At 48.7% G+C, this 286,799-nt stretch overlaps 2 protein-coding genes and 1 long non-coding RNA gene across 4 annotated transcripts; 1 reads left to right on the forward strand and 2 right to left on the reverse strand.

The window, feature by feature from the left end:
• Positions 1–948: 948 nt before the first annotated feature.
• On the reverse strand, positions 949–222,222 carry PEBP4 (phosphatidylethanolamine binding protein 4). Of its 2 annotated transcripts, none has more exons than XM_040243017.1 (7): positions 221,995–222,222; positions 221,496–221,632; positions 214,936–215,062; positions 115,997–116,095; positions 16,816–16,861; positions 14,421–14,534; positions 949–1,241 (listed from the first exon to the last, which is right to left on the reverse strand). In XM_040243017.1, the coding sequence occupies exons 2-7, from the start codon at positions 221,624–221,626 to the stop codon at positions 1,087–1,089; spliced, it is 672 nt and encodes a 223-aa protein (XP_040098951.1). In that variant the 5' UTR covers positions 221,627–221,632; positions 221,995–222,222; the 3' UTR covers positions 949–1,086. The 2 variants fall into 2 exon arrangements, with proteins under 2 accessions (XP_040098951.1, XP_040098946.1); XM_040243012.1 differs by lacking the exon at positions 221,995–222,222 and adding an exon at positions 221,718–221,940.
• Positions 222,223–259,365: 37,143 nt separating this feature from the next.
• On the reverse strand, positions 259,366–264,531 carry LOC120865707. Its single transcript, XR_005721487.1, has 3 exons — positions 264,459–264,531; positions 260,743–260,837; positions 259,366–259,727 (listed from the first exon to the last, which is right to left on the reverse strand). It is a non-coding gene; the product is annotated as an uncharacterized LOC120865707 (long non-coding RNA).
• An 11,815-nt stretch (positions 264,532–276,346) lies between these two features.
• On the forward strand, positions 276,347–286,799 carry RHOBTB2 (Rho related BTB domain containing 2). Its single transcript, XM_040243101.1, has 8 exons — positions 276,347–276,896; positions 281,211–281,412; positions 282,048–282,151; positions 282,701–282,886; positions 283,538–284,562; positions 284,863–284,981; positions 286,503–286,653; positions 286,748–286,799. Exons 2-8 carry the CDS (start codon positions 281,221–281,223, stop codon positions 286,789–286,791), a joined length of 1,821 nt encoding a protein of 606 aa, XP_040099035.1. The 5' UTR covers positions 276,347–276,896; positions 281,211–281,220; the 3' UTR covers positions 286,792–286,799.

Below are 286,799 nucleotides of genomic sequence, written 5' to 3' on the forward strand. Positions count from 1 at the left end.
ATATTGGGGTGAGAAAGCCAAGAGACTTTCAGAGGATATCCAGGGGCTGTCAAGATGCCGAAAATCCTTCCTGTGCAGACCAACAAGTTTCTTCACAGCTTTCTAAAAGCAGACATCAGATCATGCGCTTTCTCCCCTCCAATCTATTTGTCATTTCACGATTCCCCATCACTTCCAGGGTACAATCCAAAATGTGAACATGACTGCAAGGCTTGCCCTGTTCTGGTCTTTGTCCATCTGTCCAGGTGGTCACAGTTTTGGATTTTCATTGCCCCATCAGCCACGGGAGCTGGGAGGTGTCATGTCTCCTCTCTGTCCCTGTCTCCACTCATAGTTAATCCCTACCCCACTTCTCAGCTGTGAAGTGAAACATGACTTCCTCAGGAAAGAGAGGCATTCCCAAGCCTTGATCACCCTCCACCCCCCGTCACAACTCAGGTCCCCTCTACCCCCTCATAGCACTTGCCACATTTGCTGGAATTTGCCTGTGGTCATCTGATGAAGAAGTTTGCCCTCCCGTCCTGAACTGGAAGCTCCATGAAACAAGCCTCGTGTTGGGCCTGCCTTTGTCACGTGTGGATCCCCAGCACCTTGGCTCGAGGTCAGGCACACACCATGTGCCAACAGTGTTTGTTAAATGAGTGTTCAGAACTGGGAAGGGCCACGGTGATAAACCAACCACCTCTTGTCCCTTCTTCCTCCTTCAATTTCGCAACTAAGGAAGTGGAATTTTATGGAGGGTAAGTGACTTGCTCAAGGTCACATGGTGCCTCAATGACCATTCAGGGCTAGAAACTCCCACCTCCTGCCTGTCACTCCATCCCACTCCACTCCCCACCAACCACTTGCATTTTACAGGAGTGCCCCCAGCCCCAGTGATGGACATCGATGGATTTCTACCTCTTGGTTTTGGAAGGAGGACAGGTTTGGAAACAAAACATCCAACCATTAAGCCCTAGATGATTTTTTTTTAATTTGGAAGAGAAATGGGGTTCTATACCCGGAGAGGGGGAGTCCATACCCAGACCATGGGTGGTGCGCACTGTGGACACACCGGCAGTGTGAAGCTTGAGGTCTGGCAGGCAGTTATTTCGGTTCAGGTTTGTCCGTTGTCTCATTGCTTACTACTCCCGGGTTCTGGGGACTTAGCGCATCCAGGTAATATTGGGTCATGAACTGGGTGCTGGCTTCAGGTTCGGTCAGGTGGAAGTGGCTCAGAAATTTGTCCATTTTCCAAGAGCCTGGAAGGACAAACAGATCACAGGGAGGTGATGAGACAGAACTGTGGACTTGAGAACTGGCAGGGGCTCGAGAGGGAGGCTGGCTCTGGAGAATAGAGGTAGCAGGTGATGACCCTGGCCCTTGGTCTGAAGGCAGTAGGTGTCTGGGCTGCCCGCTGGCTCCTGGCTGCAGGGGAAGCCCTGGACATTAGCAGCATCTGGAAAGGATACTTCCCAGAGGACAGTGGGGACCAAGAGTCTGGACTGAGTCAAGGACTGCCTTTAGTCTCTTTCTTCAGGCCTTTATTTGGCACAACTCTGCCTTCCCATTCGTGTGCAGAAAGGAAATGCCTGGTCAGGTGGGCTGCCCAACTTCTGCCTCCCACCCATCTTTTCCTGCAAGTTCCCCTGACCTCACGACTGTGATCTGAATGCTGCTTTTCTTCATTCCTGGTCACCCCCGTTGCCAAGGCTAGGATTGGCAGAAGGGTCTATGCCATTTCTTCCAATCTCTTCTTCAGAAGCCAGCCCAGCCACCTCCTCCCCAGTCCCAAGAGACCTCGTGCGACAGGGTTGCCTCCTCGGCGGTGACACAGATGAAAGGCAGGGCACATGGCCAGGCTGCTTCTCCTTGCTCTGAGGACCTAGATCCTGAAGGGGAGTGGAGAGTGGATGAGACAGCCCAGCCTGGACCCTGGGGAAGTCCAGTGGGTGCCCAGGTCAGAGGGGGCCTTCTCCAAGGGGAGAGAATGCAGGGCCATGGAGGGGAAGGAGGTGAATCTTTTAGAGCAAGTGTGAACAGGCCTAGCAGCAGGGCAAGGAGGGCAAGGCCCCGGGCACAGAGGAGGGGCTTAGGGAAGTGGTCAGCAGCATATTCCCACGCTCTTGTTTCCCAAACCCCTGGCCTCAGGCACCCTTGGCGGATGGTTGCCAGATAAAATACAGGTTGCCCAGTTCTATCTGAATTTTGGAGGAACAACGAATCCTCTGTTAGTGCAAGTGCGTCCCACATATTGCATGGCCCAGACTTATACTAACAAATTACTCCTTGTTTACCTGAAACTCAAACTGAATTGAGCATCCTATAAGGACAGAGGAGCCTGGTGGGCTATAGTCCATACAGTTGCAGAGAGTTGGACATGACTGAGTACACATTTACTTACCTATTTAATGTATTTATTGGGTGGCCTGAAAAGTTCGTTCTGGTTTTTCCATACGCTCATACAGAAAACTTGAACGAACTTTTCTGGCTGACCCAATATTTATTTATCCCTGCCCCCCTTCTCCCCACGCCCCCCTCCCACCCCCAATCTAGCAGCCTTTCCTGGCTAGAGGAATTACTGCAGGTAGACCCTGCCTGGAGCAGGGCTAGACAGTGGCTGATACAGCCTGAACCGATGGAGACCTCTAACACACCAGGAGGATGAAGTGGGGGGCTGGTAGCCTAGAATTCCTCCCTGAGCTGCCCCTTCACCCACCTGTGGCCCCTCGACGGCATCTACCTCCATTTTCAGCAATGAAGAAAGCAAGTCCCTCTCTCTGCTACCTGCCCTCCACCAGCTGTTGGCATTTCAAAGATGTTCTCAAGGAGAGGACAATTTTAATCCAAATAAAACAATGATTTGGAAATAATACCAATAACATGGGGACTTCCATAATGGTCCTGTAGCTAAGACTTGGCGCTGTCAATGCTGGGGGCCTGGGTTCCATCCCTGGTCAGGAAACTAAGATCTCACATGTCAAAACTAAGACCTGGTGCAACCAAGTAAAAAATAATAGCAAGAACACCAATATAGTGCTTGCTACGTGCTAGGCACAGTTCTAGGAACTCCACACATACGCACTTAATCCTCACAAGGAAAGAAAAGTGAAATGAAAGTCGCTCAGTCGTATCTGACTCTTTGCAACACAGAATACTGGAATTCTCTAGGCCAGAATACTGGAGTGGGTAGCCTTTCCCTTCTCCAGGGGATCTTCCCAACCCAGGGATCGAACCCAGGTCTCCCGCATTGCAGGTGGATTCTTTGCCAGCTGAGCTACAAGGGAAGCCCGAGAAAAGTGGCGTGGGTAGCCTATCACTTCTCCAGCGGTTCTTCTTGACCCAGGAATCAAACCGGGATCTCCTACATTTCAGGTGGAGTCTTTACCAACTGAGCTATCAGAGAAGCCCCACAAGGGGAGAAGACTGTTTTTATTCTCAATGCACAGATGGGATAATGGGGTCATAGGACCAGATTTGGTGAAAAAGCTTTTAGGGGAATGGATGGGGGAAAGGAGGGCTTCCCTAGTGGCTTAGATGGTGAAGAATCAGCGTGCCGATGCAGGAGACCTGGATTTAATCCCTGTGTCAGGAAGATCCCTTGGAGAAGGGAATGGCAACCCACTCCAGTATTCTTGCCTGGAGAATCCCATGGACAGAGGAGTCTGGAGGCCTACAGTCCACGGGTTTGCAAAGAGTTGGACATGACTGAGCAACTAACACACACAATTCAGGAGAAGGGCCACCACAGGTTTCCCTAAGTCTTATCTGGCTCTGTGCACATTCAAATTGGGCCTTTGAGGGTTAGAAAACAGGTGTTTCAGGACTTCTTTTTTTGGGGGGCAATGGCCTGAGATGAAGACCCACTGCTGGGGTTTGGGGGGTGGGGTGGGGAGCTGCTTTTCACTAGGATGGGAGGGAGGGAGTGAGGAGAGAGCAGGTGCTCGCCTGTCTGTGGCCTCTGCCTGGAGGGAGCTGGGCTGGCTGGAAAAGAACTGTAGTATCACGACCCTGGGAAGGCGTGTGTATGTACATGTACGTGTGCTTGCAAGCTTGCATGTGTGTATATGTATGCGCCAGGGAAAGGGTCATGGGTGAACTGATGTGTGGCTGGCACAGAGACAAGGGGACCTTCCCCACAGAGCACAGCAGGAAGGAAACCCGTGGCAGGGAAGGAATTGAAACTCATCACAAGATCAGGGCAAGTTGGCAGAAAGAAATCCCCCTGCACCCAGGGAGACCTTGCTCAGCTCTCCCAGCATCTGCTCTCTTGATGGAGCTTGGGGCGGGGGTGCGCCTTCCGGGTCCCATTGCCGACATCCCTGGGGTTCTCGGGTTTCTTGGGCAGCTTCTCAAACCAGGTGCATCCCTCGGCAGAGGCAGCCAGTGCCGGGATGCTAGCCTTGGTGGACTCCTCCCCTGGCTTGGCCGTGACTCCTTACACCTCCGTTTCCTGCCACAGAAGACGAGAGGAACTGACCCTGTGCAAGTTCTAGAAGGAAGAGGGGTGAGTCAGGCCCTCTGGGCTGTGTGAGGATCTGGGAGGCTGTGGCTTCTGTGGTTGCTGCGCCGGAGGAAAGCCCCATCCTGCATGGTAGTAGCTCCGGAGGGCTGCCCTGCAGGGAGGGGCGGGCAGCAGGCTTGCTCAGGCCACGCCCCTTGTGCCCGGACCCACCCTGGACGAGCTCTGCCTGGGAAGCCGACAGGACTGGCCAGTGCACTTCTCAGGTCTCTGTGGCACGAGGCCTCCGGCTGCAGGGAGAAAGGAGGAGGGCGGCTCCCGAGCCAATGGCTGGAACACAGGGGTCCCTGGTCTCCTCAGGACGGGGCTGTGGCAGAGGATGTGCAGGGTGGTCCCTGCACAACCCTAGGGAGTGCTGTTCTCATCCAGCACAACTACACACAGAGGCCGTTTGCTCACTTACTGGGTGGTGCTGACGGGAAACATGTTAGCTATGAGATATGTTAAATGTTGGGCTCCCCTGGTGGCTCAGTAGTAAAGAATCTGCCTGCTGATGCGGGAGACCCAGGTTTGATCCCTGGGTTGGGAAGATCCCTTGAAGAAGAGAATGGCAATCCACTCCAGTATTCTTGTCTGGAGAATTCCATGGACAGAGGAGCCTGACAGGCTAAAATCCATGGGTTCGGAAAGAGTCGGACACAACTTTACCCATTTACCAGCTCAACAATAGACCTTAGAGATGTTCTAGACCTGGGCTGGGAGGTGGGGAGCAGGGAGAGTTAGGTCATCTCATCTAAAGCCATGGGGAGGGGGTGTTCTGAGCCTCTCTACCAAACACTGGGAGGGGGTGAGTGACCCTTGTTCCAGGCTTCAGAGACTCATCCTATGAATTTGAGTCTTTGGGATGGCAAGGCTGGAATGTTTGGGAATGGCCCTGAGGCAGGTCTTGACAGTCCATCTCTTCACTCCCAGCTTTCCAGATCTGTGGGGCTGGCTTACCATTCACTGCTTGGGAGTAGTTCATCACTTGGAATGGACCCTCCCCGACCCCTGCCACCATCCAGCCTGTCAGGGTTTAAGAGGCAGGTGGTTCAGTGGTAAAGCATCTGCCTGCCAATGCAGGAGACCTGGGTTTGATCCCTGGGTTGGGAAGAACCCCTAGAGAAGAAAATGGCAACCCACTGCAGTTTTCTTGCCTGGGAAATCCCAAGGCCAGAGGAGCCTGGTGGGCTGCGATACATGGAGTCACACAGAGCTGTACAGGACTGAGAGATGGAGCACTGTGCAGGAGACTGAGAAAGGGGTGCTACACTAGTCCAGTAACACCACCCCCAGGACTTGGGAGGACTGAGCAGACAGCACCTGGGCCAGAACTCAGACGCTCTGAGCTGAAGGGAATCTCAGACCTGGGATCCAGGCCCCCCAACACTGACAGCTGCTTCTGGGGGCTGCCGGGAGTGGTGGAGGGTTACTTGATCCAGGCCCCACTCCTGCCCTTGACAACTTTATAACAGGATGATCAGCACTGTATTAGGGACTTCCCTGTTGGCCCAGCATTTAGGAATCCACCTTCCAACGGAGGGGGACTCAGGTACCATCCCTGGTCGGGGAACTAGGACCCCATGCGCAGAGGGGCAACTAAGCCCATGCCACTACTACTGAGCCCAGGTGCCTCACGTAGAGAAAGCCCACACGCCGCAGGAAGACTCAGCACAGCCAAGATTTAAAAGAAAGAGAAGAAACTGCTTTAAAAAATGAAACAAAACCAACCAAACAAAAAAAACATTGGACTAATAACAAGCTAGGCCTTTGTGGGATGGCCTCTCCGCTGCACAGTGTGTAGCCCCAGGAGACGAGTTCCCATCCCCGACAGTGGTCCTGGAGTCTCTCCACCAGACTCACTCTTTAGACTTCTCTATAGCACGGAGCAGCGCTCCCTGTGTGTCCTTGCTCCCACCTGCCTTGTCATTTGGTCCTCAGTGGACCCTCAGGTGTTCCCCTCTCTCTGGGAGGGAGGGCCCCATTCAGATTGGCTGGGGAAAGGGACAGGGCTCTAAACCTTGGCATGGGCCCCCCTCAGCCTCTTCTGGGACTCATGACCTCGTGAGTGAGCTGCATCTAACTGAGGCAGCCACCCTATTCCCCAGCCTCTGGCTGCCCTCCCTCTGCTCAGGGACACAAGTGCTTTCCTGTCAGGGGACAGTGGCCCTGAAGGAAAGACAAAAATTGAACACCAGCCTAATAAGCGTCCCACTGAGTGCCTGGCTCAGGTCTGTAATTTGTCTGGCTCTGCGTGGGGCTGGCTGCCGTGAGGGGAGCGCTGATGCCTTTCTGATGAGATTAATGATGTCCTGGCGGTGGTGGGCGGGAGGCCTGAGCCTTTTATTTTTTTGTGCCGTTAAATGACATCCAGAGACTTCCACTAGGGAGCTGAAAAGCCCTCGTTCCATCACATCCAATTACTCCTGGAGAATATTTGCTGAGTAGCTGATCCTGCTGACTTGAGAGGCTCAGGGCAGAGGGGACCACTATGACTTTGGCGGGAGTGAGAGGGTGGGGATGTCAGGGGTTTTTTCCAAGGTAGAGAGGAGAACCCCTGAAAGCTGGTGAGTGGAAGTGCGATTCCTAATTACCCAGTACGTGGATCACTGGGCTCCTCCCTCCATCGTGCACTGGGGGTGGGAGGGTAGGTGTGGGTAAGGGACTGAGAAGAGGGGAGACTCCGAACGGTCCACTGAGCCCCCAGTTATCAATTATAGTACTTGGTAATGGTGATGGATGGCTGACTGGAGTTCTGGGTGAAAGTTGGGGATTATCTGCGGTTTCCGGATGATCTGTTCAGTACAGTTTGGGACGGCTGACGCGGGGCTTGACTGGGGTGTGTTCTGGGTGCCTGGGGCCTGTGGTGGTGGCAGGTGGTTCCGAGCCAGGGTGCCTGTCTGAGAGTTGCCCAGCATGGCCTCACCTGGGCTGCTGCCAGGCCCCCAGTCCTACCTGCTCTGCCAGGTGGGTGGGGCCCTGTGGAGGCAGAAGAGGGCTGCCTGACACAAGCCCACACAGTGACTCAGGGGCTGGGCCCCCAGGCTCCTGGGGCCTGGCCAGGTGAACCACCATGGGAGGTCATGGGGGGCGGGGCGGGGCTGTTTTGCAGCGGGTTGTGTGTGTTTGTGTCTGTCTGTGTGTTTGGGCTGCTCTCCAGGCCGCACCCCCTTCGCTGCTTGGCTTGCACTAGATCTCCCCTCCTTGCCACCAGGCCTGGTGGATCCCCTGCCAGCCTCGGGCCCTCACCATGGATGCTGCCTCCTGTGGATGCTGCCTCTGTGCCCTTGGCCCTGGGCTTTCAAACATTTCCCCACAGCACCCTTACCTCACTCACCCACAGAGCTCCACAGGCCTTCAGATGCCACAGGCAAGACTTAAACCCCACGGAGTGGCAAATCTCTGCCCGTCCCTCCTCTCTGACCCCTGTGGGTGGGTGGCTCGCCCAGAGGCGGCTCCCTTCAGCCGCCTGTGGCGCTGGGGAGCAAGATTCTGGCTGTCTGGTCTGGAGCCCAGGGACCCTCCTCTGTTCCTCCCACCCTGTTCTGCAAGAAGTCTCCCTGCAGATCCCCCAGGCTTCCGTGCTCAGGCAGACCCAGCCCGGTGTGGCCTGTTAGTCCCCCTGGTGCCACGGCACGATTCTGGGCCCGTGGCCTTGGAGAGGCTTGAGGAGCCAGCTGTGGCAGAGGGGATTCCCCGGCTCACCCTGAGGCGTGTGAGGCCAGCTTGTGGCACCCCTGGGCAAGGTGCCTAAGGTGTGGCAGGGCACAGACCACAGCTCCTAGATCTGAAGTCTCCACATGGTGCTGGGTCGCAGGCTTCCTCCAGAGGAAGGGTGTGTGGGGGCATCACCAAGACATCCAGGGCAATGGATGGCCTTGCTCCCTCTCAGACTCCACACCAGGGCCCAGAAGTCTGGTGGTCTGGGTCAGGGGAGATGGAATGTGGGTGAATTGTTGCCAAGACCCTTGGCCCAGAAAGCAGAAGAAAATGATCTTGCTATGAACTGCAGACTCTTAGTCAAGCAAGCCACTCACCATTCTGGGCCTTGATTTCCTCCTCTGCCTTGGGGTTGGTACGGGACTGTGGTCACTGTGCTGCCCACCCCACATGGTTGGGTGATGGGGGAGGGGCAGGGCAGGCTGATAGAGAGGCTGGGACAGGGTGGGTGTGGGCACCAAAATGGTCATTTGTGGGCACAGTGCTCACAGAAGCAGCTGTCTTAGCAGGTGTTAAAGGAAGTTGAACGTGAGGTGTGTTTATGAACGTGGGGGTGTGAGAATGTGCAGATCCTTCTGTGTGTGTGTGTGTGTGTGTGTGTGTGTGAATGGTTATCGGTGGGTGTGTCTCCTATACAAACACACTCATTGATTCAAAGTTCACAGAGGGCTGTGCCCAGGGACAGGTGGCAAAAAAGGAATGTAGGACAGACCTGAGCTCTTTCTTCAAGGAAGAGACTAGAGAGTCTTGGGGTGGAAGTTGTTGCTGTTCAGTTGCTCAGTCGTGTCTGACTTTTTGTGACCCTATGGACTGCAGCACACCAGGCCTCCCTGTTCTCCACTATCTTCTGGAGTTTGCTCAAATTCATGCCTGTTGACTTGGTGATGCCATCCAATCATCTCATCCTTGGTTGCCCCCTTCTTTTGCCTTCAATCTTTCCTAGCATCAGGTTTTTTTTTTCAATGAGTCAGCTCTTTGCATCAGGTGGCCCAAGTATTGGAGCTTCAGCATCAGTCCTTCCAATGAATATTCAGGTTGATTTCCTTTATTATTGACTTGTTTGATCTTTGCAGTCCAAGGGGCTCTTAAGAGTGGTGGAAGTGGGAGCTGGCAAGAAGAAAATGTAAAAAATACAGAAGAGAGAAAAGCAGGTGACTGAGGACATAAACTAGGTGTTTTGTGAGCATGTGAGCATGCAATAGGAGCAGGAGAGGGCAAGGGAGGCACTGATAGGGGTGGACTTCTTACTGACTGAGAGAAGACGGGCCCTTGGGGGAATTTAGAGAGGCGCCGTGGACTGGTGTCCTGAAGGCTTAAAGGCAGTCCTGCTGTGGGGGAAGGGGGAAAATGTTCTGCCCAGATTGGCAGGAAGAGGCAAATCCATCGCTGGGTGAGCTGGTGGGCAGGTGGACATGAGTGAAGAAGCAGGGTTAATGGGTGTTCTGGCAGCATGTGGTCCAAAAGGGTATGAAACAAGGTATCGAGTGTGGGCCCTCTGCCAGACAAGGCCCCTCAAAGCATTTGGTTGGTTCCTCTAGTACCTGGAAGTCTAGGGCCAAATCCAAGCTGCCATGAGGACCATGTGCAGAGAAACCATCATGAAGCCCGGATGACCCCAGAGACCAGATTCTAGGCTTTGGTTGAAGAGGATGGGGAGGAGGGGTTGGAGATTAGACCTGGGGGAAGGGAGTTAAACTGGGAGGCCAAGGGGGCAAGTCCTGTGTCTTATGGACCCAAGATAATGCCAGTTCCAAATCTGAAAAGGTGAAGTGTGACCTTTGGGACAAATGTCAGTGAAACTGGGTCATCCCTTGTCAGGGGCACCAGTTCAGGCTCTATCAGCCTCAGCATTCTCCTCCATTTAGGGTGTGGTCAAATGGCAACCCGCTCCAGTATTCTTGCCTTGAGAACCCTGTGGATGGAGGAGCCTGGCGGGCTACGTCTATGGGGTCGTGAAAGTGTTGGACATGACTTAGCGAATGAACAACAACAACAACAACAACATGATTAAGTGATGTGAGTGTCTCCCTCCACTCTCTCTGTGAGCTTCTAGTGTCTGCAGAGATTCTCCGGATTACTCCATACATCCACAGCAGCAGGGATGCACTTTCTGTACCCACAGCGCCCAGAATGGGGCCCCAACCACACTTGACACCAAGTGTCACCTGAGTGGACGCAGAAGGCACTGCTGAATCATGATGTGGAAAGTGGCACAGGGAGGAGGGAGCTGTGGAAAGGCAGGACTCCACACACTAGAAGCGAAGTGGGCCCAGATCCTCTTCCAGCAGTGGTCCCGGTGGCCCTGGATCTGATAAAAGGCCTCTGTCCACAGGCCCACAGGACTGGTGGTGGGGGGAGTTGCACCCAGATTTGGCCGGTGAAACTGGGTGGGCCAGCTCTGTGAGCCAAAAGCAAATCTGTTGAGGGTCATTCAGGGGTAGACCAGCTAGACCAATACCTTGTCCTGATAATGGAGATACTGAGGCCCAGGGAGGTGAGGTGGCTTGTCCAAGGTCGGACAGTGAGCATTTGGATGTTGAGATCTCCCATCTGCTGACCCCTCGTGTATCATCCTGGAGTCACGGACAAAGAGGAATCCTGGAGAGGGTTGGGCCTCTGACCCTGAACAATGCCACCTCCCCCACCAATCCTGACCCCCAAAACAGTCATATAAGTTCAAGGAGAATAATCTCATGCTTCCTTCTCATTGAATCTTGTCATTCACAGCTAAGTCCCAGTGTGAGAGGCAACCCCAAAGGACTGAGTCAAGTTAACCATCTCCCGTGGATGCCTTTCTACATGGGCTCTTGGATACTGACCTCGCCCCTCCAGCCTCTGGATGCTGTCTGTTCATTCAGGGGTCACTTGACCAGGGTTGGCTATGGCACACATACCCGGGGACTCCCCATGTCCCTCAGTGGAAAGAAAACTAGATCAAAGTAAGCCCCAGGGCCCGTGCTCATGGGCAAGGCCTCTTGTCCTGGACTCCTGAGGGCTGGTCCAGCTTGAGTGCCAAGAGACCCCCTGGCACTGTGCAAATGTTAGAGATTGCCTGGCCTTGGGAAATGCACACAAGTGGCTTCTGCTTTTGCAGTCAACCCTGGGCTCATCCACGCCACACACCTCTAGGCCCCCAATGGCCTCCTGTCCTCTCATTCTAGTCTGTGCTGCCCACCACTCTGGCGTAGTCTTTTCTAAAGACTGGCTTTTGTGTGTTACTCTTCACATGGGCAATCTCCAGTAGTTCTCTACAGCCCCCACCAAAGTCATGCCTGTGCTGGGCTTTGGAGACCCTCCATGACCTCCCACTTTCTCCTTTCATCACCATCACAGGGGGCCTCCTCACTTTTTATATTAAAAAAAAACTTTATTTTTGGCTGTTCTGGGTCTTTGTTGCAGCTCAGGCTTTTCTCTAGTTGTGGGGAGTGGGCTTCTCACTGTGGCGGCGCCTCTTGCTGCGGAGTACAGTAAGATCCAGCAGCTTGTTGCTCTAGGGCACACAGGCTTCCGTACTTGTGGCTCCTGGGTTAGTTGTTCCACGGTATGTGGGATATTCCTGGACCAGGGATCAAACCTGTGTCCCTGCTGGCAGGCAGATTCCCAACCACTGGACAACCAGGGAAACCCTTCTCACTTTGCCTCTGTAGTTTCCCCAGTCCAGAGCACCCTTTTCCCCTTCACTCAAGGATTCGAATCTTCTCCCTTCTCCAGGGCCAGCCTACACTTGGCCTCCTCCAAGCGGCCTCAGGACACTGTGGATCTGAAGATCCAACCCTTTCTTTTCTAGATGAGGAAATCACGGCCCAGAGACATTAGCTGATTTGCTGAGAAGTCAAATCACTAGGTAGAGACTAGAAATCAATGTTTCCTCACCCTGCAGTAAAATACTTTTCACTCTTCCCAGCTGAAGAAGGTGTGTCATCCTGGAAGGAAAGGGAACCTGGAAAGGAACAGGACTGTCCCTAAGTCCACTGGAGCTCCGGTTGTCCTTCCAGCCAGAAACACACAATAAAGTGTTTAATTATATGCTGCTCTGCATTGTTATTTGAGTGTTTCCAAAGGAGATTGTAAGCCCCTTGAGGGCAGGGAACTATCTCTGTGCCCTGGATCATGCTCCCTCCAAAGCCCTTAGCACGGGGCTCGTGGAAGACATCACATGGTGGGACTGGAACCTGGAAGCTTTCATCTGCTGGAATAATTTTACCGTCTCCATTGCTGGCAGCAAACAAAACAGCATATGGAAGCCAAAAGGACTCTGCCCGGTGGCAAGTCTGGTTCCAAAGTTTTCACAGAGATGGAAGGGGGGTTTCGGTGGGGGTGCACAAAAAACCGTGGCTTTGGCAAAGATCCAAAGGGGACGAATAATGAGTTTCAGGCCCAAAGGGCTTGCAGTTTCACTGCCTGCTGCTGCTGTCATAGGAAAGGCACCAACGGCTCTGGAGGACAAGCTATGCAAGGGGTGGCAAAGGTCTTTGGTGTGCGCACCTGTCCTCCTCCTTCGTCCCTTTTGCAGCTCCTCTGGGCATCGCCTAATGCTCATCCCGGCTCCATCCCTCTCTCACCCAGGAAGAGCACTTGGTCTGCTGGAGGCCCCCTCAGGGGACTGTCTGAGCATTATCCTGTCCAGGGCACGGGCACTGAGGCCCTGATATTTAATGTGGACCTCGAAGGCACTGTGTTCCTTTATTCGACTCCCATGTCGCATAAACATTGTAGGCTGAGATGCTGGTTTCCAGCCCCCCTGGAAAATCCCAGTACCAGGACTGGTGGAAGGGGCTTCGTGATGAAACAGGGAACTGGTGAAACTGATCTTGGCCTGGGCAAGAAACATTTTTCTTTCCCTTCTCTCTTTGTATCCAAACTTGAAATCGTGTCTCTGGCAAAGCTGTTTGAACAGATTTACAGATTGGTGAGGCGCTGGGGGCACCTGGGGAAGGTTCACCGGTGGAAAGGTTGTACCAGTTCCACTTCCAGGGCGGTCTGGAGCCGCCTGTGATTGGTGGGCCCTGCTTGGCACATCTGAAGGGCTCCACACTCCCCTCCTCTCCTCTGGGGCCTGAGGCAGGAGGCTTGTGACAATACCTTCTCTTCCCAGTGGGTGGAGGTTGGTTAGGATCACTGGGTGAGAGGAAATGGCTGATGACACCCACCCACCCACTCACTCTTCTGTCAGCCTGGGGGATGTGCCCTTTGTCCTCCCAAGTTGGCATTCATGCATTCCACATTTTCTTCCCTTCCTTAAAACGGGGTGTGAGACATACAGCGCACAGGGATCACATTATTTCCCACATTCCTGAAGAGAAATCTTAGGTTCAGAGAGGGGGCGTGGCCCTCACAGGGTCAGGTGAGTCACCTGTGACACTGCATCTCAGTAGCCAGGTGTCCCCAGCTCCTTCAGGGACTAAGCTCTGGTGGTAGAAGGACCAAGGCCATGAAGGCTGGGCTAACCGCTGGGGAGCTGTGGGTTCTTGGTCCTCTGGAGAGTGCTGGGAGGGCTGCTCAGAGAAGCCAAAGAGGAGGCATGGACAGGGATGTCTCTGCCCCACCACTGAGATGGCACAGAGCAATTAAGGACCGATGAAGACAGACTGGCAGGATGGCATTCCACGGCCCCCTTGCCCAGATCAGACTCAATTACCGGGTACAATTATATGCAGAAGTGCTGTGGGGTAGCTGCCCGCACATGCCATTTGAAGCTACTGGGGGAGATGCTTCTTTCTCTGACTCTAGTTACCCACTTTGGGACCCTGCCTTATAGACCCACCTACCCAATTAAAGCCTCCATCAGGGATGATTGAACTGGCTTCTAGGGGGAGACCATGTCTGATGTCAACATCTCTTTTAGGACATTCATCCTGGTTTATTCTCAAGAGACACCACAGCCTTTGACTCTGGCCTCCAAGGCTCATGGACTTCCCTGGTGGCTCAGATGGTAAAGAATCTGCCTGCAAGTCAGGAGACCTGGGTTGATCCCTGGGTCGGGAAGATCCCCCGGAGAAGGGAATGGCAACGAACTCCAGTATTCTTGCCTGGAGAATCCCATGGACAGAGGAGACTGGCAGGCTATAGTTCATGGAGTTGCAAAGGGTCAGACATGACTGAGCAACTAACACTCTAAGGCTCATGGGTAGAGTTAAAGTCCCAACTTGCCCGCAAATACTCGAACCATTCACTTCCACCCCAGAATTCACTCCAGTTTTGAAGAATGGGAAGGTCTTACCTCGAGTTTTGTTTTCTTTGGGAGGGAGAGAGATGGTCCTTCCTTCCTGAAGATAGACAAAGAACTGGTAGCGATGTAAGCCACTGTGTGCTGGTGGGGAGGGAGGCTGGTAGGCTATGGGAAGAAAAAGGAGAGAGGGTGGGCTCCGTGTGCCCCAGTACACAGGGGCTCCTGGCTGCTCTGGGCAGGGGGCAAAGAGTCAGTCTTGGTCCTTTTCATGGTCCTTGCTGACCCTCCTGGGGTCCCAGCTGTGTAGGGGGGTCCACATACTGCAGACCATCAGGCTTTATCTTGGGCAGAATCTCATCTTCAGTCGCTTCATTTAAGAAGCTCATTATTTGGGGTGGTGGGAGGAGGAGGACGTGCGGGCAGGTTGAAGGTCTTGGGTGCTGGCCGGACTCTTGGGCCTTTCCGGACCAGTGGGTCTTGCTGTTGTCCCCTTTCTGCTTTGGCCTATCCTGATGGATTTCCTGCCTCAAGAGAAACCCCATCTTCCTCTGCGAGTGTGTTTGGCAGGGGATTTTTATTTATTTTCTCAGCATTTCCTTATGAACTCAATCCCCAAAGAAGCCAATTTCTTGGCTGGATCCGGAGGATCTGGAAGTGGTTACGGGGGTGGGTGGGACTCGGTTCAAAGGTTTGATCATGGAAGCTGTAGGATCTGGGTGCTTGGGGCACCGGGAGCTGACTCAGTCTCTTCCGGAGGAGAGTGCCCGTCTCCCCTCCTGTTGGTCTTTGTGCTGGAGGCACTCTTTGTTGAGGGGGGAGATGTGGAGTACGGACATCTCTCATCCTTCCCCTAAGTTTATGCAGGGCCCCGGGGTTTTGCGGGTCGGACTTCTGCAGACTGTTCCAGCTGGGCCTCCTTCCAAGAGTGTGGTGTCTCTTTCCCACCCCTCTGCTCCCTTCATCTTTCTTTCCAAGGAACCAAGCATCTTCCGAGGGGTGGGTGGGGATAGAGTGTTTGCAAGGATGCTGCTAGTGGGATGGAGCATTGGTACACGATGGCCACCTCCCTCTCCTGATTGTCAGTTAGACAAGAATCACTTGCTTCTCGGAGTGGTGGAGGTGCTCCTCATGGTGCACTTCCTGCCTCTGGTGTGCTTGCAGCCAGGGGAATTCCTGACTATTCATTCCTCCCTGGGTTTTTACATTGCAGAGCAGATGTGTGTGTGTGTGTGTGTGTGTGTGTGTGTGTGTCTGTGTGAACCCAGGGTCTGCCACAAGTCATGTGAGCTGTGTGAACCAGGGTCTACATTGGGTGGGTGTGGGTTTTGCAGGAACTGGTGGGCATGTGTGCCCAGGCTATTTTGGAGGGTCTCTGCCAGTGTGTGCATGTGGGTACATTGACGCTTTTTTTTTTTTTTTTTTTTACAAATACTGCTGACCAGTGATGGATCTCAGTGGTTCCGTGCAGCTGGGAATTTGTCCTAGGGGGAGATGGAGATGGAAGCCCTTCTCACGAGGGTGTTCCTGAAGAAACTCTCCCTCTAAAAGTAGAGCTGAGAGTCATGAGGAGGAAGGGAATGGGACACATTTGGTGAGCTGCATTTTGGAGCCGGGCCCTGGCTAGGTGCTTTCCCATGTCACTAGTCACGAGTGTTAGTTGCTCAGCTGTGTCCAACTCTGTGACCCCGTGGACTGTAGCCCGCCAGGTTCCTCTGTCCATGGGATTCTCCAGGCAGGAATACTGGAGTGGGTTGTCACATTGCTGGAATCCTCTTCACGACTCGGGAAGGTGGGTATTATGGCCATTATCTAGATGAGAAAACTGGGGCTCTGAGCGATGAAGTCAGGCTGACAGTCAGTGGTGGAGCTGGGCTTTGAATCCGGGCCTGTCTGGTGCCCAAGTCTGTGTTGCTTCACCAAACCATGAAACTCGGTTGGTTTTTTTCTTGCTCAACCCTTTGCCAGGAGCCAGCTCACCCCTGGAGCAGTTGCTTCAAGCTGAGTGGTGGGCCTGCTCTTGCTGGCAGATCCCAGAGGGAAGGGAGGCGGGGAGCTAGTGGTGAGGATGGGGGTGGGAAGAAGAGGGGATTGGAGAAAAGGGAGGTCCATGCAGCTACATAGTAGGGCTGGGAGAGAGCAGGGAGGGGACCAAGCCCATCTGGGGGCAGTTCTGGTTCTGGGTTCTGTCTCAGCAGAGCCCTGTAGGTTGATGTGGGCTCTATTTCTTACTGGTTGTGTGACATGGGGCAGGTGGGTCTATGCCTCAGTTTCCTCCTCTTTATAAAGGAGATGTTGATGGCAGTGAGCTTAAAGGACAGTTGTGAAGATTAAATCAGAACATCCAAGTGAACTCGGGGATCAGTGCTTCCCACACCGTAGAGCTGTATTGCTATGATGCTTGTCATTGCCCTGGCTGGGGGGAGGGGCCCTGGAGGGTGTCACTCACGCGATAGCTCCTGGCCCTGAATCTTCCCTATCTTCATGTCGGTGCCCTGAAAATAAGAGACAGGCATGGGCAAGAGTTACTCTCAGGGCAGCGGAAGGCCACACCATCCACTCAGTCTCAGTGGGCTCTGCTGAGTTCTGTCTTTCTCTCTGAGAGAGCAGGATGAGAAAGGAGGAAGCGGTCTGACTGTCCTGGGGGATGCTGCTAGGACAGGCTGTGGGGTTTAGAATGGTGCCTCAGGGGGTCTGGGAGAGAGGACAGATACAGACATTGCTGGTGATGACCTGCTGGCGAGGCATGGACCCCCGATCTATGCAGAGCCTGAGAGAACCCTTCTGGAAGAGACATCCCCCCCTCACCCTCCGTGCCCCCAGGCTGAGCCCACGATGCACCTCTCGGTCTGTGGGTCTGGTTAAATTGAGTGCCTGGGCTGACCATGCTCACTGCTTGCCCATCCTCTTGGGCTCTCTTTGGGACCTTCAGAATACTCTGCCAACGGCTGCCTGAGCAGCCAGCAGGGCAAGGGAGGGCCGGAGGAGGCTGGACCACCTGATTCTGAGGCTTGAGGGGACTCAGTCCACCATGCTGGGTGGTTGGGACAGCCTCAGTTTTCCCCTTCCCTTGCTCCCTTTGCCTTCCCCCTCCCCTCCACTCAGTGTCTGTGAGATAATGAGGTGATCCTGGGGGCGGGTGCTAATTACTGTTTGTGCAGGGCCCGGAGATGCTCAGATGAAAGGCACTGGAGCTGGGCCCCTGGGTCCGTGCCATGGCTCAGGGCCCCAGGCCATGCCAGGGAGTCCTGCGGCCCCTAGGTGTGGGGTTTTATAGCCTTAATGATGGTGATTAGTGTGGCTCTTCGCTTCTTCTGCCAACACCTAACTGTGCCCTGGCCACCTTTTCACCCAGCCCTGCTGGTGCGGCCCCTGCTCCGTACCCGTGAGAGGAGGTGGGGGTCGGGTAGGGCCAGGGGAGCGTGTGATCTTTCTCCTCAGGTCTCTGTGGAGCTTCTCAGAGTTGGAGTGACCCAAACCCCAGTGTGGTTTCCTTTTTAGGAAATGCAAGCCCCGTTCCCCCACTCCAGACCCTCCATCCCCCTCCTGTTCTCCCCTTTAGGCTGCAATTTGTCCAAGTTTTTGCCAGAATATCCCTCTCCCTCCCCTCCCCCTGCTCCTCCGTGTCCAGCTAGGTCACCTGTGGTGGGAAGAAGGGGCAGGAGACTGCAGAAGGATGGAGCCCATCTTTGAGCCCCACTTCCACTGTTTCCTGTGTGTCTTTTGACGTCCTTTCCCTCACCCTCATCCCATCTTGTTTGCTCAGTAGCACCCAGGTAGCCTTCTAATTCAGCCCCTCAGATGGACCCGAGCTCTGCTTACCCCCTCTCCCCCAGTATCAGGCCAAGCCTTATCCAGGGCTGGCTTGAGACCCCGGTGTGGCCAGCAGCTGAGGTGCTGGGCTGGCAGGGTGTGTGGGGGAAACGGAGGCCCCTCCCCTGGATACCCTTCTCTTTCCCAGGAGAGGCGGGGAGGACTGAGGTCTTCCAGTCGCTCTCTCCGAATAGCTCCCTGGCCTCTCTAGCAGGACTGAGAGGTGGGTGCTGAGGCCAGGGAAGCCCAGCCCAGCCTGGCCTCCCCTTCGCTCCCAGCCTCCCCCTCATTCCTTCCCAAGTCAGCCCAGCCAGTGATTTGTTTAAACAAAACAATAGCAACCTAGGCCGGCTGTTTCAATTCCCCACAGGCTTGGGTCCCACCCAGAGTGATAAACAGGCCTCTCTCCTGGTGCAAGCACAGGGAGGGGGCGAGGGCGCGGTAGGCCCTGGGCCTGTAGGGTCAGAGCAGTGTGGAAAGTCTGATCGTAGCCTCCATGAGGGTGGGGAGGCTCTCCGTCCCCTCCCTTTCACTCTGGGGAGTCTTTTTCTCCTCGGCAGGGGCCAGCTTGGCAAGGACACTTGCAAACCCTTAGTAACACTGGCGGCCCTTCCTGCCGGCCTTCCCCTGCCCACTGCCCCCGAGATCGGCGGAGGCAGCTGCCAGGAGCCGTGAGCAGATGGCACTGATGGCCTGGAGAGCCTAGAGGGTCTCTCTGGACCCTTCTTGGACAGATGCTGATCCTTGTTGGCAGGAAAAGCACCATGGAAAGTTCTGAGAAAGGACCAGGCAGCAGAAGGGCCCCTGAGTGTGGTCAGCTCAGCTGGTATTTATTCAAGTTGGATTGGGAATTGGCTAAGCTCCCCTTTGGCCATCAACCTTCCCTCACTGCTCTGTCCTCAGGGGCTTAACGTTTCTACCACAGAACTAACACCTGGTGGGGGCCTTAGCAAACCAGATCCAAGGGTGAGTAAGCTGTGTGCCCAAAAGAGCTCAGACAACATGTCCAGCACCATAGGAGTGAGTGAGCGAATGCCAGAATGTTCTAGGAGGAGGGGACCTCAGACCCTTTGTCCTTGGACCCACAGAACCTCTTCTAAGACATTGTGATAATCCCATTCCTTCTCTAGGAGGTGTTTTTTGGGAAAAGTGAAAGGCTTAGTTGCTCAGTCGTGTCTGACTCTTTGCGACCCTGTGGACTCTAGCCCACCAGACTCCTCTGACTATGGGATTCTCCAGGCAAGGTTGCTGGAGTTGGTAGCCATTTCCTTCTCCAGGGGATCTTCCCAACCTAGAGACTGAACCCAGGTCTCCTGCAATGTAGGCAACTTTTCACCATCTGAGTCACCCACCATTATGTGTTTATTTTTTTTGGCAGTACCCTGTGGCATGCAGGATCCTTGTTCCCTGACCAGGGATTGAACATGCACCCCTTGCATTGGAAGCATGGAGTCTTAATCACTGGACCACTAGGGAAGTCCCAGGAAGATCATTATTAATATATACAGATATTATCCAGCTAGTGGAGGACAGGGAGGCCTGGTGTGCTGCAGTCCGTGGGGTTGCAAAGAATCGGACTTGACTGAGTGGTTGAACAACATTACCTGGAGGACTGGGGCTCCTGTAGCAATGATTACGCACCCCGTCAACACTACCCCCATCCCATGTGAAACCATGAACTCTCGTACAGCATCTTCATGGCTTGCAGTGTTGCATGTCACCTTAGAAAGCTGGAAAGTCACTTTAGACAGCTGGAAAGCTCTGGAGACGGAGGAGATTTGGAGCAATTTTGAAGAGAAGAGGGAACTCTATTATTCAGAGGAGACGGGGCTGAGGGAAGTACCCTGAGAGTGGCAGCAAGCTCAGCACTTGAGGACCAGACCCCACACCTGTTGAGTCTGAGCAGAGCAGAGCTTTGGTGGGAGAGCCTCAGGAGGGGAGGGGCTTCCTTTCATTCCCCACTACCCGCCTCTCGGCCCCCAGGCGTGCTGCTCCTCTTTAAGACTGGCACAGACAAAACTTCCCTTCCTTAACTATAGCTAAGACAGGCGGGCATTTTCAAAAGGAACTTGTCTGGATGCAGATTCTTAAAAAGGAAATAATGACAGAAATTACACACAGCATGAATATAGTTGGATTGCTAATCCTCAAGAACACTGAGAAGTCCGGGATGGGTTTTCTGGGATTTCAGTATGGGAGCACCAGAGGTGTTTGGTCAGTGAGCTTAGGAGGATGTTCTGGGCCCTTCTAAGTCACAGGGAACTGGTGGCTTTGGGACAGCAGCTTCTTTCCTCATCAGCATCCTCTGGAAATGCGGAACCCAACACTCAGCATCCTCTTAGCAGGGAGAGGGGAGCAGGAGGTGGGAAATTGCTGAGTTGGACCCTTGAATGCTCGGGATATAAGACACTCTCCCCTCTTTCTTAGATTCTGGTGCTTGATGTGTGCATATGTACATCCATGTGTGTGTAAATGTGCATGTGTGTGCATGAAGGGTGTGTATACAGAGCTGGCTGGCATACAAACTAACACATACTATTCTAATCACAGAGAAGAAGCTCAACTCTGTGGACCCTATGGAGGAATTTCCTGGTTTATAGAACATGAGACTTTCCTTCCAGCTCTCTCCCACCTCAGAACCCATCGTGTCTTGTTGAGCTAGTTTGAAACTGACATGTGAGATGTTTAAGAAGAGCTGAGGCTCGACAGGGAGTTGCAGCAACCTCATTGCATGGACCAGGGTGATGCAGGCTGTCTCAGCAAGGGTTGTTCTGACTGGGGCTTGTCACAGGGCAAGTAAAGAACACAGTGCTGGGCTTTCCTGGTGGCTCAGAGGTAAAGAATCCACCTTGCGAATGCAGGAGACACTGGTTTGATCCCTGATCCAGGAAGATCCCACATGCCGTGGAGCAACTAAGCCTGTGCACCACAACGGCTGAGCCTGTGCTCTAGAGCCGGGGAGCCACAATTACTGAGCCCGTGTGCTCTAGAGTAAGCCTGTGCTCTGCAACAAGGGAAGCCTCTGCAGTGAGAAGCCCGAGTACCGCAACTACAGAGTAGCCCCTGCTTGCCACAACTAGAGAAAAGCCTGAGCGGCAACGAAGACCCAGCACAGCCTAAATAAATAAATAAAATTATTTAAAAAAAAACAACAAACACACAGTGCTGGAAGCGGACAGCTGCCCCCCATCCCATCTTACATTTGTAACGAGCTTTTAGTATTTATTCTCCAGGGTACTGTCCAATCAATGGATCTGACAGCAGCTCTCATATGAGAAGGGCAGAGATTGGTCTCCCCATTTGACTGGAGAGAAACCCAGAGAAGCTTCAGCTTCTCAAGGGCGGGGGCTGTATCCTTTCCATCTTTGTAGCTCTCAAGATACTTGGCACATAGGAGGGGTATTAGATGTTCTCAGTGCCCTGGCCCATGCCCTGGCTCGCTGGCTCCACCTTCAACCTGTTTCTCCTGGTCCCAGGGCCAGCACCAGCCTCCAGAACTTGCTTCACCCCCAGCCCCCATGCATCAGGGCAGATGTGCTGGGGTATTAAAGTTCCCTGGCAATAGCTCTTAACCAATGACTGATGGGAATTGGTGTATAAGTGCTCCAGGAATCCACAGTGGAACTTGCTCACAGACCTTCCTTTTCCTGTCTTACCCACTGCCTAACTAGTGCTCTCTTGTGTCCCCAGCAAAATAAACTATTTGTCCTAAAATACTTGTCTCAGGCTCTGCTTCTGGGGGACCCCAAGCTAAGACAGCTTTAAGGGTCCAATAGACATTTGGAGATGAATGAAGGCTTTGTCTTTCAGAGGTGGCTGACTTAAAAAAATTTTTTATTTACTTATTTTGGGTGCTGTTGAGTCTTAGTCGTGGTACGTGGGCTTCTCTCTCGTTGTGGAGTGCCATCTCAGTAGCTGTGGCATGCAGGCGTAGTTGCCCGGTGGCATGTGGGATCTTAGTTCCCTGACCAGGAATCAAACCTTCGTCCCTTGCATTGAAAGGCAGAGTCTTAACCACTGGACCACCAGGGAAGTCCTTTGCTCCTAGCCTCTTCTGATGAGACCACACTGCTACTGTCTGGACCTGGATCCTTCTGCCTTCTCAGGCCAGGCCCCAGAGTTCCCTGACAGAATTGGTCCCTGACATACTGTGTACTTGCTAAGTCACTTTAGTCATGTCTGACTCTTGCGTCCCCGTGGACTGTAGCCCACCAGGCTCCTCTGTGCATGGGATTTCCCAGGTAAGAATATTGAAGTGGGTTGCCATTTCCTCCTACAGGGGATTTTCCCAATGCAGGGATGGGACCCTGAAATATTAAACCCTTGGAAAGCCACAAGCAGGTGAGCCATCTAGATGAAAGTCACCTCAGTCCTTTATTTCTTGTCTCCTTGGGTACAGCCAGAGAGCTATGTTCCCTGAGAATGGAGGGTCCAGAGACGCCCCCTCCCCCAGCCGGGGGAGCCCCTTAGGTAAGGGCTCTGTGAGGTGTGGTGGCCAGATTTGGGTAGTGAGGTCTGGAGGGCGGGGCAGGAGTCTGGTTCAGTGCTGCTCTCAGGAGGGAAGCTGGTCCCACTTCCTCACTTCCTTTCAATGACCTCCAGGCAACCACCCACCCAACTGGGCTTCCATGGAGGTCCCAGGTACTTGGGCTTGCTGAACCCCTGAGCAGAGGGTCCGCGGCACATTTCTGAGAAGATTTAATCTCTTCACCCACCTCTTCCCATCAGGGCGGGAGGATGCACTTCTCCTGCCTGGCTTCAAACCTCCATCAGAGTGGGAAGTTTTACTTTGTGATCTCTGGGTCAGAGGGTGGGGTGACCATCAAGAGAGTCCTGAACTTGAAAGGTGAGGTATAGAAGGGTGTCATGAAGATAAGGGAGAGCAGAGGGAGAAATGAGCAGAACAGAGCACTTGTGGGGGTGCGGAGGGAGGAATGGAAAAGAAGGGAAAATAGGACAGAGTTCCAGGCTCTGACACCGGCCCTGAACGAGATGCTCCTTGCTGTCTGCACAGCTGCCTGCAAGCTGCCAAATGGCAAGCGATCTAAGAAAAGGCGCAAGATTGGAAAGTGCTACCCAGCCCTCTATGGATTCTGCAGTCCACAAGTGTAAGAGAGTGGTAGGCACTGACAGCTCCTGGTATCCAAGGTCCCCCAGGGCTGTGGCTGCCAGGCCTCCTAAAACCCTCCTGGAGAGGACCCAGCCAGGGAGACTGTGCCTGCTCCAAGGAGAAGCCTGCGATCCATTAATCCTGTGGCCTGCTTTTTTGCCCTGGGGCTGGGAAAAGGCGGGCTGGCCATTGAGGCGGGTGGAATGGAATCCGTGGGAAGTGGTAAGAAGGAAGCACAGACCTGAGCCCTCCAGGGAGCTGAGTGCTTACAGACTCTAGGGTGTAGGATGGCCAATTTTTCTTTGCACCAGTTTCCCTCAAGAAGTGTCAGCATCAAGGACCTGATAGACTTCTTTCTGGCATCTTTAAGGATAGGGCGGTTGCATGGCGAATTTCACCATTAGAAAATGCCCACAGATGGCCAGCAAATTCTGGTATATCACACCAACTGGCAACAGGACCCTTGGGTTTTGATTTCTAGTTTGGCTTCAAATCTGGAGTCAGTTACTTTCCTGCATCTCCAGATGCCAAAATGGGTTGGGGCGAGGTAGGGTGTGGCTGCTGTGCTTCTTGGAGTAAGCAGTTACCCGGATGGGAGGGACTTCATCTCTCTCCACGTCTCTGGGTTAAGAGGCAAGATTTCCAAGGCCAGGGTCAAGGTTGCTTGTGTCTAACAAGTACAGGTTGTCCAAGTCTTTTGTTCCAGGTCACGTGGAGGTGCATGTGGTTTCCAAAGAAGCCACGCTGTCTTGCACCTGTGTGTATGTGACAGTATTGAGCATAGATTTGGCTCCAAGGGATGCTGGCTGGGGAGATGGGTAGATTCAATGAATGAGAAGGCCTGTGAAATAGGAATTAAGACACATTTTATGGTATTGAGGAATACATGATCTAGTGGGGCAGACATACTGTCAAAGAAATAACTGTATTATCCATCTAAACAATTGCAGTCTATAGGAAATCCTGGAAGAGGATAGAAGAAGGAAATTGCAACTGCTTGGGTTAGTGATCAGAGAAAGCTATTGAAAGGAGGCAGTACTCCATCTGGGCTTTGAAGGGTGTGTAGGAGTTTTCCAATTTTCTACTGGACTGGATAGGGGAAGAAAGGGGCATTTTAAGTTGAGGAAGTTGCATAAGCAATGTATAAATATGTAAACAAGGCATGAAAAGAACAGGTGGGTCTGGAAGAAGCTCAAGTTAAGGCTTGAAATGTAGGCTGGGGTTAAGCTTCAGTGGCTGGCAATGCTTCTGATATCTGAGAATCGAAGCCATCAGCAACCCAAACTTTGGGTCCACAGACCCCAGGCAAGACTTTTTCTGTTTTCCACATACTCAGCAACTGTGTCCCAGGAGCCTCATTGAAGTGGGCTGGTCAGCTGCCTCTCTGGTCAAGAAAGAATCTGGGTGGGACTAGGCTTTGGGAGATGGCCCACATGGCAGGTCAGATCTAGCTGGAGCTGCACCCTGTGGCCATGGCCTCACTCAGAGCAGGTGAGTATGGGGCCCTCGAACTCCAGCCCATCCCCGTTGCAGACTGTTACCTTTCAATTTTAGGTCCTGAAAGTATAATATGTTCCTTACAAAAAAAATGTAAGACTCAGGAATAAAAAAACTAGAGAGAGAAAGAATCCCCGGGATCACTCTGCATAGAGATAATGGCCCTGAGAACATCAGGGCTCCCTTCTTTGCATTTGGGTCCCAAAGGTTCTTGTTATACAAGTGTCAGCTTCAAGCCTGTTATCCCTTCTGGGGTTGGCATTGGCTGGATGCCCATCTCCTTGGGGAAAATTTCCCTGGTTGCTCTGAGTCTCTGAAGCTCAGAGACGGTTTTGGACCTCAGGACATGGTGGACTGCCCCTCTCTTTGACCCTGGCCTGCTACAGGTCACCCATTCTCTGGATGTAACATCAAGGTAGGGTTAGGAGGAGAGTGGGAAGGAAAAAAGGAGTAAAGAACTCAATGTAGGGTCTCATTAAACCTGTCCCACTTAGAAACAGTCAAGAAATATTAAGATAGATTGAGAGCAAATATCATGAGTTGATAGTTAGATATAATTATTATGCATCAGTGTCAGCTTAGGCTAAAGACTCTCATTTCCAGACACACGGAACAAACACAGAAGCTTTCGGTACCAACAACAGGTTGCCAGAATGCTTCATTTATTTGAACTCATGTAGGGAATTGGGTATTTTTCATAAGAACATTTCCCTGATCTCTCAGATTTTATATTTTTAGCTTCCCAACTCCTTTCATTTTAACTATTATATCTTGGATAGTGATTCTTATTAAAACACTAGTTCTCGTGTTCTTCAACACACACACGCACACATACACACACATGGAGAATACCTTCTGTAATTTTAAACACCATGGTGGTATACTCACAGTGAATAAACAATTTTGCACCTTGCAACAACACAAGACTGCAATGTTCAAAAATAAAGACAAAGAAAGGGCCATTCAGCCTTCCGCCTGCTCCAACCTCCTCTAGGTCCAATAATTTAATATAGATGTCACTGTCAGCACATAAAGACAGGGGAACCACCTCCTGCGGGGCACCTACAATGAGGCAGGCATTTTGCCAGCATCTTGGCACAAGTTAGCTCACTCCAGTCTCTACCTTATAGCTCATTTGCTGCTAAGGAGACCACCGCCCACCACTGGGAGAATAGAAGTCCTCAATCCTGCTGAGAGAGCCGAGCTTCGTGGTCTGGTGTCTGGTGCTGCAAGAACCAGGGATTTGGTGCCATGGGGTTAAAGCATGGATCAGTGACTGAGCTGTTAACACAGCTGTTCAGAAGGGCAACCTGGGCACTGGGCCAATGTCATTACCTATTAGCTGCATGACTTTGAGCAAGACACTTAAATTCCCAGTGTCTTAGTCTCCATACCTGTAAAGTGGCAACGATAATGATACCTGCCCTGGTTTCCTCACAGGCTTGTGAAGAAGAAATTAGGAAATGGGATAGTATGAGATCCTGTGGTGCCATCTGAGTGTAAGGGTCATGACGGGCCCCCTTTCCCCGGGGTTCAGCGTGGAAGAAGAGGGCTGAGGTCGCTGCTGCCCAGGCTGAGCAGGGAGGGGACACTGCCCCCAGCTGTCGCTTGCTCAGAACCCATCCCACTGGCTCTCTTTTGCTGTGATCGACTCAGGAAGCCTCCTGGCAGGGTCAGCCTCATGAGGCTAATGGGGCACCGTGGGCTCGGAGATTACTCAGCTGTGAATGTGGGGCCTGTCCCGCTGGGCTGGCACTCACCCGGCTGTGCAGAGCGTGTGGCACATGATGTTTATTAATATGCCTTGATGAGGAGCATTAGTGTCTACTAATGACACCATCTGAGCCTGGCCTCCCTTCTCCTGTTCCTCTCTTTTCCCCTTCCTGTGGAGACACACACCCACTCACATAGAGATGTCGGCCCTCGGAGAAGGGACAGAAGGCACAGTTGTCCCCCACACCCCGGGAAGGCAGGGGCTGGGATGGGGGTCCAGTCACAGGGGTCAGACAGAGGATCCAGGATAGGGGAGGAAGTAGGGTGCTGCTGGCTCAGGGGTCAGGTAGGAATCTGGCCAGAAAGTGCTTGGTGATGGGAGCAAGGGAAACATAACAGTGGCAAGACTTTTCCAAAACTGGTGGGAAGGATGGGGAGCGGCAACGGTGAGACAGGAGACTGGAGCTGGGGAGGGGCTGGCCCTGGCTGGGAGCTGGAGGGAGGGAGACTAGAGGGGGGGCTGGGATGGCAGGGGTGGGGGTGGGAGGAGGGGCGACAGCCAGAGGAGGGGGATCTGTGAGTTATGTTCACTCAGCCACACACATCCACAGCCCCCACTGCTGCACACACACTCATACACGCATGTGCACTTGCATGCATACTCATGTATACATGCTCACACAGCCTTCAACTCACACACATGCTTGTGCACATTCAATCACACATGCCCTCACGTGCTCACATATACATGTGTTCAGTCACACACATGCTGGCATACACATATGACATGCTTATTCAATGCACACTCACATACATTCCCCCACCTACACATGTATTCACACAAGCCCACACACAACACCCTCAGGTACACTCACTCACGCTCACATATACACAGTCATACACACAGAGCCCTCCACCTTGCACACTTATCCAACACATATATACGCATAATGCACTCACACTCACAATGCTTATACATGTACACACTCACACTTATACACCTAACACACATTCACACACACTCTCACACAAGCACATTTGCAAGGCACTCATACACACACACAGACAACCTTCCACATACTCCCTCTCCCAGGCAGCCTCTCACTGGTGGGTATGTCAGGGGTGGAACATGAAGGGAGCATCAGGGTGGGGGGTGTTTGGGGAGGGGGCCGGTGGTGGAGAGGCTACAGTGTGGACCGTGGGACTAGGAGAAGCAGGGTGTGGGAATCTCCAGGCCTTTGGCAGGAGACCAGGACTGAGAGATGACTGATTAGGACTGAGGGCTGTGAGTAAGAACTGAGCTGTTCTCTGTTACTCTCCAGAGTCTGAGGGCCAGAGGGGTGGGGACACAGGAAGGAAGGGGATCTGGGGCAGGAGAGGGGGTCAGTTAGGAGTGGGGGGTGTCCCGGCTCTGCCCCCTGCCCTCCTGCCTGTTGTGGTGGGATGTGGCAGGCTGGCCTGCCGCCTGTAGCAGTAGAACAATTAGGAAACACTACAGTTAATCCTGAAACAAACAGGGCTTGAGAAACTGCAGCCAGCCTGAGGGGAGGAAGCTGCAGGGCTACCTCCTCAGGCTGGCCCTTATCAACCGCATCTCTAATCTCTAGCATCTAGTCTTTCTGGCTGGGTGGCTGCAACCCCAGAAGAGGGACTGTGGAGACCAGTAAGCTGGGAGGAGGCGACCTGCCCAAACCTTTTCTCCCCAGCCCCAGTTGGGCAGAGGGGGTCCAGCAACCCCCTAACTGTCCCCTGGCCTGGTGAGGAGTGCTCCAGGGCTTGTGAGTGGTAAGGGGGAGCACCGGTGTCTAGAACACTTCCTGGGTGGTTGTGAGAGCTATGTGGGGCTCCCCCAGGTTCACCAGGTAGGGATCACTGACGGCCAAGGAGGCTTCTCATAGCATCTGGCTCAGCAGTTTCCTCTGGATCCTGGCCTTCCTGCCCCTTCCATCTACTCTCATTTTGCCTATGTCTCCCTCCTCCCCTCCCCCGACTGTTCTGCTCTCTACCACCAACCAGGAAACAGCCAGCTGTCTCTGGGCTCCTCTGTCCTGGCCATGGACCAGCTCTGGGATGCGGTTTTCCTAGAACCCAGGCCCCAGAGGCTGGTGGGTCCTCAGTCAGGCTTCTGAGCTCAGCTGTGTCCCCCTCCTTTGCCCTATTTTCAGTTCCACACTTGGCTTCAGGAGAAAGATAACCCTTTGTCTATACTTTGGGGTCTCTCCTTCTCCACCAAAGGGCCCAGGCCCAGGGCTGCCTTGTGAAAAGGAAGGGAGAAAAGAAGAAGAAAAGAAAAGAGAGAGGTAAGGAAGGAAGGAGAGAAGGACTTTCTGGAAGGAAGCTTGGGGATCAAGACTTTTAAGCAAGAAAAGATGCCAGCAAGGTATGGAGGCTCTGAGAAACCCCGGGCTCCTTAGAGAGGGTGACAATAAGCAGAAAGAGTCTGTCTCATTCAAATCACGTCTTACTCTTTCCAGAGGGACTGACAGTGAACTTAGCCCCAGTCCCCTGGCCCCTTGCTGTTCAGAGAGGCAGCAGCATCACGTGGGAACTTGTGAGAAAGGCGGGATTTGGGGCCCCACCCCAGATATGGTGTGAATCAGGAGCTTTCTTTTAACAAGAACTTGTGGTGCTTCGCGTGCACACTTGACTGAGAAGCGCTGCCCTGGAAGCCGCTCCCAGGGCCTGGCATCTCTGGACTGGGTGCGCAGGGTCCGAATCAGAGCTGTGGTGGCAGCGGCGGTGACATGAGCCCTTGTCCCTGACAGTGTCCCCTTTCCGGTCTCTTCCAGGCTCAGGAGCACTCCCACCCCGCCCCCAGGGAAGGGGATCATACTTCCCAGAGCAAGACCTGCCTGACCTTCAGGTGCCAAGGTGACCCCAGCTCTCAAGGCAGACTATTTGGACTGGTTGGGCTCCTGAGTGGTCGCAGGAGGTAGAGGGGGGTTGGGGCCCTGCCAGCACTGGGAGACACGAGTGCCCCTTCTTGGGGGCACCCCTTCTTCCCTGCACCCCTGCTTGGAGCCATGAAAAGCAGACCCGGTTGGTGAGTCTTGGTGTCACTCACTATTCGGAGCCTTTGAGTTTCTGGCCTTGGGCAAGACAGCCCCTCCTGCTGGAGGGGCCCGGAGGAGCCACATCTGGGCGCACTGCTGGCCAAGTGCTCCCCAGGCTGTTGGACACACACCCACTGGTGCTTCCTTCTTCCCATCCTGCTCCCCACTCCCAACCCTATTTGAGGAGGGGGGAATGCTTGTTCCCGAGGTGCTTATTTATTTATTATTATGTTTTTGGCCGTGAGGCTTGTTGGATCTTAGCTCCCCCACTAGGGATAGAACCTGGACCCTTTGCAGTGAAAGCGCAGAGTCCTAAACGCTGGACTGCTAGGGAAGTCCCTCTGCAGGTGTTTAGAAATCTCTGGGGAAGGAGGAGGCAGGAGAGCACTGCTCATGGACTTGCCTGGTGGTCTGCTGGTTAAGAAGCCACCTGACAGTGCAAGGGACACAGGTTTGATCCATGTCTGGGAAGATTCCACATGCCGTGTGGCAACCAAGCTCATTCACCATAACTACTGACCCCACGTGCTCTAGACGCCTTGATTGGCAACAAGAGAAGCCACGGCAATGAGAAGCCCGTGCATTGCAATTAGAGAGTAGCCCTCATTCACCACAACTAGAGAATGCCTGCACACAGCAACGAAGACCCAGTGCAGCCAAAAATAAATAAAATAAATACATACATAAATTTAAAAAAGAAATCAACAACTCAAAAAATTTTGAAAAAGAGAGAGAGCAAGCATTGTTCTTTCTTGCAGTCTGAGGACCAGAGGCGGGGGTGTAAGGTGGTTCAGGAGGCCAGTGGGGGTCTGCGCTGGTTCCCTGGTCCTAGAAGCAGGCCTACAGCTAAGTGCCCCCCTCAGCTCTCCTTTGCAGATACCCAAGCAAACTTGCTATCACTGACCAGCTTTCGGGGCTACCCTTATCTTTCTGTCCCTATCCCCTGTGTCAAGGCCAAGGGAAGAGTGAACACAGCCCACTGGGGACAAGCAGTTGTCAGCCCAGTCCAGAGCTTACTCTCATTCTGTTGTGTCACCTTTTACAGTGCCTGGCAGGCAAATGCCAATCTGGGGAGCTTGGCAATCATGATGAAAAAATGCCCGAGACTGAGCTTAATGAACTCCACCCTGACCTCCTGGTTGGTTCCATCGGTCTCTGGCTTGCTTGGGAACAAACATGACCCCAGGGAGAGGAAGGGAGAGCTATGATTCCCTCCAGCAAGGCCAAGTGCTCCGGGTCACTATGCTGCCCCTTTAGTGGTGTCACCTGTTAAGGGTCACTCAGCCCCAGAGGCTGATTGGGTGGGAGGTCTGTGTGGAGGACCCTGGCCGCCTATGGACTGGGTGCCCACCCTCCTCCCCAGCAGGTGGAGAGTCAGGCTCGGGGCAGTTGTGGCGCTTGGCTGTGGGCCCGATCAGGATCATCATTGCTCTCAGAGTGTGTTGAAATGGTCTTTGCACAACCTTGAGGAGGGCCCAGCATTTCCAGGTGACAGTGCCCAGGGCCATGAGGAGAGGGGAGGAAAGAGGATGGGGTGACAGCTGGGATGGCGCCCAAAGGGGGTCAGGGAGCTGTCCACATCTTCTGACTCCCAAGGCTCCCGGGCTCTCCCAGGGCCTCCTTCTGACCCCCACCCATGAGTCTGGACCTCAGAGGCCCTCCACCCTAGGAGTCTGGAGTTCTGGGACACCAGGCCAATCCCTAGGTTATGCCACAAGAAGCCGAGATAAACTTCTCCCTGGAACTTTTTGCTGTGAGCAGTAAATTGCCCTGGCATCCGAGACTGCAGTACACAAGCAAGGGGCCTTTAATGAAAGCAAATGACAGCTGATTAATCTGCCAGCTCTAGCCCCGCTCCTCCCTGTGGGGTCTGGCCACGCTCCATAGCCTCGATGGCCTGCACCAGCAGGGTGGGCTCCAGTCTATTACCACTGGCGCTTCCAGCCCTCATGGGTCTGCTCTGCCCTCCTGAGCCAGCTGTCCTGACCTGTGTGAGGGGCTGGCCCTGGAGGAGAGGGCTTGGTCCCTCTGGAGGCTGTCCCTGGTGACCCCTCGGGAAGAGGGCAGAGAGCGGCCCAGTGGGATTGCTGTGAAGGAATTACATTTAGAAGGTAAGTGGGGGCATGGCTAGACGTGTAGCTGGCTTTCCAGTTGCTCACTGTGGCCTTGAGAAAGCAGTCAGGCCACTGGATCATTCGCACTCGGGGAGAGAGCAGAGGGAAGAACTGGGACTAGGGGAAAGTCCCTCTTCCTACCCCAGTTCACCTGCCCTGGTTCCAGGCTAATGCCAGGGAAGCCCACACTGACTAAACTCCTGCTAGGTGCCAAGTGCCGTGTCCACGGGAAGGTGGCTTACAGTCTGACAGGGACACGAGAGAAAAGAGGTAATGACAGGTGCCATGAGTGCTAGGAGGATTTGCAGAGGGCCTAGAGTGGCGCATGGAGGGCTTCCTGGAGGAGGTACGAATTCCTCTCCACATGATGGTGGTGCTTGGCAGGGAAGGGGGAGGATACTTCTGGACTCCAGCTGTGAGGCCTGGCCTCTTCCAGAGCCTCCTTATCAGAAGCCCAGGCTCTTATCACCTCCTCCTTAAACTGCTTGACCCTCCCCTTGGGCTGCCTTGAGGCTGGGGGATTGGGATGAAGGAACCGGAAAGGAAGTGAGTATCTGGCCATGCGTGGAGACCACTGGCCCTGTCCTGGGCAGGAATCCCTCTTGGGAAGCAGAAGCAATGATCCCTTTGGGGGAGAAACCCCCTCAGTATCTATAGCAATAAAAAAGAGGCCCCAAGCTCACTCTCGCTGCAGCCTTTAATGATGGGGTTGGGGTGTAATGAATATCTGTGTGCTCATAAAACAGACTAATGACTGCTCTCATTTAATGGACCCCTTTTATCCTCACTTGTTCCCAAACCAGAAGGGACTGTCCCAGGGGCTGAGGTCTGGAGCCTTGTGGCTGCCACAGACTCCAGCTGTTTGGCTCAGCTGCGGTGGGTGGGGTGGTCCCTGGGTTCCTGCGCCTGTGCCTCCGAGGCTCTGTTTTCCTCCTCCATCCCTTATCTGGTTGAAACAGCCCAAGGAGTCTGGGGAGATGCCTGCCAGTGACTAGCCTCAGGAAGTGGGCAGGGGATGCGGAGGGCAGCCCGTCGAGCCCGTCGACTCTTGTAACATGTGGCTGCAGAGAAGGAGCACTGAACAACCAGCAGCTGGTGGCACCACAGCCCCTTCCTCTGCGCCCCTCCCCGCCCCCCGCCCATAGGAGCTCACCAAATCATCCCAGCATCAACTCCTTCACCTGAAAAGAGCAAGACTTGGGAGGGCGGGGCTCGCCTGCTGAATCACCAGCAACACCTATGTTTTGCTTGGGAGGCCTGACCCTGTTTGGCTTCCTGGAGCTTGGTGAGATCACAGCCCTGGGTGTTGTGGCTGCAGGCCAGTGTGACCTGCCAGGCAGGGAATATTTTTAAAGAGATGCTTGCCCCTGTGTTCCCAGGATTAGCTCCTGGAGAGATTCTAGCTGTTATTTGAGTCCCCCCCTACCGCCGCCCAGCAACCTAGGTTGATTATAGGAATTGGTCAGGTGAACATGAAGTCTCTTGGGATAAAGTGGCAAAACAATTAACAATCAACAATCGAACCCACCAGTCCTGGGCAAGTGCCTGGGGGTGGCCATGGGGCCGTGGTGGCTGGTAACATCTGAAGCAGGTGGGATGAGCAGAATCGAAGTCCCCACGCATGCCCCAGAAGATGGAGGGACAGGCCGATTTGCTTTTCCCAGAGTTCCGGAGCTGCCTAACTGTGGTCTTTTGGTCAGCGTCTGAATGAGAGCCACAGGCCATCATGACAAGGTCTGCCAGTGGCAAGAAACTCTAATGAGTCAGCCCGAAGCCTCAGTGTTCCCATCTGGGCACTGGCCTAGCCCGGCCTCCAGGCCATCTGCAGATAACTGGGGTCAGAGGAGGGCAGAGGATACTAAGAAGGCAGATTCCTGGGCCCCTCACCGACCTCCCATTTTCAGTGTCCTCGCCTTGGAGAAGTCGCCCCTGACAACTGCAGGACAGCACTGCCCTCACTTCCTACTTGGCCTCTCAGCGGGGGGCACCGCAGTAGGAAAAACACCTTTAGAGAGTCTCAGAGAGCCAACAGGTGAGGTGAGTCACTTGGAGGTGCTGTCGTGGTTAGCAGGCAGTAACAACCACCATCCAATACATGTGCTGGCCACTCTCCTTTCCAGAGGCCTCTCAGGCACTTTGACGCCATAGTATCATTTAACTCTTCTTCCCAAGGAGGCAGTAGGACAAGGCTTTTTTTTTTTTTTTTTTTTTACTTTACAATTCTATATTGGTTTTGCCATACAGGACAAGGCTTATCACCCCAATCTGCAGGTGAGGAACACAAGTTCCCAACAGGTGAAGTGACTTGCCTGAGGTTACAGAATGGAATCCAGGTGTCCTGGCCCATGATCTAAGCCTCCTGACTCAGAGTCCAAGGTTACTCTGCCTGCACCTTGTAACAAAGGGGGCCTGTGTTCAGGAAATCAATGCGAAAGGGAAGAGATGATTCCTTTCCCCTTTGCTGGAATTTCTTGGGCCACCCTGGATGAGCTCAAATTGGGCTGAAGGACCAGTCCAGACCTTCCTAAGTCTCCTCTGGGTCACCCCTTCCAGCCTGGGGGCAGGAAACTTTTTTGGCAGTGGCAGGTCACTTTCTCCAGTGCCCTCCGGAGTTAGGGGATACTGAGTGCCGCTGTGGGAGCCCTGAGAGGGGTTTGGGCTCTGATGGGTCAACACTTCACTAGCCTTAGGTTCTGCAGAGGCATTGGCAACCTGATTTCGAGGTGGGACCTGGAGGGCCTTGGGGTAGGCAGGTGACTCAGGGAGGGCCTGGGACCCTGTGACTGGAAGATTTACCCATGTGAGGCTGAGAGCTCTTCTCAGGCCCTCAGCTTGACTAATAAGAGTTGAGGTTCTCTGTGGGCTTGGCTCTGTGTTTTCTGTCTCAGATGTCCTCCTCTGATTCTCCTTATCTTTCTAGACTGGTTCCCACTTCTTTTCCACTCTAAAGCCTTTCACAGGTGCTCCCTACCAAGTGCTTCCCCACTGTGGTTTGGACCCTCCCTCCCCCAACTCCAAGCCTGGGCTAGACCCACAGCTGTTTGCTCTTCTGCATCTCTCTGGCCCCGAGCTCTGCCAGAGTACCTTGTGCCCCCGCTGCTCTCTCTCCTGCTCCTCCAGCAGAGGCTGGGGCTGAAGGAAAGGGACTAGCACACACTCAGTGCAGGCCTGGCTCAGGCATTCCACATTCATCAGTACACCTGATCACTCTGATGACCCCACAAGGCAGGAAAAAGAGGCTGGGGGAGGGCAGCCATTTGTCCAGGTCATTAGGTGGCAGAAGTGGGATTAAACCCAGATAATGCTGATCGCAGGTGTGATGCTCTTTATCCAACTCAATGCAGTCCTTCAAACATCAGAGGAGTGTGGAAGAACATGACATGATAGATTTATCTGTCTATGGAATTGAGTCAAGGTGTTGTCCCTTGACTTGAACAGTGCACCCAACTCATAGCAGAAGAAGCATTAATATTTCAGTTTGCTTGCTTCCTTCTTTTTTCCCAAGAAACATTTTTGCTGTAATGATATGTGAAAGGGCCTCAGGGCCATCCCTGTTAGATGTGACCTGCCCCCACCCCCTGACAATGGAAAGGGGCGGGGCCATCTATGCAAGTCCAGGAGTCCTGGTGGGAAAGCCACCCTGGGGGATGGAGAGAGGCCTGGACTTGAGGGCTGATCCATTTGGGGACAGGTTGAACTCTTTCAGTCTGGAAAACCACCAGATGGCCTATCTGTGGCCCCTGGCTGCGGGGCCTGTGGTTCTGTTCTCTGGCCTTTATGGAGGAGGATGTGGGAGAGTGTCAGTCTCCCAGACTAGGAGCAGCTGGTCGGCTCTAGGCCGCAGGGTTTCCCTTGCCTCCCTTCCCTTCTCTTTTATTTCAGCCTCTCCCTCTTCTGTTCTCTCTTTTCTCTCCAGTCTCTTCCTCTTCACCCCTCTCTTCTGCTCTCTTCTCCTCCTCTCCTTCCCACATGGACCTCAGCCTTCTATCAGGAAACTGATTTCTTCATTTTGGCTTCCCTAGTTCACCTTCTCCCATGTGGCACTCTTCATCCAATACAAAGTTTTGTGATGATGAAAATGCTCCAGATCCATGCTGTCTTATACAGTAATTTGTAGCCACACGTGGCTTGAACACTTCAAATATGGCTAGTGCTGCTGAGGAACTGAATTTTTAAATGCTTTATTAAATTTTAATTTTAATTAAAATTAGCACATGTGGCTAATACCTACTGAGCTGGACATCAGACCCCTAAATGATACCTAGCACTGGACTCCCTGGAGGTCCCCTGCCTCATCCATGCCCTGCCTCCTCCATAAGCCTTTGAGGGGAACCAGCCTCTTTTCTGAGCTCAGCTTCCTGACAGGCTACCCGTGAGAGGCCATGGAGTTCTGGACTTGGAGCTGGGTGACCTTGGGCCTTGGATCTGGGAGCCGATCAGTGCATTCTTCTGTTAAATAATGAAGATAATTTCTTGAGGAAGTTGCCCAAGCTTCAAGGTTTCCTCCCAGCTCTAAGTACTGCTGGGGCTCCAAGATCGAGCTTCCTGCTTATAGACTTGCAGCTCTAAGTTCAGTGCTTCTTTGGGCTGGAGCCTGCGATGGTCAGATCTGGGTGAGTCAGTATGAGCAGCGTCAGGTGTTTCTGTGTGTGTGTTGTGATTCACCTATGCATGTGTGTGTGTGTGCGTGCATACACATAGACGTGTGCACATGGTGGGTGGTTTGAGGGGCAGCGGTGAGACCATGGGGATCCTGCCTAACTGAAAAGCTTGAGACTAGGAAAGGAGTTCAAGGCTTCTTAGATGGGGAAGGTTGTGGCCTGACTCTACTGCTAGGTTTCTGCCCACTCCTTGGCGTGAGCTGTTTCACTGATACCCCAGACTTCCTCTCTTGCCATAAAAGTCTCCCGGAAAGCCTTCCCATGGAGGCCCCAGGGGGCTTTCTCAGGGAATGTGTGAGCGTGTGAGCAGGAGCCCTGGGCTGCAAGTGTTCTCTCCCACAGAGCTGGGGGCCCTGGCATTGGAGGGGATGTCGGTCCCAGCCTGGGGGTGGGGTGGGGGAGGGGCTTCACCTGGACCGGGGCCCTGGCTTAGGCAATGCTTAGACTCTTAGTCAACTCCAACAACTTGGACACACACACACAGACATGTGTGCATATACCACATAGGGAGGTATGGAAGGGAGATAAATTAGCCTTTGCTGCTTTGCCCTCCTGCCAAGCCTCAGCCACAGCAGGTCCCCCCACACTTTTAGAGAAGGGGGGATCCCCTGAAAGAGGGTATTCCTAGGCTCTTTGGGTATGATGGAGGCTCCAAACCTATAGCTGATGTGGAAGGGACCACTGAGAGGAACCCTCTGGGGGTTGGGAGAGAAGCCCACCAGCCAGTGAGTGACGGGACAAGGCCAGATAGTGGACAGAAGGAGGTGCCTTCTTTTCTGCCCGGGAAGGTACCTGAGCCTCAGGGTGCTTGGGTCACGGAACCCGCCCGGCGGAGAGTTGCATCAGAGTGAAACTGCAGGCTGGAAGGCCTTGGAGGAGAGGGTGCTGAGGGTCAAAACCTCGGCCTCCACCAGCACCCCTCCCCCTCTACTACTGCACACGCATGGAGGGGTTGCTAGGGGTGAGTGAAGAAGGGGGAGTGTGAAGCAGAGGTCACCAGGCTTTAATCAGCCCTGAGTCAGGGAGGTGGGTGGGAATAACATCAGGTAGTCTCCGGTTTCCCCACAAGCAAGCGCTTCCCGGGAGATGAACCCTCCCTGCCTGGAAGCCGTGAGGCACTGACCACTTGCCATCACCGGGCGCTCAGGACCACTCACAGCAAGTGAGTGACTGGGCAGCAGACCTGTCCAGAGGCTGGGGGTTGGATCAGATGGCCCATTAGGTCCCTTACAACTCTATAATTCCACACAGAGGACTCACCACACCCATGCCTCTTGGCTCTGCAGACCCACACTGGTCTGCGGAGAGTCTAGGGGGCCCACTCTTGGGACTGGGGAAAGGACAATCTGAGGTGTGGGTACAGAAGCGGGTATCCCACAGAGCTCTGCTGGAGTTTCTGAATTTGCTCTAGTGCTCTTGCTTCCCTGGAAGGAGGAGAGAGAATGGGGATGGTTGGAAAGGTCTGAAAATTGCTTTTTGGTTCTTCATGGGTTTGGCAAGAAAGCTGCGGGGTGTGTCCTGCCTTTATCATAGCTGGCAGCCCGGATTTCCCACAATACAATGAATGGGAGCCTGAGGTCTGGCTGGCTGGCACCTTCCAGACATGTCTCTTGGGCCTCTGTGTAGCTTTTCTGGCTTTAGATTGGTAGGCAAGAGGTCCCCTCTATGTGATGTCAGCCCTAGGAGCACAGTTGCCTTCCTGGGCTCATGACCTCCACTGACCCTGCTAGAGCGGAAAGTCATTCCCTTCCCAGCCCCTGTCCCTCCTCATCTCCTCCCTCCCTGAGAGGCAAGTCACTGTCCAGGACCTGGCCACCAAACAGAGCACATGGATCAACTCCCTGAGATGGTCGCCGTTTGCCTCCCTATCTGGACATCACCTCTCCTTCTCTTCCTTTGAGCAGATTCCCCGAGTAGGTGGGCAGCTGCCAACATGGGAGCTCAGATGAGCCGTGGCTGATGAGATCTGAAGAGAGTCCAGAGACCCCTTATCGAGGTCTACTCTCTCCCTTTCCTAGAGGAACCAGTTCAGGGTCCTGGTATCAAGGGGACTGCTTATAGGCAGCGTGGCTCTGGAACCTAGTTTTCCTGATTTCTAGTGTGAGATGACTTTTACCAAATTAACTCTTTCATTTCCCAGGGACTGAGATGTGCATGGGGTTGGGATTTGGAGAAACTGATCTGGGCAGAGTTTTCTCTTCTTTCAAGATCTAAGTGGATGGTTCCAGGCACATGGCTAGTGTTTACTAATTGCCTGTTGATTGACCTGCATCTCTGGGTACATCCTCTCTCTCCCCTTCTAGGAGAAGGAGGGGGCACACCCTTTGTTGTTGTTTAGTCGCTAAGTTGTGCCTGACTCTTTAGACCCCATGGACTGTAGCCTGCCAGGCTCCTCTGTCCATGTGATTTTCCAGGTAAGAATACTGGAGTGGGTTGCCATTTCCTCCTCCAAGGGATCTTCCCCACTCAGGGATCAAACCTGCATCTCCAGGCACATGCTGTAGAAACTGGTTTATACCTTCACTGCCCTCTTCCTCTAGATTCCCACTGCTATCAGGCAGTGAGAGGACGATGCCAGACAACCCTCTCCTCCATCACTAGAGTCACACTTTGCTCTCTCTCAGCTCCCTACAGTGCTAAGACCTGAGCCAAGGAATCAGACTAACCAGTGCAGCCACCCTGACTAAACTGTTAGAGAAATAAACAAGATGGTATTGTGCCAAGGGGAGAGGAGTAACATCAAAAGTATCTCAGAGAGGAATAAAGCCAAAGTTTTATATGAGATGCATGGATAGGGGGAGAGAGGGAAAAAAAAACCGCCTGGGTAATTAAGTTAATAGGTTTCTTAAAGAATGCCCTTGTGAGTGATGTTCAACACATTCAAGTGTTGACAAGAAGGTATTGAACTTGACGCCCACGCAGCGGGCAGAAGCATGCTCTCGGCTCTGACACACCTTCTTTGTCTGAAACTTGTAGTAAAACTCAGCGCTGGGTTGTGAAATCTGGTCCAGGGAATCCATGCTGCAGGGGCTCCAAGGTCGAGCCTCCTGCTTCTAGATGGGGTTGGGGTGGGTGAGGGTGGCCACCTTAAACCAAGGTCCCTAGATTAGGAGAGCAAACGCTAGGGTCCTCGATTCAGAGGCCTACAGAGGCTGTTATGTTGTAAAACCTGGGGGTCTCTGAGGGCCTGCAAGACTGTTTTCGACCCTTGCAGGTGGTCAGAATGAAGCTCTTTCCCTTCCTTCCATCATCCCGTTGCCTTGGAGAACTTGGGTCTGATACTCAGGAACCTCTGTGTGGTCTTAGGGCTTCCCAACTGCCATGAACTAGTGGAATAATCTGGGTGAACTGGTGAATATGGATTGTCCCTTTTTCTTAAAGAAAGAGGCCCTATATCATTGGGCTAGGGGAGAGGAGCCTCGCCTTGGAAGAGGAGGAGAGGAAGAGGAGAGGGAAGGGGAGTGTGTGTGTGTGTGTGTGTGTATTTAAAGAAAACTTTGGGTTGCTCTTGTTTGAAACCACAGGGGCATAAATTAACCATTCCTAAAACAAAGGAGTGTCTCCTTTTGCCAAGCAGCCTGCCTCAAAGGCCCTGGGTGGGGACGGGGCTCCTTGCCTGCTGTGGGCTTATCAGCCTGCCTTCCTGCCCAGCTGTCATTCATCCCTCTTGTCATCAGCCATCTCTCATCCACCTTCTCTTTCTGTTACAAGAGGCTCAAACTTATCAGATGATCAGAGTTTTCAGGCTGGGACCTGAATTTTCAGGGACTCTGCCATGGTTACGGCGGCCAGATTTGTAAAGTGGAAAAATGGTGACATGGATGTCTTTGCGAAAGAGAGGTTCTTTCTTAGATACTTAGCAAAACACTTTGAAAATAAAATAACAGAACTCCACAGTTGTCTGGTCACATCTGAGGCTGTGAGAGTGAGCAGTTTGAAAAACTTGAATGGATGTCCACATTAATGGGTTTCCAGCTGGGCAGGAAGGCTAGCAATGCCCCTCACTTAAAGTCATATGCAAAGGCTGGGTGTGTCTGTGATTGTGGTGGGAACAGTGGGGAAAATTGGAATTTCCCCTCATTCAAAAATGGCGGTCAAGAAGACAACCCCTTCTTGCAACTAGAAACGTTGGGTTAACCCTTAGCTTTTGTTCTTGGCACCAGCCCTTGTTCTAGGGGCTCATTTCTGCCTGGAGAAGCCCGTTCCTACCCAGGTAATCCCATTCAAGAGATACAGGATCTTACACACTTGTAAGACATTTTTTGTTTCTAGGAAAAGGGAACAATTTATCATCTTTCTCCCTCACTCCCAATGCACTGGGACACAGTATTAAAGAAAAGAGTCTGGGTTGAGCAGAAGATACCTGTTAATTTTACAGTCAAATTTCTCATTACTCCAGTACTCTCCTGTCCCCATTCTCTGTCATGGAGACATATGGTATTGCCCAATTTGAGTTTCCTAAGAGCAAACTGTGAGGGTTAATCAGATTCCCCACTTGCCTGTGTGACACAAGAGGCAGGTGGCCAGGGAATAGCCTGGTAGCCTGGTTCAGCACACTGTTAGTGAGTGCCTACCATGGATGGAATTAGGGCTGGGGCTACAGGGCTGCAGTTCTTGTCCTTAAGTAATTTTCAGCTCATGGAAGCTGCAGAGCTGCCTGAACCATCCCTATCATCCCAGAGAACGTATGTGTCCTGTTCAGCGATCAGGAAGCAACTGATAGCATCCCAGGAACACACAGGTTTCCAGAGAAGTCACTTCCTCAAGAGATTTCCCATTTCCTCCCACCTCCCAGCATCGAAACTGGGGTCACTGCATGGACTTCAACAATGAATCAGCACTGCAAGGGCATCAGGGCAGACTTTTAGCTGGGACATCTTTTCACATCAAACTTGTTTTGAAAATAGTTTCTCCTTCTCTTGGAGACACCTAGCCAGAGAGAAGCAGACTCCTTAGTTTTAACCAAATAATGAAATCAGATCAGTGACACTGTAGTGAGTTTCATGAGGACAGTGGGTGTTTGGAGCACTGGAGAAGCTGCGGGGCTCCCACAGCTGCCCAGTGCCTTAGGTTGAACCCTGAGGCAGAGCCCCCCAGAGAGACCACCTTACCAAAGTCCTTCCCAGGCCACTACTCCTTGTGGAGGAGGGCGGAGGGTGGGAGCCAGGCTCCTGGCCTACTGGCTTTGGTGTGCTGGTGGGTGGGAGGGTGGGGGGGCTAGATACTGGCGTTTGGATCAGACTTCCCCACCCCTGCGTGGGAGGTGTGAGGGGCTGGAGCCTGGAGGCAGGAAGTGAGTGCAGATGGGCTGGCCGGACAGCTGTGCGGGGGACAGAGCACATCTGTCGGGGTAAGTCTGGTGGGGCCCCTCCCCGCAATCTCCACGCGGGGTCTACCCGTCCATCAGTAGGGTGTGGGTTTGGTTGGGGTCCCAAATGGGGAAAATGATGGAAAAGGAAAATCTGAAGGCAGAGGCTGGAGCTAGGGGTTAGTGAGGGTCTACATTCTCATGAAAAACAGAATGTCTGAGCTCTGGGGTCGGGGAGGGACGAAGGGCAAAGAGAAACCTGACAGCAGATGGATCAGATGCATTGGCCAGGATGGGCTTTGAGGTGGCTCCTGAGTTCCCAGGGTCTGACGGCTCCTCTGCAAAGCTGCCTGACTCCTCACCTTCCGTGTGCTTCCCAAATGTCTTTGTTGTTGTTTAGTCGCTAAGCCATGTCTGACTCTTTGTGACCCCATGGACTGTAGCCCACCAGGCTCCTTTGCCCATGGGATTTCCCAGGCAAGAATACTGGAGTGGGTTGCCATTTATTTCTCCAGGGTATCTTCCCCACCCAGGGATCGAACCCGAGTCTCCTGCATTGGCAGGTGGATTCTTCACCACTGAGCTACCAAGGAAGCCCCTAAATGCCTTGCATTGTAGCAATTAAAGCCCCTCCTTTTTCTGTCTCATCTACTAGACTGAGGGTGTACTAAGCTCAAAGACCCACTCTTCTTCCTTGCTGAATCCTCTCAGAGTAGACACGCTTAGGAGCTTGTTGAATGAGTGAGTGATTGTGTGGCCTACATCAACCCAAGGTTTCCCACTTAATCCTTTAATTGTCTCTAATTGGCTGTAAACATTGCTGGGACAGCTTATACCAAGTAGACACTCAGAGAGATCTTTGGGAGCTAAAAGCTGGATCAGGTTCTCATCAGGAATTTGCCTGGGGGCCGGAGGGTCGTTTACCCCTTTAGACTCTTTTCTAGGTAGCTGAGCACAGGGGAAAGGCTCATTGTTCTGGAAACACACTGACGTGGCATCATGACCACTTGCATGAGCACAGCTGCTCCTCTCTGCAAAGCTGTTACTTGCCTGCTATGGAGCCAGAGAGGCAGGAATTATGGATCATGTGGATCTCTGCAAGAAGGGCACCTAATATAATAGCTTCCCTGAATAGCTTCCTCCATTGCCTTTCTCTGTCTGGTTTTCACAGCATAGTGAAAGGAGATGGGGGACTTCCCTGGAGGTCCAGTGGCTAACACTCCTTGCTCTCAATGCAGGGCCCTGGGTTCCACCCCAGCTCAGGGAACTAGATCTTGCATGCTGAAATGAAGACTGGAGATCTTGCAGGCTGTAACTAAGACTGGCAAAGCCAAAAAAATAAATAAACAAAACTAAATATTTTTTAAAAAGGAGATAGGAGTTTGAGTCCCAGCTCTGCTGTGTGGCCCCAGGTAAGTCATCTCTCCTCTCTGGGCCTCTGTGTTCTCATCTGTACAATGGGAAGGCTAGACTAGGCTATCTCTGAGATCTCTGCCAGTTCCTAATTGTCACAAATCTGGTAGGGTGATGAGCAGGGAATGTGGTCCTTGGTGTTATCACAGTCCTGTAGAGTCTGAGCTGGGGACTTTCCCTTCACTTATGCGTCTCTGGTGGCTCAGACAGTAAAGAATCTGCCTGCAATGTGGGAGATCTGGGTTCGATTCCTGGGTCAGAAAGATGCCCTGGAGAAGGGAATGGTTACCCACTCCAGTATTCTTGCCTGGAGAATCCCATGGACAGAGGAGCCTGGTGGACTACAGTCCATGGCGTCACAAAGAGTTGGACACAACTGAGGGACTAAGCACAGCACAACACAGCACTAGCAACTCACACTTTCACTTTCACACTTGGGAAGGGGAAGAAGGGTCCAAGAAGGCCCCGCCCCACTCACAGACTCCTGCATTCACCCACTAGCTGCAATGATGATTCTTCCTGGATGAGTTAGTCAAGTCCTGCTTGGAGTCAGAGGCCTGTGTGAATGATTCTGAAATGTTTCCCAAACTTCTGCTCCTGTTTTCTATTATCCTGCGTGTGTAAGGATACACGCAGGGAGGAAGGAAGGATTAAAGTCCCCTGGGCTTGGGGCCAAAATGGGACACATGTACTCTTCTCTAACATTATTTTTGTCATCATTGTCTTCATCCTCATTGTCCATTATTAATACTGTTGAACATTCTTCATTCAGCCATGAGCAAGCAGTGGGTGAGTTAATCAGCCAGAAACTCTGGCCACTGGAAGCCTGCAGTGTCCCAGGCATTTCTCAGGTCAAGGTTGGTTTCTCCCGCCTGTATGCAGCGATTAAACCAGATCCTCAGGGACTTCCCTGGTGTTCCAGTGGTTAAGAATCCACTTTCCAACGCAGGGGACGCGGTCTCGATTCCTGGTCAGGGAACTAAGATCCCACATGCCACAGGGCCGCTAAGCTCTCATGCACCACAACTACTGAGCCCTTTGCACTCTAGAGCCTGTGCTCTGAGACTAGAGAATCCCCAAGTGCCATAAGGAAGACCTGGCGCAGCCAAATCATTCAATAAAAAATAAATTTAAAAAATTAATTTGACCCTCAGCAGGAAATGGGGCCCATGGCTTTGAGTTCCTTTACCTGAAAGTGCTCTCTCTCTAGAGGTGTTATAATTCCAAGCTACTCCTGCTACCGCGTGTCTGTGTCTTATTCACATTTGTCCCTCCTACAATGCCTTGAACAGGGCACGACCAAAGGTGTTACTAAATGTTGATGAAAATAATTACTATAAAGATATCTTCTAACAAATTAAGCAAGGGAAGTGGGCCCAGGGGCGCTCCAAGTGCTTCTGAGCTGCGTGAGCTGAGAGACAATTGACCTCCTCGACGGGGGCATCCTTCCTGCTGGAGCTCAGTGCGGAGAGCAGTAGGTTGCAAGGCTAGCGTGGGCTGTGGGGGAGGCAGGGTGGCCAAGATTCAGACAGGCGGTGAACAGCTGGCGCCTCCTTCTGGCCCTGGAGGGCTGAAGCAGGCAGGGGGAGGGCCCCTGCGGGAACCTCAGCGCCACTGCTCCCAGAATGTCACCCCCTTCCTGTCCCAGCCCCTCCACCCTGAGAGAGAGCCCAGCTCTGGAGAGCCAGTGGAGAGCAAGGGAGGCTGTTATGTAACCGATTTAACTCCTTGTCAAAACTGGTGACTAATCCAGACGGCCGATTGGCTCGACAGCTTTGGTGTGAGCTGCAGGAGGCCTCAGTCAGTTTGGGGCTGGTTCTCACACCCTCTGCTGGAAGGATCTCTTAGCTCCCTCACTGGGCCAACTTCAACCACGACTACATCATTGCTCCTCCCCACCTGAGACCTCTTCTGTAGGCATCTAATCCCCCACCTCTGTGTCCCTTCCTGCCCTACAAAAAGAGGCGCAGGAAGACAGTTCATTTTCGTCTGCCCCTGTGGGTGCATGCATGCTAAGTCACTTCCGTCTTGTCTGACTCTTTTGAGACTCTATGGACTGCAGCCTGCCAGGCTCCTCTGTCCATGTGATTTTCTAGGCAAGAATACTGGAGTGGGTTGCCATGCCCTCCACAAGGGAATCTTCCCAACTCAGGGATCGAACCCACATCTCTTATGTCTCCTGCACTGGCAGGCAGGTTCTTTACCATGAGCATCAGCTGGGAAGCCCACGTCTGCCGCAAGCCAGCTCATTTATTCCAGGGCTCAGCGAGGCCCTTCATTTTGCACCTGGTGAGGCTGATGAGGGAAGGGGGCTGTGGCCTGCTTTCCTCGGGTGGCAGGCCAGGCCCAGGGTTTTGGCTGCTAAGGTCAGGACTACTGGGTCTAGAACTCGGGGCCCTTCTCTACCACTGCTCAAGGGGGAAAGGCCCTGGAGGACATCTGGCCTCCTCCAGTCCCCTGGCCTTGGACCCCAGGCCCCGAGGTTCACAGGCTGCCTGGGTGATGCTAGGAGAGGCCTGTGCTCGCTGCCTCAGTTCTCACTTTTTTTTTTAAAAAAGGAGGCTCTTGGTAAGTCCAGCCTATACCTGCTGCAGAAGGCTGTCCTGAGGGGCATCACAGGGGTAGGGTATGTATGCTTATTTAGAGATAGTTCAGGAGAAACAAAAAGAGGTGTCCTGACAAGGTCCACAGCAGTCATGGTCATGAGTGCCGGGGATTAGTTGATTTAATCCTTAACCACACAGTCCTCTGTGGTTGGGATTATTCCTCTGTGGGGAAACTGAGGCCAAAAGCAATTGGGTGGTTTACCAAAGCTGGTGAATGGTTGAGCTGGGCTCTGAAATCACTGCCCAGTGACTTGGAAGCCTAGGCTGGTGCTGACACACAGCTTTCCCACGGCATTCCTGAGACGGGTTTCCAAGGCCTTTGAAAGGTTTGTGAGTCTCTGCAGCTTCATCGCAGCTGCCCAGTGAGAGCCAGAAAATAATACTGCTGTGCTCTTGCTGCTTCCTTCTGCCAAGCCCCACACAGACGTGATCTCATGTGCTCTCCCAGAGTCCATGTGGGCTGAGTAGGGGGTGGGGATCACTGACTCCATTTCCCAGGAAGGAAAGGGAGGCACAGAGAGGGATGGTGGCTGGTCGTAGGTCACACAGCTGGCTGGTGGGAGAGGTGGGACAGGAAATCATCTCTGCCCTCGAGGGCAGTTTATTGAGCTTGATGAGTGGTGGGCTAGGATCACCCCCAAGGCTCAGCAACTTGGGGTACTCTTCTTGAGGGCTGACTCAGTGGTTGAAACAGCTCCAGGATAGTTGGGCTTGTGTTACAAAGGGAACTCTGAGATGCGTATAAAGGCACTCTGTACTCCAAGTGAGAAATGCTGGGACCAATGGTCATCACTCTTGCTTCCCTTCTGGTCAGCCTTGGCACTGTCTCTGTCTCCTCTTCCAGATGCCCAGGGCTCAGAAGCAGCCCTGGTGTGACAGAAAGAACACTGACCTTGAGGTCATGGGGCTTGGGGAGGATATTCACTGCTGCTGCTAAGTTGCTTCAGTCGTGTCCGACTCTGTGCGACCCCATAGACGGCAGCCCACCAGGCTCCCCCATCCCTGGGATTCTCCAGGCAAGAACACTGGAGTGGGTTGCCATTTCCTTTTCCAATGCATGGAAGCGAAAAGTGAAAGTGAAGTTGCTCAGTCGTGTACGACTCTTAGCGACCCCATGGGCTGCAGCCCACCAGCCTCCTCCGTCCATGGGATTTTCCAGGCAAGAGTACTGGAGTGGATTGCCATTGCCTTCTCCTAGGTACCCCTAAATCAGCCTTCCCCCCACCCAGTTTTTCCATTTTTTACACTCAAAAAGTGGGAATACTAACTACAGAAAACAGACGTTGTGTGTGAAGAATTTCATCGTCAACTAAAAAGGCTGTGCAGAGAGAGAAATTACCGGTGTTCTGTTCAGCCCTGTCTCATCTCTATTAAAAACCTTTTAAAACATGGCTTTGGGGGCTTCCCTGGTGGCTCAGTAGTAAAGAATCTGCCTGCCGATGCAGGAGACGTGGGTTCAATCCCTGGTCCGGGAAGATCCCACATGCCCTAACCCTAAGCCTGACTATTGAGCTGGTGCTCTAGAGCCTGGGAGCTGCAACTTCTGAGCCCACACGAGGCCCACATGCCCTAGAGCCTACCTGTGCTCCACAACAAGAGCAGCCACTGCCACGAGCACCGCAACTAGAGAGTAGCCACTATTCACTGCAACCAGAGAAAAGCTCGTGCAGCAGTGAAGACCCAGCACAGCCAAGAATAAACAATAAATAAATAAGTAAATAAAATCAGCTTAAAAAAGTGGCTTTGGGGAGTTTCCTGGTGGTCCAGTGGCTATGGCTCCACACTTTCAACACAGGAGCCTGGGTTCAATCCCTGGTCAGGGAACTAGATCCCACATTCCACAGCTAAAGATCCCACATGCTGCAATGATTGAAGGCAGGAGAAGGGGACGACAGAGGATGAGGTGGTTGGATGGCATCACCGACTCAATGGACAGGAGTTTGAGCAAGCTCCAGGAGTTGGTGATAGACAGGGAAGCCTGACGTGCTGCAATCCATAGGATCGCAAAGAGTCTGATAGGACTGAGTGACTAGACTGAACTGAATTGGTGCTGCAATGAAGACTGAAAATCCCAAGTGCTGCAATAAAGACCCAGTGAAGACAAATAGATAAAAATAAATAAGTATGTTTTAAAAATGGCTTTGAAGTGATGGATCACAGAGCAAAATTGTACTGATCAAATATCTGCCTTCTCTATACTGTGGCTTTTCGACTTGAATCTCTGGTACCCAATATCTGGTACCAAATCAAATGTCCCCTGGGTGGCCTCATGGGCTCTAGTGCAGGGTTGGAAAATTTTTTGCAAAGGTCTATGTAGCAATCAATATTTTAGGCTTCGTGGGCCACATGCAATTTTGGTCACAAGTTCTGTTTATTTCTTTTCTTGCATGTGTGCACTTCAGTTGCTCAGTCGTGTCCGACTCTTTGCAACCCTGTGGGCTGTAGTCCTCTGGGTTCTCTGTCCATGAATTTTCCAGGCAAGAATCCTGGAGTGGGTTGCTATTTCCTACTCCATCTTCATTTTCTTTAAAAATGTAAGAAACAGGAGGACTTCCCTCCTGTTCCCAGGGGTTGAGAATCTGCCTGCCAATGCAGGTTTGATCCCTGGCCAGAGACGATTCCATATGCTTCAGGGCAACTCTGCATGCGCTACAACCGCTGAACCCTTGTGTCACAATTACTGAAGCCCAGGCACTCTGGAGCCTGTGCTCCGCAACAAGAGAAGCCACTGTTAGGAGAAGCCCATGCATCACAACCAGAGAATAGTCCCACGCGCCACAACCAGAGAAAGCCCTTATGCAACAACAAAGACCAATGCAACCAAAAATTAAAAAAAAAAAAAAATAGTAAGAACCATTCATAGTTCACAGGTCCTACAAAAACAGCCAGTGTGGCCCATGGGCTGCAGTTTGCTGCCCTGGCCTAGTGTAAGTGTCAGGGTGAGGGAGTTTGGAAATAGAAAAGGCTTCAAAGTGTTAGTCTTATTCTTGTGCGACCCTATGGAGTGTCAGGCTCCTCTGTCTATGGATTCTCTAGGCAAGAATATGGGAGTGGATTGCCATTCTCTTCTTCAGGGGATCTTCCCAACCCAGCAAGGTTAAGATCCCCAGTTTTGCTGCTTGCCTGCCTGCAGGCCTTCGGACCATGTCGTAGCCTCCCTCAGAGTTACTGGATTGTCTGCCCCGTGGCTGTAATATGCCTACTTACTTCGGAGAACTGTTGTGAGGGTTCTGCATATGAGGTGCCTGCTCTCTACCCAGCAGCAGGCACCTTGCCCTGTCCTGGGTGTGGCAGGGCAGATGGCACCCTCCCAGAATCTGGGATAGTTTATAAGGTGGCCAAGGCATTGCTCCATAGGAAGGGGCCCAAGGTTTCACGACGAAAGGAAGACCTTTCACTCGCTGATTCTGAAGGGTCACATGGGACGAGCCTCCCAGTCAGGAACTCAGCGGTGTGACACGGCACACAGGGGCTGTGTCTTCATATTTCAAACACCCTGCTCATTCCTGTGTCCCCTTTAACCTATAATTCACTGTTCCTGTATCTAGAAAGGGTCATGTTGAGCAGCTGGTTGTGGGGGTGAAAGACCTTGGCTCCATCGCCAGCTTTGTTTTCGAGGGAGGGTGGCCTGGGAGTCTGGGGGTCTAGAAGAGGGGGCTTTGTTGAGAGGGCCCCAGGGACTCCTGGATTGTCTTGAGTCCTGGCTTCTGGTCAAGTTAAAAGCTAGAGAAGGAAACACCCCCCACGCACACTTTTATTTTTCCATTAATAATAAAAGTGACCAGGGGATGTCCTTGGTGGTCCAGTGGCTAAGACTCCATGCTTCCCATGCAGGGGGCCTGGGTTTGATCCCTGATCAGGGAGCTAGATATCACATGCTGAACTAAGAGTTTGCAGGCTGCAACTAAAAGATCTCACATGCCGCAACGAAGATCAAAGAGCCTGTGTGCCGCAACCAAGACCTGGCTCAGTCAAATAAATAATAAATAAATAAAAATGAATATTAAAGGAACCCCATCACGACCCAGCTGTGGAACCTGGAGCATGCTCTGCTGTGTACCTGTGCCATCCACTCGCTGATTCTGAAGGGTCACATGGGACCAGCCTCCCAGTCTGGAACTCAGCAGTGTGACACGGCACACAGGGGCTGTGTCTTCATATTTCAAACACCCTGCTCATTCCTGTGTCCCCTTTAACCTATAATTCACTGTTCCTGTATCTAGAAAGTCCTTCCATAACTTCTTTACCTGGTAAACTTCTACTCATTGCTTGAAAACAGAGCTCAAATGTCACTTCCTCCAGGAAGTCTTCCAAGACTACCCAGGCACAGTTAGTATCTCTCTCTTCCACCTTCAGGAATTTTGATAGCACTCTATTGCAGGAGCAGGGTGGGTGGGTGGGTGGGTAGGTGTTGGGGGGGAGCACAAACCTTAACGGAACACTTATTACATCCTTATGCTAGGCACTTTACTGAATTATGTCATCTAACATTCAAAAACCTACAAAATAGTCTCATCTCCATTTTACAGATAAGGAAACTGAGGCTCAGAGCAGCTAAATAACTTGCCCAAGGTGTTAAGGGGGTGAGGCTGGGATCTGAATCCAGGCAGTATGATCCCAGTGCCCTCCCTCCTAACCACTGAGTTATATTGCCTCTCTAACACTATTTATAATTACCCCAAACTGTAATAATAAGTTTATGGGTCTGTAAATGCCCCATGAGCTGAGACCATGACTTACTCATCTTTGATCCCCTAGAATGAAGCAAAGGGCCATGTGCCTTGGGCATACTAGGGATTTAGTGGCTGCTGACGGAAAGAATGTTGAATGCAGAGGCTGCGGGGGGCTGGTGCCACTGAAGGTAGGTGGGGTGCTGGGAAGGGGGAAAGGAAGACCAGTGGGGGAAGCAGGGGAGTTGGGTAGGGGGTGCCTGACCCTAGTGTGGAAGGAGGTTCCTGTGGCCAGCTGCCACTCCATCTTGGAATCACGAGCCTGATGTCCTGACACTAGTTAGCAAGCACCTTCAGTCTGCCAGGAAGTGCTTCACACAAGGGCCTTCTAAGTCTGGAATAAAGGACAGCTAGTTCAAATCCCTGGACTGCTCATGAAGGCAGTCTTGACCCTGGTCCTTGCAGGATGCACTTGGGTGAAAGTTCATGCTGGAGGCCGGGTCTGGACTCCATGCCCTGCAGGTTTTGAACCTCGCTGGCCCCTTGAGAAGCTAGGGTGTCAAAGGAAGTTGTGTGAATCCCCATGTGGGAGAGTCCTCTCTTGTGGCGTGCAACTCTGTTTATAGCAGACTTGCCGCCCAGAGGAGCAGAGTGTTCAGGTGAGTGAGGAGATGGGCGAGAGCACACCAGATCCTCCGTCTCTTCTTGGCTCTCGGCGTTCTCCCCACCCACAGGAGGCCGGAACCAGCCAGGCCCCAAAGCCTCCCAGCAAGTCAGGTGGGCTGGTGAGGTCACGCTTCCTGCCGCACCTGCAGGTGGCCCTGTCCTGGGGCTCCAGCAGGTGTCAAGGGCAGGGGTGGTGTGTGGGGAACCCTGTTAAATCCCCAGTCCCCTCTAGGGGCTGGTGGTGCCCCTGGAAGCCACCGGAAAGCTCTTTTCTTGCCCGGAAGATGTCCAAAGCATACATGGCTGCTGACATGGGGGCGGGGGGGAGGGAGAGAGGCGGGGAGAGCGAGAAGACCCCCCTGCAAGCCGCGTTCATACAAAATGCATTTCGCGACGTATCCCTCTGGCCTGTCGGAGCCCCTTCTGCTCACTGCTCTGTTTATAGATGATAGACAACTAATTAACATCCAAACCTCTTGAAAGGTCTTTTCAGAGGTAATGTTCTGACAGCTTATGTCAGCAAGGAGCACTGATTTGTCTAAGCATGGATCACATTGTTTCAGATTGAATGAGGTGAATATTAAACTGCTTTAAATGTACTCTTCATAAAGTACTAATTACACACTCCCAAGGGAGAACAGCCAAGGAATACTAAACAGTAGAGAAGTCAACAGAAGGTTCTTTTTATAGTATGTTGCTGGGCTCTGTGTTTTTCTGTCTCCTTTCTTGCTCTCTCTCTCTCTCTCTCTTTTTTTTTTTACAGTAAAATCACAGCACGCTAAAGAATACACATTTATAGCACAATGCTTCTCATCTAATTATATGGCAATCATTAGTTTTAAGCTGGATGCATTATATGTATTTTTTGATATATTATGCCTGAGGCATAACTCTGCATTTATTGCTGCTGTTGGCAGATTTCAGTCCCCCCAACCCCCTTTCCAAACCCCAACTCCTCTTTACCCCCAGACCCTTTAACAAATTGTTTAACCCTTACTGTGTTTGCTTACTGTCTCAAAAAAAATTGCAATATAGATTGGCAAAAATGGGGGAAACAGCATACCATTTGTTAATTTGAAGGGGGAAAAATAGGAAAGGAAATTGCCCGAGTTTCTGGGAGCTGTGCAATATTTTATTAAGCAGGTGCTGTCCTGAATAGACAGTCTCTGCTCCCCGACCTGGTGAAATTCCTTCATAACAAATGCTACTGGATCACAATGAATTCCCACTTGGCTGAGCTTCATTGTCCCTCAGGGAAAGAGATATTTATATATATGTAAATATACATCTCTGAAAGCAACAGAGAGGTGGAAAACCATGAGATCGGGAGCAGTCCAGCCAAAATGCAGGGTGACCCTTCAAAATGCCTATGTGCAGCTGTAGCCAGAATCTTGCTCCATCAGTTTTTCTGGACATTTCTGACATCGCCCTTGCCCATGGTTGTGAAAAAGCAAGATCAAATTTGAGATGCCCTGGATTGTCAGGTTCTCAGTCCTGAAGGGAGAAAAATGCCAAGTTCCACAGGGATTGACCGCCTGATACTGACCTGACTGGTTTCTTCTTGGCCAGGCCTCTAATTATACCTCTAATGATGAAGGGAACCCAGAAAAGTAGAATTAATTTTGTGGCAGGACCGAGGCAGGGTCCCCTTTTCCTTCTGTGGTCTTCTTTTTCCTCCTCTACACCAAATCAGAGAAGTGGGGTCTCGGAGTTGAAGGGGTTAGAGATCCGCCATCTTTGTTTTATAGCTAAGGAACCTCCGCTGAGGGAACCTCATAATTCACAGCACAGAGCTGCCTGCAGTTCAAGCTGGAATCTGGGGTCCTGACTCCCAAACTAGCACTCTTTCTACTTCAAATAGAGTAATCCAAGGAACTCTTCCCTCAGAAAAATGACCAAGGGCAAAGGAGTCAAATGACAGAGTTCTATGGACTAAACGTTTGTGTTCTCTTCAGATTCACATGTTGAAACCCTAATGGATCAAGGTGGTGGTATGTTGGGATGGGGCATTTTGTCATGAAGACGGAGCCCTCTTGATGGGACTAATGCCCTTATATTGATACTGAGTGACAGAGTCGAGTTTGCGTCCTCTCTCTGCTCTCTTGATCATGTGATAAAACAAGAGGGCAACTGTCCAGCATGGATCTGCAGCACTTTATTATTTTTTTTTTTTTTGCCATACCTTGTGGCCTGTGGGATCGTGGTTCCTCGACCAGAGATCGAACCCGTGCCGCTTGCATTAGAGTCTTAACCACTGGACTGCCAGGGAAATCCCTTTGCTGGCATCTTGATCTTGAATTTCCCAGCCTCTAGAACTTAGAGAAATAAATGTTTGTCTTCTGAGCCACCCAGTCTACAGCAGTTGTTATAACAGTCCAAATGGCCTGAGACACAGAATATTCTTCTCTGAGATCTGGAAGAAGTCTAGAAAGTCATCTAGTCCAACCCTTCTGTTGCTGCTTGAATTGCCTTTATGATGTCCCCAACCATGACTTGTTCATTCTCGGTTCTGGCTCCTCCTCCAGGGATGGAGGGTTGGTGACCATTCCTGTAGTGTCAGACCATCTCTGTGCGTTTCTCATGGTTAAGTAAGTGTTTAAGAACAGTGCTTGCTGGAGCAAGAGTGTCTGGGTTCAAATCCAGCATTGCTGAGTCCCAGGTCTATGATCTTGGATCATAGACTTAACATTTCTTTGCTTCTGTCTCCTCCTCCTCTATAAAATGAGAAAAATACGAGTGCCTGCCCTATAGGTCGGAGAAGGCAATGGCACCCCACTCCAGTACTCTTGCCTGGAAAATTCCACGGATGGAGGAGCCTGGTGGGCTGCAGTCCATGGGGTCTCTAAGAGTCGGACACGACTGAGCAACTTCACTTTCACTTTTCACTTTCACGCACTGGAGAAGGAAATGGCAACCCACTCCAGTGTTCTTGCCTGGAGAATCCCGGGGAAGGGGGAGCCTGGTGGGCTGCTGTCTATGGGGTCACACAGAGTCGGACACTCTGTGGGGTCGCGTAGAGTCAGAAATGACTGAAGTGACTTAGCAGCAGCAGCAGCAGGCTTATGGGTTTCTTGAGGATGACAGATGATACAGTAAGTCCCCTACATATGAATGAGTTCTGTTCCAAGAGCAAATTCGTAAGTCCAATTTGTTCGTGAGTCCAACAAAGTTAGTCTAGGTACCCAGCTAACACAATTGGCTATGGAGTACCATGCTGCCATAGGCTTATAATACTTTTCACACAAATTATACATAAAAAACAAACGATAAAAAATAAAAGCAAAAAAAACCCCATTTTTAATCTTATAGTATAATACTTTGAAAAGTACAGTAGTCCAGTACAACAGCTGGCATACAGGGGCTGGCATCGAGTGAAGGCAAGAGGAGTTACTGAGTGGAGGAGGGAGAGGAGGTGGGAGATGGCAGAGCTGAAGGATCATTAGCAATAGGAGACGGAGGGCAAGCTGCAGGTTCACTCATGCCTGATGTTGACGGACCGCATGTTTGCATCTTTGAAAGTTTGCAACTTGAAGGTTCATATGTAGGAGATTTACTGTACATGTCAAGCAGTGCCTACCCTGTTAAACTCATCAAGCTTAGCTATTTTATTGTTAGGACGTTCGTCAAGCTCCCTGGCATAACTGCCACAGTTGTAGCTTTGCCTGGTGACCCACGCAATAAGATTCACTTTGCTCCTTGTGGGACTGTTTTCAACCATTTTTCATTCATTCATGGCTCAGCCATCCTTGCATGACCCTTGCATACCAGGCACCTAGGGACAGGAGAGGTCAGAGACACGGAAAAAGCTTGCACCCCGACCTCACAGAGTTGACAACCCAGAAGAATCTACAATTTCTCCTCAGCGCTTCTCTTGCCCAGGGCATATGCTCTTCAGTTTCTCTGTATGTTCCTTACTTAACCTTTTCCAACTCATTTTCCTTATGCAAAATCATCAGAAATATATATATATGCCAGGGATGAAGGAAAAAAGCAGCAAATCTGAGCTTTAGTCCAAGGCACACCTTGTGTCCACGATCCAAACACACAAGACTGGGGTTTCACTGGGTGGATTGCCGCCAGGTATTTTTTTTTTTTCCCCCGAATTTTGCCATGTCAAGTCTTGTGGAACGCAGGATAGTTCCCCAACCAAGGATCAAACCTGAGCCTCCACCGTGAAAGTGGATCCTAACCACTAGGAAACTAGTGAACTCTCTGGGTTGTTATATATTTCTTTTAAAGCTCTTCAATTAAAAAAAAACTTTTTATTTGTACTGTTGTATAGGTGATTAACAATGTTGTGATAGTTTCAGGTGAACAGTGTGAAGGGCCTCAACCAAACATATACATGTATCAATTCTCCCCCAAACCCCTCTCCATTCCAGGCTGCCATGTAACATTGATAAAGCTCATCATTCTTAAATCTAATGCATGTGTGTGTGTGTGTGTGTGTGTGTGTGTGGGCATCTGTGTGTATGTTTGTGTGCACCCCACAATGGCACACCCACAGCCCCCCACCCTGGGTAAGTTGAGGAGGGACATGCCTTGTCCCTGGGACTGACTCCCACCTCCTCCTGGCATCCCTCCTCAAACCCAGGGTATTCTTGGCTGAGGTATTACCCACTATGGGAGGGTGCCAACAATGCTACGTGATTCCTCCAGAATGCCCAGTGTCACCATCAGTCCCCCTGCCCACCCTACACGTTGATCCCTCCATCACTGATGCTGCTGCAGTTAGCACAATGGGAGATACATGGGACCACGTCACTCGCTTGCTACACTCTTTCCCATGAGCCTCCCCGTCTGCTTCATGATCCTAGGCTAGCTCCCGGCCCATGTGCTTGTGAGCGTGTGCGTGTCTAACTGTGGCTCCATGCCTGGTGCTGCTCTCAGGGCCTTGCAGGGGCCAGCCCGGCAGCTAGGAGGGCTCCCTCCACAGCCCGTGGCCATTGTGTGCTCTGCACCCCTCCTATTCTGGACCCTCAGGACACTGCTACGTTTCACCTGTTATTTCTCTCACAGCCTAACATGGGGCTTGAGACTTGAGGGAGTGAACACACACTGGTGGAATGATGGCTGCTATTTTTGAGGATGTGTTCTTGCCTTGTACCAGCAGATACAGGAGCCAGCTCTGGGCCTAACTTGACGATGGTCATTTAGTTGCTCATGTGTGCATGCTAAGTTGCTTCAGTCATGTCTAACTCCTTGCAACCCCATATCCTGTAGCCCTCCAGGCTCCTCTGTCCATGGGATTCCCCAGGCAAGAATACTGGAGTGGGTTGCCATGCTCTCCTCCAAGGGATCTTCCTGACCCAGGGATCGAACCCCGGTCTCTATGTCTTGTGCATTGGCAGACAAGTTCTTTACCCCTGGTACCACCTGGGAAGCCCTTTAGTCACTCAGTTGTGTCCAACTCTTGCGACCCCATGGACTGTGGCCCACCAGGCTCCTATGTCCATGGGATTTCCCTTAATATACCCTCTTCCTTTTGAAGTCCAGGCCTCCTCTCCTAGTGTCAGGCCTTCTTCCTCCTTCCCCTGGGTCTCTGACCAGTCCTGCTGCAGTGCACCTCATCCGGTGATAGGATGTCTTCTTTAGGGTCTGAAGACCCAGCCATACACTGCTGAAGGACCCATAGGTAATAGGGGCTGATGCCGTGCCGAGGAGAAAAGCACTCTGTATACTCCAGGCAAAGTGGTGAGTGCTGGCAGGAGGTGATGCCCTGTAGAGACATGATCTCTGCCCACATGGAGTTTACAGCACCGTGGCCATGCACTGACCTCTGAGCACTGGCTTTCTCATCTACAGATGGGGCCTCAGTATACCCACACCGTGGGGTTGCTCTGCGGACTGAAACAGTGCATATGGAGTACTTGGCAGGGAGTTAATGCTTCCTGAAGTTTCTAAGTGGGTGTTCTTCTGCACCCTGAGTCAGAATACTGTTGCCTTTGGGGTGGGGATATTGACTGGAAGAGGAAGGCTTTTGGGGTATAGGAAATATCCCATGTCTTGATCCTGGTGGTGGTTACATGGTGTTATTTATTGTTGGACTGATTGTGTTGTTGTTGTTGTTCAGTCACTAACAATAAAAGGCCTTCCTGGCCTTTGGGAATCAGGAAGGCCTGTGCTCACCTCTGGAGGGCTATGAACTGGTGCTTGTGACACATCCCCTGGTGGTCACCCAGACTGGAGGAGCATTGGGGTCGATGGGGCCAGACTGCCTCGAGGGTGCATGTGCTGCTGGCTCTGGGCCAGCAGTGCCCAGGGGTGTGGAGTCCAATATGAAAGGACTCTCTTTTTCCCTCTGACACTGTAATTTACAGCCTGCGTGTCCCTTCTCTCCTCAGCACAGCATCAGGTTCTTCTCCTTTCTAGGCTCTTCTCTCTCCTTGCTCACAAATACCCGGTACACTCCACCTACTCAGCTGGGCTTTAGAGGGGACTGCACTAGGCTGGAATGATTGCTTCTGCAACCTAAGAGGCATGTAGTCTTAGGCTAGTTATTCCATCTCCCCTAGCCCCCGTTACCTCATCTTTGAAACGGAGCTAAGAATCCCCTCCTCCCGAGCTCATTGTGGGGTTGGGGAGAAGAGGGACGGGGAAAGGTCCCAGAGCACCACGCATGCAGTCAGCCCCCAGCATGCATGCCTCTCCAGGGCTCCCCAACTGTACGTACTCTAAGGTACTGTGGGTTTAATGGTTCTCTCCCCAAAGGAGTCCTTGTATTTTAAAAGAGGACACTTTGCTGTTTGATAAAGCACAATAAATTGACTAGGCAGAAACTTCAGGAGAAGCAATGGGGTAGGGGAAAGAGATATTTTGAGGGCAGGAAATGGCCTGCCTTTACTTCTGAAATCACACCACTTAGACTAGCAGTTCTCAGCCTAAAAGCTGTGACATGCTGGTGTGGTACCGGCAGTTGTGTGATGTATCGCAAACAAATATGTTACTAAGAATGAAGCGCTGTAGTTTTCGAATACCACCCCCCACACACACCCCGCCACTTCTGGGGAATACAAGGCTGTCCCCAGGATATGGTCATATACACGCTCATTCCTATGTGACTTCTCGTGTGGGGTAGAGAATGGTGCACCCAGGATTGGGCACCACCTGGGTGTGTTTGGGCATGGGTGACCCCAGGCACACGTGGCCTGGTGGAAATAACAGTGGCAAGTTAGGGACCTGGAGAAGAAGGCAAATGTGAAAGCCCTTGAGGGCCTCCCTGGTGGCTCACTGGTAAAGAATCTGGCTGCCAATGCAGGAGACATGGCTTCAATCCCTGGTCTGAGAATATCCCACATGCCACAGAGCAATAAAGCCCGTTTACCACAACTATTGAGCCTGTGCTCTAGAGCCTGGGAGCCACAACTACTGAACCCATGTGGTGCAACTACTGAAGCCTGTGTGCTCTAGAGCCTGTGCTCTGCAACAAGAGAAGTCCACACGCCTCAACTAGAGAGCAGCCCACCCTCATTGCAACTAGAGAAAAGCTCGCACAGCAATGGAGACCCAGTATGGCCATGAATAAACAAATAAATAGAGATTGAAAAAAAAAAAAAAAGCCCTGGAGATGTTTAGAATCACTAGGTACGTTGGCATAGCAAGAGAAAGAAGGGGTCCCTGACTTCTGCCCTGACATGGGTGACTTCCAAGATAGAAAACCATGTCAGCAGTCAGGCTGGCACAAAGGGGCACCCACTCTACATGGTTCCATTTCCTTGAAGCCAACAACAAGCCTAATGGACTGTGACAGCTGTCAGAATACTGTGGTCTTTGGGATGGGGATACTGATTGGAAAAGGGAGGATTTGGGGGCATAGGAAATCTTCATGTCTTGATCTTGGTGGTGGTTACATGGTGTTATGGACTGAATGTGTTGTTGTTCAATCACTAAATCGTGTCTGACTCTTTGACCCCATGGACTGCAGCACACCAGACCTCCCTGTCCCTCACCATCTCCTGGAGTTTGCTCAAACTCATGTCCATCGAATTGGTGATGCTATCCAACCTTCTCATCCTGTGTCATCCCCTTCTCCTCCCGCCTTCAATCTTTCTCATCATCAGGGTCTTTTCCAATGAGTTGGCTTTTCCCATCAGGTGGCCAAAGTATTGGAGCTTCAGCTTGAGCATCAGTCCTTTCAATGAATATTCAGGGTTGATTTCAATTAGCATTGACAAATTTGATCTCCTTGCTGTCCAAGGCAAGAGTCTTCTCCAGCACCACCATTCGAAAGCATCAATTCTTCAGCGTTCAGACTTTTTTATGGTCTAACTCTGCCACAAAAACCATAGTTTTGACTATACGGACCTTTGTCAACAAAGTAATGTTTTTGTTTTTTAATACACTGTCTATACACTGAATGTGCGTGTCCTCCTAAAATCATATGTTGAAAACCTACCACCTGACATATTAGGAAGTGGGGCCTTTGGGAGGTAATTAGGGATTAGATGAGGTCAGGGGAGTGGGGCCTCCACGATGAGGTTAGTGCCCTTTTGAGAGTCAGAGAGCTCTGGCTTCTCCTCCTCCTTACTCTCCAAGAAAGCATATGGTAGAAGTCAGCTGTCTGCAGCCCAGAAGAGGGCCCTCACCAGGACCTGCCATGCTGCACTCCAATCTCAGACCTCTGGCCTCCAGGACAGTGAGGAATAAGTGTCTATTGTTGATAAGCCCCCCAGTCTATGGTATTCTGTCCTAGCAGCCAGAGCTAAGACAATGAGTAAAAGCCATGAAGTTTTACACTGAAGATCTGGATAGCTGATGGATACATTTATAACTCAAACTTTATTTTTTTGAAAAGCACTTTGGAATTGCAGGCATACACCTGTCAGGGTTTTCCTGTAGCACCCTTCAGAAGGACCTTTACTGTAGGAGTCCTGGGAGTGCCGCAGGCAGGCAGCGACTGGCCACGAGGTCTCTCTGGCGGCTCTGTGCTCCTCCGGGCTGACAAGACAACTTTTTGGGGCTGACATCTCAGCCTCATTAGTGCCCAGTGTGTGCAGAGGTGGGACCCTCACCAGATAATCTCATTTCTCCTAGAAAGACAGCTCCCAGTGGAGGGAGAGCATGCCTGTGGCCATGGTGTGTTGTGAAATGCTCCTGGCCTAGGATCTGGGGGGCTGTTAGCTCCCCCCCGCCCCCAGAGCAGCCTCGGCGAGAGAGAGTCCAGCAGACACTGCCTGCCATCGGATCCTGAGGTGACTTTCCCGGCCACCAATGTGGAGCTCATTTTGTTGCTTTATGTGATACTTTTCACCCACCCCTTTCAGTTGCCAAGGAAACAGTGACGCAGCCTCGGGTGGGGCCTCGGGCTCAGTCAGCTTGGAGTCTTTTAAGGCAATGGTGGTTCAGTGAGGCGGCTCTGGCTCTGGAGCTGGGAGGGCTGGCACACAGGGTACAGGGGGCAGGGCCGATTGGGGAGGGGGAGAGGGAGTGATCCCAATGGAAGAGGCGGCGGCTTCGCTGCGGGCTGGCTGAGGGGATGCTAGTCAGGGTGCGAGTCTTCCCTTAGAGCCCCAGGAGACCCAGCCTTGGCAGAGTCGCCAGTAGATACGAAGCAGATGGTTCTCAAGACAACAGGGAACAGTCTTTTCCCGTCCTGGGTGTCTGTGGGGCCTGGGACAGCTGGTCTGTGAGGCTCTGGCAGGTCCCAAGCCCCTGAAGACCAGTCAGGAAGGAGCAAGAGAATGGGTTTCTAGGGGCTAACTATGTGTCTATGGACAAGTGGGGGTGAGGCAGTTGGCTGGGAGCTAAGATTCAGGAGGACCCTTCTGCACATGGAGATTGGCTCTGGAATACAGAGATGAGCTCCCCTGCTTTCCATTCCTCCACAGCCAGCCATCACCAATGACACCTGGACGCTCGGGGCTTCTCTGCCAGCCTGCTCCATCCTCTGCAGCCCCTGGTGGGAGCGTCTCGGGCCTAACATCCTCCACTCCCCAGCCCCCTTCCCTGTCGTGTATTGAGTTTGTGCTGGCCCCCTACTACATAAGCAGCCCAGTTCCACGGCTGAGAAGGCCTGCTGCTTGTGGGCAGGTCTATTTTTGGTCTTGTCTGAGTGCTTTTTTTTTCTTTTTGACCACACCACATGGCATGTGGGATCTTAGTTCCCTGACTAGGGATTGAACCCCCACCCTCTGCAGTGGAAGCTCAGAGTCTTAACCACTGGACTGCCAGGAAAGTCCCTGGGTGCCTCTCTAAAAAGGCAGATCTGCCTGCAGCTCTGGAAGGAGCACTGGTAAGGGTGTCCCTAGTTCTCTTGACCCCGGGGTAGCCTGGAGCTTGTGAGCATGGCTCCTCTCAGGAGGATCCCTTCCTTCTCTGCCGCAAGAATGAAAACCCTCCACCGCTTCACTTGCATGAGTACTGTCCCCACTCTCTAACCCTCCACCTAACTTCCCTCTCCCTGACATTCTCGCAATCACCGAGTCTCAAAACCTCTGAGTTATTTTTGATTCATCTTTCTGCTTTATCAGCCTTATCTTATCACTTATCAAATTCTGTCAGTTCTTCCTTCCGAATGTCTCCAGCATATGTCCCTTCCTTTAAAAAAAATAAGTTTCATTGTTTTTCTTAGTATGACAGAGAACTATGCTCAATGTAGAAAATTTAGAAAGCACCAATAACCAAAAAGAATATGATTAAAATTATCCGTCAGCCTCCAGTCATAGCATATATTATTGTCATATATGTCCAGGTCATCTCTTGCTTGTGCCCACATGCTCACACCCTTTTCTTTTTTTCACATCTCCCCATTCCTGCCACGATCACGTCATTTATGCTTGCCTTTCCTCAGCCTCTCTGACCCGCCTTCTGTCTACCCTGCCACCTTCTCAAGCACTGTCTCTGAAACACGTTTAACCTTGGTCAGCCACTGCCCACAGGAAACCAGTGTCCCTCTGAGTGGAAGCCCACAACTTGATGAGCATATTGTGGGTGCCTGTCAGTGGTTAGAAAAAAGACTCCCTGGGGCTTCTCTGGTGGTGCAGTGGCTAAGACTCTACACTCCCAATGCAGGGGGTCCAGGTTCAATCCCTGGTCAGGGAACTGGATCCCACATGCTGCGACTGAGTTCACTTACTGCAACTAAAGATCTTGAGTGCCAAAACTAAGACCCAGTGCAGCCAAAATAAATAAATAACTATATTTTTTTAAAAATATAAGAAGAAAGAAGGCCTCCCCTTCTTCAAGGAGGAGGCAGCTCCTGGACCGAGTGAGCGGCTGATGAGCAGGGTACAGGCTGCCCACTTGTCCCTTCTACGGGAGCTGTGAATAACTAGCTGGCAGCCCTGGTCACACTTGTCCTCTGCCGTTGTTCTTCTATTGTTTAGTCACTAAGTCATGTCCGACTCTTTTAAGACCCTCATGGACTGTAGCCTGCCAGGCTCCTCTCTGTCCATGGAGGCAAGAATTTTTTAAGGCAAGAATACTGAAGTGGGTTGCCATTTCCTTCTCCAGGGCCCTCTGCTGTGTGCTGGCCAATTCTATCTTACCAACCACAGCCCCTCCCTTCCCCAGCACTTACCCTCTTGAGCTGCTCGGCCACTCTAGCCCCTGCTTCTCGAACATTGTGTGTTTGGCCAGTCTAGCCCCTGCTTCTCGAACATTGTGTGTTTGGCCCCTCCTGGGGTCTTTGCCAAAGCCACACGCTCTACATCCTGCTCCCTCTCCCTACCTCCCATGGCTGAGCACAGAGGCCCAGCCCGGTCACACCTCATGTGCCTGTAGGGTCCAGGCAGGTCCCCTGTGTGGGTGGGATGCTGTCTGAGAGAAGAGGAGATGGCCTAGTTTGACAGATCTTCACCCAGGTCACTAAACGCAGTCTCCCTAGTTCTTAATGTTACCTACTAGTTCAGTACTATGGTTGGATAGCATCACTGGTTCAACAGACATGGACTTGGGTGACTTCTGGGAGATAGTGAGGGACAGGGAGACCTGGCGTGCTGCAGTCCATGGGGTCTCAAAGAGTCGGACATGACTTAGCGACTGAACAACAACAACGACGCTAATTCAACATGTTCAGAAGGCTGGTTGAGGCAGAGCAAAGCTGTCCAGCCCTGCCATGGCCCATCTCGCCCCTGAAGATTTCTGCACCTCTGTCTCACCTCTCCTGATCGGCCTTGCCTCTCACCCAATGGAACGAGACATCCCTAAGTTGGCAGCTTAGGCGATAGGGTTTAGTAGAAAGCAGACTTATTCATTCAACAAGCATTTAGTGAGTGACTAGGTAGACTGTGCTGCCAAAAGCCTGGGTGTGGGTTCTGACTCTATCACTTTCTTGAGCAAGTCACAAATTCTCTGAGCCCCATTTTCCTACCTGTAAAATGGGAATTAAGTAAATCTCCACCTACTTGCTTGTGAAAAGGTACTGGAATGATACATGTGACAGCGCTGTATAAACAGTAAAGCTCTGTGAAATGCCATTGTCTTCCCATCTTGTTCAGGGTGTGTTAACTTTATGTTGTGAAATGGTGTGAGCAGGCTTGCTACAGTAGTGAGTATATATCAGACATTTGATGAGTCCTCGAGGATTAGTTAATGAAATGTACTGATAGTGCTGTATCTTTCAGTAGAGGATTTGTGTAGGTGATGACAAAACTACCAGCAATGAAGTGATAATTTAATAATATTGATAATTGGCACTTCCTTGGCGCTTCAGTGGCTAAGACTTCATGCTCCCAGTGCAGGGGGCCTGAGTTCCATCCCTGGCCAGGGAACTAAAGATCCTGCAACTAAAGATCCTGATTTCTGCAACTAAGAGTTTGCTTGCCCCAAGTAAAAAATCCTACAAGCCACAGCGAAGATGGAAGATCCTGTGTGCCACAACCAAGATCTGGAACAGCCAAATAACTAAGTAAAAATATTTTTAAAATATTTTAAAAATAATATTGATAATGATAATAGACCCCTGCTAAGAGCTTTTAGAATCTTTGTCTCCTTTAATTGTCATAATTACATTATAAGGGAGGTACTATTATCACCCCCATTACATGGATGAGGAAACTGAGGCTTATTGAGACTAATAACTTTTCTTCTTGCATATTTGGTGAAAGGTATGGATAGGAGAGGAAACAGGGATCTAAACTAACAGAGTGAGTCAACCCATGGCTCTGGAGGGTTAGAGATAATAATAATATATACAAAATCATTAGAAGAATCCTGGGCAAATGGTTTGCATTCCGTAACTCATACCTATTGTGACTGGGTTTTAGGCTCATTACAGACGTTATTTTATTTGATTCAATCCTTACAATGACCCTGTGAGATAGGGATTATTCTGTCCATTTTACAAATGGGGAGACCAACGTTCAGAGAGGTTTAGTGCCTCCACCCAGGTCACACAGCTGGCCTGGGACCCAGGCCCCCCTGTCCCATTATTTCTTTGGTCAGCTTGGATTTGGGGCTCATCAGCCCTTCCCTGGCAGTGCTCTGCTTCTTGTAATGTTGCCAGTGGAACTTCTACAAGCCTATTAGCTGGAGGCTCCTGGTCAAGGCCTTCAAGGCAACCTCTGCTGGAGCCCACCGCCTTTGGAAATACCTGTACAGCTGAGACGCTCAGGGCTGGCACCTCAGAATCAGCTCAGGCCCTCCCTTTAAATTCCTAGGGAACAAAGACTTCACAGAACCTACCCCGGCCCTCCCCTCCCCCACCCACTTTTTTTTTTTTCCAAAGAAAAATGAAAGAATCTGATAATTACTTCTATCTACCACCCAACTGTACTAATTACCAACCTATTTCTTCACAGTGTGACAGACACCAGCTCTGGAAAACACATAGAGATAAATTAGCACTAATTGGTTTTCCTCTGGCTGTTTGAATTAGTATTTAAAGCTCCAATTACAAAGCAGAATAATTGCTATTAATGTCCTATTGCCGTACAAAAGGCAGTTCTCTGGAGAACCAGCCCAGGTGTATTATTACTCTGATTACAGCATATTTAACCTGGCTCATTAAGAAGGAGACGCAGGGGACAGTTTCAATATGGCGGACCAACCACTTCCTGCAGGGTGGAAAGTTGGAGGACACAACTGTGACTTGTCTTGAAGACAGGACTGTGAGAGGGAAAAAGGCGGAAACAGAAGAAGGGACAGGAAGGGAGGAGGAGAAGCTGAGCCTGGAAGCCCCTGGGTGGGGGCGTGGTCTTGGCAGGGTTCCTGGGGTCTCTTCCTGCTTCCCTGTCTCCTTGGGGACACTTCCTGGGTCCAGCCTACACCCCTCTGTCCACAGCTGGCCTCCTCCTCACCCCTAAGGCCAGCAAAGCCCTTCTCGGGCCTTCCTGGCCCCTGCGTGGAGGCTTGGGGAGTGAAGCTGCCAGCTGAAGGATGTGTGGGATGTCCCGTACGTTGGCATCAGACTCGTCACCAGTGGTGGGGAGGTGGGGCTGTGCCCCCCATCCATGTCTCCTCTCTAGGTTGGGGCAGAGGCTTCAGGACCTAGAGTATGCTCTCTGCCCTCACTGTCTTGCATTTGCCCCCTCCATCCCCTGACCCCTTCCTGGCACCATTTCCCTTCTTGTTCCTCTACCAGCACCTTTCCTGTTCTGATCAGAGACTGTCGGTGAGTTAGGGAGAAGGTGAACTCAGTGAGGGCAGCTTCTGTACAAAGGAGGTAGAGAGCTCAGCTCCTCTGCTCACTGGCTGGATGGCAAGTCCTCCAAAGTCCAAGAGGCTCAGTCTCCCCAACTGGAAAATGGGCGCAACAACCTCCCTATTTCTGCTTCACAGAAGCTGTGAGGATGGAATGGGGATGGGTGTGAGAAGCCCTTACTAATCACAGAGGCTCTACCTCTATAAACCAGTGTGTGTGTGCTCAGTTGCTCAGTCATGTCCGACACGTCATGATCCCATGCACAGTAGCCCACCAGGCTCCTTCTTTCCATGGAATTTTCCAGACAAGAATACTTGATACGGTTGCTATTTCCTTCTCTGGGGTACCTTCCCGACCCAGGAATCAAACTCACATCTCCTGCACTGGCAGGTGGATCCTTTACCACTGAGCCACCTGGGAGACCGCCTAAACAAAGGGGCTTCTCTGATTCACTACTGACAGTGTTGGCACTCAAGAGAGAACAGAGCTGCTGTTTGCCAGTCCTTTCTTTGGTCCCTTCTGCTTCAATAGCTTCCCTTCCTCCTTTCCGACTCCTTCTCTACTTCCTCTTCTGCCCTTCCTGGCAGACTCGGAGATAGCATCTCTATCCTCATTCACGCTGGAATGTTGAGAACTCAATGAGTTACCCTTTCCTTGAGCAGCTGCATTTCAAAAGGGAGGGCTATGTTTAACCCAAAGAAATGAGTCACTAATGGTGAACTTTCAGGCAAACTGAGATGATATTTTGTGGGGGAGAAAGAGGATGTCACAGTGCTCCTCCAAGCCCCATAGGCAGCTGTCTGCTCACTGACACACAGGTTTGGTGGGGCTGGGCGCCAGGGGAGGAAGGAATAGGTGCCAAGGGGAAAATCCCTGACAATGGAGAGGAGGTCCTGCGAACCCGGCTGGGGCTGCTGACACGGGATTTTTGGTGGGGAGAGGGGTGTTCCTGTTCTGAGGGTGCTGGTGGTGAGCTCTGGCCCGTCTGTCCCCATCAAGATGTGGCTCCTGGGCAGAGCTCAGGTGGGGCATCTCTGAGGCCATCCAGAGGAGTGTGGCCTCCCCAGGTCTCTGCCTTTATCTTTGGGAAATAGACAAAGTTGACTCTCCCCTGGAAGGACTCTTTGGGCTCTTTCATCCCTTCTCTGTCCCTGGCACTTCTGGGCCCTCTCGTCTCTCTCCCCTGGACCCCATCTTCCTCAGTCCTGCCAGCCTCTGTGTGCCAGCCCCACCCTGTTTGGGGAGAGACTCCACAGAGAAAGAGGCAAGGCAGTGTCCTGGGAATGGAGAACCAGGTTTGGCTGGGTCTCTTCTAGGTGATGGGGCTTCCCAGGTGTTGCTAAAGAATCCACCTGCCAATGTAAGAGACATGAGATGCAGGTTTGATCTCTGGGTTGGGAAGATCCCCTAAGGGAAGACATGGCAACCCACTCCAGTATTCTTGCCTGGAGAATCCCACAAACAGAGGAGCCTAGCGGGCTACCATCCATGGGGTCGCAAAGAGTCGGCGGTGACTCAGCATACGTGCACGTGCTTCTAGGTGATGTTCTAGGATTTCCTGGCTCCCCTTCCTTCTCTACATCACCAGATCTCTGATACCCAAGCAGCCAGTGCCTCTCAGCACCATCCGGGGACCCCAGAGCTCAAGAGCTTCGGCCAAGGGGTTCCTGAGGTGGGTGATGACAAGGCAGCCAGGGCCCATCTGCCAGGGAGGAGCCTCTGGGTGGTCTCTGCCGGGTGGGCCCAGCTGTATCCGCCCAGAAAAGGAGCGTCACTGCCAATGAATCCTTCCTTTACAACCATGCTGGGAGGGACGTGTAAGGGACCGTGGGTGGGTGTTCACGTATTGGGGGGGGGATTTCTTTTTAAGAGACAAGGTGGGTGGAATGGGGGAAGCCAGCTGGCTGTGGGCTCTATTTCTACTGACAAGGCTTTACCCTGTAGGTGTGAGGAATTCCAATTAAATATGCAGCCTATTTGTCTGTGTGTGGGAGAGGGTTTGCTGGGAAGGAGGGGAACGGAGGCAGCAGCCTCTCTGCGGCATACCAGCAAACTAGAAATTAGCTCCGTTCATCACAGGCTCACGGGGCTTCCCTCAGCCCTCCTGTGCACTCACAGGAGTCGCGGGAAGGAGACAGACAGAGGAAGCGAGAAGAGAGAGAGAGGTTGGGGAGGCGGGTTCTCCCGACTTGAAGGGCTTCCGGAATCTCTGAGTGGGCAGGAAGGATTGCCTGACTCCTAGGCTCCTGCGGGGTTTCCCTTTCTGGAGGCTTTGGCGGGGAGATTTTCCCACCCATCTGTCCCCATAGGGGATGACCGGGGTCATCTGGGTGCATCCCCAAAACAATGGGGCTTCATAGGCACCCCCAGGGGCATCTCCACCCAGGGAGGCAGGTGGGTCAGTGGCCAGGGTTGCCTAGGGCAGATGCCATCGCCTCCCTCAGCAGGGCCTGGGGACCACCCTTCTTCACCCCTACGCCAGAGCAGCACTTGGAGAGCCTCGTGGGCAGCGGTTTCTCTGAAGAACTGGATGCTGAAACGCTGAAGTTGGAGCTCAGGTGTTGGGTGCAAGGATCCCCCTGACAAAGGGGTTTCGGGTGAGGGGGTACCCGGGCCTGTAGAAGCCATTGGAGACCTTTTGTTATCCCTTCATCGCTCCCGTTTCTCATGGATGATGGGAAACATGAAAGTTCTCTAAGGTACAAAGATACAGTCTTTCAAAAGCAACACGGTGTGGCTTTCAGGGGCTTTTCCTGGCCCCACATGAGACCCTTTGAACAGCAGCTGGGCTCGATGCACTCATCTTAGTTGGTTAGTTAGTGTTAGTCACTCAGCTGTGTCTGACTCTTTGCAACCCCATGGACTGTAGCCTACTAGGCTCCTCTTTCCATGGCATTTTCCAGGCAAGAATACTGGAGTGGGTTGCCATTACCCTCTCCAGAGGATCTTCCTGACCCAGGGATTGAACCTGGGTCTCCTGCATTGTGGGTAGGTTTCTTTTACCATCTGAGCCAGCCACCTTGCCCTTAGCCTGCAAACCTCTGGCCTTTCATCTCGGCGGCCGCTCCATCCTCCCGCACCCTCCTTCACCACCACTTCCATCATCAGTCCAGTCCTTTCTGCATTTTTCTCTTATCCTTTCTTGATGCTGTTTCTTTCCCCATTTGCAAATGCTGATTCCTCCATAGCTTGGATCCCACCATCTATTTCCCAACTGGTTCAAACACCATCCTTGGCCATGAACTTAGGAACTGGTTATGGAACCAGAGACAGGGTATTTGGCAAGGCATATTTTCTGATCCAGGCCCTTGAGGTGGTGGCTAGGGTACCCCAGCCAGATGACTCCTCAGAACACCAAAACAAGGACCACTCAGTGGACCACAAGGACCACATGGGTTTGCACAAGAGGATAGGGTGGCTGTGCTCTGGTTGCTGGAGACCCTGGCCTCTCTCTCCTCTACTTCACATGGCCCTGCCCCTCCTACGCCGCAGCTGCCACTGAGAATGCAAGGAAGACAGAGAGGCTGGAGGAAAGGGCTAGAGGGGAAGGGGAGGCAGAGAGGTGAAGGGATCAGAGGAGGAGAAGAGGAGGAGAGAACATGAGGAGGGAGAGGTGTGTCTGCAATGAGAATATTAAAATGGTAAAATCAGGCCATATGCAAGCATCTTGGTGTTTTCTTTTTTTAAACAATATTTGCTTAAATTAGCTGTAAGGCAAGGAGGCTGAAGACAAAAATGTGGGACAGGCTTCGCCCAAAGGGCATGTTTGAGAGTCCAGGGGATACATCAGAACTTACACTGCCAGACCAGAAGCTTGGAAGCACTGAGGGGTTCAGATGGGTGAGTGTCTCATGGTGGCAGAGTGGAGCCAAGGGAGTGATGTGTGGCTTGGGCACAGCTGGCACCTCTGCCTGACCCTTTTCTCTGGACCAGGGACTGTGGATGATACTTCCAGAAAACATTTGGGTCTGCTCCATGCAGGGCCCTCGGGTTGGAGGGGACACGGCACCAGGCTATACTGGGGGAAAGGCAAACTTGGCCAGAGGTTTGACTGAGATTGGTGGTCTTTGTGGACATCAGTCACACTGAGAGGACCACAAGGCAGAGGGGCAGCAAGGTCCTACCTTCTCTGTGTGGAACCCTTGATACGTGACATCAGGTGTCACACGCACCCCACCCAGCACCAGCCCTGCCCTCTTGGGACTAGCCTAGACAAGATGCCTGTCAATAGGAAGAAGCTCCACTTTGTCTGGGGAGTTTCCACCAGCCCCTGCCCCTTCCCTTTCTCCCCAGAATTCCCTGCTTCCCCACAGGACCTAGGAGGAGCTGGCCCCCAGCCTGAGATGGGCTCTCAACTCCACATCTCTGAGATGTGCAGGGCTAAGCAGACCCTTTGGGCAGAAGTCTAGGCCTTGAGTCCAGAATAGTGCACCTGACCAACCCCTTAAATGTTCCCCTGAGCCCAGCCCCGTGAGGGGTCTGAGAGAGGGTTCAGGGCGTGGCCCTGTGCTCAGGGTAACTCTCTAGCAGGGGTCAAGCCCTCTGTTGCTGCAGGAGACCCATCAGGAAGCTGTGGTCCTGGCTTTGTGGATTCTGGGGAGGAGTGAACTGGAAGACAAGGATTAAACTGGGGAGGGTGAGGCCATGGGTAGGATCCTTCTAGGCTCTGAGAGCTACTGAAGCCAAGGAAGGGGGGGCTTGGCCTGGGGAGTTAGAGGGCAGAGAGGAGAGTGGGGAATGTGGCCCCAGGACCCTCAGGGGAGAGGCGGACCCTGAAGGAGATGGGCAGGGCCTCCGGGTCTCAGCTCATCCCCAGCTCCCAGCCTGCTCTGGCCCTGCCCTTAGGTTCCCGAGCTCCCCTTCTCACCTCCCTGCAGGCACTCCTGTCACCTTCACAGCTGGGGGCGGTGACTGCGGCGGCGCCACCGGGAAAATGTTGTGAATGGCAGAGCTGTTCTGAGCCCCAGACTTCCTTTGGTTGGTGGGGAGACTGGGGGGAGAATCCAACCACGAGGCATTTTCCTGGTGCTAAGGATAACCTTGTGGGAGGCCGAGAAAATCCAATTAGATGGGGAGGCTGAGGGCGTGTGGGAGAAGATTTTTTGGAGCTTTCTGGCTTCCCCATGAGAAATCACAGCCTGGATCCTTCATTCCAGCCCCGTGCCTTCCCCCCCAGCCCTGCTCACTGCCCTACTCCCCAGCCCCTCCTAACTCAGGGCGGGACAGTTCCCCCTTGGGGAAACAGAGTCCTGCTGATGCAGCCCCCTCTGGCAGCTGCACCCCCAGGGCAGAAGCCCTCACTCTTCCTGTCCTCTACCTGGTGGCTCCCTGCAGCCCTCCGGGCTGCTGCCCATCTGAACCTGGGCCTCCTGCTTGCTCTGAGTGAGATCTCCAGAGAGTGTCCACCTCACCCAGGTCAGCACCGATAAGGTGACAAAGGGACCTCACTCCCCTGGATCAACACCTCCAACCATCCGGGGCAGACAGGTCAGTGAGCCCGCATCCTCCGAGTTTTGCTCCCGACACTCTCTCTTAGGCTTCTCGGGGGCGGGGGGCAGCTGTGGAGGCCCCCAGCAGCCCTCACCCAGGGCCCTGCACACGAGGTCTTCTTCCTCCCTTCCTGTTGTCCCATTCCTCTCCTGTGATCCTGCTGATGGAGCTGGGCCGGGCCACCCTTTCTGCTGAGATAAATAGGCCTGGGTGGAGGTCTTCCCAGCTAGCCTCTTAGGAGAAGGTTCTGGAAGCGCAGTCTTGTTGGGGTGCAGGGCATTGACACAGGTTCCTAAACTTCCCTCCCCGTCCTGGTGAGGTCACCAGGAGGGGGCCTTTGTGGGAGGGGGCAGTGAAGCCCTCGGCTCCTCATTGGCCCTCCTCCAGGGTCGGGGCCTGAGCACGACTCTGTGTCCCTGTCAACGGGTGGGAGGCTGTCCTCGGAGGTGTGAGGAACTCCAATTAAGCATTCAGCCCGTCTGCCTGTGTAGGGGGCCCGGGCTGTGGGGGAAGCAGACTCTCGCTGTCTCGGTGACTAATCTTCACAACACCAATTATGAGCCTCTGGGGAGGAGGAGGTGGGAATGTGGGCAGGGGAGGCGGGGGAGGCGGGGGCCGGGGTTTCCTCACCGAGTCAGCTGCCTGGCTGCCTGTGCGCGTGATCCAGGACAAGGAGAACCATGGGGACCAGGCTCCCTGCAGGAGAACTCTACACGACTGCAGGGTCCAATGTGCCCTGTATTTGCCCTAACATTTTCCGAGGCCTTCCGATGTCTCAGGTACCCCTGCTCCCCATAACCCTGAGGTCTCTGGTGTTGGCCTCAATATACAGATGGAGAACCTGAGGAGCAGAGAAGGAGAGGGCTTACTTGCTAGAGGTCAGCTGGGTAAGAGGGAGGTCAGACTTGGTGCATGTGTGTCTCTGACTGCAAGACTTGTGTGTTTTCACGTGTGTCTCAGGACTGCACAAAGAGCCCTGCGGTCTCATCAGCTCATGTAGGGCTCAGGCCACAAGACTCCCCCCGACCCATCATATGTTGTTGTTGTTTAGTCGCTAGGTTGTGTTCCACCCTTTTGTGAGCCCATGGACTGTAGCCCACCAGGCTCCTCTGTCTGTGGGATTTCCCAGGCAAGAACACTAGAGTGGGTTACCATTTCCTCCTCCAGGGGATCTTCCCGACCCAGGGATTGAACCTGAGTCTCCTGCATTTTCAGGTGGATTCTTTTACCACTGAGTCATCTGGGAAGCCCCACTCCCCACCCCCACCCCCCCTCCCCGCCCATTATATGAGGGGGACTGAAAAACCAAGGGGTGAGGCCTGGGGTTGCACTCTGGCATCCACTACCTCTCCACTGGGAGAAGGAGTTGTTCAGCAGGCCAGGCAGAGTCCCAACTGGGAATGTTCATTGGCCCACCAAATTCAGTTCAGTTCACTCAGTCATGTCTGACTCTGCAACCCCAAGGACTACAGCACACCAGGCTTCCCTGTCCATCACCAACTCCCAGAGCTTGCTCAAACTCATGTCCATTGAGTCAGTGATGCCATCCAACCATCTCATTCTCTGTCATCTCCTTCTCCTCCTGCCTTCAATCTTTCACAGCAATAGGGTCTTTTCCAATGAGTCAGCTCTTCGCATCAGGTGGCCAAAGTACTGAAGTCTCAGCTTCAGCATCAGTCCTTCTAGTGAATATTCAGGACTGATTTCCTTTAGAGCTGAATGGTTGGATCTCCTTGCATTCCAGGGGACTCTTAAGAGTCTCTTAAGAGTCTTCTCCAACACCATAGTTCAAAAACATCAATTCTTTGGTGCTCAGCTTTCCTTATAGTCCAACTCTCACATCCATACATGACTACTGGAATACTTATCAATTATTTATGGCAGGCCAAGCAGCAGCAGCAGCAGCAGCAGCAGCAAGCACTTAGTTCATTTTCACAATAAACTGTGGGAAATTCTGAAAGAGATGGGAATACCAGACCACCTGACCTGCCTCTTGAGAAACCTATATGTAGGTCAGGAAGCAACAGTTAGAACTGGACATGGAACAACAGACTGGTTCCAAATAGGAAAAGGAGTACATCAAGGCTATATATTGTCACCCTGCTTATTTAACTTTTATGCAGAGTACATCATGAGAACCGCTGGGCTGGAAGAAGCACAAGCTGGAGTCAAGATTGCCAGGAGAAATATCAATAACCTCAAATATGCAGATGACACCACCCTTATGGCAGAAAGTGAAGAACTGAAAAGCCTCTTGATGAAAGTGAAAGAGGAGAGTGAAAAAGTTGGCTTAAAGCTCAACATCCAGAAAACTAAGATCATGGCATCTGGTCCCATCACTTCATGGGAAATAGATGGGGAAACAGTTGAAACAGTGTCAGACTTTATTTTTGGGGGCTCCAAAATCACTGCAGATGGTGATTGCAGCCAGGAAATTAAAAGATGCCTACTCCTTGGAAGGAAAGTTATGACCAATCTAGGTAGCATATTTAAAAGCAGAGACATTACTTTGCCAACAAAGGTCTGTCTAGTCAAGGCTATGGTTTTTCCAGTGGTCATGTATGGATGTAAGAGTTGGACTGTGAAGAAAGCTGAGTGCCGAAGAATTGATGGTTTTGAACTGTGGTGTTGGAGAAGACTCTTGAGAGTCCCATGGACTGCAAGGAGAACCAACCAGTCCATTCTAAAGGAGATCAGTCCTGTGTGTTCATTGGAAGGACTGATGCTAAAGCTGAAACTCCAATACTTTGGCCACCTGATGAGAAGAGCTGACTCATTGGAAAAGACTCTGATGCTGGGAGGGATTGGGGGCAGGAGGAGAAGGGGATGACAGAGGATGAGATGGTTGGATGGAATCACCGACTCGATGGACATGAATTTGAGTAAACTCCGGGAGTTGGTGATGGACAGGGAGGCCTGTCATGCTGTGATTCATGGGGTCGCAAAGAGTCGGACACGACTAAGTGACTGAACTGAACTGAACTGAACTGAAGCACTTAGAACTGGGAAAGGTGAGGAAGGCTTGGGCTCTAAAAGGAGAGGTTCAGCTGAAATTTGACAGCAAGCAGAAGAGGTACTGAGGATTCCAGAAGAAATCCTACACTGGCATCGCTGGGCCTGGGAGAAGGTGCATTTGAGCCCGACTCTAGGGCATAAGTACAGTGTGGGGCAGAGCAGAATAGGACCTGCAGTGAGCAGTTGCAGGGAGGGCCTTAGGGGTCCGAGGTGGCCACAGCCTCTGCTGAGGGGTCTCGGCTCTTTGGTCTGGGCTTCTGCTGTAGGGTCAGCCCAGTGCCTCCAGAGGCCTGATGCTCTGTCTCCATGACCCAAGGGAACTTTCAAGGGTCAATCCAAAAGAAGCGCTGGAGACGGTGTTTTAAAAGGAATGAAGGGCCCTCTCAACCCTTCGGGCTTCTGGAGAAATGCTTGGTTTCAGGTCTCGATCCCTATGTGACATTTTTCTTCATAGTTTGGGCTGATGAAATATAAGCCTACAGAAGGGGGTGAGCTGCTGTTATCTTCCAAGGAGGAAACGTGAGAGGATACAGGGCTTGGACTACAGGCTAGGGTATTTCAACTGGATCCGTGACCTCTTGAGAGTGGGTGCAACACAGCAGTCTGCTGTGTGTAGTTAAAAGTGGGGTTACTCCTGTGTGCTCCAAGGGAGCTGATGGATTACCACTTCCTTCCTCGCTCAGGCCTGGTCACTTTCACTGGTGACAGAGGCTTTTTTCCCCAGACCCTACCCTAGCTTTTTGTGACCCACAGCAGTTTATGCCTTGAAATCCATTTGTCCAGAGCAAAGGTCTGCTTCACTCCCAAGGACGCACAGTAGAGAGAATGGGGGAGCCAGAGGCATTTGCTTTTCTATCTCAACCACAGGTGGGGATTTTAGGGGGGGTCAACATCTCATCAATGATTTGAAGGTGAAAGTGAAAGTCACTCAGTCTTGTCCAAGTCTTTGCAACCCCATGGACTGCAGCCGGCCAGGCTCCTCTGTCCATGGGTTTCTTGAGTCAAGAACGCTAGAGTGGATAGCCACTTCCTTCTAAACATCAATGATTTGAGGTTCTGCTAATTTCCTGGGGCTGCTCTGGAGAGGATGTTCCCCAGGAAGAATATCCAGGTTGGGAGATATGAGGCTTGAAGGTACAGGTTCACCTCTCACATACCCACCAGGCAAAGAAGGTGTCTGGGTCAGTGGCCCTTCATCAGCTGGAAGAAAGTGGACAGAGGCACTGAAGGGCAGGCTGGACTCCTTGGATCCCCAGTAAATCTGGTGACCAGATGCAGATTTCCAGAAAAGGACAGGAGGGTCTCTAGGGCTCCTGTCTAGGGGGATGGGAAATTAACATGTGTCGAGTGCCCACCACGCATCCGCCTCATGCCTGGAGTTGCACAAGGGTTGTCCTAGTTTATTACTCCAATAGCTTTGGGGTAGATGTCAGCTCCCACGTACAACCTAGGAAACCAGCTCAAAGAGGTTCGGTAACTTGCCCAGGTTCCCAGCGAGCAACCAGCTGTGTTGGGGCTTGAATGTGGAACTCTGGTCTTCAGAGTGGAATTGACCCTGATTCTGGGTTGGCAAAATGACCCTTTGCCACCTGTTGGGCTGATCCGGGGTGCTGTGTTCTAAGCAGAGGTGCCAGAATTGCCCCAAAGGGATTAAGGAAGGCATCCCCTTCTTTGTGTCCCACCCATCAGGCTTGGTTGCCCTTGGCAGCGAGAGCCCAGCTTCAGGCTAGGGGCTGGTTCCTCCTGGGTCCTAAGGAGGAGCAGGGAGTTCCGGGGAGTAGGGGAGGGGGCAGAGGCTGGTGGAAACTCCCCATGGCAGCAGGAACCAGGCTGGGAGAGGGGAGGAGGGCCCCGGGGGTGGGTTCCAGGCTTTTCCCCACACTTCCTCAGGGATCGCTTTACATAACCAGGGCTGCTTAGTCACCGCTTTTTACTTTTTTTTTGGAAACAATTTTCTCAGCATCACAGCTCTCTTCTCCATCCCTTACTAGTCACCGGTGCTAGGGAAGTCCCTTTTCTTCCGTTCCCTAGGCAACCCAGCACATTTGCCTTTCAAATGATCCAAGGCCTGGGCGGGGGTAGGAGTTCCCTCCCCCTGTACCCAGGCCTCCCACACAGCCACTCCCCGCCTCAGTTGGCGATGTCATGTGGCCCAGCCACCCGGAGAAATCTGGGAGACTGAGCGCCCTGCCTGGTGTCAGCCCCCGCTCTAGCTCTAGACCCTCACATTTTCAGGCCTGGAGGTTGGGCTCAGCTTAGAGTTCCCGGCTTGTTTCTGGAAGCGCCATGTTGACTTTAGACATGGCTGGCTCTCCTCACTGCTCTCCTTGGGTGGTGGTGGGGGAGGTGGCCCACCTTCACGAGGCCCAGGACACCTGCGGGTACCACCACATCCTAAGACCAGGGCCTGCGGGCCAGGGTACCCTGCTTACTCTCCATGTCTTGTGGCAGGGGTGTTGTCCCCTCTGACTCCCTCCACACTGCACAGGTCAGCCTTCATGGGACAGAGATGCCCCACTGTGATGGAGATAAGGTGGGGTGTCTCTGGAGGTGGGAACTGGCAACACCAGGCAGAGAGGTGCCGGCATGTCCTCTCACATCCTCTTTCAAAGACCCTGATGTCAGTCCTGATGATACAAAGGTCTGATTCGTGGGTTCAGTACCACCTCTGAAGGACGATCGTTTGAGTTATAACAACCACATGGTACCAAATCACACAGCAGGTAGGAAACTTTCGCTCATTCACTCACCACAAATCTGCAGAGAACGCACTATGCCCTAAGCATTGTGCAAACTGCCAGGTCCAGACCTCTGCTTTCAAGGCATGAAAATACCCACACCATCCACCAGAGAGTTTTAGAGCACCTCAGTTGTCAGACAGGGTTTCTTTGGATCACATACCGAAAAGCTTATCCTCACACACAGGAGTCTTAATTAGGAGCAAAGTCTCTTAGAACTTCTTTAAGCAGGAGACCTTAACCTAGGATTCATGAACCGCTTCATGGGGTTCTGTAAGTGTCCAGAGATTGCCAAATTGTATGCATTTGTGGAGAAGGGGGCGAAAGAGGATGAGATGGTTGGATGGCATCACAGACCCAATGGACATGAGTTTGAGCAAACTCGGGGAGACAGTGAAAGACAGGGAAGCCTGGCGTACTGCAGTCCATGGGGTTGCAAAGAGTTGGACATGACTGAGTGACTGAACAACAACAATACCTTTGTGCATCCTTGCCTGCATATTTTTCTAGAGAGAGAGGCCCAGAGCTTTCATAAGATTGGGGTCTATGATGCTCCAAGGATTAAGGATCATTTCTGTTATTAGAGGCCCACCCAGCAGTGGAAACAGCTTGTTTCAGGGCATCTGAGAGTGACAGTCCCCTGCACAGCACACCTGGGGTCAGTGCTGAGTGCCTATGTCCTAGCGATTGGCTTCCAGGATCCTGGTGCTCACTTCTGCCAGGACCATGGGAAGCCCCCCTGGTTCCCCCAACCTTTCTACTCAGGCCCCAGGTCCAACCTCAGCCAGCAGCACTGGCTGAGCGTTTCATAAACCAGGCACACCCGGGCTCTCCACTGAGACAGGATTGCCCAGGTTTGGGTCCGGGGAATTGGGCTGGACTTCCTGCTTCTCTGGAGAAGGGCTGGGCAGCCTGGGACTTCTCCAGGCTCTGTTTCCCCGTTCTAACCACACTTTGGCTTTGGTTCTATATTTAGATCTTTTCTCAGTCCTTTCTTGAGAATAAGTGAATGATGCCAAGCAATTCTCTTTGTGCTTTTTGAATCCTTTTTCCCTGGAAGGAGAGATGGGCGTGGCCATCCAATCAGGAGGGCTGGAATATACAGTAGTGTCTCCTGGGATGTCTACTCTCTTTCCTTCTGACCACGGCCCCACCTCAGCTTCCTCACCAGGCCAAGTTGCCCCCCGAGGAGCTCTGGAGGGGTGTGCAAAGGGCTGGGCCCTCCAAGAGTGGAGGCCTTGCTGCTCCTGTGGACTCTCTCAGCTTTCTTGTGGCTGGTGTTCTGGTGCCCAGGAGAGGCCAGAAGGCTCTGGGTAAAATCAAACTCCAAGATTCCACCAGGGTCAGGGTGCTCCATGGGATCTCAGAGGAGGCATCACCAAGATGCAGGCATGAGGACCTCTCACTTCACTACCTACAGTTTGAGCATGTCGTGTGCACCGGGAGTGGAGAGGGGGAGGTCTCAGAGCCATGCCTGAAAGGACAGGCCCAGAGCAACTCACTGCTGAGTGACCTTGGGAAGGTAGCCTCTCTGGGACCCAGGAGGATGAGGACCCCTGATCTCTACGCTGGGGTGAGAATGACAGAGATGGGTCATGGGACATGTCCATCTGGCATGAAGCAGGCACTCCAGCTTTGCTCTGTTTCTCCTGTTCCCATCACTGGGACCCCACCACCAAAACTGAGAACCGAGGGATGTATAAGGGGAGACGGGTGTCAGAGAGGGCTGGGAAACACGTGACGGGAGGTTTGGCCGAGAGGTGGTAGCCAAGAAGGATGACAACAGGAGTAAAGACAAGAATACACCCGGAGGGAAGGATGCACTCAGGACTCTGAGGCTGAAAAAAGGACCAGAGCAGGCGGAAGAGGCAGACCGTGCTACCCTGTACTTGCTTTTAAAGATCTCTCATCAGTGTCTTGTTTTAAGGAAACTGAGGCAGAGGAGTGGCCAGGACGGACCTCCTAGCTTGAGTTCTGGCCTTGCTGCAGCCACTGTACATGACCCCCGTAGCCAACCTTGCATCCGGGGAGACATGCCAGGCTTGGGTGCTGCCAGCCGGGTGCCTGATTTAGCGCACGCCTTGTTAAGAGAAGCTAATTAACAAACCTGCATTTAAATAAGCAGCCGCCTGGGTGTTTGTAACCACCGCCTTATTGAATTGTGACAAGTTATTAGCCCTTGCATGTTAAATGAAACAGAAGCATCCAGGAAAAACCCCTAAATCCAGTCTGCACGGAGCAGGTTCCTGCTGAGAAAATGACGGCAGCGAGAACAGATTCACTCGCCTGCTTTGGGGAGAACTCCAGGCCTCCCTTCCTTGGAGGTTACATAATCCTCTGTCAATAGCGATGACACCAGGAGGAAGGCAGGGAGCGGGGAAGGGAGGAGCCATTAGAGATGCTCTGAACCCCATCTGAGGCTCCATCCCCTCTGAGGGGAGCTGGAGACCCAGCCCAGGCCAGGGGGCCAACGTGAGCCGTGGGGCATCTGCCTGCGGCCACGAACAGGCCCTGGGGGCTCGAGCCGCAGCTCGGCCTTCTGCCTCAGGGCTCCAGTGTGCTCAGAACACTTTGTCACCCCCTTTGGCTCTGCTCTGGGATGAAAGAACAGTTTAGCATAGACCCATGGGGAACCAGCCTTCCCAGGGAGTCAGTTTTAATCAGGGAAAGTCTCTATGTATTTCCTTCAATTTATGGGGAAGTAGGAGCAAGGGCCCAAGTCAGTGATGTCTTGACTACTCATTTATTTTTTTTTAGAATAAAGCCATTGACCTGCAAGTGCCCACTACCAAGGTCACCAGGCCTTAGGCGATGGAATTGGGAGCTGCCGTGTCTGCCGTGTCCTCACATTATATTCCCTGTCCTGCTGGAGCACCTTCGGGAACATGTCGCAGACCTTTCCTTTGTACCTCTTGCCCAGCACCCAGAAACAAGGGCCATATCAAGATCTCAATGTTGTTGTTTTATTCACTTCAGTTGTGTCCAACTCTTTGCAACCCCATGGAGTATAGCCCACTGCCTCATCTGTCAATGGGAATCTGTAGGCAAGAATACTGGAGTGGGTTGCCATTTCCTTCTCCAGGGGATTTTCCCGACCCAGGATTGAACCTGAGTCTCCTGCATTGGTACATGGATGGATTCTTTACCACTGTGCCACCCAGGAACCTATGAAGATCCCAAGCATCCTCCAGTGAGACATTTAAAGAAGGCCACATCTCTGGGAGGGGGTAAGACCAAAAAGGCAAGGATGCAGTTGAGCATTGAGGTGCAGTCTGGTTTGGGACAAGTCTGCAGCATGATGCCCCACCATGGACATGACACTATGTATCTGGGCAGAGGATTGAGAGGAAAGCCTGGTTAAGGAGGGGGTGCTGGGCAGTGGTACAGGTGGGGTAACCAGGGGAAGTCATATGCCCTCTCTGAGCCCGCTTCCTCATTTAAAATGGGAAAAAGGATGTCCCTGGTGGTTCAGTGGCTAAGACTCCTCACTCTCAATGCAGGGGACACAGGTACTATCCCTGGTCTGGGATGATCCCACATGTTGTGGGGCAATTAGGCCCAAATACCACAACTACTGAGCCGAGCCCACATGCCTAAAGCCTGCTCCACAACAAGAGAGTAGCTGCCTCTTGTTGCAACTAGAGAAAGCCTGAACACAGCAACAAAGACCCAGAATAGCCAGGGAAAAAAAAGGGTTAAAATGGGAACAGGGACTTCCCTGGCAATCCAGGGGCTAAGAATCCTCAATCCCAATGATGGGGGCCCAGTTTCGATTCCTGGTTAGGGAACTAATCCACATGCCACAACCAAGAGAGAAAAAAAAAGATCTGTGCGCCACAGTGAAAATTGAAGATCCTTCATGCTACAACTAAGACACAGTGTAGCCAAATAAATGAATAAATATTAAAAAAATAAAATAAAATGGGAACAATAGCTAGCACACAGGGTCCTATGAGGACCCTAAGAGATAACTTTGACACATTCTGTCTGACATCAGTAAATCATTGATGAGTGTGTAGAGAAGGCAGTGACAGGTTTGGCAAAAAAGGAGTGGAGTTTTTTAGGCTTGCTGCAGCTTTAAGTTGACCTGGAGCTGAACTTAAAATTTCAGCTGCTGTTTACCAGCTATGTGACCCTGAACAAGGGAATTAACTCCTCCAAACCCTGGTTTCCTCATGTGTCCATTAGCACTTGTGCTCATCTCCCTGTGCTGGGTAAGGATGGAATGAGATAATGGGTGTGTAGAAAGTGCCCAGGACAGAGTAGAAAAGGAATAAATCCTGGCTCTCCTTCTCTTTCTCCTTCCCACCCACTTCATCCATCTTTGTCTCCCAGGAAGAGAACAGCAGAACAGCTAAACCATCCCTTCTGGAGTGTTCTGGATTAGAGCTACCAAGGAAAGAGTACTTGAGCACATTATAATACTCGGGGCATGTTTAAAAGTAGGATGCTTAGAAGTAGCAAGTTAATAAGTAGCCCACCTATGCGGGTTTCCCTGGTGGCTCAGATGGTAAAGAATCTGCCTGCAATATGGGAGACTCGGGTTTGATCCCTGGCAGGGTGAAGATCTCCTGGAGAAAGAAATGGCAACCCACTCCAGTATTATTGCCTAGAGAATTCCATGGACAGAGGAGCCTGGCGGGCTACAGTACATGGGGTCCCAAAGAGCTGGTCATGACTAAGCAACTAACACTTTCACTTTTCATGGGAAAAGGCTAGATAAAATCCTGAACTTGAAAACCCATCTATTTGTGGCTTTTTAAAAGTGGCCATGGCAGTTTGAGGGTGCAGAGGGAGAGCAATCTCTTTCTTCCCTGTCTCTCTAGCATTTAGGTCTTCAACCCACTAATCAAAGGTTGTTCATCGGAGTGTGTACTCCTTACATTGCTCCATGGCAGGCAGTATGGAAAAGAGCCAATAGGGAGAGTGGAAGGCTGATGTCCTGGGAATCATGTGAAGGGAAGAGGGCTGGTTCCTCTAATTCAGGGGTCCTCAACCTCTGGCTCACAGACTGGTACCTCTTGTCAGATCAGCAGCAGCATTAGATTAGAAATAAAGTGCATAATAAATGTAATGTACTTGAATCATGGCTTCCCTAGTGGCTCAGATGGTAAAGCGTCTGCCTGCAATGTGGAAGACCCGGGTTCAAACCTTGGGTTGGGAAGATCCCCTGGAGAAGGAAATGACAACCCACTCCAGTACCCTTGCCTGGAAAATCCCATGGACAGAGGAGCCTATCCATGGGGTTGCTTGAGTCATCCTGAAACCATTCCCCCTCCCAAGTCCCTGGAAAAACTCTCTTCCATGAAACCGGTCCTTGGTGCCAAAAAGGTTGGGGATTGCTGCCTAATTCAAGGGTGATTCTATCCAGGGACCCTTTCCAGATGCCTCTCTGGCAGGGGTGCAGAATCTGCACGGGTGGGAGAAAGGGCAGGATTCTAGAAGAATGGAATCCAGTGAGTGGATGTAAAGAGTTGGCACCTGTTTTTAGATAAGTCAGCTAAGTTAGCATGCAGTGTTTGCACTTCAGACACAGTCAGAAGGGCAAGAATGACACAGAGGCTTAAAATCTCAAACCGATTTTGACTGATAGACATTCTACAGGTCTGGAAACTGGCAGGAGTGGTTGAAGTGGAGACACCAGCATTTTGTGAGGTCACTTGTTTCAATAGCACTCATAGCCTCTCCTTTTAGCCAGAAATTATGCTTTGTTCAGATTCCAAGTTGACTGGTGATGGCAAAAAGGCATTAACTAGTAATTGATAATATCTGCTTTCCTCTGCTCCTGCTAGTTAATCAACAAATTCACACTGGAGACAAGGATTCAACATGACATCTGTTCCCAAGGACTTGAGTCTAGTTGGAGAGTCAGAGAAATAAACTACTGCTACTACAGTTGTTGCTGCTATTTGCATTCCTGAGCTAAGTTCCCGATGGAGGAACAGGTGAGCCATGGTGGTTTCCTAGAGGAGATGGACTTAGGGTTGGCACAGGAAGAACTTGTACAAGGTGATGCATTTAAGCTCAGCCTTAAAAGATAACCTAGGTAAATGATGGGGCTGAGCTGAGGACTGGGAAGGGAAGACCCAAATGATCTGCTTGGGAGGAGAACAGGAAGGCTGATACTGCTGGGATGGGAGTGGGGGGCCATTGTGTGGGGACTGCTGAGAAATGAGGCTGAAGAAGAGGAGGGGCAGGTCAGGAAGGGCCCTACTGGCCTTGCCCAGATGTATGTATTTAACAGTCAAGGGGTTAAGGAGCTCCCTGGTGGTGCAGTGGATAAGAATCTGCCTGCCAATGCAGGGGACGCAGGTTTGATCCCTGATCTGGGAAGATTCCACATGCACAGGGCAACTAAAGCCTGTGCACCGCAACTCCTGGGCCCACATGCTGCAACTGCTGCAGCCTGCGCGCCTGGAGCCCAGGCTCCACAGAGAAGCTGCCACAGTGAAAAGCCCGCACATAGCAGCTAAGGGAAGCCCACATGCAGCAACGAAGACCCAGCGCAATCAAAACCAAATAAATAATTGTTTAAAATTCTAAAACAAAAACCATCAAGGGGCTTAGAGGGGGTGTGCTTGGCCGGGAGCAGCCATGCTTAGGAAGATTCTCTGGAGAACACTTTGGGGAGACAGAGACCAGAAGCAGATAGCCAGTGAGAAAGCCAGTGCCTCACTCCTGAGACCCGGGAGATGTGAGGCAGTGGCTGGATGGGAGGATGAGAGGGGCTAGGGAGAAGGGAGGCTCCAGGCCGAGTCTCAGTTTCCGCCTGGGGTGGCTGTGATGCTGTAGAGAAGAGGGCAGGGCGAGAGGGCCGAGTGGAGGGGGAGGATACGTACATATGTGCGTGCTAAGTCACTTCAGTCATGTCTGACTCTGTGTGACCCCATGGCCTGTAGCCTGCCAGGCTCCTCTGTCCGTGGGATTCTCCAGGCAAGAATGCTGGAGGGGTTGCCCTGTTCTTCTCCAGAGGATCTTCCCAACCCAGGGATCAAATCTGCATCTTCTATGCCTCCTGCATTGGCACACAGGTTCTTCACCACTAGTGGGGGGGAAGATGCTCAGATTCATTTTGAATGGATTGAGAGTGAGCTTGCAGAGCATCCAGAGAGACACACAGGTAATGGGCAGCCAGGGCTGGACTGAGGAAGAGGTAACGGGGTATGCTGGAGGCAGTGGGAATGGACGGGCTCCTCCTGGGCCTAATGAGAAAGGGATGCTAGGAGAACTAGGGAGGTAAACCACAGAGGCGCGTTTCAAAACAGGAGATGTTCAACTTCCCTGGTGGTCCCATGGTAAGCCTCCGAGCTCCCAAGGCAGGGGGCCTAGGTTCAATCCCTGGTCAAGGAACTAGATCCCATGTGCCACAACTAAAGATATTGCACGTTGCAATATCTTTGGCACAGCCAAATACATTTAATAAATAAATAAAATTGTTTAAAACAAAAATGAAAAAACAGGAGATGTCATCTAACAGTCACAGAGATGCCACTGGGATGAGAACCGACAAGCTTCCATGCGAGGAACAGGAGGTGCGGGTGAAGGAGAGACTGGAAAGGCGGGTGAGAGGTGGAGTGTCTGTGGCTGGAGCTGGGGGTCTCTGGGAGCCTCCAGAGGTGAGGACTGAGGTTGGCAGGGCTGGGGTGGGGCACACATAGCAACCAGTGCTTCCCAGCTGGGTCCAAAGTCTCACACACACTTGCAGTGATGCCTGGAGCACATACCTACTGCCACAGCCACCAGGGCCCCAGTTTCCTCAGCCGGAAGAGGAAGGGCCTGGACCATGGCAGTACTAGGTCTCCTTTCAGCACTTGAATTGGATTGTCCTGATGCTTGTTCATATGCTATGGATTCCAAATTGATACAAATTCTAAATTCTGGGTGCTATTTCAATAATAGCTACCCAAAAGCCTTTGAATGGGTGATACCTCTGACCTGAGAATTCACTCTAACAAAGTCACAATCAAGGTAAATAAACTCAGTGGGTATTCACAACTTTGTTCATTGTAGTGTTTGTGATAACATATAGATATATACATATGAAAAAAGATACAACCTAATGTCCAATAGTAAGGAATCGGCTGAGTAAATTATAGTACATCCATATGGTAAACTACTTCTGCACTAAAAATCATGGTGTAGAAGAATATGTGTTGACATGGGAAAATGTTAATGATATATTGCTAAGTAAAAAAGCAGGCTACATTACAGAATGTACAGTATGATACATTCATTTTTAAAATTTTTGATTAGGACACAAACCAAATCTTTAATTAATGTCATTTTTTCCTTCTCTTGGCAAGCGAGTAGAGTATTATCTGGAATAATGTAACTAAAAAAACTAAACAGAAAGACAGAGTTGTACACCAAGTGTGTTCATGTGAATTTGGAAGTCATTAGATAGAAAGTAGGCTGTCACAGAAGCAAGGAAGTGGAGATATTCTGAAATGGGAGAATTTTAGAAGTGGGATTCACCCTAGAGATCAGGGGGCCCAACCTCCTCACTTTTCAGATGAAGGAATTCAAGCTGAGTGGGAAATCTAGGGCAGTCACTAATCGGGGATGGGGTTGGGGAGGCCAGGTCTTGAACAACCTCCAGTTTATGGCTGCATGCTGCCTTCAGAGACAGCCCCCACCCCACAATGAGGTTTAGGAGGTGACTGCATTCCTACATACTCCGGGGGTAGGTGTCTTGGACTCCTCCATTCGCTGCAAGCCTGGGGGCTTGGCCAGCTCAAGATTGCTCGAGGGGTGCAGGGCTGTCTGAGCTTCGGTAGCATTTCATTGTCACCCAGCTGAACTTGGGGGAAAATGACTGCACGCGCCCTGTTCATGTTAATGCAGTAACACTGCACCCTCTTTCTAATGCAGGTGAGAGGGGCAGGTCTGGCTTCTTCTCTGGCACTATGACCCTCTGGCCATCATGGTCTTGATTTGCCCAGGCTATTGCAATAGACTCCTGACGAGTCTCCTTGATACTACCCCTCACCTGGACCAGCCAGTGAGACTCTGTTTGAACCCAAATAAAACACGCTCTTCCTCTGCTTCTCTGCCCCGTTCACTGCCTCCCCGTATACAATACACATGGAGCAAACCTGAGCCCGTACCAGGCCCTGCCTGTCTGTCCCCTCACCTCCCGGAACTCCTCTCCCAGGCTTCCTCATTTGCCCTCCTGCAGCCGCATCAGCCTCTCAGCTCTCCTCTGGACACAACAGGTGTGCACCAGCCCTGGGCTCTTTGTATCTCCTGGTCCCTCTCCCTGGAGCATTCTCCTCCTAGATTTCTGCATGGCATGCTCCCTCACCACCCCCCAAGTCTTCATTCAAATCTCACCTTCTCCATGAGCCCCTTCCTGGGCACAGATCTAATCCTGCAAACTGTGGATTGCCTTTACCCCACAATCCTGTTCTGTGTTTCTCCCCGAGTACTTATGAAAAGTGAAAATGTTAGTTGCTCAGTCATGTCTGATTCTTTGTGACCCCATGGACTGTAGTCCACCAGGCTCCTCTGTCCATGGGATTCTCCAGGCAAGAATACTGGAGTGGGTAGCCATTCCTTCTCCAGGGGTTCTTCCTGACCCAGGAATTCAACTGGGGTCTCCTGCACTGCAGGCGGATTCTTTACCATTGGTGCCGCGAGGGAAGCCCAATGCTTTGTAAAGAACCAAATCATTTATTTATGTATGAAGCTTATTGTCGCTTGTTGGTCCCGCTCCTCTAGAAAATAAGTTCCATGAGGAGAGGGATCTTAGTTTCATGTACTATTGCCTCCAGAGTGCCTACTACAGAGGGATGTAGTGCAACCACTTAAAATATATCTGTCGAACGAAAGCGAAAAATGGGTAAACGTGAAGAACTTGGAAACATTTCCCCATCAGGAAAGCACGCAGAGGAAATTTAAGATAGCTCTCAGTGAGAGGCACCTGAATGTTTAGGGGTAAACACACTGGTATCACTGACTCAATGCACATAAGTTTGAGCAAACTCTGGGAGACAGTGAAGGACAGGGAAGGCTGACGTGCTGCGGTCCATGGGGTCGCAAAGTGTTGGACACGACAGAGCGACTGGACAACAAACCATGAATGAAGTCTAAAGTTTGCCTGCCCCTCACCTCCATCCCTGACTCTCAGCCTTGGAAGCATAGTGTTCATTCCATGTATTTGGAAGCCTCCTTCTGTCAGCCTTCAGTGTAGCCTTCTATTGTATGGACTGTTTGATGACTCATTAATTCATTCACTCATTCATTTATTCATCACACACGCAAGCACAAAGCCTAATCTACTTTTGCCCCCAAAGGAGACTGCTGCTCAGAGGGAAGTGGGCATGTGTGGAAATGACTGCTCTGCAAGCATGTGGAAGTTTCTCGAAAGGGGCAGGCATGGGAATCAGAGGAAGTGGACCAGGGCGTCTTCATAAGTCAGGGGGCATCTGAAAAATGCCCTGAAGGATCAGTGGGTTAAGAGAGGGAAGAGGAAGGAAAACATTTCTGCAAAGACTAAGCTGGGACTAAAGTGTGGCTGTGGCTGGTTAGAATGACAGGCTCAAGTGGGGGTTGAAGGGGGGAATAAAACTGGGCTAGAGTCTGACCTTGAAGGGTCCCACGGCTACCTTTGAAGGCTGAGTTTTCGAGCTCTGAATTTGTACATTTTACAGGCTTCTGGAGAATTGGAGAGTTGGCTCTCTTCTCAGCCAACAGACGGGGTTTAATTGCTGTTACTGTCAGTGTAGTTGCAAATATCATATAAAAAGGGCTTTTTGGCTAATTGTTTTTAGAATAAAAATTCAAGAACTATGTATAGATATTATGCATCCAGGGTACTTTAAAGATCAAACTGTTTATATTACCCTTAAATACAGTCTTTAGCAGGAGGCGCTGGGATCTGTGAGTGACTGGGACACAAAATGATCCCCAGGGTTTAAGATGCTGGAACAATATGACGGCAATGACTTTTTTTTACTGGGGGTAGGGTGGGGGGTGGGGGCTGGTGGAGGAGGGTGCAGGCAGCGCCCTTTGATTGGCCAGAGGCCCAGAAGAATAGTCAGCTAAGCTGGGTAATTTCACAGGCACCATTAACCTAAAATACTGCCTTCATGCAGACAACCAGCCTCCCCAACCCACCCCCACTCCACAGAGAAGGCTGAATTCCATGGGCTTCTGGGGGTGGGCTGTGGGGCAGGGCAAGGAAGGGACTTCATTCCCATGGGCTCCCCAAGAACCTTAGGCAGCAGAGCAGAGAAGGAGGCTGGGGGCAGGAGAGCCTCGGCACTTTGTACCTGCTTCTTTCTCTCTTCAACCCGAAGGGTATGGAGAGGCTTTCTGAGCCACGCAAATAAAGCAAATTCATATCGAGTCATTGCCATCCTGTTATCGTGCTCAAGTCTCTCTCAAATTTTAATTTGGGAGGTTTTAGAAAGGCAAATTTATCCGTGACACCATCCAAATTCTATTTTATTGGAAGCCTCTTCTCAAAGGAGGCGATTGACTCCTGAGAAAGCTGTGGGCTTCTCCTCTTGATATTTTCCCAAATTCTGTGTGTATGTGTGTGCGCATGCGTGTGTGTGCTCATGTGTGCACATTTGTTTTAGGGTTCTCTACTTATCTGATGTACAAACACATAATTCATATTCACAAGGCAGCTATGGAAATGTATATATATGTGTATTTATCACATGTATGTGTAATACACAGAGTCCTGTATGCCAGTATTTAAGCTATCATATTCAATTTATTCAGCAAACATTTAATTAGCACTTCCTACTCACTAAACACTATCCTAGGCCCTGAGGGTTAAGTGATAAACAAGTCAGATAGGCTAACATGCAAATTCACTGGTTCCCAACAAATGGGCTGAAATCTGTATGACAGTCATCAAGTGAGCTGGTGGAATATGCCAATAGGTCAGTGTCCTTTTAATACCAGAGAGACAGTCTGAGTAGAACAGTGGCAAGGAAGGGTGGCACGGTTGCAAAGCCATGCCCTGCGTGCATGCTAAGTTGCTTCAGTTGTGCCCGACTCTTTGTGATCACATGGACCATAGGCCACCAGGCTTCTCTGTCCATGGGATTCTCCAAGCAAGAATACTGGAGTGGGTTGCCATTCCCTTCTCCAGGGGATCTTCCTAACACAGGATGGAACCCTCCTCTCTTAACATCTCCTGCATTGGCAGACGAGTTCTTTACCTCTAGCGCCACCTGGGAAGCCCTAGTAGAGTACTTTTGGGTGTTTCAAGGTAGAGGTGAAAGAGCCAGGGGCAGAGTGGGGAGGACCCATGGATGGGACCTGCATATCCAATTATCCATGCTTCTGGGTGTTTTTCAACATCTTTCTCCTCCACGAAGTCTTCTATGCTCACCCCAATCATAACCAAACTCTCCTTCTTATGATCTTACCCTGCTGCTGGTGCTGCTGCTGCGTTGCTTCAGTGTGTGACCGACTCTGTGTGACCCCATAGATGGCAACCCACCAGGCTCCACTGTCCCTGGGATTCTCCAGGCAAGGACTCTGGAGTGGGTTGCCATTTCCCTCTCCAATGCATACTGTTATACAATTCACCAGCACTTAATATGTCTTGTGCTGATAGCTATCATTTTTGTTCTAAGCTTATTTTGCTCTTTCAAAGAACACTTGGGGTAATTCTACTCAGTGTCTGGCCCTGTGCTCTGGGGGACACACAGATGAAGGATGCGGGATTTGCCCAGGAGGAGCTCGAAACCTAGTAAGAGGACAGGAGAGCAAATCTGTCTTTACGAGGGCCAGGTATATGATAGAAGTGTGCACTGGGAACCATGGGGGCAGGCAGTGGGGGAATGGCAGAGGAGCAAGGAGGTTCTCAGGCTCTGCATCAGAGGTGATGCTTAAATGTTCTCCAAAGAAGCCAGACTCTTTGGAACAGGGACTGTACTTTAACTCTCTTTATGTTCCTCATAGCTGGGATAGTCATATTCTCTTGCCTTGTGATTTAATTTTTTAAAAAATATAGCATTAGGGGCTTCCCTGGTGGTCTACTGGTTAAGAATCTACCTTCCAAAGCACGGGACATAGACCTGATTCCTGGTTGGGTTCATTTCAGTTCAGTTCAGTCCAGTCCCTCAGTCGTTTCCAACTCTTTGCGACCCCATGAACTGCAGCATGCCAGGCCTCCCTGTCCATTACCAACTGCTGGAGTCTACCCAAACCCATGTCCATTGAGTCGGTGATGATATCTAACCATCTCATCTTCTGTCGTCACCTTCTCCTCCTGCCCTCAATCTTTCCCAGCATCAGGGTCTTTTCAAATGAGTCAGCTCTTTGAATCAGGTGGCCGAAGTATTGGAGTTTCAGCTTCAACATCAGTCCTAGGACTGATGTCCTTTAGGATGGACTGGTTGGATCTCCTTGCAGTCCAAGGGACTCTCAAGAGTCTTCTCCAACACCACAGTTCAAAAGCATCAATTCTTTGGTGCTCAGCTTTCTTTATAGTCCAACTCTCACATCCATACATGACTACTGGATAAACCATAGGCTTGACTAGACGGGCCTTTGTTGGCACAATAATGTCTCTGCTTTTTAATATGCTGTCTAGGTTGGTCATATGGGCAACTAAGCCTGTGAGTCACAACTAGAGAAAGTCCATGAGTTGAAACAAAGATCCAGCACAGCCAAAGTAATTAAAAAAAAGAAAAAAACAGCATGTAACATCTGATTATAAAAAATGCATTCTATAGAAAATTTAGAAAAAGAACTAAACTCAAAAAAGAATATAAGAATTACTCATAACTCTACTACCCAGACCTAACTAACTTCTATGAATATTTTGGTATGCATTCTTTCCAGTTTCTTGGGGAACTTTGTATTGCGCACTATATAATTATTTTTAGTTTTCTTCTCCATGTCATGTGAGAACTGGCACAAGTATTTTATTGATATCTTTACCCATTGATCTCCAGTCATTCTAATGGCTGCATAATATTCCACAGACCACAATTTATTAATATGTGCCAATCATAGCTTCTTAGACAAATAAGTTGCTTCTAACTTTTCATTATTATAAGCAACACTGTTATGTGAATAAATTTCTGCTCACATATGATGTAATTTTCTTAGTATAAATTTCTGGAAGGACATTGTTGGGTCATAGGCTATGCACATTTTAAGAGGCATGTGATGTTTGATACCCATTGGCAAATAACCCTGCAAAAGAGTTTTTTAAAACAATTTACACTCTCATCAGTACTATGTAAGAGGACACTGATGTTATTATTATCACTATTAATGTTTAAAAAGAAACGAATTCCAAATATTGCCGAATAAAGGCTTTGGTTGGTATGGGGGAGGGAGAGGGGTCAACACTTTCTTGTTCTCATTTGCAATTCTGACTACCAGTGTAGATCTTCATTCGTCATATGTCTAGTTTGTGTTTCTTTTTAAAGACCTTTTTATTTCTGTACTTTTGCCAGTTTTTCTGTTTATTACAAAATAAACTAATAACAGCTCACATTTATTGAGTGTATGTCATTTATTGAGGGTGTGTCAGGCATCGCCCTGGGTACTTTCTACACTGCTTTATTTCTTTTATACCTTCCAACAGCTCATGAGTAACATACAATTGCAGTATTATCTTACTGATTTTTAAGTGACTCATAAGTTAAACATAGTAATCTTTCGTTGTCTATATCGCAATTTTTCTAATGTGTTGATTGCATTTTAATTCTGTCTGAGGAAGTTTGATCCATGGAGACTTCAAGGTTTTATGAGGCAAAATCGATCAACTATTTCACTTCTGTTTTTTCAAATGTGTGTTAAAAAGTCTTTTCCTATCTTGAGAACAGAGAAATACTAACACAGATATAGATAGATAGATATAGATATGGGCTTCCCAAGTGGCACTAATGGTAAAGAACCCACCTGCCAATGCAGGAGACATAAGAGATGTGGGTTTGATCCCTGGGTGAGAAAGATCCCCTGGAGGAGGGCACAGCAATCCACTCCAGTACTCTTGCCTGGAGAATCCCATAGTCAGAGGTGACTGGTGGGCTACAACCCATAGGACTGCAGAGTTGGACGTGACTGAAGTGACTTAGCGTGCACACAGATACAGATATAAAACTATATATATACTGTTCATGGCTTCCCTGGTGGCTCAGACGGTAAAGTGTCTGCCTGCAATGTGGGAGACCCGGGTTCTATTCCTGGGTCAGGAAGATCCCCTGGAGAAGGAAATGGCAATCCACTCCAGCACTCTTGCCTGGAAAATCCCATGGACAGAGGAGTCTGATAGGCTACAGTCCATGGGGTTGCAAAGAGTCGGACACGACTGAGCGACTTCACTTTCACTTCTATACTGTTCATACTGTTCATTATGATAACACATATAACCACACAGATAACCACGATGGTGTGATCACTCACCTAGAGCCAGACATCCTGGAATGGGAAGTCAAGTGGGTCTGAGGAAGCATCACTACGAACAAAGCTAGTGGAGGTGATGGAATTTCAGTTGAGCTATTTCAAACCCTAAAAGATGATGCTGTTAGCACTCAATATGCCAGCAATTTTGAAAAACTCAGCAGTGGCCACAGAACTGGAAAAGGTCAGTTTTCATTCCAATCCCAAAGAAAGGCAATGCCAAAGAATGCTCAAACTACCACACGATTGCACTCATCTCACACGCTAGTAAAGTAATGCTCAAAATTCTCCAAGACAGGCTTCAACAATACGTGAATTGTGAACTTCCAGAGGTTCAAGCTGAATTTAGAAATGGCAGAGGAACCAGAGGTCAAATTTTCAACATCCATTGGATCACAGAAAAATCAAGAGAGTCCCAGAAAAACATATTTTGGCTTTATTGACTATGCCAAAGCCTTTGACTGTGTGGATCCCAACAAACTGTGGAAAATTCTTCAAGAGATGAGAATACCAGACCACCTGACCTGCCTCCTGAGAAATCTGTATGCAGGTTAAGAAGCAACAGTTAGAACTGGACATGGAACAACAGATTGGTTCCAAATAGGGAAAGGAGTACATCAAGGCTGTATATTGTCACTTTGCTTATTTAACTTACATACAGAGTACATCATGAGAAATGCTGGGCTGGATGAAGCAGAAGCTGGAATCAAGATGGCCAGGAGAAATTTCAATAACCTCAGATATGTAGATGACACCACCCTTATGGCAGAAATTGAAGAAAAACTAAAGAGCCTCTTGATGAAAGTGAAAGAGAGTGAAAAAGTTGGCTTAAAACTCAACATTCAGAAAACTAAGTTCATGACATCTGGTCCCATCACTTCATGGCAAACAGATGGGGAAACAGTGGAAAGAGTGACAGACTTTATTTTGGGGGGCTCCAAAATCACTGCAGGTGGTGACTTCAGCCATGAAATTAAAAGACGCTTGTTCCTTGGAAGAAAAGTTATAACCAACCTAGACAGCATATTACAAAGCAGAAACATTACTTTGTCAACAAAGGTCTGCCTAGTCAAAGCTATGGTTTTTCCTGTAGTCAAGTGTGGATGTGAGAGTTGGAATATAAAGAAAGCTGAGCACCAAAAAATGGATATTTTTGAACTGTGGTGTTGGAGAAGACTCGTGAGAGTCCCTTGGACTGCAAGGAGATCCAAGCAGTCATCCTAAAGGAAATCAGTCCTGAATATTCATTGGAAGTACTAATGCTGAAGCTGAAACTCCAATACTTTGGCCACCTGATGCGAAGAACTGACTCATTGGGAAAGACCCTGATGCTGGGAAAGATTGAAAGTGGGAGGAGAAGGGACATCAGAGGATGAGATGGTTGGATAGCATCACTGACTTGATGACATGAGTTTGAGTAAGCTCCAGGAGAGTTGGTGATGGACAGGAAAGCCTGGCGTGCTGCAGTCCATGAGGTCACAAAGAGTCGGACATGACTGAGCAAATGAACAGAACAGAACTGAACTGACATACATATATATGTGTATATATATATATGTATGTATATATATATGTATGCATATATGTGTGTATGTATGTATATATATGTATGTATATGTATGTGTATATACACACACACACACACATATACACAGACACACTAGGGAGGTACGGTTTATGTGCTGAAATGTGAGAATTCCTGACATTTTTATGGTTAATACAGCAAGAAGGTGGGGATATCCCAAAGGTGTGATCTCTGAGCCTGAGGTGGTCACTACAGTGCCCACACCATGGTGGACACTCAATATTTATATGAACATGTATGTGAACATCAGCCTATTGTCAGATATTTAGAGTCAAGTATTGGCAAATCTAAAGTATGGATGTAAAGCAGTGACTCAAGTTGGCTCTTTAACCTATAAACGCACCCAGTTCCCTTGGCAATTCTCAAACGCATGTGTAGGTGTGCATATGTGTAATTAATCTCCCCATTGAGTTTTGAGTTCCTTGAGGGCAGAAATTTAATCCTATTCTTTTAGAGCTTCCAGGATGCCCATCAGAGAGCTGAACTCAGAAGGCAAGCTCAGTAAATCATAGTTGAGTTGAACAGAATTCTCTAGCTATTGTAACAATGGACAGTTTGGTTATTAATAAGCAGCTGAGAAAGCTTTCTCTGGGTTTTGCTCCATGGAAAGGACATTCTAGGCATAAGAGCCCTGTTTGCCTACATCTCCCAAGAAGAAATGCTTGCCATGTATCAAGGAATGGCTCTATGAAGAATGTCATTACTCCAGATGGTTAAGAGCTTGAAGGGACCTAGGGGATCATGCTGGCTACATCTTCATTTTACCTGGGAGGGCACCAAGGCCCAGGGAGATGAATGATTCTATTCAAAGTCAGTGAACTGGTTGACAGGAGTTCAGTGTGATTCAGAGGTGATATGCTGGGCTTTGAGCAGGGTTTGGAATCGAGGAGGCTTTGGTTTGGGAGAGGAGAACGGAGAGGATCCTTCTCATGGGGAGGATGGGAAGAAAGAGGTTTCAAGGTGGGAGGATATCACCAGTGGTGAGCAGGAGTGGCAGTCAGAGGAGGGTGTGTATTTGCTGGAGGAGGTGGTTGGCAGACAGCTGCGGGGTCTCTGTGGTCAGAGGACCAGAGGAAGAGAGCTTTGCTGCTGTCCGTCGGTGGGATGGTGCAGCGTGGCATGACAACCTGGCCAGGGGATAAAAGCATGAAAGGTGAGGTGGTGAGTGTGTGTACCTCGGCCGTGAGGGCAGCTGGGAAGGACTGAAGTTGAGAAGAGTGGCTGTGCTCTGGGCTGAGGGCCAGATGTGTACCAGGGCAGGAAGAGGGCAAGCAGAGTCTCCCCAGGAGGCTGGGAAACTAGGGCACATGCCCTGGGACCACTAGGAAACAAGACAGCATGGGATCCGGTGCTCAGTTGTGCAGCACAGACCAAGTGCTACATGGGAGGCCAGAGACAGGGAGGGGTCTTGGAGTCAAAGGGAAGCATGGTGAACAAGGTGGATTTTGAGCAGAACTTTTAAAAAAGAGCAACTTTTAGAGAGAAGAGGGGTGTATTGATCATGTGTTTCATTTTTTGTATTTTCTGATGTTTTGACATCCTGAGGGCTTGCTGATGGTGGAGAGACTGCCCCTCCAGGGCTAGCCAATTTCTAAGTCGCTTCAGTTGTGTCCAACTCTGTGCAACCCCATGGACTGTAGCTCCTCCAGGCTCCTCTGTCCATGGGATTCTCCAGGCAAGAATACTGGAGTGGGTTGCCATGCCCTCCTCCAGGGGATCTTTTGGACCCAGAGATTGAATCCACATCTCTTATGTCTCCTGTATTGACAGATAGATTATTTACAACTAGCTCCATGATTCCCAGGGACAGCAAACAACTAGCTTGAAAATACACTGTTCACTTACAAACCAACCAACCCCAAGGCCATATCCTATATGGCCACTTCCTATATCTCAATTTCAACACCAAGTCAATATTCTCTTGTCCTAATTACCCTAGGGCCAGGTATCAGGCACTGGAGACCACCCCAATAGCCTAGAGCCTGCTGAGATTATACAAACTCTCCAATCCTAAAACTGCTCAAACTTGCCTACCCTCCGTACCCATTCCTTCCCGCAGAAACCACAGTATAGGCCCTGGGCCATCCTTGTCTCTCACTCCTTCTGCCTCCTGACTGACACTGGTGCTTCCTCATGTGGCCCTGCATGGCCAGGCATGCCCCCTTCTCTTGGGAACTGTGACTAATAAAACTTCCTTTAAGGGCATTGATCTTTCCACATCATTACTCAGTCACTTCTATATACTAAACCTTGGAAACAACCACAACACTAGGAAAGGGGATAGCCCTCGTGTTTGGGCAGCTGGTGCAGAGGAAATAGCATGGTCTTTGGTGGGGGATCCCCAGCCAGGTTCAGACCCCCTCCTTTCCTCTGACTCTCCCTCCTGCTCCATCTCCCCCTTACCTCATTTTTCTTCATTGCCCAGTGACCTCCTGCTCTGTTTTCCTCCGAGTGGCCCAGTCAAATTTGTTTTTTTTTTTTTTTTTTACTGCCACTTGGGACTTGAGCCTTAAGTCAGTCCCAGTATAAGCAGTTCTTTCAGCCTTACCTTCTATTGTGATATGATGCTTTCCCTGCTATTAAGGAATTTCAGATACCTCTCCACCTGACGTGAAGAGCTGACTCATTGGAAAAGACCCTGATGCTGGGAAAGATTGAGGGCAGGAAGAGAAGGGGATGACAGAGGATGAGATGGTTGAATGGCATCACTGATTCAATGGACATAAGTCTGAGCAAACTCCAGGAGATTGTGAAGGACAGGGAAGCCTAGCACACCGCAGTCCATGGGGTTGCAAAGACTGAACAGCAAAGCCAACGCAGAAGAAAATTGGGGAGGAAGGGATGGGTGGACTGAGAGAATGTTTTTGGAACTACTAAAATTGTGGTCCTTGGCTGGGGCCAGGTGAAGCTCAAACTTTAATTTTGAGACAGAGAGGCTGTGAGAGCTAGGAGCGCAGTGTAAAGCTCCTCTTTCTCCTTTCTTGAACTCGGTTAGTCACCCAACACAACCACTTAGGCACCTGCCAGTCTCTCATTGATCTCCAGCACTGATATTCTCTCATTCAGCAAGCTTGTGACAGTGACAGGAAAGAGCAGTGGACTCTCCAGTTCTGGTCCATACTCTGCAACATAGAGCTTAGATGACTTTGGGCCTCAGCTTCTTCATTTGTAAAATGGAAGAGTGTGCCTGCTAAGTTGATTCAGTTGTGTCAGCTCTGTGCGACCCCATGGACTGTAGCCCGCCAGGCTCCTCTGTTCATGGGATTCTCCAGGCAGGAATCCTGGAGTGGGTTGCCATGCCCTTCTCCAGGGGGTCTTCCCGACTCAAGGATTGAACCCAAGTCTCCTGCACTGCAGGTGGATTCTTTACCACTGAGCCACCCGGGAAGCCCAAAATGGAGAAGCCGGACCACATAAATCTGAGGGCCCTTCCAGCGCTGGAGATCAAGAAATCTATGCAGCAGGCAACAGTCCATCCTCCAGGCTGCCACCCAGCTTCAGACCTGTGTCAGCACCCTTTACTCCTCTGGGCAGAGGAAAATTGTCCCTAGGAGGGCATAGTCCTGGGGCAGGCTGGCTCCATCCTGTGCCTGCAGGTTACATGCGGCGGGGCCTCAAGGGACTGACTGGTCCTCAGAGCCCGTGGGATGGTGGTTCAGGTTTACTCCCTGGAGCTGGAGCCAGACAGGGTTTGGCTGAGTGTCCTGCCCAAGGCGGGGCTGCAGAGGGCAGCAGACAAGCTTCTAGGAGCCAATATGCATAGCTCTGGATCCAGAGGGAGAGTGCCAATTTCCTATTTACATTTCATGTCGTAGGAGCAGTCCAGAATTTGGCTGAGTCTGCCTCCAGGATATAGTCTGTTTTCTTGGCAATTTCCTCTTTGCTACTGGATCCTACTAGGCCTTCAAACCTGCAGCCATCCTCTTGGGCTGCCCCCTCCCTGCCCGCTCCCTTTGAGCTGTTGTAGCTCTTCTCTCTGGGCTTCCCAGGTAACACAGTGGTAAAGAATCTGCCCGCCAATTCAGGAGACATGAGTTCAATCCCTGGGTTGGGGAAATCCCCTGGGGGAGGACATGGCAAACCCACTCCAGTGTTCTTGCTGGAAAATTTGATGGACAGAGGAGCTTATCGGGCTATAGTCCACAGTGTCCCAAAGAGTGAACAACAGCAATAGTAGTAAATAGCTCTTACTCTACTCAATCCACTACTTCCTGGTGGTGTTTCTTGGTTTAAAAATCCTTCCCCTCCCCACCAAAAGATGGTAACCTCCCTGAGGGCAGGCTCTTTGTCCTAAAACCACAGCAGGTAGGAGTAGAAACTTACATGATGAGAGGATGCTGTGACAGATTAACCTTGGCTTTGGAAAACCTTCGCCAGGTCATAGCTGTGCCTGGGGGAGACATCCCTTTCCTCACCCCAGAAAGGAGGTCCGCACAGGCAGGGGGAGGTCTGGAGGAGACGCTCTGTGTCAACCCAGGTCCCCTCGTCAGCCCTGTGAGGTGTGTGGTGTTTTTGCCTTTTTTTTTTTTTTTTAAATTTACTTATGTTTGGCTGTGCTGGGTCTTCACCGCGGCAAGCCGGGGCTATTCTCTAGTCGTGGTGCTCAGGCTTCTCTTTGCAGTGGCTTCTCTTGTGGCGGAGCAAGGGCTCTAGGGCTTGAGGCTTTCAGTAGCTGTGGCTCCTGGGTTCTAGAGCACAGGCTCAGTAATTGTGGCATGTGGGCCCAGCTGCAGTGGGGCAAGTGGGATCCTCCCAGATCAGGGATCAAATCAATATTGCCAGCTTTGGCAGGAGGATTCTTTACCGCTGAGCCACCGGGGAAACCTGTGTGGGGTTTTTTTTTTTTTTTTTTTTTTTTTTTTGCTTTTTACAGATTGGGATTCATGGAGGGTAGTCTCATTGACTCAGAATTCCAGAGCAGCCTTATGGACCCAGGCCCACCCACCCTGGGCCTGTATTCCTGGCTCCCACAGCAGCACCACACTGCCTCCTGCATCGGAGGGCCCTCAGGGAGGCATCTGCCCCTGATACACAGGGACGGGAAATAGCCCTGAGATAAGAGTCAAGGGTTGACGCAGGACTCTCTCTGCTCCCCTAAGGCCAGTTCCCTAGGAGGCTGAGGTTCCTGTGGGGCAATGTGTTCATGTCTTAGGGCAAATCTAGCACCTGAGCTCACTCCCTGGGAGGCAGTTTTGCAAAAGCACATGTAGGCCTGCACCCACATTGCATGCACACATGCCCACAGGTGCATACCCGCATCCCCGCCCAGAGCCACCGCAGCCTGGCTCCCCAGCCACGGCGGCCCTCCCCCCACCAAACCTCACTCTCCCTCCTACCCTATATGTGCAATCTTGTGAAAACTCCACCACTCTTAAGGTTAATAAGGCTCATTTGCTTAAGATAGCACCTGTTTCTATGGTGACTCCTGCCACCCAGAATCTGTTCATCAAACCGAGACAAGAAAACAGTGACTTCCACTCTCTTTGAAAGGAGAAAGCTAATGCTTAGCTGCTTGACTTCTCCAGGATTCTGGACTGTGTTTCCTCCTCTTCATCTCTCCGGAAAGTGACAGAGCCCACTGCCGGGAGGGGGTTTGCTTTCTCCTGCCCCCTCAGCCTCTGATCTCATCACATCGACTCCACCATGTCCCTCTGGCCCAAGGCTGGCAGAAGAGCTATGGGACACGCACCAGGCTCCCCTCCCTTCCCGATGACCCCGCTCAGGGCCCGTGGCTCACCCTGGGGCCTGGATTCCTGCAGGTGCCGTCCCCCACCCCCGCCACCAGCTATCCTCCTGCCACAGCCATCCTCCTCCTGGAGCAGGAGCAGGCCACTGGCTGACTTGCCCCAACCAGAGCTGCTCGGGCCCCACCCTGCTCACCAGCCCAGGCAGGTCCCTAAGGTGTGCAGCTGAGGTTTGCAACACCCACCTGACATGGATCCCAACCTCAGGTCATAAATCACAGGGACGTAGGTTCCAAGTGGGCATTGCTAATGAGAAAGCTCCCGTGAGTGATTTACCTTTTAAAATAAATGGGATCAGCTTCCACATCCCCCTTCTAATGATGCTACTCTCCCCTACACTTTGTTGACTGGGGGGGCAAGTGCTCTGGGAATTGCGCGGAACTTGGAGCTTGTTTTACGTGCAAGAAGGCCCAGGGGACTGTGTGAGGCATGTGAGTAACATTTTGACACAAAGGAAGGTTGAGGACTGCTGATTCGAGGATCAAGTGTGGAATCATAGCCTTATGGTCCTTAACATCCATCTAACTGTCTCATCCTGCAGATGAGAATTGAGACCCACAAGACGGGCAGACCCTGGAGCAATGTCTCCCAGCCAGCAAGTGAACTAGCATGCCAGTCTTCTGAGTCCTGGTCCCAAACTGTCTCCAAAGTGTCGCCCCGTCTCCTGCTTTGTAGAACAGACTCCTCACGGCCCCCTCCCGCACTCCCCCACCCCGGCCTCGTTGCCTGTCTCCTCTCCTCCCGTGATGCTCTGCTCCAGGCCGGCTGGTGTCAGACTCATGTATGAAAGCCCAGTAGCTGAGAGCTGGAGGAAGCATCCAAGAGACCGTCACACCCAAGATCTTGCCCAGTCCCTGGCAGATGGCTTCTTCTTCAGTATCGCCTCCCTCCTCTCAGCCCCAGGGCTGTCAATCTCCACTCTCTGCCAACTGAAGTATCCCTCCAAAGCCAGGCCTCCTCTCTGGGCATCTCTCCTGACTTCCAGACTCATTTCAATCTCCTACTTGAAATCTGCACTCAGAGACCTAAAGAGCATCTCAGAATTAACATGTCTAGGAGATAACTGTATCCTCCATGGACTGTAGCCTGCCAGGCTCCTCTGTTCATGGGATTCTCCAGGCAAGAATACTAGAGCAAGTTGCCATTTCCTACGCCAGGGGATCTTCCCGACCCTGGGATTGAACCCCGGTCTCCTGCATTGGCAGGCATATTCTTTACCATCTGAGCCACCAGGGAAGTCCCAGGATACACCTCCAGTTTTCCACCCACATACCCCATCCTCCAGTGTTCCACATCTAAGTGAAGGCTCTGCCCTTCACTCAGGCTCCAGATCTAAGAGCTCTCACCTGCCACTTTGAATCCATCAGCAGGTCCTGGTGACTCAAAGCATCAATAAAGACCCAATGCTGTCCTCTCTGGGTCCACAGCCTTCACACGTACATGTACCTTCACAGGTACATGTCATTCTTGTCCCTCCCAGAGGAGCAAAGGGCCTCTCGTAACCACCCTAGCAGCAGGCAGTGGTCATTAAAAACACAAAACAGTTTTCATCCTCCTATTTATAGTCCGCCAACAGCCCATGGACCAAACTCTCTGCCCAGGCCTTGACGCCAGGCCCTACAACAGTGATTGTCAATCACACATGCATCTTCCCTTCCTTCCTTTCTGTGTGTGTGTGGCTCCCCTCTGCCCGCTGTGCTGCATGGCATGTGGGCTCTTAGTTCCCTGCACAGGGATCGAACCAGCACCCCCTGCATTGCAATCGTTGAGTCTTAACCACTGGACCACCAGGGAAGTCCTCCTTCCTTCCTTTCTCCCTTCCTTCTTCCTTTCCTTCCTTTCTCTCTTCCTCTCTCTCTTTCTTTTTTCTTCTTACGGTGATAAGAGCACTTACCATGAGATCTACCTTCTTAACAAAATTTTAAAGTATTGATGTTGTACAGCAGATCCCTAGAAATGAGTCATCTTGCATAACTAAAACCATGGACTTGTTGAATGACAGCTCCCTCTTTCCCTCTGCTGCTGCCCATATGCATATCATCTGCGTCACCTGGGCATCTTGAATAAGCTGATACCTGGGCTCCACTCCCAGAGGTTCTGACCTAGCTGGTCTGGGTACTGCTGCCTGGTGATTTTAATGGGTGCGTGGTCAGGGCTCTGAGCCTCCATGCTCCCTAGCCTCCTGGTTGCCCTCACTGAGCTCATCTCCCCTGCATGCCCCCTTGACCACTATGTTCCAGCTGCACTGGGCTTCTTGCTGTTCCCTCTGTCTAGAGGCCCTTTCCTCATTTGCTTGCCTGGTGGATTCTACTCTGTCTAAGGGTCTGTCCAAGGGTCACCTTCTCTGTGGAGACCTCCCCCTTGCCTACCATCTCTTCTCCCATGGTTCTTGGGACTTAACTTCATCCTAACCCTCTTTACTATGTACTGTAATCATTGATTGACTTCTCTGCTCCCCTCACCAGACCGGGCACTCCTCACTGGAAGGATCCGACTTTATAAACATTTGATGTGTGGTGCTTGAATGAAACATATGGCCTAAGATGTGCTCAATGCATGCTGAATGAATGAATGAGCAGAGGTGGTCTGACTGATGCAGAAAAAAGGGATCTATAATCTTCAATCATCTAAAAACCTCTACTTCTATTGATGGATCTAAGATTATAATAACTTTCTTAACTCCTGCATTATGGTTTGACATTCTATTATTAGCTTAAAATTAGCTTAAAAATTAATGAAAAGTGCTCTGATCTTTTCCCTTCATGAACTCCTGCTATGCCAAGTCTTCCCCATTCGGTGTTTGTGCAATTGATTTGGAACCTAAATATAGAATTTGAGATTAATCTCTATTAAGTTTAATTTTTTTCATTGCAGGCCCATCCTTCCAAATTTGCCAAAATTAACTGTTTTGTGTCACTCCGCGTGTTAGCAATTCCTTGAAACTTATTGGGTGCCCTTCATTCAGTGAGCATGCTATCTATATAGATATTGAACAAGGTAGGCCCTTTGGCAGAATCCTGTGGCATGTCACTAGGGACTGCCCTGGAAGTTGATGGAATCTATTAGTCAACATTCTTTAGGAATGGTTTGCTAGCTAAATCCTGAACCCATTGAATACAACAGTCATAAATTGAAGCAGCATTTCTCCAGGCAAGAATGTTGGGGTGGTTAGCCATTCCCTTCTCCAGGGTATCTTCCCTGGAGTCAACCCAGAGATCAAACCTGGGTCTCACGCATTGTAGGCAGACTCTTTACCATCTGAGCTACCAGGGAAGCACAATCTACTAGTCACTTCAGGAATGGTTTGCTAACAAGTCACAAACCCACTGAACACAATAGTCATAAATTGAAGCCATATTTGTCCTCCTTGCCTACAGTTTACCATGACTGACTTGGTCTAAAGCGTTGGTCATTTAAGCTATGCTGTGCTTACTTAGCACCTTCTCCTGGTCCACTGGACCAGTACCTTCAGCAGCAAAGACATCTGAGTGGTCAGGAGTGACTTGTTTTCAGCGAGCTTATGCAGACTCACAGTGTTCAATGCTTCCTCTGCTGTCTCAGACCATCTGCTTTTTAATTGTTATGGAATTTTGATGCGGATGGATATTACACTCACCATCTTAAATTCAGGAATCCACATTTTCCTTTCCTATTTCTGGAAGTGACTCTGTGATCCTAAGTCTCAGCTTTTTCTGGACCTTGAAGGTGTTATTTGTCTAGAGATCTTAACTTCTATAAAGCAACTAAGTGTTTTCAGACTGCAAAACAGCTTCCTAGGGAGAGGGACCAGAGCTAGTAATGGTCCACAGTGGCCTGAGACGCACAGAAGGTTTGAGACACCGCATGCAACTTGGCAGGAGCACCATGCAGGGCTGATGGGGCAGGAAGGGTCAGAGCCAAAGGACTTAAATAATATGCTGACCGGGAAGCAAACTGTTGTATACAGGATGGATAAACAACAAGGTCCTATGTATAGCATGGGGAACTGTACTCAATATCCTGTGCTAAACCATAATGGAAAAGAAGATGAATAGAAGACTTCCCTGGCAGTCCAGACTTTGGGCTTCTACTGCTGGGGACATGGGTTTGATCCCTGGTTGAGGAACTAAGATCCCATATGTCACGTGGCCAAAAAATAAAATAAATTTAAAAAGAAGATGAAAAAGAATGTTTGTGTGTATATATATGTGTGTGTGTATGAAACCAAGTCACGTTGCTGTACAGCAGAAATTAACACAACATTGTAAATCAACTATATTTCAATAAAAATTTTAAAATAAACAATATACAGTATACTGACCAGATAGGAGTCTGTCCTGAGATACTGAGGAGTCACTGAAGGCTTCAACTAGGGAAGTAATATGATCGTATTTCAATTTTAGAAAACATCAACCCATGAAGGAAAGATATGTTAGGTAGGTAGAATAGGGAAAAGAAGTCCAAAATGGCGGTAGCTAAAAGACAAGGAAGGGAAAAGCCCAGGAAAATAGAAAAAAGGAAGGTCCGAGGACCAGAGTGAGGACCTCAGGTAAAACAAACAACACTCCTGCCTGGCCCAATTTACATAGGACAGGCCCAGGGAGAGAAAAACACATAAAAAGAAGAGCAAAGCTAGCTCGCTCTCTCTCTCCCCCGCCCTGCTCCATGCGCTGGGGCGCTCTTCTCTTCGCGTCTTTGGATCGACATGCCTTCACACCTCGAAGATGGATTTTCCTGCTATCTTCTAAATAAAATAGAGCTGTAACACTGAGCTGTAACACTGATTTGTCTAAGAGCTATAACACTGTCCTTTTGAGACCTGAGAGATATAACATGGTCTATCCAAGAGCCGAGAGCCGTGACACGCTGAGGGGGCTTTAATGTCCGTCACTCCAAATCTTTGTTGTGCCGAGACAAAAACCAAGGAGCATACACTCGCGTGACAGGTAGATACTTTTGTAAGGGATGAGGTTACAGGAAGTGGCTCAGTAGAATGGCTTTTGCAATAACCACCCAGGGAGAGGTGGTAAAGGGGGCCTTAATTAACTCAGCCGTCTTGGTTTTTAATTCTATGTTTGTAATTCTTCTTTCTACACCATTCACATGTCTGAACTTTTAGTTATTCTCTTCTCTTCTTGAAATACAATCCCATATCCTTTGACTTTTTAGGCCTGCTCATAATTCAAGCCTCAGCACAGCTCTTGTCTCCATTGTGAAGCCATCATAACATACTATAACCTCATACATCCATCCCTCTACCTGCCCAGCCACTATCCATCCATCCATTCCTTCATTCTTCTATCCATTCATTCCTTCATGCCTTCATTCACCGATCCATTCAACAATGATTGAGGGTCTTCTGTGTTCCTGGCACTGTGCTAAATGCTCAGGATATAAGACACAATTCTACCCTCCAGGAACTCGTGGTCTAACAGAGAAAAGAGACTCATAAATAATAACAAACCCATGTGATAAAGACACTAACAGAGGTTTGACTGAGTGTAGTAGGAGCTCAGGGCAGGACTGACTAACTCAGTCTGGAGGCCTTGGAGAGAGCCTTTCAGTGGAGGTGACATTTGAGCTGAGCCTTGAAGGAGGAGGCATTACCTCACTACAGAGGGGAGAGTGATCTGAACTCTCAAAGCCATCTGAGTCTAAAGGGCCCAGTTAGAGTTGATGGTAATATCCCATGAGTTCTACTCTCTGTTTCCTATACATTAGCCCTGTCTTTCCAACTGGGGAACAGAATAAACACATTTTAAATTCACTCAACATTCATTCATCAAATTACCTATCATCTGTAGGTCTTACATGATTATTTTTTAATAGCTGCAGTGCTGAGCACAGTGCAGGTTAAAGAGTTGGTCTCAACACCTCCTGATTAAGTCCTATGTCCTTAGGGTGGCTTTTTCCCTTAGGGTCTTTTAAGTGGTAACCATGAGAACAGCTCATTCTCCTGCCAGGCTCTGACCTGCCTCTTGGGAGTGTTGTAAGCTCCTTACCATCAAAGGCTCAATTTTCTAAACTTCCGGTGGAGGAGTTAGAGAGATAGTGGATGGAAGGAGTAGCGAAATAGCAAATAGGTAGCATCTAAGTGCTGGGTGCTGGATACTTTACACATTTTATCTCATTGTGTCCACACAACGACATTCCTGTGGTTTGATGCCAGTGTATTCATCTTTTTTTTTAATTATTATTTTTTTCATACATGCCTATGTGTCTTGGGCTTCCCAGGTGGCTCAATGGTAAAGAATCCACCTGCAATACAGGAGATGTGGGTTTGATCCCTGGGTCAGGAAGATCCCCTGGAGAAGGAAATGGCTGCCCACCCAGTATTCTTGCCTAGGAAATCCCATGGAGAGAGGAGACTGGTGAGCCAGAGTCCAGGGGGCTGTAAAAGAGTTAGACATGACTTAGCAACAAAACAACAACTATTTGGCTTATGAAATTCCTTTTTATTAATTTTTTTAAATGTCTTCTTTTACAGTTGAGGAAATAGACTCAGGGTGGGGAATCATTTGCTCACAGTAAGTTGGAGAAGCTGCCTCCCAGGTCCCTGCTCTAAGGCCCAGGTCAGGGCTGCACTATGGTTGAGGTGGGCATGGCCAAGAATGGAGGTAAAGGGCAGGAGGCCAGGAAGCTCAGATTGCACCCTTCATACCAGCACTGCTTCCTCTCAGCAGCCATACCTGGGCCTGATAAAAGCTGTCACAGAATCCAGGCTTGGGTCACTTCAGTCAGTTGCTACGTTGTGTCTGACTCTTTGCAACCCCATGAACTGCAGCACACCAGGCTCCTCTGTCCTTCATTATCTCCTGGAGTTTGTTCAAAATTCATATCCATTGACTCAGTGATGCTATCTAATCATTTCATCCTCTGTCACACCCTTCTCTTCCTGCCCTCAATCTTTCCCAGCATCAGAGTCTTATCCAACGAGTCGGCTCTTTGCATCAAGTGGCCAAAGTATTGGAGCTTCAGCTTCAGCATCAGTCCTTCCAAGGAATATTTAGGGTTGATTTCCTTTAGGGTTGACTGGTTTGATTTCCTTGCAGTCCAAGGGACTCTCAAGAGTCTTCTCCAACTCCGCAGTTCAAAAGCATCAATTCTTCAGCGCTCAGTCTTCTTTACGGTCTAACGCTCACATGCATACACGATTACTGGAAAAACCATATATTTGACTATACGGACCTTTGTTGGGCATGGGTAGCAAGGAGTAGAATCTACCTAAACTCTGGAGACCTAATGTGGCATCATGATTATACATGCATGCTCTGGGTTCAAATCCCAATCAGTTGCTCACCAGCTAGAAGATCTTGGACAACTGCGTAACCCCTCTAGATCTTAATTTTCTGGTCTAGATTACCTTCATCTGGGTCTTTTGTGAGGATGAAATGAGAAAATCATGAAGCACAATGCCCAGCACAACACGCTAGTGTATAAATGTTTTGTTTCTTTTCATTCTTCCTCTTCATTTTTTCTCTTTCCATTTATTCTTCCTTTTAAAATTATTATTGTCATTGTTAATATAAAAGGGTATAAGCTCTAAGAAGAGTATCTTTAGCCAGGAAGGGAAATATGGCAGATAGAAACACTACAGATATCAAAGGGTATATCTAACCGATCATCTGGTCTACCTCCTGTGCTGGGGAACATTCCTGAGTCACTGGTGAATAAGTACCTTCCGTGCTAAGTACTCCCTCCTCTGTGGAGTATGTGCTCAGTTCTTAAGCAGTTCAAATTCTTAGGAAGTGTTTTCTTACATGGCGCCCAAACTGACTTCCACATAATTCTCCCCAGAAGAGAAGAGCAGGCCCTCCCTGTTGTTTTCCAAATAGAGTTCTTCCAATTTTAAAAGAAATCTTTAACGACTCCTTAAAGTCAGTCCTCATGGCTGCCCTTGGGGGTTCTGGCAGGCCAGCCAGCCCTGCTTTCCTGGTTTCTACAGAGCCTTGCCCCTCTGGTTGCTTTGCTCATGTGCTGCTCACTGTCTTTCTTGAAATGCTGTGACCAGAACAGAAGATGGTATTCCAGGTGCAGTATAAGCCATGCACACCCATGGGACCTTCCCTTGGTCGAAGAAGAACTGCCCCATCAGATACATTGCCACTGGCACCCTCTCATCTCTCCTTAGTGCGTGTGCTTGGGGTGGGGATGCTGGGTCTGGGGGACCGTGAGGAGGTAATGCCACAGCCCAGGTTCCCAAGGTCAGGGCAAGGGGTGAGGTTGGACAGCTGGTCTTAGTCTCAGCCACTTTACAGCTCTGCCCATGAAGGGAGCCAGGGTGCCACCCCCTGACTGTATCAGAGCTGAGTTCAGAATTGGGTGAGCAAGACCGCTGTTCTCTTTGGGGTGTCTATAAGTGTGTGTGCGTGCGTGAGTGGTGTGTGTGTGCGTGAGTGGTGTGTGTGTGTGTGTATGTGTGTGTGTGTGTGAGACAGAGAGAAAAGGAGAGAGAGAGAGAAAGAGAGAGAAAGAAAGAGTTTTCTGCCTGATCCAGGAATTCTCCTGGATGGCAGAATTGGTTTCCATAACGACTTTCTGATATAAACATATTTGATAAAAATAAGTTAACAGTGGAGCTGTGGTGGAGCACAGATTCTCAGAGTGCAGAGAGAAAGAGAGAGAGTCAGTGAGCTCTTCAAAGGACAGCGTTTCCCTTTTTTCCCACCCCTCCTGGTCAGACTCTCTATATACACTTTCCATAAACCACTCCGAAAGCTTTGTTTCCCATATCCCTGCGTATCCTGGCCCCCTTCCTGCCTGTGCACATTGTATTCACGTTCTCTCTCCCTCTCTCCCTCCCTCTCCCCCTTTCTCCTTAGCTACCTGAAGCACTACAGTACGTATGGGATAATATGATAAATTCATTTCCAATTCACTGCATTATCCCTTGAATATTTTAATGACTCATTGAATGGAGTTAAAAAAGCTATTTCAAATGAACAATTATGCTGCATTAGTCTAAGGGCTGATTATATTTAAACAGTGCTCACATGGATAACAGGACACAGCGACCTCGGCATCCGAGAGTTAATTTGGCTCTTATCTCCAAATAATTTTACACCACAAATTACCATGAAAACCTTAAGGGCTTTAAAAACATTCATCAGAAGATAATATTCCACTTTGTAGCAACAGTTTATTTAAATTATTTTGAATGGGAAGCAAGGCGTCCCTGTGGTGGGACAATGACAGCCAAGTGGGGATGGTGAGCGATAAGGAAATGGTGAGGGGTGCTGGGACATGTTAAAAATAAAAGTAGGGGAGCTTCCCTGGTGGTCCAGTGGCTAAGACTATGCTCGCAATGCAGGGGGCACAGGTATGATCCCTGGTGGGGGAATCAAGATCTTGCATGCTGCAAGGCACACAAAATAAAAAATAATAAATAGAAAGCAGGAAGTATTGGGGATGAAGTGTAGCCCTGACCGTGGGAGGCACATCATAGCCCTGTCTGATGCCTGCAGCCAAGGCCCGTATGCAGGCTGTGGTCTGTGATGACTCCAGGAGCCCCTGGTCTGGTCCAGGGGGGTCACAGGGCAATTCCCAGAGGCTGAATGACCAGATGGGCTTCCCAGGTGGTACTAGTGGTAAAGAACCCATCTGCTGATGCAGGAGACATAGGAGACATGGGTTCGATCCCTGGGTCAGGAAGATCTGCTGGAGGAGGGCGTGGCAACCCATTCCAGTATTCTTGCCTAGAGGGATCCGTGGACAGAGGAGCCTGGTGGGCGACAGTCCATGGGGTCACAAGAGTTGGACACGACTGAAGCAACTTAGTGCACATGAATGACGGGACAGACATCCTTCCCCTCAATTACTTCCTCCACCAAAGCTAGCTTGGGTCAGGTTGGTACCTCCAGGCTGCGCCTGGACCCCTCTAGACTGAGAGGGGAAAGGATGAGCTGCTTTTACCACATGGTTTGTGTGTTGGGGCATTGCCTAGAATTCTTACTTTGCAAAACAGGAGCCCAACAGCCTAAGGGAAGTTGCTACAACATAAGTAGCCGCTGTGGTCAGATCTCAAAGTTGGGAGTGGTGGGGGAGAGAGTCACATTGATGGAGGGCCTACCCTTTTGTTCTGTGTCATGAAACTTAAACTCATCAAACACTGGGAAGTAGATATTATTGTCATGCCCATTTTAAGGATGGAGAAACCAAAGCTCAGAGGTTCCCAACTAGAAGTGACAGTGCCTGGAGCCTCCCCCAGTTCATCTGACCCCAAACTGAAGGCTCTTTCTTGCCTCCCTCATGGTGGCCATGTACACGTCTGGTTTATAACCAAGCCGCTGCATTGCCCGCATCACCAAATGCTCTTTAGGGCTCCTAGATCCAAACCAACATGCTCTTAGGGAGCATAAGCCATGCTTTGCAGGTGTTGATTACTTTAAATGGACCCTCATGGGGCAGGGCAAAGCATACATGGACAAGTGCACAAATAGTAGCAACAGAACTAAAAATATAGGTCTAAATAAAGAAACTAATGAATGAATCCTATTTCCTTGGTTTGACCTCTTCACCTGAACTTGAGGTCCTGATAGAGATCATTTATTCTTCTCTTTATTACCATTAGCTGGTTTCTGAGTGTGTAGAAAATTAGATTATATAATTATATATATATTAAACTTTTTACAGAATCTACTGCTCAATTGATTAGGAACGAAGATGAATCTGCCGCTTTATATAGTGCCTTTCTCTAGAGAGGCTTCACCTCTTTGCATATGTAATTTCCCTTTTCTTGTCTCTATCCTGAAGAGGAAGGATTTGTTTCAGCTTTACAGACAAGAAGCCACAGTTATCAGAGAGGTCAAGTAACTTGCCTGAGATTTCTCAGGAACCGGACCAATAATTCCAACAGAGGAGTCCTGACACGTGCTAAGCACCTAACTGGAAAGCAAGGGGCTATGATCCCAGCTCTGTTTGTTGGGTTTCCCATTTATCTTATTCACCAAACACACTAAGAGGTCCTTTAAAAATAAAAGCACCCCTCATTATGGAAAAATCCGATTCTACAGAAAAATAGACAGAATAATGAACCCTTAAAGCCCTTTCAATTCAGCCCAGAATTGCCTGTACTTACAGCTGCCAAAGGTCGAGGGCACTGAATGAAAGGGAAACGTGAACTTGCCGTTTCCTTTTCTTTCTTAAAACAAAAAAGATTTTCAGGACAGATTTTAGAATCATTGACAGTTTCTAGGAAGATTTTCTTTTTTGGAAGAAGAAAGGTACCCTTGCCTCCTTAATTGTTCTTGCGTTCTTTGTCACCAGTCATGATAGTCTTTGTGGAAGTATTAGCATACCATCTCCCTGTGTTCAATATTCCCATTAACAATAAAAATAAACCTAATGAAAGTATCTGCCTGAAAAGCCCTGAGCACTAATTTCAGAGACAAATAGACGATGAACCACCAATAAGCATTTCTTTCTGAAATGAATGATGCAAATTAATTAATACCTTAATTAGGCTTGAGCACAAAGATTATTAATTAGATTGAGTTAGAACTAAAAGCATCTTAAAGGAAAAGCTAGGGATGTAACACTGTGGAGGAGAAAGGATGTTATGTATCAACGGTCTGTTCAAAATATTTTTCGCTCGATGAGAGGTTTTTCAAAGAGGGGACTCAGAAAGACAGTACAGTTTATGTATCAGTCCCTGCCCGCCCAGGTCTGGGCAGGTTTGGGACTAAAGTCTAGTCTTGTCCCTGAGCAAATGGGAACCCACAGGTATAGGGAGTTCTGAACCCAGCCAACTTCTGAAGGCCCTCGTAACCCCACTACAGCCTCCTTTCTCTGTCTCTCTAGAGCAGAAACCCTCAGATGACAGGGAGGCCTCCTGTTTTGTTTGCGTTTGCAACCCCAGGGCTAGTATAGGGCCTGACTTGGAGCAATCATGATAACCTCACAGCAAAATATTATACAGAGTTCTGGGTCCTGTTCTAAGAACCCTTAAGTAAGTAAACCTGTTGTTTACATTTGGGGGCTTCCCTGGTGGCTCAAAGAGTAAAGAATCTGCCTGTCAAAGCGGGAGATGTGGGTACCATCCCTAGGATGAGAAGAGCCTCTGGAGAAGGAAATGGCAACCCACTCCAGTATTCTTGCCTAGGAAATCCTATGGACAGAGGAGCTTGGCGGGCTACAGTCCATGGGGTCGCAAAAGAGTCAGACACGACTTAGTGGCTAAACAACAGCAACAAACAACAGTGTGAGGTAGGAACATTCAGGATCCCCACTTTATAAGAGAGCAAGTAAAAACACAGGTTGAAGAACATGTGTCTCCCTGCACCGCAGCCCCCACACAAAAATCGCAAAGCTAATACTGGTGGATTTAAATTCAAACCACAAGTCTGGCTCCAGATTTCTCGCCCTGAAACACTAGACCATAGCAAATAATGGCCAATCCATATGTGTTGAATGAACAAAGAGTTCCCTGAATGCCTAGTCCTTTCTGATGGACTTCTCTCTAGCTCCTAGTTTTTCTTTTTTTTTTCCTAGTTTTTCTTTAAGGACTGAAGCTTTATCGTATTCTGTCCCAGATCCCACCAGCCTCTCACTGGACGGGTGGCTGATATTTCACATATTCCTAAGAAGTGGTATATATCTTGTTTCAACCTGGACAGACAGTCCAAAAAATTGTCTCTACTGAGGGGCTCCCATGGCCACGGTGCAGCCCACCACCTAATTAGGTCTGAGTCCCACAGGTGGCTCTAGTGGGAAAGAACTCGCCTGCCAGTGTAGGAGACATAAAAGACGCAGGCTCGACCCCTGGGTCAGGAGGATCCGCTGGAGGAGGGCATGGCAACCCGCTCCAGCGTTCTTGCTAGGCGAATTCCATGGACACAGGAGCCTGGCGAGCTACAGTCCACAGGGTCACAAAGAGTCAGACATGACTGAAGTGACTTGGCATACACTCATGGCAACCCACTCCAGTGTTCTTGCCTGGAGAATCCCAGGGACGGGGGAGCCTGGCGGGCTGCCGTCTGTGGGGTCGCACAGAGTCGGACACAACTGAAGCGACTTAGCAGCAGCAGTAGCAGCATGCCCTATTGATGAGGCCAGCCTAGGTGCCACCAAGTTTGCCTCTGTAGTCATTGTGAATCACAGAGCTACTGTCTTTCTGTATCTGCAGTGACTTTTTGGCGTGCCTTATTGCTGACGCCACTTGTTGCTGAGGTTTATGATAACACGTAGGGTTTACTTTTATGGGGTTCAAGATCTTTATCAGGTGTGTTTTATTTACCAAGACAGCATTCCCTCAGGAAGGTCCCTGGAAGCATCCACTTGTAAAACGTAACCAGAAACAGAGCCCCAGGATGACGAGGGAACCACAGAGATTATGTTTCCCATTATACAGGGAGGGCATGGTGACATGCCTTTGGACACAGTGGAGCTGATGCAAGAGATGTGGTGTGAACTCTGACCACGTGGTATGGTGGTTTGGAGTTGAGGTACCAGGATTGAAGACCTACCTCTACCACTCATAGCTGAGAGACTGGAATCATTTCCCCTCTGCAGCCTTTGTTTCCCCATCTGTAAAATGGGGATAATGTCTGGTTCACAAAGTGATTGAGAGGATCAATGAAAAAAAAAACCAGCAGTCAAAGTGTTAGTCGCTCAGTCATATCTGACATTTTTGACCCCACGGACTGTAGTCCAACAGGCTCCTCTATTCATGGGATTTTCCAGGCAAGAATACCAGAGTGGGTTGGCATTTCCTTCTCCAGGGGATCTTCCTGACCCAGGAATTGAACAAATAGGAAGTTCTAAAAGTGCTTTTCACTTGCCAATTGCTGCACAAATGGGTAATATTAAGAAGGACCCGGGCATTCTGACACTGAGCTCTGCAGTCTTCCTTCCAGCTGCTAAACCCCTCCTGGATGCCTGTGGAATGTGGATGTCCTGTTCCCTCCACCCTGACCCAAGGGGTGCCCAGGAATCTGCATTTTAACAAGCTTGCTAGCTGATCTAAATGTGCTTTAATGTTGGGGACCGACTCAGCTGTAGCTGAACATACAGGAAGTGCTTCTGAGCTTGATCAGCGCCCTCTTTTCCTTTGGCTGAGATCCATGGCCCGAGATCTACCCCAGTCTGGTTTTTATACCAGCTGTGCAGCTGGCGGAACATGGGGGCCGGCGGTTAGGCTGAGTGGACATAACTGGGGAGAGCTGCTGCTTCCTGCTGGACCCTTGCATCTGGGCAAGTGGGTGACAATGCAGCGGAAAACCAAGCTTCCTCCAGCCCGAGAGAGAGGGCTGAGGGCTGTACCCGGGCAGGTGGCCCTGGTAAGCTCTATGGCTTAGCAGTCCCGCCGGCCAGCTGCTACCTGCCACCTGTTCTGCTTCTAAGCTGGGCTGTAAGGGCTGAAACCACATTTGCACCACAAGGCTGGTGTGAGAAAACTGTCCTGTCCTGTACTGGGCGAGGGGAGTGGGCAGGAGAAGACTTCAGGCTTGGAAAAGAGACAACCTCATGACCTCAAGGAGCCCTCTACTCTGAAATGTGGCTCAGCGGGTAAAGAACCAATGCAGGAGATGCCGTAAACATGGGTTTGATCCCTGGGTTGGGAAGGTCCCCTGGAAGAGGACATGGCAACCCACTCCAGTATTCTTGCCTGGAGAATCCCATGGAAAGACGAGACTGGAGGACTATAGTCCATGGGGTTGCAAAGAGTTGGACACCACTGAACATGCATGCATTATCACATTCCGTTACATTCCAGCTTCTGAAATTAGGCCTCAGAGTTGCCCATAGAACCTTCTTACAGGCAGCCCTGTGCGTGGGGGGCAGACAGTAAATATGATGACCAGTGTGATGGTCTTTTCTTGAGAGTTTCACCCCCTCGTGGCTGCTGGGGAGTTCTGAGTACACACAGAGCCTCTGCTCTAGTTTGCGGCAGGATCCAGTATCTTTCCCTTTTGTGCTCTCAGCTCCCCTCCCTCCCCTGATGGCAGGAATCTCCCCTAGTTCTTCCCTTTCACAGGTTTGTGGTGTTTCCAAGGCTCTTGGAGAGCAGGGCTTGGCCAGGGGAGGGTGTGGGAGCACTGCTCCTGCCCTCCTTCTTCAGCCCTGCTTGGGTTCTGTTCTGGAAGTCGCTGTTGCAAGTCTCCCTGGAGGGAGCCACTACCTAGATTGTCACTGGGGCTGCCCCTGAGAACTGGCTATCCCCCGAGCATCCTGCGAAGGATCTGTGGCCACTGGGTGGAGGTTGGTTGCCAGGGTAACCCTCCCACCACCTCCCTACTCCAGTGGTTGTGAAAGCCCTTCCTCGACCAGGAGAGTCAACAGCTAGTTCAGACAGATACCCCTTCCTCTGCCCCGCAGCTCTAGATGGAAAAATATCAAGTCCCTATATTTGTGGTATGTGCTGTGTTTTAGAGACTGCTCTTAATACATGCTCTCATTGGAGGATCACGACTACTCTACAGAAGAGTTAACATGGTTCCCATCTTACGGATAAAGACGAAATGCCGTTGAGGGTCTCCACGACATGATGAAGATCACTGAGTTGGGAACCAGCCTGGATCCAGACTTAGTCTTTCTAGGTCTGGGTTCCCACCATCTTACGGGGCAGATGCCTTTGCACACGTGATGCAAACACCATCGACAGGCTTTCCAGGCAGAAATACATGGATGTCTGATGATAGTGTGGATTTTCCCCTAGGGCACTGCCACGTGCTTGTGAACAAAAGATTCAACAGTCAAGTGAGATGGGAAAATAGATGCGTGTTATATAACGCATACCAGGAGAGTAAAAGCTCTAAAAAGCCCTTCAGTGAGGAATGGGATTAACGCAGTTTAACCCAGAGTCTCCAAAACTTGCCTGGCAATAGAGCCTTTCTGGTTTTGGGTTTTTCATCTAATGCCCCTTTAACAAGCCACCGGATTTGTGTTCCTCAGACCAGCTCTGGAAAGGCGGAGCCAAGCACCTTTCTAATTATGGCTGATGACAAAAGAAAAAATAAGGGAAGGTCATTTGTTTCTGTACGAAGAAAAAGAGATGGGTCACCAGGCCCCCTCCATGCCCCTTGGCCCGTCAGGAGCAGAGCCTGCAGGAGTCCCCTGCCATGAGGACCACATACAATCACTTGGTGCCCTCCCAAACCCAGGCCCCTGGCAGTGGTGTGCTGAAGCCATTGCTACAGTTTCAGAAAATTTGCGATTCAGTGATGAAATCATTGTAACTTGAAACTGGTGACGGTGGGAGTCTTTACAGTACAGAAATCAGGAAAACAGGACAAATTGGGGCTCCACCCCTACTCATCCTGAGAACCTGCTTACCTATGTGTCACTGATCCTGGGATATTTTCTGAAATTATTAGACAATGTGCACCAGGCTGTGACAGCTGGATGCTGGGGGCGACCCGACACAGAGGTCCTGGCTTAGCAGGGTCCCTGACCCTCCCAAATGAGAGCTGAGAACCCGAGTGAGAGCTGAGAAGGACCATCTTCTGGCCCCAATGCCCGCTGAGTCTGAAAGTGCCTTCTGGCCTGCTTACCTTGATATCTGACACCAGCCAATGTCTCCAGAATCGAGCTTTGGGAGAAGACCTGCTGGGGGCATCCGGGTCCACCATCACCAGGATGTAGGCTGCATCCTGTAAGACATTCACCAGAAACAAGTGTAGTGTTGCGGCTAGAATTCGGATAGGAAATCTACAAGGTGCAGACACTCCTTTTACCTCAATTCCAGCCGACAGTGGCTGACCCACCCCTGGAGCTTTCTACTCGATTCAGCCCTGTTCTTATGACTTTCCTCTTGTGTCACATGTTGATTCTCAGAGAATTGCTCTATTAAGTAGGCAGCTTAATAGTTTGGCTTTCCCTTTATGAAGAAGAATCAATCAAGCAAGCATAATTTACCCAGCACCTGGAAGTCCCTAGCATCACGCCAGGAGCTGGGGAGGAAACAAAGGAAACAGGGCTTCTGTTCTCAAGAAGCTCACACACAGAGTTGGAGCAACCTGTCCATTAATTCAGCAAATACATGAGAGCTTAGTACATGTCAGGAGCTGTACTGATCTCAAGGAATACTCAGATTCATTCATCCCTTCAACAAACATTTTCTGAACACCTGTTATGGGCCAGAAGCTGTTCTAGGTACTGGGAGTCCAGCAGAGAACAAGACAGTGTGACCCATACTTTCAGGAAGATTTTACACTAGGTAAGACACACACACACACACATACACACACACACACACACACAAACTGAACAACAAATACCAAGGAAATGCTAACGTGGGATTAGTGCTATGAACAAAATAAAATAGAGTGGGGTTGGAGGGAGTAAGAGCCTCCCTGGTGGCTCAGTGATAAAGAATCTGCCTGCCAGTACAGCAGACACGGGTTTGATCCCTGGGTTGGGAAGATCCTCTGGAGAAGGAAATGGCAACTCACTCCAGTATCGTTGCCTGGAAATCCCATAGACAGAGGAACCTGGTGGGCTACAGTCCATAAGGTCAGGAAAGAGTCAGACATGACTTAGCAACTAAACAACAACAACAACAACATGCCCCCCTTTCTCACCTGGGGGCCTTCGTGCAATGCATGCATTGCTTAAGCCTGCAAAGAGTTGGATATGACTGAGCAACTGAGCATGAGCATGGAGGGAGGAAGCTTTCTAAGAAGGGGAAACAACCGCTCAAAGGCCTTCAGGTGGGAATAAGTGAGGGTTTAGCAACAGAAAAAGTGCCACGTGGCTAGAGGCAAGCCAGAAGGGTAGACGGGGTTGGAGAGGTGGATGGGGTTCTGACCACAGAAGGCTTTGCAGACTTGGGTGAGGCGGGGGTTTTATTCCAAGTCCAATGTAGAACCACTGGAGGGTATTTTTCAGCCAGGACAGTGATATGCTCTGGTTTACACTGTTAAAAGTAGTCTTGGTGGCTGGATGGAGAGTGAATGGTTGGCAGGAAGCCAGACAGGAGGCTACTGCAGTGGTAAATGGCAAGATGATGGCTTATGGATTAGAATGGTAGCAATGGAGACAAAAGCCAGTGGGTGGACTGGGAAAGTATTTTTAGGGAGCATCAGTGGGTCTTGCTGGTGGACTGGACAGTAGGGCAAGGAGGAGTGGATAGGGAAAGAGAAATGGAGGAGGACTTGGGGTTTTGGCCTGGGCAACTGGATGAACAGAGCCATTTAAGGCCATGGAGAAGACTTGCAGAGGAGACCGTTTGAAGGGGGATCCTGAGGGTTCTGTTTTGGACATGTTACGTCCAAATGAAATGCCTCTTGAAGTCAAACAAGTATCTAAGTCAGAGTTAAGAGTTTGGAGGAGAGGTCAGGATGGATATATGAATTTTGAAGTCACTGAATCCCAAGGACTGAAGGTGGCCCTTAAATTCATCATAGAATAATGAGATGATTCGTGGAGAGATTAGACTTGGGGAAGAAAAGAGGTCTCATGAGTAAACTCTAGAACATACTAACACTGAGAGGAGAGGAGGATCTAGCAAAGGAGACTGTAGCCAGGAAGACAAGGAACCACCTGAAATGAAGGTATCATGAAGGCTGACACAGAAACTGTGTTGAGGAGGAGTAATTGATCAGCTGTGTTGAATGCTGCTGAAAGGCAGAGCAAGACAAGGACACAGATGTGGCAACGTGACTTGACAACATGGAGATCTCTGTTATCTTGGCAAGACCAGCGTCAGTGGAGTAGAAAGGACGATGTTTGATTGGAACAGGTGGTGAAGAGATGGGAGGTGAGGAAATGAAGCTAGTTATTAAAGATGATAAAAAGAGAAACTGTAGTGTGAAGGACAGCTGAGATGCAAAGCGTCTGTTACTAAATGGGAAGGAAGAGTCAAGAGATTTATTTCTTTTTAAATTTTTAAAGAGAAGGATGACAGTGAGGCCTGTCTGCAGGCTGATGGAAGTGATCCCGTGGCGAGGGAGGCATAGATGTCAGAGAGAAGAAAGGGGTTATTGCAAGAGCCAAGACTCTGGGAAGGTGGAAGGGCACAGGATCCAGAGCAAAAGTGTAGGACCTAGACTTTGATCGGTGGACGATACAGGTTCAGATGTTAGGATAGGAGAGATGTGGTGAGGAATGAGGAAATTGGAATCTGGTTACTTTTATTTTCTCAATGAATCAGAGGCAAGATCATCAGCGAAGAGGGATTATAGAAAGTTTGGGAACAGAGAAGCTATGAAGTAGTCATTTGGGGAGGCAAGAAATTGAGTATACCATAGGTGTGTAGTAAGGTTGTGTGTGTGTGTGTGTGCTGAATCGTTTCAGTCATGTCTGAATCTTTGGGACCCCATGGCTTGTAGCCTGCCAGGCTCCTCTGTCCATGGGGATTCTCCAGGCAAGAATACTGGAGTGGGTTGCCATGCCTTCCTCCAGGGGATCTTCCTGACCCAGGGATCAAACCCACGTCTCTTTACATCTCCCGCATTGGCAGGTGGCTTCTTTACCATTAGCACCACCTGGGAAGGCTTCAATCTACGCAAAGTATCTAAAACAGGCAAATACATAGAAGCAGAAAGCAGAAAGGTGGTGGCCAGGGTCAGAGGGAAGAGGGAAATGGGGGGTTGCTGTTCAATAGGTGCAAAGTATGAATTGCATGAGATGAGTAAGTGCTAGAGATCCATTGTACAAGTCTGTGCCTGTGGTTGATGACACTGTATTGTACACTTCAAAATCTGTTCAGAGGGTAGATCTCATGTTCTTACCGCAAAAAAAAAAAAAAAAAAAAGATAAAATTTTAAATTAAAACAGAAAGGAAATTCCCTGGAGGTCCAGGGGTTAAGACTTGGCACTTTTCCTGCCAGGGGCTCCAGTTTGATCCCTTGTCAGGGAACTAAGATCCCACAAGCTATGTAATCCAGGCAAAATGAAATAAAATAGAAAGTAATCCCACTTGAAGAAAGCAGGATGGAATCAACACCCCTATCAAGCATTCTGCAAATCCCAGACCTGGACAATACGCCCTGCTGGCGAGGCTGTGGGGAAACTGCCTACATTGCCATGGGAATGCAAAAATGAGGCCAATTTATCCTTTGACTCAGCAACCCCATTTCTGTAATATTTTCCCCAAAAGATAGCTTGTGCATTTATGAAGTGACTTTTGTAGAAGGTATTCATTGCAGCCATGTTTATAATAGCAAAAGTTGGAAATGATGCAAGCATCCATCAGCTGGGGATTGGTTAATAAATACTGATACACACTCACAACGGAATACTTTATAGCTGGGGGAAAAAATGAAGATCTCTCAGATTTGATCTGAAAGACTCTCTAAGATAAATGAGTGAAAAAAGCAAGGTGCAGAACAGTTTAATCTAGCACCTTACTTTTACATAAGAAAGAAAAAATAAACTATTTCTTCACATTGGTTTGTATTTGCATAAACAAACTCTGGAAAGATACTTAAAAAAAAAAAGATGTGGGTGGTGGTGGGATATGGGTGGATGGAACAGAGGTAGGATGGAAATCTCTCTGATGTGCCTATTCTTTCATTTCGATTTTTGAGTCATGTGAATGTATTACCTGCTAAAAATAAACTGAAAAGATAAAATCAAAATGAAATGTATAGTAATCACATAGTATTATCTTAGAGATGTTAGTTCTCATCTGCCTCTGTCTGGCTGAGAGGTAAATAGGTATGGCTTTGTCTTTATGGTAGGGAGAGCTCAGGGAATCCCCACTGCATATTTGGAGGTCAGTTAGGTGCAGGGCAGATCAGTGTCCTGGGCTCTGGAGAGAGACACCAGAAGCCTTGTCAACAGATCACATGCTCTGGCACGATCATGACAACACAGAAGGAGCATTAGATCTGTGCTTGTCCAAGTGAGGTTTTTACACAGCTGTATTGAAGTATAATTTTCCTAACACAAACTTCACCCCTTTAAAGTACAGATTTCAACAGTTTCTAGTAAATTAATAGAGTGGTGCAATCATCACTAAATTTAGAACATTTTCATCACCCCTCAAACAATCCCAGTGCCATTTGCAATCACTGTGTCTGCTTCTATCTTCAGCCAACCTCCAATCTATTTCCTGTCCCTATAATCTCCGTTTTGCCTTTCTTGGACATTTTGGATAAGTGGAATCATAGAATATGTGGTCTTTTGTGCCTGTCTTATTTCACTCAGCATAACATTTTTGCACGTAGCATATATCAACAGGTTATCCCTTTTAATTGCCAAACAGTATTCCATTGATTGGATATTAGTACGCATTTCGTTTATCCACTTTGCGGACATTTGGGTTGTTTCTACTTTGGGACTATTATGAATCAAGCTGATATGAACATTTGCTGCAGGTCTTTGTGTGGTATTTGTTTTCAGCTCTCTTGGGAAAATACCTACAGTGGAATCGCTTGGACATATGGTAAATTTATGTTTAATATTAAAAAAAAAAAAACCTGCCAAACTGTTTTCCAAAGTGGTCTCACCATTTTGCAATTCCACCAGGAGTGTATAAAGGTTCCAATTTCTCCACATCCTCACCGACACTTGTTATCATCCGTCTGTCTGATTGTAGCCATTCTAGGAAGTGTAAAGTAGCATCACATTGAGTTTTTTGTTTATATTTCCCTCATGACAGTGTGTTAGTTGCGCAGTCATGTCTGACTTTGAAACTCCATAGACTACAGCCTGCCAGGTTCCTCTGTCCGTGGAATTCTCCAGGCAAGAATACTGAAGTGGGTAACCATGCCCTTCTCCAGGGGATCTTCCCGACCCAGGGATCTAACATGGGTCTCCTGAATCAAAGTCAGATTCTTTACCTGACTAGTGACGTTGAGCATCTTTTCATGTCTTAATTGACTATCTGTATGTCTTCTTTGGTGAAATGACTGTATAAATCTTTTGCCCCTTTAAAATGTATCTTCTTATTGTTCTAGAAGGAATTTTAGTAGTTGTATCCCTATTGAGAGTTGTGGAAAATGTGAGCAGTGGGGAGAATGGAAAGGAAGGAAAGAAGGTGGCCGGAGCTGGATTTGCTTCATCCTTGAACCACTGGCTTCTGCCCTCAACCATCATCTGTCCTTGGGGCTGTCTTCTTCCTGTAGCTCACCATGACTCTGATTATTCCAGTAGGGAGATATCAACCACAGGGATAGCCACGAACTCAGGTGAGCAGACAGCACCCATGGACACTCCAGCCCCAGGCTCTCGGGCCACGGCCCCACTGGCCTCCTTCAGGGAAACTGTTGAGCCCTAATCTCCCTGCCTGCCATCCAGATCTTTTGAAAGACCACTCCTTCCCCACTGTCTCCTTCCTAGCCCTTGGTCCTCACCACACCATCATGTCCCAGACGCTCTTTTCCCTTTTCCTTGGAGTCAAGGAAAAGAGTTTCTCTGTTCTCCCTCCACCTCCAAACCCTTCCACTCTGCCCTCTGGAAATGCCGCTGACTAACCAGCCACGTCATCCTCTGTCTCTGCGCAAATTGCTCTACTTTCTTGCCTTTGCCTGCCTTTCCCTTCAGGGCCTCTTCCCCTTAGCGCCCTCCAGTGGCATGTGTTCCCTCATGCCCCTTAAACCCCAGGAGTTGTCCTTGCTCCCTGGTGCCACATCTGTGTCGCCCCAAGACTTGGAGAAGGGAATGGCAACCCACTCCAGTATTCTTGCCTGGAGAATCCCATGGACAGAGGTGCCTGGCAGGCTACAGTCCATGGGGTCGCAAACAGTCAGACATGACTAAGGGACTAACACTTCACTTCCCCACAAGACTAAGACCTTCTTGAGAGTGTGGATTGTGTCTGTTTCTGCTTACCTCTATACCTGCATAGATTACAGGGTCCTGCACATAGAAGACACTCAATAAATATCTTTGAATGAGTAATTGAAATAATGATTGCACTTGGCCCAAGAGGTTCAGTTGTTCACCCATTCATTCATTCCACAAGCACTGACTGAGCCCTTATCATGCATTAAGCACCATGAGAGGGGCTGCTGAGGCTAAGAAATGAGATAGACGTGGCCACTACCTTTGAGGAGACAGTAGCCTAGTGGGGAGCTAGATATACATGCAAAGAATCTGAGCACCCTTGGGGCTCTCAGCAGGCACACTGCTGGGCCTGCAGAAGCAAACTGGAGGAGGTTATCAACTCTGCCATGGGGTGACTGAATAAAGCCTCACAGAGAATGGCACCTCTGAGCTGGCTCCTGATGAATGGAAGTCTGCCCAGGATGGAAGGCCACACCAGGCAAAGGAAGCAGCGTATACAAAGCCATGGAGACATGAAAGGCAATAGCAAGTCGTTCTGTGTCTGAGCACGGAGTCCCCAAGGCTGAGGGACAGAGAACTAGCAGGGCAGTGGAGGGGGCCAGAGGGGGTTGACAGTGCAGATGGGCCAGGTCCTATATGGCAAGGAGGCTTGTGAATGGGGGTGTAGGGGTGACTTAGAGACAGATGGTGGGGTGAGGGGTGGATCCTAGTGGGTACAGCACCATCCAATGAGGGCTGATTAGGCTGATTCATGTGAGGGATGGGCCACAGCATGGCACAAGAGTGGTCATTCCCAGAGGCAGGCCAGCATGCCATGCCTTTTGGAATTCAGAGATGCCCAGGCAGAGGGGCCTTCCTGATGTGCAGGGGTGCTCTGGGGTCTCTGAGGACCCCTCTTTCCTCCTCGCCATTTGAGGAATCTGTGTGTGCCTGCCTTTCCCACAGAGGAGGATTGGAAAGTATTCTTTGGACAGAATATGATAGGATTTCAGTAGACAGTCCTGAGTCCTAGACGTGCCATGAAGGTGGAGCTGATATTAATCACATCTTTTATTTTCTGATGGTTTGACCTGTGGCGCCTTGCTGTCCCTAGAGAGGCTGTCGGTTCCCAGAGACAGTACACACATAACTGAGAGCAGGGTCTTCAAGTGCAAATCTACTAATTCAGAGCCTATATCCTCTCCTTTATTGGGCTGAGCCACTATCCTTCAGGCCTACTCATCTGGGGGTCAGCTTCCAGACAACCAGAGGCAACTCCTCTGCTTCAAGGTCGACCAGAATTTTCCAAACCAGCCAATCCCGAGCATGTCTACCCTGCTTATCCTCCCTTGTCAATTTTTTTTTTTTTTTTTTGCACAAAAATCACTATAAGCATTCTCACCCATGCTTTCTCCTTGTTCCCTCTGCCTCCTGATGGACCTTAGGGCTTCCCCATGTGGCCCTGTGTGGTGTGTCGTGACTCTAGGGATATGTGAGTATAATCTGCTCCCTTCATGACCACTGTTTCCACCTGCATATCTTATCTTAGCCAATGAAAACAAATCCCAGGGGACTTTCTTGGTGGTCCAGTGGCTAAGACTCTGCACTGCCAGCACTGGGATTCAATCCCTGCTTGGGGAACTGGATCCCACATGTCACAACTAAGATCCTGCATGCTGTAACCAAAATAAATAAATCTCGAATGCCTCAACAAAGATCAAAGGTCCCACATGCTGCAGCTAAGATCTGGGGCAGCCAGATGAATAAATAAATATATATATTTTAAAAAAATCTCATAAGCTGCAACTAAAGATTCTGCATACTGCAACTAAGACCTAGCACAGCCAAATAAATAAATTAATATTCAACAAACAAACCGACAAACCCCAGATACATTTTAGAGTGGGGCCCTTGACTCCTTGTGACTCAGATATCCACCAAGCCCATTTGAAGACTATAGGAAACTGGGGAGTAGCTAGCATTGCATTTTTCTCATTTTCTGATATGATTATGTCTGTGGCTTTGGGCTTCCCTGGTGGCTGTGATGGTAAAGAATCCGCCTGCCATGCAGGAGACCTGGGTTCTAACCCTGGGTTGGGAAGATCCCCTGGAGAAAGGAATGGCTACATTCCAGTCTTCTGGCTTGGAGAATTCCATGGACTATGCCATGGGGGTGCAAAGAGTTGGACACAACTGAGCGACTTTCATTCATTATGTCTGTGGCTTGTGGCCTACAGCCCTCACTTGTCCTAGAATGAAGGCCTGAGCTGATCTGATAAGGTTAAGGGTTCACAGTCAAGTTGAATGGGATTTTCCAAACTGCCAAGGTGGATCCTTGGCCTGAGAGAGAGAGGCCCCGGCATTAGCGTCGATGTGGAAGTTTCCCAGGTGACACTGATGTAGAGTTAAAGGTGAGAACCATAGCCCTGAAATCTGGTTCCCCCAAGTCCTTGACCAAATCAGTTACTGACTGAAAGAAACCCAGATTTCCCTCCTTCTCCTTAGTGTACTCTCAAGGAAGACCACGTGCCCTCTCTATACAGAGGGCAGGCTTCCCCTGATCCTGGCCGGGGTCCCTGGTGCCTGGGGCCCTGGAGATCGAGGGGCTGGAGCGCCGAATCGAGAAGCTGAAGTCACAAACACGAGTCTCCTACTATTCATTATGAGGTTGGTTGGAGTACAAATTTAGCCTATGGTGGGTTGGTTGTGTTTGAACCTCCTCCACACAGTTCTGTATGGGAAATCTAGTTAAGAGCCTTCTTCCTGGGGGAGGTTGAGTGTAACAGCTGTTCCTCACCAGGGCTGATGGGCTCCCCAGGATGCAGCCTGGGAGTTGCCCCTTGAGCCTAAAGCCTTTCATCCCTGAGGACCAACTCACATCTCAGGCTGGCACCCAGAAGAACATTTCTGTCGAGAGGTGCTGACAAAGACACTTCCCGGACTGTGTGGACAGAGGCACATGCCCCTAGGAGCTGGGGTTCACGCCATGCTGTGACACATTCGGGAGGAGGTGTTGTGCAGTCACTGTGGATCAGCTGTCCTTCTTCCTTGCCCCCTCTACTACAGAGGCTGGAAAGCTGTAATACTGGATCCCTTAGCTTCTCCTGCACCAAGGGAGCATGTTCTGGCCAGGAAGAGGTAGAAGAAAGACCCTGGAAAGGGATCTCTTCCTGAAAAAAAGGCAAAGACTTACTAAGAGAAGACCCTTATTGCCTTTTCCCCTTTCCCCCTTTCCTTCTTCCTGCCTGAAATGTAGATGTGATGTTGGATGTGTGGCAGCTATTCTGTGGCCAGGAGGGGACGGACATGAGGTTACTTCAACCTATAGGTTCAAGATGACAAAGTAGAGAGACAGAAAGAACTTGGGTCCCTGAGCTGCTGAATCAGCTCACGATTGCCAATCCCTAGACTTCTTGTTGCGCAAAACAAATAAACCCTGTAAGTTCACATGGTACGAATGTTTCTTCCTTGTACCTAAACACATTCCTACCCGACATGCACTTCCGTTGTTGGTACCGGTTTTGGTAAGTGAGTGTCAGAGGCTGAATTTCAGAGAGGCATCCTGATGTTGTGAAAAGATTACTCACGTAAATGATAGAGGACAAAGATTGTAGCCCCAGTTGTTGCTTGTACATGCTGTGCGTTTGGAGGTAAGTCATTTCTGCACACCAAGGTGCAGTTTATGGATCTGCAAAATGGCAATAATATGTGTCGCACACCACAGGGTTATTCTAAAAATAAAATGAGTTAAAGGTATGAAAGTATTTTTAAGACCGTGAAGTCAATGTCTATGGGTCAAGTTTTGTTATTGTGAACAAATGGTCTCAGAGTTTGTTCTCAATGGTCCCTGGAGTGGCAGTTACGTTGACAGCCAGAAGACTGCTTCCTCAAGGTCTGTCTCCAACTGTCTGGAGACAGAGCGACTGAGCTCTCCACATATCTAGCTCTGGACGGGGACGCTAGCGCGTATAGAGACAACTGTTTCTTCTAACTCTCCCTCTTTTTGTGTTCCCAAGGGGACTAAGTTTGCCTGGGAGTGGGACAGATTACAGAACCCTGGAATGCAGCAGGAAATAGGCCAAGTTTCCTTAAGCAAATCTAGCCAGCAAACATCTAACAAATTCATGGCGCTCCCGGCAGTGGGTGTCCCTCACTCACCGGGTTGGGGGGATGCGACTCATTCAAGTACAGCTTAGATTGTTAGAAAGGGCTCATGGAGCCAAAAACTGCCCTTAAAAGTCACAGCTATTCTTCTTTCTGGCATGAAATGAGTCCTGTCTTTCTTGTACATGGCCGCCCTTCAGACATTTGAAGGCAAGGATCACAGTCTCACAATGACCTTTTGTTCAGGCTGAAGGGCCCTGTTTCCTCAGCTACCTGGGGCTGTACCCCACACTGAGTCTGCAGAGATGCCCTTGGATGGTTCACAAAACACCACGAGAGACAGACATGCAAACAGCTACATTACACCATGGCAGGCTGGAATACACACTTACACAAAGGGCTCTGGGAACACAGAACAGGGAACCAAGCATGTCGAGGCCCAGTGGGGTGGTGGTGAGAAGGTCAGTCTTCACAGAGAAGGCGGCAGTCAGTGAAGGAAAAGAAAGGATGATTTACAGCAGCCCAATGTGGAGATGGGAGGCGGCGGGTGATATGGGTCCAAGTAGCTCAGACGGTAAAGAGTCAGCCCGCAATGCAGGAGACCCGGGTTTGATCCCTGGGTTGGGAAGATCCCCTGGAGAAGGAAATGGCAACCCACTCCAGTACTCTTGCCTGGAAAATTCCATGGATGAAGGAGCCTGATGGGCTACAGTTCATGGGGTTACAAAGAGTTGGACATGACTGAGTGACTTCACTTTCTTTCTTTCAGTTAAGACCATGGGCTTCCCAGGGGGCACTAGCAGTAAAGAACCTGTCTGCCAATGCTAGAGCTGTAACAGACACAGGTTCGATCCCTGAATAGGGAAGATCCCCTGGAGGAGGGCCTGGCAACTCATTCCAGTATTCTTTCTTGGAAAATCCCATGGATAGAGGAGCCTGGTGGGCTACAGTCCATAGGGTCACCAAGAGTCAGACATGACTGAAGTGGCTTAGCATGCCCGCAGACGGTTAAGGCCATAATTTGCTGTGGCCAGAGTCACATGACTAGAAACTAGGAGCCACTGGAGATAACATCTGCTAAATAGAGCTTATTGTTCTGAGTCTACAGATGGGAAAATGAAGTTCAGAAAGATTAAGCGCATCTGTCTGAGGAAATATGTTTTAGCCATGTGAATTCTACTCATGGCTGTGTGGCCTTGGGTAGGTTGCCTAAACTCTCTGGGCTTTATCTCTAAAAGAGAGATCGCAATAATCACAGTGATTTTTCTCTTGGATTGCTATGCACATTAAGTGAGTTAAATGGCCCAGAATAGCACCTGGCACAAATTAATCGACCAATAAATGCCAGTCATTGTGAGCCATGGAATGCTTTTTCTGGGATTTAAAACCATCTCCCTTGCCTCCCAATTCTACCCTCTTTTCCCTGTGCAGAAGGGCAGGCACAGGTCTGGAGGAAGAGGAACAGATTTGATGTTGACTTTTATTCATAACAATATGGTATTTGTTTGTATGTTGCAGATTCCTCTGCACCTAGGTCTCTGGACGCTTGTGTAATTTAAAACATACATACTACAAAGAGGTGATTGTTGGCAACGCGTTCCGGCATCTCTGAATCAAGGGCCTTCTGCCACTGTGCTGCCCAGGCCTCTGGGGACGGCAGTCCCTCCACAGCATCTGCCCGCGGAAGGTGGCTGGGGGAGGGGAGGCGCGTGGGATCCTGGCGCTGTGCCGAGTGGTGAGTTCAAATCCTGACCAGTTCACTGCACTCTACCCATTGACCAAAGCCCCCACTGCGGTCTGCCACTTTTCTGTCTTTGTAAAGCTGAGGGACTTATTTAAATTTCAAAGCCTCACAGGCAGGAACAGAGATCCCTGCCTGTTGAGTGATGAATTGAGATATTATCTGAGCTGCCTGGGAGGGAGGGTGGGAGGGAGAGAAGGGAACTGAAGGGAGGGAATGAGAAGGAGGGCTCACAAGCAATACCGAGCAGGTGGCTCGTTTCTTCAATCAGACTGGTTCCCGGACGACCATATTCATCTCCAAAGCTACATTCACCTCCATCCTGCTCACCAGTTCCTCCTCTGACTTGCCTGTTTCTCTATGAATGGCCCTGACATTTTGTCAGCCACCAAATGAAAAAGATGAATCATCTTTTGCCTCTTCCTTCTCCGACCATGCCCCATTCTTTCTGATTTCTAAGCTTAGGTTCTCTCTAGAACCCAGGCTCACTTTTCCTCCTTCTCTCTGACACCCTCGGGTAAGGTCTAACTAGCCTTTTTTTTTTTTTCTCTAAGGTTCTGTGAGGCAAGGATTTGATTGATTGCTTGATTTTCTTGGCCACCCCAGCCATGTGGGATCCTAGTTGCCTGACCAGGGATCAAACCCACAGCCCTTGCACTTGAAGTACATAGTCAGTTGGCCACTAGGGAAGTCCTTGAAACTACCTCTTGCCTCTACTATTTCAATAGTCTCTTAACTGGCCCTCTTCCCTCTCTGTCTCCCTTCCTACTCACGCGCTGCTGGCTTGTACTAGAGTAAGCCAGTGCTGACTTGGTAGACCAGTTCTTTGGAAAGCAAACAAACAGCCAAACAAAAACAAGCCCTGGCTTGCAGCTCTTGCCTATTTCCACGGTAAATATTCACACCATGGCCCATCCAAGCTGCCAAAATGAGACAGGAAAGAGGAGCACAGAGTTGGCTCTGGACAGCACACATCTGTCTAAAGAACAGCTTGCCACGGACTTATGACTTCAACACAAACTCCCCACCCTGGCATCAGACCTTTGCTTGCTTGCTGTCAGTCATCCTGCCCAGCTGATCCCACCATGGCCAGACATGGGTACACAAGCTGGGCGTATTCCCCATCTCCTATGTGATTCCCCTTCCCTACTTTAGTGCCTTTATCTGTACTGTTCTCTCTGTTGTTTTTTAGTTGCTCAATCATGTCAAATTCTTTTGCAATCCCATGGACTGTAGCCCACCAGGCTCCTTTGTCCACGGAGTTCTCCAGGCAAGAATACTGGAGCAGGGTTGTCATTTGCTTCTCCAGGGCATCTTCCTGACCCAGGGATTGAATGGCGTCTCTTGCTTGACAGGCAAATTCTTTGCCACCAGTCTCTCTGCTCATTGGAAAATCCTTTCCTTTCCTTAAGACATACCTCAAATACTACCTAACTCCTCTGTGAAGCCTTCTGAACCTCTTGAACCAGAGATGATGTCCTTCCTATTTGAACCCCAAGAACACATTTTGTTTGTACCTTAGTGGGGTGCTTGTCAACATCTGTTATGTATCTAGTTAGCCTCAGGCAGAAATCTCTTAGTCTTTCTTATTAGAGTATGATTTTCTTTTTCTTGTTTTAAAAATAATTATTTATTTTTATTTTTGGCTGCATCAGGTCTTAGTTGCAGCACGTGGGCTTAGTTGCCCAGAGACATGTGGGGTCTTAGTTCCCTGACCAGGGATTGAAGGTGCATCCCCTTGGCAGATTCTTAACCACTGGATCACCAGAGAAGTCCCTCAGAGCATGATTTTTTTGAAGGTGGGGACTATGATTTCTTTGTTGTTCCTGAAGCGCCTGGCATATGTTTTTGCACATATAGGAGATGCTTAAGAAATATTGGTTGAAGCAAAGTGACCCATTTCCTCTGTCAGGATAAGACATTGGTTTATTTTCCATGTTCTAGAAGGGGGAAGAGGTTTCTGGTCCAGAGATGGACAAGCCCTTTGTACTGCTAGCCCTGATACTGTATCGCTTACCATAGAACCTTGCTTTGTCTTTTGGTCCTCTGCCTGGGGGAGCCAGGCCTCTCACACACCCACTGGCCCCTAGGAAGTCAAGATCAGCTCAGCCAGACTGAATGTTTCCATCCAAGAGACTGAAGTAAAGGGCTGGTTAATTGGCTCATGGGTGAGACCAGAGAGTTGAGAGTTTGCCTGAAAGCTGGGCCTGGACCTCGGCTGACCCAGGAAGCCTGGGCAGGTGAAGCTAAACAGGGCCAACTGTGCTCCGCCTGGTGCAGAGCGGGGCCTTGGCCTCCCCTGCTCTCGGCCGGAGCCGCTGCCACCACCAAAGCCCCTGGTGTGAAGGCATTCGAGTTCTAACTTTAGGTGGCTACGTGGCTGATGGCTGTGTTTGTGAATATCTCATTCCTACTTTGGTGGCCCAGCTGGTGGGAACAGAACGGGTAGTCATGGGACTGTCATCGTGTGCTGCCCAGGTTAACATGTAGCATTTCTATTACTATTAACAGACTTTCTGCTCCTCACTCCATCTGTTCTCTGAAATAATTGCAGTTGTACAGACCATGCCTTCGCTACAGGCAAGCTCTGGGGAAGAGGATAGTGCTTTTATGAGAGAAAAAAAAAAAGTGTTAAAAAATAACAGCAAACATGAAAAGAGAAGTGGGAATGAACGGACAGCAGGTTTCCAATTTCTTGCGGATTCTGGCCTACAAAGGTGGCGTTTTCACACTTGCTCTGGGTGACCAAGCCCAGATGGGGGTGAGTGGCTGGGCTGACGGCTCAGGCTTTGGGAGGTGCTGTGGTTTCATCAGAGATTTGGCCCCCATTGAGGTGGTGGCCCCTTGGACAGGCGACCCAATGAGGGGGTGCTAGGGAGGGGTGGGGCCCCTAGGAACCTGCAGCTGGGGCATTTTGATGGTGTGGCGTGTCCTGTGCATGGGCACTGGAAGGTATCAAGGCCTGGAGGAAAAAGGCTGGAGTGGAGAAGGGTGGGTGAGGAGGTGGAGGTTTTGAGCCGAATGGCTGGTTCTCTCTGGTTACTCCACGTACAAAATGGAAGGGATGATTTTAATGACCTCCTTCCTTGAAGGGCTATCAGGAGAACGAGTGGATTATACAAAATGTCAACAATTCTTCTGAAAGAGGGTTTAACTACAAAGGACAATTAAGACGTGGTATATGAAATAGAATAACTATTGGGTTGGCCAAAAAGTTCATTTGGGTGAACAGCAGAGGGACTCAACACACGTGTATCCATTCTCCCCCAAACTCCCCTCCCATCGAGGCTGCCACATAACACTGAACAGAGTTCCATTTGCTATACAATAGGTCTTTGTTGGTTATCCATTTTGAATATAGCAGTGTTACATATGACCTTCTCAAACTCCCTAACTATCCCTTCACCTCATCCTTCCCTTGGCAACCATAAATTCATTCTCTAAGTCTATGGGTCTCTTTCTGTTTTGTAAATAAGTTTATTTGTATCATTTCTTTTTACATTCCACCCATTGTTAATCGGAGAAGGCAATGGCACCCTACTCCAGTACTCTTGCCTGGAAAATCCCATGGATGGAGGAGGCTGGAAGGCTGCAGGCAATGGGGTCGCTGAGGGTCTGACACGACTGAGCGACTTCACCTTCATTTTTCACTTTCATGCATTGGAGAAGGAAATGGCAACCCACTCCAGTGTTCTTGCCTGGAGAATACCAAAGATGGGGGAGCCTGGTGGGCTGCTGTCTATGGGGTCGCACAGAGTCGGACACGACTGAAGTGACTTAGCAGCAGCAGCAGCATTGTTAATCGGCTATTCCCCAACACAAAATAAAAAAAGTTTGCAGGTTTCTTTTTTTAAAGTTCATTCAGGGTTTTCTGTAGGTTGTTATGGAAAACCCGAACAAATCTTTTGGCCAACCCAATATTAAAAGCGCAAATGCACTACCTGTGGATTCAAAGCACTCTGATCTGGGAGGTTGTGTGTGGGGTTTTCATCTTTTCACGGGGTACAGAACGAGGCACGTCTATGAGGACAACAACTGGCTGGGTCTTTGTTCCCATGTCTGTCTTCTCACTACCCAGCTCGGCCATGTGGGGGCCCAGCGTGGAGTGTCACGTCACACTCTGTGAAACTGAAAATGGCACCCTGACCCCCTAGACTAAGCCCCCATTGGAATGGCCAAGAAGAAGACACTGCTGAGCTTTTGAAAGAGTGAACTGGGCAGTGAAAGGAGACAGTGAATGAAGGGAATACAGCCTTGCGATTTCCCAGTCTTCTCACAATTCTAAGAAGTATGTTCATTGAAAAGAAACCCTAGGAATGTGACTGGTCAGCTGCAAGTAAGACATGAATTGGGGAAAAGAATTTTTTTTCCACTGGATTCTATACTCCAAGTCCATAAAATGATTTATTTTTTTTTTTTTTAAACTGTGGAAAGGCTTTAGGTGGAGATTCAGAGGGAGCATCTTCTGACGATGATGCTAGTCTAAAATATTTATCAGGTATTGAATAGATTTGAACTGTCTCACTTCACGTCACCCTCAGAATGGATCAGCATATTCTAGATCTACTTTAAAACTAGACCCAGTGAGTCAGAGGTTGTTGGGCCTTTATTTAAGATTTTTCAAAATACATGCAGGTATACTCAGTCGTGTGTGACTCTTTGCAATCCAGTGATCTACAATCCACCAGACTCCTCTGTCCATGGCATTTCTCAGGCAAGAATACTGGAGTGGGTTGCCATTTCCTTTTCCAGGGGATCTTCCCAACCCAGAGATCCAACCTGGGTCTCCTGCATTGGCAAGCAGATTCTTTACCATCTGAGCCATCAGGGAAGTCCCAAGGTGTGACCTCATATGCTGGGGAAGGGGATGTCCTCAAAGTAGCTAGCTCTTTTAATATAAGAGAATATTAAGAAACTGGGAAGGGAAGAGTTTTGAGCTATTTCTGCCACAGACTTGTTTGGCAAGAATGTGAATCAGTTCCTCGGGGGATGGGTAAGTGTGCATGGTAAGTCACCTCACTGGTGTCCGACGCTTTGCAACCCCATGGACTGTAGCCCACCAGGCTCCTCTGTCCATGGTATTCTTCAGGCAAGAATACTGGAGTGGGTTGCCATGCCCTCCTCCAGGGATCTTCCCGACCCGGGGATCAAACCCGTGTCTCTTGCATCTCCTGCACTGGCAGGCGGGTTCTTTACCATCAGCGCCACTTAATTGCACTATATTAGTTTATGGAGTGCTTGTCTCCCACTGTCATCTTACAAGCCCCTCCAGGCTGGGGACTGGCAGTGGGCTCCCACTGCCCTTTACATACATGAGAGGTGCAGCGATGTGCATGCAGAACACATGAACGAAATATGTGACTAATGGTTCAAACAGCAAAGAAATTTACCAACTAAATGCCTTTCCAGAAAAACTAAACCCTGGATGTACAAACTGATATAACTGGTAATGAAAGGTTATCAAACAAATTATAGCTATCCTTAACTGAAGCCCTACCACTCCAAATCCCTTGCTTTGTTTAACTCCACAGCCAACATATGGAGTCAGTACTATTATTCTTGTTTAAAGATGAGAAAACTGAGGCTTAGGGAAATGGGGTAACTTGCCCAAGGACACATTATTCGTAAGTGACAAAGGCAAAAACCAAACCCTGTATGATTGCAAAGCTGGGGCTCTAAAGCTTTCTGTTCTACTGCCCTTTGAGGGAAAGAAATGGGATTTCTATAAAGTGCAATCATGCCTCTTTAGTCTCTTACAGTTCTTTGAGGGGGCACAAAAATTAGTAGGAAGGAAAATTGTATTTAGTCTTTCAAAAGCTTTTGACAAGGTTGCTTTCAAAATCAAAAACCTTTGGTGCCAAATATTTTGTCATTGATAGGGAGCAGCTTAGAGACAGCCACAAACAAAGCCATGAAAGGATCTCTTTCTCTGTTCACATTCACGTCTCAATTAAATTCTTTGGGGGCTCAATTCTAGGCCTTGTATTCTACACCTTTACATGACTTGTATGGGAGAGGAAGTATGCAATAAAACTCCCAGGCCATCAGATGATCAGGAAATCCTTGGGCAGCTGGAAATGCTGTCGGATGGGGACAAATCCAGGCTGACCATGGGAGGCTATACGAGGCTATGCGTTCCTGGGAAGGTCCAGGCCAGGCCGAGGCCTGGGCAGAAAAAATCCTGGGTACTTCTGGAAGGACAGCTCAGAAAAGGATATCATACTTGCTACAGACTAGTCCCTAGAGACCTGCTGTGGCCCAGAACAAAAGCAAAGGTCAGGCTTAACTAGAAGGTGTGAGGCATGCCTGCACAATTGTGTCTGACTCTTTGCCACGCCATGGACTGTAGCCCGTCAGGCTCCTCTGTCCATGGGCATTTTCCAGGCAAGAAAACTGGGGTGGGTTGCCATTTCCTACTCCAGGGGATCTTGGAAATGTGCATAAATTAGCGCTGTGCTTTGGGGCAGAGCCATCATGTACCCATGTGGGGACGCTGTCCTCAGTTTTGAGTGCTGCAGAAAGGGGCCACCATAATGGTCCAACACAAGGCATGAGAGACGGAGAGGCCAGGGGAGGGCAGGAGAAGAATCGAAAAAAGTGTTTCAAATGACTAAGACTACAAATGTCCAAACACAGTCTTGGTCACCAAATCCTAGAAGGCGGAACGAGGCAAAATTCAAAGACAGCAATTCTTTGTCAAGAGCTCTTGACCAAGAAAAGGAATTGCTAACTTACACACTGAGTGTTGAACTCATCTACCTCATTATCCAAGAGGTGAGAAAGGTTGAACACACAAATTACTCTTGAAAAGGTGTGGAGAAACCTGTGGGGTACAGCTTTACAATGGCTTCTTGGGTAGACTGTGACTTAAGGACAAGATCTTTAAGTCCCAGTGGCACAGAGGAGGACTGGGAGTGTTCAGAGTCTCTGGGGGCAGAGTCCAGAGGTGACATGCCCAGAGGGTGATTTGTTTCCACCCAGGGTGCCACTTCTGATGCTCTTTTTGGGTTGAAGGAGGTCAGAAATGTTATGCCTATATTCTGAGTAGACTGAGTATGGTTTACAAAAAGTCATTCCTGAGATTTCCCTGGTGGTCCAGTGCTCCCAATGCAGGGGGCCGGGGTTTGAACCCTGGTCAGGGAAGTAGATCCCACATGCTGCCTAAGATCCTGTGTGCAGCAACTAAGGTCTGGTGCAGCCAAATAAATAAGTATATATACTTTTAAGTCATTCCTGGTTTCTACAGTTATATGAGCCCTGCTTTTCAGGTGTCAACAGGGGGAGACTTTAAAATCTGGGGATTGTGTGTGTGATGCTTTGGAATGCTACTATGATAAAGTGGAAGGGGGTGGCTCAGTCACCAGACCAGGACCCCAATAATTCTCTGGAGCCAGAGGAAGCCTACCCAGGGCCCCTCTTAGAGCATCCTGGGTCTGTGACCCATGGGGCACTGAAAAAGACAGGGCCTGGTTTAATGCTCTTTTGTCACCGTCTTGAAATTCTCCATGATTTTCAACTAGGGGTCCTGTGTTTCCATTTTGCTCTGGGCCCATAAATTATGTAGTTGGTCCCTGTTAGGAGTGACTCAGCTGGTCTAACAATGTGGAGAGGGCGGGTGTGTCAAAGGCAGGTCAAGGAAGAAGGCCAATCAAGGCAGCTGGATCCAAACGACACCAGGAAGTGGAACACATGTAAAATGGACAGTTTCCTAGGCAACTAGTTGCTCCATCTAAGTGTCACACACATGCTTTGCTAAAAGCATTTCTTAATGGCAGGGACTAAAACAAGAGCGATCGGGCCCAGGGGAGCCTGGGGTGTGTTTCATGTTGCTCAAAGACCTGCTGTTCGGCCAGCCCCTTAGCAGAATCATCTAGAGAAGTGGAAAAAATAAGCCTTCGTGGGCCTGATCTCAAGGAGGTGTTTTGGGGTCGAACAGCAGCCTTCTCCCTTCCTCCCAGACATTTATTTGTGTTTCTCAGAAACATTCTTAAGTAATGACTTTCGCTTATGACAAGGGCACTCCTGAGTTCTCTGGGAAGCTAGAAGAGCCTAGATTCTGATTCAAGGGTGAGGATGATACTAGAGGAGAAACAGACAGTCAGATACTCCTAGGAACCCTGGGCCAGGCTGTGCCTTTCCACGCCTCTCATCTCTCCCATCACCACGCTAATGTGACATTTCTAACAATCACTTCACTCCTGGGAGCCTCGGCTTCTCCATCTTCAGAGCCATTGATCTCAAATCCTCCTTCGAAAGCACAAAGGGAAAGGTTCTTGGCAGAGTCCTTACTGGCACAGTGGGGAAAGAAAAAAAATTACTACAGAAATCATTAACTTTAGTCACTCACATTGCTCCAGAAATAATCACAGAAGAAAAACCAAGATGAGCCCCCAGAAATTCTCCACAGACACTGATGCAGCTATCAACTGGTGTTTTTCATCTGAGAGAAGTTACTCTAAGTTATGAGGCCATGCCGCAAGGAAGTCCCAAATCATAAAGCTTTGCCTGAATAGAAAATTTCAAGGGGCATCTCTGGTCCAGTGGTAAAGAATCCCCCTTGCATTCAGGGGACGCGGGTTCAATCCCTGGTTGGGGAACTAAGATCCTACATGCTACGGGGCTACTAAGCCTGTGCACCACAATTAGAGATTCCACATGCAAAAAAAAAAAAAAAGATTCTACATAACACAGTGAAGATCATGTATGCCGCAACCAAGACTCAACACAGCCAAATAAATGAATAAATATTTCAAAAAAGAAAATTTCAAGTATTCCAATGAAGTTGTGCAGGCTTTTCTCTCCCTTTCCAGGGAATTGTGTTCTGCTCTCTTCTCTGTTCTGTTAGGAAAATGGTAGGGATAATACTGACTTATGGACATGAAAATAATAGATGTGAACTTGGGCAAATTTCAGGAGACAGTGAGGGATGGGGCAGCTTGGAGTGCTGAACCACAGGGTTACAAAGAGTCGGACACAACTGAGCGACTGAACAACAAAGACTGGCTCCAAGTGTTCAGAGGGAGAGAAGGCCTTTCTAACCAAGAGGTTCTGGAAGCGTGCTCCTCACCCTCTGGTGGGTCTGCTGCCCTAATCTTCAGCAGGAGGCCAGTGTGTCTGAATCCTGACTCTGATTCCTCTCTGGTTCCAAGCCTTGGTGCTTACTTGATTGGACCATGGTGGGTTGGGGCAGGCCTGACTTGGGGCAGGCAATCCATAAACTGGCCACTGTGTGCTCTGGCACAAGAAAAGCTGGGCTGGGATGCTCCTATTCTTCCCGAGCAGTACTCTGAACCAAGGGGCTTGAGCAGACAGAGGAAGAGGTCAGGGTCATGGCTTATCAGAGTCATATGTGGGTGAGATTCCTGGGGGGCCAGAATGACCTGGGTGAGAATGGTGGCACAGATGGAGCTCTGTTTCCAGGACCCGGCGCGGGGGGCCCACCAGCCTTCCACTCCCTGTCTGGTCCTCATGAATCCCCATGTGTGAGCCTTCTTTTACTTGATGGGTAGAAGCAGGCTTGTTAGTGGCCAGAGGAGCAGATTTCAGTGTGGCTGAAGGAGGAATATCTAGAGGAAGTGCTGGGTGGACATGGAATGAGCTGCTTGGGAGCAGGGGTAGGATGGGGGAAAAGTGTAAGTTCACCGTCACATGGGGAGATGTCTTAGGGGAAACTGGGGGACATCCTCCCATCCTGCCATCCCATGAGTCTATACACATTGCAAGGCTGGTCTCCTTTGGATCCAGCTCTGTGGCCTATTGGTGAAAATGCTTTGCCATCCTTAAGGGTGAGAATCCATCCTAAACATCATGGTTATTCCACCCAGACTCACTCTGCTCTCCTGTCCCATGAAACATCTCTCACTGCCCTCCGACTCTTTGCAACTCCATAGACTGTAGCCCGCCAGGCTCCCCATCCATGGGATTCTCCAGGCAAGAATACTGGGGTGGGTTGCCATGCCCTCCTCCAGGGGATCTTCCCGACCCAGGGATTGAACCCACATCTCTTGTGTCTTCTGCATTAGCAGGCAGATTCTTTACCACTGGAGCCACCTGGGAAGTCACTGCCCCCACCACTTCCAAGCCATCATGAGACCTCATTTGTGTAGGGCTTTGTCTTCTGAGCTCCTCTTGGCAAGCCGTTCAGTTACCCTCAGAACTTGGCACCATGGCTGGCCGGGCATGGAATGAAGGCATGAATCCACACACTAGTAAAGGTGGAGTCAGCGAGGTTCTGGGTACACAGGCTCCCTGCTCAGATCACAGAGGCTGGGACAGGGAGGACCATATGGAAATGGGTAGAAATGCCGGACAAAAGCCCTTTCAATTGAGCTCAATGCCCTTCTCTGACGTGGACCCTGCCCTTGGGTGGGCGCCAGGGACTCCCTTCTCTGGGTCCTCAGAGTGTCACTGCACCGCACTCACACACAGATCAAGGTGTCTGGCTCACTCCCATGGTCACCAGCTCCTCAGAGGCATGGGAAGTGGCAACAGACGCGGAGGCAGATTGGTTCAGTGGGAGGAGAATCTGGTAACCTTAGTCAAACCTCCATGGGCATCCTAGCCACCCCATCCCAGGAAATGTGTCCTGTCCCCACCCCCACTGCAGGCCCACCTTCTCCTCTGGCTGCCGAGTCAGGGGTACCTGAAAGCCCCCATTGTGGCTCTCACAGCTTGATTTCTCTGAGAGAGGGCTAGAGGAGTGGGGAGGCCCAGTCAACACCCTCCAAAGCCAGATAAAGGGATTGGAACTGATTCCGGAGCAAAAGAGGGGAATTTGCTGGGCCTGGGGGGCGCCTGTCCCCTGCCAGTATCTTCCGTGACCTGAGTGGCTGAAACTTGTCAGCTGCAGAAAGGGGATGGGGCGTGCAGGATGTGGACATGGAGTGCCAGCCCTTGTCTGGGGCTGAGGCCAAGTTCAGACAGTGAGTGGGTGACAGTGACGATGGAAAGCAGAAAGGCCACATGAACAGGTAACACAGCTTCTACCCCTGTGAGCATTTATCTCCACCCCTTAGCCCCCAGGTCATGTATTTTCTTTTCTTTTTTAAAAAAATATATTTACTTATTTTGGCTGCACTGGGTCTGGTTGTGGCATGTGGGATGGGATTGAACCCAGGCCCTACTGCACTGGCAGTGAGGGGTCTTAGCCACTGGACCACCAGGGAAGTCCCCCAGGTCATGGATTTTCTTTTTGTAGTAGCTTGATTGTAGGGAAGGTGGTCTGGGCCCATTCCTCTGGGCAGAGAGGAAGGAAGAGGGAAGGTTGGGAAGTCCATTCAAAGGCCCTGTAGGGAAACAAAACTCAGAGCTGGAAACCTGATCTTATAGTTTCTATGCTGTCAGATTCTGGCACACAGCCCTCCGACAGGGTCTCTTTTGCTTTGGGGATTTCTAACTTTGGGAACATAGTTAGAACATAGTCCCATATCCTTGGAAACAAAGTCACCCACCCATTTGATCCCTCATTGTCTTTAAATCCTCATCGTCTTCTGGTTTCATGGGGTCTGTCTGCAGGCACAGCAGAGCATGGCTGTGTGGTGGACAGAGCATCCATCACCCAGGGAGAGGACACCTCATTTTCACTCTGGTTTGGTCACTAACAGTCTGGATAAGCTCCCTCATCAGTGAAAGGAAGGGTTGAATGAGGCAATAGGATAGGTCCTCCTCATCTCTCAGGCCCAGCTTTTTCATAAGTTGAAGTATAGTTGGACTTCCCTGGGTGGGTCAGATGGTAAAGAATCTGCCTGCAATTCAGGACCTGGGTTCGAACCCTGGGTCAGGAAGATCCCTTGGAGAAGGGAATGGCAACCCATTCTGGTATTCTTGCCTGTAGAATTCAGTGGACAGAGGAGCCTGGTGGGCTACAGTCCATAGGGTCGCAGAGAGTTGGACAAGACTGAGCAGCTAACACACAATTGATTTACAGTGTTGTGGTATACAGCAAAGTGATTCAGTTTCATATATATGTTCTTTTTCATATTCCTTTCCATTATGGTTTATTACAGGATATTGAATATAGTTCCCTGTGCTATATAGTAGGATGTTGTTTATTTTATATATAGTAGTTTGTGTTTGCTGATCCCAAACTCCTAATCTATCCCTCCCCTCCTTTTCCTTTGGTAACCACAAGCTTGTTTTCCTTGTCTGTGAGTCTGTTTTTGTTTTGTAAATCACTTCATTTGTATCATATTTTAAATTCCATATATAAGTGATATCATGTGATATTTGGCTTTCTCTGACATTTCACTCAGTATGAAAATCTCTAGGTCCATCCATGTTGCTGTAAATGGCATTCTTTCTTTCTTTTCTGTGACTAATATTCCATTTTTCCATTCTATATATGTACCACATCTTCTTTATCCATTCATCTGTTGGTGGACATTTAGGTTGCTTCCACATCCTGGCTATTGTAAATAGTGCTGCAATGAACACTGGGGTGTGTGTGGCTTTTTGAATTAGTTTTACCTGGATATATGCCCAGGAGTGGGATATGCTGGATCATATAGTAACTCTAATTTTAGTTTTCTCCCTGCAGTGGAAGCATGGAGGCTTAACCACTAGACTTCCAGGAAAGTCTATTTTTAGTTTTATAAGGAACCTCCATACTGTCCTCCGTAGTGACTGCACCAATTTCCATTTCCACAATTTGCAAACCTTTTTTTTTTTTTTTAAATGATGGCTGTTCTTCCAGGTGTGAGCTAATACCTCATTGTGTTTCTGATTTGCATTTCTCCGACAATCAGCGATGTTGAGCATCTTTTTCATGTGCCTCTTGGCCATCTGTATGTCTTCTTTGAGAAATGTCCATTTAGGTCTTCTGCCCATTTTTTAAGTGGGTTGTTAGGTTTTTTTGTTATTGGGCTCTGTATTGTATTGTACGAGCTCTTTATATATTTTGGAAAGTAAGCCCTCGTCAGTTGCATCATTTACAAATACTTTCTCCCAGTTTGTAGGTTGTCTTTTTGCTTTATTTATGGTTTTACTTTACTGTGCAAAAGCTTATAAGTTGACTATGTCCCGTTTGTTTTTTTCTTTTATTTCTATTGTTTTAGGCCTTTAAAAAATTTATTTATTTATTTATTTTTGCTTGCACTGGATATTCATTGCTGTGCATGGGCTTTCTCTAGTTGTGGCAAGCAGGGCCTGCTCTCAGCAGTTGTGGTGCATGGGATTAGTTGCATGTAGAGTCTTCTCAGACCACGGATTGAACTCACTTCCCCTGTATTGGAAGGCAGATTCTTATCCACTGTACCATGAGGAAAGTCCCCTGACTTTTTTTTAAAGCAACTTATTTTATCTGGGGGCTGCACCACGCAGCTTGAGGGATCTTAGTTCCTCCACCAAGGATCAAACCTATACCCACTGCGTTGGAAGGTGCAGTCTTAATTGCTGGACCACCAGGGAAGTCCCAAGCCTGACTTTAAAGTTCATGCAAGAGCAGAGGCGCCAGCGTCAGGCAGCCTGTCCACCAGGTGGGAAGGTGACCACAGCCTGTTCCCTTCTCTGTGGGGCTAACCACCACCCATTCTACCACTGTTCCTTCCAACCGGGCAGCATCTCAGAACACCATCAGGGAACACTGGGATGAGAGCAGGAAATCAGGTGAAGGCCCGGTTTCACATACAGAGGAAAACTCAGAGCCTGAGTGCCACCCCCAGACCCCTGCAATGCACCAGGCGAGAGGCCTGGGCAGAGATGGCTGTGGCGAACCATCGAGACTTGAGTCTGCACTCTCTGTGGGGGTAAATTGCTGAACTCTGTGAGCCAAACACCTCAAAAGAGCTAAAATGACTCTAAATGCCTAAACATTTTAAAACAAACCTTACAACTCAAGGCTTTTAATTTTTCTTTTCTTTGCCCCAGTGCTAAAGCTTTCTCTCTCTGTCACTTTCTCTTTTGGGGGGAATTCAAAGCCGTTTTATGCCTCATTACCTGCACACCGTGAGTGATGTCTGTCGGTCCATGGGCTGTAAATACCTTAAATCATGCTTCATTAAGAATATCTATGGTGCTATTAAAGAGCTATAATAGACAACGAGTTAACAGATGATTAAAGATGAATTCCATTTGTGTCAGTCACCAGCCAGAGAGAGACTAGGGGCTGTAAGTTCTCAATTCATTATCCAGCGAGTGCAGCTCTCCTGGTCCCCCGGACTGGATTGGTGAGGAGTGGGGAGGCAAGGGAGGGCTGTCTGCCAGCCTGGAGTGGAGTTTGGGCCCCATGGTGGTGCTGTGGGCTGGAGCAGAGAAGGATGAGCAGGTGGGACCAGCCAGAGAGGGATGGAGACGGAATCCTATGGGGAAGTGTGTGTGTGTGTGTGACACACACACATGCACGTGCACACGCACTCACTCCCATGCACGGATGTCAGGAGCTGTGCTCACTGTCTGACAGTGCTGTCAGCTCTGCCTGGCTGTTTCCATGCACAGAGTCAAATTCCACTCGAAGCCGTGAGAAAGAGATCAATCTCGAATGCCTGGTAGCCAGAGAAAAAAGGTGGAAAAAGGAGAAGATGGAGAGAGTGGATTTGGGGTAGTAGCAACCGGAGGTAGGGAGGAAGAAATGTCCTTTCATCCTCTGTGTTTTTAGGGAAGAAAAGATGAGCGTCACCAAGAAAGCAGAGGTTTGGCAAAAAGGTGGGATGGCTGAGGGAGTGGAATCGTGTCTCTTTAAAGACAAATGTGTCCCACCTCATCCCTAGTCTCTTTGTAGACGCTCTAGGCAGTGTCACAGAGAGTCAGAGCTTCGTTACTCCCCTTCATCCTAACACAGTCCATAGGCAGGGATCGGGAAAGGACCAAACGTCTTCATTCCCAACAGCGCCTGTAGGCAGAAGTGGATGGGTAATATTATCATCAGAAGTGGAGACGAGGGACTTCCCTGTGGTCCAGTGGTTAAGAATCCACCATCCAATGCAGGGGACTAGAGTTTCTATCCCTGGTTGGGTAACTAAGATCCCACATGCCTAGAGGCAATTAAGCCTGTGAGCTGCAACTAGAGAGAAGCTCACAAGCAACAACCGAGATCCCATGTGCCGCAACTGAGACCCAACGAAGCCAAAAATAAATTAATAAAGCAAATATTAAAAAAAAAGAAAAAATGAAGATGAGCTCAAGGCAGGGCTAATAGATGGCTTCAACACACTCCATGGATATTACATTTTTCCTTTAAAAGAGGGCTGGGGGGACTTCCCTGGTGATCCAATGGTTAAAACTTCACGCTTCCAATGCAGGGGGCACAGGTTCGATCCCTGGTCAGAGAACTAAGATCCCCCATGCTGCACAGTTCAGCCAATAAATAAATAAACTTTTAAAAAAAGAGGATTGGAATTATCCTCCCACTTTACAAGTAGAGAAGCTGAGGCACTGAGTTAAAGAAAAAAAAAAAAAGACTATGGCTGTTGATTGGTTAAAAGGTACTTCATGTCTTCTACTTACAGACATATTTTGGGCCTGGTGGAGACCAAAGGCCCCCACAGTGCTTCACAGTGTGAATATGAAGGTGGGAATCCCACCACATGAGCAGGGTAGAAAGAAGCCCACCTACCTGGGGACAATGAAAAGGCAGCAAGATGGGGGTCAAACACGAGCAGCTCCGAGTGTTGCTGGACTAAGGTTCATACACTGGGGTTCTTCCCAGACTCTCTGACCCAGATGGTATTTCCAGGCCTGCTGTGGAGCCACTCTGGCTCCGCAGGTAATGCTGGCGTGTGACATTATGCTACTCACATTCCCCGAGCTGCTGTCACGCTCTCTGACATCCTGCATGTCACCTGCCATGCTGTCTTGAATGTGCTACTTGGCCTGGGGTGTTACTACAACTTTTCACTCTTCACATCTACTTTTTATGCAAAATAAAAAGTTTTTTTTTTTTTTTTAAAGATGTCAAAATCCAGTGTTTCTGATTTCTTCTGCAGGAAGCCAACCCCAGACATCCACGTGTCTGTGGCTTTAGTCCATCTTTTGTTGTCGTGGGATGCAACTGGCCAGGGCAGGGGACTGGGAGAGAGTGTACTCTGAGGAGGGGGTGGCATGGGTGTCCCTTTGATAAGGGCTGGATAGAAAGAAACAGGGAATGAGCAAGAGAGGGTGGGGGGAATGGGCGCAGAGGGAGTTGATCTGGCCTGGTGCTTTGCTGTTCACCAAGTCCCTCCCCTGGAGAAAGAAATGGCAACCCATCCCAGTATTCCCGCCTGGGAAATCCCATGGATAGAGGAGCCTGGTGCACTATAGTCCATGGGGTCGAAAAAAGTCGGACACGACTGAGCACACAAGCACACACATATACAAGTCCCTCCTCGAATGCTGATTCACTGACTTCCCCAGAAACCCTTGAGAGAAGAGGCATGGTTATCCCCTTTGAAGACAAAGAGGTCTGCATCTTAGAAGGGATAAGCAGTGGTCAGAAAGACACGGGCCACTGAGTGATAAAGCTGGGATCTCTGCTCTTCTTGCTCCAAAGCCTCCCTGGTTTAGGGTCAGGGTGGATGGGCCCAACAGAAAATGATGGCATCTGTGAAGGGCGGGAGGGATGGGGGTGTGTGTGTTAGTCACTCAGTCATGTTTGACTCTTTGTGACCCCATGGACTATAGCCCGCCAGGCTCTCTGTCCATCAGGATTCTCCAGGCAAGAATATTGGAGTGGGTTGCCATTCACCGTCTGAGCTATCAGGGAAGCGCAGGAAGGACGGGGGTTTGAGCCTATGGACCAGTGGTTCGAATAAGGCTAATGAGACAAAGAGACTGGCCAGCAGTGGGAAGGGACAGGAACAGGAATGGGGAAAGGATCAAAGCCAGGGTCTCCTCCCTGGATCAAGCTAGGCTGCCTGGGAGAAATGCGAAGCCAAAAAAGAAAGTTGTGTTCAAACAGCCAGAAAGATAAGCAATGATGAGACAGCAGCTCAGATCTCGCCCAGGACTTGGGGTTGCCTTTTTAATAAAGCGATTTAAAGCTGTGCCACCTAGGAGGGGTTCTCCTTGGTCTAAAAAGGAGCACATCCTTCACAGCGTGTGTGGTGTGTGTGTGATGTTAGAAAGGGCATGGGCTATGGGCTTAAGTCTGAAGGTAGCATCTGCCATTTATATAATGGAGGCTCTAATGCCTTCCTCCCAGTGTGGCTTGAAGATGACGTGAACACATGTATGGAACGGTGCCTGGCTCATAGGCAGGAAGGTTGCTGGGTGCATACTAACAGCCTCTGCCTGAAGGACCCTTGGGGAGGGGTAGGAGGAAGGGGACTCTGCTGGGTTCCCAGATCCTCTCATTGCAATGGGATCCAAGTTTAGAAAGGAGCTGGAATAGACTGGGGTTTGGATTCCACCGGCTCCATGCCACGTCCCACTTCCAGGAAAAGAAACGGGCTTGTTGGAAAAAGAAAAGACTCAGAAGGCATCCTGGGCATCCAACAGCTCTTGAGAAGCTGAAGCATTTGGGCAAACATCATTGAATCAGCAACACTTGGATCCGGTTTCCATTGAAAGCTTCGCAAGCTGGAGAGCGAAAGGCTGTGGACCTGGGAAGGCAGCCTCCAGGGGGTGATGCCAAGCAAGTTGTGCCCTGAGTGGCAGTCTCCAGTTCCTCCTTCCCATCCAGGTCTTGCCTCCAAGGTGCCTCTGTGTTGGGTGCTGTGCTAAGGTGTTTTAGTCATGTCTGACTCTGTGACCCCATGGACTGTAACCCTCACCAGGCTTCTCTGTCCATGGGATTCTCCAGGCAAGAATACTGGAGTGGGTTGCCATGCTCTCCTCCAAGGCATCTGCCTGACCAAGGGGTCAAACCGTGTCTCTTATGTCTCTTGCATTGGCAGGTGGGTTCTTTACCACTAGCACTACCTAGGAAGCCATAAGTTCTAACATGCAGGACTCCACGGAGACCACTGGGCCGCCTGAGGACAGGTATGCAGAAGACTCTGACTAGAAGCTAGAATACCTTGCTCGAGTTTCAGCTGCATCAGTTCCTGGGTCCCACGATGCCCTTTATTTGTGGCTTTGTATTCTAGATCCTTCTAAATTAATTTTTGAGACTGAACACACTCCTGGTCAAGGAAGTACTTTGGGACCTTCAGTGAAATACACTAAGATAGATGCCTTGGGATTTTAGAATTAGACCCTTTGACCAAAGCTCATCTGGTATAACTTTATTATTGTACGGAGGAGGAAATGGAGGCTCAGGAAGGTTAAGTGACTCGCCCAAGGCCACACAACTACAACACTCCAGTGCTCTTCTACGGCCCCACCCTCTGCACATCAGAGTTAGTTCTGAAGCTGACAACCAGCAGGAAACCCTCTCTTTCTTGCTTGTTGGAATCCCATCACCCACAGCTGCCAGAAAAAGAGGACATGACACAGCTCCCCAGAAAGCAAGGTGAGGATGGGTGGAGGAAGGGGGAACACGCCTCAGTCCTGATAATTGAATCTTGGTGCCAAGAGACAGCCAGGCACACAGCAATTGAGTTAAGTGGAATTGCCATTTCCGTATTGTTAGAAGCTTTCTCGGCCCAAGGCCTGATCATTTACTCCAAGCACCCGGTGGTCTCGTGCATCTGACCCTAGCTCCCAGCTGAGCCACGGGCCAACTGGGATCAGCCGCGTGGGGCAGGGAAAGAAATTAATTTTCAATCCCTAGGGACTGCAGTTGGTCGCTCAGCAGCCAAGGATTATACAGACCTGAAGAGAACAGCATGTGGTCCCTGGGTGGGGGGGCAGGTGGGGGTAGTTATTAAACTCCCAAACCTGCTAGTGGGAACGAGGCAGAGGGAGGGAATAGGGGGAAGCTGAAAGGGACTTTATCAGCAATCCCATCACTGAAATTTAATGGACATCTTCTGCTGAAGACTTTGCCTCTTGCTGATTTTCTCTTCCGAATATTTAATTTCAAACTCTTGCCCTCCACCTCCAAAAGCATCAACCCTTAGAAAGTATAAGAGCTGAGTTTCTTTCTTCTTTCCCACCTACCTCACCCCCCAACCCAATACAACCTGTTGTGCCAAGGCAAGAAATTGCTTTTGTGAAATGGCCTGGCTCTGATTTACACGAATACATCTTGTGGGGTCCCCTCCTCCCCACCTTCAAATATCTTCGCAAGAGCACAAGGCTCCTGATTTCTTTTCTGAACCCGTGTACAGAGAGGCAAGCTTTGGTCCGCTTTCCCTCTGAGCCGACCTTTTCTGGGAGTTGGTAAATGGATAGCACTTAAAAACACACTACTGCAATGCCTAACCAGAAAGAGCCTAGAAAAGTCTGTTTCCCAACACAAACTTGGTTCCAGCACAGTCTTCTGTGAGTGTGAAGAAAATATGAATTATGGTTCCTAAGTCCTCACTAAAAAGGAAAAAAAAAAAAAAGGAAGAAAGAAAATGCTGCATCTGTTTCCATTTCACTCGCTCACATGTTTCAATACATGGATGAGACATCGGTCTAAATTTACCAGGTCCTAAACGATTAACGGGCTTCCCAGGTGGCGCTAGTGGTGAAGAATCTGTCCCCCAGTGCAGGAGACATAAGAGACACGGGTTAGATCCCTGGGTTGGGAAGATCCCCTGGAGGAGGGCATGTCAACCCACTCCAGTATTCTTACCTTGAGAATCCCATGGACAGAGGAGCCTGGTAGGGATACAGCCCATAGGGTCGCAAAGAGTCAGACATGACTGAAGAGACTTAGCATGCACACACACAAATGATTAACGGTGAAAGAAAGAAGGGAAGGGAGGGAAGGAAGAAGAGAGAAAATGGAGAGAGGGAGGAGAGGGGGAGGGAGGGAGAAACAAAGGAAGGAAGAAGACAAAGATGATGGTAACGTTTCTGAAAAATGCAAAAGCCTCAGATGTGCTGCGTTCCTGGGCAGTCTAGACGCTACGTGAAAAGTGGAGTGAGATCTCAAAAAAACAAAAGGGCCTCATTAGTGCAGTGAGATGCCCACCTCAGCCCCTAGCAATTACCATTCTGAAAAGTCTGCTGGCTGCAAGGTGCTTTCATTACCACGGGAGTAAGGGATCACTCACCTCAAGCCCCTATCTTGGGCTAAAACAAGCCATTTTCTGCACTAACGACTCCAGCTTCATTGAAATCTGTAATTGCTTTGATTTCAGGATGTATGGACTGTGGTGGCTTCATGACTAAGAATTATACTAGTCAATAAGTTGACTACATATAGGAGTCATTAGTCAGCCCTCACTTTAGCCAGCCCCACACTGGTCTGAACCAGTGTAACATTTGTTATTTCTACCTGTGGGGAGCAAGTGAAATTTCCCTTCAGGACCACCTGTGCCAGGGATAATTAGCTTCTCTGGGTCACAGAGGTGGGATAAAATCAGTGGATGCAAACAGGGAGGGTTATTCCTGCTCCACACAAAGGGAGGCCAATGCTGGGCACAGGGGAGAATTTACCACAAATTCCTGACATTCATTTAAAGCTTCCCTGGGGGCTCAGGGGTCAAGAATCCGCCTGCCAGTGCAGGAGATGCGGGAGATCCGGGTTGGATCCCCGGGTCAGGAAGATCCCCTAGAGGAGGAAATGGCAGCCCACTCCAGTGTTCTTGCCTGGAGAATCCCATGGACAGAGGAGCCTGGTGGGCCAGAGTCCATGGGGTCACAAAAGAGTCGGACACGACTGAGCACAGCACACACACACACATCAGGGCCTTGCTAGGAAAAATCCCAGTGCGTGACTCCAGGCACGAGAGAATTAAACATGGCTCATTAGGAGTTTCCTGAGTGACAAAATGGCTTGGAGATTAACAATAGCCTATAAGTAACAGAATGGTATTCATCCTCACTGCTCGTCCGTGGGGCACTGATTCCGTAAGAAGATGGATCCTGGGACTTCCCTGGCAGTCCAGTGGTTAGGACTCCGCACTTCCACTGCTGGGAACACGGGTTCGATCCCTAGTCGGGGAACTAAGATCCCACAAGCCACACAGCATGGCCAAAAAAATAAAAGAAAGAAGATGAAGCCCGATTGGCGATTTTCTTTGGATTTCCCCACACCTCCTAGGACAGTTCTCTTCACTAAAGACTCACCAACACACATTCACCACCTACCAGCCTCTGAGGCTCCAAAGGGCCTGGCACCCACTCCTACATGAACAGCATACACAAGCTCACTGTAGGGAAAACAACGATAGAAATAAGTGGTGTTGCTGTAGGGACCAATTTCAGGAACATTCCTGGTGGAAACAGATGCAACTGTTCCTTGGTGATACTCAGGGACAAAAAGAACCCTCAACACTGTTGGGAAAAGCCCGAGGAAAACTCAGGCGCTGGGGCCATCAGGAAGCAGAAGGGTTAATGTCTTTCCTCCCAGTCTTCATTTAGGGAATTTGAATTCTTGATCAAGCGATTTGTCAGGATTGTTGTATATTTACTGTAATTACAGAACATCAAGTGTGCATTGACGTAATTACCATAAATATGTGTAAAGACATTATAACGTGTAATTATGTCATATAATTCTTTAATAAAGCATGCAGAGGAAAAATTACTCTGCACATGCTCAATGCTCATCATTTTCTTACTTTTTCTATTGAGGGTTTTGTTCACTCCCCTGCCTCTACTCTCCTCTTTAAAATTACAGAGATGGCTTTTCCCATGTAGGATTAACCAGCAGAAGAGTGAAGTCAGAAAGTGTATCTACAAGCTTGTGTGAGTGAGTATAAACATGTGTGCTTACAACACACACAGGAAAGAAAGGCATTTTCAAACTCTGGAAGAGGTGTCACAGCCCAGGTGCGGATAACACACACACTCAGGGTTCAGTGGTTTCCATAGCTGATAGCAGAGCATTGCCACCCTCACAGTGAAGAGATCACCCACTTCATTCTCTTTCCCTCTTGTAATTATGTGGGGTGACTTCTGGCCTAGTGGACACTTCAGAGCACAGGCCACCCAGTTTGATGGCACTGGGAGTTCCTGGGAGAGGGGCATTTGGGAAGACATTGATGTTATTCTGAACCCAGGGACCTCGTCTAAAGATTTGGAAGAGGTTAAGTCCACAGGTGAGAGAACTAGGGATGTTCAAGCAGAGTCTGGGCTTGTCAGATTGTAACCAGGAGAACAGGACAGCTGTAAATTCCCCTCTAGCCTTCAGAGATGCTATCAGATGTGGGGTCTGTGTTCAGATCTACACTTTCCATATTCCCCCCTTTTAACCCTGGGAGGAAGTGCAGCCCTGAAGGCCAGGATTCTGGTGATAAAATAGCCTGAAGTATTATTTTCCAAGGATTCAGAGAACAAGAAAGAATGTTCTAATGAGTGGCAAAGGTTCTCAATAATAACATGAAAATAGAAATCATAGTGAAAAAAAAGTGATGGAGTAGATTATGCAAAAATGGATAATCCCTCTGCATCAAAAGAAAAGAAAACAAACACTGTTCTGTGGAGCGTGGGGGCCCATGTGGTAGAATTCTTTGAGGTGACCAAGGTAGCCTATGATATTCTTTGTTCTTGCTGCTATTATAACTAAGGAGGGTTCCTCTCTGGCTCCCAGGGAGAAGGCGAAGCTTCAGGTGAACCAACAGACACAGCTATCAAAGCAGGATGGTGTGGGTAAGGAAATGGTGAAAGGAATCATCTAGATTCCTGCATTTCTTCCCACCAAGCTCCTTTCTCAGATGTTGGGCAGCAAAATAGCTGGGGTGTCCAAGGAGCTGAACTGTTTTTAGCACTGTGCCCCAAGAAGGGAATCAGCCTGGCTTTCAATGAATAACCACTCAGGTTAAGGCTTACAGTCAACCTCAGAACAAGAATCTCCTGTTTCCATTTGGTAAACGCAGGGATAAGGAGCATACATAATACATATTCACTGGCAAAGGTTTAGTCTCAGCATTCTTGGAGAATGCATAGTATCATGCGTTCACCTTGTCATTCAGATTTCAAAATATGTCATCCCTTCATCTTCCGGATATCCTCAGAAAGCAGGAAAGGGATTAGTGCATTTTTTAGATGAAAAAACTGAGATCTGCTGGAGTAGGAGATGGCAACCCACTCCAGTATTCTCGCCTGGAAAATTCCATGGACAGAGAAGCCTGGCAGGCTGCAATCCATGGGGTCACAAAGAGTTGGATACGACTGAGCACACTCATTCACACACACACACACACACACACGAGAAGATAACTGAAGCTTTAAAGTCTTATGTCAAATAAGTCACAGAGCTACACTGAAAGGGCTGTCTTGAGCCATCCAGGTCACAGCTCCATCTAGAAATCAGCATTGCTCCGGTGTGCCTGTGACATCCAAACACTTAAATATTACAACAAACTAAACTCCAAAATGTTCTACGTGGGTTCATTTCTACTTTCAACAAGGAAGCCTTTTGTCTTAGAGAAGAGCTCAGCCTACAAAACAAAATTAGGCAGCCTTTCTAGGTAACCTGATTACAAGGCATCGCACTGCTGCCGCCCGCCCGCCCCTCCCCCACCCCACCCCCTCAAACGCCCCCCGCCTGCCCACCCCACCTCCCTGTGGAGCCAGTGCCATGGGAGGAAGTCAAGGGTGGGAAACTCAAGTGTCTTCTGATGCAGAGCCAGGGACAGACCAAGTGTGGTGCTTGCAGCCCTGAGGTTGCTTATGAATATTCAACTGGAAAGAAGTCAGCTAAATCTGACTGGGATCTCATTGAGTTTCCATTGGAGCAGCTGGAGCTTAAACACTCCCAAGAGGATCAGTCCAAACCCAAAGCAGCAGAGGAAGCACCCAGAGGCACCTAGGTGCCATGGGGACCCAGGTGAGCTGAGCCTGAGTCTGCTTAGCAAAATAGGTGGGTTAGTGTAGAACTGGGGTAACAGTGTGGCACATGGGCCCACAGAGTCCCGTGATGATCTACATGGCAGTCGAGGCTGAAGAGGATATTAGAAGACTCACCTCAGCAGTATATGAAAACAAAGTCAAAATGTTGGCCTCCATACACCTTGGCATGGCATTCAAGGCACACATGGCCTCCATCTGACCTCACCTCCTGCCACATCCTTCCTTGAACACATCCTACATTCTCTGCCTCTACTTTTCCTAACAACTTTGTTCTTACAGGTCCCTTCCCATCTTTCCTTTTTTTCAATTGTGCTAGAACACTTATAACATAAAATTTGCCATCGTAACCATTTTTTTGCTGTTGTTTATTTATTTATTTATGGCTGTGCTGGGTCTTCGTTGCTGTGGGCTTTCTCTAGTTGTGGTGAGCAGGCTTCTCATCATGGTAGTTTCTCTTATTTTGGAACACAGGCTCTAGGCATACGGGCTTCCGTAGTTGTGGCACACGGGCTTAGTTGCCTGGTGACATGTGGAATCTTCCCAGACCAGGGATCAAACCTGCTTCTTCTTGACAGGCAGATTTTTTTTTTTTTTAACCACTGAGCTATCGAGGAAGCCCAGTAGCTAATAATAGTAGTGGCTAAGATGTATGGTACCCCACTCCAGTACTCTTGCCTGGAAAATCCCATGGACGGAGGAGCCTGGTGGGCTGCAGTCCATGGGGTCACTAAGAGTCGGACACAACTGAGCGACTTCACTTTCACTTTTCACTTTCACGCACTGGAGGAGGATATGGCAACCCACTCCAGTGTTCTTGCCTGGAGAATCCCAGGGATGGGGGAGCCTGGTGGGCTGCCGTCTATGGGGTCGCACAGAGTCGGACACGACTGAAGCGACTTAGCAGCAGCAGCAGCAGCAGCAAGATGTATGGAGTTCTTTCTATGTGCCAGGCTTTTTCAGTGCTTTCCATAGATGAACTAAATCCCCACCATAAACTCAAGGGATACGTTTTATGTAGGATAAGCAAATATCTATCACTATCCCCATTTTACAAATGATGAAACTGAGGCACAGAGAAGCTAAATACTTTAGCCCATATCCACAAGGAAATGATCAGATTTGCCAGAAACTTGCCTGCAAACCCAGGTAGGCAAATTCTTCACACTACACTGCTGATATGGACATCTTGCTTTGCCAAGATATGGTGCAGATTACAAGGTATCACCTCACACCAGTCAGAATGGCCATCATCAAAAAGTCCACAAATAGTAAATGCTGGAGAGGATGTGGAGAAAAGTCACTCTCCCACACTGTTGGTGGGAATATAAATTGGTGTAGCCACTATGGAGAACAGTATAGAGGTCCCTTAAAAATCTAAAAATAGAACTACCATATGATCCAGCAATCCCACTCTTGGGCATATATCCAGGGAAAACTATAATTAGAAAAGACATGTGCACCCCAATGTTCATTGCAGCACCATTTACAATAGCTAAGACATGGAAGCAACCTCAATGTCCATCAACAAATGAATGGATGAAGATGTGGTACATATATACAATGGAATAATGGAATATTATTCAGTCATAAGTGATAGGCTACCCACTCCAATGTTCTAGGGCTTCCCTGGAGGCTCAGCTGGTAAAGAATCTACCCGCAATGAGTGGGGAAGATCCCCTGGAGAAGGGAACAGCTACCCACCCCAGTATTGTAGCTTAGAGAATTGCATGGACTGTATAGTCCATGGGGTCGAAAAGAGGTGGCCACGACTGAGAGACTTTCACTTTCACCTTATTCAGTCACAGAAAAGAATAAAATAATGCCATCTATAGCAACATGGATGGACACAAAGCCTATCATACTAAGTAAGCCAGAAAGAGAAAGATAAGTATTGTATAAAAATGATACAAATGAACTTATTTACAGAACAGAAATAGACCTACAGCACAGAAAACAAGCTTATGGTTACCAAAGGGGAAGGGGGGAGGACGGATAAATTAGGAGTTTGGAATTAACATATACACACTACTATATATAAAACAGTTAACCAACAAGGACCTACTATATAGCACAGGGAACTGTAATAGATATTTTGTAACAGCTTATAAGGGAAAATAATCTGAAAAAAAAAAACAGGTATTATGTATGTATAATTGAATAACTTTGCTGTACATCTAAAACTAACATTGTAAATCAACTATGTGAGTGAACTATGTAAGTTGTGGACTCTTTGCGACCCATGGACTGACTCTTTCCATGGACTGTATAGTCCATGGAATTCTCCAGGCCAGAATACTGGAGTGGGTAGCCATTCCCTTCTCCCAGGGATCTTCTCAACCCAGGGATCGAACCCAGGTCTCCCGCATTGCAGGTGGATTCTTTACCAGCTGAGCCACCAGGGAAGCCCCACAAATCAACTATACTTCAATTTAAAAAAAAAATTTTATATAGATTATGTTCAGCAGAATCCACTGGAGAATCTCTTAGAACATTAAAGGAGGTTCTTTCTTATGTCAGGGACCTATTTTCTGTTTTGGCTGGTCCAGAGTCTTGCATTCTGAATTTCCTTACGTCCAAGGGATATCAACTTGATTATGAAGAAATATCAAGAACTTCTCTTGACAGAAAGGTGTGGGGTACGTAGTGGGCAGGAGAAATACGAAATGGAGAGAAAATTGTTTCAGTTGCCATTTATAATAGCCTGGACCGGACCTCTCACTTTAGTAGTAAGATCTTAGGAGCAAAACGTTAGGGCTGGATCAGAATGCTGGCTGGTTTGGGAGGAAGGAGGAGCAGTGACAGTGAGCCCCCTCCCCATCTCCCTACCAGTTCTGCAACTGGAATTAATCTCTCCTGCTTGTTTAGCTAAGTAGCAAGTGAGGGCTGCAGAGAACAGATGCCTCTGGTGCTGGAAGGAAAGATGGAAGGGCTGTTGCGGTGATGAGGGGTGTGGATGGGGAGCTTTGTGGCAGGAACCAAACAAAATGGCCTTAAAGGGAGGGGTGGGGCTGGGGCAATGGGAAGCAACTGGATGAGGGAAGGATACAGGGACAGTTATGGTTCAGAGGCTAAGTCGACAGGTTCATCTAGAATGGAAGGTTTTAAGTGGGAGGAGAAATGGCATGTCCACTAGGGGACTGTGGTGGTTGGTGTTGTATCAACTTGGCAAGACTACAGGCTTCCCTGGTGGCTCAGCGGTACCGAATCCACCTGCCAGTGCAGGAGACGCAGGTTTGATCCCTGGGTTGGGAAGAACCCCTGGAGAAAGAAATGGTAACCCACTCTAGTATTCTTGCCTGGCAGGCTACAGTTCATAGCGTCGCAAAAAGTCAGACAGGACTCAGCATGCACAGGCAAGCAGGCAAGACAGGTGGCAAGGCTACAGAATCCAGTTACTCAATCAAATATTGGTATTACTGTGAAGGTATTTTGTAGTTGTGATTCATGTCCATAATCAACTGATTTAAGTGAAGGAGAACATCAGGGATAACCTGAGCGGGCCTGATTCAATCAGTTAAATTTTCCCGGAAGAAGAAGAAATTCTACCTGGGAACTCCAGCTTCAGCTCCTGACCAAGAGTTCCCTGCCCACCCTTCCTTTTTTTTTTTTTAATTTTTTTATTTTTTTTTTATTTTTAATTTTTACTTTACAATTCTGTATTGGTTTTGGCATAGATTGACATGAATCCACCACAGGTGTACATGTGTTCCCAAACATGAACCCCCCTCCCACCCCCCTCCCCACAACATCTCTCTGGGTCATCCCCGCGCGTCAGCCCCAAGCGTGTCATATCCTGCATCAGACATAGACTGGCATTTCGATTCTTACATGATATTATACATGTTTCAATGCCATTCTCCCAAATCATCACACCCTCTCCCTCTCCCTCTGAGTCCAAAAGTCCGCTATACACATCTGTGTCTTTTTTGCTGTCCTGCATACAGGGTCATCATTGCCATCTTCCTAAATTCCATATATATGTGTTAGTATACTGTATTGGTGTTTTTCTTTCTGGCTCACTTCACTCTGTATAATCGGCTCCAGTTTCATCCATCTCATCAGAACTGATTCAAATGATGGCCTGCACCACGCATGGGACTTGCCTAGGTGGCTCCACAATTCGGTAAGCCAATTCCTTGCAATAACCCCCCTGCTATATATTTCCTACTGTTCTGTTTCTGTGGTTGAACCCTGACTGACACAGGGACAGACCACTAGTGTGGTCTGAACTAGACAAGAGAAGGCTTGACCAGAGGCAGAGAGGAGAGAGGAGAGAGCAAAGGCCAGAAAGATTTGGGCGGCTGGAAGGTATGGGTGAGAGAGAACCTGGGAAAGCCAGCAGTGATGGTGGGGAAGCAGTGGGATCAGGAAGCCAGGGTTCCCACCCTCCAGCAGGCACTGATTACATGAGTGACTCCATCTTTCTGCATCTCGGAAAAATGTGAGCTTGAATTAGTACCTCCCAGATGGCTTCCACCTTTAACATTCTATGATTCTATATCCCAGTCAATTTTTAAAAGAGTTTCTCATCTTCAGGGGCTTCCCTGGTGGCTCAGTGGTAAAGAATCCACCTGCCAACGCAGGAGACAGTTTCGATCCCTGGGTCAGGAAGATCCCCTGGAGGAGGGTATGGTAACCCACTCCAGTATTCTTGCCCAGAGAATCCCATGGATAGAGAAGCCTGACAGGCTACAGTCCATGGGGTCACAAACAGTTGGGCATGACGACTTAGCAACTAAACAACAACAACAACATCTCATCTTCAATTTTAAAAATGGGTCTTTTCAGGACTTCCCTGGCCATCCAGTGGTTGGGACTCCGCTTCCAATGCAGGGGGTGTGGGTTCCCTGGTTAGGAAACTAAAGATCACACATGCTGTGCATCACTGCTGAAAAAATTTAAAAAAACTAACAAAAAATATGGGTCTTTTCTACTAAATGAAATATATTTTCTTGCCCCCAGGAGAGTGATTCAGCAATTAAAGAGTCAATGGTTAAGTATCCAGGACTTAAAATAGAAGAAGAGATGGAGGGAAGACTTCAAAAAGAACAATATGGGTTGATCAACTGGTAAAAGGAGCTGGAAGTACAATCATCTCAGATAGAGGAGAGAGGACTTTGGCAATATTAATAGGAATTAATATTTACTGAGGGCTTACCATGTACTAGACACTGTTCTAAGCCCTTAAACAGGTGTCAACTCTTTCAAACTTCACAGTAACTCTAACATTATACCTGATCTATCAGATGAGAAAACTGAGGTTTCAAAAGGTTGAGTCACTTAACTTCTCTAGGGGCACATAGCTAGTAGGAGTGGAGGAGATGGAACTGGAGCTTGGACCAAGGTCCACTCTCTTAACTAGGATGCTGACCTTTATTGACACAGCAGACTTCCTGGGATTTAATGTTGGGAAGTGACTGGAGGAAGCTATTTGCAGTGAAAGGCAGCAGTAGGAAGATCCCTTGGAAAAGGTAATGGCAACCCACTCCAGTATTCTTGCCTGGAAAATTCCACGGACAGAAGAACCTGGTGGGCTACAGTCCACGGGGTCACAAAGAGTCGGATACGACTGAGCACGCATGCACAGCAGTAGGACTCTCCAGCATGACACAGACAACATGGAGAATTAAATGAGCAAAGGCCTGTTGCCTTGAACTCCTGCCATCACACCATATAAAACTGCTGATATGGGTAAGTCCCTGCATGACACCCTCCTGGTCTGTGTATCCCCAGGGCCAGCACACACGCGCATCTTCTGCACAGCCTGCTCCAACAGGAAATGCATTTTAGGTGCTCCAAGATTTTTTGGTTGAAAAGGAGGGCCCTGAAACTGGTAAGGAGACTTCCTGCAGTTTCTGAAGCTGCGTTCATAGCAGTTGGCAGCATTTTCTGATTCAGGGTGAAAGCTGGAGAGGGAGGGCTAGCTTTCTGTGGAAGTGTGCTGGTGGCTTGAACTCTGATGAACAGTGGTTAGGGTCCTGTGGTCCTATACCTACTGTTGCAGAGAGGTAATTTCCCACTCCTGTTTACCCTTAACTGATCAAAGCACCAGTCACTGAACCAGCATTCAAACACAGGTTTGTCTGCAGCCCTGCTAGTTGCCATGGCAGAGACAGAGGGTAGGTCCTGCCCTCCAGGGGGTCCAGACATCCTGCTCAAAAGAGAAGGGTGTCACCTGGGCAGTGATATTTGGTTCAATTCCTGGGGTGATGTTTGCCCTGCCAGTCTAACAGTGGGCCAGAGGGGGAGGAAAAAAAATAAAGATCGTGTTGCCCTGGATTTCTCATTAGGTAACTGTCAAACATGTCTCATGTACCCTGTCTTTTCCACAGCACCTTGGCCAGGCCTTTATCACCTCTAATTGGTCTCCTGGCTTCCACTCTTATCCCATCAAGCTTGCCCTCCTCCAGAACGATGTATTTAAAATTCCAACCTGACCAGGTCCTTTTCCTGTTTGCACCAAGATCCTTCCCAGCCTCACCTCCCACCTCAGCACATGGAACATTTCCACCATCAGCAACTCTGATCTGTCTCTTTTTCCACCCTGTGTTTGTTCCCAGAATGCCCTCTTTTTTTTTTTTTCTGGATTAACTCCAATTCTCAATTACAGACCCAGCTCAGGGAGTCATCTCCTCCAGGAAGCCTTCCCAGATTATAAAGTGAAGTGAAAGTCGTTCAATCATGTCTGAGTGTTTGTGACACTATGGACTGTAGCCCGCCAGGCTCCTCTATCCATGGGATTTCCCAGGCAAGAATACTGGAGTGGGTTGCCATTTTAGATTATAAAATAAGCCACTAACTCCACTAACCCCCACTACCCTCCTTCCCCATCAGGCTGGGTGAGACTTCTGTGTCCCTACAATGTTCTCTGCAGAAACAACTCTGAGTCTACCTATTTGTGCTATAGCAGTCAACTTCTATGCTCTTCTCTCCCCCTGAACTTCGGTTTACTGAGGACAGGGAATGTCTGATCCCTGAACCTAGTCCAGGACCTGGCACTAAATGTGAAGTTTTGTTGTTGTTCAGTTGCCAAGTCCTGTCTGATTCTGCGACCCCATAGGCTGCAGCACACCAGGCTTCCCTGTCCTCCACTATCTCCCAGAGTCTGTCCAAACTCACGTCCATTAGTCGGTGAGGCCATCCAACCATCTTATCCTCTGAGTGTGAAATAAGAGGGGGCAGAATGCACTGGCCAAAGCAGGACCACAGCAGACTACAGGAAACTTCTGGTTTTGACCCAGGATTGAGCATACCTCCGGGACCCTAACTCCGGCCTCAATTTCCCCCCCGGGGAAAGCTTGGGGGTGGGGAAGAGGGAGGAAGAGGAATCCAAGTTACTCTGGAGGCAGCAGTTCCCATTCATTAGCATTTGTAAAGGGCTTGGAGAGCTGCAGATGGAAGCTGCACAGGCAGGCAGCTTGTTACGACTAAAAATAGAGTTGTGTAGCACCTTCCCCGCAGAAGCTCCAGGAAGGGTGGAAGGGGTGAGAATACAGGTAGCCAGAGGTGGAAGAAACTGACCAGGTCATATAGGGCGGTCAGCCCCGCGGTGATCTATCGCAGGAGAGGACACCATGGCCACCACCCAGCCCCTGCTCAGCCTGACACCCGGCAGCGGGAAGGTCAAGGGCAGGTGGTCCGTCTAACTCGGAGGCAGGGGGGCAGCCTGTGACCTTTACACGGTCTGAGGACGGGGTCGCTGTCCCTAGAAGAACTGCCTTTGCAGTAACAGGGAAGGAATGGGGTGGAGAGGCGGGCAGGGTGGAGGGCTGGGCCGGGGAGGCGGGGACAGGTATCCCAGACACCGAGAGGAGGCGGCGGTCGGGGGCCGCGGCGTCTGGGGCCCCACCACGGTTGGGATGGTGTGTGTGTGTCTGTCTGTCTGTGTGTGCTGAGAGCGGGGCTGCGACCGGGACCAGGAAGAATCGCCGGGGAGGGGAGAGGGGGCCCACGTTCTCCTGTGACTCAGGTCTGACTCAGTGCCATTTCTGAGACGGGGGGCGGGGGAAGGTGTTTTTTCAAAATGACGAAACAACTCCATGCTCAGGGCAGCCTTGGAAGAGCTGCGGGCGGGTGGGAATCACCCCGGGTCTCCCTCCAGCAAGTCTCCCGGCTGCCCACCCACGGGCGCGGCGGCGGCGGCGGCGGCACCCTCGCGCCGTCGCCCGATTTCCACTCGCGCAGCCCGGGCGCCCGGCGGGGTGCGGGGCGGGAATGGCGGGGGGGACGGTCCCCCCTCTGCGGGGCGGAGCGCGCCGCCACCCGCCCCCCTCTCCCCCCGCCCCGCGCCGGCCGCTCCAAGAAGGAGCCCCGGGAAGAGCTAAAAAAAGGGCAGGCGCTGTGGCGGGTGGCGGCGCCTCGCTCGCCGGGAAAGGAATTCCCTCCGCCCCGCGCACACGCGGCCCCCCGCCCCCGCCCCATCCTGCTCAGAAAAGAAGCGGATTTTGCCTGAGAGTAGGAGGCAAAGGAAGACTCAGTTCTAGCCACCGCCACCCTCCCTTCCCCGCCCGGATCCCGGAGAAGGCGCGAGGGGTGCGGGGGGTAATAGGATTCCCCATAGCCGGATCTGGTGGGCGGAGGAGGATGGGGTCCTGGGAGAAAGAGGGAGTGGTGAGGAACGGGGGCCCCCAGAGGCGGTGGCGGCGTCCAGGTGGGCCCGGCGGGCTCGGGTGCCCCAACACCCACTCCGACTCAGGACCAGAGGATGCGCCCAGGGGCCCGCATGCTGACCTGGGGAGCGGAGAAGCCCTGAGCCGCGGTACGTACAGCCCGGCCTCCTGCTTGTTTCTGAGGACATCGGTCCATGCCAGTCCCCATTAACAGCCGGAGAGGAAATTAAGGGCTCACAACTTCACTAGCAAAGTTCTGCAGTTTGCGGAGCAGGTCTACGAAGTTGTCCTGCTTGTCTCATAATCACCCTGGCGTCTCCATTTGACAAATGATGAAACAACCCTCAGAAAGCAATGTATGGTCCTGCTTTAGCTAAAAGAGATAAGGCCCAGCATCTGCGCCGCCCATCTCGCAGATCTTTGATTCTCTATTTCAGGTACTTTTATCTGACTCCTAGCTCTAAACCTTCTCCTTTGGGGTCTTTCATGCATTTAACCTTTTGGAGATGCTTATTATGTGCGAGCAAGATGCTGGGAACAGAAAAACCAAAGGAAGAGTCACTCTCTGACCTCAAGGATCTCACAGTGGAGTGAGAAAGCGAAAAAACAAAATGCAGTGTAAACCACACTGTTCTAAACACGGAAACAAAGTCAGTAACTTGCTCAGGTCTTAGGACTGTAGTTGTGCAGCCAGGATTTGAACCCAGACGTTCTGACTCCAGAGCCCACCCACACATAACCACTATCCTAAACTGCCCCACCTTTTTTGGTTAACTATGTACCCTTAAGTGAGGAGGGGGGAAAGCAAATCACAAAACAGCATGTACAGGATGCTCCCAATTAGAATACATATAAACACTCAGGAAAAAAAGACCAGAAGAATATGTGTCAAAATGATGGGTGATTTTTGTTTTCTTCACTTTTTTTATAAGCTCCATATTTTCTGCACTGAACATGAATTTTATAATAAGAAAAAAAGGCAATAAATGGTATTAAAATACAGCTTGCTTGCAAAGCTTCCAAAAGACGGTGATGCTTGTGTGGGAAAGAGCACCCCTGGGGAGAGGACAGTGTGCCCCAGGGTTCAAAGGTCTGGCCAGAGGACAGGCTGGCTGAAGAAACTGCCAGGAAGTTTGTGATAAGAGTAAAGAGGGGGCCAGAGTGTGGTTGCTGAGGCCTCAGTCGAATTTCTTGGCAAATCCCTCAAATAGAGAATTCCAAACCCCTAATATTATCCTAAAGGGTTTCCCAGGTGGCTCAATGGTAAAGAATCTGTCTGCCAATGCAGGAGACTCGGGTTCAATCCCTGGGTTAGGAAGATCCCCTGAAGAAGGAAATGATAACTCACTCCAATATTCTGGCCTGGGAAAATCCCTCAGACAAAGGAGCCTGTCAGGCTCCCATCCATGGGATCACAGAGTTGGACATGACTTAGTGACTAAACTACAACAATATTATCTTAAAACCTTTCCCGAAGGGTTAATTCCTTTGGGGACCTAAGAGAGCAGTCTAGGAGTGGGCTGAGATTCCTGAAGGTTATTGTTGTGTTATAAATCGTTTTCTGTTTTTGGAAGTGAAAAGGCTGGGTGTGGGGCATTAGACTCAGGTCTACATATTTGGGTCAGAAGGTGCCAAAGAGCCAGGTGGAAATCTTGGAGGCTGCATGGCTGTTACCATGCACATTTTCATTAATCTGGCCCTTTTTCATAACAGTTTTACTCTCGCTCAGATCCAAGCCTGCAAAGACATTACATCAGTAACTACCCCTCACCCTGCACTTGGGTGAACCAGCTCTACTATCAGCCTTGGCTTATTAAAGCACTAGATTTTCAGGTTGTGGATGGCAGGTCTTGTCCTCCGGATCCAGCCCAGGCTGCCCAAAGAGTCTGGGTTCCCCTTTCCCTGCTGGAGAATCTGGGACAAAGGCCAGTTCATTGCTCTTCCCCCTCCTGGCCCCAGTCCTTTCAGACACATCCTAAACCCCTCACCCCCACCCCAAGAGCTGCAACATTAGGAATACAGGATACAGAGATGCAGGTTCTCTGCAGATTCTGAGTTCCAGGCTGGAAATAGAGGGGCCTTTGCTCACGTCATTGCATGAAATTCACCATCTGCCACTTGAGCAAGAGAGACTCAGGGATGTTTAAAGTGAAAACACAGCTCTTGCTTGGGCAATTGACTAGTTCAGGGTGAGGACCACAGCTAGCAGGTTAACCCTGGGACCTGGGTTACTGATATGAGGGATTTGACCTAATACTGGTCTATTGTGGGGTTGAACCCATAGCCACAGCTCTCCTCCCTTTAAACAGCGAGCTCTGTGCATGCACAGGCCACAGATCATAGGACCAAGCCTGGTTTGACATGTAGTGGAGGGTAGAGCTAAGGGAGTAGGAAGGCTAAAGTGACTGCCCCTGAAGCTGGTGGGCCCCGTCTCAGCCTTCCTTCTCTGCTTTTACCTGCCTTGTAGGTGAATGGGAAGGCAGATGAACTAGGAGGAACCCTTAGGGTAATACTCAAATAAAACAAAAAAAATCTGAGGTTACTGCATTTGGGCAAGGTAAAACACCACCCTCGTTTCCCTTTCTTGCCAGCTTCTTAGAAATGAGCAGGCAAGGGGTTTGGGGGCTGTCCTTCATCTGATTTGTCTTTAGTATAATCTGGGGGAGCTTGGATTGTGTTCACCTGCCTTCAAGCCTCAAGGGAGCTGGCAGGAGCTGCCTTCCAGGGGTGTGCCTCTTTTATGTGTTGCCCTCCTGTACTCACTCCCACTGTCCAGTGATACCTGGACAGAGGTAGGGGTCGAGGAATTGAGTTTTATTCTTCTTTCTGTCCCTCATAGCTCTCAGCCCAGAGTCTTACACACAAACTCTCCTGAACTCCAAGCCCACCTATCCAACAGTCTACCTGACGTCTCCACCAAGATGTCTAAGAGGACAAACTCATCGTGTCGAAACAGAATTCCTGATATCTGCTTCCCACCCCTTTCCCACCCCCAGAAACCTGCTCTTCCCCATCTCAGTGAATGATGTCCTTCCAATGGCCTAGGTCAAAAATTTTAGTGTTTTCTGTGATTCTCCTTCATCTCATCCCCACATCGAGTCCATTCGAAGCTCCTCTTCTGATTGCTCCTCTGCGCCACTCCAGCCATGTCCTTGACTTTCTCTCTTATCAGGTGCACGCCTGCCTCATGACCTTTGTACCGACGGGCCCTTCGGCCTGATCTCTCTCGCATCTTCTTTGCTTAACTGTTCCTTTCCAATGGAGCCCATGCTGACCTTATTTAGATGGCAAACTTCCCGCGTGCCAGTGCCGCTAACCTCCCTAGTTCCGCTCATCTTCCTTCATATTGCACTTGCTTCTGGGAAGCTATTTAATACGCTTATGCACATTTTCCAGACATGTCTCGGTGTATTCTTCAGTACATGTCTTTCCTACCAGAAAGTGAGCTCTGAAAGACTCAGAGCTTTTTCTCTTTTGTTCACTGATACATTCCTGGGACTTAGAACAGTGTCCGGCACAATGTAAGTGTTTAAGGAATGAATAAATATGTGTTGGTTGGAAATGAATGATAGTGACAGGCTCACCCACTTCCCTAGGAAGCCTTACCCCTCCACAGTTGGTTGGGCTTCCCAGCAGCTCAGAGAAAAGGAGCTATGTATGGGTCTGCTGGGCACACAGGAAGAGAGAACAAAGCTGAATAGGGTCAAGAGCATGAGAATACAAGTCACAGACTGAGAGAAAATCTTTGTAAAAGTCATAGTTGATACAGGACTGGTATCCAAAATATACGAAAACTCTTAAAACTCAACCATAAGAAAACAAACAACCTAAGGTCAGGTCAGGGCAAAAGACCTGAAGAAACTCCACACATAAGCGTATGAAAATATGCAACATCATATCATTTTGGGTTTGCAAATTAAAACAATGAGAAACCACCATATACCTATTAGAATGGCCACAGTCTAGAAGACTGACATCATCAAATGCTGGGGAGGATATGGAGCAACAGGAACTCTCATTTATTGCTGATAGAAATGCAAAATGGTACAACCACTTTGGAAGGCAGTTTGGCAGTTTCTTATAAAAGTAAACATACTCTTACCATACAATCCAACAATATGCTCCTTAGTATTTACTCAAAGAAGTTGAGAACTATATCCACACAAAAACCTATATATAGATATCTACAGCAGCTATATTTATAACTGACCAAACTTAGAAACAACCAAGATGTCCTTCAGTAGATGAAAGGATAAAGAAGTTGTGTTATATCCAGACAATACTATATTATTCAGTGCTAAAAAGAAATGAGCTATCAAGCCATGAAAAGACATGCATATTAATCATGGATAAAGACAAATCCATATGACTAAGTGAAAGAAGCCAATCTTAAAAGGCTACAGACTGTGTGATTCCAAAATGACATTCCGGAAAAGACAAATCTATGGAGACAGCTAAAATAAAGAGTGGTTTCCAGAAAGGGAGAGATAAATTTACGAGTGGAGCGAAGAGGATTTTTAGGGTAGTGAAATTCTCCTGTATGATGCTATAATGATAAATACATGTCATTATACATTTGTCCAAACCCATAGAATGTACAACCCCAAGGGTGAACCCTAATGTAAACTATGGGCCCTGGGTGATAACCATATCTCCACATATGTTCATTGACTACAAAATGCAACATTCTTGTCTAGGATGTTGATGAGGTGAGGTAGCACACGTGCATAGACAGGGGGTATACAGGAACTTTCTGTACTTTCCACTCAGTGTTGCTTGAACCTAAAACTATTCTAAAAATCAAAGTCTACTAAAAAAACAAAGAACTGAATGCACCACAGGTCTTTCCAACATTAGGCCTGCAGGCTCTGAATGGCTTCTTCTCACCTTTCCAAAGAACCCCTTGGCCTCTGCCAGAGATAGGGCTCTTTTCTGGAATGACCCTCACTCAGCTCAAAAGTCTCAGCATACCCATCCCTACTTCCCTGACTATCCCTTCCCCTCAGCCTTCCTCCCTGACAACCGTAAGTTTGATCTCCAAGTTTGTGAGTCTGTTTCTGTTTTGCAAGTAAGTTCATTTGTATCGTGTTTTTTTTTTTTAGATTCTACATATAAGGGGTGCCGTAAGATATTTCTCCTCTGTCTCATTCACTTCACTCAGTATGACAACCGCTAGGTCCACCCATGTTGCTGCAAATGGTATTAGTTCATTCTTTTTAATGGCTCATGTGGGCTGGGTGTAAGGGATAGTTAAGGAGCTTGGGATGGACATGTTCAGTTCAGTTCAGTTGCTCAGTTGTGTCCCACTCTTTGCAACCCCATGGACTGCAGCATGCCAGGCTTCCCTGTCCATCACCAACTCCTGGCTATATTTAAAACGGATAACCAACAAGGACCTACTGTATAGCACAGGGAACTCTGCTCAATGTTGTGTGGCAGCCTGGATGGGAGGGGAGTTTGGCAGAGAATGCGTGCATGTATTGTACAACTGAGTCCTTTCGTTGTCTACCTGAAATTGTCATAATATTGTTAACTGGCTATGCTGTTTAGTCGATAAGTCATGTCTGATTCTTTGTGACCCCATGGACTGTAGCCCACCAGGCTCCTCTGTCCATGGGATTTTCCAGGCAAGAATACTGGAATGGGTTGCCATTTCCTTCTCCATAATTGGCTATACCCTCAAAACAAAATAAAAAGTTAAAAACACCCCAAAACTCAGTTTCAAGAATGGCCTTAGGTGGGGGTATGGGGGGTTTATCTAGGAAGAGGTTCTACAGATACTTTGGACTTGTCTACTTCCTGCTCAACTAGACAATGAGGGTGGGGACATAAAAGAGACTTTCTGTTGGTGCCCCCACCCCTGGCACCAAAGTTCTTGGAATGCAAGCATTTAAAGTAACCTGTGGATTAAATGTATTACACTCAGTGCAATATTATCATTGCTCCCATTACCCTCTCCCTCCCAAACTTGATTCTTGAGGAAGCAGTGCTGTTTGTAACACACTGATATTTATTTTAATTCCCAGGGATGAGGTCATGTGCAGCCTAAGAGGCAGATGTACAATGGGGAGCTGCAGCCCTTAGACCTTGACCTCGGGGGTGGTAGGGGAGACTTAAGTGTTGGCATAGTGCATGAGTTTCAGGATTTGGGGGGGCTGAGGCCCTTCTCTGCTCCTCTCTGGAGTCCCCACAGCTGCCTGGTTACCATGTTCGTCCCTCCCTGGGGATGCTCAGCTTGCTAAGCAAATGGAGGTGAAAAGCTAAACTCAGCCCAGAATTCCAGGTCGCAGGCCCCTGACTCTCTAGATTTGGAGCCCATCTTGTGGTTATGACTGTGGGGGAAGGATAAAGGCCATCAGAACACACATCCCAGAAACCCAGACTCTACCTCTCAGGGGCTGGAGGAATTTCAACGAAAAAAAAATAAGGTCAGAGCAGGCGAAAGGGAAAGAAGTCAAAGGCCCCTTTTGAAGTCCCTGGGAAAATGAAGGGGCCAAAAAATTATTATTTCAATTACTATGAAAATGTGTTTTATTAGAAGATGGGGATTCATCACTGACACTCAAAGAGCCTGAAGAGCAATATCCCACACTATAATACCCCCGTCTCCATGCAGGGAGGAGGAGTTATTAAATTGGAAGATGAATGTTTTGCCATTCAGTTAACTGCATCTGCTAAAAAAGAAATAGTTGTAAACCTGCTCTGGATCCCCTACCCCTCCCCATGAAAGCTGCCTGTCACTAGCCCCCAACCCTCCATATCCTCAATGATCTCGACCCCTCCCCCTTTCACACTGTTCTGGCATATGAAAATGCAAGAGGAAGAAAGGGGGAAAAATCAGCAAATTAAATGCAAACCAGAGTTTTTTTTATTATTAAAAAAAAAACAGTTGCATATAGTTCAATTGTCGCAAAGTGCTACGATGTAAATGCGGTGCATTCTTATGTATAACAGCTTTTCCTTCCGCTCCCATGGCAGCCTCAATAACGCTGCGCTTCTGTTCTGCATGAATAAATATGTATAAAATGTAACGCTGCAAAGAAATAAAATCCGATAACTGAAAGATACCATTTCTTGGGTTCTGGGAGCAACATGAGGCACCAGCTTTTCTGATTCTTTGGTATTTATGTGAGGAGCCATTGAAATGATAATGTGGAATTTGTTATTTTTTTTTCCCAGGGGCAAGTAATTTTCAGCTATTCATTGGGGTTTTAAGAAATGGAGGTTTTGGTGGTCTTTCTCCCCATGTGGTGGTCTAGGTGGGGTCTCTGGCTATGTCCTTGCTCCCCAATTCAGGCTATATACCCACAACCTAGAAATCTCTTCTCTTTGCCACCTTGGGAGTCAACCTTGTTAGTAAAATAATGGATTTATCCCTCGGAGCCAGCTGTGCCCAGCCTTTACACCAGGGAGATTCTCCTGCAAAGTGATTCTCAAGCTCTTGCCAGCCCTCAGCCAGGGCACTGGCTAATATGCATATTCTCCTCCCACAAAGGCTAACCCCACCCCTTTTCCTTTCTGGCCAGGATACCATATTGGATAGTACTTTACTAATAATCTCTAAAATAGGAGATTATTGGCTTTTAAAAAAATGCTTATGAACGTTGGTATTTTCTTGTCTATAGCACAGTTTTTGGTATCCCCATTGATAGTTTGTGGAGGCTTGCAGGTCATCCCCTCTCCCATCTTTCTTGCTTCTCTCTCCTTCACACTGTCCCGAGACCAGCGTCGAGTCTCATGCTATGCTTTAAAATACTTCCCAAGTTTTCCAGATCTTCTTGTCATTGCATTTACTCTTCCCTCCACTCCCTCTAAGTCCCAGAGTTTGGGGATTTCCAGGTGGCTCAGACAGTAAAGAATCTGCCTGCAGTGCAGGAGGCCAGGGTTCGATTCCTGAGTCGGGAAGGTCTCTTGGAGAAGGAAATGGCAATCCACTCCAATATTATTGCCTGGGAAATAAGAGCTTGGTGGGCTACAGTTCATGGGGTCACAAAAGAGTCAGATGTGACTGAATGACTAACACTTCACCTTCTACCTAGAACACTCCTGACCTTTTTAGACTTGGTCTTAGGTTTCAAGAGTCAGCTCAAATGTTCTCTCCTCTGTAACCCCCTTTTTTCTTTATTATCATGCAGCTCCTCTCATCCCATAAGTACTATGTTGTTCAGTGGCTCAGTTGTGTCTGACTCTTTGTGACTCCCTGGACTGCAGCAATGCCAGGCTTTCCTGTCCTATACCATCTGCCAGAATTTGTTCAAACTCATATCCATTGAGTCGGTGATGCCATCCAGCCATTTTGTCCTCTGTTGTCCCCTTTTCCTCCTGCCTTTAATCTTTCCCAGCATCAGGGCCTTTTCCAATGAGTTGGCTCTTCTTGTCAGGTGACCAGAGTATTGGGGCTTCAGCATCAGTCCTTCCAAAGAATATTCAGGGTTGATTTCCTTTAGGATTGACACGTTTGATCTCCTTGTAGTCCAAGGGACTCTCAAGAGGCTTCTCCAACACCACAGTTTGAACGCATCAATTATTCAGCACTCAGTCTTCTTTATGGTCCAACTCTCACATCTGTACCTGACTACTGGAAAAACCATAGCTTTGACTACACGGGTCTTTGTTGGCAAAGTGATGTCTCTGCTTTTTAATATGCTGCTTAGGTTTGTACTATGGCGATGTGTCTGCTGACTCTTTCTGCCAAGTTCCTCCAGGGCAGAGATGGCGTCTTGGGACACTATGCGTCACGGGTACATTATGTCCACGGTGAAGTTCTGCTAGGGTTTGTGGAAGGATGGAACGAATGCATTACTCATAAGAGGCAGCATTTGGCTCCTTCCTCAGCTTCTTAGGATTTGTCCCTCTAGATACCATTCCAGGAAAGGATTTGCATGAGATTACCTAGAAGCGCTTGAAAACCCAGAAACTCAGGGAAGGAGTCACCAGGCAGTGAGGAAATTTTCTGGTGGCAGTGGTGATTCATCCCATCCCGACCTCAGCTTACAACCCAGGGACACGCCACAGACCTGTTTCACTGATGAGTGTGTGTTTATAGTGCCTGGCTCATGTAAATGGCAGTATTTGAAGTATATAAATTAGAAGTTAATGAATGAGCTAGGAATTGTTTCCTCTTCTATTTGAACAAAGCTACTTATCAGGTGGGACATCAGTTTCCCCAAAGCAAAACCAATACGTTTCCTTGCTGACCCAACCAGGTAAGCACATTTCTGTAATGTGACAGGTAGAAAAAAAAGATGCTGAGTTTCGATGATCTTCTCTTCAGCTACTGTGTGACCCTGGACCAGTTACTTAACCTCTCTTATCTATAAAATGGGAATAATAAGAGTATCTCCTTCATATAGTCCTTGTGAGGATCTAAATGTAAATTTCATAGCAAGTGTTTGTAACAGAGAAGCTCTTCATAAACATGAGCTATTTTTTTCAAATAATTTATTTATTAATTTTAGACTGTGCTGGGTCTTCATTGCTGCACAGGTTTTTCTCTAGTTGGAGTGAGCAAAGGCCATTCTCGAGTTGAAGTGCTCCAGCCTCTCATTGCAGTGGCTTCTTTTGTTGCAGAGCACACGCTCTAGAGTGTGCAGGCTTCAGTAGTTTTGGCTCCCAGGCTCTAAAGCACAGGCTCAATGAGCCCACAAGCTTAGTTGCTCCGGGCCATGTGGGATCTACCTGGAACGGGGCCTGAACCCGTGGCTCCTGCATTGGCTTTGGGGTTCTTTACCACTGAGCCACCAGGGAAGCCCAACATGAGCTATTTTAATTGTGGTTTGGGTTCAAGGATTTTTTCCTGTTCTTACACCTGTATCAAATGGACATCATTGTTTCAGAATTTTCTTCTGGAACCAGGTTCTCCTATTTAGTCAGAAAACAGCTGAGAACTGACAAGGCTTGATACCTTTATGCTGGTTGGGAATCTTTAAACTGAGCCCTTCAGCCTCAGGGATAAAGTTTCTGAGCCATTTCAGCTGTTTTGGTGGCTCATAAACTTTTTTTGCTATCTTCCTATCCTTGGACACACGGATGAGGTCAGGCACTTGGGAGGAAAGGGACTATTAGTGTATAATGAACATATCATTAAAGAGTTACTTTTCCTGATGCGGAATCAAACCCTAAGGGACAATGCAGAGCTCATCTCGGCCTGCTGGGTGGGTTAGTTGTCCTAGGGACTGTCATGCCTTCGATAGTCAGGTCTTTTGCCTTTACTTAAGTAGCCTAATACAACCCAGGTACTGGGCTCCAGTGTGTAGCTAGTTAGAGCTGGAAGACACTACAGGAGAGGGGTGGAAGCTCCAGACACTAAGCCAGGAAGCCTGAGGCCCCAACAGGCTGCAGACACATGGTAGGCAGCAGTAGGGAGGCTCCTAGTCCAGTAGCTCAAGTCCAGGGAGCCCACCCATCCTGCTTCCCGTCCTGTTACACAACTGTCAGGGACAACCACATTCATGGGCTTTCCTCAAATTGACAACAACATCCTGTAACCCTGCGGAACACGAGCTGCTTGCATAAACACTGCCTCAGAGACACCAGCAGGGAGGATGTATGGAGTGGGAGAGAGGCAGAAAATACAGAGAGGACAGCTTCTCCACCCCACTACAGTGTGTGTGTGTGTGTGTGTTAGTTGCTCAGTCTTGTCTGACTCTTCATGACACCATGGAGTGTAGCCCACCAGGCTGCTCTGTCCATGAGATTTCCCAGGCAAGAATATTGGAGAGGGTTGCCATTTCTTTCTCCAGGGGATCTTCCCGACCCAGGGAATAAATCCAGGTCTCCTACCTTGCGGGCCGATTCTTTACCATCTGAGCCACCAGAAAAGCCCACCCCACTACAGAGGAGACGTCTGATCCATCCATCCATGCATCCATCCATCCAAGGCACACATGCATAGGCTTTGTCACCAGCTCAGTAGCAACTGGGAAGCAGGGAAGAAGACAATAAAATCAAGGGGCCTCAGTGTCCCCATCTCCTCCCACACTCTCCTCCAAACCAGACTTGGCTGGGAAAGGACCTTTTGGGGTCTCTAGTGCTATTGGGTGTTAACCAGTGAATCCATTATAGGCACAGGAGGCTGACTGCACAGCAACTCCTAGGAAGGATGAGGTAGAGGGGGGATGAGGATGGTGAGGAAGGGCTAAGTCAGTCCCTGGCACAGAAGGCTGGAGAATGTAGTACCAAGAGGAGACTTGGGGGCCTCGACCTAAATCCTGTATGTGCTGTTCTCAGTCGTGTCCAATTCTTTTCAACCCCATGGACTGTAGCTCACCAGGCTCCTCTGTTCTTGGAATTTCCCAGGCAAGAATACTGGAGTGGGTTTCCATTTCCTTCTCCAGGGGATCTTCCTGACCCAGGGATCAAGTCTGCACCTCCTGTGTCTCCTGCATTGGCAGGCAGATACTTTACCACTGAGCCACCAGGGACCCCACATCCTATATAGGTCGAATCGATATGCAAAATGTGGATGTTCAGGGAGAGGCCTCTGAGAGGTGGCAGAACTGGGTGGTACCACAGAAGGCTGCTGTCCCCGGGTGGAGCTTCTGCACTTTTCTGCTTGTCAGTGTACCTGACACGCCAAATTAGTGCTGTCGCAGTTGCCAGGGGAAGCTCTGAGTCATCTGGTTGCTCAGTTCTGATCACAAAGTAGACAGGAGAGCCCAGTGGTGCTCCTGGCGTCAGAGCCAGCCGGGAAGAGGGTCTCCTGCCTTCCTCTTCCAGGATGTGTACAGGGGTGACATGCCCAACAGGGGTGCATCCATGTTTTCATTAGAGAGCTCAGTGCTCCTCTGGAGTGGAATGGAACAGCAAACTTCAGACCCAGGTCATGCTGGATGCCAAGGGAAGAATATTCCTCCCATCCTAAGGTTTCTCACTCTTTCACTATAGTGGTCAAGTTGCCACGGGCAGATCCCAGGGGCTACCAGGAACATTTAGAATGGTGCTGATCTGATTTCCTAACAGAGAACCATGGGTGAGAGCAAGAGCTACAGATTATGGTTCATGCTCCTGAGTGTGGCTCTGGGCCCATCTGCGGTATCTCCTCTGTGTACTCATTCTCTTGGGGAAGGAGGAAAGGATGGGTCCTGTGCCAGGGGAAATGTTCTACTACAAGGTAACATCTATCCAGGTCTTACTACAGCTGAGGGTGCCCTAGGGCAGGCCGGCCACACAATGAGAGTGTGAAAGGCACACAACATATTTTCTTGTGATGTGTTTGCTTCTAGGCCATCCAGGCCACCAAACTGTGAGCCCCACAGAGTCAGGGGAGACCCTAGGCATCTTTGTGCTTCCAAACCCAGCACTGGGGCTGGCACACACAAGGCATTCATGTGTCAAGGACATGTGAATCAGTAGCAGAGATGAGATTAAAACTCAGAGTGGACATTGGTCAAAATGGCCATCATTGAAAAAATTTTACAAACAGTAAATGCTGGAAAAAGGAGTGTTGAAAAGGGAACCCTTTTACACTGTTGGTAGGAATGTAAATTGATATCACCACTATGGAGAACAGTATGGAAGTTCCTTTAAAAACTAAAAATAAAACTACCATATGATCCAGCAATCCCTACTGGACATATACCCGGAGAACTGGACATACACCATAATTCAAAAAGACACATGTACCCCAATGTTCATGGCAGCACTGTTTACAATAGCCAGGACATGGAAGTCATATAAAAGTCCATTAACAGAGGAATGGATAAAGAAGATGTGGTACATATACACAATGGAATATTACTCAGCCATAAAAAGGAACAGAATTGAATCAGTTGTAGTGATATGAATAAAACTAGAGTCTGTCATACAGAGTGAGACCAAGTCAGAAAGAGGAAAACAAATATCATATATTAAGGCATATATATGGAATCAGGAAAATTTGCAATGATGAACCAATTTCCAGGGCAGGAATAGAGACACAGAAGTAGGAAACAGACTTGTGGACACAAGCCAGGGAAGTAGAGGATGAGATGAATCGAAAGAGTAGTATTGATATATACACACTACCATGTGTGAAATAGACAGCTAGCAGGAACCTAATACATTATTACAGGGAGCTCAGTTCAGTGCTCTGTGATGACCTAGATGGGTGGAGTGGGACAGGGGAGGGAGGGAGGCTCAAGAGGGAGGGGAAAAATAAATCAGTGTAGAGAGATGATTGTAATAAAGAAGAACAAATCTGATGCCATATTGGATTTTTTTTTTTCCACCTTAAACTTTGTATGCTATTGCTTTTGCTACAAGAATGCTGCCTATAGCCCGAAATATGCAGCATTGCCCATTCTCAAGGCTCTGACCATTAAGGGTATAACACTTTTCCATTCACATAGAGATAAAAAGTTGCAGAACAGAGAATAAGATTTGTCTTGTTGGAGCTTTATAGGGACATTATAGCCAGATGTACACAGACAGCTGCAAGGATAAAGGATTCCAGCACCAGAGACTTGCAGCATGAACCACAACCTCTTTCCTTTCAGTACAAAAGAAGTACTAAATTCTAACTTGGGTAAGATGGTTCTTTCAGACAGTGGTCCACCATCTTCTCAGTCTGCTGGCTTTCCAAATAAAGTCCCTATTCCTTGCTCTGACAGCCCATATCTCTTGATTGATTGGCTTACCATGCAGCCAGCAGCTCTCAAGGGGAATGTCAACTCTAGGAAGCATCAAAAGAGGTGTAAAGAACCCTGAGATAACTGAGTTCCAACTCTTCAGTTGACAAAAGAGAAACCTGAGGTACACAGAGGTTAAGCCACGTACACAATTCTACACGGCTAATTCAGGGCAGGCCCAGGACTGCCCCCTAAGTGTTACCCTGCACTGGTGGGGGAGGACAGTGAGCATGGCGAAGGGGTGCCTCACACCTCCCACAGGGGGGAGGTGTGATTTCAGGCCTTGGGGCACAGACACCCTTGAAAAACAAAACTGCGTGATTCAACACACATCTGCAGCAGCCGTGCAATTATCTCTGAGATCTCAGCAATGATCGATGGGAGTTTTAATTACCAAAATCTCTTCATCCTCCCCCATGGAAAGAAAAAAACAAATAAAATTTCTGGGATGCTTACTTCATTGTAAAATATGGTGAAATTCTACTTCACTCAGATAGGCATGTTGCATTTGCACAAAAGTGGGGTGCTAAACATCATTTTTTTTGTTCCTGCAGCTGAAAATATTGTTGAAAATATTGTTCTGATTTCTGCATCCGCTTAAGTTTGGCTGCAAATTGGAATTAGTTGCACCCAGAATTGGGCTTGAGAAGGGGATTGAGGGGAAAGGTGCCACTAGCCAGCAGCTGGTCTATGTTTTTCCTGTTTGGACCCAACTGCTGGCTCCCTGAGTTCTGAGGGAAGCTGACCTGGTCACTGAGACCTAGCCTCTGATGAAGGCCTTGTGCCTTCTCTGGTGTCTGGAGTTTTCCAGCTTACAGAGCTTAACATAGGAAGGGTGGGAGCCTGTTAGGCTGGGCCCCTCTACAGCCACTGTATTTATCCATTCGCTTCTCCCATGTTCCTCCTTCCCTCCACCAGGCTGAGTGCTCCCTGTCTCATTCACAGCCATGTACTCTCAATGCCCAGAGCCATGCCAGGTCTCTGAAGGGTACAAAATAGAAAGAACTGGAACCTCCAAGTTCCAAAGAGTTCTCCTCTTGGGGCAATGTCTTTCCTTGGGGGTTCATTCTCCCTCTTAGAGGTTCCTCCTCCTGGAATTAATACCTACTGCTGGTTGGGATGCATCCCATTGAGTTCTTTCTGGACCAAGGTGCCCATGGCAGAGGGAGCAGCAGAGTGCAGTGATGAGGAATAAGGCTTTGGACCTGAGACCTGGCTCTTCACCTACTGCTTGTGAGATACCCAGCCAGTGACTCTCTACTCCTCAGTTTTCCTCAGCTGTAAAATAGGCTGAGAGGGTCTGCTCCACCTTAGGGCTATTGTAAGAATTAAATAAGGCAGTTTATGTAAAAGCCTGGCTAACCTGCAGGGGCTGAATTCCTGTTATCCTGATTATCATAATCACTATCATCACTGTCACTGTGAAGTGAAGTGAAAGTCGCTCAGCCATGTCCGACTCTTTGCGACCCTATGGCCTATATAGTTTATGGAATTCTCCAGGCAAGAATGCTAGAGTGGGTAGCCTATCCCTTCTCCAGCGGATCTTCCCGACCCAGGCATAGAACTGGGGTTTCCTGCATTGCAGGCTGATTCTTTACCAACTGAGCTATGAGGGAAGCCTATCACTGTCACTGGGAGAATCTCAAATCCACAGAAGGGATGAAGGAGAAGGGCTGAGGGTCCCTGGGCAGTTTCTCTGGTTCTGTGGCCATCACTGATTTTATGTGAGGATTAGAGAACCCCACCCATCTCCTTAGCTTTTCTGCTGCATTTCCTCTTCCTTTCCCCTAATTTTCTAGAGAAATGAAGCATTTAGAACTGGGATTAATCCCATTTCTCTTTAGGAAAGGAAACTGATACCCAGAAATGTGAGGCAGACTTGCCATGGCCACACGGGTGGTTACTGGTGGAATTAGGAGGTATAGGATTTCTGAAATTAAAAGTTGCTTGCTCCTTCGAAGAAAAGCTATGACAAACCTAGACAGCATATTAAAAAGCAGAGATATTACTTTACCAACAAAGGTCCAACTAGTCACAGCTATGGTTTTTCCAGTAGTCATGTATGGATATTAGAGGTGGACCATAAAGAAGGCTGAGTGCTGAAGAATTGATGGTTTTGAACCGTGGTGTTGGAGAAGACTCTTGAGAGTCCCTTGGATTGCAAGGAGATCAAACCAGTCAATCTTAAAGGAAATCAAACCTGAATATTCATTGGAAGAATTGATGCTGAAGCTGAAGCTCCAATACCTTGGCCATCTGATGCAAAGAATCGACTCCTTAGAAAAGACCCTGATGCTGGGAAAGATTGAAGGCAGGAGAACAAGGGGTGACCGAGGATGAGATAGTTGGATGGCATCACTGACTCAATGGACATGAGTTTGAGCAAGCTCTGGGAGATGGTGAAGGACAGGGAAGCCTGGTGTGCTGCAATCCATGGGGTCGCAAAGAGTCGGACAAAACTGAACAACAACAACAGCAAAGGATTTCTGAGTCACACTCAAAGTCAGCCTGCTGATGTGGCTGCTGCTGTCCACACCCAGATGGCCCCAGAGTGAGGAGAGATGGGGAGAAGCCTGGCAAGGGCTCCACTGGTCAAAGGGCGGTGGAAGTCTTCCCTTCATGAGGCAACAGATCCTGGATTGGGGTGGTGTTGACTAACCTACCATGGCTTTCCATTATGTGCAGCTGGTGGTGTCAACAGCTGTGTTTTCATCAGGGGTCTGGGGCAAGGGAAGGGGGAGGCCTCAGCCTGGCAGGAAAGAGAAGGAAGCTGATGGTGTATGGTTACAAAAGTGTGTTCATCAACCATGTCTTTTTATTCTGTATTCTGATGTTTTGATATCTTGGCATCTCACCAACCCCAGGGGTGGGGTGGGTGAGTGCTACCCCTCCCAGGGCTAGCTAATTCTACTATTAGGAAAGCATGCCTTTCATATGCTAACCAGACAGCCCAGAGTCCTCTCCTCCTTTATCTACTCCCCAATCCTTTATCTGCTCTCACACTCTGGGCCACTATGCCCTGCCTAATCACCAGTCAACTAGGGAGAGTCCTTATGACCCAGAGCCTGTGAAATTATTCACAATAGCCAACAGGTGAATCCTGATTACCCTGCTTCACCTATTCATCTATGGAACCTACAGTAAAAGCCCTTGCCTACAGTTCCCTTCACTCCCTCACTCCATGACAGACTCTGGTGCTTCCCTGCATGGCACCCCCTGTTTGGTCTGCCTCCAGTTCTGGGAACCAGTGAATATAAAAACCTCTTACTTTATGACAGTCATAAAGTGTCTGAGTGTCTGACCACACCTGCTTCAAATATCCTTAGAGGTATTTGCACAAAGCAGTCATTATGACACATCTATAGAAAGTCAGGACCTGGAAGGATCCTCAGCACCCCCTGGATTACATCCTTAATCCAAACCCTTTCTGATGTGGGAACAGCCCCCCAAGAGGCAGCAGGACACCTCGTAACTCTTCTGCATTGAGACTGATCTCAATAGTGTTTGTTACCGTCATCGCCATCAGCTCCGCAGTACACCCTTCAACACACCCCGATTACACTCAATACTGCCCGCTCAAAAGCTGACAGCAGCAACCTCACTGTGCCCCAAGGGCTATGACCAGATCTCTAGCTCCCACCCCTGCGTTTCTCTCCAGGGAAGGCTGTATCTGCACACTTAAAAAAAAAAAAGTTGAGCTGAAGATGGCACAAAATTAGTTCCTTCGACAGACAAATTTGCTCCTGAAACACTCTGCCAACCTGCTAATGAGTTGTCTTGAACCTTGTGCGGTGTTACCTCTAATTTTGCAGCCTGGTAGGATTTGAGTTCTGTGGACAGCCTCACATTTGGTTCAGAATTATAGGCTGAATTGCTGCTCACTCCTATTATTGTGCTGTCAATCTCGTATTAGCACATTATAATATGGTACACTGAATGCATCTGTTCTGTATATCACGGGGCCTCATTGTCATTTGTTGAATCATTTTGTCTTATATGATTGTTAAGCAATTATTTCATCTTGAGCAGCTTAAACTTTGATTACTGTATACTGTTTACGGGGAATACAAAAAGACAGGGAAAACGCCACCATCAGCTGATTTCACCAGTTTTCTGCTCAGGTGTTCACAAGTATATATGTTGAATTTCAAATGCTCCCCAACACCCGGACACATATCCTTGAAGGAAAGGGGATGGAGTAGACCTATTTTGGCTCAGGGGCTGAAGAGTGAGCAAGTTTGGAGGCAACTGGACAGGTATGTGGCAAATGTCCCTCTGTTTCCCCATTGCAGATGGTTCTCTCACTCCCGTGCTACAGAGAGGGCTCACACACAGATCTCAAACCCCAAGGTCTCCTTAGAAGGAGGACAAAATGCACGCAGTCCTACCACCTCGTTAGAAGCAGTTATGAAGGTTGAAGAGCTGCTACCTGTGATGCGTCTCCGAATCTGTGAGCCAGGCTCTCCTAATTAACAAGACAAGGAAGACTAGGACGTTGCTAAAGCTACCTGGCAGGCCTGGGAGCCTGCTGTCACCAACACGGATGATAGCATTTCCTTCTCTGCAGAGCCTATTATAATGTCAGGACACGTGTTCTCAGATACCAGTGGGATTGGGGGGCGCACTGGCTATTAGGTGGAAGCAGATGCAAAATAGGACTCAGGATCCAGGAGGGAGGTTAATCAAGGAAAGGGCCAATTGACGGACGAGATCCACTCAGTTGACAACTGTTGAGGATACCGGCAGGGGGTGGAGGGAGACGGTGGGTTGTTCATTCCGAGGCTCAGCATCTGCTCCCTTGACTTGGACATTTCCCTTTCTCTTTTCTCCTCCAAGCCTGCATCTCACTTATCCCCAGCTTTCACATGACCAGTTCAGTCCATACTGTCACCATATTCTCCCAGTGTTGTTGTTTAGTCACTCAGCTGGGTCCAACTCTTTGCAACGCTATGGACTCTAGCCCCCCACCCCGGCTCCTCTGTCTATGGGATTTCCCAGGCAAGAATACCAGAGGGGGTTGCCATTTCCTCCTTCAGGGGACCTACCTGACTCAGGGATCAAACCGAAGTCTCCTGCATTGGCAGGTAGATTCTTTACCACTGAGCCACCTGTGTGCATGGGCCTGCTCAGTTGTGTCTGACTCTTTGTGATCCCATGGACTGTAGCCCACTAGGCTCCCCTGTCCTTACAATTCCCCAGGCAAGGATATTGGAATGGGCTGTCATCTCCTCCTCTAGGGGATCTTCCCAACCCAGGGATCAAACACGAGTCTCTTGCATTAGCGGACAGATTCTTTACCACTGAGCCATCTGGAAAGGCCAAATCTCCCAATATGCTCTCCTTAATTTTTCCCAGCCCTCCAATGGGAATTTGTGCCTCCATGTCTTGGCTCGTCCTGTTCCCTTTTCTCTCTGGTTGTGGAAGTCTTACCCAGGCTCACCTCTTCCAGAAAGCCCCACCCTGCAGTGCTATCTTTGTCTTGAGTCACAGTGGCATTTACTGTTAGATAATCACCAAGTTACATCTACAGAGTTCATGGCATGCTCCCGGAGGAGTGCTCTCACTTCTTGGAAGCGAGAATAGAATGTGACATCTCTGAACGTGGTGGTGCTGTGGGCATTGAGAGTAGAGATGGAGTTAATAGTGTAAGCAGATACCACGCCATCCCAGAAAATGTGTGTCATCCTTGTGTGATGCTTCTCAATAAGATAGCCCTTATATACTGAGAGCTTATAAAAGCTGAGTGCTTCTTACAAATTGTCTCACTGAATCTTTCTGGCAACCCTGTGAGGTGATATCTCTTATTTCCCCCTTTTAGAGATGAGGAAACTGAGGCTCATTGAGTTTGGGTGACTTGTTCAGGGTTACACAGATAGTAAGGGGCTAAATCAGAATCCAAACTGAGGTCCAGCTGACTCCAGCCACCTCCCTTCTCCTCTGAGACTAAACATGGAAACCAGGCTGGCACTGGTCTCTTCCACCAGATGAGTGTTGAGCTCAGGAATGCCAGTTGCTAGACCCTATTCATCCACCACCCCCGGCCCCAGGTCAAGACACAACTGTGATCCCTTCTCTATTCTCCCCCAGGAAGTAGACACCTTCCTTTTTGTTCAAGCAAAGAAGCTGAACTCTCTATCTAGTCTAAGGGTTAAAAAAATTTTTTTTTCTGGATGAAGTCAGGACTTGTGAATCCAAGTGAACACTCCTCAGTAGTATCCCCAGGTCCTCTGGGGATGTCAGTCCTGTGTCCCAGGCACACCGCCAGGGTGCAAGAGGGTGGGAATGTCTGCATTTGGGAATGGCCTTTTGTGTCCCAGAATCTGCTTTATTATTTCCTCAGCAGTAAAGAACTCACCTGCCAACGCAAGAGACACAGGTGTGATCCCAGGGTTGGGAAGATCCCCAGAGAAGGAAATGGCAACCCTCTCCAGTATTCTTGCCTGGAAAATTCCAGGGACAGAGAAGGCTATGGTCCATGGGGTCACAAATAGTCAGACACGAGTGAGCAACTAACACTCAATTTCACGGCCTTGATCTCCCTGGTTGGTAGCTGGGGAACCCTGAGGGTTTCTTAAATTCCCAGAGCCCAGATTTTCTCATCTTTTAAAAACAATTTTTTTATTTGGCTGTGCTGGGTCTTAGTTGAGACATGTAGGATCTAGTTCCCTGACCAGGAATTGAACCCAGGCCCCCTGCATTGGAAGTGTGGAGTCTTAGCCACAGGGAAGTGAAAGTCCCTAATGTTTTATTAATAAGGAAAACTGGAAGCAGTATAGACATTTGTCAATGGAAGAATGTTACAGCACATCCTATGCAGTTATTAAATAGATTGAAGTTGGTAAGAATGTACTCATTCATGTGCAATGATGTGCAGGGTTTGTTACCAGAAAAAAGTAGTATGGGGCTGGCGGTGGTACTGACCACTCTGGGCTTAGATGTTCAGATCCGCTCCTCCTTACCTGAGGGGCAAAAGGAACAACAGCAGAGACCTGACATGGAGGTGCGGGGAGCATTGGGCTGAGATCCTGGAGGAGGGGTCAGCCCAGGGCCACAGCCCTAGCACTGGGCAGTGTACTAGAGTGGGGGCTTGGGCTCCTCAGACGGGGCAGGAGTGGGTGGTGGAGAGTGCGGTCAGCCACACTATCCGCTGTGGCAGGAGTCTTATGAGAGGGGCTAGAGGAGGCCAGAGATCCCCCCAAAGTGATCAAATCAGGAAGAGTGAAGTTGGGGTAACTGTTAGTCTAACTGTGACTTGTCTTTCCTATTTTACTCCATGTGACATGTATTTCTTTATGTTTTATTCCTTCCAAGTTTCTGGGCCCAAAGGAAACTCCATATATATCTATTGGCTGTGCTGGGTCTTCGCTGCAGCTCTCAGTCTTTCTCTAGTTGCAGCAAGCAGGCTTAGTTGCTATGAAGCATGTGGGATCTTAGGTCTCTGACCAGGGATGGTCCCCTGCATTGGAAGCGGGATCCTTAACCCCTGGATGGTTAAGGGTGGTTACCAAAGACGGGTAACAGTGGTTGCTTTAGAGATTGAGAGCAGAGGGGGAGAATCACTTTTTACAATGACCAGTATACACCCGCTAACTCAAAACATTTAATAACCATGACGATGACAATAATAAAAAGGGAGTGAGTGCTCTAAGTTTGCTTTCTGCTTCTTTACATTTAATTGTCTTTCCCATGCAATACATCTTCCACTGACATTTCTTAAAAAATGGGCTATGGGGGAACCAGGGGTTAAGAGTCTGCCTTCCAATTCAGGGGAAACAGGTTCAATCCCTGCTTGGGGAAGATTCCACATGCCGAGGAAAAGCTAAGCCTGTGCACTGCAACTATTGTGTTCTTGCTCTTAGAGCCCAGGAGCCTGTGATTTGTAACAAAAGAAGCCATTGCCGTGGCTGCAACCAGAGAGTAGCCCCGACTCAGCACAACTAGAGAAAAGTCTGCGTAGCAACAAAAATCCAGTGCAGCCAAAAATAAAATTAATTAATAAATTAATTGTTAAAAAATGAGCTATGGAAGAACCGTCAGTCTTGGGCTCTAGCTCTGAGGCTGAGACCTGTCACTGAGGTGGGTACCCACCCAGGTCTGCCCACCTCCTCCCAGCCTGCCTGGGACCCTTCTGGCAGGGCTATACTGGCTTGAGCAAGGCAATTGGCACAGCTGCAGGCACTTCTCTGAGTCCCTGTATTTCTAACCAGGATCTCACATATCACTGTGGCCTAAATCTCCCTGCACCATTATTTCTGAGCTATTCAGAACCAGGAACCTACAATGCCTCTGTTTCACTGTTCCATTTAGCTCTCTTCTGGGAGTCAAGGGCCGCCACGCACTTCATGCATACCCTTGGCTGATGGCTCACTTCTCTTGGGCATCACTTTGCTGACGTTCATTCCTGCACCTTTATCCTCCCACCACCCACCTGCCGGGAGCACTTTCGTCTCTCCTCTTTCCTGGCTGACCTGGGTCAACCCTGCCATCCCTCCAGGCTGCCTCACTGCTCCAGGAAGCTTCCTTCCCTGACTTCTGCCTGCCTGTCCTGTTCTTCCTCAAACTCCCACGAGCGTCAGTCACTATTCAATCCAACCACAGATAAGTGCCTCCAATTGCTTATTGGAAAGGACAAGTACACCCGGCTTTACTGTGCTTTGCATTATTGCACTTCGTAGATATGAGACCTTTTTACTAACTGAAAGTTTGTGGCCACCCTGCATTGAGCAAGTCTCTTGGTGCCATATTCCAAAAGCATTTGCTCACTTTGTGTCTCTATGTCACAATTTGATAATTCTTGAAATATTTCAAACCCTTCTCTAGCAAAAAGATTACAATATCACTCAGTGATGGTTAGCATTTTTAGCAAGAAAGCATTTTTAAATTATGGGGTATACATTGTTTTTTTAGACATAATGCTATTGCTCATAATGCTATGCTATTGCTTAATAGACTACAGTATAGTATAAATGGCACATATGCACTGGGAAGCCACGAAGTTTGAGTGGCTCGCTTCACTGTAGTATTCACTTTTTGGCGGTGGTCTGGCTTCCAAGGTGGCACGGTGGTAAAGAATTTGCCTACCAGTGCAAGAGACACAGGAGACACAGGTTTGGTCTTGAGTCAGGAAGATCCCCTGGAGAAGGAAATGCAGCCTACTCCAGCATTCCTGTCTAGGAAATCTCATGGACAGAGACACCTGGTAAGCTACAGTCCAGGGAGTCCAGAAGAGTCAGACACGACTGAGCACAGCTGGAACCAAACCCAGTAACTCCAAAGTCTGCCAGTAGCTTTGATTTGTCTCCTCAACTGGATCACAGTTTCTTGGGTAAGCCAACTCATGCATTAGCCTTCTTCTGTATCCCCACAGCACCCACTTACTGCCATGCACATCTTCCAACCTCAAGAAAGACTTGATTTGAACTTCCCTGGTGGTCCAGTGGTTGAGAATCTGCCTGCCAATACAGGGGACAGGAGTTCAATCCGTGCTTCAGGAAGATTCCACATGCCTCAGGGCGACTAAGCCCATGCACCACGACTACCGAGCCCTTGCTCTGCAGCTCTTGCAAGCCCCAACTGCAGAATCCCGAGTGCCCTAGATGCCATGGTTCCAAGATAAGAGAAACCATTGCAATGAGAAGCCCGCGCACCACAACCTGAGACTAGCTCCTGCTCAGTGCAACCGGAGAAAGCCTGAGTGTAGCAATGAAGACCCAGTGCAGCTAAAAATAAATTAATGAATTAAAAGATCACTTAATTTGACTTGGAGTCAGAAGATCTGGGTTTGAGCTCTTTAAGCCTGAGTTGGCACAGTGATAACAGAATGACTGAAATCAGGGCTTGGGGAAAGAGATGTGCTTTTCTCAGAGGGAGAAGGGAGAGAAAGAGGGTCCATGGCAGTGAGAAACAGCAGGAGGAGGAGGCCTGACCACCTGAACCCCCAGGACCCCCCTCAAAAACCAGAACAACAGAGGAGGGCTGAGGATAGGAAGGTGGGCTCTGGGGACACACCCCAGTCTCCACCGAGAGAAGACTCTGCTCTTTTCTCCTTTCTGCTCTGAGGCCCTGGGGAGCACAGAGTTTAGGGAGATGATAAGTGGGAGAGAAAATTAAAGGCAAGAGAAGTCTAAGGAAGTCGTCAAAGCACAGCCAGGCGAACAGAATCCTGGAAAAAAAAAAAAGGTAAAAGGTAATGCCGTAAATTACAGCTTAAAAGCCTCGTTTTGGGCAAATTGCTTTTTAACAAGCAGACAAGCTCTATCAATAGCATCTACCGTATGTTTTTATAAAGTGCAGAAATATGTTTTTAAAAGGCCAGTAAATAAAGTTCCTATCGATTTGAACTCAAGTGTAATCTGTTTTTCTGTCTGCCACCAACACTGGTAATAAAGCAGAATCATGTAATACGGTATTTCAGCTAATGTGACTATACATCACCGCAGAGACGCCCTGCTCTGCAGCCATCTATCATTTTCTATTGGTATTGCTTAGCTGCAGAATTTATAAACTTGCTCCAAATTGATGCAATGTTCAATTTTCTTTTCCAATTTATTTTTGGTTGAGCCAAGCAATATTGAGGTCTCTGAGCAAGCAGCTGAGCACTACCAGATGTTACCTGGAAGACCTCATGCTTCTGGGGAAGTACAGGGAGATGCCAGCCCTTATGCACTACCCTCAACAGGCAGGGAGACAGAACGTCCTGGCAGGAGATGGCGACGGTGAAGAGGTAGTCTCCTGGCCTGGGAACCCAGCAATGACTGTGCTCTGGAACATCCAGGGGATGAAGGGTGAAGGGTTAGAGAACATCCAGCTACAGCAAAGAGCTCTGGGAATTTTGCTAAGATGCAGATGCTGATTCTGGCTTTCCAGATGGTGCTAGTGGCAAAGAACCCGCTTGCCAATGCAAGAGACATAAGAGACACAGGCTTGATCTCTGGGTCAGGAAGATCCCTTGGAGAAGGGATCCCACGGCAACCCACAGAATGGCAACCCATTCCAGTATTCTGGCCTGGAGAATCCCAAGGACAGAGGAACCTGGTGGGCTACAGTCCATAGGGTCACAAAGAGTAGGATATGACTGATGTGACTTAGCATGCACGCAGCAGAGCATGGGTTTGAATTGCGATTCCACCACTTACTGACATCATACTTCATCTCAGGGAAATTACTCCTTGAGCCTCAGCTTCCTGGGAATAAAGTTCTGGGAATAAAGTTATTCCTCAAAATCTACCCATCTTATTGAATGGGATAACATATATAAAGAGCTCGACACAATCAGCTGTTCTAAAAGGGCCAGTTCCCTTTTATATTTATTCAGCACACACTCACCTAATGAATGGATGGATGAGTACTTAGGAGGCAAACAAAGTGTAAGTGGCTCATCTCAGATCCTGCAGTCGGAAGAAGTCAGGGCAGAAAGCTGGGCCACAGGGACGCAGCTTTGCTCCTCCTGCTCTCTCCGAGGCCCCACTTGCTCCCCGCTTCCAAAGAAACCCAAGTGGCAGATGCATGAAACACTCACATGGTCTCTCAGTGTGGCAAGAGATAATAAATAACGGTGGCAAGAATAATTTACTGGCGAGAGAGCAAAGCTATTTGGGGGAACAAGGAGTCTGTGTGTGGGGATGGCAATATGGTGAGGAATGGTATTGCCATGAGGTGTTGCTCATGTAGGCTTCAGGGCTATGCAGGCAAATGTTAGAGTCATTTAGAGCAGCAGACCTCAACCTTTTTGGCACCAGGGACCAGCTTCATGGAAGACAATTTTTTTCCATTTTTACAAGGACAGGGTTGGGGGAATGGTTCAGGCAGTAATGCAAGTGATGGGAAGTGATGGGGGGCGGCAGGTGAAGCTCCACTCACTGGGCAGCCCACCTCCTGTTGTTCCCAATAGGCCATAGACTGGTACCTGTCCACTGCCCCCAGGGGAGTTGGGAGTCCCTGATTTAGAAAGCAGACTCAGGCTTTAATAAAGTCCAGAAAGGTGGGACTGTCTCACACAGCCAAGCAGGATCAAGGCTGGGATTACAATTGGGTCTTTCCATCATCTTTATCCACCATACATCACAGCCTCTCATATCTGAAGAAACCAAGCAAGTAGAAAGTAAAGGGACTAAGAGTCACAATTAAATCAAAGTGTAATTAGGATTCCCCAAAGGCTCAGTAGATAAAGAATCTGCCTGCAATACAGGAGACATAGGAGACACAGGTATGATCACTGAGTCAGGAAGATACCCTGCAGAAAGAAATGGCAACCATTCCAGTGTTCTTGCCTAGGAAACCTCATGGACAGAGGAGCCCGGTGGGCTACAGTCCAAATGGTTGCAAAGAGTCAGACATGAGACATGATTGAGCAAGTAAGCATGGTACTGTGATCAATGGAAATTAAGCAGTCAGCCTACTTAGTGCTAAAATAGTTAAAAGTTATTTCCCAAGTAACATATTTTCCGAATTATTTCTAAGTGCCATGTATTGGTGATATATTTTAAAAACAGTAGTAAGATACACCTAACGTAAAAATTGCCATCTTAACTATTTTTTCAGTCTACCATATGTTGGGTGCTTTGTTGTGCAGCCAGTCTTCAGAACACTTTTCGTTTTGCAAACCGGAAGTCCAAGTCCATGAAACAAGTTCTTGTTCTCCCATCACCCAGCCCCTGGTCAACCACCATCCTGCTTTCTGTCTCTCTGAATTTGACCACTCTAGGTACCTCAGACCTATGAGGTATCCTATGGTATATGTGGAATCCTATGGTATATGTCTTTCTGAGACTGACTGACGTCCATGGACATGGGAGCCTGGCGGGCTACAGTACATGGGGTCGCAAAGAGACAGATATGGCTGAGTGACTGAGCATGTGTTTCTCTTGGCATAATGTCCTCAGCATTCATCCGTGTTGTCTCCTGGATATCTAACCGAAAGCAGAATTGCTAAATCATATGGCAATTCTATTTTTAATTTTTTGAGGAACCACCATACTGTTTTCTATAGTAGCTTCCCCATTGTACATTTCCACCAAAAATCCATGAAGGTTTCAATTTCTACACATGCTTGCCAGTAATTGTTATCTTCTTTTCTTTTCTCTCTCCCTCTCTCTCTTTTTTTAAATAGTAGCCATCCTAATAGGTGTGTGGTGGCATCTCATTATGGTTTTCATTTGCATTTGCTTAATGAAAAGTGATATTGAGCATCTCTTCATGTGCTTGTTTGGTCACTGGTATATCTTGGAAAAATATCAATTCATTTTTTAAATTGGACTGTTTTTGTCATTGTTGTTGTTGAGTTGCAGGAGTGTTTTATATGTTCTGGATATTAATCCCTCATTGAGTATATGACTTACAAATATTTTCTCATTCTTTGGTAGCCTTTTTACCTTGTTGATTATATCCTTTGACAATTAAAAAAATTTTATACAGTCTAATTTATCTACTTTTTTTGTTGTTGCCTGTGCTCTTGGTGTCATATCCAAGAAATCATAGCCTAAATCCAGCTTTCCCCTGTTTTCTTCTAGGAGTTTTGTAGTTTTGGCTCTTATGTTTAGGTTTTGATCCATGTTGAATTAACTTCTGTATATGGTATAGGGCAAGGGTCCTAGGTTATGGTTTTCTTTCTGCCCACTAGAACATTTATTTCTCAGTGAGAAAATAAGTTTAATAGGTTATGTTTTAATGTAGATGTTTTTCATATTATCTTTACTATTGCTGTGACCACAGCAATGAAATATCAATCTCAAGTTCCAAAATTTAGGAGGTTACATTTTTAAGAAGAGTGACAAGGAAGGTTAACAGGAATAAAATATTTATTAACATGTAAACAGGTCTATATTTTCTGCATTAAATTTCTGAGGTTTTGTATGTTTTTCTCCCCCACTCCTTTTCAGGCTGATGTTTTAATGGACTGTTATCAAGATTCACAAATGTATCGATTCAGACAAGATACTTACCTCTCTGAGCCTCAGTTTCTTGATAAATGAACTGAAGATAATTTTTTCAGCCTCCTTCTAGGATTGTGATTAGATGAGACTAAGGTATACAGTAGGTACTCATGAAATGTTAGTTTCCTTCTGTCTGCTCAGCCCCTGAGCCTTGCTCTAGGCCTTCATCTGACTCCTAATGTCACTACTTGGGGATAAGATAGGAACTCAACAAACGTGTCACTTGAACTCTTTTTGGTTGTGGCTGTCAATGCAGTCCCCACTTGTGCTATCACCACTTGAGGACTTGGGGACCACCCCACGGTGGAGGCATGGGGCCCACAGACCTCCTCCATCTCTGGAACATCTCACAGTCAGCAAGAGTCCCACACTCTAGAGCCCAGAGACTTCCTCATCACTACAGTGAGGATGTACCAGATTATAAACTCCATGCAAAGAGACTATTAAAGGACAAAAGGTAAAAAAGGAACCCAGTTTTGTCTTGATAAATCATAATTGTACATTTCAGTTCAACTTCCCACATTCATCCCATTCCTGAATCAGGCTCTTCTGTACCACATGGGGATTGTTACTTGACGTCCTCTGCAACTTCCTGCAAGTAGACCATCGGAACTGCAGAGGCTGAAATCTAAAAACTACATCTCCCAGACTTCCTTGCAGTTAGGGTTCTGGATGCAAATTTGATTTCACCAATGAGACATGCTCACACAACGAGGTGAGACAGAGGGTCATCTCCTACTTCCTGGGTTGATGCACTGGTGGAGAGAGATGCAGTGGCAGAGACCTCCAGACTCACTGTTCTCAAGTCTAGTCACTGACTTCACAGAAGCTAACCGGCCCTTCAGAGATGGAGGGAGCTCCCTGATCCCTGGATGCAGTGGCTGTGGTGTGTACTGAAGTCAGCAGTTCCAGGGACAACTTCTTGATTCCTCAGCTTCCTCACTGGGGCAGAAAAAGCAGCTTCTCTGGTAGGCCAGCTCAGTGGTTTTATTCCTGGGGGGAATCATTCTTGGAGGCTGAAACTAGAGCCCACTCCTCAGACCATCTAACAAAGTTGTAAGCACCCAATTTCTTGTAGTAAGGCCCTCTCTGCTTAAAATAGCTAGAGTGTGGTTTCAGTTTTCTACAACTCAGCTCTGACAGATGGATGTTAGTGTTCTGGAGCTAGAAGAGGTTGCAGGCAGTGTGTATTAGTTGCTCAGTCATGTCCAACTCTATGCAACCCCATGGTCTGTAGCCCACCAGGGTTCCTTATCCATTGGATTCTCCAGGCAAGAATACTGGAGTGGGTAGCCATTCACTTCTCCAGGGAATCTTCTCAACCCAGGGATTGAACCCAGGTCTCCTGCATTGCAGGCAGATTCTTTACTGTCTGAGCCACCAGGGAAGCCCTTGGTTGCAAGCAATAGACCCCCATATTGGGGTTGGTCATCTGTATGGTTCAGTCAGAAGACAGGGAAAAGTCTTCTGCTTCCAGCCAAGATGGTGTAACAGGGATCAGATTTACCCTATTGCTCAAGACAACTAAAAAATGAAACAAAATTTGTGAAACAGTGGTTTTTGGACCTTGATCATCAGGCAGTGCAGGACAGTGATCAGGGAGAGAGGGGAAGCAGATGAGGAGAATCTTATGATCACCCCCAGTTTACCACCTGAACAGAGTTTCTAGACTGCAGTGCAGGAAAGGGGAACCCAGGTGGAATCTTACAGTTATTCTGAGTTGAGGAGCTAGAGCTGGGAGTCCATGGAGGTCAAGGTGCCCAGAACTGACAGGGCAGAGAGAGAGAGAGCTGTACAGAGAGAGACTTCTGGAAGTTGCACAGTCCTCCTTGAGTCTTCAGTTGAGTACTGATTAGGACTTGCATGTGAGGAAACTATGTGAGTCCAGGGAAAGAACCCTGAAAAGAACAGAGGGAAACATCTTTGGGGCTCACATAGGATTAAGAATAGTCTAAGAATACCAATCAGATTTTTTTTAAAAAGCCTCACAATTCATGAAGTAGTAGAATACTCAGTAGTAGAGCAAACACAAACCTAAAAAGAGGCTGCTCTGGTCCAGCAAACAAAGCTTAAGAGCAAGCCCCAAAAGGATCAGTCTATTTTCAGTGAACACAGCTACATCCCAGAACAATACTCGGGAGCGTTTACAAGAATATGAAAAAACATTTCACACTCAACAAAGGAAAAGTAGACTTCACAATGTCTAGCATCTAAAAAAGAAAATTATCAGGTATGCAAAGAGGCAAAATGAGGACAAAAATCAATCAATAAAACAGACCCAGAAATGACACAAATAAAAACAGTAGACATTAAAAGTTATTATAATTATATGCCATATGTTCAAGAAGGTAGGGATGCTTAAATATCCCAAGAGAGATGGAGCATATATTTTTTAAAATTCTAAATTGATTTGGAAGGGCCAAAAACAAAAAACAATGTCTGAGATGAAAAATATACTCCATGGAATTAGCAGAAGGTTAGCCACACTGAATAGCATAGTAGTGAGCTTAAAGACATGGCAATAGAAATTATCTAAAATGAAAAATAGAATAAAAAAGGCTGAGGGAAAAGACTCAGTAGTTCTCAAGTAATATTGATGTACAGTATATAATGGTTCTCTCTCTCTATATATATATAGATATAGATATGTATGTATGTATTTATATACACTCACTAGATCAATATAGGGATCTTTATACATGGATAAATATGAAAAAATACATATTAAATCAAATATCAAACATACTAAATATACTAAAATACATATATTATTATATAGCCTAAATAAATAGACCAAAGCTTAATGTAGGCATTGATAAGGAAAGAAAAAGACTTAAGACAACAAACGTATGGGATAAAAACTTTGTATTTAGTAAATCCTACATTTTTCTGTGAATTGAGAAAATATAACCCTTTCCCCATCCTTCTTCTCTTCCTCCTCCTCCTCTTCTTTCTCTCTCTTCTTCAAATTTAAGATTAGTTCAGCCTCTTAGCATGCAAAATCCCTTGAGGCAGATAACATTTTAAGCTGCTATCAGTCACCACACTGATGTGATGTGTTTGAGAAGAACAGACATAGATGGGGGGTGGGGTGGAGAAAAAGGAGGATGTTGCCATGTCCAAGGGGGAAAAAGATGTGGGAAAGGATATACGAAGGGTTGAGGTACCAAAGACAAATTATGTCATGATTTTAGCCAGGCTTATCTCTGCATTTAACTTCTGAGAATTAGCTCTCTGGCTTTAGCATGCATAGAAACATCACAAAGCATTTTGTTTTTCTTATTCAAACCTTACAACAACCCTACCAGATGGGAATTATTCACCCCATTTTATAGTTGAGAAAGCTGTAGCTTGGGGAAGTAAGTTTCAAATCCATTTCTGTCTCCAGCCTCAACCTCTCCTTTGAACATCAAACTCTTTTGTATAAAAACTCACTTAACATCTCTCCCCAGGACTTTCCTGGTGGTCCAGTGGTTAAGAATCTGCCTGCCAGTGCAGGGGACATGGGTTTGATCCCTGGTCCAGAAAGATTTCACATGCCTTGGAGCAACTAAGCCCATGTGCCACAATCACTGAGCCCAAGTACTGCAACTACTGAAGCCTGTGCACCTAGAGCGATGGTCCACAACAAGAGAAGCCACCGCAGTGAGAAGCTCCCACTCATCGCACCTAGAGAAAGCCCGCACACAGCAATGCAGACACAGTGCAACCAAAAATAAATAAATAAGAAGTGCAAAAAAAGTTTAAAAAAAATATCTCCCTGGATGTCTGATAGCACCTCAAATTGAGCATGTTCAGATCAGAGCACGAAATTCTCACACCCATCCTCTAAACGTGCTCTTCCCTTAGTCTTTCCAATTTGCTTTGGACTGAATGTTTGTGGCCACCCCAAATCCATATGTTGAAACCCTGATTCCCAATGTGATGGTATTTGGAGGTGGGGCCTTTGGGGTGATTAGGTTTAGATGAGGTTTTGAGGGTGGGGCCCTCATGATGGGATTTGTGCCCTTATAAGAAGAGGCTCCAGAGAATTTTCTCTCTTCTTTCCTTCTCCATGTGAGGACACAGAGGAAAAACAGCTGTCTGCAGAAGAGACAAGAGGTCTCTGGACTTCCCTGGTGTTCCAGTGGTTAAGAATCCACCTTGTAATGCAGGGGATGTGGGTTCCATCCCTGGTCAGGGAACTAAGATCCCACATTCTGTGAAGCAACCTAGCCTGAGCAATGCAAATACTGAGCCCACACACTCTAGAGCCCTTGGGTCACAACTAGAGGGTCTGAGCACCACAATGAAAGATCCCGCAGGCTGCAACTAAGACCTGATGCAGCTAAATAAAGAAATATTTTAGAAAGAAGAAGAGAGGTCTCACCAGAAACTGAACTGGCTAGCACCTTGATCTTGGACTTTCTACCCTCCAGAACTGTGGGAATAAATTTCTGTTTTTCAGGTCAGTCAGTCTATGGTATCCAGTCATGGCAGCCTGAGCTGACTGACATCCTCTCAGAAAATGGGAAGTATCCACCCAGTCATCAAATAGTTCAATCTAACATGGGGAACCTCAATCGATGTGCTCTAACCTCTGGTTTAGGATAAGTTTTGAAAGACAACCACTGATGTTCTTGTCTGGGGGAATTAGATGTTTCCCTCATGCTCTGCTTCCCTGGGAGGTAAACCCTGAGATGTCTGTTAGTTCCTCTTTGCCTTTTTTCTTTCTCCTCTGGAGTCCTCGAGGGTCTAGGGTACATGAGACACTACTTGTAGGAGGAACTTTGCGGTTGAAATACAGGAGCCTGAATGAAGGATGGGGCAGGCTGGAGGTCCTGATGGTAACAAAAGGGCACATTTGAGAGCCTGAGCCCTGCAGAGGCTCCCTTCCTCCCCACAGGGGAGAGGGGAGGAGCTGAGCAAGGCAGAGAGGGATGGGCCTCACCATGGAAACTAGACAAGGCTTAGAAACGGAACTCTAAGTCTCCCTTTGCTAGTCGCTCCTGTGGATACTTCCACAGAAATGTGGCTTGGGATTACAGCCCCCTGACCCAGACCATCAGTGAAGCATGGTGGTTAACACATGCCTCAAGAGCCAGATCGCCAAGTGTGAAGGCCAACTCTGAAACCCACCAGCTCGAACCTGCTGCACACCTGTTTCCTCATCTGGAAGATGATGATGATGATAGCACCCACCTCACAACACTGCCAGGAAGATTAAAGGATGATGGCGGCACATGAAGAACTTAGGACCTCGCCTGACCAGTCAACTCTTATCTCACCCTGCCCTCCGGAGCCGAAAGCTGCCCTCAGCAAGCAGATGTGCAAAACCAAGCGCCTAGGCCATCAGTCCCCCTCCCCCTGCCCTTCCCCAACTCAGAGCCCGTCAGGCAAGTGCCAGCCCCTTCCTGTTTAGCCTCACTCTAGGATGACAGAGAGCAGGGCTCACTCCCCCAGGTCCCTGTCTGAGGGGCCTCAAGGGCTCACAGGAAGTAGCTAGGCCCTCAGAATCAATAATTCTGAAGAGCCCAGAAAGGCGTGAGGAAGACTTGCTTTTACAGATGATTAAAAAACAAACAAACTGGTGCTTGTTAGCTTTCTCCTCTGGAAGGTTCTTTGGGTGTACCCTGCCGTGTAGGGCCTGGTGCTGAGCCCCTGAGATTCTGGATTCGGTGGAGTGAGACTCCTCTTGGAAAAGCTGCTCTGACTCCTTGTTGTTTTTCCTCTGGGATTGTGGATGAGGGACAAAGAGAGAGGTGGGGATGGAGGGAAGGAGGAGGGGTGTCAGGCATCTTACCTACCCAGTGTTATTAGAAAGGGATTAAAATATTGCGTGAAAATGGCAGAATCCTTGGGTTTACTGCTTTTACTTTTTTCAAAGAGCTTTCTTGGGCATAATGTCTCTTGAAGCACTGGGGGCCTGGAATAGCATCTAACTCATCCTGGATCCCAAGAAACTGCAGGGATAGCCAGGGGGTTTTATGAGCTCGCGCTGCATGCCAGGAAGTAAAAAACTTGGGGAGGAGAACCTCCGGCAACAAGCGGAGCGAGGCACAGAGAAAGCAGGAGAAGGTCAGGAGAGCAGGCTTCTCGTGGGGCTCCATCTCCACCTGCCAAGTGACCTTGGGCAAGATCCTTAACTACCTCTCTTGGCTTCAGGTTTCTCATCTGCAAGCAGAGGATCATGGTACCAACTGAGGGAGCCCCATGGGATCTCACAATGAGACAAGGATGAGGAATACAAAGAGTATAATAGGCTCCTTAAACGTGAGAGACAATAAAATTGACTTCTCGGGAGATCACCCCTCCCAGGGGCCCAAGTGTCCAGGAAATGGTGGAGCAACAGAAAGAGAAGGATGTTAACAAGCTAGAGGGGTGGGATGGGGTGGGAGGTGGGAGGGAGAGTCAAGAGGGAAGGGACGTATGTATATCTATGGCTGAATTATGTTGATGTATGGCAGAAACCAATACAATATTATAAAGCTCTTATCCTACAATTAAAAATAAAATTTAAGAAAAGGAAGGACGAGCGCCTACTGTGGGAAAGTTCCCTGCACTCTAATTGGTTCCTTTGACCATTTTCCCCTTTTACCATCTCAAAGTAGACATTATCATTTGCTTTCACAGATGAGGGAAGTGAGGCTCAGAGGTGGAAAAACTAGTGGAGCTAGTTGGATCCAGAAAGGGGAATCTGAAAGCATACCTGTCTTTGTGGATCCTAAGCTCATGCTCTGCCCCTCCCCCCACCCCCCACCTCCCGCCAGGCTGCTTTCCTGATTCCCACGCCCCTACCCTCCCCACGCTCGCCTCCAAAAAACGCAGACAGAGGCATCTTACATAGGTCATGATGGCTCGGAGACCCAAGCCACTTGACTCACGTCTTCACTTTAGCCTGTTTACTCTTGGTTTAGAACTCATCCTGACCTGCTTGGTTATCAGCCTTCCCATCCTGCTGCCTATCAGAAAGGACATAAGGATACCAGTCATCTTTGACAGGAGCAAGAAATAACAGATGATGGGAGGAAAATAAAATTTAAAAGTAATTTTAGCAGTGTTGGGTGGTTTTGTGTAGAAACAAATAACCCTACAAATTTCTTTGCTCCCTATAGCTATCACTTGTGAGTGATCTAAAAAAAAAAAAAACAAAAAAAACCCCAAAAAGTCAGCCTTCCTTATGAAAATAAAATAAAATAAATCCTATATTCCTAAGGCAGAACTGGCTCTGGAGAAAGATCTGTGTTGGGTGGGGCAGTGGGACCACAAGCAGCTCAGACTCCTGTTCCTCAAGATCCTCGCTCTCCTCTCTGAAGCCCTGTTGTGGTCCTGTTCCACCTTTACAGACATAGAACCAAGTCGTTGGTTCTCAGCTCTGTGCTGCGCTGTGCTCAGTCCCTCAGCAGCGTCCAACTCTTTGCAACCCCATGGACTATAGCCTGCCAGGCTCCTCTGTCCATGGGATTTCTTAGGCAAGAATATTGGAGCAGCTTACCATTTCCTTCTCCAGGGGATCTTCCCAACCCAGGGACTGAACCGATGTCTTACATCTCCTGCGTTGGCAGGCGGATTCTTTGCCATTACATCACCTGGGAAGCCCTTTGTGCTCAGGACCACTGTGAAATGAGCGATGCAGATTCACTGAAGACTTGGGGACAGCAAAAGGGAAGCTGATGAAGACGTTAACATGAAACCAGGTGACTGCTGCAAAATAGCCATTTGCTTGTCAATTACATAATTAGTAACTATTGATCAGATACCCGCCAGGTGCCAGCATAGACCTGGGTTCAGGGCTTTCGGCTGTGAAGTAACTGGCTCACTCTGATCTTTGCCCTCCTGGAGTTGCCTGTGCCATTGGAGGGAGTGTGTCATGTTGACTGGCAGCTTTTGACCCCTGGAGAGGGATGTGTCCGTGTGTGTGGTCCTGCCTGATTGCATATAAAGTCACCTGCAATACCACTAATCCACTTTACATTGTCAAACACCGTAATCATAAAAGAAACACATATTTGGTCTTTTGTCTTTGGTGCCTGGCACTGAGCTCCTAAGACAGTTGAAATTGGGACTTCCCTGGCCATCCAGGGGCTTCCCTGGTGGCTTAGATGGTGAAGAGTCTGCTTGCAATGTGGGAGACCTGGGTTTAGTCCCTGGGTCGGGAAGATTCCCTGGAGGAGGGCATGGCAACCCACTCTTGCCTGGAGAATCTCCGTGCACAGGGGAGCCTGGTGGGGGCTGGGGGTGAGTCTACAGTTCATATGGTTGCAAAGAGTCAGACACAACTGAGTGACTAAGCACAGCACAGCTGGCAGTCCAGAGGTTGGGACTCTGCAATTCCACTGCAGGGGGTTAGGGTTCCATCCCTGGTCAGGGAACTAAACTCTGGTGTGCCAGCAGAGAGGCTAAATAAAAAGAAGAAGAAAAAAAGACACTTGGAATCTCCAGAGTGATGAGTGTCTTTTGTGTGTTTTCGAGATGACTGGTGGCCGGGGCCCCTAGGTAACTTCAGGATGGGGACTGGTCCCACAAAGACCAAGGTGTGATTGGAGAGTGAGAACTTTCAGCCCCACCCCCAGATCACCAAGGAGGGGAGAGGAGGAGCAGATTGAGTCAATAGCAATGGCCAGTGATTCCACCAAGCACGCCTCTGTGATGCGACCTCAGTGAAAACCCTACACGACGGGACTTGGAGAGCTTCTGAGTTGGTGAGCACATCAAGGGGCTGGGAGGAGGGTGGTGCTCCTGAGGAGGGCATGTAAGCCCCTGGGAAACCCCTGCCCCCCAACTTCCTTGCCCTGGGCATCTCGCCCACTGGGCTGTTCCTTGAGTTGTATCCTTTATAATAACTAACAATAGGAGGAAAACCTGCTCTCCGGAGTTCTGAGAGCTCTCCTAGCAGATTATTGAACCTGAAGTGAGGATATGTAGTGGGGACTCTAACTCTCTAGATAAGGTAAAGAGAAGTGTGGGCATCCTTGGTAACAATACTTGTGATGAATGTCTGAAGTGGGAGATAATCTTGTGGACCAAGCCCTTAACCTGTAGAGTCTGATACTAAGTCTGGGTGGTTAGGTGAGTGTTGAATTGAATTGTAGGACTCTATGTTGGATAGATGGAGAGCTGGTTGTCAGTGTGGATAAAATCCCCACGTGCTAAGTTGCTTCAGTCGTGTCTGACTCTTTGTGATCCCATGAACTGTAGCCTACCAGGCTCCTCTTTCCCTGGGTTTCTCCAGGTGAGCATACTGGAGTGGGTTGCCATGCCCTCCTCCAGGGAATCTTCCTGACCCAAGGATTGAACCTGAGTCTCTTATGTCTCCTGCACTGGCAGGCAGATTCTTTACCTAACTAGTGCCACCTGGGAAGCCCCCAAACCCCTCATTTGGTGTCAGAAGCACAGGAAAACACTGCCTGGCCATTGGGGCAGCTTCCAGGGTTCTAATTCCATGTCCTGGAGGACTGATAATCAGGCTACCTCCCTGGGAGGGCCAGGCTGGACCTGCCCACAGGGGCATGACCTTAACTGCTAGGATCCTGAACAGCCTTGCTAGGGGCTCAGTAACTTCCTCTGCCACACAGAAAAAAAACTCGTAGGTAGCAGGGGCATCCTCTGTGACAGATGTTTACAGTGATGACCTGGAATCATTTAACAGAGGTTAACGTTACATTGTTTAAGAAAGCAGGGTCAAAAGCAAGAGAGTTCCAGAAAAACATCTATTTCTGCTTTATTGACTATGCCAAAGCCTTTGATTGTGTGGATCACAATAAACTGTGGAAAATTCTGAAAGAGATGGGAATACCAGACCACCTGACCTGCCTCTTGAGAAATCTGTATGCAGGTCAGGAAGCAACAGTTTGAACTGGACATGGAAAAACAGACTGGTTCCAAATAGGAAAAGGAGTACGTCAAGGCTGTATATTGTCACCCTGCTTATTTAACTTATATGCAGAGTATATCATGAGAAATGCTGGGCTGGAAGAAACACAAGCTGGAATCAAGATTGCCGGGAGAAATATCAATAACCTCAGATATGCAGATGACACCACCCTTATGGCAGAAAGTGAAGAGGAACTCAAAAGCCTCCTGAAATGAAAGTGAAAGTGGAGAGTGAAAAAGTTGGCTTAAAGCTCAACATTCAGAAAACGAAGATCATGGCATCCGGTCTCATCACTTCATGGGAAATAGATGAGGAAACAGTGGAAACAGTGTCAGACTTTATTTTGGGGGGCTCCAAAATCACTGCAGATGGTGATTGCAGCCATGAAATTAAAAGACACTTACTCCTTGGAAGGAAAGTTATGACCAACCTAGATAGCATATTCAAAAGCAGAGACATTACTTTGCTGACTAAGGTCCGTCTAGTCAAAGCTATGGTTTTTCCTGTGGTCATGTATGGATGTGAGAGTTACTGTGATGCTTTTGAACTGTGGTGTTGGGGAGGACTCTTGAGAGTCCCTTGGACTGCTAGGAGATCCAACCAGTCCATTCTGAAGGAGATCAGCCCTGGGATTTCTTTGGAAGGAATGATGCTAAAGCTGAAACTCCAGTACATTGGCCACCTCATGCGAAGAGTTGACTCATTGGAAAAGACTCTGATGCTGGGAGGGATTGGGGGCAGGAGGAGAAGGGGACGACCAAGGATGAGATGGCTGGATGGCATCTCGGACTCGATGGACGTGAGTCTGAGTGAACTCTGGGAGTTGGTGATGAACAGGGAGGCCTGGCATGCTGTGATTCACGGTGTCACAAAGAGTCGGACACAACTAAGCGACTGAACTGAATTGATGGAATCTATTTTAGAAAGACTGCCATACACAATGACTAAAATAAGAAGTTGGAATACGTAAATGGGCAAGATTCAATTATCCAGAAGATGAGCTTAGAAAGAACAGCTCATTCTCAAGTGTGGTACCACTGCAGGGCCATTTTTGTTTTTTTTTTTTTGGTGGCAAGTCACGTGGGATCTTAGCTCCCTGCCCAGGGATCGAACCAGCAGCCACTCCATTGGAAGCACAGAATCTTAATCACTGGATCACCAGGGAAGTCCCTGTAGTGCCATTAAAAAAAAAAAAAAAAGAACTTTACTTTTGGCTGTGCTGGGTCTTAGTTGCTACGTGCCGGCTTTTCTCTAGTTGTGGCAAGCGGGGGCTACTATTGCCATGTGCGGGGTTCTTGTTGCAGTGACTTCTCTTTTTGTGAGCACAGGCTCTAGGGTGCATAGGCTCAGTAGTCGAGACCACCAGGTTCTAGAGCACAGGCTCAATAGTTGTGGCACATGGGCTTAGCTGCTCCTTGGCATATGGGATCTTCCTAGATCAGGGATCGAACCCGTGTCTTCTGCATTGGCAGGCGTACTCTTTACCCCTGAGCCACCAGGGAACTGTGCCACCCGCCCCCCTCAACAGGCGTACTCTACCCCTGAGCCACCAGGGAACTGTGCCACCCGCCCCCCTCAACAGGTGTACTCTTTACCCCTGAGCCACCAGGGAACTGTGCCACCCGCCCCCCTCAATTGTGGTGCCATTTTTATCATTGATTCCAAGCCCCATGTCACTTCCTGAGTAGAGCAGTCCCAGTTCCCCAGGTCCCCTGTACCCTCATGGCATGGGGCAGTGTTCCCGAGGGCACTCATAACCGTGATGAGGAGGTGATGAGCCCCACCTTAGGCATTCTCAGCCCCTCCCCAGGCTGCAGTCTCTCCCTACACAGTCTGGATGCTGTGGACACCCATCTCTGACTGCCACTCTGTCACAGCCCCAGTCTCTGTTCCAGCTCCTGCCTCTGTAGAGAGGGGAGAAAGAACCGTACAGATTTCCCTAAGGTCAGCTCTGTCTCCTGGGGTTCTGGTCTGTCATAAAGGTTCACAGAGCCCTGTGGGTTCTGCTCTATAAACAGGCAAGAGAGCCTGCCCAAAGGCAGACCCCAGGACCTCCGCTGGAGGAAAACTGTACGCTGTTACTGTTGTTCAGTCATGTCTGACTCTTTGCGACCCCATGGACTGCAGCACGCCAGGCTTCCCTGTCCTTCACTATCTCCTAGAGTTTGCTCAAACTCATGTCCATTGAGTCAGTGATGCCATCCAACTATCTCATTCTCTGTACGAAAAACTGTATGTGACATGAAGTTTTTCCAGCAGGAACTCTGGGCCCCCAGGTCACACTGGGTTCACACAGGCTGTGAGTGGAATGGAGCAGCGCACTGAACCCTGGGACCTCTCATTACATTCCCTGGGCCTCACAGAGAAGAAGAACCAGGGGACAAACCTGAAGGAGAGCCTGTGAAACAGACCCAAGATGGCACCAGCGCCTGGGATGTGAACTCCATCTCTCACTGATGGTGCCTTACGCTCTCATAGCTTAAGCGGGAAGAATCACCCCGGGAGCTTCAAACTGTTAAGAGCCAAATCCATTTGCCTGCTATCTGAGAGGTAGCCATGATTTTGTGATGAAATACACAGATTTGGGAACCAGGTAGCTGGGTTTCAGATCCTGGCTTCCTTACTCATCAGCTGTGTGACCTTGGGTGAGTTGCTTAACCCACCTGTGCCTCAGTTTACTCACTTGTAAAGACTGGGATAATAACGACTGAGAAGAGTAAGTGGGTTCGTATTTCTAAAGCACTTAGAACAGTGCCTGTCGCATGTCATTGTGCTAAATAAAACAAAGTAATCCAGCAAAGGCCAGGGACTGAAAAGATGAGGCATACCCAATAAATGTCTTTGAGGCTCACATGTGTGGATTCTGTCTCATAGCTGACTGCTTGCCCCTGAGGCAACGACTCCTGAATGGGGCTGCAGAGGAGGGAGTGCATGAAGGGTTAAACCCCCAAGTGAACAGAAAAACAAGTTCCATCTGGTCCCTGGGACAAAGCGACAGCCTGCAAAGCCCCCAGCCCGGGCTCCTGCTCAAAGGACACATTGCTTTTTAAAATTCCAACTTGTGGCTGCCTCGATCTATAAACCAACCAGTTCTCCACACCCTAGAGCTCGGAGCAGGATTCACAAATGGCAGCGAGACATTCGTGTTCCGAGAATAGGCATCTGAAAGTGTCTTTGCACTCGGGGTACCCAGCCCCCCAGCTTCCTGAAAGGCCCTGGGGCTAGTGCTTCATCCTGGACTCCCGCTCAGAACAGGGATTGCCTTCCAGGAAGTAAAGAGAAGGCAGGCAAGAGGGCACGCGGTGAAGGCTCTGACTGGGGCTGGGGCTTGGCTTTAGATGCCCCGCTTCAGCAAATGGTCCCTGGGACTCATGCATTAGCTGTTTTTGCCCTACTTCCCCATGCCACTGCTGGGACCCCACCCCTTAGGTGCCGGGCTGTTTTATCAACACTCCACAAGGCACTTGGGGACACTTTCAGAGAGGCAGTGGGCTTCTTCTTGGTTCCCGGGCAGGTCTGTCCATGGGGCAGGTTGTGCCCGGCAATCTCCTTGGGACTCCAGGTCCCTCCATATGTGGAAGGGGAGAGAGGGCCAGGATGAAACACAGGGTCCCCTGTGGGCTCTTTCCTGAGGCAGGGCCCCTCAGTTTTACCTCCCCCTTCCCTGGACGCATGCCCACGCCTACCCCAATAATGCTGAATCCAGCCCTAGCTCTAACCCTGCTGAGCAGGGAAGTAATTCACAAAAAGTTGGGCAATTCAAAGTTACAGTTTCCACAGCAACCAGCACTCAGACCATTTGGGTAGCTGAAGCCTTTTCCTCTTAGCATTCACTCTTTTTTCTCCCCAAATAGCTTTTCTCCCCCTTATTATTAAAGTAATACACATTTACTGGAGAACATATGGAAATTACAGACAAGTGTAAAAGAGAAAATAAAAATCACCCTTAATCCCACCACTCAGAGCGAGCCAATGTTAACATTTTGATGTATTCTTCATACGTCTAGTTCTCTTTTTTTTTGTATGCATGCATAAAAAGATATAATTTTTGAAAATTGGGACTATAGTGAAATTACTGTTTTATCATTTGGTTTCTTTCACTTAAAAACATATTGTAAGACTTTCCCATAGCCTTAAATATTCCCGGAGAACATGATTTTTTAATAGCTACATGGCACTCTTTCATATGGATAGAACATATTCTATTTAACCAATCTATTGTTGAACTTTTAGATGGCTTTCCTTTTTTCTTTTGCTATTTTGAACACAACAATGAACATCCTTTTCCATCAATTTGTGTGCATGTCTCATTAATTAGATTAGAATAAATTCATAGAGCTAAAATTATTGTTCAAATGCAATGAACATGTGAATAATTTTAATATGCATTATCAAATCACCCTCCAGAAAGGTTGAAGCAATTTGTATTTCTACCTGTAATGTACACTCTTCTTAAAAAAATCCAAAGTGCAAATTTTGGTAGGTTTTAAACAAAATCTATACTGTTTTAAAAAATTATGGGTCTTTAAAGTATAAGTAGAATTGAGTTTTCCCCTCACATTTTTAATGAACTTTCTTCTGCCTATAATCATCTATGAACGTCCTTTGCCCCCTTTTTCTATGCGATATTCATCTTCTCCTTATTGATTTATAAGAGCTTTTTATGCAATAAAGATAATAATCCTTTGCCATATTTGTGGCACATATGTTCTCTCAGTTTGTCGTTGGATTTTTATTTTGTTTATGGCATTTTTTAAAGTGCAGAAGTTTCAAATATTATTGTAACTCACATCCCTCTTTTTTTCCCCATCTGACTTTGTCTTGATTTTTATGCCTAGGCAGATCCTCCCTAACCTGCAACCCAACAAACATTTATCTGTATGTTGCTTTCCCAGCCATTTTACGGCTTTGTGGTTTTGATTTCACACTGACTGCTCTAAACCACCTGGATTTCTCGTACAGGTGGGGTTCTGCATTTGCTTGTCTGAGGCTGGAGTTGGCAGGGCCAGGTCAGAGGTTGTTGCCAGGGAGATGCAGGAATTGACCTGCCGCTCCTGCCTTTCAGGAGATCTCAGCCTTGTAGGCACCTTTCCATGGAGCCCTGGTTTTTTGCTAGTGAATGAGAGAAATGAGCGGGGAGCAGGAAATAGCTGTTCCACGATTACACGCTGGAAAAGGTACACACCTCACGTGGCTTTGTTTCCCATCTGAGATGGGGAGGTGGAGGATGGGGAGCGCCAGATGCATGGGAGCTGGCGAGCAGCTTCAGTCTGAGCACGTTAGCAATCCAGGGATTCGACTCCAAACCTGAAATTAACCATCACTCTACTTGAAGAAAGAACGAAAGGCAGTCTCACTGGCATTGTTGTTGTTCAGTCGCTCAGTCGTGTCTGACACTTTGCAAACCCAAGGGCTGGAGCACGCCAGGCTTCCCTGTCCTTCACTATCTCCCGGAGTTTGCTTAAATTCATGTCCGTTGAGTCAGTGATGCCTTCCAACCATCTCGTCTTCTGTCACCCACTTCTCCTGCCTTCAATCTTTCCCAGAATCAGGGTCTTGCGTTTCACCAAATACCAGGTTTGTGTGAAGAAGAGCTACGGGGTGGGGGTGTGGGGTTTTAACAGGGAGAGGGCACCTGAAATTTCAGTTTCCCAGAGATATGGCTCTTCTCTTCCAGCAGTCACCCATAGGGCCCCAGGAGTCAGTGAATACCTATCTGGTGGGAAGCTGTGATCCTGAGCAGAGGGATGCCATCTGAGAAGATGCTGTGGCAGACTGCCCATCTCTGTCCAGCCTCAGGAGACTACTGCCTTCCTTCCATTGTTCCTATTTCAGTTCAGCCTCCCCCCTCCCCAAAGTTTTTGCCTAGGCTGCTTGCCCAGTTTCTAAAGTGGTCTCTGCATGTGATGACAAGGCAAAGGATTTACTCTTCCATTCCACAGGTTTGCCTGTGTGCTTAGGCGCTTCAGTCATGTCTGAGTCTTTGCGACCCCATGGACTGTAGTCTGCCACCAGACTCCTCTGCCCATGGGATTCTCCAGGCAGGAATACAGCAGTGGGTTGCCATGCCCTCCTCCAGAGGATCTTCCCGACCCAGGGATTGAACCTGCGTCTCCTGTGCCTCCTGCATTGCAGGTCGATTCTTTACCATTAGAGCCACCTGGGAAACCCTTCCAAAGGTTTCCTAGTGTCTATTCTCTGCATAGCACTGTGTCTAGTCATGGAGCTCTATTCCTTTCCAATGAAGTATAAAGCATGTCCCTTCCATCTCTAGCTCTCTTCTGCTATCTCTTCTTAACCCTTAAACCTCCCCGACAACCCTCTGCCTTGTATGCCAGATCTTCTAGAGATCGCCTCCACTGACATGTTGCAGGATGCACTAGGCACCTAGGTGTTGGAGAAGATTATTATAACCACCGTCACCACTACCACCACCATCACCACCACCATCACCATCATCATTTTTGGAATGCTTCCTGTGTCGGCACTGACAGGCTTTATATATGTGATCTCTCGCAACCATCATTCAATAATCTTCATTCAGAAAATACCTATTGTGTCTACAATGTAGCAGAGAAGGAGAAGAAGGAAGCAGATAATAAGACTGTTAGACAGCATCACTGATTCAATGGACATAAACTTGAGTAAACTCCGGGAGATAGTGAAAGACAGGGAGGCCTGGCATGCTGGAGTCCATGGGGTTGCAAAGAGCTGGACAAGACTTGGCAACTGAACAACAGCAACAATGTGGCAGACACTGCTAGTGCTTGGGATGCATCCGGGAATAAACCAAGGATTCTTGCCCTTATGGAGCTTATATTCTAGCTGTGGGGTCGGGGCAGGGACAGGCAAACAAAATCTAAACACAATAACTGAAGAACTGATGTGCAGGTTAGAAGGTGATAAACATGCTAGGAAGAAGTAGACAGGGATAAGGGGCTCAGGGTGCCAGGCCGAGGGGCTGGGAAGGCCTCCTGGAGATGATGGCATTTAAGCAGAGTCAGAAGCAGGGGAGGATGTGACGATGTGAGGGGGAGAAGAGACACAGGCAGAGGGAAGCACTGCGCAGAGGCCCCGGAGCGTGACTGCTGTGGTCCAGAAGCAGATGAGACGCTAGGAGGCCTGGAGCCAGTGAGCAAGGCGAAAGTAGCAGGACTGAGGTCAGAGGGGTGACAATGGGCCAGGTCACATGGGGTCCTGTAAGCCATTGTGAGCACTTTGGCTCTTACTTTCTGGTGACCTGAGGAGAAACGGAAGGATTGTGAGCAGAGGAGTGAGTTGATCTGACCAGGAGATGTAAAAGCTTGCTCTGGCTGCACTGTTGAGGATAGGCTGGCTGTTCAGGGTAGCTGTGGTAGCCTGGAGACCAGGTAGGAGGCTGTTGCAATAATTCGGGCAGAGAGGGTGTGGCCCTGGCTGGTGTTAACAGCGGAGGAGAGAGAAGTGGTCAGCAACTCGACAGATTCCCAGCGACTGGGACGGATGTGTGGTGGGAGAGAAGGGGCAGTTACTGAAGATGCCAGGATGTCCAGCTGGCACAACTTGGGGCAGGGGCAGCTCTGTGCCGAGATGGGGATGATGGCAGAAGGTGCGTGTTTGGAGAGGGTGGGGACGGAGCACTGGCATTGGATGTGTTGCCTGTGAGGGTCCATCAGACACCCCCATGGCCATGTGAGTAGGAGAGCATACAGATGACATTTACAGGCGTAACACTGAGGCCTGGGGTATCCCACAAGAAGAGGCTGGTGGGAGGAGGAGCACCCAGCAGAGGGGCTGAATAAGTGAAGAACTAGAAATGGGGAGGAGTGTGTGGGTGCCTGAAGCCAGGTGAAAACCATGCATCTTCGAGGAAGAGGTGACCAACTGGACCAAATGCTACTGATGGACCAGGAAAAGACTGGGACGGATAACTGGTCGCTCATCTTACCAGAAGTGGATCTTATACTCATTTTAAGGTGAGGGAAAGGAATCTCAGTGAGAAGCAACTTGCCCAAGGTCATGGTGTTACGGGCAACAGATGAGATCTCTGCAAGGCCAGGGAACTGCAAGCTTCTCAGACCAACCCTGGGGCTCCAAGAGCTCTGTGAAGGGAAAAACCACTCACAGCCGGCAGCTCTCAGTCCCGCCAGACCATCCTGACTCTGCAGGTCAAGTCTGCAGGCAAGCGAAATGGGATGAACAGAGGACCACCAGCACAACTTAAAATAACTTTTTGCTACCAGTTGGGATGTGAGGGTCTGCCTTTGCCCTTCTCCTCGCTTTCCAACCGGTTGTTTCATCCAGCAGTCTACCAGCCTGGCCCCTAGGGCATTTCAAGTTAGTGATGCCTAGTGTCAGCAATTCCACTCCAGGCATATTTGTATTTGAATAGAAGGGTATCCCCACAGTCAGCTGCCCTAGGAGAGGTGAGCAAGGAATGCGGAGGCTTGCACACTCGACCCAAATCAGGGACCTCCGTTTCTCCATTACCAGGTTAAGTCTCCACCATCCCAAGGCCCTGGCCGTTGCCTCCCTGTGCCTGAGACCCTGGCCACGCAGCCCGCTCACCTTGATGGGGCGGGATGGCGGTTGTCTATCTCCCTCTGGTGTCGGCTCTTGGAATTGCAGCCTCGGGAGAGCGAAGAGGCCAGCTCCGCCTTCCAACCCGCGGGGCCTGGAGAGCCACGCCTACCAGCCGGGCAGGCCCTGCTCCTTCCTGGCCCTCTGGGCCTTGCCCGCCCCTACGGCAGCGTCTAGGGTCTCCGCATGCCCAACGTCACGGGCAGAACTCAGACTTGGGAATTAGAATGTCCCATGGATTCTCCTGACCCTGCCTTGAATTGTCAGGGCAGACCTGCAGGTGGGGAGCAAACCGTCCCTGATTTCTTCACATTTTTGCATGCTCCCTGTCCCCTCTGCTGCTGCTGCTGCTGCTGCTAAGTCGCTACGGTCGCGTCCGACTCTGTGCGGCCCACCAGGCTCCACCGTCCCTGGGATTCTCCAGTCAAGAACACTGGAGTGGGTTGCCATTTCCTTCTCCACCTGTCCCCTCAACCTGTCCCTTTGCTATAAATCACTTGACATTGCCAGGCCCCAAACCCAGCAGCCACCCCAGCAGCCACCCCAGCTCCCATTCTTCTCAGGCCCTTGGCCTGGGAAGGGCTCAGGCTGCAGTGGGTGCCCTTGCAGACTGCAGTGGGTGCCCTTGGCCTGGGGAGGGCTCAGGCTGCAGTGGGTGCATCCCTCCTAGCAGATGCCTTCCTCACCTCCTCCCCTCTGCCTTCACCCCTCAGTCCCCAAGTGCTAAGAAACAATAAAGGACATTATGCCTTACTTTAAATTCCTCCCAGTCTTTCTCCAAACTCCTCTGTAAAGCCACCTCCCCATCTCCAGCAAGAGCCTACAAAAAGTCACTGCGGGGCGTTCAAAGTTCATGTATTTGTCCCTCTAAATGGCTCCAATCAAGGCTGTGCAGCGATTTTAAAATCCAAGAGACTTCTGCCCACACTCCCAGCAGACCACCGAGGACAGATCCCAAGGGTGCGGTGACCCCCCACCCCCGCCCCACCCTGGACCCCAACACACACTGGCTGAGTGACCTTTATTCTTTAAACCCGGATGCAAACTCACTGAACTGGCCTTTCAGGCCCCATCTGCCCCCTCAGTGAAGCAGCCCACACAGTGTTTTCAAAGGAACATTATTTGATCTGAAAAACATCTGGAGCCCGTTTCCCCAGCTCTTGACCGGGAGCTCTCAGCGGACATCAGAGGCTCAGTCACTGAACAAACACCCTCTCTGCCGGAGCTCCCAGGAACAGCCCTGTGGACTGGGGATGGGTGGATTTATAGAAAGGTCTGACCAGGGCTTCTGTAAACCCTGGAGCAGAGAATATGACGATGGAAAAGGTGGTGGGGGATAAAGAGGACTGGAAATGAAGGTCAAGGCCAAGAAGCTCCGAAACGAAGGTGCCCAGGAGCAAAACATCAGCCATGGAAGGGCTCCTCCTGAGGTCATCCTCTTAACAATGACTGCAACTTACATTTGCACAGCTACAAGATGCCCCTCGTGGGCCCTGATGCTGGGAAAGATTGAAGGTAGGAGGAGAAGGGAATGACAGACGGATGAGATGGTTGGATGGCATCACCGACTCAATGCACATGAGTTTGAGCAAACTCCAGGAGATGGCAAAGGACAGGGAAGCCTGGCGTGCTGCAGTCCATGGGGTCGCAAAGAGTCAGACACAACTGAGTGACTGAACAACAACTGGCTCCTGGGACAGTGTCCCGCAGGGGGGCAGGATCTGCTCCAGGAAACGGATGCGTGCATGACATCCTGAGTCCCGCATGGATATCCAGGACTCTTCTCTGGGACTCGGGGGTGCATTTGAGAAGCAACATCTTGAAGGTGATAGAGCAATGAACTGAGAGGTGGGACACCTGCTATCCAGGGCTGATTCCTCCACTCCCCAGCTTGGGCGAGCTTGACCTTGCCCTTGGAAGTGTCTCTCATCCTGCAGTTGTGGGGATAATCCCTACTTGGCCTAGCTCCCAGCGTTGCTAGGAGGATCATGTGAAATCCTGCATAGGAAGTTTCTCTACGACCTCAGACTGACTGCAAAGGTTAGAGACAGCCATGAACATCGTTCTTTTCACCTGGCCCTATTGTGGCCAGAGGCACCCCCCAAAAAGATGACTGGGTGGCCCTGGGCTGGGGTGGGACAGAGAGGGGTGATTTTAGCAGCCTTCAGCCAAGGACAAAGGATAAAATGACATGTGAGCAGGCTCTCTTCCACACAAGCATCCTTACCTGGGTTCTGGGTGGTCTGCCCACCTGCCTTCCCAGGCTTGTCTCCACCTATCAGCCCCCTTCTCTGTTAGCACCTCACCAGCTCCTCTCAGAGCCTCCAGGAGCCCAACCCTTCTTCTGTGCCCTTTACCCTTCAGACTACAAAGCAGTCTTTTATTGTATGACAAGCTATACCATTTATTACGCTTCTGTCACGTGCCTGGCACTGGGTTGCAGTTGCACCTCATTAATTAATTCTTCCCTAAAGCATCACAGGTGTGAAGCATCACGTGGGTGAACCCCCTCCAGTAGACTCTGTACCGTGTCCTGACTTGACCTTCTCCCCAGGCCCACTGCCCTGAAACTCCTCTCCTGCTTGCTGGAGAGCAGTGCCAGGGAATTTGACAAATCCGACAGCTCTTCCCCAGCCTGGCCCTTCAGCAACCTCTCTCTCACCAGTCTGACCTGACCTCTGCTGGCTGGCTGCTGCTGGCCACTCCGTATCCTCCCCAGTGCCCTGAAGAGCCCAGGCTCCTGGAACACTCCACCCTGTGCCCTCAGATGCCAAGGACCCAAAGCTAGGCCTCCAGCCCTGCCTTCTCTTCCCAGTATTAGACTGATCTGCTCACTGGGTGCACACAGGGGCCTCAGTGATGCAAAGCTGCTGCCACTCACTGCCCCTGGTCCCTGTGGATCCAAACCTTCTCCTGTGTCCCTCGTTTGGTGACAGCACCGCTGTTAGTGACAGTGCCCGATAGCGCCCTTCCTCCCAATTATTATCAACAGCACCTTCCCTTCACTCTCCAAAACGTCTTGTTTTGGGGGATAAGTTACATGCCCAGCTTAACCCTCAGCCACCCACCTGCCTGTCGCAGAAACCCGACAGCTGTCCCGGCTGTCTCCTTCCTGGCAATACCCATTCCTCTGCCTTCACCAAGCCCGGTGGACTTGACCGCCTTTATACCTTCAGACCCCGGCCCTGGTCCACGCCATCACCCTCTGCTTCAGCAGGCTCACCCTGCCTCCAGCCTTGTGTTTCTCCCACCCTCCCACAGGCACCTGGGTGACTTGCCCAAGGGACCTTCCTGAATTGCTAATCCGATCACCTGCACCAGCCTGAAAATCAAATGGTGACCTTCCCACTTCCCCAGCCTGGCTTCCAGATAAAGACTAGATTCCACACCAGCGCCCATGAAGCAGCATCTGTGACCCCCTCAGAGTGTGGTCCTGCCCCCTCGGGAGCCTCAGCCCTCACCCGGCTGTCCCAGCTTCCTGTCTGTCCCTGGCACAGCTCAGCTCGGGGTCACCTCCCCCTGGAAGCATCTCCAGACCCCGGCTCAGCTTGGCTGCCCTCCCTGGCCCTCGTGGTGCCTGAGGTCCCTCTCCTGAAGCACTGACACGGTATCCCTGCGCTCCATGCATCTGTCTGTCTCTCCACGTTAGACTAGGAGCTCAGGGCCGGTGCCCTTTATCTCTGAGTTTGCAGCACTAACAGGGTGCCTGTGGTTCAACAACCTGTGCACCAGCTGCGGTCCCAGGAGCAACTGAGCTTGGCTGCCCCCTGCATGTGGGCACGGTCCTTCTCAGCATCTTTTCAAAAACGAGCTGGGTGGATCTGCTAATCCATCAGGGGCTGCTTCTGGGTGTTGGAGCCCTGTGTCCTAATCATTTCGTGATGGCAGCAGCTCCCATTTTTCTGCTCTGCGTATAAAAAGGATGGAGCTCCTGGGGATATATCCAGAGAAAAACATGATCTGAAAGGATACACACACCCCAGTGTTCACCATAGCATTGTTTACAATAGCCAAGACGTGGGAGCAACCTAAATGTCCATCAGCAGATAAGTGGATAAAGAAGGTGTGGGCCGTTTATGCAATGGAATATTAGCCATTAGAAAGAACGAAATAATGCCATTTACAACATGGATGGGCCTAGAGATTGTCACACTGAGTGAAGTAAGTCTGATAGAGAAGGAAAAATATGTTATGACATCCCTTATATGTTGAATCTAAAAAGAAATGGTACAAATGAACTTACTTACAAAACAGAGACTCACAGACTTAGGGAATGAACTTATGGTTGCCTGTACACATGGCTATATTTTAAATGGATAACTAACAAGGACCTTCTGGAACAGCACATGGAACTCTGCTCAATGTTATGTGGCAGCCTGGATGGGAGGGGAGTTTGTGAGGAGAGTGGATATATGTGTATGTATGGCTGAGTCCCTTTGCGGTCCACCTGAAACTATCACAACATTGTTCATCGGCTGTATTTCTGTATATAGTAAAAAGTTAGAAAAAGAAGAAGAGTGATAGGCAGTGGGCTGGGGAGCTCCGATGGCTCGTTCATCGAGAACGGTCTCTGACTCTCCCACATGTGCATGTCTCCAGATTTCCAGGCCTCTTTAAGATTTGTGCTGAAACTTGTGTCTCTGCCTTGGGCCGATGAGGGCAAGGAGGTGGTCCCCAAAAGGCAATCACACAGATGCTGTAGGTGCCATGTGACGTGGGGACATGCCTGCTCAGCCCGGGGAGGGGGACACTCAGGGTCGCTGGCTTGCTGGGGAGGAGAACAGATTGGAAAGCTGAGGACCCGCAGGAAGGACGGCTGCGCGGCTGCGGTCTGTGTTCCTTCCCTCTAATGCAACGCACACTCCTCACTTAATGGCAATTTCTTCCCTTCAGAAGGATTCCAGCTGTTTAAATTCAAGGTGAAGAATAAGCCACAGTCAAGAAGCTTCTCAGGGCCCTTTCAGTCTTCCTTGGCTTGAGAAGGGGATGCGTTTTAAGATGTTTGCCTCCTAATGTCTCTCACAGCCCCGGGGAGGGAAGTTTCTTGTTTCATCGCCTCTTTTGGCTCTCTGCGGCTGTTGGCGCTGGGACCAGCCTTATTTTCCTGCACTACTCTGCTTTCTAGGGGGCCCACCCTATTTCTTCTTCTCTCTCTGCTTCCTCCTACCCACCCCCAGCCCCGCACCTATCCTGGTAGGGGAGAGACTAATGCTGGCCTGGGGTTCTGCCGAGGCCGCAGGACACCCGGTAGCTTGAAGCACAAACCATGGGGCTCACATGCCTCAGAGCTGACGCTCCAAGAGGTGTGTCCGTCCACCTGCCATTCATGCATTCCTTCCTTCCTTCATCCATCTGGCCACCTGGCCACCTGGCCACCCAGTCAGCCAACGTGGGGTCTGTGATGCTGGTAGGGGCTGTGGGTAGTTCAAAGAAATACAACACATGGTCTTGCTCTCCGAGAGCTCATAAATCAGTTGACGCTACAGGAGATATGCAGAAGCAACCACAGTACAAGACGAAGGGAAGTAAACGCTGGGTTTGGAGGGTAGGGGATGTGAAAAATGCTCAGAGAAAGAGACCCAACAAAGATTGGGGGGAGGGAAGCGTTAGTCAGAGGAAAGCAGTCAGGGAAAGCTTCTCAGAGGAGGAAGCATTTTGGTAGGGGCGGGGAGTACGGGAGTACAGGGTCCAAGTCTGGGGAAGGGCCTGAGCCGGCAGGAAGACCTCTGCTGGGCACAGAGCCTAGTCCCCCGCCCACTGCACAGCTCCTTCCAGGGCTTCACGGCTTGCTACGTGGGTGGGCTTCCTGGGCGTGTCCCTTATAAGCTGCTTTGATCACCTTTGAAAGGCAACATCTCCACATAGTCAGTCACCAACCTCTTGCCCTTTTCCATCAGACCCTGGGCCCAGAGGAAATGCCTTCGTCCTCTTCTCTGTCACTAAGGACTCGGGCTTCCCTGTCCCCACTTTAAAGGGACTCTGCACCTTTTCTCTCATGTTTCCTATTCAATATCCTATCTCCCCTCTGAAAACCTGCCCCTTGATGCTCCTTTGAGCGGGGGTACCATCCTCTTCTGCTCTCAGCCCTTGTAGAGTAAATGGAGCTGCCCAGCCTCACTGTTTGGGTTAGGGATAAACACGGGATCCAAGCAGGACAAATCCGGGGACTTTTAATGGTTGGATGGGGTCAATCCAGTGGGTTAATAAACTAGTAAAACATAACTCTGAAGCTGATAGAGTCATCTTTGTCATTACAGGAAAGAGTGTTTACACACAAAACCAGCACAGAAAAAAACAAGTAGAGAAAAGGGACAGATAGCTTCCTGGTGATGTTGACTGAGCACCTGGATCCAGCCATGCCTGAAGTTATCCCTGGAGTTTTCAGTTTGTGAACCATTAATGCCTTCCTTCTTTTTTCTTGTCACAAGCCAGTTTGAGTTGACTTTTGCCTCTTGCCACCGACAATCTTGACTAAATAAATACTTAACTTGAGAGCACATTAAACGAAGCAATGCATGTATTCAACATGAAGTGGGTACCACCCAATAAATGGCAGCTTTTGACACTCTAGCTGAACCTGCCTTCTCAAAGGACAGATTTCTGTAAACTTTATAGTTCTATAGCAGTAGAATTCTACTTTTCCTTTCTTTCTTTCCACCACTTTGGCCAGACTATCCTTTGTGAAATCCCTGCTTTCCTTGGATTTCTTATCCACAGCTCTGCATCCTTCGAAAAGCTCCAGGTTTTCTCCCCTGCCCCACTCTGGGCTGAGGCAGGGTGGGAGATTTCAGGATCTGGAGGGGGTGATATTTTCTTTGCATTTTGTGTTCATGCCCAAGGACCATCAGTACCAACTAGACCAAGTCAAATGCAAAGGCTTCCCAAACTGGCTTCAAACTTGTTGCGGCCAAGGGCACCAGGGACTCAGGAAAGTCTACACTGCCATCTAGTGGACATATGTGACAACGTCACACGGAATGGAGCAATATCACTGGGAATGGAGTTCTTGGCTTATACTCCCTCTTAGGACAGTCACTGGGCTCTGAAAGTATTTGGTCCAAACTCCTCACTCCTTAAGGACAAGTGAATTAAGGGTGAAGTCGAGAGTCCTGTCTCGTGGAGTAAGCATTATACCTTTCCTTGGAGGAACAGGCTCCCGCCCTGAGTTACAGTCACAGAGGCTTATGTTTCCTCCACTTCTCCCACCTATCTATGTTATGATCCAGGAGGGTTTCTGGCGGGGAGGGCTGATATGAGCGTGTGTGTGTGTACATGCACATACGTGTGCGTGTGTGGCAGGCTTGGGAGGGCTGAGGAAGAGGACACCCGGAAAGTCTCTCATGACTAGCTTGCTTAGCCTACCGGAGGAAAGGATGTTTGTAAACGCTGCAGACACAAGCTTCATGTTCTCAGCCTCATAAATTATGAGACAGATCACCATGTATTTGTTCCCTGATAGCGAAAGTCAGTTAAAGAAAGAAAAGACTCTCAGGAATTCTCTGGCGGTCCAGTAGTAAGGACTCTGTGGTTTCACTGCCAGGGCCCTGGGTTCAATCCCTAAATCGGGGAACTAAGATCCCACAGGCCACAAGCCATGGCTAAAAGAAAAGAAAGAAAAGAAAAATCTCCCTCTGTTTCTGAGTAGTCTTCGCAGCCCCACTTGAGAACCTGTCATCTTGTTATCCCTGTGCTGACAGCCCCCAGGCTGGGCTGACGGAGGAGGGGGAGCCCTCTGTAGTCCCTCCCTGCCACGATGTGCAGGGGGATCAGAAGGCTGGCAGAGGTGTGCCTGTGGTCACATCCTGGCCATGACCCTTCCGTCTCTACCCATTCGAGTCCTGAACACATCACAGTCCTTGTGCCTAGGTTGACATTGGCACCTTCTACTACAACCTGCAGACAAAGCAAGGATTACCCTCCACCCCCTGACACTCTAGGAGCTCAGCCTGGAGTCAAAGAAGAAAGAAACGGCGATTAAGCCACTGGAGCAGCTTTCCTGACAACTGCAGCTCTATTTCCCCCTCCCATTGCCCTTCCCCAGGCTCACCACATTCCCAGACCAAGAGAAGCTTCTAGAACAAGATGGTACCGATCATTTTCCTGAAAAAGGAATAGTTCTATCCAGTTCCTAGAATGTTTCTCTTTTTTATTTCGGGCAAATCAGGGCCAACTTCTGAGTGGGTCTCATACTGTGATGCCCAAGAGTCAAGAGCACTGACCTCCACTTGTTCAGCCCACGTGAGAAACACTGCTCCTTATGAATAGGGTCCTCCCCGTCTAGATCACTCTGAAAACCTTGCCACTCTGCACCTTGAGAAAGAGCTCCCCATAGATCCATCCCTTCTCATTTTCCTTGCCACCCTCTGCATCCCCTGGCCAGTCCCCAGGTGGAGCACCCCCTGAACCATGCCAAAGCTCACAGCCTGCAGCCCCTGCTACCCACCCCAGTCTCCTCCAAGGCGATGGGCCACTCTAAAGGAGGCACACGCTCAGGGCAACAAGCCATCTGGTGCCACCAATTCCGGCTCAGCTGGCTCTGCACGTGGTTTCCTGTCACTCAGAGGAACAGACTCAGAGGGAACCCAGATCTCAGAGCGACCCTCCCACTCCAGCCAGGCCAGCTCGCTCACCTCCAGGGCCTGAGGGAACTTCACGATTGGTTCGGGCCAGGTAGTGATCTTCTGTCTGTAATTGTTGCATTCAGGAACGATCATGCAGCCGATGTTACCCAACTCTGGGTAGAAAACCTTGAGGCCCCTGTGGAGAGAGGGAGGTGGTTGTCTCGTGCTTGGGTTTTCGGGGAGCTTGGGGGTGCATAAGACTTCAGTCTGACCTGTGGAGCTTGAGTTACTTGACTTCTTGTGACTCAGTTTCTCCACCTGTACTGTGGGAATACTAATAATACCTATTTGTAGGGTTGATGAGAGGGGTAAAGTAGTGATCGATGTTTACAACAGGGCCTGGCAGGTTATCAGTGGTCGGAAAATATTCATTACTGTCAGTGTTTACTTCTCAAAAAAAAAAAAAAAAATCCATAGGCAAACCCAATCAGTGTCTTTAAAGTAGGGCTGGGTATAGAAGAATGATATTTTTATGTTGCTTTTATGGAATGTTCTTATTACACAAAGAAACGTGTAGCAAGTTATAACAGGTTTCTTCATGGGGACAAACTTCTCTGTCCTTTAAACAATCAAGACCCTCTCCATGCCTGCAAATCCCAGCAGTAGTTGCATAACTCACTTCTTTGGGTGACCCGTTGTCCCTACCCTAGGCTCTCGATATGCCATTCCTTGTGCTTTCTTTATTACTGTTATTATTTATCTACTCTATCTTTGGCTGTGCTCGGTCTTTTGTTGCTTCGTGTGGGTTTTTTCTCTAGCTGCAGTGATCAGGGGCTCCTCTTGGCTGCGGTGCTCAGCTTTCTTATTGCAGTGACTTCTCTTGCTGTGGAGCGTGGACTCTAAGGTGTGTGCGCCTCAGTAGTTGCAGCTCCTGGGTTGCTCCGCAGTGTGTGGGATGTTCCCAAGGATAGAAGCCGTGTCCCCTGCATTGACAAGTGGATTCTTAACCACTGGACCATCTGGGAAGTCCTCAGGTGGTATAGTTTTAATAACTTTTGAAGAAGTTTTAGAGTATGAGTTTTCATCTCTCCTCATGGCAGCATTTTAAGGACTTTTTGGTTTGTTTCTGCCATTACCCCCTGCCACAGCAACTATTGAGATCTAAGGCTGAGAGAGGGGACCCTCTTCTGGCAGAAAGATGGAGACTCAGCCCACAGCCCAGAACTGGAAGGTGGGGGGCAAGGGTGGGGAGGAAGGAAACTGAGGACCAGAGGGAACAAAAGCGTCTCCTTTTTCTATCCCAGTAGAATTGCTGCAAATGTTTAAATGTTCTTGTTGTCCGGCTGCTAAATCGTGTCCAACTCTTTGTGGACTGCAGTGCGCCAGGCTTCCCAGTCCTTCACTGTCTCCTGGAATTTGCTCAATTTCATATCCATAGAGTCTGTCATGCCATCTAACCATCTCATCCTCTGCCGCCTACTTCTCCTTTTGCCTTCAGTCTTTCTCAGCATCGGGGTCTTTTCCAGTGAGTCGGCTCTTCCCATCACGTGGCCAAAGTATTGGAGCTTCAGCCTCAGGATCAGCCCTTCCAATGAGTATTCAGGGTTGATTCCCTTTAGGATTGATTGGTTTGATCTTCTTATAGTTAAGCAAAATCATCAAACTGACAGGGCCTGAGGCAGGTTTCAGGTGGGACACTTAACTAGCCTCCTGTTTGCATTTCCTGAGACAGGAAGTAAGTAGGCTCCAGGTTAGGCATTTACAAGCATCCTCCTGTTTGTACTTTGAAATAGAAAAAGAACAGAAACAGGGCAAATAGCCAGGCTTTGTCTCTTGTGGATACTTTAAGATAACAGCTATGGCGGGACAGAGAAGGGTTAAACCCTGTTTGAGTAAAAGATCAAGAGGTCACAAATGTCCCCTCCATGGGACACGGGAGATGCTGCACATGGCCAGGAAGCCTCCTTGAGGGTCAAAAAGAAGGTGAAAACACCCCATAGCAGGTGATGCTGAGGTTCCCCCGTAGGCCTCTGGGCTGGAATCCTTCTCAGAGAACAGTTGTGCATGGATATTGGAGAGGGTCCTAGGGCAGGTCAATTGTAGATGAAGAAATCAGATAATTGGCCAAAGATAAACAAAGACCCAGAAGAACTGCCCTATATAAACGACTTAACTGCCTCTTTACTGCATCCCTCACTAGGGGAGACGCCCACACCCTTTCTCTCTGGGTGTGCATCTCTGCCTTGCTTCTGTCTTAACAAACTGTTTATCTGTGCGCTCTCCCAAGTGTCATGCTGTGTCTCTAATAATAAACTTCATACTCGGTTTTACAGTTTTTGCCTCCTTGAGAATTGCATTTTTCAGTGGAGGGGGCAAGAGCCAGGGGAATTTTGCGTCTCGCCTCTAGCCCCTCGTGGACTAGCAGCTAGGATTCCTGGTTTTTATCCAGGCTACCCAGGTTCAATTCCTGGGGAGGGAACTAAGATCTCGCTTCAAGCCACTGCTCTCTGCTGCCTCTCAGATCAGGCCTAAAGCCCCTGAGGGGCTTCTCAGATGGCTCAAGCAATAAAGAATATGCCTGCAATGCGTGAGATGCAGGTGACACAAGTTCCATCCTTGGATCAGGAAAATCCCCAGGAGAAGTGAACAGCAATCCACTTCAGTATTCTTGCCTGGAAAATCCCATGGACAGGGTTGGCTGGCGTGCTACAGCCCATGGGATCACAAAGAGCTGGACACGACTGAGCATGCAAGCAAAGCCCCAGAGGGTACCAGGGGACCAAGAGTTAGGTCCAGCCAGCCAAGCCCCCGTCATACCCACAGGGCACTGTCAGCCCAGGGTCTGAAGCCCACATGTTGCCTCCAAGTCTCATTCTTCAGGTGAGGCTATCACCATGGGCCAAGAGCTGGACCACAGCCTCCCAAAAACCTGGCAGAGGTGCCCAGCTGGGCCATGCCCAGAGAAACTGAGGCGATAAACGTGTGCCACTATGAGGTTTGGGGAACTCTGCTGTAAGCAACAGAGAAGGAGTGCATAGGCGTGTCTGCACTTCCCTTGACTGGATGTTCACGGAGGTCACTCAGCATCATAAGAATCAGATCAGAGAAAAACAGCTCCCTGGGAATGAAAAAAGCTCAGAATCCCAGCTGCCCCCAAAGCAAGGGAGACACAAAGGTCCATGGAGGGAAGGCTGCCTTCATAGAGGCGCTTGGGGACTCAGGGGACACCCCACCCTCTGCTGCGTGGTTCTCAGTGTGGACACGTGGGTCTATCTCCAACCAATTCTTCCTTAAGGCAGGAGCCCAGAACAAGACCCCCAAGGAGGAACTGAAAGATGAGAGGTGGAGGCTCAGAGGAAAAAAACTGCAGGTGAAGACAGGGGACAGGAGGATGGTCATGACATCTGTCTCCAAATATTGGAAGGACCCTCCAGGGACAGAGAGACTAGACTTGTTCGATGCAGCACCTGGGGCAAAACTAGGAAGAATGGGGGGTGAAGTTAAAGAAGGGCAGTCACAAGGGTGGCTGTGACAAGTCACAAGTCACAAGCCTTGACACAGGGGTGCCCTCTATGATGTGGGAGGTTTTCAGTACAGAAGAGAGGGCTTTGGGAAGCAGGTCATGTCCCTGTGAGAGTCCACTGGGGCCACTGGGGCCAAGGCAGCAAGGAGAGAGGGGCTGAGTGGATTCACCCACTGGATGGCGGTTGGATGACTTTATTTCTTTCATGTCTGTGACTGAACCTAGAGTTCTGACTCTCAGTGGTTTTGTTGGTCTAGTCTGTCTTCCTCAAGAGTGAAGTGAAAGTCGCTCAGTCATGTCTGACTCTTTGTGACCCCATGGACTGTAGCCCGCCAGGCTCCTCTGTCCATGGGATTCTCCAGGCAAGAACACTGGAATGGGTTGCCATTCCCTTCTCTAGGGGATCTTCTCAACCTGGGTCTCCCACCTTGAAGGCAGATTCTTTAACATCTGAGCCACCAGGGAAGCCCCTCAAGCATAGGTAAGGTATTATTCTAGAAGAACTTTTCTCTTAACAATATTTCTCTGTTGCTTGTCACAGCACAAGAAATTCCTCCTTTATAGATTAATACTTTTAGGTCCTGAGTGCTAACTTCAAGAATTCCCTGTTAGATTCTAACAATACCCGGGAGAGGCGGCACTTCTCTAGGGGAGTCTCTCAATAAGGTCAGGAGCCTGAACTGAGCAGGATCCTTGGGGATGGGGGCACAGAACAGGAGGTCCTGATCTCAACTTTGGAGTCTGATATGTTCTTTTGAGTTCTCATTCTGTGACGATCTTTTAATAAACTTCCCTGGTGGCTCAGATGGTAAGGAATCTGCTTGCAATGCTGGAGACTGAAGTTCAATCCCTGGGTCAGGAAGATCCCCTGGATATTTTACCAAAAAAAAAACTTCAGCAGTTATAAAGTCAAAGCTTCCCTCTTGCAATGATGGTCTGCAGTCAAAAACTCGTGTCCTAGCATGCAAGCCTAATGCTGGAAGTCCATTAAGTTCTCCAACTGGGGATATGCTGGTGTCTTCTAAGAAGTCCTGAGAATGACAACTTGCAATGAACTGAGAATTAATATGCTGAAATCTTAGCCCTAAAGGTAATGAAATTTGGAAGTGGGGCCTCTGGGAGGTGCTTAGGTCATGAGGGTGAGGTTCTCATGAAGATAGAAAAGACTTACCAGAGAGCTTTCTCACCCCTTCTAGTCTGCAAGGACCCATCAAGGATCCAGCATCTATGAGTCAGGAAGTGGGATCTCATCAGACAAACAATCTGCTGGCACATTGACCTTGGACTTCTCAACCTCCAGAATGTGTGTGTTAGTCGCTCAGTTGTGTTTGACTCTTTGAGATCCCATGGACTGTAGCCTGCCAGGCTCTTCTGTCCATGGGATTTCCCAGGCAAGAATACTGGAGTGGGTTGCCATTTCCTTCTCCAGGGTATCTTCCCGACCAAGGGATCAAACCTGGGTCTTCTGTTTTGCAGGCAGATTCTTTACCATCTGAGCTACCAGGGAAGCACCTCTAGGATGGTAAGAAATAATTTTTGTTTTTTATAAGCCACCCAGTCTGTGGCCCTGTGTTGTAGCAGCCCCTTGGACTGCTGTAAGACAGATTCCCTTTACTTGAGATGCTCTGGGCCCTGGACGAGGGTCAGCAGTTGAAGGTGAGTGGCAAGAGAGTAGGAGTGTAGTCAGACGGTGTAGTCAGGGGCGGTGAGGGGAGGGTTTAAAATCACAGCTCTGCCACTGGTCAGGTATATCAGCACCATGGGCAAGTTATTTAATCTCTGGGGATTCCTATCTGCAAAATGGGATGATAACACGTACTTGGTGGGGTCATGGTAGCAATGAAATAGGTCAAGGACTCTAAATCACTGGCAGAACTCCCTACACATACTGGGTGACTGGAGCTCCTGCACGTGCTGTGGTCCCCAGGCCACCAGGAGACCAGCCTGTGGATGTCTGCAGCACTGATCCCAGGGCAGATGGGGTGCCGGTGGGTTCCCTCTGAACATGGTGACTGTACACATAGGATCCACGTGTCCCACAGTGAACACGGGAAGCACAGAGGTTCTCTGCATGGGGCTGTGATCATGGCCTTGGCCCCCCTGTCCTCCCCAGCTTGGGCGGGCTTGACTGGCCCACCAAAGCGAAAGGCCTGCCTGCCCCCGGGAAGGTCCTGCCCCACAGAGCACCTTGCACGCATAGGAGCAGCAGCCCTGCCCGCCTTCCCTCACACAAAATTTCACCCAGCGCTGTTTCACCGGGGTTACAGCTGTACTGATAGGAACAAAATCTGTGCCACTTTGGGGGAGGGGGAGGTGGCAGAATTCAGCTGCCTAACTTTTTAAGGAAAAAGCATATTTATCTCTCTAAAAGTAATGTTAATGTTTGTAAGAATTTGAATGTACTCAAGGAGACAGAGTAAGAAGGGTGAGTCCTTGCTCCCGCTCTTACTTCCGATGGCCTCAGTGTGACACCAGCGTCCTTGGCCACCAGGTTGGCAGAGGGTGTTGGGGGCAATGTGGCCTGGGCCGCCCTCGGGATGGCCCATGAGTTCAGGGTGATGAAGACCGGTTCTTCTGACCCACGATGGGTGAGGAGCAACCTGGACTCCGACACAGAGTGGGAGAAGCTTGTGCCCTTGGAAGAGACAGAGCCAGTCTCTGACACCCAGCCTTTTCTCTGGACAATGTCCAGTGGCCCCACTCCAGCCTTTCCTGACACTTCCAGGGCTTTGTTTGAGAAAAGCAAACAACCACCTCTCACACAGGGAGGGTCTGGTTACACAGCCTCTGCCAAGTGCCAGTTTTCTTGAAAGTGTCACTTTGTTGGGGGGAAAGGGAGCCTTCCAAGCTGTAGGGGAGGGATGGTCTCTCTTGGGGTCCCAGCAGGGAGGGTGAGGCCAGCCCCTCAGGTTTGGAGGCCCCAGGGGAGGAGGCCAGATCCAGGTGCCCTCCTGGGGTTGAGAGGACCACCGTCTGGACTGACGGCACAGGCCTATCTCATAGTCCTCTCCTCGATCTCAGTCCGAATCTCCCTCCACAGACACTGCCGTGGGAGCAAGTGGACCCTGACTCCCGGAGACCCCCCTCCATCTGCACCCAGCCTTACTTGCAAAGGACAGCGTCGTTGTCGGGCAGAGCCTCGTACACACACACGTCATTGTCTTCCTCCTCTCCAGTGACCGCCACCGCGAGGCCCAGGAGCAGGGCTGCTGTGGCCAGCCTCATGGTCCAGCCCATGGGCACCTGGAAAGGAAGGAGTCTTCAGAGCTGCCGGGCCCTCTGCAGGGGGTGCCCTTCCCACCCACAGTCCCTGCCCCAGGGGGCCCACCTGGTGGGGAGAGAGCCCTCTGCTCGCCAGGGAGAAGAGCGGGCATAGCCTGGGCTCCAGCAGCTAATCCGCCACCCAGACACAAGTCCCTTGCCAGCCCTGGGCCTCCTCCCAGCTGGATTCAATTTACAATCGTGGCCTAGGCCCCTCCTCCGTCTATGCAGGGCTATGCTGTCACTTGTTCCTGCTGCTGCCTGGGGCACGGAGCAGACTGCAGAGCAAGAGCGCTCATACAAGCCTCTCACACGGCCCACCTCGTCCCAGACACACCTCCTACCCTGAGTTTCCCCGTGTGCAGTCAGTTGGCCGAGGGCCAGCCTGCCCTTCTGGCTTTAAGGCAAACCCTTTGGAGGCTGGTGGCCCCAGGTTTTGGGGTCTGGGGGTGCTCCTGAGAGCCTGACTTTGCTGGGATTTTGGGAGCAGGAGTGAGGCTGGGCAGTGCTCCCTGCACAGCTCTGCTTCTCCTGCCCACAGCTCCTCTGCCGCCTGTCTAGATGGCCTCAGGGCTGTGGGGTGGGGGTCATGGTTGAACGTGGTGACCTTGTGTAGGAAGGGCCACTGCTCCAGTGGGTGGGGCTGCCTGGCCCGAAGGACAGCTCCGAAGGACCAGCTGAGGACACCGGGGCATGTCCAGCTGTACCTTGTGGTGGTGCTGAACTCAGCACTCTCCCAAAATAATAGTCCCTGGAGAAGACGGCCAGCAGAGCCACCCAAGATGGGAGTGGCACACACAGCACTGTACTGGGAGGAAGGGGGACCTTGGGGTTGAGCTGCACTGAACAGCTCAGCTGGGACCCCAGGGCAGTCTGCATTCCCTTGGGGAACAGGCCGGCAGGCTGGAGTGTATGGGGCTCTGATTGGAACCAGAGCAGGGCAAGGGAAAGATTAAAGGCAGTTCTCACACCTTGGGAGGGGTGTGGGGGACCCAGGGTTCCTGGGCTCTGCTCTGAGCTAAACCACATGACTGGGGGGCCCCATGCCTCTCTAGGGTGTGTGTGTGTGCTCAGTCGCTTCAGTCGTGTTTCACTCTTTGTGACTGTAGCCCATCAGGCTCCTCTGTCCATGGGATTCTCCTGGCAGGAATACTGGAGTGGGTTGCCATGCCCTCTTCCAGAGGATCTTCTCAACCTAGGGATCAAACCTGTGCCTCTTAAGTCTCCTGCGTTTGAGGCAGATTCTTTACCACTAGCGCCACCTAGGATGCAGTACCTCTTTTCAAAAACAAGTATGATCTCCTATTCCCTGTGCCTGGCTAAGGAAGGTGAGATCATGGCTCTACAGTCTACGCACCTCGATCTTTGAAGAAATCATTTTTAGCTGAGCTGGCTTTCTTGTTGAACTCCTACTTCCAGGATCCAACTTCCAGCAAAAAGCCCTTCTTTGGGGCTACAAACTAAGCACATTTCTCAGTGATCAGGCTCTCTGAAGTATGACTCAGGCTCCCCCACAGATCCTTCCCAAGGCCTCCCCTACTGGAGAGTGTCTCTGGGTAGCTTCTCCATAAGATGGTTGTGAGAATGAAATGAAATGAATTATATAAGGCACTCAGTAAGGAGTCCGGCACATAGGGAATGCTCAATAATTAATGGATAGTGTAAATATTCTTCCATAGACCCATCCATCCCTTCATCCATTCATTCCCAACCCATCTCACCAGCAGGTGTGAGCACCTCCTATGTGCCAAGCCTTGTGCCTGTGGGGCATAGTCTGAGCATGGTCCCTGCTCTCACGGAGCTCACAGGACAGCCCAAGCCAGAGGATGGTAGTGCCAGAATGATCACCCAAGACCAAGAGGCTCCAGTCTTCAAAGTGACAGTCACTAGAGAAGCCAGAACTCTCTTGGGTGTCAGCAGCCTTTAACCCCAGTAAGGATGAATGGCTGTCTGGAGGTGGGAGTGAGTCCATGGGGCAGGATTGCTCCTGGGGAGACTACTTGAGTCAGCAATTCCTCCTTACTCAGTGAGCACCAGGTTTTTAGCACTGAGTCCTCATGATGATATGTATTTTATTCTGTACTGTGATCCTCATGTGTGCTGTGCCAAGTCGCTTCAGTCATGTCTGACTCTTTAAGACCCCATGGACTGTAGCCCACCAGGCTCCTCTGTCCATGGCATTCTCCAGGCAAGGATTACTGGAGTGGGTTGCCATGCTCTTCTTTAGGGGATCTTCTGGACTCAAGGATCAAACTTGAATCTCTTTTATCTCCTATATTGGCAGGGGGGGGGTTCTTTACCACTAGCACCATCTGGGAAGCCCCATAATCCTCATGAGGTAGGTACTATTATGATCCCATTGTACAGAGGGGGAGAGTGAGGCACAGAGAGATTTAGCTAGAGAACCTGCACCTGGGTTACATGAGTAGTAGGTGGCCGACCTGAGATTTGAACCCTTGCTTTCTGCTTCTAGACTCCATGCTCCTTAACTATTCAGTCTCCTGACACCTCTTTCAGCTCTGCTGTGCCCTGACTTGCTCCTCTCTAGTCCCTTTGTTTTTAGAATAAAGTCTGGAATCTTCCAGGTGTCCCACAATGCCCTGAAAGATCTGGATCTTCCTGCCTGTCTAGCCACCTCTTTCTACTCTCTGCCTGTCCTTCAAACTCCTTCCTGCTCCAGGGCCCTTCCAGTACTCCGCTGCCACTTCCCATTACCCCTTGGGGGATCTGGAAGTGTCATTTCCTCAAAGAAACTTCCTCGGATTCCCAGACTCCATTAGATTGCTGTTATACAGAGCAATTTACCCCGTTTCTTATAGTTCTTATGTGTTAGTAAAATTATTTTGTAGCTATTTATACTTAGCAGTTTGCTTGTAGTCTCCCCACCCCACAGCCTACCAGTGTCTCAGAGGCAGTGCCTAGTCTGTGTCTAGTTTTCCAAGGCAGCCCTTGGTGGGTCTAGATGCTGTATACATTCTTGTTTGAATGCCTGACAAACTTGCCACTTCTGTTTCTGATGGTCCTCGTGTTCACTCGACAGCTCTTAACTCTCTATAAATATCAGTGGGAAAGTAACCTCTCGCGCTGGCCTTAGGCCCTGGATCCCCACTGCTTATTTATCTAACTTTCTCTGGCTTGTTTTTGTACAGAGAGATCTGACAGAATGCAGTGGTTCCTGGTGTTTTTGAATCTGATCCTTTCCTTGGGGAATTCACAAGGCTTGCCTTTTTGAACTCCAGCCCCCTCAGTGCCCACCTCTGAAGCTGCCTTCTCTTCCTTCAGGCACCTGGGTTTAAGACCACCTCCCAGGACCATCAGTCAGGCCTCACCATTGGCTTCCTGAGATATCCTGGTTTCTCTAGATACCCAGGCCTACTGAACCAGTGCTCCTGGAATGCTTTGCCCTCCTCTCCTTCCTCCAGGCCTCCTGTGCCTGACACCCCTATCGCTGCTCAAGTGTCACCTGTTTTTCCTCCACCCAGACACAGACTCTCATGTTTCCCTTCCCTCCTCAACTTTTCCACCTCTGCCTTCTGGAGTCTCTGTACTGCAGTGACCAAATTCCCCCTCAGTCATTTCTTTCCTTCCTCATTTTTAAAAACATTGAAATATATTCACATACCATAAAATTCACTCGTTTAACATGTGCAGTTCAGTGGGGATTTTAGTATAAAAATCACTAAAGGATGTGCAGCTATCTTCATGATATAATTCCAGAATATGTTCATCACCCCCCAAAGAAGCCTAGAGAATCCATTAGCAGTGACTCCTTATTCCTTCCTCTCTCAGACCTGGGAACTACTAATCTTTCTCTCTTCATGGGTGTGCTTATTCTGGACATTTCATATAGGTGGAATTATACTGTATGTGTTGTTTTGTGGGACTTCCCAGGTGCCTCATGGTAAAGAATCCTCCAGCCAATGAAGGAGACATAGGAGATATGTTCGATCCCTGGGTCAGGAAGTTCCCTGGGGGAGGAAATAGCAACCCACTCCAGTATTCTTGCCTGGAGAATTCCAAGGACAGAGGAGCCTGGCAGGCCAAATTAAATTATGGGTAAATACCCATAAAGGGCTTCTCAGGTGGCTCAGCTGGTAAAGAATCCACCTGCAACCTGTGATCAATCCCTGGGTTGGGAAGATCCCCTGGAGAAGGGATCAGATACCCACTCCAGTATTCTGGCCTGGAGAATTCCATGGACTGTACAGTCCATGGGGTCATAAAGAGTCAGACATGAATGAGCAACTTTCACTTCACTTCACACCCATAAAGGACAATCTAAAGTCCTAAGCAGAAACTAGGGTGAGACTCTCGGGGAAATTAAGACATTCAAAAGTAGCTGTATAAGTGGAAGAATTGAAAAAGCCATATGCAGGTCCAGACAAGACACATGCTCAGAAAAAAACCCAAGACCATTATAACCTTTCACCTTGAGTTCTAGTTCTCAGGATCACCCTGAGATCTTTCTTTCTCTGGAAGGGGAAATCAGGACTCCACATAGAAAAGAAACTTCCTGAGTCTGTTACTTCCTTCCTTGGTAAGGCCTGTCTGAACTAAATCAGTAATGCTAATCCCATTAGTAATGCCAATTCCCAGCACAGAACTCCAGGAGCGATATATGTACCCAAGAGCCATTCCTGGGAAAGTTAAAGAAATGTCTGATGCTCAGAAACAAGCATAGAAAAGCCACGAATAACAAGCCTCAAATCATACTAGAGTGAAGAAATCGAAGATACCACCCTAAACACGAATTTACTAAAGGCCTCCAGGCCACAGTTCTCATTCTTGAGGTTTCTCTGCCTCTTTGGCTGGTCCTTATGGAAAGTCCTGGCCTCACATCTCATACTCCATGCCAAGGAGTAGAGTGCAGCCGCTTACCCAGAGCAGTGTGGGAGCTGTGGGGAGGAGGCTGCAGGGAGATGACAAATCTTGGCAGGTTTCAGGGCTGGAGAATGTGGGGAGAAAGTTCCCTCCAGGATGCCCCAGAGTCTGGGCCCTTAAGGCCCGATCAGAGTCTGGCAGTGTTGAGCAACGGAGAGTATAGGGAAGGCTCCTGGAGTTGCCAGCAGAGCAGGCAACGGTTGGTCGTTGGGGAGGCAGTTGGAGAAAGTTCTAGGGAGTTCCAGGGAGGAGCTAATATGTAGAGTGGGTGAGAATAAGAAAGAAGACTGGGTGGATTTTCTGGCATTCCTCCTTCCAAGGACTCTACAGAAAGTTGTGGGAATCGCATAGATGATTCTCTTACCTTTACACTGTAAAGCCGGCTGAAGACACACTGGATGTGCAAGAGAGCTGCAGAGGAATGGAGGGAAACCACAGAGACCAGAGTTCCTGAGAGAGACAAATAGCACCTGACTGCTTTAGAGCAAAAGGCTCATAGACACAGATAGGAGAGAGGTGGGGTTGGGACCCTTGGTTGGGGTGGAGTAAGTGCCCCCTTCCCCAGCAAGCGTGGTCTGGAGCCACAGAAGAACAACACTGGTTCAAGGCCAGGTGCTGCCAGGCCTACCAACTGTGTCCAGCAGGTAATGTTCTACCAAAATGGGCAGTGGATGCTCCTATAACAAGCCAAGTCCCTGGCTTGCAAGACCTGGATTTCTTTCTGTGCTTTAAATGACCACATCTGGGTGGACAGCCTGTTTCCTTCTGGAAAATTTCTTCCAGGAAATTCAAGGAGTCAGTAGACATTTAAACACTCCAGATGAATTAAGTCAGAATCTTTGAGAATACATTTTTAAGTGCTTCTTATGGGATTTTAAAGAGCAGCCAGGCACCTGACTGGGGGCAGGTACCCTACAGAGGCCGAAGGTACAAAGATGCATGAGATGCAGAGCCTTAACTTGATAAACTCACAGTTGAACAAGGACAATAAACCTCCAAATAAACAACAATCACAAAATTGTCAACAGTGTGATGAATTCAGCCATAGAAGCATCGCTAGGATAAAGAGGCAGCTATTAATTATATATTTTGTTTTAGGCATTTAAAGATGGTTTGACATCTTACAGGTCTTGCTGGCTGAGGAGAGGTGGATTTGAAGTCAGCCTTGCTGACTCTAGGCCTCTGTTCTTTCCCTTCACAGGCTCCTAACCCATTCTTTCCAAACCTAGGGCCTGCGATTTGGTGTTTTTGTTTGTTAGGTTCTCCTAGACAGCATGTGAGGACAGCTGTGCTGAAGTTCATTGCTTCACCTCCCCTGGCCAAGCTCTGTGTCCCACTTTCAAAGTCCCCTCTAGGGACTCCACTCTCCTCTATGCTGGGAACATCTTCCCTTCACCCTACTCTCAAATCTGACCTCCCTTCCATGCCCATTGGCCGTTTCCTTCTTTAAGCTTTTCTCAAGTACTCTTTCAGACCTACAACACTCAAGCTGACATATTTGTTTGATTTTCATTGGTAAGATGGCAATGATTTTTTTATGATTTTCATTGGTATGATGCTATAACCAACCTGTCCAGGGGATTTTCCAGGCAAAAAGACTGGAATGGGTTACCATTTCCTACTCCAGAGGATCTCCTCAACCCAGTGATCAAACCCTCATCTTTTGTGTCTCCTGAATTGGCAGATGGGTTCTTTACCACTAGTGCCACCTGGGAAGCCCCTCAGTATCTGCAAAACAGCTCAAAGATACTGTTGTGTGTATCTGTTGATGGAAAATGCCCCAAGGACCTTGCTCCAAAGCTGCTCTTGACAGTTTCTCCCTGGTCTCCCAACCCCTCCCTTCCCTAATTAGCAACTGCTTGCTCCCACTTTTCTTTGGTACTCTCCAGTCTTAAGAAGAACAGATGTCGGATGAGAAAAGGAAACAACTATTTTGAATAAAGATGTTAATCATAAACTCAACTCGGCAGACGAATTATGTTAAGCAGAGTCCTGTGGGGCTCCTAGGCACAAAGCCTTTCTGTGCTGCACCACCCCCCATTTCTTTGATTATAAGAAATAGACTTCCTTTAGCCTCCATGACCTTCCCTGAGTCCCAACGGGCAGATCCAAGCAGTTGCTAATTAGGGAAGAGAGGGGATGTAAGACCAGGAAGAAACAAACAGTCTAGAGCTGCAAGGACCTTCGTTGTTGCACGGGGATTTTCTCTAGCTGCAGAGAGGGGCCGGGTGTGTGTGTGTGTTGCGGCGGGGGTGGGGTGGGGGGTGGTTGTACTTTCTAGTTGCAGTGTGCAGGTTTCTCATTGCATTGGCTTCTCTTGTTGCAGAGCACAAGCTCTAAGTTGTGCAGGTCTCAGTAGCTGCGGCTTGTGGGCTCTAGAGCTCAGGCTCAATAGTTATGGCACACAGGCTTAGTTGCTCCATGGCATGTGGATCTTTCCAGAACATGGATCGAACCCATGTCCCCTGCATTGCAAGGTGGATTCTTAACTACTAGACCACAGGGAAGCCTGGGAAAACTACGTTTTGAGGGGCTTGGGCTCCCTGGGGAAATATCACTTGGTGATGAGACTGTCTTTGGTCACCAAATTATCTCCTAAATTAAGCAGAGGTGCCAAAGAATTGATGCTTTTAAATTGTGATATTGGAGAAGACTCTTGAGAGTGCCTGGGACTTCAAGGAGCTTAAACCAGTGGATCCTAAAGGAACTCAACCCTGAATATTCATTGGAAGACTGATGCTGAAGCTTCAATCCTTTGGCCATCTGATGCAAAGATCTAACTCATTGGAAAAGACCATGATGCTAGGAAAAATTGAGGGCAGGAGGAGAAGGGGGTAACAGAGGATAAGATAGTTGGATAGCATCATCAACTCAATGGACGTGAATCTGAGCAAGCTCCAGGAGGTAGTGGAGGACAGAGGAGCCTGATCTGCTGCAGTCCATGGGATCGCAGACAGCTGGACACGACTGAGTGACTGAACAACAATAAGCAGGTGCTAGATGGTAAACAAAGAGAAAGCAATGGCAACCCACTCCAGTACTTGTGCCCGGAAAATCCCATGGTGGGAGGAGCCTGGTGAGCTACAGTCCATGGGGTTGCTACCAGTCAGACACAACTGAGCGACTTCACTTTGAATTTTCACTTTCATGCATTGGAGAAGGAGATGGCAACCCACTCCAGTATTCTTGCCTGGAGAATCCCAGGGACGGGGGAGCCTGGTGTGCTGCCGTCTCTGGGGTCACACAGAGTCGGACACGACTGAAGCAAATTAGTAGCAGCAGCAGATGGTAAACAAATGACACCAGGCCTTCCCCAAGGGCCAAGGAAGTAAGTTCCTGGTAGCACAGTCAGTCAGTCACATCCCCAGGAGCCCTCACAGATTACAGGGGTGGAGGTGAGGGGCGGAAAGAACACCAACTCTGCTCTGCCAGCAGGGACCACATGTCCTTGCCCATAGCGGGAGAGGTACAAGCCTTCACTGTCCCTGCAGCTGGGACAGGAGGCTGCACAACTTGCTCTTTGACCTGCTCAGATCCAAGTCACATCTCTCATGTCCTCTCATGTCATATCCCTTTGTAGAGTTCATGGGTGGGCGGCGGAGGGGGTAAGTTCCACTTTGGATTAGGAAAGTAGTTTCAACCCACTGAAAAGACTGTTACTTCTTGATTTATTGCATTAAGACTGAGCATAGCACTTGTGATAGGAACAGAGTAAAGGAACAAAGTAGGTGATTAAATAATCCCACTGGGGGATTGTAAGTAGCAAAAATATGGGAGACCCTTGTAAGTTAATGATCATTTAAGAAAGCAGGTTGGCTTAACCACAAAACCAAGCAGGCCTGCTTGGCAACAAAACCATTCAACAGAAGCATGAGACGTGCCCCCAAACATTAAACAATAGTGGCCTGAGATCACATCCTGCCCAGTGAGCTCAGTAAGTTAATGATCCCTAGGACATGCTCTCTGCACACATAAAAATAAATCATTTATTCAAAGGTGAATTTCAAAGTAAAGGCCCTCATTGTACTGAGGCCTGAAATAATATTTCCATAGTGCCGTGACAGTCTTGTCTTGACCATGTAGGGACAAGAAAACTTCTTCTGCCCAATGAAGGAGGAGCTGATGATGGAAGCATAATGTCTACTCAAAAGTGATGGAGAAAGTGGTCTTTCCCCCTGCCCCACTTTTCCTTTGATTATAAAACTTTAGCCCAGTAACTTCTCAGGGAATGGCATCCTCTAGCCCACCCATTTATAAGCCTCACAAATGTCTTAGTCTAATTAATAATTTCTTAGGTATCACTTTTTCTCTCACTGAATTCTCTCTGTGCTGAGGCATAAAGGATTGGAGCTCCTCGGAGTGCCCCCAAAATGCCACCCAACAGTTTCACTGGCAGGTGCTCAGTAAATATTTATTGAGGAATGCATGGGTGATGGAAGCTTCTGGAAACTTCATTATCTTCTGCCTTGTTGAATCAGGCACCTTCATTCCAGATGTTCGGTGTTGATTCTACCATTATTTCAATGTTGGGAAGTTTCCTTGTAATGCTTATGAGACATATCAGAATATGTGTTCTGTTTGGCTTTTTCCCCCGGTCACCCAGAGCACTGTGTGTGTGCTAAGCTGCTTCAGTCCTATCTGACTCTTTGCAACCCCATGGACTATAGCCAGTGTGGGCTCCTCTGTCCATGGGATTTCCCAGGCAGGAATACTGGAGTGGGTTGTCATTTCCTTCTCCAGGGGATCTTCCCAACCCAGAGATCAAACCCACATCTCTTCTGTCTCCTGCATTGGAAGAATTCTTTACCACTAGCACTGCCTGGGAAGCCCTACCCAAAGCACTGTCATAAGCAAAAAACGTGCCTCTGAACTTAGGGCTGTGATCCTAAAGAAATGGGTTGAAACACTTATTAATTGTATTCTATTGTAACTGCTCACATGGGAAGAACTTGTATAAGTGAGTAGTTGCTACCTACCAATGGTTTCTCTTTGGGTTTTATTATTATTTTCTTTTGGTCTCTGAGTGGCTTGTGGGATCTTATTTCCCCAACCATGAACTGAACCCAGGCCCTTAACTATGAAAGTATGGAGTCCTAACCACTGGACCCAGGGAATTCCCATCTTTGGGCTTTCTTAAAGCTATATATCTTGGATATACAAAGAATACTTTTTTAGAAAAGGAAAACCATCACTCTCACACAGATACAAATACATGTTAAAATTTCTATTTTAACTCATTATTAATAAAGGAGTTGATAAGACCTTACAACCAGTTCAAAGGCAAGCCAAAGAATGGATACATCCATAGGTCAGGAATGTTGAAATGAACGTGCAATGGGCAAGAGAAATCAAATGAACTTCCACTATCCAGAATTTATTTCTATGTTTATAGATGAGAATTATTTAGCATTGTTTTTAGTTATCTACATCATCATCTACAGTTTATGGAGTTCTAAAAATAGCCCAAGTCATGAAAGGGGCAGAATGTCAGAAAACCAAGAGTGTGCTCTAAGAAATCTTCCATGGCAGACACCCAGTAATCTTATTTGCTTATTCAAACATCCTTACATGACAGAAGTGACATTTGGAGTCAATGGAGAAAGAACAGACTATCCAATAAATGCTGCCAGGACAACTGAATTTCCATATGTAAAAATAAAATTAGATTATGACACTATACTTTACCCAGAACAAAATTCAGGTGGATTAAAAATGAAATTTAAAATAGAAAAGTCTTAAACCTTCAGAAGAAAATACAGGAGACCATCTTTATGACTTAAGATGGGAAAGGAAATAGTACAAAAAAGACACAAAATGTATGGAAAAGATGGATAGACTGGATTATATTTAAAACAAAAAAAATCGTTTTTTCATCAAGAGAACCTGATATAAAATATTGCATATAGGCAAAAAAGTCTCCATATTCAGAATTCATAAAGAGCTTCTACAAATCAAATGGGCTTCGCCAGTGGTTCCATGGGTAAAGAATCCACCTGCAGTGCAGGAAACACAGAAGATGCCAGTTCCATTCCTGGGTTGGGAAGATCCCTTGGAGAAGGGAATGGCAATATACTGGGAATGCCAGTATTCTTGCCTGGAGAATCCCGTGGACAAAGGAGGCTATCGGTCTATAGCCCAAACAGTCAGAAAGAGTCAGACACGACTGAGCGACTACACACACACACACACACACACACATCAAATTGGGAAAAAACAAAACAATAAGCTAGCGGAGAGGAGGGGGAAACTACAGGAAGAAACTCGGAGCACAGACCTCCAGGGAGTTGTGCTCCAGTGGCCCCTCTAAGGTCTTTCAGATGAGCACTAGCTCCTCCAACCACCCAAAGGAGCCCAGAGGGACAGCACAACCTGGAGATTATTCAGAACCAATTGCATTTCACTCTGGCTCCATGCCCAGGTTCCTCAGGACACCAGGCTGACCCACCTGGTCAGTTTCTCTGAAGTGGAGGCCAATTCTGCTTCCATTTTGGATACCAGGATCCCATTCAACTCATTCATGCAACACATCTTTGCGTGCCCTTCTGTGCCAGGTACCAAGAATATGGAGGGAGACCATCCTCCAGAGCTTCTTGCTCTAGGGCTGGTGAAGGAGCCAAACACTAACCATCAAGGCAGGTGCCCTGCCAGATGGAGACAAACGCAAGGAAGGGCTCTGGGGTCCACCAGTGCTCTCCTTTAAGCAGCCCCTCAACCCACCCCTGTGATTTTGCAGGTTGTTTCTAAGTTGAATTTATACTTACAGAAAAGTTACAAAAGTAATACAGAGAATATACTGTCTACCCCACATTCAGCTTCATCTTGCATGGCTATAGAACACTTATTAAAACTAAGAATTAGGACTTCCTTGGTGGTCCAGTGGTTAAGACTAATCTCCCTGCCAATGCAGGGGAGATGAGGTTCAATCCCTGGTCTGGGAACATTCCACATGCCTTGGAGAAATTAAGCCCGTGCACCACAACTACTGTGCTTTCACTCAAGAGCCTGGGAGTCACAACTACTGAAGCCCATACTCCCTAGAGCCTGTGCTCTGCAACAGAGAAGCCACAGCAACGAGAAGCCCATGCACTGAAACGAGAGAGTAGCCCCTGCTCAGTGCAACTAGAGAAAGTCTACATGCTGCAATGCAGCCAAAATGAAATTAATTTTATTTTTAAACTCTAGGAATTAGCCTTAGTACTATACTCCTAGACAACAGAATGTATCTGGATTTTATGAGTTCTCACATGAACCTCTTTTTTCTATTCCAGGGTCCCATGATGTATTTTATTGTCATATCTCCTTAGCAACTAAGTTACAGTTGAATAATTGTTTCACTCCAAAATTCATATATTGAAAATTAATCCCTGAAGTATTTGCAGGTGGAGCCTTTGGGAAGGTGATTAAGTCATGAAGCTGAAGCCCTCATAAATGCAATTAGTACCCTTATGGCAGAAAGTGAAGAGGAACTAAAAAGCCTCTTGATGAAAGTGAAAGAGGAGAGTGAAAAAGTTGGCTTAAAGCTCAACATTCAGAAAACGAAGATCATGGCATCTTGTCCCATCACTTCACGGCAGATAAATGGGGAAACAGTGGAAACAGTGTCAGACTTTATTTTTTGGGGCTCCAAAATCACTGCAGATGGTGATTGCAGCCATGAAATTAAAAGACGCTTACTCCTTGGAAGGAAAGTTATGACCAACCTAGATAGCATATTCAAAAGCAGAGACATTACTTTGCCGACTAAGGTCCGTCTAGTCAAGGCTATGGTTTTTCCTGTGGTCATGTATGGATGTGAGAGTTGGACTGTGAAGAAGGCTTAGCGCCAAAGAATTGATGCTTTTGAACTGTGGTGTTGGAGAAGACGCTTGAGAGTCCCTTGGACTGCAAGGAGATCCAACCAGTCCATTCTGAAGGAGATCAGCCCTGGGATCTCCTTGGAAGGAATGATGCTAAAGCTGAAACTCCAGTACTTTGGCCACCTCATGCAAAGAGTTGACTCATTGGAAAAGACTCTGACGCTGGGAGGGATTGGGGGCAGGAAGAGAAGGGGATGACAGAGGATGAGATGGCTGGATGGCATCACTGACTCGATGGCCATGAGTCTGAGTGAACTCCGGGAGATGGTGATGGACAGGGAGGCCTGGCGTGCTGCGATTCATGGGGTCGCAAAGAGTCGGACACGACTGAGCAACTGAACTGAACCGAACTGAAGCCTTATAAAGGAGGCCCCAGAAAGCTCCCTCACCCCTTCCATCATGTGAAGGCACAATAAGAAGGCACTTAACATGAACCAGGAAGTGATTCTCACCAGACACCCAATTTGCTGGCGACTTGACCTTTGACTTCCCAGACTCCAGAACTGTGAGGAATAAATGTCTGTTGTTTGTAAGTCACCCAGTCTGGTATTCACCATCCGGAATGGACTAAGACACTCGGTCTTTCCTTGTCTTTCATGATTTTGATTTTTTTTGAAGCCTACAGGTCAGATATTTTGGAGAGCGTCTTCTCGCGGTTAGACTGAGGCCAGCAGAGCGCCCTCTTCTCAGTGCATCACATCAGGGGCATGTGATGGATGTCGGTCTGTAACTCTGATATTGACCTTGATCACTTGGGTAAGGTGGTCTCTGTCAGGATTCTCTACTGTAGACTCACTATTTTTCCCTTTGTAATTATTACGTATTTATGAGGAAATACTTAGGGATTTTGCTTTGGCTCTGTCTCTTCATTCTTTCTGGAGTTATTTCTCCACTGATCTCCAGTAGCATACTGGGCACCTACCGACCTGGGGAGATTATCTTTCAGCGTCCTATCTTTTTTTCTTTTCATAATGTTCATGGGGTTCTCAAGGCAAGAATACTGAAGTGGTTTACCATTCCCATCTCCAGTGGACCACATTTTGTCAGTGGACCACGTTTTGTCAGCTCCAGTGGATCACATTTTGGCTTAAAACTCAACATTCAGAAAATGAAGATCATGGCATCTGGTCCCATCACTTCATGGCAAATAGATGGGGAAACAATTGGAAACAGTGACAGACTATATTTTGGGAGGCTCCAAAATCACTGCAGATGGTGAGTGACGTTAGCCATGAAATTAAAAGATGCTTGCTCCTTAGAAGAAAAGCTATGACCAACCTAGACAGCATATTAAAAAGTACCATCTAGTCAAAGCTATGGTTTTTCCAGTAGTCATGTATGGATGTGAGAGTTGGACTATGAAGAAAGCTGAATGCCAAAGAGTTGAGGCTTTTGATCTGTGGTGCTGGAGAAGACTCTTGAGAGTCCCTTTCCAACCAGTATATTCTAAAGGAAATCAGTCCTGAATATTCATTGGAAGGACAGATGCTGAAGCTGAAATTCAATACTTTGGCCACCTGATGCGAAGAATTGACTCATTTGAAAATACCCTGATGCTGGGAAAGATTGAAGGCAGGAGGAGAAGGGGAGGACAGAGGATGAGGTGGCTGGATGGCATCACTGTCTCAATGGACATAAGTTTAAGTAAACTCCAGGAGTTGGTGATGGACAGGGATGCCTGGCGTGCTGCAGTCCATGGGGTTGCAAAGAGTTGGACACGACTGAGCAACTGAACTGAACTGACTTCGAGATTATGCAAATATCCTGTTTCTAATTAAGTTTTGCTTGGACTGTTTTTTCAATGCACACTTGCATTGTCTTCATAAGACTGATAACTTCTGATGGTAAGCATGAGCTCTGCAGGGCAACTCAACTGAGAAAGTACAGTATGTGTTCTTTCCTTTTGTCCACTGCCCACAAGCACAAAGAAGCCAAGCTGTCCTCACCTGGTGCTGCGTGGGTGTCTGCCCCTCACCAAAGGTTGGAGTATCACTGAGGACACTCCAAAGCTCTAGAAAGACAGGCAGCTGGAAACAGAATATATAAAATATGATAAGGACCTGGAAGCAGCTTTAAGTATGAAGATAGCCTGAAGAAGTTAGTCTTCTGTATCTCAGATAAGTGAAAGCTGGGAGGAGGAGAGGATGGCTTTTTTGTTTCCTTAAAATGTAGATAAACTGAGGCATAGGGTGGAGAAAGGAGAGCTTGCAACTTGAAGGAGCTCATATGAAAAATCAAATTAAGGAAGCTGGACTCTGTGCCCTGAAATCTGTCACTCAAGAGGCCATAGATTTGAAATACACATGCTTGGAGGCTACATTTACATTATTTCATTTTTTTTTAATTTAATTTTTTAGAAAACTTTATTATTTATTTATTTGGGAGGCTAATTACTTTACAATATTGTATTGGTTTTCTCACACATGGACAGGAATCTGCCACGGGTGTACATGTGTTCCCCATCTGAAGGATAATTGCTTTACAATATTGTAGTGGTTGAGCTTCCCCGGTGGCTCAGCAGTAAAGAATCTGCCTGCAATGCGGAAGACACAGGAGGCCCAGGGTTTGATCCCTGGGTGGGGAAGATCCCCTGGAGAAGGGCATGGCCATCCATTCTACTGTCTCTGCCTGGAGAATCCCACAGACAGAGGAGCCTGGCAGGCTACAGTCCATAGGGTCACAAAGAGTTGAACACGACAGAAGCGACTGAGCATGCATGTACCCGTTGTGTTGGTTTCTGCCATACATCAACATGAATCAGCCATTGGTATACATATGCCCCCTCCCTCTTGAACCTCCCTCTCACCTCCCTCCGCATTCCACCCCTCTGGGTTGGATGGGCCCCAGTCGGGAAGGCTAACTTCCCACAAACCTGGTAACCACACTGACCAGCAGCTGCTGGGGCATGGCACACATATGTGTGTCTTGAATGGCCTCAGGGTCCAAGCCAGACCAGCAGTGCTCAGTTTTCCATATGAAGAAAATTGAGACCCCGTCAGGCTTCCAGATTTGGGAATCCACTTTTCATCCTTCTTGAGCCCTGTAGGGGAGATATCCAGGCCACCTGCTTCCTGGGTCTCCACCCTGTTTGTCCAGCCATAATGTATTCTCCCTGTACGCATGAGTCTCTGTCACATAGCCCATATCTTAGGGCCATTTAAACTTTTTATAGAGCAGAATTAAATTAAGGTTTCTCCTAGCAAGAAAATAATTCAGTTCCAGGGTGATGTTCAGTCCAGAATTCTGGTTCCTGTTATTAGCTACCGAATGATCCTGAACTTTTAGGTAATAGCTTGCAAGGACCACCAAGAGCTAATGGCACATCTCAATTCTGCTTTGGTCTCTGTAGTTATGTCAGGCCCTGGTCCCCTGCCTTTAGGACTGTTGGTGACCATGGAAACCAAGAACTCAACGGTCTGTTTTTGTTCTACCTTGTGGGATAGATGCCATTGAGATGATTCTTACAAAGTGCTTAAAAAGTAGGGTTGGGGGAGAAGGGATACATAACAGGGACTCACTAAGTTCTATGTCTGTCTTTAGAAGTTGTCTTTGAGAGTTCAACCTTAAGTCTATTTCTTCTGTCTTCCCAACCATTCTGTATGCTATTTATCACACTGACATCATTTCCTTTCTGCTTACCCCAGTTAGAAGGACTTTATTTTCTGCAGCTGAGCCCTCCCTGACAGATGCAGGTCAAAGAGAGAAATGACCAGTTAAGGAAAGGGATATAATTATACAAAAAGATATTCTTGAAATGAGTAACACATACAAACTGTGTTAATCAATGTGAAAACATTGATAAAACCTATTGCTTTTCAGAATACGTAAGGTGTTCAAATTCACAAAAAATAAAACAAAGAGACAAATAACAATGGAAAACTGAAAATGTGATCTAAGAATTATCTTTTGGACATATACTAGATCCAGGTGATTTTATGATAAAATGATTTCTAAAATTGCAGGATATTTTATTTAACATTAAGTGATGCATTTTTTCATTAAAAGTAGCTCCTGATTTCTCCTACTAGCCCAGAACATCCATCCTTCACCACTTTAAGGGTAGAACAAGAAAGTAGAGTTGCTCAGCTTTGAGTTTCAGGACAGGTTTTACCTTACTGGAAAGACAGAGCCTGAATGCCAAGTGCATGATTTTCAAGAGTCAGATTTTTGAGAAAGAAATTACCTTCATTTTGCTTTGTATTCAAGAAAACTTTATGAATCAATGAGCATAGATGAAACCATGGAGGACACAAAGTTTATGATCTCATATGGTCCAATGACTTTCAATAAGAGTGCTAAGACAACTGAATGGGGGAAAGGACAGTCTTCTCAACCAATGGTGCTGGGAGGACTGGATATCCACGTGCAAAAGAATTGAAGTTGGGCTCTTACATAACACCATACAGAAAAATTAACTAAAAAGGGATCAAAGGTTTAAATGTAAGCTCAAAAGCTGCAAAACTCTTAAGGAAATATAGGGGCAATTCTTCATGACATTGGATTTGGCAATGATTTCTTAGAAATGATACCAAAGACACAGAAAAATAAAGAAAAAATAGACAAAGTGAACTTCCTGGAAATTAAAAAAAAAAACTGTTGTGCATCAAAAGACACTATAAACAATAAAAAGACAACTCACAGAATGGGATAAAACATTTTCAAATCACAAATCTAATAAAGGATTCACATCCAGAAAATATAAAGAACTCCTGTTCCTCAACAACAAACCTGATTCAAAAATGAGTAAAGGAGTTAAGTAGACATTTCTCCAGAGGAGATATATCAATGGCCACTAAGCACATGAAAATACAGTTAATATCACTAGTGTATCAGAGAATTGCACATCAAAACTAGAATGAGATACCACCTCACACCGTTTAGGATGGCTACTACCAAATAATCTGAAAGTAAGTGTTGGTGAAGATGTGGAGAAGCTGGAATCCTAGGGCACTGCTGGTGGAGACATAAAATGGTGCAGCCTTTTATAAAAAATAGTACAGGGCACCTCAAAAAATTAAAAATAAAATTAACATTTGGTCCAACAACTCCACTTCTGGGTATATGCCCCAAAGAATTGAAAGCAAAACCTTGAAGAGATGTTTGTATACTCATTATTCACAATAGGCAAAAGGTGGAAGCAACCCAGACAGAGTGAATGAATGGATGTCAACAGATAAATGGATGGACAACATACTATACAGATATATATTCTATCATAAGATAGAATATCATTCAGCCTTAAAAAGGAAGGGAACTCTGACACATGCTACAGCACGAATGAACGCTGAAGAAATTATACTAAGTGAAATAAACCAATCATGAAAGGATAAGCACTGTATGAGTCCACTCATATGAGGTACATAAATTCATTTAGTCAAATTCATTTAGACAGAAAGTAGAAAAGTGGTTGCTGGGGGCTGAGGGGAGGGGAGTACAGGGAACAGAAGTTCCATTTTGCAAAGTGAAAAATGTTCTGGAGATGGGTGATGATAACGGTTGCACAACAGTGTAAATGTACTCAATAGCACAGAACTGTACACTGAAAAATGGCTAAAATGGCAAAGTTTATGATACATTATTCTACTACAGTTTAAATAAATTTTTAAAAATTAAAACAACAAAAAAGCACATCAAAGTCAAAATAAAATAGGAAGCTCTCTCTAAACAAATAAGATCTATATTAACTCATAGATGTATATGGAGAAAATGATAAAATTTTAATATTGAAGAAATATTCATGAAAGAAAATGGAATCAATGGAGAGATACCTGTATATCTAGTTGGGACAGTTTAATAGTTTAAAAATATCAGTGGTCTTCAAATGAATTTATAGGTATAAAGCAAGTCAAATAAAAAGTTTTTCATTCTTAATGCAAATTAAAAAGAAAGTCTAAACTTCATTTGGAAGAATCAGTGTAACTGAATAGGCCAGGAATTCTTTGGAAAGGAAAAGTTAATGGGGTATGGAGGGGAGAAGAGCATGTCCTATTTAATTTTTCCTGTAAAACTACTGTAAGTAAAACATTATGGTTCTGTCACAAGAATGTGGCTCCATCGCAGCTCAGTGAAACAGAATTGGAAGTCCAGGAACAAATTCAAGTGTGAGTGAAGATTTAATATATGATAAAATTGAGATTTAAGTGAGGAGAGTACAGAGACTAGGGCAGCTGATTATTCAGAAAAAAGAAGCTCAGACAATTCAATTAGTTAAATATGAAATACAAAACTATAAAAGAATGAGAAAATAATATAAAATATTTATACAGTACTGGGGAAAGGCCTTGCTAAGATTAAAAGCAAAGAAAAAATATTAATTAAAAAATGCATATTTATTAAGAGATAAAAATCTGAAATTTTTGAATGCACAAGCACAAACATAAAATTATTAAATGCTAACAGACAAGATAAAAGTCAAGCAACAAACTAGGAAATAATATTTATAACAGGTGACAAAAGACCAATATTCATAATTTATAAAGAGCCATTATAAGTCACCATAAAAAGTATCATTCCTCTGAAAAATGAGTAAAGATCCTGATCAAATAATTCACAAAATAAGAAATAAATATACGATTAAAACAATGTTCTATCTCATTAACAATTGAAGAATGGAAATTGAAACTAGATGCATTTTAATACATAAAAACTATCAAAGCCTTAAAAATGTTTATGCAGTTTAAACCTGAAATTCTGCTAGGAATTTACCTTATGGAAATGCCCATATATTTGCTGTATTATTTCTAATAGTAATAGTCTGGAAATCATATAAGTCTAACAGGAGAAAATTAGATTTTTTTAAGTGATAACATTTTATACAGGGGAAACTACCACTAAAATGTAGGTGGCACACTGTTAAAAATATTGTAAAAATGCTAAATGACATAGAAAGATGTACACAATCATAGCAGTCAGCATTCCTAGAGGAGCTTGATGGTATACTCAACCTGGGATAAACTTATAGGGAAGCAATAAAAGGGCTACCTACAAAGATGAAGGCAGGATGTAGGGAAAAACATTGTTTCTTGTGGTCGCTAAGCCATGTCTAACTCTTTGCATCCCCATGGACTGTAACCTGCCAGGCTCTTCTGTCCATGGGATTTCCCAGCAAGAATACTTTCTGCCATTTCCTTTTTCAAGGGATCTTCCCGACCCAGGGATCGAATCCACGTCTCCTGCATTGGCAGGTGGGTTCTTTACCATTGACTCACCAAGGAAGCCCAGGGAGAAACATTATAGGTAGTGAAATAACCCAGGACTAAAGTCACAGCAAAATGTCTCTAGACTTCTAGGCATGCAGTACAGGCGGGGCAGAGACTAGGGTGAGATAAGTGAGGCACCTGGATTGAAAAACTTAAGGACCCATTCACTCAGGATGGTGCAAATAAGAGTGAGTGCCTTTATATTTTTGCATTGCAGGCACCTCCCTCCCCACCCTAGCCTTGGCCTTGGGGCAAGAAGCTACTAAGGGAACTTGGAAAGGGAGTCCTACAGAGAAAGCTGTCTGGAGATAGCAGTGATCTTCAATAGGGTACCAGAGGCAGCCCAAGGTGACCCCACAGAAAGACTATCTGAGATAAATGCTCTTAATTCTCTTCCCATCCTCTTATCTCCCACAAGGCTTCCTCTCACCAGACCTACCTGGAAGCCAGAGAGCAAGGCTACTCCACAGTCAGCCCAGCCTCTGGGCCAAACGGCAGGGCAGATAAAGAAAGAGTGAATTTGAAGGGCACAGATCAGACAGGAATGGGGCAGGTCCCAACCTTTAAAGAATGACATAGCCTGAGGATTAGACATAAATGATTAAAATCAACCAGATCCAAGATGGCAGACCAGTTGACTTCCTTCCAATGGACCTTGACCCTCAGAGTGTGTATGTGTGTTTGTGCTCAGTTGTGTCTGACTCTTTGTGGCCCCATGGACTGTAGCCCATCAGCCTCCTCTGTTCATGGAATTCTCCAGACAAAAATACTGGAGTGAATTACCATTTCCTTCTCTAGGGGATCTTCCCCATTCAGGGATCGACCTGAGTCCCCTGTGTCTCAGAGGCTGAATGAAGCCTATTTCTTGCAAACAAGAAACAAGGAACATGGCAAAGATTCATGTGTGGAGAGCACCACAGGGTCCTGCTCAGTTTCAGTCTCATGAGAGTTAAGAGTTCTGTTGGGGCTTCCCTGGTGGCTTGGTGGTAAAGAATCCACCTGTAATTCAGGAGTCGTGGGTTCAGTCCCTGGGTGGGGAAGATCCCCTGGAAAAGGAAATGGCAACCCACTCCAGTATTCTTGCCTGGAGAATCCCATGGACAGTGAGCATGGCAGGCTACAATCCTTGGGGTCACAAAGACTTGGACATGACTGAAGCAACTTAGTGTGCACAGCCTCTGAGGCCTTGCCTAAATTCCAATGGACAGATTCATACAGTTGCTAAATAGGGAAAGGAGGGCATGTAGAAACAAAGGAGAAGCAGTCAAGAAACAATAGTGCAGTGATAAAGCAGTATCCTGGCTCCTCTGCAAGGAATACCATAACAATACCTTTGAGTTATTCTGCAGGAATTAAGGCCCCCACATTAACTAACAGTTTGTTGTTGCTTAGTCACTAAGTTGTGTCTGACTCTTTTTTGACCCCATGGACTGTAGCCCACCAGGCTCCTTTGTCCATGGGATTCTCCAGGCAAGAATACTGGAGTAGGTTGCCATTCCTTTCTCCGGGGGATCTTCCTGACCCAGGGATTGAACCCATGTCCCTTGTGTCTTCTGCATTGACAGGCGGATACCACTACTGAGCTACCAGTGAAGGATGGTAACTTCCGGTTGAGCACAAGATTCCTTGTTACCTCACCACAAACCAATCAGAGAAAATAATCTGCAGAAAGTGGAAGATAAGAAAGACTCTCATCTCCTCCTCACATAATTTTCCCTTTAAAAACTTCTGTGATCAAGCATCTTAGGAGTTGGCTTTTGGACATGAGTTCTCCTTCTCTCCAGGTTGCTGCCTTCTGAAACAAGCAACTTTTCCTTTCCTGCTAACGCGTCTCCTGAGTATTGGCTTTTTAACAGTGAGCAACTGAACCTGAGTTTGGTAACAAGATAAGGCAGAAAAATATATGACCTAAATAAGCAAAGTAGTGTCAACTACAAATTGGCACCTGCCAAGGGCATTTGCTATACGCTTCTGTGGAGATTGAGCCCTGTGCTGCTGCAGCTGTTGACCTTCGACACACCCTGAAGGGAGTTCAGAGTACAGAGTGAGGCACTCTCTGCTCCAGCTAAGCTGGTGGGACAGGTCTTTAGACAGAGATTTTTCAGGAACTGATTTAATGATCCCAAACCTTGCATCTCCTCATATCTAGAAAAACTAAATCCTTTCATGGTGACATTAGCTCCTCATGACTAACAGAAAACTTTTCATAAAGTCAGTGCTTGATTGTGTTAAACTCTACCTTCACCACAATCTTATACATTGACCTTCCCCTACTATCTCTTTGGAACAGTCTCTCAGAGCTATCTAAGGTGCTGTCTCCTGTGCTGCAGTTCTCATTTTGTCCCAAATAAAACTTAATTTTTACTCTCACATTGTGTGTTTCTTTAATCAACAGTACAGACATGGAAGGGGACTGGGGAAAGTCAGTACCTTGCAGGGCATCACAGCTGACTTCTAAGGGTCTTGTTTTAGCCTCATGACATTCTGCTCTCTGTGCTTCCCCTTGGAGGCTTTGTGCTGATCTCCTAGTCACAATTCCTCATTCCCCAAGGGCTTTGAAACCCAGCTCACTGTCTTCTCTACTCAGGTCTTAACTTCCTGTAAGTCAATTTAGCATCACAAGTCTGAGTGATCCAACAAGATGGTTTCTCAATTCTTTGACTATTTTATCTTCTAAGATCTTTAAGTCCATTTTGTTTTTGCTACTTTCTCCCCAGGGCACACTGCTTCAACTTCTTGTTTTTCTCCTTTTTAGAAAGTTTATTTATTTTTGACTGCACTCAGTCTTCATTACTGTGTGCAGGCTTTCTCTAGTTACAGTGACCAGGGGCTACTCTCTCTCTAGTTGTGGTATGTGAGCTTCTCATTGAAGTGGCTTCTCTCATGGCAGCACACAGGCTCTAGGTGTGTGGGCTGCCGTAGTTGCGGCTCCCAGGCTCTAGAACACAGGCTCAGTAGCTGTGGCTCACCAGCTTCATTGCCCTGTGGCGTATGGAATTCTCCTGGACCAGGGATCAAAACCGTGTCCTCTGCATTGGCAGGTGAACTCCCAACCACTGACCACCAGGGAACTCTGCTCCACTCCTGCTATCAGAGATCTCACATCCCTTTTCAGCCCCATGCTTCCAGCTCTCTTGTTCACTGACTTCCTCCCCTTAAAACTATTTCTCAACCACATGAAACCCATCAGTCCCATATAATGATTTTACAGGAAAGCAAACAACAACCAAAAAAGCTATGAGACAAAGACTACCTGAATACCTCTGCTTCCATGTCAACATAATGGTAAAGGTGTTTCTCCCTAAATCAAAGGCTTATCCTTCTTTCTAGATTTCAGTCTTCTTCCTCTCACCCTCATCCAGCCCATCAGTTGTTCCTTTCCCATTTCTTTAATCCCTCTCCTTCAACTTGATTCTTCTTCCCAGCACCTAAACATGCTTATGTTTCTTCCATCCTTAAAAGATCTCTCTGCAGTAGATGCTGTCGGGCATAACCCAGCTTCCTCTCCTGGACTGAGACATTCATCCTTCCAGCTGCCAGGAGTATTGGCTGCTGACAGCTCACAGCTCAAACCCCCTCTGAGAACTGCCATAGGATACAGTCTTGTCCATAGTGACCCCCATTCTCCAGGACAGGCTACATCCTATGGCTGATTGGCACTGGGGTATTAAAATAAGGTCGGCAACCTGATAAAGGAAATGGCTGGTGGGGGGTGGGGTGGAGGCTGGGGGTGAATGGACTCTGATTTCCTATTCTGAGTTGCATAGCAAAGTCATGCTTACAGAGGAGTCATTTTCTGTCTCTAGAATTAGCTAGTCCTGGGAGGGGCAGACTCTCCAGAATCAGCAAGGCTCCAGATGTGAAAACATCAGAAAATACAGAAGATAAAATGGCATTAATACAGGGGGTAAAGGGCCAAGCCCCCTTAACTTGATTCTGGGACAATTCAGAAAGGCCATCCTAGCTCCGCATCTCCCAGAGGGCTCTACCGAGCCTGGATCCTTGCATCACAGTCCAACCTCTCGCTCTGCTCCTTCACACGGTGTGCCCCTACCCTCAGGAGTGTTCCTCAAGACACGTCCTGCCTGCAAACCTCTGTCTCAGAATCTGTTTCCCAGGGTCCTGACCCAAGACACTCTGTAAGCCCCACTAACCATCACCCATTGCTCTCCTTGCTTTCACAGCCAGACTTTCTGGAAGAGCAACCTCTCCTCACTCTCTCCACTGCTGCAAAGACATGCACACCTTTGTCTCTGCTGTTCTCTAACTTCAGGGTGACTCACAATCATGTGAATGTCTTTGTTAAACCACAGATGGAGGGCCTCCAGCTCTGAGCTCCTGATTCTGTAGATCTGAGGCAAGGCCCAACAACCCGCTTTCCAGACTTGCCCACACGTTAAAGAACCCTTGTTTTCACAGTCTCCAGTTCTGTTCGGATGAAGTCCAAGCTTTCTTTCAGGAGCCTCATCTCCCCTTGTACATTTTTTTTTTCTTTTGGCTGTTATTCGTTTTTTCTTTTGGCCATGCCATGCAGTTTGCAGGATCTTAGTTCTCTGACCAGGGATCGAACCCAAACCCCCTGAAGTGGAAGCATGGAGTCTTGACCACTGGACCACCAGGGAAGTTGCCCCTTGTGCGTTTCTGAATCTGCCATCCAGTGACTCTGTGGTTTCTCATGGAAATAGGCTCTCCTCTCCCCTGCGGGCCTTTGCTGGTATTTTGTTTGTGCCTGGACACCCTGCACGTCTTTCCCTTGCTTAGGCAGCCCCCTTTTAACCTGCTGTCTCTTCTCAATTCATTTCTTCAAGAAGCCTTGATCTTCTCCCTGGCTCCCTTCACAGGCAGCTCCAATATGTGAACGGGGAAGTGAACAACGGGGGAGATGACTCTCTAATCATGGAAATCCCTCCTCCTGGCTGAGGCAAAATAGCCAAGGAAGAGGCCTTGAAGGGGTGAACCGGGCACACTGGCAGCTCATGTGGACAGAGGTGAAGAGGCTGTGTCTACAGGAGGAGCTCTTCCTGTGGCTCTGAACCCATGAAAGCGGCCACCCCCCGGGGCTGGCAGTCTCATCCTGCTCCCCTCAGCGCAGGCAGCAGCGGCCCCCCCCCCAACCTCTCTCTGTCCCTCCTCCACTTCACAGCTTGGGTCAGATGAGCCCCACATGCTGCACCAGCTCTCCCAGGGGAGTCACCTCCCCACTCCTGGTGAGGTCACGTGATTGCTTTGGTATGCGTGACAAGCTACCCCAGAGTGATGCTTTGAGGGGTGACCTTGTCATCCAGGACAAAACCAGCTCCTTTGGAATTTGCTGATGTACAGCTGGGCTGCTTCCTGGGCCTGAAGGGGTTGGGGGGAGGGGAAAGGCAGGGGTAGGGGCACACTGGCTTTTTCTCCGGAGCTATTTGGCCCCAATTTTCAAGCCCAGGTTACGTAACACCTGAGAAGAACCACGCTCTGCTGTCACCCACGCCTTTCCCTTTCTGTGGAGCCTTTCACAAGTGCAGCTGCTTCTCAGAGAAGGTCTATTTTGGGAGCTGTTTCCATTTGACCTATATTAAGCACAGTCACAAGGCAGAGGCAAGTCGTGGAGTGCAGGGTGGCCTGCTTGCTGTTTGTACTTTTTTAGTGTCACGGGTGAGGGAAGCAGACACGCCAGTGCCTTCGGCCTGGGAGCTGAGCTCAAGTGGCCCATGGGCCTCCCCGGGGCAGCAAGCTACAGAAAGCTCTAGACTCTGAGAGCTCACCTGTAACTAGCACTGCCCCACTTCACAATCCTGATTAGCCTCCCCCTGGAGATCCTGCTGACAGAGAATTCCTGAGTCACCGCAGCTCTGGTCAGGGAGGAACTTAAGTTCCCCGCAGATCTCAAATCTTCCAGGCCAGGCCAGGCTGAGTCCCTGGGCTGGGCCTGTGAAATGCAGTTAGTAGAGTTTTAATTGACCATCAATTGCCTCCATAGGGAAATGTTTCCTGAGATATTAATTAAATCACATGACCAGCAGGGGGAGAGAAAGGGCTGCTGGGAGCCACTGGCCCAGGTTGTTGTTCAGTTGCTCAGTTGTGTCTGACTCTTTTGTGGCCTCATGGACTGTAGCCCGCAAGGCTCCTCTGTCCATGGGATTTTCCAGGCAAGAATACCGGCGTGGGTTGCCATCTCCTCCAGGGAATCTTTCTGACCTAGTGATCAAACCCGAGTACCCTGCTTTGGTAGGTGGGCTCTTTACCAGTGAGCCACCTGGGAAGCCCCTCACTGGCCCAGGTACTGTGCATAAACAAGTACTATCCAGAGTTCCCTCCACTTAGAGGGCCTGTGGACAGAATGACAACCTGAAGGAGAGATTCACCCATTAAGCACCCCATTTGCCTCTCTTAAGTGGGCTATCTCTAGGATCCGGCTTCCTAGGTGGCTTGGTGGTAAAGGAATCTGCCTCCCAATGCAGGAGACATGGGTTCAATCCCTGGTCCAGGAATATCCTTTGGAGGTGGAAATGGCAACCCACTGCACTATTCTTGCCTGGAGAATCCCATGGAAAGAGGAGCCTGGTGGGCTACAGTCTATGGGGTCACAGTCAGACATGACACATGTGCGCATGCGCACACACACACACACACACACACACACACACACACACACACACACACCAAGGCACTGGGTTTGTCCTGCACATCTGATTCCCACTAGAGCTGGCTGGAAGCATCTGGGAGGGGTCTCCCCTGGGAGCATTGATGCTGCTGTGTTGGTAAGGAGAGGGAAGGATGGAGAGAGCAAAGAGCGGAAGTGAGAGGAGATTTTAAAAACTTGAATTTGGCCTTGAGGAGTGGTTGGAGGAGAGGATGGGTAGTACATTCTAGGCAGGGACACAGCCCTAAGAAAGTGAGGAGCAGAGTAAGGCAAAGTACAGCTGCCACGCAGTACTGTGGTGAAGGGTGGGTTAGGAGAAAAAGACAGAACCAGCTTAAGGTGTCCTTCCAGCTTGGTGGCCCCCTTCTTTTCCTTGTTTCCTGTTCTTCCCACTCTCTTCAGTGTGACGAGTGCTAGCTGCCCATCGCCCTGTGGGGACTCTGGGGGTGGGGGTGTGGAAGCTGTGAAATACTTGAGACAATGTAGACAGGGCTGCGGACAAGACTCTGGGTCTCCTAGTCAATCAGCAAATCCTAGTCTTCCAGGTCCACCTTCTCCCCCTTTCCCCTACCCTCCCCGCTCAGTAAATGCTTGTGAAAGGCCACCTCCACTTCAGGGGCAGGCCTGCTCTGGGAGTGAGGATGCTGCAACCAGAGGATCAAAGGAAAGGACCACAGAAACGTAGTAGAGGTAACTGAGGGACCTGGGAAGAAAAATCTACTTTGATCATTAAGCGACAAAGAAAAGGCCATATTGTTTTTTGTTAAAGAAAATAGCAAAACAGAAAACAATTTTTTTTTTAAAAAAAGGGAGAAATTGCAAAAGGGTGGATATTGTCATTTCCAGTTGGAGCAAATGACCAAAGCATTGTTTCTCTTCTACCCATCAGGAACACATTTTGGTGGGGATTAGGGAAGGGAATGACAATAATATGCATATTAAGATGCAAACTCCCATTGTTTGACTCAGTTTCCCTCCCCCTTTTCTGCTAATGTAGGAATGTTCCAATGAGAGAAAAGTATCCTTGTCCACTGATCATATGCTACCCAAAGGCAGGCAAATGACTTTCAACAGACTTCCCAGGTGGTACTATGGTAAAGAACCTGCTTGCCAATGCAGGAGTTCAGTTCAGTTCATTTCAGTCGATCAGTCGTGTCTGACTCTTTGCGACCCCATGAACTGCAGCACGCCAGGCCTCCCGGTCCATCACCAACTCCCAGAGTTCACTCAGACTCAAGTCCATCGAGTCGGTGATGCCATCCAGCCATCTCATCCTCTGTCATCCCCTTCTCCTCCTGCCCTCAATCCCTCCCAGCATCAGAGTCTTTTCCAATGAGTCAACTCTTCGCATGAGGTGGCCAAAGTACTGGAGTTTCAGCTTTAGCATCCATTCCTTCCAAACAACACCCAGGACTGATCTCCTTTAGAATGGACTGGTTGGATCTCCTTGCAGACCAAGGGACTCTCAAGAGTCTTCTCCAACACCACAGTTCAAAAGCATCAATTCTTCGGCGCTCAGCTTTCTTCACAGTCCAACTCTCACATCCATACATGACTACTGGAAAAACCATAGCCTTGACTAGATGGACCTTTGTTGGCAAAGTAATGTCTCTGCTTTTGAATATACTATCTAGGTTGGTCATAATTTTCCTTCCAAGGAGTAAACATCTTTTAATTTCATGGCTGCAATCACCATCTACTGTGATTTTGGAGCCCCCCCCAACCCCAGAAAAAAAGTCTGACACTGTTTTCACTGTTTCCCCATCTGCAAGATACCAGGGTTCAATCTCTGGGTCAGGAAGATCCCCTGGAGGAGGGCATGGAAACCCACTCCAGTATTCTTGCCTGGAAAATCCATGGACAGAGGAGCCTGGCAGGCTATAGTCCATAGGGTCATAAAGAGTCGGACACGACTGAAGCAAATTAGCACACACACATGCAAAGGGACAAAGTATGTGATTAAATAGTTAATCCCACTATGGGATTGCAAGTAAATAAAAATGTAATGGAGACCCCTATAAGTTAATAATCATTCAAAAAAAAAAAAAAAAGCAGGTTTGTTTAACCACGAAACCAAGCAGCCCTGTTTAGCAAAAAACCATTCAACAAAAGCATGAGACATGCCCCCAAATGCCTGAGACCACATCCTACCTGGTGAGCTCACTAAGTTCATGACTCCTAGGACATGCTCTCTGCACACTTAAGAAAACAACCACTTATGCAAAGGTGACATTTCAAAGTAAAGACCCTCTTATACCGAGACCTGAAATAATTTTTCCATAGCGCTATGACAGTCTTAGCCTGACCATATAGGGATAGGAAAACTCTCTGCCCATCCTGAAGGAGGAGCTGATGATGGAAGTTTGATGGGTGCCTAAGAATGAGGATGAAAGTGGTCTTTTTCTCCCTCCCCACTTTTCCTTTGATTATAAAACTGTGCCTCACTAAGTTCTCAGGAAGTGGCTTCCTTTGGCCCACCTGACTGTAAGCCGTCAAGCATTCTATTCTAACAAATCACTTCTTACTTATCACTTTGCCGCTTACTGAATTCTTTCTGTGCTGAGACATGAGACCAGAGTTGCCCAAAGTCTCCAAGATGCCACTTTGTGACTTTAATTCCAGCATTTAGCACTTTGCTGTACATGGTAGGTACTCAATAAGTGAGTGAAGTGAAAGTCGCTCAGTAGTATCCGACTTTTTGCGACCCCATGCTCCACATAGTCCACGGAATTCTCTAGGCCAGAATACTGGAGTGGGTAGCCTTTCCCTTCTCCAAGGGATCTTCCCAGCCTAGCAATCAAACCCAGGTCTCCCGCATTGCTGGCAGATTCTTTACCAGCTGAGCCACAAGGGAAGCCAATGGGTGCTCAATAAACACTTATTCAAAGAACAACTTTGCAAAGAAAGAAGCTCCTTGATAATTGCAGTTCAACTCTAAAAGAAATAGTGAGTTTCATCCTGTGATGGTAATATTAGGAAACTGTTCAAAGATCTGAATAAGAAAATAAGTATAAAAGATATTGGAAACAATTTGGGAAATATGATAACAACTAGGTAGTATGTGATATTAGGAAACTTTTATTAATTTACTTAAGGGTGACGATGCTTTTGTGGTTGTGAAAAAAAATGTCCTTCTTGAGGGAATGCATTTTAAATTATTTAGGAGTAAAGAGCCATAACATCTACAAGTAATTTTGAAAACTTTTAGTGGAAAAGAAAAGCATACAAGAAAAATGTTAACAATTGTTAAGTCTAGATAATGAGATTATGAGATTATTATTGCACTATTTTTAAAAAATTTTTCTATGTGTTTGCAAGTATTTATTGGAGAAGGCAATGGCACCCCACTCCAGTACTCTTGCCTGGAAAATCCCATGGATGGAGGAGTCTGGTAGGCTGCAGTCCATGGGGTCGCTAACAGTCGGACACGACTGCGCAACTTCACTTTTACTTTTCACTTTCACTTTTCACTTTCATGCATTGGAGAAGGCAGTGGCAACCCACTCCAGTGTTCTTGCCTGGAGAATCCCAGGAATGGTGGAGCCTGATGGGCTGCCGTCTATGGGGTCCCACAGAGTCAGACACGACTGAAGTGACTTAGCAATAGCAGCAGCAAGTATTTATATGTTGCAAGTATTTGTTAAAAAGTTTAAAAACATAATGGACACCATACAACATGAGGCTAGAAAAAAGATAAGAAAATGTAATATCTTTTATGATTGGTAAATTAAAAAGCAATCTATAAAAATGTATAGCATGAAGATAGAAGAACTGAAAATAATTGCCAGTCTGATGTTGAAATCATGGAAGATATCTTTTACTTAACTTTCTGTTATGTTTTCTTATCTTTGAAAAGACAGTTTAAAAGCTATTTACAATAAGTAATTCAGTGGTTAACTTTGTATATCTTTTGTGCATTTTTATGATATATACACATATAGGTATGTATCTTTACCTTATTAGAGTATTTTATGCCAAATTATTTAACATATCAAATTTCAACTCTATGTTTCAACTTGAGTTACATTACATTTTCTTTTATCACTGACCTATGGGATGCAATAAAACAATTAAAATACTAATTGTACCTTAAGGAAAAAAATTCACTCAAATTTATTGCTTTAGTGACATTTTAAAATTGAAAAAAAAAAAAGACCTGGCAAAACATTTCCTTTCTTTTTTCTTTCCTTCCTTTCAAATTAAATTATTATCTTGGTAAATAATTACCTTTTGTGCTTCTCTTCCCTCCATCCCCCATCAAAAGATATCACATATGTTAAAAATCTAGAAGGTATTAAAATAAACAGAAAGAAAATTTTAAGACCTTTATTTTCAACATTTAGAAAAAAAACCAGCTTACATTTTGTGATATTTCTTAATCTTTTATCTCATGTGTGAGTTTTTCTCAGTTGAGGTCGTACTGATAAGCAATCATGTATTATGTGTGTGTGTGAGAGAGAGAGAGAAAGAGAGAGCATGCTACATATGTTCCATCTTACGGATACACCATCATGTATTTAAACCTTCCACTATTGTTGGACACTTAGTGCAATAGACTGAATGTTTTTCTTCCTATCAAATTCATGTTGAAACCTAATCCCCAATGTGATGGTGAATGAAGGTGGGGTGTTTGAACGGTGATTAGGTCATGAGGATGGAGCCTCCTTGAACAAGATTAGTATCCTTATAGAAGAGATCTCAGAGGTTTCCACTCCTCTTTTTGCCATATGAGGACACAGGAAAAGACAGTTGTCTATAAACTAGGATATAGGCTCTCACCAGGTATTGAATATGCCAGTACCTTGATCTCCCAGTCTCCAGACTGTCAGAAATATTTTTCTGTTGCTTAGAAGCCATCTAGTTTATGATGTTCTGTTATAGCAACCTGAATAGACAAAGATACTTAGTCTTTTTTTCTTCATTTCTCCTCTATTTCCAGTGTCGTGAACATCCTATATGTATATCTTTTCCTGACTCTTTTTGCCCTTATATTTTCTTAGGTCAAAGTATATTAATTCTTCTTTCCTCTTAGTATATATGCAGGTTCATTAAATGGTAAAAGTTAAAGCGTTATGTACCTAACTTAGTAGGGGACAGGAAGAGAGGAGTAAAATATTTCTATGGGAAGAATAAATAGGCTTCTTTTGGGTAGGATAAATGGATTTTCAGAACAAACAAGAGATAAAGTTTGTGATGATATTTGTCTATACAGGTAGATGAAAATTCAATTAACTATCAAGAAGGAAAAAAAAGGAATTTTATTTGAGCCATACTGAAGATTAGAACCCAGGGAGCAGATTCTTAGGAAGCTCTGAGAACTGTTGTGCCTGTCAGAAGTCAAAGGTATAGTCATATATATTTTTGAGACAAAGAATCATACATCAAAATGATATACTTGTACTTTACATAAAGTTCACCAAGGATAGGTAAACAGGTACCAAGTGAACAGTAAGTCACCATGACCCCCTACAAACCCCGAAAAGAACAGTCTTTTTTTTCCCTAATTGGAATATAATTGCTTTACAATGTTGTGTTACTTTCTGCCGTACAACATCATGAATCGGCCACATGTATATATATATTCCCTCCCTCTTGACCCTCCCACTCCCCCATCTTACCCCTCCAGGTCATGACAGGGCACTTGGCTGAGCTCCCTGTGCTATCATAACAGGTTCTCACTAACAACTATTTTGCACGTGGTAGCGTTTGTATGTCAATGCTACTCTCTTAAGAAGTTCCATTGGTAGCCTCGGAAGAAAGAAAAAAAATGATCCTTATGGAAGAAATATCAATAACCTCAGATATGCAGATGACACCACCCTTATGGCAGAAAGTGAAGAGGAACTCAAAAGCCTCTTGATGATGGAGAAGGCACTGGCAACCCACTCCAGTACTCTTGCCTGGGAAATCCCATGGATGGAGGAGCCTGGTAGGCTGCAGTCCATGGGGTCGCTAGGAGTCAGACACGACTGAAGCAACTTAGCAGCAGCAGCAACTCTCCTTTTTGTTGGCATATTAGTCTTTCCTGTCATCCTTATTTTAACTTCCCTTAAAGCCCTAGATAGAACTAGATCCTTCCTCATTTTCCCCACACACCCCCTCGTTGGGATTTCAAATTCTGTATTATGCTGATCTTATTCTTTGCAAAGTTGCTTGAAGGTAAAGAGTTCTCATAGCCACTGGACACCTGCTTTTCAGAGGAATGCAAAAGTATTGGTTTTTTTCAAATTGATAATGTGAGTAAAAGCTTCTCTACCATCAGTGGTTTTTTGGTTTTGTATTTGGGGTTTTGTTTTGCTTCCTTGTTTGTTTTTCCTTGAAGTTTTGAAGGGAATTGATCTTGGAAGAGAAGCAGAAATTTTGTTTTGGTTTAGAAAAATCAGAACTGCTATTATGTTTTTTGCAGCAGTTTATTTCCTTGACTATTTGAAGCTATTGGGAAGAATACCTAGGTCCTAACCCTCAGCTGAGAAGACTTTCAGCTCTTGTGTTTGCTCTTGATTGTTTTATTGAGTTCTCAAGGACCTGTGACCATATTTTTTTTAAGCTGCCTGTTTTCTAATTGCATCACTTTACACACTGTTGTCTAATAATATGTGGTATTTAGAATGCCACCTTAATTATTTTGAGCGGCCATTGCCTGTATTTTCTTAACACCTCCTTGGTTTTCTTACATGAACTCATCTGACAGGGAAATGCAGCTTTTTTGTTTGCCCTCTCTGCATACTGGACCATCTAAGTCAGTGTTCTAACTAATTCCCTGATGGTCTCTGAGCTACTGTTCTACCAGACTCAGTAGTTATGTGCTTCAGGAATTTTTCGGTAGAATTGGTCCTATTAGAAGACTCTTGGTGTCACCTTTGTTATCTTAAAAGCTGGTCCCTTCGCTGAGGCTCTTAATGTTTTGAAAATTTGATGCTATTTCAGCTGAAAAAAATTGGCAAGACTATTTTAAAAATTGAGGGAAGCCATTTAAGAAATGGAAAAGTAATCGCAAACAACATTGGGTAGTTGTGACTTTCAGTTCTGTATCAGTTGAATTTTTGTGCTCTTTTCCCTGTGTACGTGGTGGTTCTATTTTTCTCCAATAAAACTTTTTATTAAAAAAAAAAAAAAGCCTCTTGATGAAAGTGAAAGTGGAGAGTGAAAAAGTTGGCTTAAAGCTCAACATTCAGAAAACGAAGATCATGGCATCTGGTCCCATCACTTCATGGCAGATAGATGGGGAAACAGTGGAAACAGTGTCAGACTTTACTTTTTTGGGCTCCAAAATCACTGCAGACGGTGACTGCAGCCATGAAATTAAAAGACACTTACTCTTTAGAAGGAAAGTTATGACCAACCTAGATAGCATATTCAAAAGCAGAGACATTACTTTGCTGACTAAGGTCCATCTAGTCAAAGCTATGGTTTTTCCTGTGGTCATGTATCGATGTGAGAGTTGGACTGTGAAGAAGGCTGAGAGCCGAAGGATTGATGCTTTTGAACTGTGGTGTTGGAGAAGACGCTTGAGAGTCCCTTGGTCTGCAAGGAGATCGAACCAGTCCATTCTGAAAGAGATCAACCCTGGGATTTCTTTGGAAGGAATGATGCTAAAGCTGAAACTCCAGTGCTTTGGCCACCTCACGTGAAGAGTTGACTCATTGGAAAAGACTCTGACGCTGGGAGGGATTGGGGGCAGGAGGAGAAGGGGACGACCGAGGATGAGATGGCTGGATGGCATCACTGACTCGATGGCCGTGAGTCTGAGTGAACTCTGGGAGTTGGTGAGGGATAGGGAGGCCTGGCGTGCTGTGATTCATGGGGTCACAAAGAGTTGGACACAACTGAGCGACTGAACTGAACTGATGGTTGAACAGGCACTGCCATCTTAGAGGAGCTCTGGCTAATGTGTAATGCAGGCGTGTTAGGGAGAGAAAGAGGAGGCCCAAACAACATGCAGGGAGAATTTTATGTTCAGTTTTTCTTGTCCTGCCTTAAAATATAAATTTTATTTCATCAGATGTATTTCTGTTTCCTTCAAGGCCATACAGATTCCCCAGAAAAGGGATTTGGGGTAAGTTTTATTATTTGATCTCTTTGGGGAATAAGTCCACCTTGAAGAAATAATTTATAGTAGACTTATTTCCCAGAAATCTCTGCTTTTAGTCAGATCAGGGATCTCCAAGAGGCTTCTTTCTACATCTGTTGCATTTCAAATGTCTTCAACTTAAAATAATTTTTATATCAACTCCTGGATTCTGAATGGGTCCTCATGTGTATTATCTGATTATTTTCCAGGACTCTTTTACTAATTTATGCTTTTACAAAGCAAACAGAGTCAAATATTAAAATTTTTAGAAATCATTACTGATTTGATAAATTAAAATTGGTCTAATTTTCAATTTTTTTAAATCACTGAGCTTAAGTCTTTGAAAAAATTGTTTGCTTCCCTATTTATTTCCTTTTTGAATGAATTATATTTGCATGCTCTTTTACCTACTTTTATTTGCTAAAAAATTTACTAATGCATTAAAATCCTTCAGATCTTAAATACTCAATTGTGACATTAGAATATTTATGTGAGTGGACTAAAAAATTGTGTGTTTATCTTACCAGCATGAAGAGAAATAAGAATTCATTTAATCATCAAATTCCTTAATAATTTTGAAAAACAGAAGGGTCAGGTTATTTAATCAGGACAATTTTGATTGTTATCTTAGATATCTTCAAAGTGAAAGTTTGGACCGAAGTCCAACACCAAGTTTTTTAAAAAAACAAACTCTGTGGGCATTTAAAATTAATGCTCCAAATTCCATGGAGGCTAATCTTCCAATGACTTTGTGTGGTGTCTCAAATACCTCAACAATCCCAAATTACAACTTAGTGTTTTCACTTGATTACACTAAGTGCACTTCATTCCATAGCTATAACTCCAAAATAATGTTTTTTAATTTGGTCAAATCTCCTATATTTAACTTTCCTGTTTAGCCATAGCCAGTCAAAAGAAAAGCTGCTTCTTTCAAGGGTGATCCATTGTCTGTTTGTAGAGATTAAAGCAAAAGAACTTGGTCACAATTTTTCCAATTCTAAACCACCTACCGACCTTCCTCTGAGATTTATAAATGTATTTTCCAGAATTCTACTGCAGTATCTATAAAAGCAGCTCTGCTTGTCAGAATATATTTTTTCCTTACAATCTCATTTCCCATCTTAAAGGCAAATTGTCAGTACCTGGCACAGTGCCTGCTATAACTAGTTCCATAAATGTTTGATCATGTTGACTGGAACCGACTCAACCATTGGTAAAAGTAAAACGTCTCTGTAACTTGGTTGGCGGAGATGATTATTTTCAAAATTATGCGGAATTATTTCACTGGCAGAAGCAAAGGGATCTTCGGACAGATCTGGTGGCGCTACCTGCTGCTTTCCCCATGGCATCCTCCTGAGCTGTAATGGCCACTCTTCCCCCACCTTCACTTCTTACTTCATTGAAGCCATGAGATGCTCTCCTAGGGCTGACCCCTGGAGATGGTTCCACGTAGGCTAGGACTTCCCAGGTTCCATGCTAGTGGTAAAGAACCCACCAGCCAATGCAGGAGACTTAAGAGACTCAGGTTTGATCTCTGGGTTGGGAAGATCCCCTGGAGGAAGGCAGGGGCAACCCACTCCAGTATTCCTGCCTGGAGAATCCCATGGACAGAGGAGCCTGGAGGGCTGCAGCCCATAGGGTCACAAAGAGTCAGACACGACTAAAGCAACTTAGCATGCATGCATGCAGCCTGGTTCTGAGATCTGAGCTTTGAGAATAAGCTGCCACATCCCTGCCAGGAATTCACAGCTGGCACAGCAGGCTCTTCCTCTCGAATTGGGGTGGGGGTGAGGGGCGATAGGGTGAAAGGCGACAGAAGAGATGTACCCTCTGCAGACATTTCCTCCTCTTATCTGCCCCTGAAGCAACACCATCTGTTCTCCAAGGGGTGCAAAATGAGCAGTGAGCCCCTCTAGCCAGAATGTCCTTACAGGGCAATGCTGGCTTCTGCAGGGGAGTGTAGGGCCTAAACTTGGCCCCCAGCCCAGTCAGCTGAGCTCCACTGCAGTGGCACCATGCTGCTCAGCCCCAGAGGCCGCATAGCCAGACCACTTCACACTCAGGTGCAGCTAGCCCTTTCCCCCACACCCCAACTCCAAGCCTCCCCACCGGGATCTCAGGCCCCAATCTATAAAAGGTGATGTTTGTCCCTCGGCTAAAGCACCAGGATCTGCCCAGACATTTCCAGCAGAACTAGAAGAGAGAAACCTTCCACTGCCCCTAGCTCTGTCCTCTCACCGTTCCACCCAACCTACCTGCAGGAAAAATGTGAGGCTACAGCCTGGAGGCAGCCTGTTTCCATCATGTAGGCCTAGGGCAGGCTTCCCTGGTGGCTCAGCGGTAAAGAAGCTGCCTTCAATGCAGGAGATCCAGGTTTGATCCCTGGGGTGGGAAGATCCCCTGGAGGAGGGAGTGGCAACCCACTCCACTCCAGTATTCTTGCCTGGGAAATTCCAGACTGGAGCCTGGTGGGCTGCAGCCCATGGGGTGGCAGAGTCAGACACTACTGAAGGGACTAGGCAGAGGCATCAGCAGCAGCAGGTCTAGAGCAACATCTAGATAAATGGCGACCTCGGTTTGGAACAACCCCAGTCTCCTGGCCTTTCCATCTGCCGGGGAGGGCTCTGCTCTCTTCCGGCCCGCTGCTGCTTCCTCCTTTGGCTCTCTCTTTCTTGAGTCTTTCCCGTGTACCAAAGTGGAACTATCTAGCAAACCAGGCTTCAGATTTTGGGGCCAAGTACAAGCCATTGTTAAAGGGAGTCTTTCTTGTGGATTGCAAGGCACTTTCCGGCCTCATGGTGGGTACATGGCTGATTAGCTGCTCTGCTGCCACAAGCTTAGGTGGGAATAAAAGATGACACATAGCATGTTTGCACCATTATGGACACTACTTTGTATACCAGTCCAATGAAATCAAGTTCAAAGGGCTAAAAATGGCTGAAAGTCCGAGGCTGAGACTTTTGGCCATAATAGAGCATGAGTAAAATGTGATGGTGGTAAAAATACTTGGTTCTGGGGGTGTTGATCTTAATCCATGTGTTTATTTTCTACCTTAAGGAAAAAGAAGTTTTTGGTAAAGGCCTGACTTATTTATCATTTCAATAACTGATTTCACATACTTTGGATGGTTTCATTAGATATTCAAAAGTACAGTTTGTTTTTGTGGAATTTGAGTGGGCCCATTTCAAATTATGTTGGGTTGCTGATGGTCCCCCTCACAATATGCTTGCTCCAGGGGCTGCACATGAGTCTGTTCCTGATGAAGGATGAGGCTAGAAAGTCTATTCATGTGGGAGTGATGGCCATGATCTGGAATCTTCTCACCAGTGGAGAACTCTGCTGCTGAATAACCAGTCGGGATATTGAGAGGCACATCAAATACTTTCAAAGTGGGGGAAACACATACTAGTTTTTCCTTTATTTATTTTCTACTTTCTAAATGAACCTGAATGATTAGAAAACATAAGACATAAAAAGTAATATAATGCTATATACCTAGAGTTATACTTTCTATAGTTATATCTATTGGTAGTGAAAATTTTAGTAGCTTTACATTTTTCATATTTTCCAAGTTTTCTGAAATTATTATGTATTCATGAGAATTTGTTAATTATAGAACCAGGAATTTTTAAATTAAATTTCTTTCTTAACAAAACAAGCAAAAAAATCCATTTGATAAAAATGAATTACAGATGGATATGCAAAAAGGAAAGGAAGTTTAACATGTTTGAGAAAAAAAATACAGATGACTTTATTCATTACCTTAAGCTAGGGAAGTGCTTCTAAATCAAGACATTATATACACTAGCTGTGAAAGTAAACTTGATAACTTCCACTGCAATGTAATTAAGAATGCATGTTCATCCAAAGCCACCATAAAAAGACTCATAGAATAAGAAATATTTCTGGAAAAAATAATTGTCACATATACAGCTGAAAAAGTTATTAGAAGTATTTTTTTCGACATTGAAGATATATACTACTGTATGATATATAATGTTTATATTACTAAAAATATTAATTCCAGAATCTATAAATAACTCAAACAAATCACTCATGATAAAAAAAATGGTGGTGGTGGGGGCGGGGTACTTCCCTGGTGGCTCCGTGGTGAAGAGTCTGCCTGCTAACGCAGGGGACTCTGGTTAGATTCCTGGTCCATACAGGAAGATCCCACATGACTAACAGCAACCAAGCCCATTTTCCACAACTATTAAGCCTGTGCTCTAAAGCCTGGAAGCTGCAACGACTGAAGCCTAAGAACCTAGAGACTGTGATCTGCAAGAGGAGAGACCACTGTATGGAGAAGTCCAAGCACCGCGGCTAGAGAAAAGCCCACGCAGCAGTAAAGACCCAGCACAGCCAAAAAAAATAAACAAAAAAAATTGTTAATGATGGTGTCCCCAAAATGGGCAAAGGACATGACTGGGCACCTCAGAGAAGAAGAAACATAAACATACCAAAATGTATGAAGATAACTGCTCAACTTCGTTAGTACTCAGAGTAACACAGGGATACCATCATGCATCCAACAATGAAGAGCCAAAGGTCAAGTCTGAAAAGGCAAGTGGTGGTGAGAATGTGATTTACTAAGAACTCTCCTACACTGCTGGTGTTTCAGCCACTTGGGAAAACACTTGGTGTGATCTTGTCAAGTTCAGCGTGTGCATACACTATAACCCAGCAATTCCAATTCTACTTATCCACCCAATGAGAAGGGCTCGAACATGTGTACGAAATAACAAGTGCAAGAATACTCAAAGAGGTGGTTTTTATAACAGCAAGAAATTAGACAGCAGAAAAATATGCTGTAGCCCTGGAAATGACACTGCAGCGAAAAAGATGGAACCCAGCTACACACACACCAGTATGGCTATGTCTTAGTAACATAAGTAAAAGTGAAGTTGCTCAGTCATGTCCGACTCTTTGCGATCCCATGGACTGTAGTCTACCAGGCTTCTCTGTCCATGGGATTTTCTAGGCAAGAGTACTGGAGTGGGTTGCCATTGCCTTCCCCAGGGGATCTTCCCAACCCAGGGGTGGAACCCAGGTCTCCTGCATTGCAGGCAGACGCTTTACCCTCTGAGCCACCAGGGAAGCCCCTTAGTAACATAATGCTGAGAAAAACACCAGCCCAACAAGACGATATATGTACAATATAACACCATTTCCCAAAGTTTTGAAACAAGCAAACCCGAGCAGCATATTATTTAGGAATGCCCACATAATATGATAGAAAAATTTTAAAATCATCCAGAAAATGACAAACACAAAATGGATATTAGGGGTACTCTGTTGAAAAGACAGGTAGTGGGATTGGGGAGTTACACATTTGTAGCTTCAACCATGCAATGTATTGGTTGTATTATAGTTTTAAAATTTGGTAAGGGGTTCACAGTTGTCTTGGTCCTTACTATGTCTTATAACTTGGCTATATGTACCATTTTGTTTTGCTCTTGTTGTTTAGTCACTATGTCATGTCTGACTCTTTTGTGACCCCAAGGACTGTAGCCTGCCATGCTCACTGTCCATGGGATTCTCCAGGCAAGAATACTGGAGCGGGTTGCCATTTCCTTCTCCAGGGTATCTTCCCCGCACAGGAATCAAACGCGTGTCTCCTGCATTGGCAGGCAGGTTCCTTACCACTGAATCACCAGGGAAGCCATGTAACATTTCAATATATGTATATTACATCATTTAAAAATATCACAACTATAGAAGGAAACATGTAACATGTCCAAAGCCTGTAAGTGGAATTCCTTTGATATGAACTTAGTTTTGACTCAGGATTCCAAACTTATTGTTTGGCTGTGCAGGTCTTTATTGCGGTGCACAAGCTCTTAGTTGCTGCAAGTGGGCTTTCTCTAGTTGTGGCACTTGATGGGTTCTTTAGTTGTGGAGCTCAGGCTTCCATTATTGCAGAGTCATGAGTCATCAATCAGGCTCAGTAGTTAGGGCTTGTGGGCTTAGTTGCCAAATGGGATTTTAGTTCCCCAATCAAGGACCTAACCTGCATCCCCTGCCTCTTGGAAGATGGATTCTCAACCACTGGACCACCAGGGGAAGTCCCTGGGATTACAAATTCTTAGATCCATCTGGTCATGATGTATTGTTGTCTTATTAAAGGTGCTTTTAATTTGAAAAAAAAAAATCCTGATTATAACCATTGGTATGGAGATTGTGGCACAGATTCATTTCCTTATTCCCCCTCTCTGCTCCTTAGCGTCTTCCCAAATGATGGTGTCCCTGAAGGTGGCTAAGAGGGAGGAAGTGGAATGAGAGTTGATGGCCTGCTTTTTTAGGGCTCCCTGTAGACCAGACCTACCCTACCGCAGTAGGGTATTGGACAGACCTCTGGGCATCCCAGGTGGCACTACTGGTAAAAAATCCGCCCGCCAGTGCAGGAGACTTAAGAGACGTGGGTTCAACCCCTGGGTGGGGAAGATCCCCTGGAGGAGGACATGACAACCCACTCCAGTATTTTTGGCTGGAGAATCACACAGAGGAGCCTGGTGGGCTACAGTTCACGGGTGGCACAGAGTCAGACACGACTGAAGCAACTTGGCACGCATGCACTGGGTATCATCTTCACTGACAAGGCAACCCTCTTGACCTGAAGTCATTCTTTGGGTGAGAAGCTTTGTTTCCGGAGTATACTGAGGGCCTCCTCTGGCCTTGCACTCCTCCCAGGGGTCAGGTTATCAGACTGACACACAATCCTTTACTTCTCAGCAGAACTGCTGGAAAGGCCAGGGTGCGTGATTCCTGGGGCAGTGAGGGGAGATCGGAGGTCAGAGGCAGTCTAGTGAGAGGATGGGAAAAGCAACTGCCTTATGGAGGAGTGGAGGTAAGAGAGATATACAAAATCAAGGAGCCACTGTGAGCTCCTGCCACACGCAAGAGGGACTCCCAGGAGGGGAGTGCTGTCACCATGGGAATCCTCTCCTTTTTCCCTCATGGGGTGACGGCTGACCTGGAAATGAATCCAGATCTTCAGTTTCCAGCCCAGGGCACTGTCATGACAACCTTTCCTTTTCTTCTCTGCAATCCCACCCACAGACAACCTTTTACAGAGTATTCAAAGTGGGGGAGGTAAGGGAGTTCAAGCTGTCGCGAGTCATATGGACCTTCCATCAAAGAAGTAACCAGGCTGTTGTGCTTAGCATTTAAATTCAGGGGCTGTCAAACCTTTGTGGCAGTGGTCTAGTTGCTCAGTTGTGTCCAACGCTTTGAGATCCCATGAACGGTAACCAGCCAGGCTCCTCTGTCCATGGGATTTTCCAGGCAAGAATACTGGAGTGGGTTGCCATTTCTTTCTCCAGGGGATCTTCCCAACCCAGTGATCGAACCCATGGCTCCTGCATCTCATTGCAGGCAGATTCTTTACCGCTAAGCCACCAGGCTTCTCACCAGAGAAGCTCAAACCTTTAAGACTCACAAAAGTGTAAACTGAGATCCAGAAATCCAAAAAGGTTTCCCAGGTGGCACTAGTGAGTAAAGAACCCACCTGCTAATGAAGAAGACATGAGTTCAATCCGTGGGTTGGGAAGATTCCCTGGAGGAGAGCGTGGCAACCCACTCCAGTATTCTTGCCTAGAGAATCCCATGTAGCCTGGCTACAGTTCATGGGGTCTCACAGAGTCAGACACTACTGAAGCAATTTCAGATGTATGCAGAAATCTAAAAAGCACAGAGGTCAGTCCAGGTTTTAAACTTTCTTATTCCATCTTCTTGAGTTTCCTGGCTGCCCAGCTGGGTATGTCTGAACATGACAAGCTCATAGCTTTCCTGCTGTTTGTGTTCTACCTGTATGCAGATGAGCAGAAACAGGAAGAAAGCCTTTCTGTTTAGCAGCAACACCGCCCCCTGCCCCAAAATCTCCCCTTCCCAACCCTGCTTCTCCAGCCTGGCTTCCCTTACCACAAGTCTATATAGCCTTTAGCTCAAGGAGCCAACATTAATCACCGGTGGGGTTGGAGCAATAGTGTTGTTCCTTGGCTCCAAGCCAGACTCCCAGGATGTGCGTCAGAAAAAGCCAGTGAGTGAAATTCCAAAGCAGTGTGAGTCACCGTGGGGGAGGAGGAGAGACCAGAAGAGAAATCAGAATGAGAGTCTGAGGGCAGACCCACACAGAGCCCTGGGGTCAGGGGCTGGGTGAAGGATCTGGAATGCTCACTTGCCCAAAGATGGGATCATGCATTCCTAGCCAGGTAACTTCTCTCTGAGGTCTGGGCAGGGCGGGAACTGACCAGGAGGCCTGCCAGCAAGTCCCACCCCTGGATACAGTGACCATGCCCCTCACCTGGCTCCCCATAGGCTGGCCTTTGGATCCCAGCCCCCAAAAATCCCTCTGGTTGTTTCTTCACTCATTCCCTCCCTCCCACTGACCTGGCCCAGGACACTGCTTCCAGACGGGGAATAGTGACAAGCCAGCCAGGCCCCAGAGAAGAGGCGGCAGGTAAGTTCATCACCCACATCTCACTGGCCTCGCGACCACCCTGGGCATCTTTCTCTGTGCTTGGGGGAAAAGACAAGAGTTGTGTCAAGCCCCATCTTTCCCTATCTGTGCTCACCTGTCCCAGCCTCAGGACAGTGTGGGGTTCTCACGATGTGATCCTGTGGAAGAGCCGTGAAGGCAGCTCCAAGGGCAGGTGGGTTAGGAATCTTACCCATCAAGACGCAGTAGCCCCTTGACTGTGTGTGGCCCAGAAACCCGAGGCAGCCAGTGTCAGGGCAGGAAGTGGGGGGAATGTCTACAGGTGGCCTGGATCCTACTCTCTCCTTGTGAACCTAGCCAGGAGGGAAAGGGAATAGGGGAAGGCAAGCCCCCGCAACAGCCCATTTCATGCTTATCAATCAAAGAGGCCACTGGCCAGGATGGCTATAACAGCCCATGATTCTGGGGCCACTGTGGCCCTCAGGCTTACTCTGTCTCTGCCCCTCTCCTGCCTGAAAGGTCGCTGCCGATACCAGAAACGCCTCCAGTTACACTGAGCCTGGCCTTTCCTTCCATCTCAGCCCAGTCCCTCTGTGATCCCTTAATGGCCTCCTCCCCACTCCAGGAGCACCCCAATTTTTTAGGCAGTGGGATCCATTTCTCCAAAAACAAACCAAACACATCCCTAACCCCATTTTCATCCTCTCAGACTTCTAGCTCACCCAGTTTGGCTCTGTTTTTCTAGTTGCCCGTGAATAAGAAATCTCAGGCTTGCTCTAGGAATTGCTTCAGGGCAGCAGAGATCCCTGGGCTAACCTGCTGTTGCTTCCTTGCAAAGGAGCAAAAGAGGGAGGGAGACCTTTTGTTTTAGGAACCAGCCTAAGACCACGGGTGTGTGGGCTGTGGTGACTCAGGCAAGGGGCCAGGTCTCCCATGGGTGGCCATGAGCCTTGGTAAGCTGGAAAATTGGAGGTGAGCACAGCTTGGGTTTCCCTGGTGGCTTAGCAGTGAAGAGCCTGCCCGCCAGTGCAGGAGATGCAGGTTCCACCCTTGGGTTGGGAAGATCCCCTGGAGAAATGGCAACCCACTCCAGAATTTTTGCCTGAGAAATCCCACGGACAGAGGAAACTGGCAGGCTGCCGTCCAAGGGGTCACAAAGAGTCAGACTCGACTGAGCACGTATGAGCACAGCTTGGCTAAGAGGAGCTCTGTGAGGTCACCATTCAAGGATTCAGCTGATCATCTTTAGAGTTAACCTTTGTCCGAGGTTCTAAGGCATAGTAATTTTAGGTCTTCTCTGTGTTACCAGACCTTTAGGCTTCAGGGCATACTTACTCATCTCTAGCTGTTAAAACCTGTCAGTTCTGCTGTTGGAGATTATATACATATATATATTTATACACATACATGTGCATCCCATCAGCTGAGTTAAAAACCCATGCCTTGAGGCATGAAAATGTCTCCATATTGTTGACAGCCTATAGGGCAATCTGGGATAAGTATGGGCTGGAGGAGGACTTTGAGACAAGTTTCAGCTGGTCCATTCCTGCTTCTCTGCTTTCTGTCTCCCTAAAAACATCATGTGATAACAACACACAGAGTTTCCAAACTGGGGAACCTCATCTCACAGCCCCAACTAGTCTCCCGCACAGAAGGAGACCGAAGCCCAGAGTTGAAAGCATGGTGCAGGGGCCAGAGCCTGGTGTGGCCACAAGCTCTCTGGGTGGCTTTCCTGGGCCTCAGTTTTCACATCTGTAAGTGAGGAGGATTATTTGTAAGTGAAAGAAGAATGTGTTAATGCTCTAATATCAGGGAATGAGGGGACTTCCCTGGTGGTCCAGTGGCTAAGACTTTGTGATCCCAATGCGAGGGACCTGGGTTCAATCTCTGGTCAGGGAACTAGATCCCGCATGCCACAACTAAGAGCTGGTGTGGCCAAATAAATAAATATGAAAGTAAAATAAAATCAGGGCATGAGGTTGTAAGGGGCTCAGGGGCTGTGCCATCTCCTCTCAGAGGTCCCAAGCTAGCTTCCAGAATAGAATTCTTGTTCTGTGCTGCCCTGACAATTCACGTCACTCCTTGATGCTTTAATGTCCTCATCTACCAAGTGGGGATAATAATAGTACCTCCTTAATAGTACCTCCTTACAGGATGGTTTTGAAGTTTAAATGAAGTAGCAGATGTAGCCCAATAGTGGGCATGTAATAAACTCTCCATAAATTATTATTGGGACTTCCCTGGTGACCCAGTGGTTAGGAGTCCCAGCTTACATTGCAGGGGCCACTGGTTCAATCCCTGGTTGAGAAACTAAGATCCTATATGCTGTGTGGTGTGGCCAATAAACAAAATTTTTAAAATAAATTATTATTATTAATCATTATAATTAAACTTAAATCCCTTGATGTCATCATTATCATTTTATAATCCTCACAATCTCTAGCAATGTCTGGCACTATGCGTGAGTGCTCAGTTGCCCTGACTCTGTAGCCCTCCAGGCTCCTCTGTCCATGGAATTTTCCAGGCAAGAATACTGGAGTGGGTTGCCATTTCCTTCTCCAGGGGATCTTCCCAATCCGGAATTGAACCCTCATCTCCTGCACTGCGGGCGGACCTTCCACCATTGAGCCACCAGAACCCCAATGGCATGGGAATCCAGCTTTGGTCTCCACCCGATTCTCTTTCTTGCCTTGTGGGAGTCCAAGCACCAAGAAGACTCCAGGGCCGGGGCAAAAGATGCAGGGTGCCTCTGGAGGAAACTCAGGGTGCAAAAGAGGACTAGGTCAGTCCCTTCCTGAATAGCCCTGCACAATCCTTTAACCTTGGTCAAGAGCAGCTCCAACCCCAGGCTCAAGTCTGGCTACCAACATGCAGCAATGCTCAAGGCAGATTCCAAGTTTAGGCTAAGCTGACCTTGAGGAGAAGAAGGGGATGACAGAGGATGAGATGGTTGTATGGCATCACTGACTCAATGGACATGAGTTTGAGTAAACTCCAGGAGTTGGTGATGGACAGGCAGGCCTGGCACACTGCAGTCCCTGGGGTCGCAAAGTGTCAGACAAGACTGAGTGACTGAACTAAACTGAAATGCCCTTGAGGAGAACACTGAGCTCTCAGAGTGTTTACTAAACAAACCCTGTACTCTGAGTGTGTGTTAGTTGCTCAGTCGTGTCCGACTCTGTGGACAGACACAGGCTACCCTGTGAACTGTAGCCCACCAATTTCCTCATGGAAATCTCTAGGCAAGAGTACTGGAGTGGGTTGCCATTCCCTTCTCCAATGTGCTCTGAGTAGGGCAGCCAAATTTAACCCAGCTTTATTGCCACGTGATTATGTTTTCAAGACGCTCCATTCTGTGCCATGCTTTCCCTTATCTGGAGGCAGTAATACACGCTCACAGTGGACCACTTCTGAGGGGCAATAGAAAATGTTCCCATCCCTACCATCAGTTATTATCTCTGTAAGCTCTAGCACAAGATACCGAGGGAGAAAACTGGGTCAGCAGATAGGAGATTGGGGCCCTCTGGACACACACTTTCCATGCCCTCTCTCCCTCTCTCAAATACCGCAGCCACATGGAAACTCATGGGGAACAGTTAGGGCTTTTTATAATTTTATTTGTTAACAGTTGGGGCTATTTTTTATGTGTGTGCTGCAATGCCTCATGAAAAAGTTGTGAAAAAAAACAAGTCTATTTTGGGGTGATCAGCCTCCTCAGAGCTTCTCACTTGCAGCTCCACAGGCTCCAGGAATGGGCCTGCCCTCTCTCAGAAGTACTGTAGCTTACCTAAAGTGTGGAATTCTGGGCCCAGATGCACTGGCTAGGGGATGCATTTATATGTGTGTGTGTGTGCATGCATGCTGAGCTGCTTAGTTATGTCGCTTTAGTCATGTCTGACTCTTTGCAACACCATGGACTGCAGCTTACCAGGCTCCTCTGTCCATGGGGATTCTCCAGGCAAGAATATTGGAGTGGGTTGCCATTTCCTCCTCCAGGGGACCTTCCTGACGCAGGGATTGAACCTGTGTCTCTTATGCCTCCTGCACTGGCAGGCAGCTTCTTTACCACTAATGCCACATGGGAAGCCCCATATTTATATTTATATGCACACGTTTATATATTTATTTTTGGCTGCGGTGGGTTTCATCCTTGCAGCATGCAGGATCTTTCATTGTGATGCTCAGGTTCCATAGTATATGGACTCAATAGTTGCCCCATGGCACATGGTATCCTAGTTCCCTGAGCAGCGATTGAACCTGCATCCCCTGCATTGGAAGGTGGATTCTTAACCACTGGACCACCAAGGAAGTCTGTAGGGGATGCATCTTTGTACTCTTCTCGTCACTTTTTTGCCTAGAAAGCAGGGCAGAAGTAACACCACCTAGTTTCTTTCTCCTTCTGGCTGTTCTAGCAGTGACTTCCAGTACACTGTCCTGAGAAATGAACATCCCAGAATACTCAGGGTAGATCATTGCATTCACGCTGATGGTCCTTGCAGCTCTTTAAAAACTTAAACCTATGAGTGCTCTAGTTTCCCTACTGAATGAAGAACCATTTCAGAGCTGCAGATATGTTTTATAGTGGCCGCAGCCAGCTGTGGTTGTGCAGGAGACAGGGTTTGGGTAGGGGGCTTGGGTGGATGGGCAGAGAGGTCTGCATGCTCAGATGTCCACCAACAAAGCTGTAGCCTAGCCTGACCCAAATGGGAGGGGACTCTAGTTCCTGCTGGATGCAGCCCTGCCACTCCACAGTGTGGCTGTAGGAAAGCTGCAAGAGCTGGCTGGGCTTGGAGGATCTTGGGCAGATTTCACTACTCACCTACTTTGTTCATTTTCTCATGATCTTCCTGCGCGTCCCCCCAATCCCCGCTTCCCCCCACTCCCATGGGCCACCAGGCGCCAGGCTAAGGTAGACCTGAAATTTTCCAACCCTGGAAGGTCAGATTATCAGAATTCCAGCCCCCAACCCCAACTCCGCCACCGCCGCCCATCCAAACCTCATGCTCCTGTGCTGTCTGCGCTCTACAGGCAGCCCGGGGCATATGGGTGTACATGTGACTGCTCCTCCTTTCCAGCATAGGGCCGTGATGGGAGCAGGTAAAAGTGGAGGAAGAGTTAGAGGGGTCACACAGGCTCTGATCTCAGCCCAGGAAGACGAGATCATCTAGCAACCCCTTGACTTTGGGCAAGAAATATTGTTGTCCTCGATGGGAGAGCAGAGAGATATGTTCCTTGCTCAAAGTCACACAGCCATGATGGAGGGGCTACCAGAACTGAGTTCAGCTCCTTCTCTGTTTTGGTTTCATTCACTCTGGGCTCTTGGGGCTGCTGGGGTCCACATCTCTGCCCTCAGTGGGCTTTGTGGGGGCTCCTCCTCTTCCCTTGGCTTCCTTCTGTCTTGACACCCCTGCCCCTGGGGAGTGGTCCCAGAGATGCCCTTCCATTATCCTTTAAAGACACTTCCAGAGATCTATGGCTGGCCTCTCCAAACCACCTCCTCCCCACTCCTGACTTTTTTTCTTTTCTTTTAAAAATTTTTTACTTATTTATTTATTTTTGGCTGTGTTGGGTCTTCATTGCTTTTGCATGGGCTTTCTCTAGTTGTGACAAGCAGGGACGACTCTCTAGTTGTGGAGCATGGGCTTCTCACTGCGGTGGTTTCTCTTGTTGCTGAGCACCAGCTCTCTGGGGCTCAGGCTTCAGTAGTTGGTGGCTCCTGGGCTCTAGAGCACAGGCTCAATAGTTCTGGTGCATGGGCTTAGTTGCCCTGCAGCATGTGAGATCTGCCCAGATCAGGGATTGAATCCATGTCTCCTGCATTGGCAGGCAGACCCTTTACTGCTGAGCTACCAGGGAAGCCTTCCAACCCCTTTTCTCAATCATTCCCTATTTCTCCAGAAGTTCTCAAATTTTCTTTGACTGAACTGGCCCCCAGATGATGACAGCTCATTTAAAAAAAGCTGCAAGTGGGGATGATGGCAGAATGGCGTTCTCTCTCTGCCTCTTACCATGTGTCTAATCCCTCTGCCCTCCTCTTCAAAAAGCTTCCTTCCGTACTTGGCCTTGGCAGCCATCAACTAATATTTTACTGAGTCCCAATTTGGGTCAGGAGCTGCTCCAGTGAAAAGAACAGCTAATAAAATATAGGCCGTCCATGCTAGGAACTCATATCAGATGTCAGTGCTGGAATGAGCGTCGAAGGCCACCTGATCCAATCCCTGTACAAGAGGAAGCTGAATCTCAGAGAGGCCCAGGAACTGTCTGTCACACAGCTGCGTAGGAACAGATTCCAGGCCTCTGGATAGCCAGGGGATCCCTCTTACCAAATCACCAAACTAGAATGTGCAGATGCCTGCAGCATGGGATGGCCCATGACCCCAGTACTTGCCCTTCAAGTAGCCCCTTGACTCTCTGAGATGGCCTCTTTCTTGGCCCTGGGGCTGAGTGTCTCAGCCTATTGGGCTTGGGCAACAGAAGCCACGCTGTGGCCCTGAGAAGGATCCTCTGGGCTGACTGACCTGGTGGTGCCTCTTTGCTTTCCTCACTGTGTGCTCATTCCTTTCCCCTCTCTTTCCCCCTTCCCATCCAGCCCAACTGTGAGTCTGGAGCAAGCACCAAGCAATGGCAGCTGGAAGAAAAGGCCAGTATGACCTGAGGAGGTCCTCTATGGACAGCCTGTGAGTAGCTACTGGGTGATGTCAACTCCTTCCCCATTGTTTTCCTCAGCCCAAGCATTTATTTACCTGTTGAGGATTTATAGAGTATCTTGAGTATCTGTTGCCTGGCGCTAGATGAGCATGAAGGGTCCTCTTTTGAATAGGCACAATTAAAGACCCTGATGCTGGGAAAGATTGAGGGCAAGAGGAGAAGGGGGTGACAGAGGATAAGATGGTTGGATGGCATCACCAACTCAATGGACATGAGTTTGAGCAAACTCTGGGGATGGTGATGGACAGGGAAGCCTAGCGTGCTGCAGTCCATGGAGTCGCAAAGAGTCTGACATAACTGAGAGACTGAACAACAACTTCCCGTAAGAGTCCTCAGTACTGTGAGGGACAGAGAGAACCAATGATACAGCAGGATGACTGATATTATTAGGGGAGTCTAGAGGAAGGGTTGGGAATGTAGATTTTGTAGGGGATACTCACTGAAGACTTCCGGGAGGAAGTGACATCAAAGCTGAGACTGGAAGGATGAGTGAGTAATATCCAAATGAAGAGGGTGGAAAGAGAAAGGGTGCTCAGGCTTAGGGAATCCTTGAGCAAAGGCCCAGAAGATTCCTGTTTCCTAGTGGGGACCTGGAGATACCTCCTGAGCCTTGGGCAAGAAGACTGAGAGACTCCAGTCTTCCGGATTCAGCTCCTTCACCCTGCAGGGGCTCTGCATCTTGAGAAGCCTGTTTTTACTCTCCTACAGAGACATTACTTTGCCAACAAAGGTCCGTCTAGTCAAGGCTATGGTTTTTCCTGTGGTCGTGTATGGATGTGAGAGTTGGACTGTGAAGAAAGCTGAGTGCTGAAGAACTGATGCTTTTGAACTGTGGTGTTGGAGAAGACTCTTGAGAGTCCCTTGGACTGCAAGGAGATCCAACCAGTCCATTCTGAAGGAGATCAGCCCTGGGTGTTCTTTGGAAGCAATGATGCTAAAGCTGAAACTCCAGTACTTTGGCCACCTCATGCAAAGAGTTGACTCATTGGAAAAGACTCTGATGCTGGGAGGGATTGGGGGCAGGAGGAGAAGGGGATGACAGAGGATGAGATGGCTGGATGGCATCACTGACCCGATGGACGTGAGTTTGAGTGAGTTGGCAGTTGGTGATGGACAGGGAGGCCTGGCGTGCTGCGATTCATGGGGTCACAGAGTCGGACACGACTGAGCGACTGGACTGAACTGAGCAGGGTGGCGATGGCACAGGCCCACTGCACCTGCTGGGGAGAGAGTGATGCCATGCTTAGAAGCTTCAGTCGTGTCCAGCTCTGTGCAACCCCATAGACTGCAGCCTACCAGGCTCCTCTGTCCATGAGATTTTCCAGGCGAGAGTACTGGAGTGGGCTGCATTTCCTTCTCCAGGGGATCTTCCCAACCCAGGGATCGAACCCAGGTCTCCCGCATTGCAGACAGGCGCTTTACCGTCTGAGCCACCAAGAAAGCCCCAAGAATACTGGAGTGGGTTGCAGTTCCCTTCTCCAGTGGATCTTCCTGACCCAGGGACCAAACCCACATCTCTTCATCTCCTGCATGGAGAAGCAGGTTCTTTACCACTAGCGCCACTTGGGAAGCCCGGGAAGAGAGTCATCCCAAGTCAAAAAGTCTGTGAGGTGGGCCTCATAGAGGCTTGAGTGTTCCAGGCGAGGGGTGAAGAGAAGCAAGGCTAGTAGCCAGCAAGTAGCTGAAGAGCTGAAGCTGCCTGGGAAGCAAATGGAACATGCAGGCTGGAGAAGGGCACCGTGGGTGGGGTCTGCCTAGCTTGGGCTGGCACCGGGGAGGGACCTTCAGAGCCACAGGGAGAGGAGGGTTTGGTGCTTCAGGGGTGCCTACCTGAGAAGTGATGGAGAGTTCTCTCCCCAGACCAGCCTCCTGCTCCTGAGCTTCAGGAAAACAGCAGCGCAGGGTGTCCTGGAGGAGGGTGGTTAAAGAGATAGATGGTGGAGGGTGACTTTGGGGCACAAGTTCAAGAGGTTTATGTCACCAGGCAGGAGGAGTCACAAGGGGGCTGTGGTAAGGGAAGAGACGATGGCGAGGCAGGAAGCTAGAATGGAACCTGCCTCCAAGCTGCTAGCAGCCCCTCAGGCTGTGGCCAGGCGCTGTCCCCACAGGGTGAGTAAGCCCAGTGATGCAGGTCCTTGCTTGGGCCACCAGCAGAAAGGCAGTGCTGACATGCAGCCAGCCAGTGATGTAAGGCAGTCAACAGCCCATTCTGAAGTGCTCTGAAGAGACAAACAGTGGTTCCAAGCTGCAGGAACTAGGCAGAGGGGGGCAGTGTGTATGTGTAACAGAAGAAAGGAAAAGGCAGAGAGAAAAAGAGGCCAGGAAACTTAGCAGAAAACCTTCCCACTCAGGCTTAACTCGAGAAGTATCACTGACCCTTTAACAACAAGAGCTTCAACTGTGCAGGTCCACTTAAAGGCAGATTTTTTCCCCCCATAAATATGTATACAGTTGGGGCTCCCTACTCACGGGTTTCTGCATCCGTGTGCATGCATGCATGTTAAGTCACTTTAGTCATGTTAGACTCTTTGCAATCCTATGAACTGTAGCCCGCCAGGCTCCTATGTCCATGGAATTCCCCAGGCAAGAACACTGCAGGGAAACCTGAGAACAGGAAGGACCAACTGTATTCATTGAACTTCATCATTTTATATAAGAGACTTCAGCATCTGAGGGTTTTGCTCTTCCGGGGGGGCTCCCAAAACCGATCTCTGGTGGATCCAAAGGAATGATTGTAATCCGAAGTCAGGAAAATGGTCTCTCCAGGGCTAGGGTGGGCAGAATGCAAGGGGAGGGGGAGGGGGAGGCGGCCTGTGTATGAAATGCTGCCAAGGGCTAGGAGCTGGGGCCTGGGACAGGGCTCAAAGTAAGCCACTGACAACTCTTTGGCTGCTGGCGAGGGGACCCAGCCTCAGGGAATGGCTCTGTTTTCCAGGATTCTGGCATTGGCAGTCTGTGTAAAGATGAAGCAAACGTGGTAGCCAGACCCTTGGCCTGGGAACCAACATCTCGAGGCTGTCTTTGAGTAGCTGCGAGGTGTGAACTGAGGGCCAGGGTTGGGTGGGAAGATCTGGCATTGGCCAGTTAAGGCAGAGGCTGAAGCCCGGGACTTGGTAGTGAACTACCTCTCAAGCTGAGAATCTTCAACTGCCCTGATGAGGAGAAGAAGCTGGGATCTGGTGCCTCTTTCTCCAAAAAGGGAAAGGGCATTGGTGCTATAGCTGCTGGCCCTGTAGCACCTTGACTTTGAGTAGAGGTCAGTTCTGTTTTCCTGCTCTGTGCAGCACTGGGGCTGTCCCTGCTGCTGGGATGTGTGAAATGTGAAGCCAATAGGCTGGTGCTCTGAAATGGGTGCTCTGAAAGGGACTAGGGTGTCAGATACCCTGCTTCCCACCCCCTACATGGCACCCATACTGAGATCCCATGCTGTGCTCTTTTGTGATACAGTGACCTCTGACACAGCACCCTCGATCATCCTTAATCTCTAATCCAGCTCTAAGTGAAAGTCGCTCAGTCGTTACCAACTTTTTGTGACCCCATGGACTATATAGTCCATGAAATTCTCCAGGCAAGAATACTGGAGTGAGTAGCCTTTCCCCTCTCCAGGGGATCTTCCAATCCGGGACTGAACCCAGGTCTCCCACATTGCAAGCGGATTCTTTACCAGATGAGCCAAAAGGGTAATCCACCTCTAGGTAGATTCAGAGGAGGGATAGATTAATGCATTTACTGAACATGGACTAGGCCAGAGAGCAGGAACATCTTGGTGGGCACCTTCTAATTATAAGCATTCATGATGGGAAGCATGCTTTAGGCAATAAAAGATTCTTTGCCTTTATTTTTTGGCAATTATATGTTGCAGAAACTATTATAAAGCATATTTGCATTTTGAGAGGATAAGTTGGAGGTGTGATGGAATGGGATTAAGTGGGAGACATGTCAGTCTGGGCTTTTAAAAAATTGTCCAGAGGTAATCCACAAGATGGATAAAAACAGATTGAGTTGACTACTGTAATTACTCGCAGTCAAGATCCTCATAATTAAGGATGAGGATCCTTGAACACGGGAAACTTCCTTTGAGGACCACTCATATTACAGATGTCATCCCTTGTAATCTGTTATTTTCCAGAATTTTGAGAAGAGGGCCCAAAGGTGCCATAGATAACGCCACCATGGCTAGTGTCTTCGTGGCATTTCTTTAAGAGGGCAGAAGATACAGGTGAAAGCCAGGTGGCAATAGATTGAATACGGGATGGAAGAGGAGCCTGCTGGACAAAAGGGAGAAGGGAGAAGGCCTACATGGTAAACAGGTGCAGGTGATACAGGGACCCACCCTGAAACTCATTAAGAGCCATGGAAATTGGAGACATAGTCTGTAGCTGCAGGAGCGGTGATGGAGGGAGGAAGGCCCCCAAACACCAGAAAAAAGCGTCCCTTTTGGCAGAGGAAACGCTGTCTTCGTCTTCCCCTGGGCAAGCGGTGGAGGCCCGGGGCTAAGGGACAAAGCAAAAATGTCGAAATCCCCTTCCCTAACTCGCATCCTTTCCAGGGCTGACTAGGATTTTGTAGGGGTTCTTTCTCAGCCTCCCGGAGAAGGGGGGTGACCCTGAGTGAGTTTAGTGAGGTCTGGAGCTTCTCGAGATAGAGGGACGCAACCCCGGCTCCCGTAGGCGAGCCTAGAGCCTCTCTCTACTCGGCGTCCCTCTGGGTGAAGGCGAGGTAAGCGAAAGTGGAGAGGAAACAAGCGACGTCGTGAGGCGGGGCCTCCGGGACACCCAATCCTCTTAATTCCCCGCTCATTCCCCGCCCCCTCAACTGATTTCGACCAATGGAACGCCGCGAAGGGCGGTACCTGTCACGGCTGGCGTTCTGGGTGAGATTTTGCCCCCACCTTTTTTCCCCTCCCTCCCTTCTTCTTTTTTTTTTTTTAATACCCTTTCTCTTTTTTTGTGAATGAAAAAAGGAGGTCGCGAGCGGTCCCTGGGACTGCAGCGCTAGGCGTCTTGGTGGCCGCGCCTTCAGAGCGGGCCCAGGCGTGTAGCAGCGGCGGCCTCGCCCCTCTCGCCCACTCCTGCTCGCCGCCTCCGGCCTCCGCAGCCAGAGAGGACCGTTGGCGGCGGCGCGGCCCAGGCGCGGAGGTCTGAGCGGCCTCCCGCTGCCCGGCTCCGGCGCGCCTCCGTGACATTGGGCGCCGGGAGATGCTGATCCGGAAGAGGCAGTGGCCGCAGTGCCGCGCTCGCGGCCGCTCCCGGCCCGCCGTCCGGCCTGGGCTGCTCTGTCAGAGTTTCTGATGTAACGCGACCCGGGCCCGGAGCCTGAGCGGCGGCAGCAGCAGCAGCAGCGCGGCGGCACCGGTATCGTCCTAACTTGCACCCGCGGAGTGACCCCAGCCATTTCACTAAAATGAGCGTGCTTAGCAGGAAGAGATGTGTTCCTTACACTAGAAATCACCCCGTCACATGTAGCGGTGTAAGTAAATGATTAATTTCTATTATGGCCGGGTTGCGAGCAGCCTCTGGAAACGCGCCTCTTCCCCGTTCTGCGTCCTCCCGGGGGCCCTGTCTGCGCCGGTCCTGATTTCCCTCAGGCGTCCTCTAGTCCCTGGACTAGAGCTTCGGCTGCTGGGGTCTTAGCGGGCGGGGGACTAACCTTTTCTGGGTTTATCTAGGGAAAGGAAAAGGAAAAGAACTTGATTGCCGTGGCATGCATTGGCCTTCCCCTTCCCCCATTTAAATAAAAAAAAATTATTTTGTATGTGTGTGCAGAACAGCATGTCAAGAGAAAAGGTCCAGAGTAGTGGAAATGTTTCCGTTAAAAATACTTAATGGAATGTGGGGTTTTTGTTTGTTTCTGCCATTCTGGATATGTTACTTTCAACCCGTTCCATTGCAGTCTGTGCATCTGAGTTCTGGCAAACTAAGGGGAGAAATCCTTAAGGTTGTTTGTTGATGTTTGAAGAGGCTTATTCTGTGTTTAGGCTTGCATTTTTGTTTAACATGACTATTCAGCATCTTTTTGGGCCTTGCTGCCCATCGGATCTGTGGGGGGATTCATCTCCCTGCTCCCCCCCAACCCCACTGTTACAGTGTCAGCGACCCAGTGGGAGCCTCCTTTAATTGGAAGGGTCTTTTCTTCCTCATCTTGCCAATCCTCCTTGATCTTTACCTTCATTTTCAAGATATTCTTCCCTTTTGTATTTTGTAAGATGCAGGATGTGGGATATTGGTTGCTAGGAGACAAAGCAGGCTCCCAGGGAGATTCTGTTGTTTCCTTGACAACCAGACTAGGGCAGCTACAGATGAACAAGCCTCCTATCGGCTGTGGGAGGGAAATGGGGGGCTTTTCTGGGCTTTGCAAAGAGTGTGTGTAGGGGTGTGGAGGTGGGACTGGGAGCCTAAAAGGGTTGTAGCTAATTTGAGCATACGCCTTTTGTTCTGACCTGGCCTGAGTACAAAGACCTGGGACGCTGGTGGGCAGGAGGCTGTCTTTGGAGAAGGGGACAGGGATTGCGGGATGGAGTGTGAAGGGAGCATCTCCGTGACTCTGGAATCATTGAGGAAGGGGAGTGGCCTGGGGGTCTTGATAGCCAGTGCAAGGTGGCAAGGAAACCATAATGTATGGAAGTTAATCAGGAGGCTCAGAAGGAATGGGGATGAGGCAATTGTGTGGAAAAGTCTAGAGTCATTGAAGGTGAGAGTGCCAGAAGGAAAGGGGAAGTTGAGAGGCTTATTGAGGGGGTTGTGCCATTGTATACCAGCACCATTACTGTGAAGTAGCAATATTCTAGAGCAAAAATTACATTACTGTTGACAATGGCATCATATCTCCAGGACAGGATCCTTCTAAAAACAGGCCTGATTAGACTAAGAGTTCTGCTCGCTTAATTGGGCCAGTGTGTATCTTAAAAGAGAGGTATAATTACACATAGAGATATGTAATCTGGCATTATATAATACCACGTTACATAAGAAGGCAAATACCTCCTTTTGGCCCAGGCTGTCTTGGCACAGATTCATCAAGATTCAAGACTTGCTTCTGATGCCCTCATACCCATTTTCCAGAAGGGTAGACCATGGCACAGAGAAATGAAGTGATTTGCCCTTTCCCAGATTAGACGGTGAATGAAGTTTGCCAGTCAGGCAGTTGGGATGGGGGTGGAGTGGGTGAGAATGATCAAAATTGGGAGGAAGTCAAAGGACAAGTAAGAGAAGACTGCAGGGGAGCTGGGGAAATGGATGGGGAGGGGCCGCTCAGCCAGAGGAACACCCAACAGGTCTGCTGTCTAAACTCCCAGCAGAGTGTCGCTCTTCTGCTTGTCGGTTGGCTGTCCCCTGCTTAACCCTAGAGGTGCATAGGGTGTGCACTGAGTGTTTGAATTGTAGACTCAGCAATCTTGGACCAGCACTGAACCACTCTGCTGGTGTTCTGACATCCTCCTCACCATCCAGCTGCTCCTGGGTGTGAGAGCCGACGTGTCGCCTCAGTTTCTCATCCCCTCTTCTGTCTACACACCTCCATGGTGCTAGGACCTCAATTCAAGAAAGAAGCTCTGTTGGCTAGTAGCTTTCTCTCTTTCTCCTACATCTGTGTATATTTGTATTGGGGATTCTATCTGTTTTGTTCCTCAACTAATAAAACAGAAATCACAACTCAGATGCCTCCCAGTGCCAACACATCCTTCCCGTTGTCTGCTTTGAGACTAGGAACTGTCAGAGTGGGGCTCCCGCTCTTCATCAGGAGAGTGAACTTGGGGGGAGGCAAGATGGTGGGCAGAAAAATGGTTGCTTGCTGGAGAGGGTGAGAAGGGGCAGAGGAAGGAGAAGGAATGAGGCAGACAATTGCACTGGAAACTAGGGAGGGACCTGCACAGAGACCCCTGGTTGTTTAGATCCTGTAAAATTCCAAGAAAGAGGAGGCGGGTGTCTCATTGAAAGTCCTTGCCATACTTTTTGCTAAGGTGGCTGAGATGCATCCGCTTGAGCAAAATCCCAGTTGCCATCGTTGGATATTTCAGGTCTGCATTCCTGCATGCTGGCATCTAGTTACAACCCTGCAGGAGCTGAGCTCCTCTGTTGCTGCTGGTGGCCTGGCTCTTGGGCTGGATGGCTCAGCAGTGAGAGCTCCTGGGAAGCCTCCAGGACTCCTCTGGGCTCAGCCTTCCTTGGCCTAGGAAGGAGTCCTTCAAATTGCTCCAACCCCCAGCTGACTTCAGGCACCCAGGGAATGTGAGCAGGGGCAGGTCAGTGACCCTGGTGAAACCAAGCTTGCTAATAATGCCTGCACTACCCCTACCTTCTCTCTTCAACCCTTCTAGAGGGGAGTGGATGCCAACTGTGAGGCTGTCAGCAAAAACCCCTAAAAGCCCAGGGCCCCCTCCTGGAGATAGCTTTTTAAACACTGACATGACATTTTGACTACAGAAGGACCTTCTGTTTGTTCATTTGAACCATCCCTCTCTGTGGGTGGATGAGCCGCTTCTCTACCTAACACAGAAGGAAACTGAGGCAAACATTTGTTCAGAAATTCAGGCCCGAGTTTCTGACTCTCTGCTTTCCCATTACCCGTACAGCCAGTTTAATGAGCATCCTTCCAGGAGGGCTGGTGTCTGGGGGCTTCCAGCTTGAGACTCCTCCTCCCTAGGAAGGAGAAATGTGGAAGGGAGTGTATCTCATTTTCCCTGAAACTGGATGCAGGATACTTGGAGGGCAGGCCTGCGTAGGGGATGGGAAGGCTCACTGGCCCGTTAGCCATGGGGTGTATTGTCCCCGATTTCCCAGGTGGCTCAGTGGTAAAAAACCCACCTGTCAGTGCAGGAGACGTGAGTTGGATCCCTGGGTCAGGAAGATCCCCTGCAACCCACTCCAGTATTCTTGCCTGGAGATGGACTACAGTCCACGGGGTTGCAAAGAATTGGACACGACTGAGTGACTGAGTGTGTGCACACACACGTATTGACCCAGGCCACTGCTTACCCCCACTACCACCATCTCAATACTGAGTGAGCCCCTTAGGCAACGGGACGATCCCACAAGAGGAGAGGAGACGCCTGTAGACTACTCAGGTGCACCCAGAAGCTGCCTCAGCTTGGAGAATCTGGGACAAAAAACTTCAGCATCTCTGTAATGGGGCTGAGGTTGAAGGATAGCCACAGGCAGGCTGGAGTTTGGAAATTGACAGCCAGAGAAGGAGAGAGGCAAAGGTTGCGGCCAGGAGGGTCACTGCCCAGTCTGACAAGTTCATTAAATCTTAATTTAATTTTTTCATTTAAATTTTTAAGTTTTAATTTAATTTCATCTTAATTTTCCCAGCGGCCCTGCCCTCAGGCATGCTGGGAAGAAGGGGTGGGGACCTGGCGCTGACTCCCTCCTCTCACTGTTTGTTCTGCTCTCACAGCCCCGCGGGCTGGAGGAGGAGAGCAGATGATAAATGAGCTTCCTAGGCAGACACCTCTCTTCCCAGGAGAGTGGGGACCAGCCCCTGAGCAGACTCCGCCTTGGGATCTCTCTCTGGCATTCCCCAACCAGAAGCCCTGCTGCTGGAGGATGGAGACAACAGGAGGAAGACCAGAGATTCACCCAGTGGAGCTGTGCCTCTCAGCCTGAAGGGACCCCTGTCTCCTCGGGCCCCTGTGGAGCCTGTGCCCAGAAAGCTACCCACGCCCTTGTCCTTCTCTCTGCTCAGATGCTCAGAGAGGCCACAGCCCCGGCAGAGAAGAGCTGCTGGCCCTGGCCCTCGGGGGCTGGTGTGCGAAGCTGTCTTGACTGCTTCTCCTCTCTCCCTCAGGCCCCGATTAATGGATTCTGACATGGATTATGAAAGGCCAAACGTAGAGACCATCAAGTGCGTGGTGGTGGGGGACAACGCTGTGGGCAAGACCAGGCTTATCTGTGCCCGGGCCTGCAATGCCACCCTCACCCAGTACCAGTTGCTTGCCACCCACGTGCCCACGGTTTGGGCCATTGACCAGTATCGGGTATGCCAAGAGGTAAGATTGCAAATCTATGGCCTCACTTATCTGGGCTTCTTCCCCAGGGATCTCTCCAGAGGGGGCCTATGCTGAGCTCACGGAAGCCCTTTAAAGGTTGAGTAGGGGCAGCTGAAGAGCACAGATCCCTGGGAGAGGCCTGAGGGGAGCCCACCCCAGGGGAGGGGTCCCCAGCCCTTTTTGTTTGTTCTGAGCAGAAGCCTGGGGCATCTTGTGTAACATAGCCCCCAGTAATGGGAAGCCCTGGAGCTGGGAAAGGGGTGGTGCTTTGGAGAGATGAGAACTGCTGGGAGAAAAGAAACTGCTGGCTAATGATACCAGAGGACCCAAGGCTGGGAAACATCTGATTGGCAGGTACAGCGGGGAACAAGGATGGGCTCCCTTGGGAGATCTCATCACTCCCATGACTATCTGGTCTCTGGAGTCTCTCCTGTCCTGGCCAGCTCTTGTTAGGGGACTCAGGTGTTCTAGGACACACAGAGGGAGACACTAGTTGTCCCTCCAGCCCCCATGCTGTGGCACCCAGGAGTGAGCTGACCCCACCCCGAGTTGGCATGCAAGGCCCCCAGGAACCATTGTCTTTGCTTCCCTCCTCTCTCCCTGTCCCACCCCGCCTCCTCCCCACCCCCTGCCAGGTGCTGGAACGTTCTCGAGATGTGGTAGATGATGTGAGCGTTTCTCTCCGCCTCTGGGACACCTTCGGAGACCACCACAAAGACCGTCGCTTTGCTTATGGGAGGTAGGGAAGGCCCCTGCTGCCTGCAGGGAGCCAAGTGGATGGGGTTTTTCCTTGAGGTATGAGGACATTATGTGAAACTGAGTGGAAGGAGTTTCACTCTGTGAAACTGGGAGGAAGGAGTGGAGAAAACTGCCCTGGGAGACCCTTGACGGAAAGGAAGCCCGGGCTGGGCAGGGAGCCTGCTTTGCAGTTGGGTGGCCTAATTTTAGTTCTCCCCTGTTAACCAGTAACGCTGGGACTTTGAACAGTTAGGAAGGCCATTCTGAGATGAGTTTTTTCAGATGAGATGGTAAAAGTGGTCATGTCTAAATCACAAGAGAGCTGTGAGGTCAACCCAAGAGTCTTTGAAAGCTCTCAAGTGCTAACTTGGGGGTACAGAAATAGGAGGGGCTATGATTAAATGTTTTGGGTAAGATCATGTGAGCCGATATGACAGCTGTGGGACTGCAGTGTAGGGGTGCTGTTGGGTTTGTGTTCTCCCTTGTTCCAGCAGCAGGGAACCTATCACTAGCTTTTACTGCCTATAACCTCACTCTCTCCCACCCCCAGATCTGATGTGGTGGTTCTGTGCTTCTCCATTGCCAACCCCAACTCCCTCCACCATGTCAAGACCATGTGGTACCCAGAAATCAAGCACTTCTGCCCCCGAGCACCTGTCATCTTGGTGGGCTGCCAGCTGGACCTGCGTTACGCCGACCTGGATGCTGTCAATAGGGCCAGGAGACCCTTGGCTAGGTAGGGAGTCCTGGTGCCTAGGGAGGGGAAGGTGGCAGATGGGGAAGGGGAAGAAGGGGTGGGGGGAAGTTGTGTGTCTCTCAACTCCCTGCTCAGCCCTGAGAGAATGCACAGAACCTCACTTCTCTCCCTCCATTTGAGCCAGACTCACATAGGGGGCCAGTAAGAATAGCCATTCTTTCATCCATCCATCCATCCATCCATTACACACTGAGTGGGCAATACTGGGCTAAGCATCATGAGGAGAGAAGGAGAAGGAGAGGTCATCTTTGTATGAAAGGAGCTTATAATCTTGCTGGGAGATGAACTGGATAGGTGAATATGTTAAAAACCAGCATGCTAATTGCCAGAGAGGTAGTCGGCCCTCCCACTACTTTGAGCCGGGGAGATCATCTAGGCCTACCATGGATAATGGAGGGCTTCCTGGAAGAAGAAGGGATTAGAGGTGAGCCTTGAAAGAATGGTAGGATCTGGCCAAACAGAGGAGAAAGGGAGTGGAAATGAGCAGGGCAAAACGGGGCTTAGCCCCAGATCCTCAGCAGAGACTCCCCCAGTCAGGTGAAAAACACACAGGATCGGGGAAATGTATCTCCCTGCCCCCCACCCCTCCACCACTGACGTGAATTTGGCTTCCCTTCTTGAATGTGCCAGGCCCATCAAGCCCAATGAGATCCTTCCCCCGGAGAAGGGCCGAGAGGTGGCCAAGGAGCTGGGTATCCCCTACTACGAGACGAGCGTGGTGGCGCAGTTCGGTATTAAGGATGTCTTCGACAACGCCATCCGGGCAGCGCTCATCTCCCGCCGGCACCTGCAGTTCTGGAAGTCCCACCTCCGCAATGTGCAGCGGCCCCTACTGCAGGCGCCTTTCCTGCCCCCCAAGCCGCCGCCCCCGCTCATTGTGGTGCCTGACCCCCCCTCCAGCAGCGAGGAGAGCCCTGCCCACCTCCTGGAGGACCCGCTGTGTGCAGACGTCATCCTCGTGCTTCAGGAGCGGGTGCGCATCTTCGCCCACAAGATCTACCTCTCCACGTCCTCCTCCAAGTTCTACGACCTGTTCCTCATGGACCTGAGTGAGGGGGAGCTGGGGGGACCCTCGGGGCCAGGGGGCCCCCGCTCAGAGGACCACCGCGGTCACCCTGATCAACACCACCACCATCACCACCACCACCACCACCACGGCCGGGACTTCCTGCTCCGGGCAGCCAGCTTTGACGTGTGTGAGAGCGTGGAGGAGGGCGGGGGCTCTGGGCCTGTTGGGCTCCGGGCATCCACCAGCGACGGGATCTTACGGGGCAATGGGACAGGGTACCTGCCTGGGCGGGGTCGAGTGCTATCTTCCTGGAGCCGAGCTTTTGTGAGCATCCAGGAAGAGATGACAGAAGACCCACTGACTTACAAATCCCGGCTGATGGTGGTGGTGAAAATGGACAACTCCATCCAGCCAGGGCCCTTCCGGGCTGTTCTCAAGTACCTGTACACAGGGGAGCTGGACGAGAAGGAGCGAGACCTCATGCACATTGCCCACATCGCTGAGCTGCTTGAGGTCTTTGATCTGCGCATGATGGTGGCCAACATCCTCAACAACGAGGCCTTCATGAACCAGGAGATCACCAAGGCCTTCCATGTCCGCCGGACCAACCGGGTTAAGGAGTGCTTGGCCAAAGGCACCTTCTCAGGTATGAAACAGGCTTAGGAGCTGGTGTCCCAAAGGCAGGGGAGTTCCCTCCAGCAGCCTTCTGCAGAATCTGGGTCGGTCCGAGAAGCATTCTGAGTCATCTCAGCCACCGATGTCCTGGAGATACCCTGGCTCTGCTCCTAAAACCTAGAGCCCCCAGCCTGAGATTGTGGTCATGTGGCATTCACAGACTGTGGCTTCAGGAGGAAGCAGTCATCTGGGGGCAGTGTCGACCCGTGGGTTAGTTGTCCCATATTCTTTCACCCTATCCTCACATGATGCTTCTTCTCTCACCCAACAGATGTGACCTTCATCCTGGATGATGGCACCATCAGTGCCCACAAGCCCCTGTTGATTTCTAGCTGTGACTGGATGGCTGCCATGTTTGGGGGGCCATTTGTGGAGAGTTCCACCAGGGAGGTAAGGCTAGGATGGAAATGGTTGGGAAGGAGAAAGGTTTACTCCCTTTCCATCTGAGGCATCTGTCTCTTCACGGTACTTCCTTCAGCCTTGACTCTGTCCAAACCACCAAGTAACGGGCCCAAGAGAAGTTTATGAGATGGCTCCTATAGCCAAGGACTTTGCAATATACCAAGATGGGGAATTATGGTCACATCCTAGCTCTATAGTTTAGAAAAAACTTTTTTCTTAAAGCAGTAAGAACAGATTTTTATTCAGAAACTATTGCAATAGGGGAAAAGAGATCTCAGTATAGAACTGGTTTTAATTCTTAATTGAGCATGATCAAGTGGGGTTTATAGTTAAGGTGTAGGATGGGAGTCAGTGGGTAGAAAATTACTAAGAGTAAACATCAGGAGTCAGTGGGAGTTCTAGCCAAATCAAGACTGGAGTTCAAGTCTGACCTCCTTTCTACCCTTCTCTGAACTGTGACACTGACTGTCCATCCCTCAGCCTTGTAGTTAACAGTGTCCTCCTTTGTGAATCTGCTTAAAGTTCCAAGGGTCCACACCAAGTTTCTCCAGCTGATCTGAGGTTTCCCTTGAGTATGGGGATGAGGTCTTTTATTTCTGCTGAGTACCCTTCTCAGCTCTGGTCCCTTAGTGCTCAGCAAACACTTGAATGAAAAGCTGAACAAAGAATGTTAGAGCATAGCATCCTCTAACCCAGAGAAGGGATTTCCTGAGATTTCTGGGTCAGGAAGATCCTTTGGAGGAGAGAAGGGCACCCCTTTCCAGTATTCTTCCCTGGAGAATCCCATGGACAGAGGAGCCTGGCGGGCTACAGTCCATAGGGTCGCACAGAGTCAGACATGACTTAAGCGACTTAGCACACACTGGAAAGGGAGTCCTTCTGGAAGGTGAAGAGGAGAGTTTGAGATTTGAGTTGTCTCTGCTCCCTGAAGCATGAGTGGGTTGAGATGTGCAGAGTGTGAGATGGGAACTCTCCAGAGCCATAGAAGCAGCTGTAAAGTTCCAGCCAATTCCCAGTGCAGCCTGGAGAGGCTGGCGGCTGATGAGAAAGCAGTTTTTGTGTTGGTCCTGCTCTGGAGAGATCCCAGAGGCCCAGAGCTGTAGCTTTGAGCAGCCTAGAGAGACCAGCTGGTGTTCGCTCCGTTCATCCACATCCCACTTGGCACTGCTCCCCGAAGGATAGAGTGAGGCCGGGTGCAGGTGACCGGAAGGACTCCTTCATGCTTCCTCCAGACCAGAAGGATGCTAATGCGAGTCCAGGTCCTTTGAAAAGCTGTTGGAGCCCTGCTCACAGGTGCTCAGCGGATGGGTTCATTGCAGGCTGTTGGTGTGGGAGATTAGCCTTTGGGGAAGGAGGGGTTCTGAGCAGGTCCAGGGACTGCAGAGGGGTGGAGGCCTGTCTATGGGAGACCAACTGTCCAGGCAAGAGCCTTCTGAGTTCTTCAGAACTGCTGCTCTTTCCCGAAAGCTGGACCTTGCTGCAGCCTGTTCCATTCCTTCCCACCCGCAGGTGGTATTTCCTTACACAAGCAAGAGCTGCATGCGGGCCGTGCTGGAGTACCTGTACACTGGCATGTTCACCTCCAGCCCTGACCTGGACGACATGAAACTCATCATCCTGGCCAACCGCCTCTGCCTGCCGCACTTGGTCGCCCTCACAGGTAGCTAAGCCCAGGGGAGGGTCCTCCAGGGAGGAGGAGGAGTCAGGGGACCCCCTGGGAGACGTGATTTCTTCTCTCACCTGTCTCCTCCTAGGGGACAGGCCGCCAGCACCAAGGGGATACGTTTACATAGCGTGAGATACGTC

This window comes from Oryx dammah, unplaced genomic scaffold (genome assembly GCF_014754425.2).
Source record: "Oryx dammah isolate SB20612 unplaced genomic scaffold, SCBI_Odam_1.1 HiC_scaffold_1, whole genome shotgun sequence".
NCBI lineage: Eukaryota > Metazoa > Chordata > Mammalia > Artiodactyla > Bovidae > Oryx > Oryx dammah.

Excerpts from the sequence above, each read along its gene's own strand:
- PEBP4 (XM_040243017.1), bottom strand. The coding sequence starts at position 221,626 with ATGGGCTGGACCATGAGGCTGGCCACAGCAGCCCTGCTCCTGGGCCTC. Across the intron at positions 215,063-221,495 it reads AACGACGCTGTCCTTTGCAA|GGGCCTCAAGGTTTTCTACC; the intron begins GTAAGGCTGGGT and ends CTCTCTCCACAG. Across the intron at positions 16,862-115,996 it reads GGCTGGTGTCAGATATCAAG|GGCACCGACATGAAGATAGG; the intron begins GTAAGCAGGCCA and ends TCTTATTTTCAG.
- RHOBTB2 (XM_040243101.1), top strand. The coding sequence starts at position 281,221 with ATGGATTCTGACATGGATTATGAAAGGCCAAACGTAGAGACCATCAAG. Across the intron at positions 282,887-283,537 it reads GCCAGGAGACCCTTGGCTAG|GCCCATCAAGCCCAATGAGA; the intron begins GTAGGGAGTCCT and ends TGAATGTGCCAG. Across the intron at positions 286,654-286,747 it reads GCACTTGGTCGCCCTCACAG|GGGACAGGCCGCCAGCACCA; the intron begins GTAGCTAAGCCC and ends GTCTCCTCCTAG.